Consider the following 288,358-nt stretch of genomic DNA (forward strand, 5'->3'; position numbering starts at 1 on the left):
TTTATTTCCCTCCATAGATACTGCTGACTTACTGATTTCCTCCAACATTTTGTGTGTTTTGCCCAACTAAACTAATCCCTTCTGCCTACACAATGTGTATATCCCTCTATTCTCCAGATTCTGTGAGCTACTTGAATGGTGAATCTACCTTCACCACTTTAGCATTCAGATCTCCCATGACAATAACAATATCTTGAGATTTGCATCCATTCTTTGCTTGTTCCAGCTCTTCATAGAATTTATCTATATCTTCATTTTTTTCCATCTGTACTTGGTGCATATACCTGTATAATTGCTAAATCAAATGGTTGTCCTCTGAATCTAATGAGGAGCATTCTTTCTGATATTCCCCGATGTCCTAAAACACTTTTTGCCATGTTTTCATCCATAAGAATTCCTACTCCATTAGTATGGGATGTTAAAAACCAGAAATTAAGAAAAACATTGAAGGTCCAAGTATTTCAAAATCTGAAGTTTGTAATGCAATAAATAAGATGAAGAAAGGAAAGGCAGCTGGTCCTGATGAATTAGTAATAGAACAAATTATTGCCTTGAAGATTATAGAATTGAAAAACTTACTGATTTAATCAATGACATTTATGAGGCTGGAATAATACCAGAAGAGATGAAAAAAATCAGTATTTATCACTCTTCCTAAGAAACCTGGAGCAATATAATGTGAATTACATCGGACCATAAGTTTAATGAGTCTCTAGACAGCGGGGTGACCTGTTGGGGCACCCTTTGAGAGAAGGGTAGTGCAGTCTGATGTGACCAGAATGAACATTAAATTTTCCTGAATGCTATTGGTATCGCTTTGCTTTGGAAACTGAAGTAGAAAACCTCAGTTTATGAAAGAAGAATGACGCGTAGCAAAGCAAATATAGCTGCTCCTCATTTAACGAAGGACACTATTGATGGCATCATTTCTGGCTATCTGCCATCCAGGACATCTCAAATGTCCTCTTTCTTTAAGGATCGTGGTTTCCCTTCTGCCGTCATCAATGATGCCCTCATCCGCATCTCCTCCATTTCCCTCACTTCGGCCCTCACCCCATCTTCCTGTTACCACAACAGGGATAGAGTTCTGCTTGTCCTCATCTACCACCCCACCAGCCTCCGGATCCAGCACATTATCCTCTGCAACTTCCGCCACCTCAACAGGACCCCATCATTAAGCACATCTTTCCCTCTCTACCCCTCACCGCTTTCTGCAGGGATTGTTCCCTCCCCACGGATCTCCCACCCGGCACTTATCCATGTAAGCATGTGCTACACCTGTCCCTACACCTCCTCTCTTGCCACCATTCAGGGCCCCAAACAGTCCTTCCAGGTGAGGCAACACTTCACTTGTGAGTCTGTTGGGCTCAGCTATTGCATCCAGTGCTCCCGGTGTGGCCTCCTCTACATCGGTGAAACCCGACACAGACTGGGAGACCACTTCGTCGAGCACCTCCGCTCCGTCCGCTACAACAGACAAGATCTCCCAGTTGCCACCCACTTCAACTCCGTTTCACATTCCCATTCAGATATGTCCATACATGGCCTCCTCTACTGCCATGATGAGGCTAAGCTCAGGTTGGAGGAGCAACACCTCATATACTGTCTGGGTAGTCTCCAGCCCCTTGGTATGAACATAGAATTCTCCAACTTCCAGTAATTCCCTCCCCCTCTCTTTCCCTATCTCTATTTCACTCTGCCCCCTCCCCCAGCTGCCTATCACCTCCCCCATGGTTCCGCCTCCTTCTACTACCCATTGTGCTTCCCCCTATTCCTTCTTTACCTTTCCTGCCTATCCCCTTCCCCACCCCTTTGTCTTTCCCCTTACTGGTTTTTCCCCTGCCACCTACCAGCCTTCTCCTTCCCACCCTCCCCCCACCTCCTTTATAGGGCCTCTGCCTCCTCCCTCTTCAGTCCTGATGAAGGGTTCCGGCCCGAAATGTTGACTGATCATTTCCACGGATGGTGCCCGTCCTGCTGAGTTCCTCCAGCGTGTTGTGAGTGTTGCTCTACCACCCTTGTGCCTCTCGTTGTCATTCTGGAGATGTGCAGCCCTTTCATCCCCCATCTCTTCATCTCTTCTGCTATTTGTTGTTTGTCTCTGATCCTGGAGACATGTGTAGGGCTCTCAGTATACTAGATGGACTGTTAGCTATTGATCGCTTATTACCAAAATGGCTTCTCTGAGGAGTTATATTAAAATGGCTTCTCGTACTGTTGACTGCCGAGCAAGAGGTTCTCTGTGACAGCAATGTTTGGGTTATACAATGTGATAATAGAAACTGAATTCATTTGTTAGCCAATGGAAGTCATGTTCTGTTATCTTGTATATGTGCGCTGAGTTGAGGAGCGCGGGCTTTTCGGGAGGCGAGCGGAGAGGACAGACGTGTGAGGAACGGACGGCGGTTCTAGGGCGGCGGACACCAGACCTCGGGGGTTTGGAGGGTGGCCGGAGTCTCGGAAGGACATCGTGGATGGAATCGGAGGCGTGAGCTCCAACGTATTAAAATATTATGTGCACAAGACTGATAAGTTACTTATGTGGCACCTTTTCTGCTAGTTGTTTCTACTAACCCATCACCAAAAATTTGCTATAAAGCATAATTCTTCACTCACACTTTGTATATTGTTTCATATTTGTGTCGTGGCTGATCATTGGGCGACTCACACCTTATCCGCACCAAAGCAATTGCACTGTTTGGCGGGGTTGACGGCTATTCACCCTAGGCAACGGGGGGGTTCAGTGAGGCAAAGACCCTTACACATGCGTGCCTCTCCTCCTCCGTCTCTTCTTCCCTCATCTTTTTTTGTACTTGATCCTGGAGTCATGCGGCCTTGGCCTCATCTGATTCTTGTTCTCTCCCTCTCTGCGCCAATTCCCGACGACGTTTGGTGTCATCTCTTGACCATAATGTCCCCCTTCCCTTTCCATGCAGCATAATTAGGCTGACCATTTTTTTTACCCTAACGCTGGATAGAAGATACGAAGCACGAACACCAAAGGATGCTGATTATTCTTGATGATGTGGTTGGCGCTCTCCTAAATGGACGTGATATAGTCACCGCTGTCCTTTGACTGCAGCAAAGGGTTTTATGGGTGTCTCGGAGTACGTCATTACAATAAGATTTAATTATCTCTTATTGATGGGTGGCAGTTAGATCTGTCCCAATCCTGCATATGCTGATGGTGATTAGCAGAATGTGACCCCTCGAAATGGAGCTGCCCTGCCCTTTTGCTCCGGTAGGTGTCGCTGCTGAGGCTGGCCGTGTGCATGTTGTCGGGCTGTCACGTCCCGATTTCCATGATGGCCAATCGGGTGTCAGGTGAAAGCCAGTTTGTTGATTTTTGGTGAATGAGCAATTTTATAGGAATATATAACCCTGAACTTTTCCTGCATTCTGTAAGTTAGTGCATTTTAATTTGACTTAGCCAAAAAAAGTGCCGCTGTAATGCAGCGTTTGTGCTAATTGGAGGTCACAAACAGACAAACAGACAGACAGAGCATGAGAGTTTTAGTAGTATATAGATATAACTGAAAAATCTTTCAGTATCCTGCTTTATTTTATCAGCTAGTTTGCCATCATATTTCATATTTTCCTTTCTTACAGCTTTTTTCGTTGTCATCTGTTGGAGTTTAATAGCTTCCAAATCATCCAACTTCCCACTCACGTTTGCTACCTTATATGCCCTTTCCTTGGCTTTTATACAGTCCTTAGCTTCCCTTGTCAGCCCTAGTTGCCTACCCCTGACACTTGAGAACTTCTTGTTCTGTGGAACATATCTATCCTGTGCCTTGTGAACTGTTTCCAGAAACTTCAGCCATCCCTGCCAGTATTCCCCTCTAATCCACCTGGGCAAGCTTCTCTCTCATGCCTCTGTAATTCCCTTTATTCCATTGTGATACTGATACATATGACTTTGGCTTCTCCCTCTCAAATTGCAGTATGAATGTAATCCTATTATGATCACTTCCTCCTAAGAGTACCTTTATGTTAAGCTCCCTAATAGGATCTGGGTTATTACACAACACCTAATCTAAGATTTCCTTTCCCCAGTTGGCTCAAGCACAAGCTACTCTAAAAAGCCATCTCATGGCATTCAACAAATTCCCTCTCTTGCAATCCGATACCAACCTGATTTTCCCGATCCCCTTTCATGTTGAAGTCCCCCTTTACAATTGTGGCATTACCCTTATTACATGCCCTTTCCAGCTCCCTTTGCAATCTCAACCCCACATCTTGGCTATGTATTATTTGGTGGCCTATATATGATTCCTTTATGTTTTTTTATCCTTGCTGTTTCTTAACTCCACCCACAAAGATTTGACATTCTCTGACCCTACATCACCTGTTTCTAAATATGTAATTCCATCTCTTACCAAGAGAGCCACACCACCACCTATGCCATAGGTAAAGAACAATGTGGTTTTGTGAAAGACAAAGGTACAAGAAACACAATATTGATGTTAAGGATACTATCAGAATGAGCTATTCAAATGCAAAAAGATTTGTTTGTTTCTTTTATCGACTACACAAAAGCATTTGATAAAGTGAAACACAATAAGTTAATGGAAATATTGCAGAAAACTCTAGATCTAGATTCAAAAGACCTCCGCCTAATCAGAAATCTGTATTGGAAACAAACTGCCGCTGTAAGAATAGTTGGAGAAGTGAGTCAGTTTACGAAAATCAAGAGAGGCATTAGAAAAAGGTGTGTTTTCTCCCCTGATTTATTTAATGTGTACAGTGAAACAATATTACAAAAAATAAGGACATCTTGAGAATCAAAGTTGGCAGTGAAAACATCAATAATTGCAGATATGCAGATGACACTGTGTTAATTGGAAGTACGGAGGAAGAACTACAAAACTTAATTGATATAATTGTTGAAGAAAGTGCAAAAATGGGTCTATCTATCAATTGCAAGAAGATAATGTATGGTGATATCCAAAAAGAAGGAGAATCCTATCTGCAGGCTGAGAATAAATGGGGAAGACATAAAACAAGTACAGAACTTTTGCCACCTAGGAAGCTGGGTGACATCAGATGGCAGGTGTGACTTGGACATTAAAAGAAGAATAGGGATGGCAAAAGACACCTTTACGAGAATAAAGAGTATACTGACCAATACTGAACTAGGCATGACAACCCGCCTCAGAGCACTGAAATGTTATGTTTATCCAGTTATGTTATATGGCTCAGAATGTTGGACAATATCTAGTAACATGAGGAAACAAATTGTAGCAGCAGAGATGTGGTTTTTGAGGAAGATGCAAAGAATATCATGGACGAAACGAATAGCTAACAAGGATGTCATGAACAGAGCAAACACAAAAGGAGAAATAATGTATGAGATCATGAAAAGGCAACGTAACTTCATTGGACATGTGATTAGGAAAGAGGAGTTAGAATGCACGGTAATTATGGGAAAGATTGAAGGGAAGAAAGCAAGGGGAAGACAAAGACAAATGATGATGGAGACAGCAGCCAGAGAACTGGAAATGAATACCAATGAATTGATCCACTTGACCCAAAACAGGAGTGTGGGCCATGGCAGTCAAAGTTCAAACTGGGCACGGCACCTGATGATGATGATGACCTTCACCACCAATCCAGGCAGTGCAATCCAGGAACTCACCACTCTATGTGTAAACAATTTGCCCTGCATATCTTACTTTGCACTTACCTCCTTGTGACTTACTCTTCGGTATTGGATATTTCAAAACTGGCAAGAAAGGTACTGTCTGTCTACTCTAACAATGCCTCTCATAATCTAATAAACCTCTATCTGATTTCCCCTCAGCCTCCACTGATCCAGAGACAATAACCCGTGTTTATCCAAGGTAGCCTACAACCTGATGGTATGAGCATTAATCAGACTTCTGCCCCTTTTCTTTCAGAGTGTCACAATGGGAGCATTAGTGGACCCAAATGCAAAACAGAACAACACCTTGACTTTAGGCTGACAAGAGTTTGGAAACACAGCGTTTGTGTCTGCTGGGTCCATGTTTGGCGAGAGCATTCTGTCACAATGGTGGGGCATTGGGAGCAAAGGTGGACCCAAATGCAAGACACATCTCGTGAGGTTAATTAAATTTAGTTTATTGTTCGATATCAGGAGAGCAAGGCAGGAGCAGGAATAGCGAACTGGACAAGGACTCAGGACTACGACTAGGCTGGGACCAAGGGTCTGGGCTTGGACTCGGAATCGGCTCCCAGAACTAGAGGAGACATGAAGAGGCTAGGGTATGGACTCCGAGCCAGAGACTGGGCAAGGACCCAGTACCTGGGTCTTGCCCCAGGCTCGGACCCCAGAACCAGGCAAGGACATGACATGGGCTAGGGAGAGGAGGAACATGGGAACACAGAGCCTCGGTCTCGGGAGAGCAGGTACATGGAACCATGGACAAATACACACAACACAGAGTCGGGACCCCTCTTTGGGGACAGGACATAGGGCCGGGACTCACACACAGAACAGAGAGCCGGGATCCCTCCTTGGGTACAGGACATAGAGCTGGGACTCACCTTCTCCAGGACAGGACAAGACAAGATGTGACCCCCTGTGGGGAAACGGCAAGACGGCCTGACTTACCCCACGGAGGCGAGGACAAGACAAGACCAACACGAAAGAACTCCAGACAGTACCTATCTAGCTCCGGTGATAGAACTAGACCGAGGTGCAGGCGAGGGATACAGATGAGGGCTAGATGCGAGAGGGGCAGAGAAGGGATTCAGACGGGGGGGTAGGACAGGAATCACAGACCGCCAGGGCCAGGACTTGACTCGGAACTTGGATGCCGCCAGGGCCAGGACTTGACTGGGAACTTGGATGCCACCAGGGCCAGGACTTGACTCAGAACTTGGATGCCGCCAGGGCCAAGACTTGACTCGGAACTTGGATGCCACCAGGGCCAGGACCTGACTTGGAGCCTCCGGGTAGTGGCGAGCTCTCGACTCGGCCCGGGAACAGTTGATAGCGGTTCTTGATTCCGTCCGGCAGGTTAACTGATGGACCCACCTCGGTGAGGAACTTTGCAGGCTCGCTTTGGTGAGGTAACTGGACAGGGTTGCTCCGGTGAGGAAAGGTGAATTACCGGCACTCTCTTCAGGCGGAGACTAGGCTTGCTCCAGCCAGATGACATTGGCACGCCGTACCTTGGTGACTTTGCAAACGCTCTCACGCCGAACAGCTGAAAGCCGGAGACTATAAACTACCGGTTCAGCCGAGTGTTAATTACCTCTAATCACCAAAGCCAAGGGACACGGGAAAACAGGGAACCAAAGGGAAAACAGGGAGTCAACGGTCCAGATCGTAACATAAACAAAGTAAATTTAAAGAGACTCCAATCCGGACCATGACACAGAGCTAAAAGTTCAAAGTAATTACCAATGTACATACATATATGTCACCATATACAGCCCTAAGATTCATTTTCTTGTGGGCATACTCAATAAATCCATAATAGAATAATAAGCATAATATAATCAATGAAAGACCGCAGCGACTTGGGGGTTGAAACAGTGTGCAAAAGACAGCAAACTGTGCAAATACAAAAATAAAACAATAATAAGAAGATATAACTAAGCAATAAATATCAAGAACATGAGATGAAAGGTCCTTGAAAATGATTTCATAGGCTGTGAGAACATTTCAATGATGGAGTAAGTGAGATGGAGTGAAGGTACCACCTCTGATTCAAGGACCTGATGATTGAGGGGTAGTAACTGTTTAAAAGCTGGTGGTGTGAGTCCTAAGGACCCTGTACCTTCTTCCTAGTGATGGCAGTAAGAAGAGAGCAAGACCTGGCTGGGGGGTTCCTGATGATGGATGCTGCTTTCCAGCGTTCAGTGCTTTGTGCTCAATGGTGGGGAGGGCTTTACCCATGATGGACCAGGCCATATCCCACTACTTTTGATAGGGTTTTCCACTCAAGAGCATTGGTGTTCCCATACCAGGCTGTGATGCAGCCAGTTAATATACTCTCCACCACACATCTATAGAAGTTTGTCAAAGTTTTAGATGTTATGCCAAATCTTCACAAACTCATAAGGAAGTAAAGGCACTGCTGTGCTTTCTTTGCACTTGGACTTAGGTGCTAGCTGGTTCCAGTCCTGATGAAGGATCTCAGCCCGAAACCTCAGCTACAGGGAATGCAAAGCGTTGTGAACACATTCCCGGTCTCTCATGAAAATCAATTTCCCCTCCACTGACTCTGGTTATACTTCCCCCTTCCTTGGGAAAGCGCCTCTCAAGGTCCAACCCTGCATCCCCACCGTGAGAGGTGGAAACGAGTAAGGCCGAACAACAGGGCTCTGGTGGAGTTGTATGGGCCAATCCCCTGTACAGTGGATACAATGGATTACAGAAACATTGATGAAGAATTCCAACCAAAACATCGACTTTGGACAATGGAGACAGGAGGTCATCAATGGCCTATGCTCCATTGAGAGCTAAGGGCCCAAGAAGAAGAAGAAGCTTTCGGAAGGCAGCCAATATAATCAAATATCCCACCCACCCCAAACATTCCCTCATTTCCCCTCCTCTATTGGGCAGAAGATACCAAAGTTTGAAAACACATACCTCCCTGGCTCTAGAACTGTATCAATTCCACTGTTAGAGTCATAGGATACTACAGCAAAGAAACAGGCCCTTCAGCCCATCTAATCTGTACCAAACTATTAGTTTGCCTAGTCCCATTGAGATGCACCTGCACCATAGCCTTCTCATCCATGTACCTATCCAAAGATGCAAACATGAGGAAATCTGCAGATGCTGGAATTTCAAGCAACACACATAAAAGTTGCGGGTGAATGCAACAGGTCAGGCAGCACCTCTACGAAGAGGTACAGTCGACGTTTCGGGCCGAGACCCTTCGTCAGGACTAACTGAAAGAAAAGCGCTTTTCTTCCAGTTAGTCCTGACAAAGGGTCGCGCCCGAAATGTCAACTGTACCTCTTCCTAGAGATGCTGCCTGACCTGCTGCGTTCACCAGCAACTTTGATGTGTGCTGCCTGTCCAAAGACGTACTGGTTGGTAGGTTAATTGGTAATTGTAAATTAGGCTAGGGTTAGATTGGAGGATTGCTGGGCAGCACACTTGAAGGGCTGGAAGGGCCTACTCCATGTTGTAATACAATAAATAAATAAATAAAACAATCCTATCTACCTGTAACACCACTTTCAAGGAATTATAGATCTGCATTCCCTGATTCCTCTGTTGTACCACACTCCTCAGTGCCCTACCATTTACCATGTAAATCCTACCCTGGTTTTTCCTTACAAAGCGCAACACCGCACACTTATCAGCATCACACTTGTCGAGACTTTTCATCAGCCGACTGTCCCTGTCCCTCTACAGATCTGCCTGATACATTGAGTTCCCTTGGCAGTTTGTATTTGCTCTTCTCTCTCAGATGCACCGTGCATCTTTGACATTCGTTGCTCTCTCTTCGGATTTACAGCCTGTGTGGCTTTGTTTAGTTTTCATCTCTCACAGTAAAGGAGCCCTGGGAAGAATTTCTTTGATGTGATTCTTTGAATTAATCTTTTCCCAAAAGGCAAAAAGGAGTAAATTAGTCTCATCATGCAATCATAGAATTGTTAGTGCACAGGATGCAGCCCATCAATTTTACAATGTAAAAACATTAAAAATGGAAATTGGTGATAGACAGAAGGGGTATGCTGTTGTAGAGTAGCAGCCTGACTTCTACCTCGCTGTGGCCAGACAGCAACTCTCAGATTTACCCCTTATTTACATACCCCTTGAAAAGGACCCCACTCCAGACCATCAAGCCATTTTCTCCCACACCAGCACCAACCTCATCATCTCTGGAGATCTCCCATCGACTGACATCAAACTCATAGTTCACTTATCCCACACTGCTCATTTCTACCTGCTACCCAAGATCCACAAGCTTGACTGTCCAGGTAGGCCCATTGTCTCTGCCTGCTCCTGACCCACTGAACTCATGTCCACATACCTCTACTCCATTCTATCCCCTTTGGTTCAGTCCTTTCCCACCAACAGTACACTTAACATGCTCTCAATCTCCTCAACAACTTTCAATTCTCTGGCCCTGACCACCTTATTTTCACCATGGATGCAAAGGCACCTCTATCCACCATAAAGAAAAAGCCCCCCTGTTTCATTCTCAACAAAAGATCCAACCAGTTCTCCTCCACCACCAGCCTCCACCATTTGGCACAACTGGTCCTCACCCTCAACAATTTCACCTTCAGCTCCTCCCATTTTCTCCCAACTCAAGGGGTAGCCATGGGTACCCACATGAGCCCCAGCTATGCCTGCCTTTTCATTGGCCACCATACATGGAACGTTCCACATTCCAAGCCTTCCCTGTTAATGCTCCCCAACTCTTTCTGCACTACATTGACAACTGCATTGGTGCTTCTTCAAGTGCCTATGCTGAGCTTGTTAATTTCATCAACTTTGCTTCCAACTTCCACCCTGCCCTTAAGTTCTTGGTCTATTCCTGACACATCTCTTCCCTTTCTTGATATCTCTGTCTCCATCTCTGCAGGCAAACTGTCAACCGACATCTTTTATAGATCTACTGATTCCCATGGCTATTTTGACAATACCTCTTCCCACTCTGCCTCCTATAAACATGTTATTCCCTCTTCTCAGTCCCTATGTCTCTGCCACATCTGTTCGCAGGTGATGCTCTACATTCCAGGACATCGTAGATATCCTGCTTCTTCAAAAAAGGGGATTTCCCTCAGCCATTGATGCTAACCTCACTCATATCTCCTCCATTTCCCAGATATGCATGCTCATCCCATCTTCCCACGACCTTAAAGGGAATAGAGTTCCTTTTGTCCTAACTTGAGCCTCTGCATCCAACACACTGTTCTCCACGACTTCCGCCAACTTCAACAGGATCCTTCCACCAAGCACATCTTTACTCCTCCCCACCCCCCAACTCTCTGTTTTCAACATGGATTGCTCCTTCCATGACTCCCTCGTCTATTTGTTCCTCCCAGTAATCTCCCTCCTGGCACATATCCCTGCAAGCAAAAGAAGTGATATAACTGCACATTCACCTCATCCCTCACCTCCATTCAGGGCCTCAAAGAGTCCTTCCAGGTAATGCAACACTTTACTTGTGAATTTGGTGAGAAAGATGGGTGGAGAGAGAATCGTGATGGACACTGGTGGGGTCCGCGGTCTTCTGGTGGGAGTTGGAGAGAAAATCAGGAGAGAGGGCATAGGATTTGATCCAACAGGAAGACTCGATTGCAAGGAGTGCTTCGTGAGTTGAAGGAGTCCAAGATGGGAAGCTCTACCGGTGATTGGTGATGAGAATTCAGCACCATGAGTAATAGTCCTACTCAGCTTTTGGACAATCCAAGCTCCAACGATGTGCACATTTAGATTGATTTATTGCAATAGGCCATTTTTATTTTTTTCTTCCTCCTAATAACTGGTTGATAAAGCTGAAATTAGTAAATGCACTTTCTTTGTAATTGTATGCAGTGTACGATCTGTTATTTCTTGCCAATGGATAATTGTGTATGGGCAGTATTTACACAGTGTTCACTCAAATCAAGGTTTCTCTAACCGGAACGTTTTGATGTTCCTGTTTGGTTGAACCCCAAATCATATCAGGCGTATATTGTTTATGAACGTTGTCCTTCTCACTGTTGAGTCCTGTGGCTGTTAACAGGGCTGGCAATGAGCCAAGTTTCCACACAAGCCCAGAGAGGAAGGTTCCATATGTGGAACTCATCTGGGATTTGCTGAATGCTGTTTAGTTGATTAAGTGGTTTGTGTGTTTAAACCTGCATTTAAACTAGTGTTGGGGAATGTGATTAAAGTACTTTATTATGGACACTATAGGGATTAAGCTTTGGTGCGATTCAAGGAGATTACCCACAAATAATGCTTGTGTTCTGAGTGGGGTGGATATCCAAAGCCCTGATGAACTGCTGATTGGAGTGCTGAGTTCTGTAAAATGATTGGGGAAAATTACACTGTTTGAACAGCAGTTTGATCAATCAGCAGGTAATGATGTTGTGTTAGTCCAGGCTAGGATGACGTGACTGAAGTTGCGCTGCCTGTTAGGGTAGGGACACCTGAAGAGGAGGGGCCATGGGCAGTCCAGACTTTTAGAAAATGGGGGCAAGTAACTGAGTGTGAAGATGTTAAAGATGAACTCTATGTAGCGGAGGGCATAATCTTTAAAGACAAGTTGTTCTCATTTCTGCATTGAGGGGAAGAGTTGCCTGATGTGAAAGGTCTAATGGGTCCTTCAATGAGTGATGGAAATTCTGAGCTGGCTTCAGCTATTACATCACTGATAGAAAAATGCCAAAGTGTACCAGCGGAGAATGAAGTCAAACCCACCCCTGATGGGGAGGAGGAATGTGAGACTTGGGCGGAGCAGATGTCTCAGTTGCTGGATGAGTGCCAGTGCTCTGATAACGTGAAAAGACAGTGACTGGTAGAGAGTCTAAAAGGTCTGGCCGCTGAGGTGGTGAGGCCCGTAAAGGTAGACGACCCATTGGTCATGTCCTTGGGCTACATCAAGCATTACAAAGCACTTTTGGCACGACGGCAGCCCAGCAGAGCTTATAATGAAGTTCAGGCATACATTCCATGTTCAGGATAGAGAGATAGTTTCTTTGCTTGTGCTGTGAAGGGACCATTCATTTGGCTGAGATAAATCGATTCAGGATGGAGCAAGTGGTGAAGGGTGCGCAGTCACATGACATGATTGCTTTAAGCATCAAATATCTCATAAGTCGAATCCTATTCCCTCTCTTGTTGAGTTGATCAGAGACGTAAGAGAGGAGGAAAACATGATGAAAGAGCAGAAGGCCTCCATCAGCAGGGCAATATCCTCAGTAGTAGCCTCTGTTGCTGAAGCAACCCTGAGAGCTTAAGATAAAAGAACTCTGAGGAGTAGGTGATCATAATATGATCGAATTCACCCTGAAATTTTAGAAGGAGAAGCAAAGTCAGATGTATCATTATTACAGTGGAGTAAAGGGAATTACAGAGGCATGAGAGAAGAGTTGGCCAAAGTTGATTGGAAAAGAACACTGGCAGGGATGACGGCAGAGCAGCAATGGCTGGAATTTCTGGAAGAACTTAGAAGGCACAGGATATATACATCCCAAAGAGGAAGAAGTATTCTGAAGGGAAGATGACATAGCTATGGCTAACAAGAGAAGTCAAACAAACATAAAAGCCAAAGAGAGGACATATGATAGATTAAAGATTACTGGGAAGTTAGAGGATTAGGACACTTTTAAAAACCAACAGAAGGCAACTAAAAAAGTCATTAAGAAGGCAAAAATTGAATACAAAAGTAAGCTAGCCATATTATTAAAGAGGATACCAAAAGTTTCTTCAGATACACAAAGTGTAAAAGAGAGGCAAAAGTGCTGGAAAAAGGTGCTGGAGAGGTGATAATGAGGGACAACAAAATAGGGAGTAAACTGAATAAGTATTTTGCATTATTCTTCACTGTGGAAGATACTAGCGGTATGGTGGAAGTTCCAGGTGTCAGGGGACATGAAGTGTGTGAAGTTACCATAACTAGAGAGAAGGTTCTTGGGAAATTGAAAAATCTGAAGATAGATAAGTCACCTGGACCAGATGGCGTACATCCCAGAGTTCTGGAAGAGGTAGCTGAAGAGATTGTGAAGGCAATAGTAATGATCTTTCAAGAATCACTAACTTCTGGAATGGTCCTGGAAGTCTGGAAAATTGCAAATAACACTCCACTCTTCAAGAAGGGAGAGAGGCAGAAGAAAGGAAATTGTAGGCCAGTTAGTCTGACCTCAGTGGTTGGGAAGATGTTGGAGTCGATTATTAAGGATGAGGTCTCTGGGTATTTGGAGGCACATGATAAAATAGGCTGTAGTCAGCATGGTTTCCTCAAGGGAAAATCTTGCCTGACAAATATGTTGGAATTCTTTGAAATAGCAAGCAGGATAGACGAAGGAGAATCAGATGAGTTGTGTACTTGGATTTTCAGAAGGCCTTTGACAAGGTGCCACATATAAGGCTGCTTAACAAGCTACAAGCCCATGGTATTACAGGAAAGATTCTAGCATGGATTAAGCAGTAGCTGATTGGCAGGAGGCAAAGACTGGGAATAAAGGGAGCCTTTTCTGACTGGCTGCTGGTGACTAGTGGTGTTTCACTGTGTTGGGACCGATTCTTTTTACATTATATGTCAATGATTTGGATGATGGGATTGATAGCTTTGTTGCAGATGATAGGTGAAGGTGCAGGTAGTTTTGAGGAACTAGAAAGGCTACTGAAGGACGTAGACAGATTAGGAAAATGGGCAAAGAAGTGGCAGATGGAATACAGTGTTGAGAAGTGTATGGTGATGCAGTTTGGTAAAAGAAATGAAAGGGTTGACTAAATGGAGAGAGTCCTTGTGTGGGATTCCCTAAAGGTTAATTTGCAGGTTGAGTCTGTGGTGAGGCAGGCAAATGCAATGTTAGCATTCACTTCAAGAGGACTAGAATATAGAAGTAAGGATGCAACTGTTTGGGCACTTTCCAAAGATTTTCCTGTCCTTCACACTCCTGCTTGAAATGTCCATAGTTGTAACAGAAAATAGCGGTTGTTTCTTTTGTCAAGGGACCCCTGTAAGCTGCAGCCCTCTGCATAGTATATCCTACCGGTGGTCCAGTTTCCTATCGATCTTCCATACTTGGTGGCAGCACTAGTTACCTCAACTTGCAGGTTTTTCATTACATTCTGCAAAACCCTACTGAAACCATAAGACTATAGAATGTGGGAGCAGAATTAGGCAATTTGGCCCATTGAGTCTACTCCACCATTTCAACATGGCTGATCCAATTTTCTTCTTAGCCCCAAACTCCTGCCTTCTCCACATATCCCTTCATGCCCTGACCAAACAAGAATCTATCAACCTTTGCCCTAAAGCCTCCACAACTGCCTGTGGCAAAGAATTCCACAGATTCGCCACTCTCTGGCTGATGAAATTTCTCCTCATCTCCATTCTGAAAGGACGCCCCTGTATTCCGAGGCTGTGTCCTCTTGTCTTAGACTCTCCCACCTAGAAAATATCCTCTCCACATCCACTCTATCAATATAGTGTTCTGCAGATGCTCTGGCCTGCCTGAGCGGAGCAAAATGGTTCAGTGTGTTGGACCTAAGGAGTTGGTATTATCAGATACCCATGTGTGAAGCTGACAAAGAGAAGACGGCATTCATTTGCCCACTTAGATTCTTTCAGTTTGAAAGAATGGCCAAGGACATATCAGGAGCATCAGCCACCTTCCAACATGACATTGAGAAGACTATTTGGGACATGAACTTGTTTGAGGTCCTGGTATACTTGGATGATCTCATAGTGTTCGGATCCACACTGGAGGAGCCTGAGATGAGGCTAGTGAAGGTGTTAGACCATCTGAAAGATGAAGGGTTAAAACTGTCACCGCACAAGTGCCAGTTCTGTAAGACTCACTCAACTATGTTGGACCAGGTAGTCTCACAGAATGGAGTAGTCATAGATCCATCCAAGATGGAGATGCTGACCAGATGGCCAAGTCCCAAGAATGTGAGTGCTCTACACTCATTCCTCAGATTGTGTGGGTACTACTGCAGATTTATGAAGGACTACTCCAAAGTATGAATCAGTTTCTGTTTGGTTACCCTCCCTTAGAGAAGAAAGGGAGGAGAATGAAGGTAGAAGAAAATGAAGTTTATCTTAGCTCTTTGGAACCTTTTGGGGAAAGATGGAATGCAAAGTGTGAAGATGCCTTTCTGCCGCTGAAAGAGTTGCTGACTAAAGCACCTGTGTTGGCTTTTGCAAACCCGCATATGCCATACGCACCGCGTACCAATGCCAGCAGTGAGAGTTTAAGGGGTGTTCTATATCAGGACCAGGGAAAAGGGTTGAGGCCTGTTGCTTTCATCAGCCCAAGTCTGTCACCCTCCGAACAAAACTATCTTATGCACAGATTGGAGTTTCTGGCATTGAATTGGGCTGTGGTGGATAAGGTGGACATGGTGCCAAGTTTGAGTTGCAGACTGAAAACAATCCACTGACTTATGTCCTGACCTCAGTGAAGTTGGGTGGCACAGGTCATCCACATTCTTATTACAACTTGACCACTCTGGATATGAAGCAGTTGCCTGCCTTACATCCAGCAAAATTGGCAGCAGTCCAGCGAGATGACCCCTGTATAGGCGTCATTTGGTCATCTGTTACAGAAGGGGATATGGCCCAAGTTGAAAAGATGAAACACCCTACCTTACCCCAACTGATAAGAGAATGGGACAAACTGGAGTTGAGGAACCAGGTTTTATACAGGGTGACATCACCTCCAGACAGGTCTTTGTGTTCTCATTTGGTTTTACCTGAGAAGCATCAGAAGATTGTGTTGAAGTCACTTCATGATGATTCAGGTCATTTTGGGTTTTGACAAGACCTATGGATTGGTCTGAGATCAGTCCTATTGGCCCCGAATAAAGCCTGAGGTTGAAAGGTACTGTAAGTCATGCATCCGATGTATTTGGAGGAAGACGCTGTCTACGAGAGTTACTCCATTATCCCATTTACAGAAGTTAGGACTACTTGATTTGGTGTGTATGGATTTCCTCTCCACAGAGCCTGATTCCAACAGTGCTGCAAATGTTTTGGTCATCACTGATCACTACACCAGGTATGCTCAAGCCTTCCCCACAAAGGATCAGAGACCATCCGCAGTTGCCCAAGTGTTATGGGAGGAGCATTTTGTTCATTATGGCCTCCCAACAAGAATACACCGTGATCAGGGAAGCTATTTCGAGAGTTGGCTCATACATAAGTTACTGAGCATGCTTGGAGTTGAGAAGTTGAGGACCTCCCCTTATCATCCTCAGGGTGTCCCCAGATTGAAAGATTCAACTAGACATTGTTAGACATGCTTGAAATCCTAGCAAAAATAACAAATGGAGTCAGCATATTGAGCATTTGGTCCACTGCTACAACTATACACAGAATGAAGCCATTCTATTTGATGTTTGGGTGTTTCTCAAGATTGCCTGTTGATCTCTGTTTTGGAGCCGGTGGTGAAGACTTTCCATGGAAGATGTATCTCAAGTATGTGTCCGACACAAGGTAAGAATTGCATAAGTCTTATGAGCTAGCAGCAGTTTCAGCTACCAAGCAAAATCAAGGAAACAAGAGAAGATATGATCAAAAGATTAGGTTCTCTCAAATGATGCCTGAAGACAGAGTTTTAATAAGGAATTTATGGCTACCAGGGAAGTATTAGTGAGCTAACCACGGGGTGTCTATGCCTTACATAATGGAGAGCCAGATGCCAAATGTGCCAGTATTCTGGGTGAAGCCAGAAGACGGGAATGGCCCAGTCAAAACTCTCCATTGGAATTCACCTTTTACCCCTAGGCAGGAGGTACGTGTTGACCCAGAGCCTGACTTGGAACCTGCACCTTGTAGGAGAACTCTGTGCAGAAGGAGGAGAACAGGAAGACAAGCAGCAGAAAGACCTGAAAAAGACCCAACCACTGAATACTGTACAGACTCAGAGGATGAGGAAGTGGGGGTGTGGTATACATTACCTTATGCAAACTCTCCAAGAACTGATGAAGAGATTCCTGAAATCTCCCAACGCTGACTCAGATGTAGTGGGGGGGAGGGGTTGGTGCTAACAGTGGACAGGTGGACACAATGCTAGACGGTGAAGGGAAGCTGGACTCCAATGTAATTGGGGATGAAGCTGAGCTCAGTCAGGTGACAAGGGGACCTAAGTTGCCAGAAGGCATGAGTAATGGACATTGCCAAGTAGGCAGGAAAGGTCCCAAGTAATGCCTGAGGCTGAAGTTGAGATAAGGTCTCAGAGAGTTAGGAAACCCCCAGGTAGGATGGCATATGATGCACTGGGGAAACAGTGTTGCGTCTATCCACATAGTGAGATATGTTACTGCCATTTACAAATAGGTTGGGGGTCCTGAAATCACGAAATTCAATTGAATACTGTGCTACTAATAATGGTTTGATAAATTTCAAAGTCATGAGGACATGACTATTTACGGTGAGGAAAGAATGTAAATGCCTTGGTTGAGGTTTTTACTATTAATGCTGTAGGGTATTTCAGTTAGTAGCTTTCTGTAAAAGCTGTGTGTCCTGCTGATAGCACGTTTGGGTTTTGGCTAAAGATAAGGGGCTATGACATTCAACTTAGGAAAGTTGTATCAACCAATCAGGATGGTGGAATTTGGAGAAGGTTCTAGAGAGAGACGAGTGGAGAGAGATTTGTGACATACGCTGGTGGGGTTTGTGGTCTTTTTAGCAGAAGTTGGAGAGAGAAGATCGGGAGAGATGGCCATAGGATTTGATCTGATGGGAAGACGTGATTGCAAGGAGTGATTCACGGTCAAAGGAGTCCAGGATGTGAAGTTCTACAGGTGATACGAATTCAGCGCCATGAGTAACGGGCATACCCAGCTTTTGGACAATACGAGCTCCAACGAAGTGCACTTTTAGACTGATTTGATTGTAATGGGCCATTTTTATTTTTGCTAATTTTATTTCCTTCGTCTTAATAACTGGTTGATAAAGCTGAAATCAGTAAATCCACTTTCTTTATAATTGTATGTGGTGTATGATCTTATATTTCTTGCCAACAGATAATTGTGTAAGGACAGTATTTTCACAGTGTTCGCTCAAATTAAGGTTTCTTTAATTGGAACATCCAGCAGATGGATTGTTGCTCCACATTCTGGCATCTGCAGTCCCTTGAGTCTAATATTCCTTCTAATTTGTTTTGCAACTGTTGCTCCGAGCAGGAATTTTTTACATATCCTGAAAACTACGCAGCATTTTAATAAAACATCATATAAGAGAAAATTCCAGCTGCGTGCCAACAAAAGGCTGTGTGCATGGGAGCATTTCAGTTACTGCGTAGCCGCGCACCCGTGCAGCTCAAAGGAAACAGTGCTTGAGTCTCTCCGGAGAATAGAAAGCCAGCTGTCACAATGTCTTGCAAAAAAACACAAAGTTCTGCTGGAGGGAATCAGCGGGTCAGGCAATATCTATGGAGGGGAATAACCAGTTGACATTTCAGCCGAAGACCCTTCCCGAAATGTTAACTATTTATTCTGTTCCAGAGATGCTGCCTGGCCTGCTGAGTTGGAACATAGAACATAGAACAATGCAGCACAGTTCAGGTGCTTCAGCCCACAATGTCGTGGCAACCTTTTAACCTCGTCCAAGATCGATCTAAACCTTCCTTCCCTCCCACATAGCCCTTCAATTTTCTTTCATCCATGTGCCTATCTAAGAGTCTCTTACATGTTCTTAATGTATCTACCTCTGTCATTAAGCTCTTTGGGCCTGTGTAGGGTACCACAACACCCTACAACAGATTGCGAAGACTGCTGAGAGGATATTGGGGTTTCTCTTCCACCCATAGGAGATATTTATCAGGAGTGCAGTGTACACAGCACCCTTGGCGTTGTTAAAGATCCCTCACATCTGTTCAGCAATCCCTGTGATTCCCTACACCAGTGTTCGCTCGGTGGAAGACAAACAGGACTCTGTGTGTGCATGCGTGCATGCGTTTGCCTGCAGACTCCAGAGGTCTTGTCTTGCCAACAGCATCCATGCACCATATTCTACAGGACACGTCACACAGGGACTTGGGCTATATTATATTTTTTGGTGGGACTGTATGTTTATTGCTATCTTATATCTGCCTTGTGCTGTGTGTGACTATTGGTACCGTGCTTTGCACTGTGGTTGCAGAGGAACACTGTTTCATTTGCTTGTTTTCATGGGTAATTCATGAATGGTTGAATGATAATTAAACTTGAACGTGATTAGGACAAGGACTATTAGGATGGGAAACAGCTTCTTCCCCCAGGCTGTAAAACTATTGAACTCCCTGGTACCACCCATGTCTCATCACGTATCAAGCGCCAATTCAAATATGCTTTTTAAATTTTTGTATTGTAAGAGCAACTTATTATTTGTGGGTGAGTCAGTACTGGACTGCGTATGACAATGAACAAGAACCTGAACTTCAACAGAAAAGCTGTAAGCAATACAACTAGTTTCAAGGATGTTGAAACCTGTCTACCTGGTTGATATCCAGGTGTTAACTGAGTTAGATAGAAATCAAGCAGTGTGTTTTGACTCCATCTATCACCTCATGACCTCTTCTGTTATTTCCACTCTTCCCTCCTCCATCTGGGTGGCATGGTAGCGGTTAGTGTAATGTTTTACGGTGCCAATGACCCGAGTTTAATTCCTGCCACTGTCTGTAAGGAGTCTGTACATTCTCCCCATGATCACGTGGGTTTCCTCTGGGTGCTCCAATTTCCACCCACATTCCAAAGACATACAGGTTAGAGGTAGTAAATTGTGGGCATGCTATAAGAACATAAGAACAGGAGAGGAGAAGATGGAGGCGCGACGCAGCTCGCAGCAGCCTCTCCGGTGAATGATGTCTGTAATCTGTCAAGTAGTGTGTCGTGCACAATCCTGATTTGATGGAGACAGACGTGAGAGCATGGAGGAACATCTGGTGAAACTTCTGAAATGCCTGCTTCGCTGCCGCTGCGACCGTGTGATCCTGAATCTCGGGAGGGGAAGGCCCTGAGTCCCCGGCTTTGCTTGTTGCTCGGCGGCCGGGGCAGGGTCGAAGCACTCAGCAGAGATGGTGCTTGGTGCTCGGTGTCGGAGGGCTGGTTGGAGGCTCGAAGTTTTCGGACGGACTCAGAGTCGGCTGTGGTCAGGTGCTTATAGGGTGCTGCATCGGCAAGTTTGCGGCGCTGGATGATCATGGCAGGGAGAGTTTCTCCCTTCTACCGTCTGCGTGAGATGATGGGGCTATCGGGACTTTGAGACTTTTTTTTACCGTGCCCATGGTCTGCTCTTTATCAAATTACAGTATTGCTTTGCACTGTTGTAACTATATGTTATAATTATGTGGTTTTTGTCGGTTTTAGTCTTGGTCTGTCCTGTGTTTCTGTGATATCATACTGGAGGAACATTATATCATTTCTCAATGCATGCATTTCTAAATGACAATAAACGAACACTGAGTGTCCTCATAATCTAATCATAAGAAATAGGAGCAGGAGTGGGCCATCCAGCCCATCGAGTCTGCCCCGCCATTCAATAAAGTCCTGGCTGATCTGTCTGTAAACTCAGCCCCATCTACCTGCCTTTTCCCCATAACCCTTAATTCCCCTACTATGTAAAAATCTATCTAACTGTATCTTAAATATACTTAGTGAAGAAGCCTCAGCTGCTTCCCTGGGCAGAGAATTCCACAGATTCACTATTCTCTGGGAAAAACGGTTTCTCCTCATCTCCGTCCTAAATCTTCTCCCCTGAATCTTGAGGCAATGTCCCCTAGCTCTAGTCTCACCTACCAATGAAAACAACTTTCCTACTTCTATCTTATCTATCCCTTTCAAAATTTTGTATGTTTCTATAAGATCCCCTCTCATTCTTCTGAATTCCAGAGAGTATAGTCCCAGGCAACTCAATCTCTCCTCATAGGTTAACCCCTTCATCCCTGGAATCAACCTTGTGAACAACCTGACTGCCTCCAAAGCCAGTGTATGCTTCCTCAAGTATGGAGACCAGGACTGCACACAGTACTCCAAGTGCAGCCTCACCAGTACCCTGTATAGTTGCAGCATGACCTCCCTGCTCTTGAATTCAATCCCTCTAGTAATGAAGGCCAAAATTCCATTTGCCTTCTTAATAACTTATTGCAGCTGCAAGCCAACTTTTTGTGATTCATGCACAAGCACTCCCAAGTCCCTTTGCACGCTGCAATCTTTCATCATTTAAATAATAATCTGCTCTTCGATTATTCCTTCCAAAGTGGATAATCTCGCATTTACCAACGTTGTATTCCATCTGCCAGGCCTTGGCCCACTCACTTAACCTATCTATATCCCGCTGCAGACTCTCCACATCCTCTGTACAATTTGTTTTTCCACTCAGTTTAGTGTCATCAGCAAATTTTGCTATGCTACACTTAGTCCCCTCTTCCAAATCATCAATGTAAATGGTAAACAGCTGCGGGCCCAGCACCAACCCCTGCGACACCCCACTCACCACCGACTGCCAAGCGGAGAAATACCCATTTATACCAACTCTCTGCCTTCTATTGGTTAACCAATCCACTATCCATGCCAATACACTTCCTCTGACTCCATGCATCCGTATTTTATTTATGAGCCTCTTGTGCGGCACCTTATCGAATGCCTTCCGAAAATCCAAGTATACGACATCCACCTGTTCCCCTCTAAACACTGCACTCATTATGTGCTCAAAGAACTCCAGTGAGTTTGTCAAACAGGACCTGCCCTTTCTGAATCCATGCTGCATATGTCTAATGGAACCACCCCTTTCTAAATGTTTTGCTATTTCTTCTTTATTGACAGCTTCAAGCATTTTCCCGACTACAGATGTCAAGCTAACTAGCCTATAGTTGCCTATCTTTTGCCTACATCCTTTTTAAAAAGTGGCGTGACATTTGCTGTCTTCCAATCTGCTGGGACCTGCCCAGTGTCTAGAGAATTTTATAGAACATAGAACATAGAATAGTACAGCACAGTACAGGCCCTTCAGCCCACAATGTTGTGCCGACCATCAAACCCTGCCTCCCATATAAGCCCCCACCTTAGATTCCTCCATATACCTGTCTAGTAGCCTCTTAAACTTCACTAGTGTATCTGCCTCCACCACTGACTCAGGCAGTGCATTCCACACACCAACCAATCTCTGAGTAAAAAACCATCCTCTAATATCCCCCTTGAACTTCCCACCCTTTACCTTAAAGCCATGTCCTCTTGTATTGAGCAGTGGTGCCCTGGGGAAGAGGCGCTGGCTATCCACTCTATCTATTCCTCTTATTATCTTGTACACCTCTATCACGTCTCCTCTCATCCTCCTTCTCTCCAAAGAGTAAAGCCCTAGCTCCCTTAGTCTCTGATCATAATGCATACTTTCTAAACCAGGCAGCATCCTGGTAAATCTCCTCTGTACCCTTTCCAATGCTTCCACATCCTTCCTATAGTGAGGTGACCAGAACTGGACACAATACTCCAAGTGTGGCCTAACCAGAGTTTTATAGAGCTGCATCATTACATCACGACTCTTAAACTCTATCCCTCGACTTATGAAAGCTAACACCCCATAAGCTTTCTTAACTACCTTATCCACCTGTGAGGCAACTTTCAGGAATCTGTGGACATGTACCCCGAGATCCCTCTGCTCCTCCACACTACCAAGTATCCTGCCATTTACTTTGTACTCTGCTTTGGAGTTTGTCCTTCCAAAGTGTACCACCTCACTTCTCCGGGTTGAATTCCATCTGCCACTTCTCAGCCCACTTCTGCATCCTATCAATGTCTCTCTGCAATCTTTGACAATCCTCTACACTATCTACAACACCACCAACCTTTGTGTCGTCTGCAAACTTGCCAACCCACCCTTCTACCCCCACATCCAGGTCGTTAATAAAAATCACGAAAAGTAGAGGTCCCAGAACAGATTCTTGTGGGACACCACTAGTCACAATCCTCCAATCTGAATGTACTCCCTCCACCACCACCCTCTGCCTTCTGCAGGCAAGCCAATTCTGAATCCACCTGGCCAAACTTCCCTGGATCCCATGTCTTCTAACTTTCTGAATAAGCCTATCGTGTGGAACCTTGTCAAATGCCTTACTAAAATCCATATAGATCACATCCACTGCACTACCCTCATCTATATGCCTGGTCACCTCCTCAAAGAACTCTATCAGCTTGTTAGACACGATCTGCCCTTCACAAAGCCATGCTGACTGTCCCTGATCGGACCATGATTCTCTGAATGCCTATAGATCCTATCTCTAAGAATCTTTTCCAACAGCTTTCCCACCACATACGTAAGGCTCACTGGTCTATAATTACTCGGACTATCCCTACTACCTTTTTTGAACAAGGGAACAACATTCGCCTCCCTCCAATCCTCCGGTACCATTCCCGTGGACGATGAGGACATAAAGATTCTAGCCAGAGGCTCAGCAATCTCTTCTCTTGCCTCGTGGAGCAGCCTGGGGAATATTCCGTCAGGCCCCGGGGACTTATCTGTCCTAATGTATTTTAACAACTCCAACACCTCCTCTCCCTTAATATCAGCATGCTCCAGAACATCAACCTCACTCATATTGTCCTCACCATCATCAAGTTCCCTCTCATTGGTGAATACCGAAGAGAGGTATTCATTGGGGACCTCGCTCACTTCCACAGCCTCCAGGCACATCTTCCTACCTTTATCTCTAATCGGTCCTACCTTCACTCCTGTCATCCTTTTTTTCTTCACATAACTGAAGAATGCCTTGGGGTTTTCCTTTACCCTACTTGCCAAGGCCTTCTCATGCCCCCTTCTTGCTCTTCTCAGCCCCTTCTTAAGCTCCTTTCTTGCTTCTCTATATTCCTCAATAGACCCATCTGATCCTTGCTTCCTAAACCTCATGTATGCTGCCTTCTTCCTCCTGACTAGATTTTCCACCTCACTTGTCACCCATGGTTCCTTCACCCTACTATTCTTTATCTTCCTCACCGGGACAAATTTATCCCTTACATCCTGCAAGAGATCTCTAAACATCGACCACATGTCCATAGTACATTTCCCTGCAAAAACATCATCCCAATTCACACCCGCAAGTTCTAGCCTTATAGCCTCATAATTTGCCTTTCCCCAATTAAAAATTTTCCTGTCCTCTTTGATTCTATCCTTTTCCATGATAATTATGAAGGCCAGGGAGCGGTGGTCACTGTCCCCCAGATGCTCACCCACTGAGAGATCTGTGACCTGACCCGGTTCATTACCTAGTACTAGATCTAGTATGGCATTCCCCCTGGTCGGCCTGTCCACATACTGTGACAGGAATCCATCCTGGACACACTTAACAAATTCTGCCCCATCTAAACCCTTGGAAATAATCAGGTGCCAATCAATATTAGGGAGGTTAAAGTCACCCATGGTAACAACCCTGTTATTTTTGCACCTTTCCAAAATCTGCCTCCCAATCTGCTCCTCTGTATCTCTGCTGCAACCAGGGGGCCTATAGAATACCCCCAGTAGAGTAACTGCCCCCTTCCTGTTCCTGACTTCCACCTATATTGACTCAAAAGAGGATCCTGCTACATTACCCACCCTTTCTGTAGCTGTAATAGTATCCCTGACCAGTAATGCCACCCCTCCTCCCCTTTTTCCGCCCTCTCTATCCCTTTTAAAGCACTGAAATCCAGGAATATTGAGAATCTATTCCTGCCCTGGTGCCAGCCAAGTCTTTGTAATGGCCACTACATCATAATTCCATGTATGTATCCAAGCTCTCAATTCATCACCTTTGTTCCTGATGCTTCTTGCATTGAGGTACACACATTTCAGTCCTTCTACCTTACCGTCTTTACACTGTTTATTCTGCTTCTCTTTCCTCAAAGCCTCTCTGTATGTTAGATCTGGCTTTACTCCATGCACTTCTTTCACTGCTCTATCGCTCTGGGTCCCATCCCCCTTGCAAATTAGTTTAAATCCTCCCAAACCATGCCAGCAAACCTACCTGCAAGGATATTGCTCCCCCTCGAGTTCAGGTGCAACCCATCCAATCTGTACAGGTCCCACCTTCCCCAGAAGAGATCCCAATGATCTAAAAATCTAAAACCCTGCTCCCTGTACCAACTCCTCAGCCACGCATTCAACTGCCATCTCCTCCAATTCTTACCATCTCTGTCACATAGCACTGGCAGCAAACCTGAGAACGACACCCTTGAGGTCCTGTTCTTCAGCCTTCTGCCTAATTCCCGAAACTCACACTTCAGGACCTCATCCCTCTTCCTGCCTATGTCGTTGGTCCCAACATGTATCACTACTTCTGGTTCCTTCCCTCTCGTACCAGGATGTCGTGCACCCGGTCAGAGACATCCCGGACCCTGGCACCCGGGAGGCAATAAACCATGCGGGTGTCCTTCTCACGTCCACAAAATCTCCTGCCTGCTCCCCTGACTATAGAGTCTCCAATGACGACAGCTTTCCTCTTCTCCATCCCACCCTTCTGCACCACAGGGTCAGACTCAGTGCCGGAGGCCCTGCCACCGTGGTTCACACCTGGTCGGTCGTCCCCTCCAACAGTATCCAGGATGGTAAACTTATTATTCAGGGGAATGGCTACAGGGGTGCTCTGCACTACCTGTTTGCTCACCTTCGCTTTCCCCCCTCTGACTGTCACCCAAGGACCTGCTTCCGACAGCCTAGGTGTGACTACCTCCCTGTAGCTCTCATCTATGACTGCCTCATTCTCCCTTATGAGCCGAATAAGGGACTCCCTTATGAGTTTATCATTTTGGTAAATGATTACCAATGCGTCTACTATAACCTCCGCCAATTCCCTCAGCACCCTGGGATGCATCCCATCAGGACCAGGGGACTTATCTACCTTCAGGCCCTCCAGTTTGCTTATCACTTTCTCTTTAGTGACAATTTTATCGAGGTCCTTACCTCCCATTACATAACATCATTCTTTGGCATATTAGATGTCTCCTCCACTGTGAAGACCGACACAAAATAGTCCTTCAATGCCTCATCCATTTCCTTATCACTCGATATTAGTTTCTCTTTCTCGTCTTCCAAGGGACCTACATTGACTTTAGTTACCCTCTTCCGCTTTATATATTTATAAAAACTTCTGCTGTTTTTATATTTTGTGCTAATTTACTTTCATACTCTATCTTTCCTTTCCTTATTTCTTGTTTAGTTGTTCTTTGTTGCTTTTTAAAGTTTTTCCAATCCTCCGGTCTCCCACTACTCTTAGTGATTTTGTACACATGAGCTTTTAATTTGATACTATCTTTTATTTCCTTAGTTATCCAAGGCTGGCTGTCCCCACACTTACTGTCCTTACTTTTGACTGGAATGTACTTTTGTTGAGCACCGTGAAAAATCTCTTTGAAAGTATTCCACTGTTCCTCAACTGTCCTACCAAATAGCCTGTGCTCCAAATTCATATTAGCCAACTCCTCCCTCATCTACTTGTAGTCTCCCTTGTTCAAGCATAATGCACTTGTTTTAGATCTAACTATTTCATCCTCCATCTGTATGTGAGATTCAATCACACTATGATCACTCTTTCCAAGAGGATCCCTGACTACAAGATCAATAATCTTACCTGCCTCATTGCACAGGACTAGATCTAAGACAGCATTTTCCCTTGTAGGTTCACTGACATACTGCTCAAGAAAGCCATCACGGATGCATTCTATGAAGCCCTGCTCAAGTCTTCCTTGACCAACCTGATTCACCCAATCTATGTGGAAGTTAAAATCCCCCATGACAACTGGCGTTCTGTTCTTACAAGCCTCAGTTATTTCTTGGTTAATCACCTCTGCCACTGCCATACTTTTATTAGGTGGCCTATAGACAACACCCATCAGTGATTTTTTTCCATTTACTATTCTTACTGTCTACCCAGATGGGCTCAACTTTTTGCTCCGTAGATTTTATATCGTCTCTCACAATCGCCCTGATCTCATCCTTAATTAAGAGCACCACCCCACCTCCTCTGCCTTCCTGCCTATCTTTCCGTATTATCTGATACCCTTGGATATTTAATTCCCAGTCATCTCCACCATGCAATCAGGTTTCTGTAATGGTCACTAAGCCATATGCCTTGGTACTGATCTGTGCCACAAATTCACTAACCTTGTTTCTAATACTACGGGCATTTAGAAAAAGTGCCCTTATACCATTGTCCTTTTAGAATCTAGTGACCTATGCGATTTTTGCTTTTCACTTTTACGCACTCTACTCTTACCTTTTTCTTCACTAACTCTGGCTTTGGTTTCTGCATCACTTCCCTCTTCTTTTCTGTGTTGGTTCCCATCCCCCTGCCATATTAGTTTAAAACCTCCCCAACCAGCACTAGCAAACAAACTCCCTAGGACATTGATCCCAGCCCTGCCCAGATGTGGACCATCCGGATGGTACTGGTCCCACCTCCCCCAGAAGTGGTTCCAATGCCCCAAGAATCTGAAACCCTCCCTCCTGCACCACCGTTCAAACCACATATTCAATCTAGCTATCTTGCTATTCCAACTCTGGCTAGCACTGAGATTATTACCTTTGAGGTCCTACTCTTTAATTTATCTCCGAGCCCCCTAAATTCAGCTTGTAGGACCTCATCCCGCTTTCTTCCTATATCGTTAGTACCTACATGCACCACAATAGCTGGCTGCTCACCCTCCCCTTTCAGAATGCCCTGCAGCCTCTCCGAGACATCTCTGACCCTTGCACCCAGGAGGCAACACACCCTACAGGAGTCCCGTTTGCGGCCACAGAAGATCATCTCTATTCCCCTTACCATGGAATACCCTACCACAACAGCTCCACCACTCTCTTTCTTGCGCTCTTGCGCAGCAGAACGGCGCACGATGCCATGATCCTGGCTACTGCTGCCTTCACCTGATGAGCCATCTCCCTCAACAGACTCCAAAGTGGCATATCTGTTCTGGAGGGAGATGGCCGCAGGAGACTCTTGTACTACCTTTCTGCTACCACTCTTCCTGCTGGTCACCCATTCCCTATCTTTCATTAGATCCTTAAACTGTGGAGTGACCAACTCACTAAATATGCTATCCGCAACATTCTCAGCATCTCAGATGCTCAATCGCATTGTTCATTGCCCTGGATTCCAACATTTGCAGTTTCTGGTATCTTCATTAGATGACTTGCTTGTGCGTACATGTTAAGCACATAGATACCTATCAATTCCCATTTTGAACTTCTTTTATTGGTTCATCAACTGAGGACTCCAGTTACAGCTGACTTGTAGTTCAAGCCTTGAAAAACAATTGAAGAATGATGCTTTAATAACATAATGAAGATTTTAATTTAATGATGAGTGGAGGGGTGGAGATATGTCTCTACCAAAGGAGGTGTAAGGCACTCCTTGCCTCCGCTAGCTTGCAGGTCACCCTTGGGCAAGGAGTAGCACCTGCTTTGTCCCCCCCCCCCCCCCGATCAGGGCTGTGTGAAGACCTGGGATGGTCGTATGAGCATCTGGTGCATATTACAACTCCCGATGTTGTGACCACCGACGGCTGGTAGACAATCTCTGAAGAGTATTGATAATGGCTGGCGTCACCCGTCTTGTAAAGACACTGCCCAGAAGGCAGCAATGACAAACAACTTCTGTAGAAAATTTTGCCACATATAATCATGGTACAGATGGAAGACCATGATCGCTCACATCATACGACACGGCACATAATGATGATGATGAATTAAATGAGTAAATTAACTTCACTTGGGACTGGTTTCATAAATAACGTCGGCTGCTGAGACACATATGGCCCATAATGCTGTGATATCAGCCACTGGAGGGAGATAATTTGACGTCAAACAAAATCTCTTGTCTTCATTAGTGACTATCTCTTGATTAAATTGCGCAGCTACCATTAAACTAATAAGAACACAGACTTTCTCTTGATTTTAATAATGAGCAATTTCACTCCCACATATTGTCTCCACTATTTCTACATCCACGCCTCTTCAGCGCCATTCTCCAGAAGCTTTCTGTCATTACAAACACCCCCAAGTATTCAACCCATTTTACATCCTTATTCTATGTTACTGACCGGATGCTATTTGCTTCCTATTTAACAAATGATTTCAGTAAAGAGCTAAGAATAGTGATGTCTGGGTGTGACGAACACATGAGATTACGGCTATTTTTATTGCATCTTGTCCCCTCTATACCTTTTGTGGATTGATTCCTAAGATGATGGGGCCTCTACACGTAAGAAGTTCGACAAATGAGTAAAAAAGCTTCTCAAAACCTAGAGAGTCAAGAAGATGGACAGGCTTGGACTTTTACCCCTGGAGCATAGGAGTCTGAGAGGTGATCTTATAGAGATGTATAAAGGCATAAGGGGCATAGATAGCACCCCCCCACCCCCGTCAGTGCTGCTCTCTAGTGATTGCTCGGTGGGAGGCAAGCTGGGTTAAATTTGTCTGCAGCTGACCCAGCGTGTTATGAGGAACTGCTACACGCTTGTTCTTGCAGAAACGTGGCTCCAGGGCAACATCGAGCTTTTGAACATTGATGGTGCATGGGGTACCGTGGTCAATCTATAAGCTATGACATTCAGGGACTTGGGCTATATTTTTTGCCTTTGTAAGTTTTACTGCTGTCGTAGTCAGCCATCGTGGACTTACTTTATTCCGCACGCTGTCGGAGCAGTTCTGCCAGGATAATCAAGGACACGACCCACCCAGCCAACAGGCTTTTCGTCCCTCTTCCCTCCAGGAGAAGGCTCAGGAGCTTGAAGACTCGTACGGCCAGATTTGGGAACAGCTTCTTTCCAACTGTGATAAGACTGCTGAACGGATCCTGACCCGGATCTGGGCCGTACCCTGCAAATATCCAGACCTGCCTCTTGGTTTTTTTGCACTACCTTACTTCCCATTTTCCTATTTTCTATTTATGAATTATAATTTAAATTTTTAATATTTACTAATTTTAACTATTTTTAATATTTAATATTTGTAATCCAGGGAGTGTGAAGCGCAGAATCAAATATCGCTGTGATGATTGTAGGTTCTAGTACCAACTGTCCGGCGACAATAAAGTATAAAGTATTATATGTGCTATATGTTCCTTGGACTGCGTGACTGCTAGTACAGTGTTTTGCACCCTGGCCCTGGAGGAATACTGTTTTGTTTGGCCGCTTTTATGGGTATACCTGAATGACAATGAAACCTGAGCTTGAACTTGAACTCGAATGCACTCAGTCTCTTCCCAGCATTGGGGTATCAAGTCATAGTTTTTAGGCGAGAGTGGAAAGATTTAATTGGAACTTGAGTGGCAACTTTTTTTTACACAGGGTAGGATGTGTTATGCATCAGATATAAGCAGCCAGAGGAAGTGGTTGAGGTAGTTACATTAATACTATTTAAAGCCTTCCCCACCGTCTAGCACATCTACACGGAGCACTGTCACAGGAAGGCAGCATCTACTGTATCATCAGGGACCCCCCACCACGCAGGACGTGCTCTCTTCTCACTAGTGCCATCAGGAAGGAGGCACAGGAGCCTCAGGACCCACACCACCAGGTTCAGGAACAGTTACTACCCCTCGGCCATCAGGCTCTTGAATCAGAGGGGATAACTTCACTCAACTTTAGTAATGCTGTGCTGACCTTTTAACCTACTCTAAGAGGGGCAGCCTGGCAGTATAGTAGTTAGCAAGGTGCTATTGACGCTCGTGGTATCAGAGTTTGGAGTTCAATCCCTGGGTCATCTGTAATGAGACTGAACATCCTTGCTATGAGCATGTGGGTTTCCTCCCGGTGCTCCAATTTCCTCCCACAGTCCAAAGACATACCGGTTCATAGGTTAATTGGTCATTGTAAATTGTCCTGTGATTAGGCTGGAGTTAATAGGTGGGTTGCTGGGGGTTGCGGCTCCTTGGGCTGGAAGGGACAGTTCTGTGCTGTATCTCTAAATAAGTAAATAGATAAGATCAATCTAACCCTTCCCTCCTACATAGCCCTCCATTTTTCTGTCACTCATGTGACTAGCTAAGAGTTTCTTAAATGTCCCTAATGCAAATGCTTCTACCACCACCCCTAGAGGGGCATTACCCCTAATATGTTCCCCCTGTGCTTTCCTCCAATCACCTTAAAATTATGTCCCAGCATATTAGCCATTTCTACCCTGAGAAGAAGTCTCTGACTGTCCACTTCATCTATGACCCTTATCATCTTGTACACCTCTGTCAAGTCGCCTCTCATCCTCCTTGGCTCCAAAGAGAAAAGCCCTAGCTCACTCAATCTTCCCTCATAAAATATATTCTGTTATTTAAGCAGTATCCTGGTAAATCTCCCCTGCACCTTCTCAAAAGCTTCTACATCCTTCCTATAATGAGGTGGTCTGAACCGAGCACAATATTCCAAATGTGGTCTCACCAAGTTTTTATAGAGCTGCACGTTACCTTGCACTTCTTGAACTCTTAAACGTGGCTCTTATTATGTAGGGTCTTTGGATTTCTCTTTCTGAAGATGCTGTCTGAACTGCTGAGTCCTTCCAGAACTTTCTGACTTTATCTTGGAATATGCTCTATTCAATATCTCCTCATGGCAAACTTGGCATCCCTGGAATAGTGTGGTGAATTTTTGCTGCATTCCTTTGAATGTCATATGCTTTTCGGGTAAGGAGACCAAAAATATGCACAGACCTCCAGGTTTGTTCTGACCAACACCAAATATAATTGTGGTAAGACATAGAACATAGAACAGTATAGCACAGTACAGGCCCTTTGGCCCACAATGTTGTGTTGACCTTTAACCTATGATGAATCTAACCCTACTCTTCCCCATAGCCTCCATTTTTCATTCATCCATCTGCCTACCTAAGATTCTGTTAAATATCTCTGATGTAACTGACATCATTGGTTCAGTGCACACAATCTTCTGGAATAAAAGTCATTGCATTTTCTCGATGTTTGCTATGGTCATATGTTAGATTTCAGTGACCTCAGAATCACAGAGGGTCAGAATAATACTGCATGGAAACAGGCTCTTTGGCTCATCCTGTCCATACCAACCAAGACATCGACCTGAGCTGGCCCCACTTGCCTGCATTTGGCCCATAACCTCTTTGGCCTTTTCTATCCATGACCTACTGCATCTTATTTGTCTATCTCTCTGTAAAAGTACCCTCACATCCCTGCCCCACCACTGAAGCTCTATCCGCAAGTGTCTGAATGAGGACACCTCACTTTTGTAGCCTCTCCAAAGCTGTATTGAGCTCATACAAAATTCTATAATGTCTCTCTTCTACCTTGTCACAAGAATGCCAGGTTCATTAACCCAACCTCACTTATTTATCATGACATTAAAGGAGACCATTCAGCCCACTGGGTCTATGCTGACACTTAATCTCATCATCACAGATTCTCAACTACTTCCTGGTAAACTATTAGAGCAGCGATTCCCATCCAGGGGTCCATAGTCCCCTTGGTTAATGGTAGGGATCCATGTCATAAAACAGGCTGGAAACCCGTGCTAGTGTTATAAAATTACTTGCCCTTCCACTGTGTGACTTTGGAGTCATAGACAAAGTTCAAAGTTCAAATTAGCATTACATTCATGTGCAAATATGCAGAACTGTGCATATTGCATATCTGCATACACTTGCACATCTATGCTTGTCTGCACATGGAATTTAATATGAAACTTCCTGCACTGCCCAATCTCATTTCTGAGTTGCACAATGCGAAGAGAGGAGTGTTGGATTCAGAGAGGCAGATGCCAATTTTCGTTGCCTGCGTCATATCGTAAGGCAATGGAATGTGACTCGGGGACATGAGAATACAGGGGTGCCGTTTGTTCTCTGATCAGTCTCTGTGCACTGACTTCTCAGGTCACGTGAGTGAGACTCTCCAATGATTCAATAGCCTGCAGTTTTTACAAGGTGTGATAGTCATATGCATAAACTCAGAATAGTTTGACATCACATGGACCTTGAGTAAATTAATTCAACTCCTTTACCCTTCTGAATTTCTAATATGAAAGGTACTTGAATTGTGCTGTACTGTTACAAACCCATAAACAAGAGATTCTACAGACGCAGGAAACCCAGAGTAAGACACAAAAAGAATACTACAGTAGCTCAGCGGCATCTATGGAGGGGAATAAACAGTTAATGTTTCAGCCCTGGAGGGTCTCGGCCTGAAACATTCACTGCTTATTCCTCCCCATAGATGCTGCCTGACCTGCTGAGTTCTTCCAGCAGTTTTTGTGTGTTTTGCAAACCCATCAGAGATCGAGGAAGAAGCAGTACTGTCTTTTTTTTAATTCTGTTCCAGCAGTTTTTGCTAATAGGCTGGTAAATTACAATAGCATATATACTCAGTGGCCACTTAACTAGGTAACCCTGTAAATCTGCATGCTAATACAAATAACTAATCAGCCAATCATGTGGCAGCAACTCAATGTATAAAAGCATGCGGGCATGGTCAAGAGGTTCAGTTGTTGTTCAGACCAAATATCAGAATGGGAAAGAAATGTGATCTAAATGACGTTGACCAAGGAATGAATGTTTGTTGGTGCCAGATGGGGTTGTCTGAGTATCTTAGAAACAGCTGATTTCCTGGAATTTTCATGCACAACAGTCTCTAGTGTTTACAGAGAATGGTACAAAAAACAAAATGAAAATGCCCTGTGAACAGCAGTTCTGGGGCAAGAACGCCTTGTCAGAGAGAAGTCAGAAGAGAATGGCCAGACTAGTTCAAGCTGACAGGAGGACAAGATTAACTCAAGTAACCACTCATCACAACGGTGGTGTGTAGAAGAGCATCTCTGAATTCACAACATGTCAAACCTTGAATGGATGGGCCAGAGCCCCAGAAGACCACAAATATATGGAAATACCTTCTGGACCTAATAATATGGCCTCTGTGTATAATGTCACAGAAGAATCCCACATGTTGTTTCTGTTGTGCCTCCTGACCATGTTTTTTCTTATTTCAAAATATACTTTATTCAAAAATAAAATTATATACAATAATCCATTCAATGACTCTCAATCCCTTACATACATTTCCCTTACGGTCTCTAGATACCCATACTTCTGGCCACCCACGTGGCACTCTGTTGTTTCACCTTTCCACACCATTGTTGAGGGGTATACTCCCCGCCACCCGACCCCTCCCACTCCCGCGAGTGGAGAAACCTATACCGTGATCCTTCCCCACCGGGCCCTTGCGGTGGCTGCACCAAGTTTCAGTGCGTCCCTCAGCACGTACTCCTGCAGCCGAGAATGTGCCAGTCGGCAGCATTCTCCCACGGACGTCTCCATGTGCTGGCAGATCGTCAAGTTTCGGGCCGACCAAAGCGCGTCTCTCACCGGGTTGATGATCTGCCAGCAGCACCGGATGTTGGTCTCCGTGTGCGTCCCCGGGAACAGCCCGTAGATCAGAGAGTCCTCTGTTACGCAGCTGCTGGGGATGAAGTGTGACACCAGCCCGTGCATCCTCCTCCACACCTTCCCTGTGAACTCACAGCGTGAAAAGAGGTGGGTCACAGACTCATCCTCACTGCAGTCCTCCCGTGGGCAGCAGGCAGTGGAGGCGATGTTCCGGGTGAACAGGAAGGATCTGACAGGGAGGGCCCCTCTCACCGCCAGCCAGGCGAGGTCCTGGTGCCTGTTGGTGAGATCTGGCGATGAGGCATTTTGCCAGATGAACTGGATGATCTGCTCAGGGAACCACCCCACTGAATCCATTACGTCCTTCTCCTGCAGTGCCTGCAGGACATTACGTGCCAACCACTGCCTGATGGCCTTGTGGTCAAAGGCATTCTCCTGGAAAAAGTTTTCTATGAAGGACAGGTATGGCGGCAATGACCAGCTGACTGGGGCGTTGCGTGGGAGTCGTGCCAGACCCATCCTTCGTAGTCAGGGTGACAGGTAGAACCTGGGCACATAGTGGTACTTAGTGCCCACATATCTGGGATCCACGCACAACCTGATGCAGCCACACACGAAGCTGGCCATCAGGGTGAGGGCGACATTGGGGACGTTCTTGTCCCCATTGTCCATGGATTTGTGCATGACGGTCCATCTGACCCGCTCCATTTTGGATCCCCAGATGAATCTGAAGACTGCTCAGGTGATTTCCAAGCTGCAGGAGTGGGGGACGGGCCACACCTGCGCCAAGTACAGCAGCCCTGAGAGCACCTCACACCTGATGACCAGGTTCTTGCCCATTATCGAAAGGGAACGCCCTCCCCACATTCCCAGTTTCTTTTTCACCTTGGCAGTTCGCTCCTGCCAGTTCTTGTTGCACATCTCAGCCCCTCCGAACCCCAACACCTTCACGTGGTCAGACCTGATGGTGAAGGGGACACTGGATTGGTCAGGCCAGTTGCCGAAGAGCATGGCTTCGCTCTTCGTGCAGTTGACCCTGGCCCCTGACACTAGCTTGAACTGTTCGCAGATGTTGATCAGCCTGCGAACTGACCTCGGATCAGAGCAGAAGACGGTGACGTCGTCCATGTACAGGGAGGTTTTCACTTGGGTCCCTCCACTGTCTGGCAGCGTCACCCCTCTTATGCCCTCATCCCTCCTGATGGCTTCGGCAAAGGGTTCAATGCAGCACACAAACATGACAGGGGATAGAGGACAGCCCTGCCTGACTCCAGACCTGATGGGGAAGCTGTCTGCTTCCCACTCATTGACCTGGACTGCACTACAGATGTCTGTGTAGAGCAGTTTGATCCAATTCCGGATTCCCTCCCCAAATCCCATTTTGGAGAGCGCGTCCGCCATGTACGTGTGCGATATCCTGTCGAAGGCTTTCTCTTGGTCCAAGCTGACCAGGCAGGCGTTCACCCTCCTGTCCTGTACGTAGGCGATGGTGCCCCTCAGCAGCGCGAGGCTGTCTGAGATTTTCCTGCACGATACAGCACAGGTTTGGTCCGGGCGGATCACCTGTCCTACAGCAGATGTGACTCTGTTGGCGATAGCCTTGGGCAGGATCTTGTAGCTCACATTCAGGAGACAGATGGGCCTCCAATTCCTAACGTCCTCCCTTTCCCCTTTCTGCTTGTAGATGAGGGTGATGATGCCCTTCCTCATGGATTCTGACATGCTGCCGGCCAGAAGCATAGCATTGTACACTTCCAGCAGGTCAGGACCCATCCAGTTCCACAGAGCCGAGTACAACTCAGCCAGTAAGCCTCCTGACCATGTTAGACCTGAAATTGAATTTGCCTTTATCCATTGTGAAATTGTGCCTTGTTCAAACTTGTACAATATTGAGTAGTTACTTTCTGTAGTAAATTTTATATGATTTCATGACAAACAGTAACTATCTGATCCATCAGCTTCTACGTATTTAAATATTTTTCTGGGATACTTTAGATTTGTAGAGACATACAATACAGAGACAGGGCCTTTGACTGATCTTGTTCATATTATGCAAATCCCATAGGGCAGTAGCATAGTGGCACAATACCAATGCCATTAGCATTACGCTTTATAGCGCCAATGATCAGACAATTGGAGGTCAATTCCCACCACTGTCTGTAAGGAGTTTGTACTTTTTCTCCAGGAAAGTGTGGTCTTCCTCCAGGTGATCTAGTTTCCTCCCACATTCCAAAAAACGTACCGGGTTAGTAAGTTGTTGGCATGCTACGTTGGCTCCGGAAGCATGGCAATATTTGCAGGCTGCCCCCAGCGCACCTTTAGGCTATGTCCACACTACGCTGGATAATTTTGAAAACACCAGTTTCGAGTAAAAACGATAGGTGTCCACACTAAGCATTTTTCAATATATCTCTGTCCACATTAGACGGATATTTGGGCGAATCTCCGCCTACTGGGCATGCGCAGGACACACAGAAAACAAGCGAAGAGGAAACGGTATACTTGGTGTGCGTTTGTCCAGTTACAGAGTAGAAAAACTTAAAAGGAATAGCTCTTGGCTTTCACACAGGAGGACTTAAAACTAAAAAAAACAAATACTGGTGCGTATGGAGGCAACCGACAGGGAGTTCACGGACAGTATGACCTGGCTGACGACGAACATTGAAAAACTGACTAACTCTGTTGCATTATTAAAGTGCTTTATTAAATGTATAAAACATGTCTGCATCAGTGTTATCTTGTATTTCCATACAATGTTACATTAGGCTGTTACACATCTATTGTCAGAGAAGTACTTGCATAAATAGGTAAACCACCTTCATACAAGCAAGGACAGGAAACAGGGCAAAGTGAGTATACTTATTTATTCAGTAAGCTGTGGGTCAAAGTATTTGGTGAGTATATTTCTAACTCTTCTGGCTTCAGTCTTGTTGCCGTCTGTTCAGAAATGGTTAGGTTCTGCAAAGCGCAGAATCAAATATCACTGTGATGATTGTACGCTCTAGTATCAATTGTTTGGCGACAATAAAGTAGTAATAATAATAATAATAATAAGAAGAAGAAGAAGAAGAAAACAATGACAGCAGTTTTAAAAAGCTCCGGTTACCCCGTACACACTGCAACAGATATTAGGTGTTTTCAGATTTATTCACTCTGGAGACCGTTTCTGAAAATCTCTGTTTTCGGGGGAAGAAAACGCCGTTTTAGTGTGGACAGAGGTTCAAAACGAAGAGAAAAAGCTTTGTTTTCAAAATTATCCGGCGTAGTGTAGACGTAGCCTTAGACTGTGTTATTCAACACATTTCATTGTGTATTTTGATGTTTTGATGTCCAAGTTGTTCCATTATTCATGAAGGGAACCAGGGACAATAGAATAGTGAGTCTCATGTCAGTGGGAGGCAAGTTACTGGAGGCAATTCTTAGGGATAGAATTTAAAAGCATTTGCTAAACCATGGCCTAATTAGGGACAGCCAACATGGCTTCGTGCGAGGCAAGTCGTGTCTTACTAACTTGATTGAGGTTTTTCATGAAGTGACGAAGGTGATTCATGAAAGTAGAGCTGTGGATGTTGTCCACATGGATTTTAGTAATTCATTTGACAGGGTCCCTCATGGGAGGCTCACTCAGAAAATTAAGATGCATGGGATCCATGGTGAACCGGCCGCTTGAATTCAGAATAGCTTGCCCATCGAAGACAGTAGTGGTTGAAGGGACTTATTCTAGCTGGAGGTCTGTGATTAATGGTGTTCCGCGGGGATCTGTACTGGGACCTCTGCTCTTTCTGATGCATATAAATAAGCTGGATGAGAATGTAGATGGGTGGGTTAGTAAATTTGCACGTGGGGCGTATCAGCCTTGGACTAGCCCGCCTAGGAGAAGGAAAACTCTGACTTTAAACCTCCGCTGCCTCGCGGCCATACACACCCATGGGAAAGGCTTCAGGAATACCCCAAGGAGAAATCTGGAGCCGGGGTCCCTAAGACAGTTTGATGTTGTTTACAACTTCACTCTGGCAACCTCTGCAAGAACACTGGGGCCAAGCTGTACTCGCGCTTGCCTTTTCCTTGGACCACGTCAACAACGTGGCGAGGGGGAACCCGCTGCATAGGCAACAGCTGGTTCTTCAAATCTTCCCGCCCAGGCTTGTGCCCTGCAGAGGACACGGTCCAGCAGAGGCGCAAACCCATGAACCCCTGGGACCATTGGCTGCCTACTATAAGTACCACCACCACCTATTATTGGTGGTGCTGTGGATAGCGTGGGTGACTGGCAAAAGAATATAGCGGGTTATAGCAACACACACAAAATGTTGGAGGAAATCAGCAGGCCAGGTAGCATCAATGGAAAAGAGTAAACAGTCGCCGTTTCGGGTCAAGACCCTTCAACAGGACATGGAGACATACTGTAGATCAGTTACAGATATGGGAGATGGAGATTAACCCGGCCAAATGGGAAGTGTTGCACCTTGGTAGGTCAAAGCAAAGAGACACTGTTAGAGTTAGACCCTTAACAGTTTTGATAAACAGAGGGACCTTGGGTCCAAGTTCCTAGCCCCCTGAAATTGGCTACACAGGTTGACAGGGTGGTTAAGAAGGCATATGGCATGCTTGCCTTCACTAGTTGAGGCAAAGAGCTCAAAAGTCAGGAAGCTTTATAAAACTCTAGTTGGTCTGCAACTGGAGTATTGCGAACATCTCTGGTCACCCAATTATAGGAAGGATGCAGAGGCGTTGGAGAGGGTACAGAAGAGATTTACAGGGATGCTGCCAGGATTAGAAGGCATGTGCTATAACAAGAAGTTGGACAAACGTGGGTTGTTTTCTCTGGAGTGGGGAAGCCTGAGGGGAGATCTGAGAGAGAGTCTTGCTGAATTCCACCACTATTTTGTGCGTTTAGCTTTATCACATTCCTGCATCCTCACATCCAACTTCGGAGAAGAAATTACAGAATTTATATCATAAATCATCTGAGTTATAAGGACATTGGCCAGCACTAATCGAAGTATTGAGTACGGAAGTTGTATAAGAAGTGAGGCCTGTTTTTGGAGTATCAAGTACAGCTTTGGTCACTACCTCCAGGAAAGATGTCAATAAGATTAAAACAGTGCAGAGAAAACTTACAAGGATGCTGCTGGAACTTGAGGACCTGAGTTATAGGGAAAGGTTGAATAGGTTTAGAACCTTATTTCTCGGAATGTAGAAGAATGAGAGATTTGATTGAGGTATACAAAATTATGAGGGGTACAGATAAGGTAAATATAAGCAGGCTTTTTCCACTGGTTAGTCCTGATGAAGGGTCTCGGCCCGAAACGTCAACTGTACCTCTTCCTGGCCTGCTTCGTTCACTAGCAAATTTGATGTGTGTTGCTTTTTCCACTGAGGTTGGCTGGGACTGAAACTACAGGTCATGGGTTCAGGGGGAAAGGTGAAATGTTTAAGAGGAACATGAATGGGAACTTCTTCACTCAGAGGGTGGTGATAGTGTGGAATAAGCTGCCAGTGAAGGTGATGGATGTGGGATTGATTTCAATATTTAGGAGAAGATTGGATAGGTACATAGATGGGAGGGGTATGGAGGGCTATAGTCCAGGTGAGTGTCGATAGGACCAGGCAATAAAACCGTTTGGTACTGTCCAGATGGGCCAAAGGGCCTGCTTCTGTGTTATAGAGGTCAATGACTCTATCAGGCTGCACAGTTCATTGATGGGGAGAATAAAAGGGGGTTAGTTTAGCTTCTTGAAATCCTTCCGGCCCATCAAGCTGTACCACCCAGCAACCCACCTATTTAACTCTGGACCTAATCATGGGACAATTTACAATGAGCAATTAACCTACCGACCAGTATGTCTTTGGACTGTGGGAGGAAACCGGAGCACCCGGGGAAACCCATGTGGTCACGGGGAGAATGTACAAACTCCTGACAGGTAGTGATAGGAATTGAACTCGGGTTGCTGGTACTATATAGCACTGTGATAACTGTTACGCTACCATGCCACACCAATGTATGATGGGTGTAAATGGATGTCTGTTGAACACTGCAGTCTCAGTAGGCCATAAGGCCTGTTTCTGTGCTGCTTCACTCTGTGAGAGATTGTGAGAACCGAGACAGGTCTCCACAGAGCAGAGATTTTCAACAGCTGTGCTGGGAATTGAGGATGTGAAAGAAATCTGCCTTTAGCAACACACATAAAATGCAGGAGGAACCCACAAGTCAGGCTGCATATATGGTGGGAAATAAATAATCACCATTTCAGGCTGAGATCCTTCATCAGGACTGGAAAGGGAGGGGATAGAAGCCAGAACAAGAAGTGGGGGGGGGGAGGAGGGAGGAGCACAAGCCAGCAGCTGATGAGTGAAATGAATTGAGGGGAAAGGAGGGAGAGGGTGCATGAAGTGAGAAGCTGAGAACTGATAGGTGGAAGAGGTAAAGGGCTGAAGAAGAAGGAATCTGATAGGAGAGAAGAGTGGACCATGGGAGGAAGTGAAGGAGGAAGGTGATTGACAGGTCATGAGGGCACGAGAGGAGTAGGGTATGTTCATTGTCTGAGCATCCATTGTTGGAGTGGGCCAGTTGGTAAACAAGTCAATACAGTGTGTCCTGAGACTGTAAGGAAGGACAGGCAGATGATAGAGCAAACTTACAGTCAGTGGGATGAGTTGAAGTGTAACTTGGGAACAAAATTGAAAAGGGTGAAGAATACGGGACTGAAGCTGTTATACTTGAAAGCATGTGGTAAACAGAATAAGGTAGATGATATTGTAGCGCAGATAGAGATTGGCAGGTATGACATTATGGGCATCACTGAGTCGTGGCTGAAAGAAGATCATAGTTGGGAGCTTAACATCCAAGGGATACACCTTGTATCAAAAGAACAGGCAAGAAGATAGATTCTGTTAGTAAAATATGAAATCAAATCCTCAGAAAGAGGTAACCAAGTTGGAAGATGTAGAATCCTTGCGGGTAGGGTTAAGAAACTGCAAGAGTAAAAAGACCCTGATGGGAGTTATGTAAAAGCACCCAAACATTAGCCAGGATGTGGGATATAAATTTCAACGGGAAATAGAAAAGGCAATGTTACGATAGTTACGGGGAATTTAATTTGCAGGCAGATTGGGAAAATCAAGTTGGTGCTGGATCACAAGAGAGGGTTTTTGAAGAATGCCTACAAGAAGGCCTTGCAGAGAAACTTGTGGTTGAGCCCACTAGGGGAAAGGCAATTCTGGAATGGCTGTTGTGTAATGAACCAGATATAATTAGGGAGCTTAAGGTAAAACCCTTAGTAGACCGTGATGGTAATATGATGGAATTCACCCCGCAATTTGACAGCGAGAAGATAAAGTCAGACGCATCAGTCTTACAGAGGAGTAAAGGGAATTACAGAGGCATGAGAGAGGAGTTGGCCAAAGTTCATTGGAAGGGGACACTAACAGGGACGATGGCAGAACAATAATGGCTGGAGATTCTGGGGGCAATTTGGAAGTGTAAGATAGCTACAACCGTACCCGACAAGGGAATTCAAAGACAGCACAAAACCAAAAGAGAGGGCATATAACATAGCAAAAATTACTGGAGAGTTTAGTGGGAGAGATTGAGAAAGTTATAAAATAAAACCAGAAGACTCAATAGGCTGAGTGGCCTAATTCTGCTCCTACTTAGGTCTTGAGGTCTTAAAGGTGAGAAGGCTACTAGAATGGAAGTAAAGGAGAAAAGGTGGTGGTGTGGGTGCTAGGGGTGGGGGGGGGAGAGTGGAATGTTTACTGAAAGTTATAGAAATCGATGATCATGTCGTCAAGAGCCCATGGAATTATGGGAAAGTTACATACGTGGATAGAGCGTTGTCTGATTGGCAGGAAACAGAGAGTGGGAATAAAGGGATCCTATTCTGGTTGGCTGCCGGTTACCAGTGGTGTTCCACAGTGGTCCGTGTTGGGGCCGCTTCTTTTTATGTTGTGCGTCAACAATTTGGATTATGGAAGAGATGGCTTTGTGGCTAAGTTTGCTGACGATACGAAGATAGGTGGAGGGACCGGTAGTGCTGAGGAAACGGAGAGTCCGCAGAGAGACTTTGATAGATTGGAAGAATGGACAAGGAAGTGGCAAATGAAGTACAATGTTGGAAAGTGTATGGTTATGCACTTTCGCAGAAGAAATAAACTGGCAGACTATTATTTAAATGGGGAGAGAATTCAAAGTTCTGAGATGCAACAGGACTTGGGAGTCCTCGTACAGGATACCCTTAAGGTTAACCTCCAGGTTGAGTCGGTGGTGAAGAAGGCGAATGCAATGTTGGCATTCATTTCTAGAGGAATAGAGTATAGGAGCAGGGATGTGATGTTAAGGCTCTATAAGGCGCTGGTGAGACCTCACTTGGAGTGCTGTGGGCAGTTTTGGTTTCCTTATTTAAGGAAGGATGTGCTGACGTTGGAGAGGGTACAGAGAAGATTCACTAGAATGATTCCAGGAATGAGAGGGTTAACATATGAGGAACGTTTGTCCGCTGTTGGACTGTATTCATTGGAGTTTAGAAGAACGAGGGGAGACCTCACAGAAACATTTCGAATGTTGAAAGGCATGGACAGAGTGGATGTGGCAAAGTTGTTTCCCATGATGGGGGAGTCTAGTACGAGAGGCTATGTCTTAAGGATTGAAGGGCACCCTTTCAGAACAGAAATGCGAAGAAATTTTTTTAGCCAGAGGGTGATGAATCTATGGAACTTGTTGCCACAGGCGGCAGTGGAGGCCAAATCATTGGGTGTATTTAAGGCAGAGATTGATAGGTATCTGAGTAGCCAGGGCATCAAAGGTTATGGTGAGAAGGCGGGGGAGTGGGACTAAATGGGAGAATGGATCAGCTCATGATAAAATGGCGGAGCAGACTCGATGGGCCGAATAGCTAACTTCTGCTCCTTGGTCTTATGGTCTTATGATCAGCTTGGAGACTATCCAGACGAAATATGAGGTGTTGCTCCTCCGATCTGCCTTTGGCCTCATCGTGGCAATAGATGAAGCTGTTGGGCCTTTGACCTGAGGGAGTGTGCGTGCGTGCTTGTGGTGCCATAGTTTGGCCTCAGTTAGATAAGCCTGACTGTCGGTGGAACAGCCAGAGCTGTTTGTTGGAGGTCAGTGGATTGATTGCAGTGTCGTGTCTCTGCACAATCTGAATGTGTTTACCCAGCCACTCACTATGTCACAGGGCATTTAAAACACTTTAGAACAGAGCTGAGGTAGAATGTCTTTGTCCAGAGGGTGGTGAATCTGTGGAATTCATTGCCAGTGACGACTGTGAACAAAAAATAATTGAAAAAATAGCCACAATTTCCTATGTTTATTTGGGATACTATGCCACTTAATTTGGGCAGGAGACTGTTGCCAAACAGTTTCTAACTAGCATCAGTCACATGCACATTGTGTGACCATTAGACACTACACAATGCTTAGAGCAAACAACTTTTAAATAGTGTTACTTGCATGTGTTTGTGTTCAAAAATCAATGAATTTTTGTCACTGATAGGTGGCGGAAAATAAGCAGAATGACACTTCAGAACTATTTTGCTTACTGCAGTTTCAACCATTCAGGCACAGAGAAACCAGAAACGGCCCAGAGTAAAAATGAAATGATTTCAATCTTTCAAAAAAATTAGAGACTATGAAGAATTTGAAGGTATCAACAATCATCTTGAAAGTTACAATGAAAATGAAGAATTGGAGGATGTTATCATCAAAAACATTATTTGAGGGCTGTCTGTTATCTGCACTGGGTGTCTGTGCTGATTTTGTTCATTTACAGTCAATTAAAAGAACACAGCAGCATACACCGCATAAATTCCTCTGGCAATAACTATTAGGAACTAATACTCAGTTTTATAGTACTTTAGTAATATAGTAGTGCTCTAATTTCTTCTGTATTTCATTTGTAGCCTGGGGAAAAGTACACACTCAGGACAACAAAGACCTCTTCGGGTTTTAATTCCTTTATCTGTTTTGGATTTTTAAGTGCCAGAAGAGGGTCGTAAAACAAAACGAACGAACCTGGATGGATGCCTAGGTACACTTTTAACGATACTGAATAAGATTCGACAGTCACCCAGTTACATATTTAAATACATAATTTATTACTCTGATTAACAGTAGTTTTATACCTTTTTAACTATTTCCATGAAACTGGCTAATTGGAGTCAGCCACTTAATTGAGCTAAAATGTGCTGGTCCCGATATGTCCCAATTAACTAGATTCTGACTGTATTTAAAGCAGAATTGATAGTTTCTTGATTAGTAAGGGTGCCAAAAGTTACAAGGAGAAGGCAGCAGAATGGAGTTGAGAGGGATAATAAATCAGTTATGATTGAATCCAGTGGCAGTATGGACATATATGTCTCTATCAAAGGAAGTGTAAGGTGCTGCTTCCCTCCGCTAGCCCGTAGGTCACCCTTGGGCAGGATGTTGCACCTGCTTACCCCCACCCCTCCCCCGATCGGCATCATGTGAAGCCATAGGAGCAGGTGATGGATGGTCATGTAAACTGCTGGTGCACCTCACAAGACCTGGTTATACAACCACTGATGCCAGGAAGACAACCTCTGAAGAGTACTGATAATGGTTGGGGTCACACGTCTTATAAAGACACTGGCCAGAAGCCGGCAATGGCAAACCATGTTTGAAAGAAACATTTGGCAAGAACAATCACCATGAAAAGACAATGATCACCTGCGTGGTACGACACGGCACGTAATGATGATGTAACACGACACAACAGTTAATAATGATGTCATACGACACGGCACATAACAAATGAACGATGACTGAGTGACGGAGCCGACTCGGGCTGAATGGCCTCATTCTGTTCCCATTTCCTATAATCTTATGACATCTGAAAGGACTTTGTAACCATTGAAGTCTAGTGACCCAGTGGTGAAGTTACCAGATCTGTAACTCAGAGGCCTGATTTAAATCCAGCTGTGAGAATTAAAATAATCATTAAGAGTTTGATTTTTAAATTCTGGTACCCGCAAACTTATTCCTTTATTGAATTGAATTGACTTTGTTTCTTACATCCTTCACATAAATGAGTGTAAAAATTTTTACGTTACATCTCTGTCTAAATGTGCAGTGTGTAATCTATAGTAATTTGTAATAAATAGTATGCACAACAGGACAGTCAATATAACATAGAAATACAATTGTATCAGCATGAGTTAATCAGTCTGATGGCCTGATGGAAGAAGCTGTCCTGGAACCTGTTGGTCCTGGCTTTAATGCTGTGGTACTGGTTCCCAAATGTTAGCAGCCGGAACTGTTTGTGGTTGGGGTGATTTGGGTCCCCAGTGATCCTCCGGGCCCTTTTTGCACACCTGTCTCTGTAAATGTCCTAAATAGTGGAAAGTTCACATCTACAGATGTGCTGGGCTGTCTGCACCACTCTCTGCAGAGTCCTGTGATTGAGGGAAGTACAGTTCCCATACCAGGCAGTGATACAGCCAGTCAGGATGCTCTCCATTGTGCCCCTGCAGGAAGCTCTTAGAATTTGGAACCCATTCCAAACTTCTTCAACCGTCTGAGGTGAAAGAGGCGCTGTTATGCCTTTTTCACCACATAGCCAGTTTGTACAGACCACGTGAGATCCCCGGTGATTCTTTGGTGAAGTGCGTGCTGAGGAACTTAAAGCTGTTCACCCTCTCAACCCCAGATCCATTGATGACAATAGGGGTTAGCCTGTCTCCATTCCTCCTGTAGTCCTACAAAGGCAGACATTCCTAAAGTTGCCTTCACCACTTTAGGAAGCTGTGTTGTCACAATCAGGGACCCCTCTGTTCATCAACATTTCTTACTATATACTTTTTACTGTATAATGCATACCTGGCTGTGTTTTTATTGGAGTGGTGTATGATCTGCTTTGCTGATGTCTTTCAAGGGAACAAAAAATCTGCTCATCCTTACTCAGTTTGGTCTGTAGATGACTCCAGGTGTCACAAGATGGTTGACAATCTGGAGGGGGAGCAGCGTAATGGAAGTTGGATAATACAGCATTCATTATGCCAGGTTGCAGATGATCCAAGGGAGGTGTGAGGTGTTCATCCCCTAGTTTTATTATAGCCTCACCTCAGAAGAGGAGGAGACTGAGGACTGAGTTGTTGGTGTGGGAGTGGGGAGGAGGATTAAAATGGCTGGCAACTAGGAGATCCAGATGGCTGTGGTGGACGAAGTGCGAGCACTCGGCGAAGCGGCTGCCCTGTCTACGCCTGACCTCACCGATGTAGAGAGAGAAGGGCTCATCGCTCCTGTTGGGGATGTGCAATAACTCCAGCCTTGACAGTGTCACCAGTGATCCCAGAACAAAGGGCCAACTGTTCCATGCTGAGTTTAGGCAGCAGCTGTTTATAGATGGCGATATTTTTAGGATTTGTCCTGATTCCACGAATTGTCCTGGCTATTTCCAGTCTGGAAGATTCATGTGATTGCTTCAGTCCTAAAAAATAACACAGCTACCAACTACCAAGCTGACTCTCTGCTGGTTGCCAATCGATTCTTTGATCTGTTATGTGCAAAGGAAACCAGTTCAAGTCCAGGTGTTAATGTGAAGATCTGAGAGGGCCAAGGTTGTTTGTCAGAGTATCTGAGGGTGTTAATTTGTTAGGGATACACAGAACATAGTTTGAGGTCACAAGCGTGGAACTGCCCCAGTGCAACTCTCCTGCACAGGATTCCTGTCATCATCGGACAACCACTACGTAGAACAGTACGGCACAGTACAGGCCCTTTCGCTTACAGTATTGTGCTGACCTTTGAACCTACTCCACCTTCAATCTAATCCTCCTCTCCCACGCACCCTACAGTTGTTTTTTTAACATCCATGTGCCTGTCTAAGAGACTCTTAAACGTCTCTAATCTACCTGCTTCTACTACCACACCAGGCAGGGTGCTCTGTACACCTACCATTCTGTGTGTAAAAACCTATGGCTGTCATCCACCCCCCCCCCCCGCTATACTTTCTTCCAATCACATTAAAGTTATGCCAGCTCGTGTCAGCTACTTCGACCCTGGGGGAAACAAGGTCTCCGGCTATACATGCTACCTTATCATCTTATACACCTCTGTCAATTCACCTCTCATCCTCCTTCACTCCAAAGAGAAAAGCCCGAGCTAGCTCAACCTATCCTCATAAGGCATCCTTTCCAATCCAGGCAGCTTCCTGGTAAATCTCTCCTAATCTTTCCAGAACTTTCCTATAATGAGGTTACCAGCACTGAGCAGGGACTCCCTTCCTCCACCATCAACACTGCACTCAACTGCATCTCTTCCATTTCACACATGGCTGCTCTCACCCCATCCTCCTACCAACTTACCGGGAATATGGTTCCTCTTGTCTTCACCTACCACCCCGCCAGCCTCTGCATCCAACACATAATTCTCTGGAACTTCTGGCATCTCCAACGGAATCCCAGCACCAAGCACATTCCCTCACCCCCCCCCCCCAAATTTTATGCTTTCTGCAGTGATCGCTACCTACGTGATTCCCTCTTCCATTTGTCCAGTGCTCCGAGAGTGGTCTCCTGTATATTGGTGAGACCCGATATAGATCGTGAGATCGTTTTGCTGAGCACCTACACTCCATACGCCTGCAGAAGCAGGATTTCCCAGTGGCCATCCATTTTAATACCACTTCCCATTCCCATTCTCGTATGTTAATTCACGGCCTCCTCTACTGTCACAATGAGGCCACAGTCAGGTTGGAGGAACAACACCTTATATTCCATCTGGGTAGCCTCCAACCTAAAGCCTAAGGGCATAAACATCAAATACCCAAACTTCCAGTAATGTCTCCACTGTCCCCCCTTCACCATTTTTCATCCCCGTTTCCCCTTCTCGCCTTATCTCTTGTTTGCCCATCGCCTCCCTCTGTTGCTTCCCCCCCCCCTTTTTCTCTCTTCCATGGCTTTCTGTTCTTTCACCTCAACCTCCCAGCTCTTTACTTCATCCCTCCCCCTTCCAGTTTCATCTATCACCTTACCTCTCTCCCCTCTCCACCTTTTAAATCTGTGCTTCATCTTTTTTTTCTCTAGTCCTGCCGAAGGGTTTTGGCCCGAAAAGTCGACTGTACTTTTTTCCAGTGTAGCTACTTGGCCTGATGAGTTCCTCCAGCATGTTGTGTGTGTCACAATACTCTAAGCATAGTCTAAACAGAGTTTTATAAGACCATAAGACATAGGAGCAGAAATAGATCATTTGGCCCATCAAGGCAGCTCTGCCATTCAATCATGGCTGATCCTTTTTTTCCCTCTTCAGCCCTAGTCCCTGGCCTTCTCCCTGTAACCTTTGATGCCGTGTCGAATGAAGAACCCATCAAGTTCTGCCAACCAACCAACCTGGCTTCCACCCCCTGCCTCAAGGACTTTCTCTGCACCTCTGTTTTAAATGGATGCCCCTCCATCTTAAAGCTGTGCCCTCTTGTCCTAGACTACCCCAACATGGGAAACATCCTTTCCACATCTATTCTGTCTAGGTCTTTCAACATTCGATAGGTTTTAGTGAGATGCCCCCTCATCCTTCTAAAATCTGGTACGTACAGACTCAGAGCTATCAAACATTCCTCATATGATAACCCTTTCATTCCCAGCATCATCCTTGTGAACTTCCTCTGAAACTTCTCCAATGCCAGCACATCTTTTCTTAGCTGATGAGTTCAAAACTCTCCACGGTACTCAAAGTGAGGCCTCACCAGTACCTTATAAAGCCTCAGCATCTCATCCCTGCTCTTGTATTCTAGACCTCTTGAAATGAATGCTAACATTGCATTTGCCTTCCTCACCATTGACTCTACTAGCAAGTTAACCGTTAGGGTGTTATGTACAAGGACTCACAAGTCCCTTTGCATCTCAGGTTTTTGGATTTTCTCCCTGTTCATAAAATAGTCAGCACATTTATTTCTGCTACCAAAGTGCATGACCATGCATTTTCCAATATTGTATTTCATTTGCTACTTTCTTGCCCATTATCCTCTTGCAGCCTACCTTTTTCCTCAACATTACCCACCCCTCCACCAACCTTCATACCATCTGCAAACCTGGCAACAAAGCTATCAATTTCATCATCTAAATCATTTATATACAGCATAAAAAGAAATGGTCCCAACACCGACCCCTACGGAACACCACTAGTCACAGGCAGCCAACCAGAAAAGGATCCTTTTATTCCCACTCACTGCCTTTTACCAATCAGCCATTGCTCTAACCATGCCGGTAACTTTCCTGAAATACCATGGGCTCTTAACTTGGTAAGCAACCTCATGTGTAGCACCTTGTTAAAGGCTTCTAAAAGTCAAAATATATGACATCTACTACATCCCCTTTAGCTATCCTACATGTAATTTCCCCAAAGAATTCCAACAGGTTTGTCAGGCAAGATATTCCCTTAAGAAAGCCATGCTGACTTTCTCCTAGCTGGTCCTGTGTCACCAAGTACTCCATAACCTCATCCTTATCAACCGACTCCGAGATTCTCCCAAACACTGAGGTCAGGCTAACTGGCCTGTAATTTCCTTTCCACTGCCTTCCTCTTTTCTTAAAGAGTGGAGTGACATTTGCAATTTTCCAGTCCTCTGGCGCCATGCCAGAGTCCAATGATTTTTGAAAGATCATTACTAATGCCTCCACAATCTGTACCGCTATCTCTTTCAGAATCCTAGGTTGCAGTTTTTCTGGTTTTTGAGCACCTTCTCCCTTGTAATAGTAACTGCACTCTCTTCTCTTCCCTCACACCCTTCAACATCTGACACACTGTTAGTGTCTTCCACAGTGAAGACAGATGCAAAATACTCATTTAGTTCACCGGCCATCTCCTTATCCCCTGTTATTATTTCTTCAGCTTCATTTTCTAGCAGTCCTATATCCACTGTTATCTCTCTTTTATTTTTTACATACTTGAAAAACCTTTTACTATTCACCTTGATATTGTTTGCTAGCTTGCTTTCATATTTCATCTTTTCCCTCCTAATGATTCTTCTAGATGCTCAGAATCAGAATCAGGTTTATTATCACCGGCAAATGTCGTGAAATTTGTTAACAGCAGCAGCAGTTCAATGCAATAGGTGATATAGAAGAAAAAATATAAAATAATAGTTATTATTAATAAATAAGTAAATCAATTACAGTATACATATATGAATAGATTAAAACCCATGCAACAACAGAAATAATATATATTAAAGAAGTGAGGTAGTGTTCACGGGTTCAATGTCCATTTAGGAATTGGATGGCAGAGGGGAAGAAGCTGTTCCTGAATTGCTGAGTGTGTGCCTTCAGGCTTCTGTATCTCCTACTTGATGGTAACAGTCAGAAAATGGCATGCCCTGCGTGCTGGAGGTCCTTATTAACGGACACTGCCTTTCTGAGACACCGCTCCTTGAAGAGTCCTGGGTACTTTGTAGGCTAGTACCCAAGATGGGCTGACTAAATTTACAACCCTCTGCAGCTTCTTTCGATCCTGTGCAGTAGCCACCGCCCCCCCCCCCATACCAGACAGTGATGCAACCTTTCAGAATGCTCTCCACGGTATACCTAGAGAAGTTTTTGAGTATATTTGTTGACATACCAAATCTCTTCAAACTCCTAATGAAGAATAGTCGCTGTCTTGTCTTCTTTATAACTGCATCAATAATGTTGGGACCATTTTAGGTCCTCAGAGATCTTGACACCCAGGAACTTGAAACTGCTCATTCTTTCCACTTTTGATCCCTTTGTGAGGATTGGTATATGTTTCTTTGTCTTACCCTTCCTGAAGTCCACAATCAGCTCTTTCAGCTTACTGACGTTGAGTGCCAGGTTGTTGCTGCGACACCACTCCACTAGTTGGCATAACTTGCTCCTGTACACCCTCTCAAAACCATCTGTGATTCTACCAACAATGGTTGTATCATCAGCAAATTTATAGATGGTATTTGAGCAATGCCTAGCCACACAGTCATGGGTGTAGAGAGAGTAGAGCAGTGGGCTAAGCACACACCTCTCTGTAAGTTTTAAAAGGTTTCCCAATCCTCTCTCTTCCTGATTCTTACAATTTTTGCTTTATTGTATGCCCTCTCTTCTGTTTTTACATTATTTTTGACTTCTCTTGTTACCCAAAGTTGTAATATTTTACAATTTGAGTATTACTTTTGTTTTTGGAATACATTTATTCTGCACCTTCCTCATCTTTCCCAGAAACTCACACCATTGCTGCTCTGCTATCATCCCTGCCTGCATCTCCTTCCAATTTACTTTGGCCAACTCCTCTCTCATACCACTGTAATTTCCTTTATTCCACTGGAATACTGCTACGTCAGACTTTACTGTCACCCTATCAAATTTCAAGTTGAACTCAATCATATTGAAATCGCTGCCTCATAATGGTTCTGTTACCTTAAACTCCCTAATCACCTCCAGCTCATTACGTAACACTCAATCCAGTATAGATAATCCCCTTCCAGGCTCAACAACAAACTGGTCCAAAAAACCACCCCATAGGCATTTGACAAGCTCACTCTCTTGAAATCCATTACCAACCTAATTTTCCCAATCAAACGGTATGTTGAAAACTCCCATGACTATCATTACATTACCCTTTTGACACGCCTTTTCTATTTCCCATTGTAATCTGTGGTTCATATCCCAGCTACTGTTGGGAGGCCTGTATATAATTGCTCTCAGGGTCTTTTTACTCTTGCAGTTTCTTAACTCAACCCACAAGGATTCAACAATTTCTGCTCCTATGTCACAGCTTCCTACTGATTTGATGCAATTATTTACTAGCAGAGCCACACCACCCCCCCCCCCACCTACCTTCCTATCCACCCGATGCAACATATAACGTTGGACATTCAGCTCCCAACTACGACCACCCTTCAGCCATGATTTAGTGATGGCCACAATGTCATATCTGACAACATTACCTCACCAGGTCCTGATGAAGGGTCTCGCCTCGAAATGTCGACTGTTTATTCTCATCCACAGATGCTGCCTGACTTGCTGAGCTCCCCCAGCACATTGTGTGTACTGCTCGAGATCTCCAGCATCAGCAGTCCCTCTTGTGTCTGGTATTTTGCGCAATTCTGGTCACCCCATTACAAGAAGGAGATGGAGGCTTTGGAAATGGTGCAGAGGAGAGATAACTGGATTGAGGGCATGAGGTATAAGGAGAGGTTGGACAAGCTTAGGGTGTTTTTCCTGGAGCATCGAAGACTCTGGTATCTATTATGTTATGAAAGACACAGATTCTGATTGTCATTCTTGGAGTGAAAATGTCAAATACTAGAAGACATGCATTTTGTGTGAGACATTAATTTCAAAGGAGACATGTGGGGCATATTTTTTTCTCACACAGAATGGTAGATGCCAGGGGTGGTGTTGCATGCTGTTACAATAGTGGTGTTTAAGAGGCTGTCACACACATGAATATGCATGAGTGGAGGGATATGGATCGTGTGCCAGTGGAAGGGATTTAGATTAATTTGACATTGCGTTTGGTGCAGGAATCTCGGGCTGAACGTTCTGTTCCTGTGCTGGACTGTTCTTTGTTGTTTGTCTGTTCCATGATCCCTGTGATGTAGTGTATTAGGAGGAGAGACTTTTACAGAGTTCTTCGCCATCTTGAGCCTGATTTAGTAACACACATAAAGTACTGGAGGAACTCAGCAGGTCAGGTAGCATCTTTAGAAATAAAAAAAGTCGCCATTTCGAGCCAAGACCTTTCATCAGGACCTGAAAGAAAGGGGGCAGACGCCAGAATGAAAAGGAGGGGGAGGGGGAGGAGGAGAGCTAGAAGGAGATAGGTGAAGCCAGGTGGGTAGGAAAAGGTAAAGAGCTGGAAAGGAAAGAATCTGATAGAAGAGGAGAGTGGACCATTGGAGAAAGGGAAGGAGCAGGGTACCCAAGGGTTGGTGATAGGCAGGTGAGAAGAGGTGAGAGTGGGGAATAGAAGAAGAGGAGAGGGGGAGGGAAAATTTTTACTGGAAGAAGAAATCGATATGCATGCCATCAGGCTGAAGGCTACCCGGACGGAATATAAGGTGCTGCTCCTCCACACTGAATGTGGCCTTATTGTGGCAGAAGAGGAGGTCATGGAGCGACACGTCAGGACAGGAATGGGAACCTGAATTAAAATGTTTGGCCACCGGGAAGTTCCGCTTCTGGCAGATGGAGCAGAGTTGCTCAATGAAGCAGTACCCCAGTTTACAACAGGTCTCACCAGTGCAAATGAGGCCGCATCAGAAGCCCATCACCTCTGCTGGGGCATAGCCGCTGACAGCAGCTCGCCAGCTTCCTCTATCCTGGGCCAGTCTTTCAGGTTGCCCTCGGTGTAGCCCATCAGGAATGAGGTCTTTGGAGCTCCTCTTGCTGTTACTGTGACACTGGGCCAACCTCCTCTTTAAATATAGCCACTGACTTGGCCTCCGCAGCCATCTGTGGCAATGAATTCCACAGATTCACCACCATTTAGCTGAAGGAGTTCCTCCTCACTTCTGTTTTAAAGTGATGTCCTGGTACACGTGACAACAGTCATGATATCAAACCAATACCTGATTAAACAAAGCATAGAGGGATATAGAGTTAATGTAGGCAAATGGGATTGGTATAGATAGGCCTGAAGGATGGCACTGTTGCAATGGGCTGGTGGGCCTATTTTTTTATGTCTGAATCTAAATGCCGCATTGCTACATATCTGAGGGGAGTGGTTGAGAGCAAAATTACAGTGTAAAGTCTTTTCTTAATGCTGCTCTGCCTAGAATAGCACGGTAACATATCAGTTAGTGAAATCACTTTACAGTGCCGGCTGTAAGATCGGAGTTCGATTCTCGCTGCTGTCTGTAAGAAATCTGTACATTCTCCCCATGACAGCATTGATTTCCTTCGAGTTCTCCAGCTTCATCCCACTTATGGGTTAGAATTAGTGAGTTGTGGGCATGCTATGTTGGCACCAGAAACATGGCGACACTTGTGGGCTGCCCCCCAGGAAGATCCTTGCTGAAGTGATTTGACGCAAGCGACACATTTTACTGTATGTTTGACTGAAAGATGTTCAAAATAAATAGCCTGACTGGGTGTGGGTTTGTAGAAGGACCGTCAATTTGTTGACTGTCCCACCTTGTCTCAGTGAGATGTTGTCAACTACTGCGTCGTGTATGGGCATGTGGCTCTGCAGTGCTCTTCTGTGGTTGTGTCAAACTCAGTGAGTCACTCAGATGTTTCACAAGTGCTTGAGAGATCATTAGTATTCAATAATCTCCCTGCTTGACATTTCAAGTCGACTCAGGTCAAGTGTAGTTTATTGTCACATGCAGGAGGACAGTGAGATACAGGTACAATGAAACAAACGATTAAAGATCCAGGGCCCTAAACAGTCCTTCTAGGTGAGTTTGTTGAGGTCATATACTCTGTCGGGTGCTGCCAGTGTGGCCTCCTGTATATCGGTAAGACCCGACGTAGATTGGGAGACTATTTCGCCGAGCATCTATGCTCCATCCGCCAGAAAAAGCAGGATCTCCCAATGGCCACCTATTTTAATTCCACTTCCCATTCCCATTCCGATATGTCCATCCATGGCCTCCTCCACTGTCATGATAAGGCCACACTTAGGTTGGAGGAACAACACCTTATATTCCGTTTGGGTAGCCTCCAACCTGATGGCATGAACATTGATTTCTCAAACTTCCGGTCATGCCTCCCAACCCCACCCCCACTTCTCCATTTCCCATCCCCTGTTCCCTCTCACCTTATCTCCTTGCCTGCCAATCACCTCCCTCTCGTGCTCCTTCGCCCCTTTTTCTTTCTTCCATGGCCTTCTATCTCTTTCACTAATCAACTTCCCAGCTCTTTACTTCATCTCTCCCCGCTTCCCCCCCCCAACGCCCCAGGTTTCACCTATCACCTGGTGGTTCTCTCTCATCTCCCCCCACCTTTTAAATCTACTCCTCAGCTTTTTCTCTCCAGTCCTGCTGAAGGGTTTTGGTCCGAATCGTCGACTGTACTTTTTTCCACAGATGCTGCCTGGCCTGCTGAGTTCTTCCACCATTTTGAGTGAAGTGTGTTGTTTGCACTAATGGCCAACAGGGTCCGAGGATGTGCAAGTGTCTCCAACGTAACATGCCTACAGCTCACTAACCGTACCCTGTCTGTCCTTGGACTGTGAGAGCTAACTGGAGGAAATCCACGCGGTCATGGGGAAAATCTCTTTACAGATAGTGGCGGGTATTGAACCCTGATCAGTGAAAGCTGGTTCTCTAAAGCGCTGTGCTAACCACTACGTTTCCATGCCACCCTTATAGAGCAGGAAAAACAAGACATTATTGCAAAATGGAAACACAATCAGATAGAAGTCAATGCTGGTACTGGAGATGGTCCGCAGTGTTCTGTTGCTACAGGAGGGTTAAGGTCGCGCAGGTCGATTCAAGAACCTGATGGCTGTGGAAAGTGGCTGTTCCCGAGCCTGCTGGCATGGAATTCCAGGTTTCCATGCCCTCTGCCTGACAGTAGCAATGAGGAGAGGGCACGACCCTGATGGTAGGGCCCTTGGTGATAGATCACACCTTCTTGAGACAGTATCTATAGGAAGCACTGCCTCAGTGATGGAGATGGACTGGGCTGCAGCCACTCACGACTCTCTGCAGACACTGACATTCCTGTAGGTTAGAATTGCTGTACTGGACTAAGATTCAGCCAGTCACAAGAGAAAATCCAAAGTAACACACACAAAATGCTGCGGGAACTCAGCAGGTCAGGCAGCGTCTATGGAAATGAGTAAACGGTCGACCTTTTGGGCCGAGACCCTTCCTCAGGACTGGAAAAAAAAAGATGAGCGGTCAGAGCAAGGTGGGGGAAGGAGAGGAAATACAAGGTGAAACTGGGAGGGGGAGGGGTGAAGTAAAGAGCTGGAAAGTCGATTGGTGAAAGAGATAAAAGGCTGCAGAAGGGGGAATCTGATAGCAGAGGGTAGAAGACCCTGGAAGAAAGGGAAGGGGGAGGAGCACCAGAGGGAGGTGATGGGCAGGTAAGGAGGTAAGGTGATAGAGGGAAATGGGAATAAGAGAATGGTGGGGGCGGGGGGGTGTTGGTGGGGAGCAATTACCAGAAGTTTGAGAAATCAATGTTCACGCCCTCAGGCCAGAGGCTACCCAGGCAGAATATAAGGTGTTGCTCCTCTGACCTGAGTGTGTCCTGATCGCAGAAGTAGATGAAGCCAAGGACCATCATGTTGGAATGGGAATGGGAAGTAGAATTGAAATGGGTGGCCCCTGGGAGATACTGCTTTTTCTGGCGCTCGGCGAAGCTGTCTCCCAATCTGCAGCGGGTCTCACAGATGTACAGGAGGACACACTGTGATGTGTAAATAAGGAATTAAATTGGAAGGGTTGGGCAGGGAGCAAGTCTCGGTGGAGAGAGAAAAAGGGTCATGAATGACTGGGTTCTCACAAACAAACTGTGTACTCAGCAAACTGAGAATAGGAACTAGAATTTCCTGATTGTAGCTGGACTATTGCACCATCAGTATGCCGGGTGTGGGATGGCTACTTAATCAACGTTTAAGTGCACTAGGTCAGTATCAGTCCTCAGTTCAGCCTCCCATAGTGAGAGAGGTACACTTATAGAGCACTTTGCACACCTTAGGGTGTGCGACAGCCACTGAAGTATTCATTGTGGTTGCCATGGTGGAGCCCCAGCAGCAAGTCTCAGCACAGAAAGATCCCACAGTCTGCAGTGATAGAGGTTGAGGAAGTAGATTAATGAACCTGCTTGAGGAACTGAGCCGGTTGAGCTGTGCCTGTGGGAGGAAGGAATTGTCTGTTGACAGTTTAGGTCAAAATCCTGCATCTGGACTGCAGTAGATTAGAACCAGAAGCGGGTTTATTATCACTGATGTGCTTAGCGGCAGCAGGATAGAGCAAATTGACTATAAATTGCAAAATAAATAAACAGTGCACATGAAGGGGATGATGAGGCAGTGTTCACTGACTGTTCAGAAAACCAGCACAGCCTACAAGGGGAAGAAGCTGTTCCTGATTCACTTAGTGTGGGTCTTTAGATTCCTGTACTTCCTCTGTGAGAATCCCAGCGGCGGCCTGCCTGCCCTGGGGTCGAGAGGACGACCTGTGTGTATGTGCGTGTGGGTGAGTGAGAGAGCAGAAATGAACTTGTTTCGCTGTTCTGCGGTGTTGTCCGGCTGAACATTTTAGGCACGTGTGTCAACGCTTGTGGGCTGGCCCCAGCACATCCTCAGCTTGGGCTGGTTGCTGACGCATATGATGTATTTCACCGTATGTTTCCATGTCCATGTGAGAAATAAAATCTAAACCTGAAACTGAATCACATGTACATCAAAATCTACAGAGATTCACAACCAACACATCCAAGGATGTGCCGGGGGTGGCCCCTTAATGTCACCACACATTCTGGCCCTAATGTAGCACACCCACAATGCTTGGCAAAACAACAGAGACTCTTGAACCTCAAGTCATGATGACAGTAACAAGAAGAGGGCATGTCCTGGACGGTGAGGGTCATAGTGATGATGTTGATCAATACTTTAGGCTTATTTAATCCCATAATCGTGCACTGAGATCTCTTCCTTCCAACTGAGAGCAAGTCTTAGTTCAGTGACTTGTCTGAAAGAAGACACTTTTAGTATGGTGTTCTCACAGGACAAAACTGGGATATCAGTCAGGTTTCAGCATCAGAACAGGACAGGAACCAACCAGGTTCAGGGACAGTTATAACCACTCAACTATCAAGTCAGGGATAACTTCACTCACATTCACTTGCTCCATCACTGAATTGTTCCTACAACCAATGGACTCACTTTCAAGGACCCATCATCTCATGTTCTCGATATTTATTGCTTATTTATTTATCATCATTATTATTATTTGTATTTTGCACAGATTGTTGTCTTTTACGCATTGATTGTTGGTCCTGCTGGATGCAGTCTTTCATTGATTCTATTGTGTGTCCTGTATTTATTGTGAATGCCCACAAGAAAATGAATCTTGGGGACTGCAATATGGTGACATATATGTACTTTGATAATAAATTTACCTCGAACTTTTGAACCACCATCAAGGTGATGGGGCGATCAAGTGAGCCATAGCTCTCAGTCCCTTGTTTACCTCTGTGAACAAGTCCCCGCTGCCACAGTAACCGGAAAGTCTGAGTTTGCCTGGCTTGTGTTCAGGGTGAGGAGGACTATTAACTAGTTAAAATGAATTATGTCTCCTGCAGACTGTTGTGAGCAGTGCAGAATACAAATGAGGTGCTTCAAATCAGTTCTGGTTTCTTGCAGCAACACAGTGTACAGGCAAAATTGACAGAGGAAATCAGACAATCCTGTCCTTTCTGGCTGGTGTGACTTTGAATTTAGCCGTCTTGCTGGGTATTCGGAAGACCTAGAGGTGAGGGAGCTCTAAAACTTTGAGCAGACTAAGGAAATTCAGCATATCCTCAGAGACCCTCAATAGGTTAGTGTAGCAATCAGTGCAACATTATTACAGCACAGAGCTTCTGCGCTCAGAGTTGATTCCGGCATCCTCTGTAAGGAGTTTGTATGTCCTCCCTTTGGAACACGTGCGATTTCTCCAGGCCCTCCAGTTTCTTCCCACAGTCCAAAGAGGGACAGGTTAGTAGATCGATCATTGTAATTTGCCCATGAATAGGCAAGAGTTGCTGGCTCAATGTGCCAGAAGTGCCTATTCCATGCTCTATAGATAGACAGATTGCGCTAGCTAACTAGCTAGATAGATAAATAAAGCTAGATAGCAATAGGTAGAGAGTGATAGATAGATAGACAGTCAGACAGACAGACAATAATGTTATCCGGATACATCACTGCTTGGCACAGCAATTCCTCTGTCCAAGATTGCAAGAAATTGAAGGGAACTTAACATCAAAGGATATGCTTTGTATCAAAAGGACAGGCAGGAAGGCATAGGCGGTGGTGTAGCTCTGTTGGTAAGAGATGGAATTACGTTTTTAGAAAGAGGTGACATGGGGTCAGAGAATGTTGAATTATTGTGGGTGGAGTTAAGAAACTACAAGGGTGAAAAAAAACATTATGGGCAACATATATAGGCCTCCAAGTAGCAGCCAAGATGTGGGGTTGAGATTGCGAAGGGAACTGAAAAAGGCAAGTAATAAGGGTAATGATACAATTGTAATGGGGGACTTCAGTATGCAAGGGGATTCGGAAAATCAGGTTAGTGTCGGATCACAAGAGAGGAAATTTGCTGAATGCCTATGAGAAGGCTTTTTAGAGCAGCTTGTGCTTGAGCCTGGGTGTTATGTAATAACCCAGATCTTATTAGGGAGCTTAACATAAAGGAACCCTTAGGCAGTGATCATAATATGATTGAATTCATACTGGAATTCGAGAGGGAGAAGCATAAGTCACATCTATCAGTATCGCAACGGAATAAAGGAAATTACAGAGGCATGAGAGAGGAGCTTGCCCAGGTGGATTGGAGAAGGACACTGGCGGGGATGACGGCAGAGCTGAGATGGCTGAAGTTTCTGGGAATGGCTCACAAGGAGCAGGATAGATATGTTCCACAGAGGAAGAAGTTCTCAAATGGCACAGATAGGCAACAACGACTGACAAAGGAAGTTAAGCACTGCATAAAAGTCAAGGAAAAGGCATATAAGGTAGCAAAGGTGTGTGGGAAATTGGATGATTGGGAAGCTTTTAAAATCCAACAAGAGGAAATTAAATAAACTATAAGAAAGGAAAAGACAAAATATGAGATCAAATTGGCCAATAATATGAACCAGAATACAAAAATTTTTTCAATTATATAAAGAGTAGAAGGGAGGTGAGAGTTGATATTGGACCACAGAAAAATGTTGCTGGTGAGGTAGTAATGGGGGACAAAGAAATGGCAGATGAACTTAATGGGTACTTTGCATCAGACTTCACTGTGGAAGACACTAGCAGTGTGTCAGAGGTCCGTGAGTGTCAGGGAGCAGGAGTGAGTGCCATTGTTATTACAAAGGAAAAAGTGCGAGGCATATTCAAAGGTCTCAAGGTGTATACACCACCTGGACCAGATGGACTGCATCCCAGAGTCCTGAGAGAGGTTGCTGAAGAGATAATGAACACATTGGTCATGATTGTTCCAGAATCACTTGGTCCTGGCATAATTTCAAATGAGGGGAAGATTGCAAATGTCGCTCCACTCTTTAAGAAGGGAGTAAGGCAAAAGAAAAGAAATTATAGGCTAATTAGTCTAACCTCAGTGGTTGGGAAAGTGTTGGAGTCTATTATTGAGGAAGAGGTTTGGAAGAACTTGGAGACTAATGATAAAATAAGTCAAAGTCAGCATGGTTTCTGTGAAGGGAAATCTTGCTTGATAAATCTGTTAGAGTTCCTCAAGGAAGTAACAAGCTGGGTAGACAAAGGAGAAGTGATGGATGTCATTTACTTAGATTTGCAAAAGGCATTTGATAAGGCGCTGTACATGAGGCTCCCTAACAAGATAAAATCCTATGGTGTTACAGGAAAAATACTTGCATGGATAGAGGAATGGCTGACAGGCAGGAGGCAGCAAGTTGGAATAAAATTTAGAAACATTAGAAACATAGAAAACCTACAGCACAATACAGGCCCTTCTGCCCTCAAAGTTGTGCTGAACATGTCCCTACCTTAGAGATTACTAGCTTACCCATAGCCCTCTATTTGTCTAAGCTCCATGTACCTATCCAAAAGTCTCTTAAAAGACCCTATCATATCCGCCTCCACCACTGTTGCCCGCAGCCCATTCCATGCACTCACCACTCTCTGAGTAAAAAACTTACCCCTGACATCTCCTCTGTACCTACTCCCCAGCACCTTAAACCTATGTCCTCTTGTGCCAACCATTTCAGCCCTGGGAAAAAGCGTCTGACTATTCACACGATCAATGCCTCTCATCATCTTATACACCTCTACCAGGTCACCTCTCATCCTCCGTCACTCCAAGGAGAAAAGGCCGAGTTCACACTCAACCTGTTTTCATAAGGCATGCTCCCCAATCCAGGCAACATCCTTGTAAATCTCCTCTGCACCCTTTCTATGGCTTCCACATCCTTCCTATAGTGAGGTGACCAGAACCGAGCATAGTACTCCAAGTGGGGTCTGACCAGGGTCCTATATAGCTGCAACATTACCTCTCGGCTCCTAAATTCAATTCCATGATTAATGAAGGCCAATACACCGTATGCCTTCTTAACCACAGAGTCAACCTGTGCAGCTGCTTTGAGTATCCTATGGACTTGGACCCCAAGATCCCTCTGATCCTCCACTCTGCCAAGAGTCTTACCATTAATACTATATTCTGCCATCATATTTGACCTACCAAAATGAACCACTTCACACTTATCTGGGTTGAACTCCATCTGCCACTTCCCAGCCCAGTTTTGCATCCTATCAATGTCCCGCTGTAACCTCTGACAGCCCTCCACACTATTCACAGCACCTCCAACCTTTGTGTCATCAGCAAATTTACTAACCCATCCCTCCACTTCCTCATCCAGGTCATTTATAAAAATCACAAAGAGTAAGGGTCCCAGAACAGATCCCTGAGGCACACCACTGGTGACCGACCTCCATGCAGAATATGGCCCGTCTACAACCACTCTTTGCCTTCTGTGGGCAAGCCAGTTCTGGATCCACAAAGCAATGTCCCCTTGGATCCCATGCCTCCTTAAAAGCAAAGAGATAATGCTGAGCCTTTATAAGACACTAGTCAGACTGGCTTGGAGTATTATCAACAGTTTTGGGCCCCATATCTCAGAAAGGGTATCTGTCATTGGAGACAGTCCAGAGGAGGTTCACAAGGATAATTCCAGGAAAGAAAGGGTTAACATATAAGCTACTTTTGGCAGCTTTGGGCCTGTACTCACTGGAATGCGGGGGCGGGGGGATCTCATTGAAGCCTACCGAATGTTGAAAGGACTAGATGGGTGGACGTGGAGATGACGTTTCTTATGATGGAGGTATCCAGAACTAGAAGGCACAGCCTCAAAATTAAGGAGCAACCTTGTGGAACAGAGGCAAGGAGGAATTTTTTTAGCCAGATAGTAGTGAATCTGTAGAATGCTCTGCCACAGACTGTGGTGGAGGCAGAGTCTGTGGGTATATTCAAGGTGGAAGTTGATCATTTCCTGATCGATCAGGGCATCAAAGGATATGGTGCGAAGGCAGGTGTATGGGGTTGAGTGAGATCCGGGATCAGCCATGATGGAATGGTGGAGCAGACTCAATGGGCTGAATGGCCTACTTCTGCTCCTGTGTCTTATGGTCTTATGCTCTTATGGAGTTATGAACACATGAAAATCAGCCTTTCATGAAAATCAGCCTCCTTTCATTGGTCTCCGTCTACACTTTGCAGGAAAGAAGCCAACATAACAAAAGACCCCTTCCACTTCCACCCTCAGTCATTCTCTCTCTTTCTCCCTCCCATCAGGCAGAAGGAACAAAAGCTTAAAATCTCGCACCACCAGGCTCATGGACAGAACCTGTCCTGCTGTATGAGGCTCTTGGGTGACAAAGGTGAACTTGATCTCACTGTCTACGTTGTCATTGCCCTTGCATCTTAGCTGTCTACCAGCAGTGCACTTCCTCTAACTGTAACACTATGTTCTGCTTTATGTTGCTTTTCTTTTTGTACTAACTTGATGTACTTGTATTTGGAATGATTTGTCTGGGTGACAAGCTGTACAATGCCTCTCACTCTATGCCAGTACATGTGACACTGACCAATCACTAAACACACCTTTTTTCTGTCTTTGCACTATTTTTAATTTAACTATTTAATATACATATATATACTTACTGTAATTCATTTATTTTTTTCTATATGTATCATGTATTGCATTGTCCTGCTGCTGCTAAGATAACAAATTTCGCCACATATGCTGGTGATGTTAAAGCTGATTCTGATTTTGATTCTGTGATGCTGATTAACCAGTTGCAAATGCAAGTCAAAGTCAAAATGAATTTATTATAAAAAATTATATATATATTGTATATCACCGTGGACTATTTTGACATTCACTTTCTTTGAGGCATTTACAGGGAAATAAACAAACACAATAGAATTTGTGAGAAACTATTACATATACAAAGTCTGAAAGACAAATTGTGCAAATTAAAAGTAAATAAATAAACAATCTCGAGAATAGGAGTTGTAGGGTCCTTGAAAGTGAGTCTATAGGTTGTGGAATCAGTTCAGAGGGGTGGTAAGTGAAGTTACCCACACCGGTTCAGGAGCCTGATGGTTGTAGGGTAATAACTGTTCCTGAACCTGGTGGTGTGGGACCTGAGGCTCCTGTAACTCCTGCTCAATGGTAGTAGTGAGAAGAGAGCATGGCCTGGGTGGTGGGGGTCCTCGACGATGGATGCTCCTTTCTTGTGGCAGCGTCCCTGTAAAGGTGCTCAGAGGCGGAGAGGGCTGTGCCTGTGATAGACTGGGCTGTATCCACCACTTTCTGAAGACATTCTCCATTCCAGGCCATGCTACAACCACTTTGGCAAGGAACTAGTTTAAATGCTGATTAACCTCCCTCCCGGCACTTATCACTGCAAGTGGACAAAGTACCACACCTCCTCCCTCACCTCCATTCAGGGCCCCAAACAGTTCTTCCAGAGGAGGTAACACTTCACTTGTGAATCTGTTGGGGCCAGCAATGACGAGACAGCCTACGGAGGAGAAGTCAATGCCCTGACACGGTGGTGCCAAGAAAACAACCTCTCCCTTGATGTTGAAAAAACGAAGGAGTTGATTGTGGATTACAGGACGAACGGAGACAGGCTACCCCCGATTGTCATCAATAGCACTGTAGTTGAGAGGGTGAGTAGTTTCAAGTTCTTCGGTATACATATCACTGAGGATCTCACCTTGACTATACATAACAGGTGTGTGGTGGAAAAAGCACCACAGCGCCTCTTTCACCTCAGACGGCTGAAGAAGTTTGGCATGAGTCCCCAAATCCTCAGGACTGTCTACAGGGGCACCATTGAGAGCATCCTGACTAGCTGTGTCACTGCCGGGTACAGGAACTGTACTTCCCTCAATGGCTTGCACTGCAGAGAGAGGTGAAGACAACCCAGCGTGTCTGTGGATGTGAACTTTCCTCTATTCAGGACACTTACAGCAGCAGGTTTGTAAAAAGGGCCCCGAGGATCATCAGGGATTCCAGCCACCCCAAACACAAACTGCTTCAGCTGCTTCCGTCTGGCAATTAGTACCACAGCATTAAGGCCTGGACCAACAGGCTCCAGGACAGCTTCTTTCACCAGGCCATCAGATTTATCAATACAAATCGATCTGATTGCATTGCTGTCCATACGTACATGTATACAAAACAATTATGTTTACAATCTTAGTGTTCAGGCAATATCCTCCCACATATCCCTTCCTTATAGCTTGTACATAGCCATGGTGATACAACATAAAGATTTTTACTCCCTCATGTTGTGAGATAGATTAAGAAATAAAATTCTATTTCTAATTCGTCTATTGTGTCCGGTGCTCCTGATGCGGCCTCATCTACATTGGTGACACCCATCGTAAATTGGAGAACCACTTTGTTGAGCATCTTCGCTCCATCTGCCAAAAGTGGAACTTCCCGGTGGCCAAACAATTTAATTCCTATCCCTCCTCCTGCTCCGATATGTCAATCCATGGCCTCCTCTTGTGCCACACTCAGGTTGGAGGAGCAACACCTTATATTCTGTCTGGATAGCCTCCAACCTGATGACAATATCAATTTTTTATTCCGGTTAAAATAAAATTCTCTCTCTCCTCTTCTTCTATTCACCACTCTGGCCTCTTTTCTCCTGTCTAAAACCTCCCCATGGTGCCTTCCTCCTTCCCTTTCTCCCATGGTCCACTTTACTCTCCTATTGGATCCCTTCCTCTCCAGACCTTTACCTTTCCAACCCAGCTGGCTTTATCTATCAGCATCTAGTTATTCTCCTTCCCCTCCCTCCACATTTTTAATCTGGCATCTTCCTCCATTCGTTTCCAGTCCTGAAGAAGAGTCTTGGCCCAAAATGTTAACTATTTATTCATTTCCACAGATGCTGCCTGATCTGTTGAGTTCCGCCAGCATTAAATGTGTTGCTTTAAATGCTGACAGTTTACAGCCAGCATGGAGATCTGGAATATAGTGCGTAGTTCTGATCTCCCCATACAGGAAGGACATGCAGGCTTAGGAGAGGCAAAGGAGGTTCACCAGGATATTGCCTGATTGGAGAGTATTAGCTATAAGGAGAGGCTGGACATGGGTGGATTCTTTACGCTGGAGCATCAGAATAAGGGGCGGCAAGGTAGTGTAGTGGTTAGCACAACACTTTACAGTACAGCCAATCGGGATTCAGCTCTTGATGCTGCCTGTAAGGAGTTTATACGTTCTCTTCGTGACCGCATGGATTTCCTCTGGGTGCTCCGGTTTCCAAACACTGTCCAAAGGCGTACCAGTTGGTAGGTTAATTTATCTCTGTAAATTGTCCTGTGATTAGGTTGGGGTTACATCAGTGGGCTGCTGTTCGACGCAGCTCAAAGGGCCAGAAGGATCTACTACCTACTGTATCTCAATAAATAATTAAATTTTTCACTACCACGAGGAGGCAGGCCCATTGCCAAGAGTGAGGAGGACCTGTGGTTTGCTTGATTGAAGTGCCATGACCAAGGCTGAATCGAGGCAATGAGGTTTGGGCACCAGAGTGTAAGATTCGACTGAACTGATGCTGTGCTGAATCGGAAAGGTCAGTTACAGGCCGAATTGAGGCAATGGGATCCAGATCCCACAGCATATCAAGACGATTAAACATAGAAATATAGAAACATAGAAAATAGCTGCAGGAGTAGGCCTTTTGGCCCTTCGAGCTGCACCGCCATTCATTATGATCATGGCTGATCATCCAACTCAGAACCTTGTACCTGCCTTCTCTCCATACCCCCTGATCCCTTTAGCCACGAGGGCCTTATCTAACTCCCTCTTAAATATAGCCAGTGAACTGGCCTCAACTGTTTCCTGTGGCAGAGAATTCCACAGATTCACCACTCTCTGTGTGAAGAAGTTTTTCCTCATCTCGGTCCTAAAAGGCTTCCCCTTTATCCTCAAACTGTGACCCCACATTCTGGACTTCCCCAACATCGGGAACAATCTTCCTGCATTTAGCCTGTTCAATCCCTTTAGAATTTTATACGTTTCAATCAGATCCCCCCTCAATCTTCTAAATTCCAGTGAGTATAAGCCTAGTCGATCCAATCTTTCATCATATGAAAGTCCTGCCATCCCAGGAAACAATCTGGTGAACCTTCTTTGTACTCCCTCTATGGCAAGAATGTCTTTCCTCAGATTAGGGGACCAAAACTGCACACAATACTCCAGGTGTGGTCTCACCAAGGCCTTGTACAACTGCAGTAGAACCTCCCTGCTCCTGTACTCGAATCCTCTTGCTATGAATGCCAGCATACCATTCACCTTTTGCACAGCCTGCTGTACCTGCATGCCAACTTTCAATGACTGGTGTACAATGACACCCAGGTCTCGTTGAACCTCCCCTTTTCCTAATTGGCCACCATTCAGATAATAATTTGTTTTCCTGTTCTTGCCACCAAAGTGGATAACCTCACATTTATCCACATTAAATTGCATCTGCCATGAATTTGCCCACTCACCTAACCTATCCAAGTCACCCTGCATCCTCTTAGCATCCTCCTCACAGCTAACACTGCCGCCCAGCTTCGTGTCATCTGTAAACCTGGAGATGCTGCATTTAATTCCCTTGTCTAAGTCATTAATATATATTGCAAACAACTGGGGTCCCAGTACTGAGCCTTGCGGTACCCCACTAGTCACTGCCTGCCATTCTGTAAAGGTCCCGTTTATTCCCACTCTTTGCTTCCTGTCTGCCAACCAATTCTCTATCCACATCAATAACATACCCCAATACCGTGTGCTTTAAGTTTGCACACTAACCTCCTGTGTGGGACCTTGTCAAAAGCCTTTTGAAAATCCAAATATACCACATCCACTGGTTCTCCCCTATCCACTCTACTAGTTACATCCTCAAAAAATTCTATGAGATTCGTCAGACATGATTTTCCTTTCACAAATCCATGTTGACTTTGTCCGATCATTTCACCACTTTCCAAATGTGCTGTTATCACATCTTTGATAACTGACTCTAGCTTTTTCCCCACCACCGATGACAGGCTCACCAGTCTATAATTCCCCAGTTTCTCTCTCCCTCCTTTTTTAAAAAGCCCAGTTACATTAGCCACCCTCCAATCCTCAGGAACTAATCCAGAATCTAAAGAGTTTTGAAAAATTATCACTAATGCCTCCACTATTTCTTGGGCTACTTCCTTAAGCACTCTGGGATGCAGACCATCTGGCCCTGGGGATTTATCTGCCTTCAATTTACCTAACACCACTTCCCTACTAACATGTATTTCCCTCAGTTCCTCCATCTCACTAGACCCTCGGTCCTCGACTATTTCCGGAAGATTATTTATGTCCTCCTTAGTGAAGACAGAACCAAAGTAGTTATTCAATTGGTCAGCCATGTCCTTGTTCCCCATGATCAATTCACCTGTTTCTGACTGTAAGGGACCTACATTTGTCTTAACCAATCTTTTTCTTTTCACATATCTATAAAAGCTTTTACAGTCATTTTTTATGTTCCCTGTCAGCTTTCTCTCATAATCTTTTTTCCCTTTCCTAATTAAGCCCTTTGTCCTCCTCTGCTGGACTCTGAATTTCTCCCAGTCCTCAGGTGTGCTGCTTTTTCTGGCTAATTTGTATGTTTCTCTCTTCTTTGGAATTGATACTATCCCTAATTTCCCTTGTCAGCGACGGGTGCACTACCTTCCCTGGTTTATTCTTTTGCCAAACTGGGATGAACATTTATTGTAGTTCATCCATGCGATTTTTAAATGCTTGCCATTGCATATCCACCGTCAACCCATTAAGTATCATTTGCCAGTCTATCTTAGCTAATTCACGTCTCATACCTTCAAAGTTACCCTTCTTTAAGTTCAGAACCTTTGTTTCTGAATTAACTATACCACTCTCCATCTTAATGAAGAATTCCACCATATTATGGTCACTCTTACCCAAGGGGCCTCGCAAGACAAGATTGCTAATAACCCTTCCTCATTGCTCAATACCCAGTCCAGAATGGCCTGCTCTCTAGTTGGTTCCTCGACATGTTGGTTCAGAAAACTATCCCACATACATTCCAAGAAATCCTCATCCTCAGCACCCTTACCAATTTGGTTCACCCAATCTATATGTAGATTGAAGTCACCCATTATAACTGCTGTTCCTTTATTGCACACATATCTAATTTCCTGTTTAATGCCATCCCCAACCTCACTACTACTGTTAGGTGCCCTGTACACAACTCCCACCAGCGTTTTCTGCCCCTTAGTGTTATGCAGCTCTACCCATATCGATTCCACATCCTCCCGGCTAATGTCCTTCCTTTCTATTGCGTTAATCTCCTCTCTAACCAGCAATGCCACCCCACCTCCTTTTCTTTCATGTCTATCCCGTGGTGTTTGGACATCGAGGTAGGTGAGCCAGATTGAAGAGTTCTGGTGTCAGGGTCTGAGGTGAGGGCTGGACCAGTTCAGATCGCTGAACTATGGGACTTCAGTTCAGATCGCTATTTGCTGGCGGGATGTTCTTCTCTGCATATTGGGTGCTCAATGGTCTTTTTTTAAAATGGGATTTTTTGAGTTTCCTTGTTTCATGGCTGCCTGTTAGGAAACAAATTTCAAGGTTGTATACTTCAATAATAAATATATTTTGAATCTTTTAATCTTTTTTAATCTTATAAATAAATAGTCAAAGTGCATTTATCATCAAAGCATGGTACATACTGTATATGTTACCCTATACTACCTTGAGATTCATTTTCTTGCAGGCATGAATTTGAATCAGAGGCTGAGAAGAGACCCGATACGAGTTAATAAAATTGAGAGGCATAGATAGTGTGACCAGAGTTTACATCCCAGGGTGCAACTGTTAAGTACTTGAGGACAGGTTGCGAGTAGAAGGCTTAACGGAGATATGTGAAGCATGTTTCTTTTAAACCTAGAGATCGCTAGGTGCCTGGAATGTGCTGCCTGAGAAGGTGGTGGAAGCAGATGTGATGACAATGTTAAAGAAGCATTTGACTGTTGTAATATGAACAGAGACGCCAGGGAGGTGCAGTTGGTAGATATGAAGTAGTTTTATTCGATGAAAGGAGAAACAGCAGGCATAATATTGAGATCCATTCAGAAGAAGAGGTCTGCTTAACCCAGCATTATAGGCATATGTTAGTCTCATGAGACCATGGATTTGCGCCTTGGAAGTTTTCCAGGGCACAGGCCTGGGCAAGGTTGTATGGAAGACCGGCAGTTGCCCATGCTGCAAGTCTCCCCTTTCCACGCCACCGATGTTGTCCATGGGAAGGGCACCGGTGTCGTCGCAGAGCAGTGTGTGGTTAAGTACCTTGCTCAAGGACACAACACACTGCCTCAGCTGAGGCTCGAACTAGCGACCTTCAGATCACTAGACCGACACCTTAACCACTTGGCCACGCGCCAACATTACATGACATTTTATATGCTAAAGATCAAAGTACAATTCTATAGTTACAATGTATCTACAATGCTTCCTTTGAATTACATATAATTTTCAAACCTGTTGCTTCACAGTCTACACAACCAAATTTTGTTTTTTTAAATGTATTCATTTACAGGATGTGGACATCACCAGCTAACCCAGCATTTATTGCCCATTCCTAGTTGCCCTTGAGAAACATAGAAACACAGAAAACCTACAGCACAATACAGGCCCTTCGGCCCACAAATTGTGCCGAACATGTCTCTACCTTAGAAATTACTAGACGTACCCATAGCCCTCTATTTTTCTAAGCTCCAGGTACCTAACCAAAAGGATCTTAAAAGACCCTATCATATCCGCCTCCACCACCATTGCCAGCAGCCCATTCCACACACTCCACGAGAAGGTGGAGATGAGCTGCCTTCTGGAACCACTGAAGTCCCTGAGGTGTAGCTACACCCACAGTGCTGTTAGGGAGGGAATTCCATGATTTTGACCCAGCGACAATAAAGGAATAGTGATATGTTTCCACGTCAGGATGGTGAGTGACTTGGGAGGGGGATTTCCAAGTGGTGGTATTCCCAGGTATCTGCTGTTCTCGTCCTTCTAGATGGTAGTGGTCCTGGATCTGGAAGGTTCTGCCTTAGGAACTTTGGTATGTTGTTGCAGTGCATTTTGTAGATAGTACACACTGCTGAAACCATTCATCGATGGTGGAGGGATTGGATGCTTGTGGGAGGGGTACCAATCAAGTGTGCTGCCTTGTACTGGATGGTGTCAAGCTTCTTGAGTGTTGATGGAGCTGCACTCATCCAGGTGAGTGACGAGTATTCCATTACACTCCTGACCTGAGCCTTGTAGATAGTGGACAGGCTTTGGGGAGTCAGGAGATGAGTCACACGCCGCAGGATTCCTAGCCTTTGAGCTGCTCTGGTAGCCACAGTGTTTATGTAGCTAGACTAGTTCAGTTTCCTGCCAATGTTGATAGTAGGGGATTCAGTGATGGTGATGCCACTGAACGTCAAGGAGAAATGGTTAGAGCCTCTCTTGTTGGAGATGGTTATTGCCTGGCACTCGTGTGGCTCAAATATTACTTGCCACTTGTCAGCCCAAGCCTGGATATTGTCCAGGTCCTGTTGCATTTGGGTATGAACTGCTTCACTATCTGAGGAGTCACAAATGGTGCGGAACATTGTGCAGTCATCTGTGAACATCCCCACTTCTGACCTTATGCTGGAAGGAGGGCCATTGATGAAGGAGCTGAATGTAGTTGGTCCTAGGACACTTCCCTAAGGAACTCCTGCAGTGATGTCCTGAGGATGAGATGATTGACCTCCAACCACCACAACCATCTTCCTTTGTGTCAGGTAAGATTCCAACCAGTGGAGGGTTTATCCCTAATTCCCATCGACTCCACTTTAGCTAGGGAATCTTGATGCTGTACTCAGTCAAATGCTGCTTTGATGCCAAGGGCTATCACTCTCACCTCACCTCTGGTATTTAGCTCTTTGGTCCATGTATGGATCAAGGAGTTGATGAAGTCAGGAGCTGAATGGCATTGACTGAACCAAAACTGGGCATTTACAAGCAGGTTATTGCCGAGTAGGTGCAACATGACAGCACTGTTGATGACCCCTCCGATGACTCTGCTGATGATTGAGAATAGGCTGAAAGAGCTGTAATTAGTTGGATTGGACTTGTCCTGCTTCTTGTGTACAGGACATACCTGGGCAATGTTAATCCACATTGTCTGGTTTTTTCAATTAACAGCTCTATGAATCTCTTGTCCAGAGCAGCATTTTAAATTTAATCTGGAGTCCATATTCAGATCTTAAGCTTGGTTGCTGAAGTTAATATGCTGCTATACACCCTCTGTCCAGAATATGCTGTAAGAGACAGGGAGACAGACTATGTGCAGTTCGATTAGCATCATCATGCTCATCATGCAGGTTCGATGTTGTCGTTTAAAGTTAAATTGGACAGTTATATGGACAGGAAAGGAATGGAGGGTTATGGGCTGAGTGCAGGACGGTGGGACTAGGTGTGAGTAAGAGTTCGGCATGGACTAGAAGGGCCGAGATGGCCTGTTTCCATACTGTAATTGTTATATGGTTATATCATCATTAACACAGATATGAAGTGGTCAAAGGACCTGTTCTTGTGCCATACAGTTGCATGTTCTCTCATCCCCAGTCAGTGTGGTGGGGCTACTGAGAAACAGGGAGCTGTACAGTCAAATATAGAAGACAAACAAGTCAGTCCAGTAGGCAGAGCCCGCATAGGTGTGACACAGCACATCAGAGGGAATGCAAGACGATTGTATCTCTTTCCAACATGCGTACAACTTAGGTCATGAACTGTTCTCAGGAACGGAAACCTGAGGGCAGCCAGTATACAGTATTTTGTTTTGTTAGTTAACAATGCCTGACTATAATGCGGCTTTCGATGTTTATGAACGTACCAAGGGACAATTGAAAATGTAGCACTGGAGTTCATTGAGACATTATTGGCAAGATGATTAACAAATAATAAACTTTTTCTAATCTTATACCTCAGAATTTTCCCTCAATGTTTCATGCAAACATAAAGTGGGCAGCCTGCTGATAATAAACACTGAACTGTACTGAAATATGCCTTTTGTGTCATAGTGTGCTCACGGAGGACTGGACCCAGGTGCAGAGGAATGCCAGGATCCCCAGGGAGAGGCGGAAACAAGAGGGTAAATATTGGAATCCAAGTCTCGGAGGGGCGACTAAGCAACACCACGAGGTAACTCATCCTCTCTGACCAAAGTGAGAATACCAGCAGGGCCTGGAGGAACAACACCACGAGAATTCATTTCCTTTCACATAACGACCGACCTTTAGCACTGACTGAGAGTCCTCTTTAAATAATCACAGAGTGGCAGAAGCATGTGACCACCTCAATCAACCAGCAAGGTTAACCAAAAACCCAAGGGCTCAACCACTCCAATCAAAACCTTGATTAGTAAATTCAGGTGCTCATAAACCCAAGAAGCTCAACACTCTGCAGCAAGCTGTCAGGTCCATAACAATTTTGTGTTCTATATTCTGTATTTCTGATAATTTTTTTGTTGCCGTTTGTGAGATTTTTTTTGTGCATGTGGGGTTTGAAGTTTGATGTTTTTCTTTGAAACAGGTTGGTTCCATGGTGTTTCTTTGCTTTGTGACTGTCTGTGGGGAAGAAAATTTTCAGGGTTGTATATTGCATACATATTTTGATAATAAATGTATTTTGAAATTTCAAGAATGGGAGCAGGATCAAGCTGTATGGGGCCTGAAGCCTATTCCAAAATCCAGTCAAACCAAGAGGTTCTGCAGTTACTGGAATTCTAGAGCAACACACATACAAACACAAATTGCTGGAGCAACTCAACAAGTCAGGTAGTCTCTGTGGAAAGGAATAAGCAGTCGATGTTTTAAGTCAAGACCCTTCATCAAGACAGGAGATGGAATAGAAGCCAGAATAAGATGGTGGGGGAGAGGAAGGAGTACAAGCTGGCAGGTAATAGGTGAGATCAGGTGAGGGAGGTGATGTGTGGGTGGGGGGATATGTTAATATCTCATTTAACAATACTGTTCTTCTGGTCTATCTTCTCTGGTGACTTTTAGATTTTTTTTCCATCAAATGTACATCAAAACAGACAGTGAAATGTGTAATTCGTGTTTACATCTAGTACATCACAAGGATGTGCTGGAGGTAACATAACACGCCCCCAATGTTCAGCAGAACAACAGCAACAAAACAAGCTGCTTTCCTCCCTTCCATCCATCCACCCATTCACACACACTGACAGTCTTCCAGTCCCTGGACAGGCCAGTCCTCCAGCCTCTATTGGACTCATAGACTCATATACGTTAGCCTATGATTCCTGATTAGCCAAGACATCAAAGGGTATGGGGAGAAGGCAGGGGAGTGGGGATGACTGGAAGAACTGGATCAACCCATGTTTGAATGGCAGAGCAGACTCAATGGGCCAAATGGTCTAATTCTGCTCCCATATCTTATGGTCTTATGGCCTTTGACTTCCCCAGTGGATTGGCAGACCCAAGGCTTCGGTCAACGGACCTCAACTTATGGACTTCCAATTGACCTTCAGACTTCAATCTTCAGTATTGACCCCTGGACTTGCCAACATCAGGACCCCTAACATCAGTAACAGACCCCCAGCTCCATTCTCGAATTCCAGTCTTGCAGATGACAGAGTCTGAACTCCAGGTTTCGAACTTTGGGCTCACCAATTTCTGTACCTAGGGGTCACTGACCATCATACCTTCTGCCCGCATGAACCTCTGATCCTGCTGATTCTCTGGGGAACTCTCTGTCTTTGGGACGGGGACCTGCCTCAATAGTCTTCATCCATGTTATCCCTGGCCTTCGAATGCAAAGCACAGAACAGATTCATAGAGTCCAGCCTGACCTCTAGCTCCCCACATGCCTGTCTCTAAACCCTAACCTGATCTCTGTCCTCAAAACCATCCCGATGAACCGAAAAAATATGACACAGCCTGAGCCACAACCTCGGTGAATGCTGCATTTTGCTGCCATCTTGACCGGAAGATCTTTAATCATAATTGAGATTTAAAAGGCATTGTGAGGTTCAACAGTGTGGTGTTAATGTGACTGGGACAGAATTCAGGAAAGTTCCAGTCCCACAACAGATACTTGAGAATCACATTCTGTTGCTATTGTAGCACCCCCCCCCCCGCCCCCGGCCACCCTCAGGGTCGCTCGGCTCGCTGTCGTCTAGGGAAACAGCCTCGGCCTCGCCAAACTGGGTAATCAGTTTGTGTGGATGCGGTGTGATGTACCCCTCCCTGCCCAAATAACAGACAATACACCAGATGCAATTAAATGATTTACAGTTTATAGATATTACTGGAACTATATAATTAAGAGAGAATAAAATATAAAAGGAAAATAAAGGCGCCACACTTATCAAAGTTCAATCTCTTCGTGCACAAAACCGTTGGAGCTCAAGAACCACCTTCTTCACCCTGCGACCCCTCGGACCACCTCGACCGGCCACCTGGGACCACCAACGGTGGTTGACCAGACGCTCCACACGAGTCCGTCTCCGTCTCCTCGCCGAATGCCCTCCTCGGGGTCCGACCCCGTTAGCGGACATCACAGCACATCGTCCATCCTCTGTCTCGCTCTCCCCCCTTCTCCCCCAAAACCCCGCGCATACAGTATCTTCAAATACACCAAAACCATAACAACTGTCCCAATTGGTTAATAGTACTCTCTTATCACACTCTAAAGCAAAAACAAGCTGCTAGCGCAAACTTTCTCAACATTTAACACAACAAAGCCGCATTCCCCAGATTAACATAACAAAGACGCCATTTTAATTAGCCTCCGCAGTAACATAAAAGTCGAAATCCCCTTACACTATTCATGAAGAACACAACTTGGTCTTCAGAATCAAAGAATCTCAACCTTTTCTGGAAAGATATCCTCTCAAATCCAGGCATCATTCTGGCTCGCTCATCTTAAACTTTTATATCTTCAACGTTGCTGACTGGAGCCTCAAAACTCCGAATGCTTGCTTGGTGTTGTTTACTTAACCTTCTGTGAATCTGGAGGGCTTTTGAATACAGCGTCGGTAATATTTTTCCAGCGCCTTAAGTGAAGGGACCTGGGAGTGCTTGTGCAGGATTCCTTAAAGGTTGTCTTGCAAGTTGAATCAGTAGTAAGGAAGACAAATGCATTGATAGCATTCATTTCAAGTAAATTAGAACATAAAAGCAAAGATGTAATCCTGAGGATTTATAAGGTATTGTACAGATATGGAGTATTGTGAGCAGTTTTGGGTTCCATATTTACGAAAGAGTGTGCTGGCATTGGAGAGAGTCCAGAGGAGGTTTACGATGACTATCCAGTGAAAGAAAAGGTTAATGTATGATGGCTCTGGGCCTTTACTCGCTGGAGTTTAGAAGAATGAGAGAGGATCACATTGAAACCTATCAAATATTGAAAGGTGTAGATAGAGTGGATGTGGAGAGGATGTCTTCTAGAGTGGGACAGCATACTACAAGAGGGCACAGCCTCAGAATAGAAGGTTGTCCCTTCAAAACAGAGGTGAGGAGGAATTTCTTTAGCCAGACTGGTGAATCTGTAGAATTAATTGCCAAGCCAGCTGTAGAGGCCAAGGCATTGGGCACATTTGAAGCAGCCATTGATAGGTTCTTGAGTAGTAAAAGGGTATCAAAAGTTATGGGGAGAAGGCAGGAGAATCGGCTTGATAAATCAGCCATGATGGAATGGTGGAGCAGGCTCGATGGGCCGAGTGGGCTAAATCTGTATCGCTGCCTTGTGGTCTGATGCTACGTGTTCGGGCTCCGAGTGTGTGCAGACACAAGTGTCACCTGTGCACTGCAGCTCAGCTGCTGAGGTTTGGGTGACCTTGATTCTGGAATGTGGTCACTGCAGTTTGAACAGAGTCCTACTTCTGAAGGTCGGCACAAGGTTGGGTGTAACATTTGAGGAAAATGATCTGACAGTGACTCATCCTTGTTTGAACATAGTTGTTTAAACATGCCCTGCACACCTCCTTTGAGTTCCCCCCCCCCGCCTCACCTTAAATGCAAGCCCTCTATAGATATAACTCGTACAACAATACAGCACAGGAGAAGGCCCTTCAGCCCACAAAGTTGTGAAACTCATCCTTTTTCACCACACAATGTTTTCATTCTCTGCTAAAGTGCCTCTTAAACATCTCTGAAATATCTGCCTCCATTCCCACCCTTGGCAGTGCATTCTGGAAACTTACCACTCTCTTGTGTGATAAAAAAAAGACTTGTTCCACACTTCTCTTTTAAACTTTCTCCCTTTCACTTTAAATGCATGCCCTCTATATTAGACATTTCGATCCTGGGAGAAGGATACTGGCTGTCTACTCTATCTATCCCACATACGTGCACATAATTTTATAAACTTCTATCAGGTCTCTCTTCAGCCTCTGCCACTTCAGTAAAAAAACAGCCCAAGTTTGTTCACTTACTTACTGCGTGTTATGCCGCTGGCATTTAGGGCAGCAATAAAAGTCCTCCATCTCTCTCTGTCTTTGGCCATCTTCTTTATTGTGCACAGGTGTACTTCAGGGTCCTCATTTCCACCTCTACAGTACAACGCCAAGTTGTCTTTGGTCTCCTACAGTTCCTCCGCCCATCAGGGGTCCAATGAAGAGCAGTCTTAGTGATGGAGTTGGCCCCTTCTCATCATGTGTGCAATCTACCTCCAAAGTTTCCTCATGAGTGTCCCCATGTCTTCTTGATGACTCTGAAAGAGTAGGGCATGGTTGGAGATCTTTCTTGGCCAGAAAATATGGGGGATCTTCCAGAGGCCCGTGGTGTGGAAGGACAACAGCTTGACAAGGTCATTCTCTGTCACGCGCCAGTGTTCTGACCCATGCAAGGGTGTGGACAGAACACAGCTTCACCTTGGTGTGGACGCTGTACTTGATTGATACCCAAGTGTTCTCATTAAGACCATAAGACATAGGAGCAGAATTAGGCCATTCAGCCTACAGCATCTGCTCTGCCATTCCATCAAGGCTGATCCAGTCAACCCCATACACCTGCCTTCTCGCCATATCCTTTGATGTTGTGACAATCAGGAAATGATCAATTTCTTGGCCAGAAGACAGATTGCACACATGATGAGAAAAGAGGCCAACTCCATCATACACTGGCCTTAAATATACACACGGACTTGGCCTCCACCACAGTCTATAGTCTTCCATACAGACAATAGTGAGAATCGATTTCCAGTCACTGGTGCCATAAAGTAATTGTGCTACTGCTACCCCACCATGCCACCCATGTGTATGTGTTGCATGTATTTACCCTATCTGTACCCCTCATAATTTTGTATATCACTGTAAGATCTCCCCTCATTCTACTACACTCCTGAGGATCTTTCCTGCGCACAATATATCAATGCAGTCACAAAAAAGGTACGACAGCAGTTATATTTCGTTCAGAGTTTGACAAGAATTGATATGTCACCAAAAACACTTGCCAATTTCTACAGATGTACCATGGAGAGCATTCTAACTGACTGCATCACCGTCTGGTATTTTTGGTGGGGGGGGGGTCACTGCACAGGATCGAAATAAGCTGCAGAAAGTTGTAAACTCAGTCTGGGCACTAGCCTCCTTAGCAGACAGACCACCTTCAAGGAGCAATGCCTCAGAAAGGAAGAATCCGTCATTATGGACCCCCATCACCCAGGACATGCCTTCTTCTCATCGATACCATCAGGGTAATGGTACAGGAGCCTGAAGGCACACACTCAATGATTCAGGAACAGCTTCTTCCCCTCCGCCGTCAGATTTCTGAATGGTCACTGAACCCATGGACACTACCTCACTATTTTTTTCCCTCTTTTTGCCCTACCTATTTAACGTTTTATATATATATATCCTTACTGTATTCCACAGTTTTTGTTATTATGTACTGCACTGTACTGCTGCCACAAACAACAAATTTCACACCATATGCCAGTGATATTAAACTTGATTCTGATTCTGATAACGCCCTAACCTATTCAACCTCTCCCTATAACTCAAATCCTCAAAGGCCGGCAACATCCTGGTACCTTCATTGCAAGCCTGATAAAGTGAAAAATGGCTTTGGTTACAAACAAGAGGAAATCTGTGGATGCCGGAAGTCCAAGAAACATACACAAAATGCTGGAGGAACTCAGCAGGCCAGGCAGCATCTATGGGAAAAGAGTACAGTCGAGGTTTCGGGCCGAGACCCTTCAGCAGGACTGTCGCGGCCTGCAACATTGACTGTAGTCTTTTCCAAAGATGCTGCCTGGCCTGCTGAGTTCCTCCAGCATTTTGTGAATGGTTTTCTTTATTTGTGTATGTTTGATGAGCACAGAGACAATGGTCCGAATGGTCAGCTTTGTTTATTGTCAATTTTCTATCACTAGAAACGAGTTTCCCATCAGCATAAACAAACTCCAAGGGATTGCGCCGTAATGTAGCTCTGACGTTTAGGTTAATTAAACATTAGCCACAAATTAGATCAATTGTTGACCTGCGATTTGCTCTTTACCCAGAGAGTCTGCATGTGCTGGAATCCAGAGTTACACACACAAAATACTGGAGCAATTCAGGAAGTCACGCAGTGTTATTCCTTCCCATACAGTACTTTGCAAAAGTCTTACACACATATATATACCTAAGGTGCCTAAGACTTCTGCGCAATACTGTAGTAATTTTATGTATTGCACTGTACTGTCGCTGCAAAAAAAATTCATGACGTATGACTGATGATAAATCTGATTCTGATACAGGTTTCTGTTGTGGACTGAGAGTGGGAAGGAAGCAGGGGGAGGGGAATTATGGTTGTGAAAAGGGGAAGGGATATAGGAAGGAGCGGGAAGTGCCAGGGAAACGTTCTGCAATTGTTTGGAATCAAATGACTTAGTGTGGTGTCTCAGGTCTGGGTGTGTCTACACTCTTGCACACCCCCACCCCCTGCCCCTGGCACTCCTTTCCTGCCACCTGTCTCACACCCCTCCTCCCTTGGTGCTCCACCCTCACCATTCCAACATCCTCTGCTACCACTGGATTTACAAACTTGCTCTCTGCTCCATGTTGACAAATACCGTACAGTGTAAAAGTCTTAGGCACCATAGCTATATTTATCCATAAGAATTTTGCACCGTACTCTAGATGCTGTCTGACCTGTTGGTTTCCTCCAGCATTTTATGGGCATAGATAGTACAGTACAGTACCAAAGAAGCCCTTCAGCCCACAATGTCATTGTGAACTAATTAAGTTATTGACTCCTAATTAAGATATTTCCTTGTTAAACATCGATGTACGGATACAAAATAAAATGTGCATAAATACATAAATACCAGCATGTATTTACTATGTGAACAGCATTATAAACAGTGGTTTAAAAGTGATTACAGTGCAGTGATTGAGGTAATAGATAGAGGGGGATGGGGGGGGGTTAACCAGAATAGTTGAACCGATTAACTGTCTGAGGGAAGGAACCTTCAAGGTGGCATGAAGTTTTAGTTTTAATAATCATATAGCACTTTCCAGAAGGGAGCTTTTCAAAAAGGCAGTTTAAAGGGTGAGTAGTGTCCACAATGATTCTCTAGCCTGCTTCTTCGTCCTGGATATGGAATAAAATGTGCATAAATATTTAAATACCAGCATGTATTTACAAAGTAAACTGTATTATAAAAATATGGTTTAATGTGCTTACAGTGCATCATTTGGTACCACATTTCATATTTCATTTTCTCTGCTCAAAGCTTGAACCACCTTTAAAACGAACTATCTTGCTCATCATGTGATAATGGGTGACATTTGAGTCCTCAGCTTGGATTTCAGTGTTGAGCAGTTCACTGCTAATTATGCATGTGTAAGGTTCCGATCCGAGGTAACCTTTGGACATCTGTCACCTTCCTCACCAGGTTACCACGCTGCTTAGTTTACTGGTGGTTACCCACTGGTTAACCTAACAGTTTACAATGCTGTATGGTCCACTGCTGTGAAACCTCTCCATGCTAATTAAAAAGTTAAAAGCTGCAGATGTTATGTTGAAATAAAAATAGGGTAATTTAAAAATAAAGTTTGAAATATGTCAGGCAGCATCTACAGAGTTGGTGTTTAGATTCCACATAATAAGAAGCAGAATTGGCATTTAAAGTTCAAAGTAAACGTTTTATCAATGTACATATATGTAAATTGCCGATTAAGGTGCTGAAGAAGATTGGAATCATCAAGGCAAGTGCCTAAGGCGAGCAGGTCTTAGGCACTGTCCACCAGCCTCTCACCTGCTGATGCTGGAGGAAGGTGCCTGTGTTCGAATGGTCTTTCTCCCCCTAAATGCTGTCGGAGGATGGTGCCAGAGTTCTGGATCGTGGGCAAGGTTTAATCGACACAGCTTGTGGATTGGACTCTGTGGTCCAAGTTACGACATCTTCCTGGTTTCTGGTCGCTCCTTTTTTTTGTTGCTATTTAGGTAATCTTGATCGTGGAGGCCTACAGATAACAAACACTGAGCTGAACTGAATATGTCTGGACTCTATTCAATTTTGTGTTTTATGTTCTGTGCTCCTTTTATTGCCGATCTGTTTTTTTTTGCTCGTGGGGGAGTTTGATGTTTTTCTTTGAACAGTTCCATGGTTTTCTTTGTTTCGTGGCTGTCTGTGGGGGAGATGAATCTCAGGGTTGTATACTGCATAGATACTTCAATAATGAATGTATTTCAAATCCTTGTTATCATATACCACCTTGAGATTTCCTTGCAGGGATTTACAGGGTGAAAATAGAATAAAACAATACAAAAATCTATATATAAACAGACAAAGACTGACAAACAACAGATGTGCAAAAGAACTCAATGGCAGGACTCTGCAGAGAGTGGTGCGGACAGCCCAGTGCATCTGTTGAAGTGAACTTCCCACTATTCAGGACATTTACCAAGGCAGGTGTGTAAAAAGGGGCCAAAGGACCATTGGGGACCCGAGTCACCCCAACCAGAAACTATTCCAGCACCTACCATCTGGGAAATGGTATGTTGTTCGTCCATCATTGTCGATGATGACTACGACACCATTAGTGGTGATGATGATGGTGTCGAGACTAGCACATGATTTGGATTTAAGTGAGGGACAGTTGCGCAACGTCAGCCTCACTCTCTTTTCCCATTTCCCATCTGGATCCAGTGGCAAGACAGAGTCGAGATGACTGGAGATGGGATTAGGCGCAGTGGATGACCAGGAAGTCTTCTGTGTCATGTTGTGCTCTACACGTTCCACGACGCTTGCAGAGACCGCCTTCTTGACCGTTGGACCTCCCATTGGTCTCATCCGCTCAATCCGCCAGAGTCTGTCTTCACATGCTGGAATAGGCAACTCCCTATCTCACCGAGGGTTTGGGACCCGTCGGCTACCATCACCTGGTTTAGACCATAAGACAAAGGAGCAGAAGTAGGCCATTCGGCCCATCGAGTCTGCTCCACCATTTTATCATGAGCTGATCCATTTTATCCTATTTAGTCCCACTGCCCCGCCTTTTCACCATAACCTTTGATGCCCTGGCTACTCAGATACCTATCAATCTCTGCCTTAAATACACCCAATGACTTGGCCTCCACTGCTGCCCGTGGCAACAAATTCCATAGATTCACCACCCTCTGACTAAAAAAATTTCTTCACATTTCTGTTCTGAAAGGGCGCCCTTCAATCCTGAAGTCATGCCCTCTCGTACTAGACTCCCCCATCATGGGAAACAACTTTGCCACATCCACTCTGTCCACGCCTTTTAACATTCAAAATGTTTCTATGAGGTCTCCCCTCATTCTTCTAAACTCCAAGGAATACAGTCCAAGAGCGGACAAACGTTCCTCATATGTTAACGCACTCACTCCCGGAATCATTCTAGTGAATCTTCTCTGTACCCTCTCCAACGTCAGCATATCCTTTCTTAAATAAGGAGACCAAAACTGCCCACAGTACTCCATGCGAGGTCTCACCAGCACCTTATAGAGCATCAACATCACATCCCTGTTCCTATACTCTATTCCTCTAGAAATGAATGCCAACATTGCATTCGCCTTCTTCACTACTGACTCAACCTGGAGGTTAACCTTAAGGGAATCCTGTACGAGGACACCCAAGTCCCGTTGCATCTCAGAACTTTGAATTCTTTCCCCATTTAAATAATAGTCTGCCCGTTTATTTTTTCTGCCAAAGTGCATAACCATACACTTTCCAACATTGTACTTCATTTGCCACTTCTCTGCCCATTCTTCCAATCTATCCAAGTCTCTCTGCAGACTCTCCGTTTCCTCAGCACTACTGGCCCCTCCACCTATCTTCGTATCATCAGCAAACTCAGCCACAAAGCCATCTACTCCATAATCCAAATCGTTGATGTACGATGTAAAAAGAAGCGGCCCCAATACTGATCCCTGTGGAACACCACTGGTAACCGGCAGCCAACCAGAATAGGATCCCTTTATTCCCACTCTCTGTTTCCTGCCAATCAGACAACGCTCTATCCATGTATGTAACTTTCTTGTAATTCCATGGGCTCGTATCTTGTTAAGCAGCCTCATGTGTGGCGCCTTGTCAAAGACCTTCTGAAAATCCAAATATACAACATCCACTGCATCTCCCTTGTCTAGCCTACTGGTAATTTCCTCAAAAAATTGTAATAGGTTTGTCAGGCAGGATTTTCCTTTAAGGAATCCATGCTGAGTTCTGCCTCGCCGGCTTGTTGAAGCCGTTGCCTGGGGTGTGGCCGCTGTTGCATGCAAACGGCTACGGGGAGCCACAGGTGAGAGCTGAGTGCCAGGTGGGGACCAAAGGTGGGTTAACCGCCCTGAAAAGGACGTGACATGTTCCCCCACCAGAGGTGCTACCCCTCCCTGACACCTCACCCTTATGCGTGAAATGGTACCGCAGCATAAAAGCCAGGACCAACAGGCTCCAGGACAGCTTCTTCCACCAGGCTGTCAGACTGATTAATTGATGCTGATACAATTGTATTTCTATGTTATATTCACTGTCCTGTTGTACACACTATTTTTATAAATTACTATAAATTGCAAATTGCACATTTAGACAGAGACGTAACATGAAGATTTTTACTCTTCATGTATATGAATGATGTAAGTAATAAAGTCAATTCAATTCAATTCAACTCAAAACAAAGCGTACAAGTCAAAATAATACGAGAGGCATGGCATGGTAGTGTAGTGGTTAGCGTAATGTAATTACAGAACCAGTGACCCGGGTTCAATTCCACGGGGTGTTCCAGTTTCCTCCCACATTCCAAAGACGTACCTGTTAGTAGGTTAATTGGTCACATGGATTAAACTGGGCGCATTGGGCCAGAAGGGCTTGTTACCGTGCTGTATCTCTAAATAAACAAAATAAAATGAGTTATAAAGAGTCATTGAAAGTGAGTCTGTAGAGGGTAGTCCAGAATAGTGGTGAATGCATCTGTTCACGCTGGTTCAGGAGCATGATGGTTGTAAGCTGGTAACCTGATGGGGTGGGACATAAGGCTTCGTACCTCCCGCTTGATGGTAGTAGTGAGAGGAGAGCATGGCATGGATGGTGTGCTGTCGGACTTGATGATGGATGCTGTTTACCTGTGGCAGTGCCTCATGTAAATGTGCTCAATGTTGTGGAGGACATTGTCTTGTGATGGACTGAGCTGTGTCCTCCACTTTCTATCGCCTTTTCTGTTTCTGGGCATTGGTGTTTCCATACCAGGCTGCCATGCAACCTCTCCTATCTGAGCCCCTCTTCTTCTGTTCCCCACTCTGGCCTCTCATCTTCTCATCAGCCTATCAGCTGCTCCTGGGTCCCCTCCTTCCCTTTTCCTGTGGTCCACTCTCCTCTCCGATCAGATTCTTTCCCCTCCAGTCCTTCATCTTTCCTACCCACCTGGCTTCACCTATCACCTTCTAGCAATCCCCCTCCCTCACCCCACCCGCCTTTTTATTCTGGCATCTTTCTCCTTTCTTTCCAGTCCTGGAGAAGGGTCTTGGCACAAGTTGTCAACTGTTTATTTATTTCCAAAGATGCTGCCTGATTTGCTGAGTTTCTCCACCATTTTGTGTGTGTGTTGTGATGCAACCAGTCAGGATACTCTCCACTGTACATCTATAGAAGTTTGTCAAGATTTTTGGTGACATGCTGAATCTATTCAAACTTCTAAGGAAGCAGAGGCATTGTCATGCTTTCTTCACATAAGTGCTGGTTCCAGGACATACCCATTGATATGCTAACAGCAAGTTACTGATACCCTCCTCTTCTGATCCCCTCATGGGAATGGGCTTGTGGACCACTGATTTCTTCCTTGAGTCATCGATAATCAGCTCTTTGGCTTTGCTGATGTTGAGAGAGAGGAGGTTACTGTTTTTTACAGTGATTGCACTAACCAGATTTGTTTTGTTTGGCACCCGAGCTGGAAATTTAAACAGCATTAAAAAATGCAAACTACGTTTTTAGTTTATTCTCCTCGAGGACTTCAATAAATTTGTAGAATGTGAAGGATTGTGCGTTTGCATGTCTAGTTTACTTTGTGAGTATTTTCTCAGAAGATGCACAGAGTTACGGATGTTGGAGATACTGGTGACTCATTAGTTTTGATTGGTCACAGAGCCATCATTTTACGGGAGGAGTTAAGCTCTTATCTCTACCTCTGCTTCCCCTGATTAACATCATGTTTCTCCTTACAACTACTGGTTCATTCTGCCTTCTGATTTTGTTTCAGATTGCCAGCATCTGCGGTGTTTTGCTCGTTAACTATTTCTCCCCCAGTTCTTCATTCCGATATTCTGGATCTCAAAAAAAGACATGCAAAGTGTTTTATTTTTGGGACGCTGGCCTTTAATGCCCACAACTAATTGCCCCTGAGACCCTTTCAAAGGGTAATTAATAATGGGAAGTCTCCAGTATGGACAGTATATCCTGCACTGCTGCCACAAGCAACAAATTTCATGATATACTGTATGTCAGCCATAATAGACCTGAATCTGATACTGATTCTAATCAGTCTTACTGATATAGGGGTCCTGAGGTCAAAAGTAGATTAGATTGGCTGTTGAGAGTGAATTTCCTTCTGAAGACACTCTGTTGGCAACTAATGGCAGATGGGTCTATTAACTGTGCTTAAATCTCCCGGCTGCCTTTGGTGGATCAGTAGCCTAGACATTTGGGTTACTAATCCATGGACATCGCTGCTGAGCTCCACACTGAACATTAGAATCAGGGACAGATGACTGACTGCATTCCCTCGGTCATTGCGCAGACAAGGCCCTTGTATCTTGGAGTCGCCTGATGCAGCCGCCAGCGACGGAGACACTGAAGCCGGCTGTGTGCTGCTCGACTCAATAGCTGGGTGGGGGCTGGCCCCCTCCTGTTGGTGCTGCCCGCCAGTGTTCACTCCCAGGAAGACAAGCATCAATCTACAGACTCAGGGACTTGGGCGACTTATTATCATGTTTTAACATATTTTTTGTAATTGTATATTTTTCTAGGGTGGTGGGGTGCAGATATGTCTCTACCAAAGGAGGTGTGAGGAGCTCCTTTCCTCCGCTACCCTGCAGGTCTCCCTTGGGCACCTGATTAGCCCCCAATCAGGGTCACGTGAAGCCATGGAGCAGGTGGCGGATGGTCAGATCAGATGAGCAGCTGGTGCATATCACAAGTCCTGGTTATGCGACCACTGATGCCAGGCAGACAATCTCTGATGAGTATTGATAACGGCTGGGGTCACCCATCTTGTAAAGACACTGCCCGGAAGAAGGCAATGGCAAACCACTTATGTGGAAAAAAATTGCCAAGAGACCATGATTGTCCAGGTCATACGACACGGCACATAGTTACAAAATACACATGGACTAAGATGTTAACTGACCTGTGCTATCACCAGTGGGATCATCAGTTGATCTGCCACCTGTCTTCAGGAGTTTCGGCCCGCTTATGATCAAGACTCTCTCGAGGTGGTGGGCCAGCAGTGTCAAAGCACCACCTCCCACTGGTGAGCTTAAAAACTTGGCATCTGCCTCTATCAGAGTTGTTGGTCACTTCCATCCAACAGATAGTCTACTCTTCAGGTGTCTATGCAACTACTGAAGGGTTTGCAAGATATGTATACACTGTCTGACTATCTGCCCCTCTGGACATACTTGGTCCACACCCATGCTGATCTTGTCTCTGCTGCCTCAGCTGTAGCCCTGCTGGTTGACTTGATCTCTTTTCTAGTGAAGCCAAGGTCACGCAGACACTTCTGGAAAGTGAACGCAATAAACCCACGGCAGCCTACTTCGAATGGATAGCATGAGACCTTCCACCCTCTGTCTCTGCACTCTGATCTTAATTCTGCATACTTGGTTTTCCTTCTGGCGCCTGCTTGGTTGCTGTGCAGGCTTTGCTTTCTTCAACTTAATCAAACCAAATCTGTACTTTCCAACATCGTAAATCATATCGCCCATCACTTCCAACTTTCCCTTTGATGTTCCCCTGAGAGTGTTCCCCGACATCATACTGATATCCTCATCAAACACACGCCAAGCCTTCTCATCTGCCATTGCTGGCCACTTGACCTTCCTCTTCTTCTCTACCTCCTCACCACTGCCATCATGTGAAGGATCTACCTGGGGTACTGTGGTCTGAAACCTGACCTGGGTTATCTCTCATCTGACCTGGAGTATGATGACTCTCTCCAGAGCGAATCGCGATAGTGATGATCATGTTTTTGTGCTATCATAATTATAAGTGCTCCATATATGTTGTGTGTGTTGGTACTCCGTTTAGCAGCTTGGCACCAGAGGAACACTATTTTGTTTGACTGTATTCCTGTGTCCTCCAGAAGGACCACACCCTTGCCATGGTTTGAAGGCTTGAGCACCTCAATGACCCGGAGAGCTATACTGGCTTTCTGCTTTGGCTCTTGGTAGGGTTACCATGCCAAGCAGGTCAAAGGGTAGAGGCCAGAGTGGTCCACCAGTCCTCCAGGTTCAGGGGTTCAGCTCAGGGCTAACAACCCTGACTGGTCAAACAAAACTGTTACAGGATCAGCAATGTAGAAACCTTCTGCACCCAAGTGCGATGGTACTCATGAGTCTCTGTCCCAGACTTGCGTGACTGACAGTAGAGAACACTGAGAGGAAGCTACTGACAATTGAAGCAAACCCTGAACACCACCAGACGTGGAGGGCCTTCATTGCTGCCCAATCATCATCAACGGGTCTGCAGAAGTTTAAAGTTCCTCCGTTTACACATCACCGACGATCTCACCTGGACTGTACACACCAGCTTTGTGGCAAAAAAAGCACAACAGCGTCTCTTCCACCTCAGGCGACTGAAGAAGTTCGACATGGGCCGCCAAATCCTCAAGACTTTCTACAGGGGCACCATTGAGAGCATCCTGACTGGCTGTATCACTGCCTGGTACAGGAACTGCAGCAACCTTGATCGCTGGGCACTGCAGAGAGTGGTACGGACAGCCCAGCACTTCTGTGGATGGGAACTTCCTTCCACTGAGGACATTTATAGCCGCTGGTGCAGAAAGAAGGCCCGGAAGATCATTGAGGACACCAGTCAGCTCCAACCATAAACTGGTTTAGCTGCTTCCATCCGGCAAACACTATCAGAGCATTAAAGCCAGGACCCACAGGCTACAGGGCAGCTTCTTTCTACAAGCCGTTGGACTTTTAAATTCACATGTCTGTCCATTGCAATGGAGTCATAATGCAAAGATTTTTACTCCGTCATGTTGTGAGATGGATGTAAGATTTAAATAAATTCAAATTCAAATGCAAATGCCAGCAGCATGATGGGAAGTAAGTAAACTTTGTTCATAATAAAAATTATCATAATAAACAGTGCACTGTCTTTTCATTCTTTACATTCATAGGCAATGTGTTCTATTAGATTTGTTAAAACCCATAGGACTATTGCCCCAACCCCCCTGAGGAGCTACAATGATTGCGGGGGGGGGGGGCTTTCTCACCCATCTGTGGAGGAAGAAATAGTCAACATTTCCAGTTGAGACCCTTCACACATGGACTGATAGAACAGAGAGACAGTCTGTATGAAGAGGCAATACACACACACACAAAATGCTGGAGGAAATCAGCAGTCCATGGAAAAAATTACAGTCGAAACCCTTCAGCCTGAAACGTCGACTGTAACTTTTTTCCCCCCATAGATGCTGCCTGGCCTGCTGAGTTCCTCCAGCATTTTGTGTGTGTTGCTCGGATTTCCAGCATCTGCAGATTTGCCTCTTGTTTGACGTATGAAGAGGGAAGAGGCATAGGAAGGGGCGGGGCTACTTTCACTTTCTCCTCCTCCATCTGCCAATAGCCCCTCCCCATCCTCCTACCACGCTCCACGCCTCCACCTCGGCTCTTTATACCGTGTTCCCTAGACTCTTTTGGTCCAGACGAAGGGTCCCATCCTCCCTCTTCCCGTAGACGCTGCCTGACCTGCTGAGTTTCCTTGTTATTTCGGCTCCAAACTGCATCTCTCGTGTCTCCACCCCACGACTCGGTTTGGTTGAGCGCGCATCCAGGAGCACTAAGACCCAGAGGGAGCCCTGTTCCTTTCGCCTGCTTCCCCCTTGCAGGCTGGGCTGAGCTGAGCGGCGCTCCGCTTGCCCCGCTGTGTGGCTCCGTGTGCGGTGGGCGATCCAGGTAACCCTCGCAGGCGGCTCTTCCCGGACTCTCCCCCTCTACCCATGGCCACATGCTGAATCCCAGCCGAACTTCACATTGCACTGAGAGGATTGCAGCGACGATTAGATGGCTTCGAATTGGAAGGGTGAGTTAGCGGGGGTGGGTGCTGTGTGTGTGTGTGCATGTGAGTGAGGACAACCACAGGGCAAAACGCCGCATCTCCGAGCACCGACTCCTGTAAACCCAGCTAGTTCGTTGTCAACGGTGATTTTTGTTTCATCATGTGCAATAAAAGCACAGGATAATAGTTTATCTCGTGAAACAACATAGGCATGCACTTTCAGATGAGAAGCATTTTTGCAAGCAATGTTCGGAGTGTAGTCGTTGCAAGGACTCAGACAGTCAAGTTGTAGTCAGCAGCGTTATGTGAGATAGTGGATAAGAGGTTGATTGTTGGATGTGCACTCGTAGGACACTGGGGAAACAATTGTGGTCTTCTCGAAATGTAATCTTGTGCAGGCATGGAAGAGAGTGGGTTCGACCCCATCGTCTGCACTCTAGAAACCCGGCCAGTGAACCGCGTCTCTGACTCCCCACGGAAGTGTAAGCGAACTCCCGAGGCTGTGGGGACTTAAGTCTGCCCCGAATCGAAAATCCCCAGCGCAGATCCGAAGAGGCTACCACCCCCAGGGATAGGTAGGGCCGAAAGGCCTGTTTCCGTGCTGTTTGTCTCAATGTACTGTAGGTTTGCATGTAGCAGGTGGCGAAGAGCTATTCGACTCGAACAGGCATCGGATGGGACTGGTCTTACTTAGCCTTTCCCTGCTAGCGTGGCAAGATTCTAGGTTGGGGGGGGGGTAACAGATCGTTTTTCAAATTGAGAGGGGGGTGTGCTTGTACACTCACCACTCACCCTCTTCCCCACCAAACCGGACATTCTCTTTGCGTTACTCCGCCCCCCGTCGATCAAAGCTACAGAAGTCCTAACGCACGAACCAGCATGTGCATGGACAGGTTCTGCTTTGTCGCTGTAAGAGTACTGTATTGATCTGTCCCCAAGTACCATAAGGTGGACTTTTGGCCTCAAAAAAAGTACTGTCAGCCTGTGCTTTCTCTGTAACACTTCACTCTGTTGTCGTTTTCCCTTTGTATTGTTGTAATGGAACGATCCGAATGGATGGCATGAACAATGGGGTTTTCACTGTAACAATAAACCAATTTACCAGCTCGCTCACCTCTTGGATATTTCTTGCACGGCTGTACAATATACAGACAGGCTATTTATTGGGTATAGAAATTGGGGGGTTCAGTTGCAGTTGTAGAAGGTGTCGGTGAGGCGGCGCCTGGAATAGATTGATGTGTTTCAATACCCTGCAGGAGGAGAGGTGCTACTAAATTAGAAGGGGTGCAGGCTAGATTTGAGGATCTCACACACAATGTTGGAGCAACTCAGCAGGTCAGGCAGCATCTATGGAGTTGGATAAATAGTGTTTCTGGCCGAGACCATGTTGAATTGTATGGGCGATGGTTATTAGATTATATAGAATTCAAACTCAATGTAAATTTATTATCAGAGTATGTCTGTCACCATATGCTATCTTGAGGTTTATTTTCTTGCAGGCAATTACAAAAAAATAAATACAATACAGTTTATGAAACACTATACATAAAGACTGATCAATGTGCAAAAGACCACGAATTATGCAAATGAAAATAATAAATAAAACTGAGAGCGTGAGTTGTAGAGCCCTTGAAAGTGAGCCTGCAGGTTGTGGAATCAGTTCAGTGTTGAGGTGAGTGAAATTATCCAGGCTGCTTCAGGAGCCTGATGTTTGTAGAGTGATGACTGTCCCTGAACCTGGTGGTGTGGGAGCTAAGGCTCCTGTGCCTCCTACGTGATGTGAGTCGTGAGAAGAGGACATGGCCTGGATGGATAAGGGTCCTTGATTATGACATTGCTTTCTTTTGACAACACACCTTTTAGATGTGCTGAATGGTGGAGAGTGCTTTGGCTGTGATGGACTGGGTTGTATTCAGCACTTTCTGTAGATGTGTCAAGAAAAGCCGATATTAATTCTTTACAATCCCGGGCACGGTTATTATAATTTCTGTTCCTCTACGTCTTCCTGACGTATTCATTCATACGCCATGTGCTGCTTGAGGCAAGGTAAAGTTGAAGTAGATTAATTTATACTAAAATATCTATTTTCATTAGCTATATTTAATTATCCCGTGAGCTTGTGATCGTTATACTAAACTGCAGGCCTGGAATCCTATATTTGATGCATTCTGATAGGCTTTATTATATATATTTGCAAAGTGCTAGGTGGGGTGTATTTTGCCTTAAAGTAAGATATGTCGGCTTGTAAGTACCTTGAGATGTACAGAAGCACTTTTTCTTCCTCTGCACCCCAATCTTCATTGGTTTATAAGACCATAAGACGTAGGAGCAGAATTAGGCCGTTTGGCCCACCGAGTCTGCTGTGCTATTCTGCCGTGGCTGATTTATTATAGTCCTTAACCCCATTCTTCTACCTTCTCCCCACATCCTTCGAAGCCCTTGCTAGTCTAGAACGTATCAGTGTTCGCTTTAAATATACCCAATGACTTGGCCTCTTCAGTTGCATGTGGCAATAAATTCCACAGACGGGCAACCCTCGGCTAATTTATCTACTAGCAAGGGATCTGCTCTCCTAGGGTAAAGGAAGCCGAGAGGGAAGTAGTCGAAGTTATTATCGTATGCATAAGTGACATGGTGAGTGCAATGCTCTACAGTGCCAGAGATCACCGATTGGGGTTCAATTCCCACTGCTGCCTGCAAGGAGGTAGTATGTTTGCCCCATGACTGTGGGGGTTTCCACTGGGTCCTCCCTCATTCCAAAGACGTGCGGCTTATTAAGTTGTGGGCTTGCTGTGTTGGTGCCAGAAGCTTATAGACACTTGTGCACAATCACTGGAGGATGTGCGCTTCCCCCCCTCACCGCCGCTGCACGTTCTCGGACTGCGTTGGTCGTGGGCTCAAAAGACACATTTCTCTGTATGTTTTGATGCATACCTGTGACAGATAAAGTTCAGAGTAAATTTATTATCAAAGTACAGTACATAAAGGTCTCCATATACAGCCCTGAGAATCTTAATCTTTTCTGCATGCATGCACAGGTTCAGTGGAAAACTAACTTGCAGAAGCATCACATGCACATAACATCAGATAAGCAGCGTTCACAAGGAAAATATAAATTAATTAAAATTATATACAATGTTTACAAGAAAAGAACACAATTAGAACAAAAAATGTCCATTCTAGTGCAAGGTGATTTTAGTGGCAGGGTGGAGATACGTCTTTACAAAAGGAGGTGTAAGGTGCTCCATCCTTCCACTTGCTGACAGGTCACCCTTGGGTGAGGTGAAGGACCTGTTTAGTTCCCTGATCAGGGTCACATGAAGTCATGGGAGCAGGTGGTGGATGGTTGTATGAGCAACTGGTGCTGTAAGACTGTAAGATATAGGAGCAGAATTAGACCATTTGGCCCATCGATCTGCTCTACCATTTCATCATGGCTGATCCAATTTTCCTGTCAGCCCCAATCTCCTGCCTTCTCCCCATATCCCTTCATGCCATGACCAATCAAGAATCTATCAACCTCTGCCTTAAATACACATGAAGACTTGGCCCCCACAGCTTGCCTGTTGATAAGAATTCTGCAGATTCACCACTCTCTGGCTAAAGAAATTCCTCCTCATCTCCATTCAGAAAGGACGCCCTCTATTCTGAGACTGTCCTCTGGTCTTAGGTTCACCTCCCCCCCCCCCCCCAATAGGAAACATCCTCTCCATATGCACTTTATCAAGTTCTTTCACCATTGATAGGCTTCAATGAGGTTATCCCTCATTCTTCTGAATTTTAGTGAATACCGGCCTAGAGCCATCAAACACTCTTCATATGACAAGCCATTCAGTCCTGGAATCATTTTCGTGAACCTCCTTTGAACCCTCTCCAGTTGCAGCACATCCTTTCTAAAATAAGGGGCGGAAACCTCCTCACAATACTCCTCATGAGGCCTCATGAAGTTTCAACATTGCATCTTTGCTTTTACGTTCTAATCCTCTTGAAATGAATGCTAACATTGCATTTGCCTTCTTCACCACAGATTCAACTTGCAAATTAATCTTTAGGGAATCCTGCACAAGGACTTCCAAGTCCCTTGGTGTCTCAGTTTTTTTTGTATTTTCTCTCCGATTAGAAAGTAGTCATTCTTTTCATTTCTTTTACCAGAATGCATGACTATACACTTCCTGACTATATTCCTTCTGCCATTTCTTTGCCCATTCTCCTGTCTTCTGTAGCCTCTCTATTTCCTCAAAACTACTTGTCCCTCCAAATATCTTCATATGATCTGCAAACTTTGCAACACAGCCATCAATTCCATCATGAAAATCATTGATATATAACGTAAAAAGAATCGTCCCAACACAGACCCCCATGGAACACCACTAGTCACTGGCACAAGAGTGAAAAGACTTCTTTCATTCCCACTCTTTGTCCCCTGCCAAACAGCCAATGCTTTTTTCATGCTGGAATCTTTCCTATAATACCATAGGCTTGTAAGCAGCCTCATGTGGCACCTTCTCAAAGGCCTTCTGAAAATCCACTGATCCTGCCCTTGTCAAAGGCCTTCTGAAAATCCTTCTGAACATCAACTGATTCTCCTTCGTCTATCCTGCTTGTTACTACTTCAAAGAATTCCAACAGATCTGTCAGGCAAGATTTCCCCTTGAGGAAACCATGCTGACTACGGCCTATCTTATCATGTGCCTCCAAGTACCCTGAGATCTCATCCTTAATAATCGACTCCAATGTCTTCCCAACCACTGAAGTCAGACTAACTGGCCTTATAGTTTCCTTTGTTCTGCTTCTCTCCCTTCTTGAAGAGTGGAGTGACTTTTGCAATTTTACAGTCTTCCAGAACTATTCCAGAATCTAGTGATTCTTGAAAGATTATTACTAGTGCCTCCACAATCTCTTTAGCTGGCTCTTTCAGAACCCTGGAATGTACCATCTGGACCAAGTGATTTGTGTACCTTCAAACCTTTCAGTTTCCCAAGAACCTTCTCTCTAGTTATGGTAACTTCACACACTTCCATGACACCTGGAACTTCCACCATACTGCTAGTGTCTTCCACAGTGAAGACTGATGCAAAACACCTATTCAGTTCATCTGCTATTTTGTTGTCCCCCATTACTACTTCCCCAGCATCGTTTTCCAGTGGTTCAATATGCATTCTCGCCTATCTTTTACACTTTATGTACCTGGAGAGACTTTTGGTATCCTCTTTAATATTATTGGTTAGCTTATTTTTGTATTCTATCTTTGCCTTATTGACTTTTTAGTTGTCTTCTGTTGGTTTTAAAAGCTTTCCAATCCTCTAACTTCCCACTAATCTTTGCTCGAATATAAACCCTCTGTTTGGCTTTTATGTTGGTTTTGACTTTTCTTGTTAGCCATGTTTCTGTCATCTTTCGTTTAGAATACTTCTTCCTTTTTAGGATGTATATATTCAGTCCCTTCTGAATTGCTTCCAAAAATTCCAGCCACTGCTGCTCTGCTGTCAACCCTGTCAGTGTTCCTTTCTAATCAGTTCTGGCCAACTCCTCTCTCATGTCCCTGTAATTCCCTTTACTGCACTGGAATACTGATACTTCTGACTTTTCCTTCTCCTTCTGAAATATCTGGGTGAATTCGATCATATTATATAACCATATAACAATTACTGCATGGAAACAGGCCACCTTGGCCCTTCTAGTCCGTGCCGAACTCTTACCCTATCCTATTCCCACCGACCTGCACTCAGCCCATAACCTTCCATTCCTTTCCTGTCCATACATCTATCCAATTTAACTTTAAACGACAACATCGAACCTGCCTCAACCACTTCTGCTGGAAGCTTGTTCCACACAGCTACCACTCTCTGAGTAAAGAAGTTCCCCCTCATGTTACCCCTAAACTTTTGTCCTCTAATTCTCAACCCATGCCCTCTTGTTTGAATCTTCCCCACTCTCAATGGAAAAAGTCTAACCACATCAACTCTATCAATCCCCCTCATAATTTTAAACACCTCTATCAAGTCTCCCCTCAACCTTCTACGCTCCAAAGAATAAAGACCTAACTTGTTCAACCTTTCTCTGTAACTTAGGAGATGAAACCCAGGCAACATTTTAGTAAACCTCCTCTGTACTCTCTCAATTTTATTGACATCTTTCCTATAATTCGGTGACCAGAACTGTACACAATACTCCAGATTTGGCCTTGCCAGTGCCTTATACAAATTCAGCATTACATCCCAACTCCTATACTCTATATTGCTTATATAGATAATTTATATCTATATTTATATAAGTTATACTCTATAACTTCACACCCGAAGTGCTCCCCAACAAATAACTCCGTCACCTGCCCTGTCTCATTCCCTAACAGGAGATCCAACACTGCCCCTTCTCTAGTTGGTACCTCTAAGTATTGCTTCAAAAAACTATCCTGCACACATTTTACAAACTCCAAACCATCCAGCCCTTTTACAGAATGGGCTTCCCAGTCATGTGTGGAAAATGAAAATCGCCCACGATCACAACCTTGTGCTTACTACGAATATCTGCTATCTCCTTACAAATTTGCTGCTCCAGTTCTTGGTCCCCATTAGGTGGTCTATAATACACCTCTATAAGCATCACAACACCTTTCCTATTCCTCAATTCCATCCAAATAGCCTTCCTAATGAGTCCACTAATCTATCCTGCCAGAGCACCGCTGTTATATAATCTCTGACAAGCAATGCAACACCTCCCCCTCTTGCCCTTCCTATTCTATCACACCTGAAGCAATATTATGATCACTTGCCTCTAAGGGTTTTTTTTTACCTTAAGCTCTCTGATCAATTCTGGTTCATTGCTCAACACCCAGTCCAGAATAGCTGTTCCTCTAGTGAGCTCAACCGTGAGCTGCTCTTAAAAAAAAATCTCGTAGGCACTCTAGAAATTCTCCCTCCTGTAATCCAGCACCAAACCGATTTTGCCAATCTACCTGCATATTGAAGTCCTCCATGACTATTGTGACAGGGACCTTCTGGCATTCATTTTCTATCTCTCATTATAATCTGCAGGCAACATTCTTCCTACTGTTAGGGGGTCTGTATACAACTCCCATGAGGAGTTGCATATCACAAGTCCTGATTCCACTGATGCCAGGAGGACAGTCTTCAAAGAGTATTGGTAATGACTGAGGTCACCCATCTTGTAAAGACACTGCCCAGAAGAAAGCAATGGCAAACCACTTCTGCAGAAAAATTTGCCAAGAAAAATCATGATCATGAATAGACCATGATAGCCCAGGTCCTATGACATGGCACATAATGATGATCAAAATGGTCAAGGTGTACTAAACTCGAGTGATTTAGGTTATGCTAGTTGATTCAAGCACTGAATGGTTTACAGAAGTCGCTGTTCTTGAACCTGGTGATGTGGGACCTCAGGCATTTCCACCAAACCTGCTCAAGTCAAGTCAAGTCAAGTTCATTGTCATTTTGACCATAAGCTGCTGGTACAGTACACAGTAAAAATGAAACAACGTTCCTCCAGGCCACTGGTGCTACATGAAACACAAAACTACACTAGACTATGTGAGACAGCACAAGGCTACAGTACACTACGTAACACAACATAAAAACTTCACTAGACTACAGACCTGCGCAGGACTGCATAAAGTGCACAGAACAGTGCAGGACAGTAATAAACGAGACAATAGACACAGTAGAGAACAAATTACAATATAATAAATAATGTAGATGTCAGTCTAGACTCTTGAGTATTAAGGAGACTGATGGCTTTGGGGGAAGAAACTGTTGCACAGTCTGGTCGTGAGAGCTCGAATGCTTCGGTATCTTTTGCCGGATGGCAGGAGGGAGAAGAGTTTGTGTGAGGGGTGTGTGGGGTCCTTCACAATACTGTTAGCTTTGCGGGTGCAGCGTGTGGTGTAAACGTCTGTAATAGTGGGAAGAGAGACCCCGATGATCTTCTCAGCTGACCTCACTGTCCGCTGCAGGGTCTTGTGATCTGAGACGGTGCAATTCCCGAACCAGGCAGTGATGCAGCTGCTCAGGATGCTCTTGATACAACCTCTGTAGAATGTGGTGAGGATAGGGGGTGGGAGATGGACTTTTCTCAGCTTTCGCAGAAAGTAGAGATGCTGCTGGGCTTTCTTGGCTATGGAGCCGGTGTTGAGGGACCAGGTGAGATTCTCCGCCAGGTGAACACCAAGAAATGTGATGCTCTTAACGATCTCTATGGAGGAGTTGTCGATGTTCAGCAGAGAGTGGTTGCTCCATGCTCTCCTGAAGTCAACAACCATCTCTTTCCAATCACAATAAATCGTGGCACTTGGAGTATTATGAGCAGTAGAGAGCCGTAAGGACTGTCAGATTTCTGAACAGAATCAGAATCAGGTTTAATATCACCTGCAAATGTCGTGTTTTTTTTTGTTTTTAACTGCAGCAGTACATTGTAATACATCGTAATAAACAGGGGAGATTCTGCAGAGGCTGGAAATCCAGAGCAACACACACAAAATACTGGAGCTAGTCAGTAGATCAGGCATCATCGACGGAAATGAATAAACAGTCAACATTTCTGGTCGAGACCCTTCTTCAGGACTGAGAAGGAAGGGGGGAAATACCAGAATATAGAGGTGGGGGGGGGCAGTGGGGGAAAGTGGTTGGCTGGAAGGCCACCTTCCTTCTCAGTCCTGAAGAATGGTCTCGGCCTGAAACGTTGGTTGTTTATTCCTTTACATAGATGCTGCCTGGCCTGCTGAGTTCTTCCAGCATTATGTGTGTTACATAATAATAAAAACTGAATTATAGTAAACATATATATAATAAATTTGTATATAATAGTTAAATTGAATAAGTAGTGCAAAGAAGAACATATTGGGTTAGTGTTTATGGGTTAATTATCCATTCAGAATCTGGATGGCAGAGGGGAAGAAGCTGTTCCTGAATCGCTGAGTGTGTGCCTTGGGCTTCTGTGCCTCCTACTTGGATGGTAGCAATGAGAAGAGGACATGTCCTGGGTGATGGAGATCCTTCGCGATGGATGATCCATGAACGTGACCTCGTTATTCCTTTTTGTTTTGCATTATTTATTTACATTTATAGTTTCTAGTGATTTTATACCTTTGCACTGCATTGCTGCCATAAAGCAGCACATTTCCCATTATATGAGGCAGTGATTATAAATCTGATTCTAATTCCCTTGATTCCTTTAATATCCAGAAGCACATCTCATTTTGAATTCACAGAGACTGATCTCGTGCAGTGGTCCAAGCTGTAGAATTCCAATGATTTGCCAAATTCTGAGAGGAGAAATTTCTCCTCTGTGCTGCGTAGCCTCTGCTTTATTCTGAGGTTGTAGCCCTCAGTGCTTGACTCCTTTTCCAGGAGAAACATTCTCATCAAATTTTCCTTTCCAACCTTTCTACGAATTACTAGTTTTGAAGGACGTCACGTCTCAGTCATCTAAGCTCAACAAAATTAAATTCCAGGCTGCTCAATCCTAAATAAAAGATTAGATTTATTAGACCATAGGAACAAAGTTAGACCATTCAGCCCATCAAATCTGCTCGGCCATTCCATCATGACTGATTTATTACCTCTCTCAACTCTATTCTTCTGCTTTCTCCCTATAACGTTTGACGCACTAACTAAACAAGAACCTATCAACCTCTGCTTTGTGTATACTCGATGTGGCCTCCACAGTAGTTGGTGGCAATGAATTCCACATCTTCGCCACCCTCTGTCTAAAGAAATTCCTCCTCATCTGCTCTAAATCTATGCCACTCTGTTCTGAGGCTGTGCCCCCTGGTCCTAGACCCACCCATCCACTCGATCTACGTTTTTTAATATTCGATAGGGTTCATTGAGATCCCTTGTCATTCTTCTAAACTCCAGAGCCATCAAATACTTCTCATATGTTAACCCTTTCATTCCCAGAATCTTTCTTGTGATCCTCTCTAATGCCAACATATCTTTTGTTGGATAATGGGCCCAAAACGGCTCATCATACTCCAAGTGTGGTGTGATCAATGCCTTATAAAGCCTTAGCATTACATCTTTGCTCTTATATTCTAGACCTTTCGAAACATATGCTAACATTGCAGTTGCCTTCCTTGCTCAGTTTGCAGGTTAACCTTTAAGGAAACTTGCATGAGGACCCTCAAGTCCCTTTGCACCTTTGATTTTTGAATTTTCTCACTGTTTAGAAAATAGTCCACACCTTTATTCACTGCCCTACACTATATTCCATCTGCCATTTCTTTGTCCATTCTCTCAATCTGTCTAAGTCCTTTTGCAGACTCCCTGCTATTTCAACACTACCTGCCCCTCCAACTACCTTTGTATAGTCTGCACACTTGGTCACAAAGCCATCAATTCAGTCAACCAAATTATTGACATATAATGTGAAAAGAAGTGGTCCCAACACCGTCCCCTGCAGAACATCACTAGTCACAGACAGCCAATCAGAAAAAGCTCTCCTTAATCCCACTCTTTGCCTCCTGCCAATCAGTTAATCTTTTATCCATACTATTATCTTTGCTGTCTTACCATGGGCCTTTGGATTGTTCAGGAGCCTCATGTGTAGCACCTTATCAAAGGTCTTATGAAAATTCAAGTAAACATCATCCATCGGTTCTCCTTTGTAAATCCTGCTTGTTATTTCCTCAAAGAATTCTAACAGATTTGTTAGGCAAGATTTCCCCTCAAGAACCCCACGCTGAGTTTGGCCTACTTCATCCTGTATCACCAATAATGGATTCCAACATCTTACCAAACACAAGCTAACTGGCCAATAATTCCCTGTCTTTTGCATCCCTCCTTTGAAGAGTGGACTGACATTAGCGATTTTCCAGTGTCTGGAAACCATTCTAGAGTCTAATGATTCTTGAAAGATCATTGCAAATCCTGCACAGTCTGTTTAGCTACCTCGTTCAGAACACTGGGGTGTAGTCTATCTGGTCCAGTGAAAGAAACCCCACACTTCGGGTAAAGTATTTCCCCTTGAACCTGGGCTGGACCTCTTTCCAAAGTAGAGTTTATAGAATAAGTTGTAGGATTAAAGAGAGAGCGAAGAAGGAGAGGGAGAATAAGACCGGTGGGATTGCTCTGCTGATAGCTGGTGTTGTCTCAATGGACTGAATGGTCTCCCGTTTTGGAATAAAGGTTGCCACCTATGTTAGATTATTTGTAAAGATATCCATGTTAGAATATTGTTTATTGACTACCGCTTTTCCTTCAGTACTAAAATTCCAAAGAAACTCATCTTCAAACTCCTAAAACTGGGAGTCAACACCTCCCTTTGCAACTGGATCCTTGACTTCCTGACCAACAGACCTCAATTGGTAAGGAGAAGCAGCAATGCCTTCACCATTATCCTCAACATTGGTGCTCCTCGAGGTTGCGTCATCAGCCCTCTGTAGCCTGTATACTCATGACTATCAAAACCTATCAAATAGTGAAAGGCTTGACAGAGTGGATGTGGAGGGGATGTTTCCTATGGTGGGAGAGTCTAAGATCAGAGGACGCAGCCTCAGAATAGAGGGGTGCTCTTTTAGAACGGAGATGAGGAATTTCTTTAGCCAGAGAGTGGTGAATCTTTGCAATTCTTTGCCACAGACAGCTCTGGAGGACAAGTCTTTATGTATATTTAAGGCAGAGGTTGCGGTTCTTGATTGGTCAGGGGATGAAGGGATATGGTGAGAAGGCAGGAGATTGGGGTTGAAAGGAAAACTGGATCAGCCATGATGAAATGGCGGAGCAGACTCGAGCCAAATGACCTAATTCTGCTCCTGTGTCCTACTGTCTTATCAACTGTGTGGGCAGACTCTGCTCTACCTCTATCTACAAGTTTGCAGAAGATGCCATGATAGTGGGCCAGATCTCAAATAATGATGATTCTGAGTAGATGAAGGAGATGGGGAGCCGGTGACATGGTCTCGTGACGACAGCCACTTCTTCAATGTCAGAAAAACAAGAGCTTGTTATTGGCTTCAAGAAGTAGAGGAGGTACACATGCTTTTGTTTACATCAGTGGTGCTGAGGTTGAGGGGGTTGAAAGTTTTAAGTCCCTGGCAGTAAACATCACCAATAGTCTAGCCTGGTCCATTCACGTAGACTTCATGGCCATGAAAGCTCAACAGCACCTCAAGAAATTCGACCTGTCCCGTTTAGCTTCCAACTTTTAATTGATTTATCATAGAAAGCATCCTGTCCAAATGCATCACAACTTGATTAGGCACCTGCTGAAGGGTCTCTGCCCAAAATGTTGACTGTCAAATATGTCAAAATATTGCTGTGATGATTGTACATTCTGGTATCAATTGTTTGACGACAATAAAGTATAAAGTGTACTCTTTTTCCATAGACGCTGCCTGGCCTGCTGAGTTCCTCCAGCATTTTTTGTGTGTGTGTGTGTGTTGCTTGGTCAGGCACCTGTCTACCCATGACCATAGGAGACTACAGAGAGTTGCGAACGCATCTCAGCACACCACAGAAAGCAGCTTCCTTGCGATGGACTTCTGCTGCCTTAGTAATCAAGTACCCCACCTTCCCTGGACATCCCCTCCCCTCTCCCCTTGGGCAGAAGATACAAAAGCCTGGCTGAAGGACGGCTTCTATCCCACTGTTATCAGACTCTGGAATGGACCTCCTGTACAATAACATGGGCTCGTGACCTCACAATCTACCTTGTTACGATCTTGCACCTTATTGTTTACCTGCACGGCCTTTTCTCTGTTACACTTTATTCTGCATTCTGTTACTGTTTTACCTTGCTCTACCGCATCGAATTCTAGTGCTTAAATCTGAGGTTCTTTTCGAAGTCAGGAATGAGGCACCAAACTCTTTGTTTCACGACCGTTTTATTAAGAGTTGATAGACCAAAGACAACAGGAATAGAATGGTAATGGGGGGGGGGGGTCATTGTTATTTGAAAGAGAGGATAAAGAAGATGATGATGAAAATACAGCCTAGCGTAATTGAGCCACCTTTATATTCAAAGATAAGAAAATTCCATGGATAAGGATAATTCAGTTAGAAAATACTGTCGTAAAATCAGCCAATGAGACAATACTCCTTCAGAACAAAGAAGCTTCCGGAATTATAATTTGAACAGCTAGTAGACGCATATTAAACTGTTATGTACATAAAGACTACTTAAAAGCAGATAATTGATTGTTAAACTACAGAGAAAATAACATTTAGAATTCAACAATTGGGTTCAGTAACCACAATGCTCTGTACGAACAATATGCAAGACAGTCTTTTCGCTGTATCTCAGTACATGTGACAGTAATAAACCAATATCATTACCAAAAGAAAACTATGTGTTAGATTGTGGCTTAAGCTCAGCTTTTGCACTGATGGGCCTCTGGTATGGAATTCTCTTCTCCCTCATTTTGGGCCGGGGACTCCAGTTTCCTGTGTCTCACTGGTCTTCAGAAGTGCCTGTTCTGTCGGTGTGCTCTCAGAGGTTCAAGGAGATAGCGCTGTTTCCAACATGCAGTTTCAAAACTGGAGTGGAGGAGTCAGCCCCAGTTTTACTGCTCTGTGCCACAAGGATGAATAGAGGAAACACAAAATCAGAGCCGTGTTTTGCAGGGCTTGCTGTTTAGTAGCTCTGTGACAAGGGGCCCCTTTCCTAACGGACGCTTCCTGTTGAGAAATGTGCAGGGACTTCCAGCTAGAGTCTGTGCAGATTACAGGCTGATTTATACTTGTGCGTACTAGTTTACGCCATTGTGAGCATTTATACTTGTGCGTTGATGTGTCTGCGTCGCTCTGCAATTCGCCGCCAAAACACTAGTTGGCGGTGGGGTTTCTATGCCACTGTGTTGAGTTTCTTCGTGTTGAAACTCAACACGAAGAAACTCAAACTTCAAACCATGGCGACTGAAACTGAAGGAGGGTGAATTTTCTGTGCTTGTCCGGCCACTGAGAGACATGGATGAGGAAATGCATTTCAAATATTTTTGGATGTCGGCAGGTAGATTTGACGATTTGGTTCATTGCCTCCAACTATTTATTTTGCATCAGTGTATGCACACTTTACTCAGAGACTGGCAATCACCATCCGAGTTTTAGCTTCAGGTGGAAGTCAACAGGCTGTAGCTGTTAGCTACAAACTGGCATGCCCTCTAGTCAGGTAAAACTGTAGCTTTTCACCTTGTTTCAGCTCCATGAGTTAAAATTTGTAATTGTAAAATCTAAATCAGATTTATTGTGTGATATTATCAGGGATGGCAATGGTAGCATGACGCTGTACAGTACAAATGACACGTTCAATTCTTGCCACTGTCTTTAAGGAGCTTGTACATTCTCCCCATGACCTTGTGGATTTCCTCCGGGTGCTCTGGTTTCCTCCCACAGTCCAAAGATAGGTAGGTTAATTGGTCATTGTAAATGATTCTATGCTTAGACTAGGGTTAAATTGGGGGTTGCTGGGAAGCATGGCTGATAGGCTGGAGGTGCCTATTCCATGTTATATCTCAGTAAAAAAGCATGGTCATCTCCAGAAAGATAAACATCCCACAATGTGTGATCAAGATCAGAAATACAAACATCAACCAAGTCAACAAATTCAAATATCTTGGCAGCCTAATAACAAGTAATGGCAGGTATGACACAGATATCAAATACAGAATAGCAATGGTGAAAGAAGCTTTCCAAAAAATGAAGACCATATTAACAGACAGAAAAATGAGCACGTACACTAAAAACAGAATACTGCAGTGCTACATTTATTCTATCCTGACTTATGGAAGTGAATGCTGGACCATTTCCCCAGCGATGGAAAAGAGACTAGAAGCAGCTGAATTATGGTTCTACAGGAGAATGTTAAAAATATCATGGAGCACACACACATCAAATGAAGAAGTTCTCGGAAGAGCCCAAGCAGTTCGATCACTCGTACCAACAATAAGAGAAAGGCAACTCAGATTCCTAGGACACATCATGCAGAAAGATGAACTGGAAAAACTCATACTCTCTGGAAAGATTGAGGGGAGTAAACCTCGAGGAAGACCTCGGCTTATGTACGTCAAAAGATTAGCCAGGTGGCTACACATCGAGGAAATGGAAGTCATCCAAAAAACGAAGGATAGATCTGTATGGAAAACCATGGTCACCAAAGTCCGCATCGGATATGGTACCTAGACAGACAGACAGACCAGTAAATAAATAAATATCATTGATGTATTCCATGTTATGGCAGTAGTACTGTGCAAGGCATAAAAATCACCAATAAATAAATGAATGTAAAAGGGAAATAACAAAGTAGTGTTCATGGACATTTCAGAAATCTGTTAACGCCTTGGGAACAGCTTGTTTCTGTCTGCCATCAGTGAGTCTTCAGGCTCCTGTTCCTCCTCCCTGACGGTAGTTAATAAAGGTTTCAGTTATAGAGAAAAGTAGCGAGTGAGTGAGATTGCCCTGAGAGTCGGCACAGACTCAGTGGACCGAATGAACTCTTCACTGTGCTTCTCTTAAACATGGAGTGGTTACAGGAATCTTTATTGACGCTATCAGGTTGGAGAGGGCACAGGTGCTCCTCCTATCTCCATCTTCCTCATTGTGGCGGTAGAGCAGGCCGTGGACGGATATGTCAGTGTGGAAATGCGATGTAGGGTTGAAGCGATTGTAGGCCATTAGGCCCCTCATGTCACAGCTGATCTTTAGCCTCGGAGCCATTTTTCTGCACTTAACCCTATGTGCTTTGACGTCTGAATTGAATAAATGGAACTGAGTTGCAGATCTGGCCTCGTTTAACCCACTAATAGAATGTCTCAGTAGGCCGAATGGGCTCTTGTGCTGCTGTGCTTGTTTACATGCTGCTGGTTGGAGATTAATGGGTACAAACGTCTTGGTTTTCTTCTGACTGCTGCCCCAGTCCCTTCCAGTGCCCTGCAGAGAGGATACTGTTGTACAAGGTCATACAGTTTATTGTTTACCTCTGCTGTGTACTACGTATATTTTGAATTGTGTTTACCAACGTATGGTATGTGTGTGATATAAGTATTGTGGGTGACCGTGGTTTTGATTGGCTATACGTATGTACAGTCAGATGACAAAGAGCTTGAACTTGAAGCAGGCTTGGATCTTTGGCTCGATCTGTATTGTGGAAATCTATCTCTGTCCTCTGCCCCCGTCAGGACAGAAGGAACAAGGTTCAAAATAATGGGTTGGGGTCAGAGTTCAAAGTGAAGGCAGGAAGCTGTTTAAACAGTGCTCTGAATGGGGGAAACTGCTGCCTCAGCTCAGAGACCTTGAGACAAGATTGGGGGACGGGGTCCCTTCTCTGCAGGACGTGGGGTGGAGGGTATTACATAGAGCAGTGGTGCCCTGCAGAAAGTTTTAAAATTGCTACATGGATATCCCAGTTGCTTGCTGCGACTGTGGGCTAGAAGAGACCTCGTCGACTTGTATATGCTGTGTGTGAATTTGCCGAACTGGAGGGGCTGCTCCGTACCTTCTGATTACATCTCAGAATCAGAATGAAGTTTATTACTTAGTTATTTAGATGCAGTGCGGAATATGGCTTTAAGGCCCTTTGAGCCACTCAACCCAGTAATCCCCCAATTAAATCCTAGTTTTATTACAGAACAATTTACAACGACCAATTAACCTACCAACCGGTACATCTTTGGACTGTGGGAGGAAACCGGAAAACCTGGAGGAATCCCAAGTGGTCGTGGAGAGAATGTACAAACCCCTTACAGGCAGTGTTGGGATTTGAACCCAGGTCCCTGATGCTGCAAAGTGTTGTGGGGAAGTGGGGGGGAGGGAACGTCCACTCAGACCATGAGAGGCCTGCGTCGGGCATTTTCATGCCTCACAAGGCGCAGGTTGGAAGTCTGTGTGGGGCGCCACTCCTTGCACAGACACTAGAGCAACGTATGGTTAAGTGCCTTGCTCAAGGACACAAACACGCTGCCACAGCTGAGGCTCGAACTAGCGACCTTCAGATCACTAGACGAACGCTTTAACCACTTGGCCATGTGCCCAAACCACTAACTGAGCCCATGAGTGCAAAATACTGGGTAGAGTTCATGGGTCATGAACCATTCAGAAATCTGATGGCGGAGGGGAGAAACTGTCCCTAAAATGTGGAGTGTGTGCCTTCAGGCTCCTGTACCTCATCTTTGATGGTAACATTGAGAAGAGAGCATGTCCTCGGTAATGGGGATCCTTTATGATGAATGCCACCATCTTACAACATGACATTTTAAAGATGTAGCCCCACCCTCTAAATATTTGGTCACCCGGTGTGGGGGGTGGAAGGAATGGTGTGGGTAGGGAGGGGAACACTCCGGTTGTTGTGTTCCTCAGGCCTGGATGTTCACAGGTCGTGGAGGTGGGCAACCAAGGGCATTTTGGTTTGATTGCTTGGCTGGATTTTCAAAAAGGTTATGTTCATGCCATGTACTCCTGGGGGAAGGACACAGAAACCATGGAGAGGTCAGAATCAGGTTTATTATCACCAGCATGTGTTGTGAAATTTGTTCTAGGACCATTAGATGATGCAGGAAATCACTTTTGTCCAGGATCAGAACAACAACACAAAATCTAGCTGAAATTTGGTTTTTTGTATGGTCACTGACATAGGTCCTGAAAATTGTTGTTTACAGCAGCAGTACAGTGCAAGATAGATATATATATTAAAAAAATAGAAGTTACAATGAAAAAACAAATAGAGCAGGAAAGGTACAGCGACATTGGTCCATGAATCCATGAAGACTCTCTGATGGCGGAGGGATAGAAAATAACTAAAACGTTGAGTGTGTGTCTTCAGGTTCTTGTACCTCCCTTTCTGATGGTAGAAATGAGAAAAGGGCATGTCCCTGAATGGAAGGTTCCTCCTTAGTGATGGAGTATTCTATATCAGAATCACGTTTATTATCATTGATGTATCATGAAATTAATAGTGGTTTAATATTAATAGATTAATATTACTAGAAAGTAAGTTCTATTAATAGTGACTTGTAGTACTTGTAATAAACTTGTGTATTGAGAAGAGACTGAAGAAAGTGGTTTCTGATTGAGGTGTGCTGAATCCTTATCTCTTGCTAGTTCTGCACCCCTTGAAATTTGGTTTCACAGGTTCCTTATCTTCTGTCTGATTATTCAGGCGAAAAGCTTTTTAGTTTTCACCCTCTTTTGTTAAGGTGGAAACTAGTAGCAGCAGGAAGTGACATTAACAGCTAAGAGTTGAGGAAAGTGGCCTTTTTTTCCCAGTAATAATAGCATCAGGTTGACAAGGCTGCTGGGGTAGGCCTGTGGCTTGTGATGTATTGGAATTGGAACATAGAACATAAAGAACAGGTCCTTCAGCCTGTGATGTCATGCTGACCTTTAACCTACTCTAAGATCAACCTAACCTTTTCCTTCCACGTAGCCATTTTTCTTTCATCTATCTGCCTATCTTAAGTATACCTACCAGTACCACCACTCTGGCAGTGCATTCTATGCACTCACTACTGTTTTTTTATATTAAAAAAAAGGTTCCAAGTTTTATGAGAATAATCCCTGGAATGGAAGGATTAATGTATGAAGAGAATTTGATGGCTCCAGGCCTAGACTCATTAGAGTTCAGAAGAATGAGAGAGGAATGTTGAAAGGTCTAGCTAGAGTGAAGAGGATATGTAGAAAAAGAAAACTATTTTTGACACCTCCCCTACAATTTTTTTCCAATCACCTTAAAATGGGGATTCCCAATCTGGGATCCCCAGATCTCTTCTCCCCCCCCCCCCCCCTCAGTTAATGGTAGGGGTCTATGTTATAAAATAGTTTGGGAATCCTTGCCTTAAAATCATGCCCCTTTGCCATCTCATCCCAAAAAACCCACCCAGTCCAATCATCCTCCCTCCTCCCACTCTCCCTTCGGTCAGAAGATACAAAAGCTGAAAGCCAGACTCAGAGACATATGCTATCCCATAGCTAACGGATTCCTGAGTGGCCATATTGTACAATAAGACCCACCTTATTGTACAAGAGGGCCATTCAAGAATCCACTAACAATGGAAAATCTAAAGTTCCTTGGAGTTATGTTGTCAAAACAGCTGACGTGGACCACCAACAGCTCGCTGCTTGTAAAAAAGGCACAACAAAGACTCTTTTTCCTCAGAAAGCTGAAACAGGCCAAACTCCTACGAAAGCTGTTGCTTAACTTCTACAGAAGCACAGTTGAAACTATCCTGACCGACAGCGCCACAGTGCGGTGTGTCAGCTGTACAGCCGCTGAGCGACAAGACCTGCATCGCGTGGTGAAGGCGGCCCAGCAAATTGTCAGGCTGGAGATCCCAGGACTGGACACCATCTATTCCAGCAGACTCAGGAGGAAAGCAATCAGCATAACCAGAGACACCCCACACCCCGGCCACTCCCTGTTTGACCCACTGCCATCCAGCAAAAGGTTCAGGACACTAAAAGCCAGAACAAATAGACTGAGGAACAGCTTCTATCCCAGAGCTGTGGCCTCCATCACACCACTCCCACAGAACAATGACTGAAACTGTGAGCACACACATGCATACACAAGGACTCAAATACTTGCACTAACGGCACTTTGTGCATTACTGTGATATTCTGGTGCTGCTGCTACTTATTTCTGCTACTTATCTGTTTAATACTGATTTTCTATTACTGTCTGGTTTTTATCTCCCGCTTTATTTAATTGCCTGAGAGGAAGCCAAACAGAGTTTCATTGTACCTATGTATAATGACAATAAAGATCATTCAATTCAATTCTATTTAATCTGGACCTCACCTCACAGGCTACCTCATTATGATCTTGCACTTTATTGTTTACCTGCTCCGCACCGTCTCTGTAGCTGTTACAATTCATTCTGCATTCTGTTATTGTTTTACCTTGTCCTACCTCAGTTATCATCATTACATGCCCTGTCGTATTACATGGGCGATCATGGTCTGTGACAAATTTTTCTGCTGAAGTGGTTTGCCATTGGCTTCTTCTGAGCAGTATCTTTACCATATGGTCAACCCCAGTCACTACCAATACTCTCCAGAGAGATTGTTGCATAACCAGGACTTGGGATATGGACCATCTGCTCATACGACTGTCCAGCACCTTCTCCCATGGCTTCACGTGACCCTGATTTGGTGTGGGGGGGTGGTGTTGGCTAAGCAGGTGCTATAACTTGCCTAAGGGTGACTTGCAGGTTAGTGGAAGGAAGGAGTGCCTTACACCTCCTTCAGTAGAGACCTATCTCCCTGCTGCCACCCAACTACCTCAATGCACTGGGTAATGATCTGATCTGTAGGAACAGTACGCAAGACAAGCTTTTCACTGTATTTCAGGACATGTGATAATAAACCAGGTGTGGAATTCCTGTTTTGAAAACTGCGCTTTGCTACGTTCTATGTTAAGTCTCTAGAGTACTTCTTAAGTACTGAGTCTCCCAGCCGGATGCAATCCCCCTGAGCTGTTTGTCACTGGCTGTAACAAGGGTTTCCTTGTGCCACCTCGTGAAATATTGCAGATAAACGAGGCTGGTGGCCAGACAACAAAGCAGCTTTAACGATTAGAACACCTTCAGCTTCAGCTGGTGGTGGCTGATCAGTGAGTCCTTTAGAGCTCAAAATGAGTCCAAACAAGAGAAAGCACTGTGGTCCTTTCCCACTCCTATCAGTTCAGCCGAGTCAAAGTTCAAAGTAAATGTTATTATCAAAGTGTGCGTGTGTGTATATATTTCACCATATACAACCTTGAGATTCATTTTCTTGTGGGCATACTGAATAAATCTATAGAATAATTACCATAACAGAATCGATGAAAGACTGCACCAACTTGGGTGTTTGACTGGAGTGCAGAAGACAACAAACTGCAAGTGCAAAAAGAAGAAATAATAATAACGGTAAGTAAATTGGCAATAGCATTGAGAATATTAGATAAAGGGTCCCAGAAAGTGAGTACTCTCTTTGTTCACCTTTTTCCACCCCTAACCCTCATTATCTAAGCTATTGACATTTGGATAAGTGCGCGGATGGGAAAGGTATGGAGGGTTATTGGTAAATGTGGGTCAATGGGACTAGGCAAAACAACAGTTCGTTTCTGTACTGTAATGGTCTGTGAATCTCCACCCTTCTATACCCAACTCCAACTGCTTTCCACTTATCACCACCAGCCATGGTGTCACTCCACCCTCTAACTTGTACCTAGTGGCTATCTTCACGTTGCACCCTCAGTCCTGACGCAGGGTGTCGGCCCAGAACGTCGACCATCCCTTTACGTCCGTGGGTGACGCATTTCTCCAGCACTTTGTTTTTGGCTCTTTCTGTTCAGAGTACTCTGGCTTTGGCCCAACACCGTTACAGTGTAGGACAATCATACAGCAAGGTTCCACGTCCTTGGGCAGATTCCCTGGTCATCAGGGGCTAGTTGAGAGATCCACATGAACTCCCGCAAATAACATTCACAGTATAAACCAGGGGTCCACAAGCCCCTTGCGTAATGGTATTGGTCCATGACATAAAAAAGGTTGGGAACCCCTGGTCTAAACACATAAAATACTAGTTTGGCAAAAGCAGTACCAGGAAAAGTACCAAAGCTATTAAGCATTACCATGGTTGTTTAAAAGACATTTGGACTAGTGCAGGGATAAAAGAGGTTGAAGAATACGAGCCAATCACAAAAAAATGGGACCATCTGGTTAGCATGATGGGTTGGGCAGAGGGACCTGCTTCTGTGCTGTCATCATCATCATTGTGTGCCGTGTAGTATGATGAAGGAGATCATGGTCCCATGACCAGCATCGTTCTTGGCAGATTTTTCTACAGAAGTGATTTGCCATTGCCGCCTTCCGGGTGGTGTGCTTACAAAACAACACACACGAAGTGCTGGAGGAGCTCAGCAGGACAGGCAGCGCCCATGGAAATGAATAAACAGTTGATGTTTTGGGCAAAGACCCTTCTTCAGGACTCACTGCCTTTACAAGGCGGGTGACCCCAGCCGTTATCAATATTCTTTAGAGATTGCCTGGCAGCAGTGGTTGCATAACAGGACATGTGATATGCACCAGCTGCTCACATGACCATTCCTCACCTGCTCCCATGGCTTCATGTGACCCTGATCGGGGGGCTAAGCAGGTGCTACACCTTGCCCAACGGTGACCTGCAGGCTAGCAGAGGGAAGGAGCGCCTCACACCTCCTTTGGTAGAGATGGATCCCCACCCCTCCGCCCAATCTGTGCTGTGTTACTCTAATAACTCTAACAACTCCACTCCAAAACATTTCAACTGAAACAATGTGATTCACAAATATTGTATATAGTCAAGAGGAGGAGCAGAAGATAAAAGCAACGTTGTAATGCTTTATTAGGCATTGGTCAGATTGCATTTGGAATACCCCAGTCTTGCATCAAGGCACTTCACAATTGCAGGAAGTTCCATCTTTGAAATGAGGAGTCAAGCCATGGGCCTGTTTTCCTCTGATCGCATGTCACTTTTTTTTAAAGAAGGGAATGCGTGTTGTTCCTCAGCTCTTATAGAGTCATATGGCATGGAAACAGGCCATTTGGCTCGTCATGTCTATGCTGACCAATGCCACTATCACAGCATACAGACTCTTTCAAACAGCAGCAGGAATTGAACCCTAATAGCTGGTGCTGTAAAGCGTTACACTAATCGGTGCGCTGCCTTGCAGTATATGTTACTGTCCATTACAGCGCTGGTGTTTAGGGCAGCAATGAAGGTCCTCCATCTCTGGTGCTGTTCAGGGCTTTCTTCATCACGTCAGTAGCTTCCTCTTGTCAGTCATGAAAGTCCCAGGTAGAGTCTCAGGAATACCATCGCACTCAAATGTGGAAGGAGTTGTCATTGCTGTTTCCATAACAGTTTTGTTTGACCAGTCAGCTGAACACCTGAACCTGGAGGACCGGGGGACCACTCTTAGTCTGGCCTCTACCCTTTGACCTGTTTGACATGGGTGACCCTACCAAGAGCCAAAGCATAAAGCCCTGACTCCAGCCAATACAGCGCTCCAGATCATTGAGGCACGTAAGCCTCCAAACCACGACAAGGTTGTAATCCTGTGCTGCGTCACTAGGGTAAATGGTCGGTCATTTTCCAAGGCTGAGATCTTAACTACCAGAGCAAGGGTTGGAGAAAGACTGAAAGAGATTTGCAGGGCCAAATTTTAACACAGTGGCAAATACATGGAGCAAGCTGCCTGGGGAATTGGTGGAAGCAAATATGATGGTGATATTTAAGAGGCAAATAGACAGACTCATGAACAGTCAGGGAATAGAGGCATATAGACAACGTCCAGATCATTTATTGTCATTTCAACCACATACATGTATACCACAAAAGGAAACAATGTTCCTCCAGACCAACATGCACAACACAATATGTAATTCACACACAATACATTAAGTAATATTTGCACAATAAATTAGCAAATAAAATATATTCCAGAAGACTGACATTTAGCATGAGGTGCATTTATAACGCAAGTCAAATGGTAAACAGTGCAACACTTCTGCGGCTTCAGAAGTGGTGAGACCTGGGTGGTGACAGAGTTCAGAATTAATATCACTGGCATATGTTGTGAAACTTGTTATTCAGCAGCAGTACATTGCAATATATAACAAAACCTGTAAACTAAGTACAGTGGCACACAAAAGTTTGTGCACCCCCGGTCAAAATTTCTGTTACTGTGAATAGTTAATTGAGTAGAAGATGAATTGATCTCCAAAAGTCATAAAAGTTAAAGACGAAACATTCTTTTCAACATTTTAAGCAAGATTAGTACAATTTCAAAGTGAAAAAAATGAAAGGAGTACCATGCAAAAGTTTGGGCCCCCCAAGAGATTTGAGCTCTCAGATAACTTTTACCAAGGTCTCATACCTTAATTAGCTTGTTAAGGCTGAGGCTTGTTCACAGTCATCGTTAGGAAAGGGCAGGAGATGCAAATTTCAAAGCTTTATAAATACCCTGACTCCTCAAACCTTGTCCCAACAATCAGCAGCCATGGGCTCCTCTAAACAGCTGCCTAGCACTCTGAAAATTAAAATAAATGATGCCCACAAAGCAGGAGAAGGCTATGAGAAGATAACAAAGCATTTTCAGGTAGCCATTTCCTCAGTAATGTAATTAAGAAATGGCAGTTAACAGGAATGGTGGAAATCAAGTTGAGGTCTGGAAGACCAAGAAAACTTTCCGAAATAACTGCTCATAGGATTGCTAGAAAGGCAAATCAAAACCCCCGTTTGACTGCAAAAGACCTTCAGCAAGATTTAGCAGACTCTGGAGTGGTGGTGCACTGTTCTACTGTGCAGCGACACCTGCACAACTATGACCTTCATGGAAGAGTCAGCAGAAGAAAACCTTTCCTGCGTCCTTACCATAAAATTCAGCGTCAGAAGTTTGCAAAGGAACATCTAAACAAGCCTGATGCATTTTGGAAACAAGTCATGTGGACTGATGAAGTTAAAGTAGAACTTTTTAGCCGCAATGAGCAAAAGTATGGAGAAAAAAGGGTGCAGAATTTCATGAAAAGGACACCTCTCCAACTGTTAAGCACGGGGGGTGGATCGATCATGCTTTGGGCTTGTGTTGCAGCCAGTGGCACAGGGAACATTTCACTGGTAGAGGGAAGAATGAATTCAATTAAAAACCAGCAAATTCTGGAAGCAAACATCACACCGGCTTAAAAAAAAGGCTGAAGATGAAAAGAGGATGGCTTCTACAACAGGATAATGATCCTAAACAATGGACTACCTCAAGAGGCGCAAGCTGAAGGTTTTGCCATGGCCCTCACAATCTCCCGACCTAAACATCATCGAAGATCCGTGGATAGACCTCAAGACAGCAGTGCATGCAAGATGGCCCAAGAATCTCACAGAACGAGAAGCCTTTTGCAAGGAAGAATGGGTGAAAATCCCCCAAACAAGAATTGAAAGACCCTTAGCTGGCTACAGAAAGCACTTACAAGCTGTGATATTGCCAAAGGGGGTGTTACTAAGTACTGACCATGTAGGGTGCCCAAACTTTTGCTTGGGGCCCTTTTCCTTTTTTGTTATTTTGAAACTGTAAAAGATGGAAATAAAGAAGTAATCTTGCTTAAAATATTAAAGAAATGTGTCATCTTTAACTTTATGCCTTTAGGAAATCAGATCATCTTTTACTGGCTTAGCTATTCACAGTAACAGAAATTTTGACTAGGGTGCCCAAACTTCTACATGCCTCTGTATGTTAAGAAATTAAATTAAACAAGTAGTACAAAAAAGAGAAAACAAAAGTAACGAGGTAGTATTCATGGATTCAATGTCCATTCAGAATTCTGTTGGCAAAGTGGAAGAAGCTGTTCCTGAATCGTTCAGTGTGTGCCTTCAGGCTTCTGTACCTCCTCTCTGATGGTAGCGATGAGAAGAGGGTATATCCTGGGTGATGAGCCCGTAATGATGAATGCTGCCTTTTTGAGGCATCACTCCTTGAAAGGTGTATGTTCTGGTTGCTGGGGCAGCTGGTGCCCACGATGGAGCTGACTGAGTTTACAACTTTCTGCAGCTTATTTCATGGCCTGGCTGAAGAAGCTATTTCTCATTCCCAGTGCTATGGTAACCCCTGCCTGATGGTAGGGGGGGTCAGAGAGATTGTTGGACAGATGGGAGAGATCCTTGTCAATGCTAAGTGTCCTGAGTACACAGTGCTATGAATAATCATCTTGGATGGGTGGAAGAGAGACCCTGATAATTCTCTCAGCAGTTCTCGCATTCCTTTGATGGGACTTTGCGGTCGGATGCCTTGCATTTCTGGTTCTAGACGGTGATGAGGCGGTGAGGGCAGCCTCGATAGTGCTCCTGTAAAACTTAGAATGTTGGAGGTGAGGAAGATGCCTCAATCTTCTCAGGAGGTGGAGATGCTGCTGTGCTTTCTTGATTTAAAGAGTTGTTGTTGAGGGACCAGGTGAAATCAGCCATTTTGTGCTTTCCCAGACATTTCCTCCTTTCTTTTTGTATTTGTGTAGTTTGTTGTCATTGCTATCTTCTGCACATTGGTTGAAGATTCAAGTTGGTACAGTCTTTTATTTATGGTTATCATTCTATTGTAGATTTATTGAGTATGCCTTCAAGAAAATGCGTCTGAGGGTTGTATATGGTGAGATATATGTAATAAATTTACTTTGAACTTTTCTCAGAGCATGTGCAGGTAGATGGATTATTTGATCTGATGTGTTTGGCACAGACGTGTTAGGGTGATGGGGCAAAGTGCCTGTTTCTTGCTGCTCTGCTCTGTGTTTCTGTATGATTCATCGCTATTGTCTGAGACCTTTGCTCTTCATATATTGCATTATAACTGTAACTCCATTAAAATGCCTTTAAATCATAAAGGGCGCTGCACAAGTGGAATCTCTCTCTCTCTCTCTCTCTCTCTCTCTCTCTCTCTCTCTCTCTCTCTCTCTCTCTCTCTCTCGCTCTCTCTCTCTCTCTCTCTCGCTCTCTCGCTCTCTCCTCCCCCCCTCTCTCTCCCCCCCTCTCTCTCCCCCCCTCTCTCTCCCCCCCTCTCTCTCCCCCCCTCTCTCTCCCCCCCACTCTCTCTCCCCCCTCTCTCTTCCCCCCTCTCTCTTCCCCCCTCTCTCCCCCCCCCCCCCCCACCACAGCACCACCAAATTCCCATTCTGCACTGGGAATGTTTCCTTGCATGGGGATTTCAGCATTAAGGCTAGATGGGGAAGCTCAAGCAACACACAATCTGCTGGAGAAATTGAGAAACTTGTTTGATGCCATTTCCAGTACACAAGTGTAAAGGAGAATAAAATAATTGTTACTCAGGATCCGGTGCGGCAAGAGAAAAAACACCATAAGGTAAAATAACCATAATTTAAAAAGCACAATAAATATACATAGTGTCATAGAACACTTCAGCACAGAAACAGGCCCTTTGGCCTATCCAGTCTATGCTGACCCTTTAATCTGCCTAGTCTATATCAACAATAGGCCTTCATATCCCTCCTGTTCTTGTACCTGTTTGTATTTCTTTTAAATGTTGAAATTAACTCCACATCTACCCTTGATATGTAAGGTAGCTCCTCTACAACTGTATGTGCAGGAAAAGACATGAGGGACAGTACTGTCTGTAAGTGGCTCTGCCAGAAAATGGTAAAGTAGTGGTGATGGGGGTGGGTGGAGGTGTTGATCAGCCTTAAGGTTTCTCTATTGTCATCGATGAAGACCGCGACACTATTAGTACTTTTTACAAGCTCGAGCTGCGAGCTCGACACTCAACCCGGCACGGCTGGAAAGCGTTCCCGGGAGTGGCCCGACTGGATTCGAACTCAGGACCCTTCGCTCCCAGAGTCCAGCGCTGATGTCACTGCGCCACCAGCCGGCTGGATGGTGCCGAGACTAGCGCTTGATTTGGATTTAAGTGAGGGAGAGTTGCGCAGCGTCAGCCTCACTCTCTCTTCCGAATTCCCATCTGGATCCAGTGGCAAGACAAGAGTCGAGACGGCTGGAGATGGGACTGGGCGCAGTGGATGACCAGGATGTCTTCTGTGTCTTGTTGTGCTCTACGCATTACACGACGCTTGCAGAAACCGCCGCCTTGGCCGTTGGACCTTCCATTGGTCTCGTCCGCTCAATCCGCCAGAGTCTGTCTTCACATGCTGGGATAGACAACTCCCTATCACACCGAGGGTTTGAGACCCGTCGGCTACCCTTACCTGGTTTAGCCGGCTTGTCGAAGCTGTTGCCTGGGGTGTGGCCACTGCCACATGCAAACAGCTACGGGGAGCCACAGGTGAGAGCTGAGTGCCAGGTGGGGACCAAAGGTGGACAAACCACCCTGAAGAAGACGCGACATGTTCCCCCCACCAGAGGTGCTACCCCTCCCTGACACCCCATACACTCCAGCCTTACTGCTTGGGGAAAAGTAACTGTTTCTGAGTCTGGTGGTCCTGGTGTGGATGCACGGATGCTACGTGGTCTCCTCCCTGGTGGGAGTGAGACACACCTTCCATGAGCAGGGTGTGTTGGATCTTTCTTGATGTTACTGGCCCTTTTCCAGCACTTTGCTGAAAACGTGCCCTTCATGGTGGACAGGCTGACATCAGTGATGCGCTGGGCAGTTTTGACTACCCATTGCAGAGCCCTCCTGTCCGCCTCAGTGCGGTTTCTGTGCTCGGCACTGATGCAGCTTGTTAGGATGCCCTCTCGTATGCACCTGTAGAAGGACGTGAGTATAGATGGGCATAGTCCAGCTCTCTTCAGCCTCCTCGGAAAGTAGAGGTGGTGGTGAGCTTTCCTGATTGTGTAGAATATCTGCTGTGACCATGTGCAAGATGTGCACCCCAAGGAGTTTGAAACTGCTGTGATCAGAGGAAAGGAATTGTCTGTTTCAGGACAAAACCTTGCATCAGGTCCTGCACTGGGCAGGAGGAACAAGGGCTGGTGTGACCCCTTAAGGTGCAGGACACTGGAGTTCAAGGCCTATTTTTTTCCTTTGGCGAGTCCTGAGGTGAATACCAAGGATCAAAGCCAGAACGTTGATCAGAAGTCCAGAGCTCGACTCCAGATGGCCAAAGCTCTGAGACTGCCGAGTCTACTCGGGAAGTCAGAGGCCCAATATCTGCGAGTCAGAGTCCGCTGGAGGCCGAGGATGAACTGTTCTATGTGTGGGAGGGAAAAGCAGGCCTTGTTGTACTGCTCTTGTTTTGTCACTTGTTATGTTAGGTGTTGGCGCTGTAATGTGTGGGTGACACGTGCAGTTTGCCCCCAGCGCAATCTTGGGTGTGTTGTTTGTTAATGCAAAGTGTGCATTTTAATGTATGCTTTGATGTACATCTGATAAGTAGATTTTAATCTTGAAATATCAGCAATTCCTTTCCTCCCACTAACACTGCTTGACCCACTGATTTCCTCCAGCAGATTGCGTGTTGTGTCAGATTCCATCTCTTGCGCCCCCCCTGGGGAAGCTGGGGCTGTCTTCCGTTTTAATAGAGATTGTGAGGGCACTTGTTCAGGGGGGAAAAAATAGGATGTCGATTTCGAACGGAGATGAGGAATTTCTTTAGCCAGAGGCGGTGAGTCTGTGGAATTCGTTGCCACAGATGGCTGTGGAGGCCAAGTCATTGGGTATATTTGAAGTGGAGGTTGATAGATTCTTGATTAGTAAGGGTGTCAAGCTTCTGGGGAGAAAGCAGGAGAATAGGGTTGAGAGGGATAATAAGTCAGTCATGATAGAATGACAGAGCAGACTCGATGGGCCAAATGGCCTAATTCTGCTCCTGTGTTGTATGGTCTTGTGCGGCTGTATGAAAGACACCAATGTGTAATTTCTGTCTTTCCTCCTTCAGCCCCAGAGGCATTAACGCAGATGCTGGAGGACCTGGGCTGTTGCTGTGGGTGATGACGGGAACTTGTCAGAAGTTGGAATCATTATGCCAGAATTCCCCCTGGATCTCTAGCTTGACAAAGTGCTTTGTGCTTCTTGCAAATTCTCCTCCTATGTCCTATGGTCTGAGGGGAATCGGATCCCATTAGCATCTCATTCAATAAAACAGCTTTCCCCCAGGGCTGTTGTGCAACCGAACACCCCCACACCCCCACACCCCACCACCATTGTCCATAGGTACTACGGACAATCTCCAAGTGCAATAACTGGGCATAATCCTTGAAGCTATTTTATATTTATTGATTGTATTTTATAACATGGGCAGGTGTAACACTTTTTCTTTTAATTTTAGAGTTGTTTGTTTTAAATTCAGTTGTGACTTAAAAATCGTTCTAAATAGCTTGGACGTTATTTTCAATATAGCCATTGTGTTTTAAGTTATTGAATTGCCAGAATGATGTGGTGGGTGGGTGGGTGGGTGTGTGTGCGTGCGTGTATATGTATGTTACATATATATATATATGTGTGTGTGTGCGCGCGCATGCGTATATATTATTACACACACGTATTCCAGGGGGACATGAATTAAACATTTTGTGAAATAGATACAGGAGAGATGTGTTTATATTGGAAAAAAAACAAAGTGGTTATGATCTAGAATTCACTGTCTGTCCTTATGTGGAAATATTTTCTTTTAGTGCTTTCAAAAGAGAATTAGATTGGCACTTGAGGAAGAATAATTTGCAAGATGATGTGGGAAGTGCAGGGGCGTAGAATTGACAGGTTTGCTCTTCTGGGAGCTAGCACAAACATAATAGGCAGAAAGGTCTCTGTATCTATTGTAATGATCCCATGATTCAAATGCTGGCACTCCAATTCATTAGGGTCCCAGAACATGACAGAATGGAAACAGGCCCTTCGGCTCAATGTGTTCGTACGCATCTAAATTAATCCCATTTGCACAATATCCTTTTAAACCTTTTCTACCAACGTACCTTTCGACGAGTGTCTTTTAAAAGTTGTCATGCAGCTGCCTCAACCACTTCCTCTGGCAGCTCATTCCGTATACTCAGCACCCTTGAATCAGAATCAGGTTTACTGTCACTGGCATATGTCGTGAAATTTGTTAACTTTGCCGCAGCAGTACATTATAATACATAATAAAAAAACTTCATTACAACAAGTGTGTGTGTGTGTGTAGCTCTTCAGTTAGTCCTGACGAAGGGTCTCGGCTGAAACGTCGACTGCACCTCTTCCTACAGATGCTGCCTGGCCTGCTGCGTTCACCAGCAACTTTGATGTGTGTTGTTTATGTAGATGATCATTTGATATTTTTGCAACCCAGTGAGTGCGGTGCTTGTGGCAGACTGTGGTTTGAGAAGTGAAATATCAGTTTAACAATGATCAGTCACAGTGTCAGGTTGTGGCAAGCATGTAGCTAGTTCTTTAGGGAAAATAAACCTCCTGTCTGAACTTAGACTAGACTTCATCTTGAGGTACTCCCAGCTAGTTCAAGAAACTTGCTCACTGCCCATTATGCCACTGGCGTTTTGGGCAGCAATGAAGGTCCTCCATCTCTGTCTGTATAGAAGGATTCTTCATTGCTATTTCCGTCACAATTGCTTTTAGACTAGTCGGGGTCGTTGGTCCTGAGATAAACCCCTGAACCTGGAGGGCTGGTGAACCATTCTTAGTCTGGCCTCTACCCTTTGACCTGTTTGGAGTAGGTGACCCTGCCAGGAGCCAAAGCACAAGGCCCTGACTCCAGTCAACATAGCTCTTCTGGGTCATTGAGGCACGCAAGCTTCCGAACCCTATGACAAGGTTGTGGTCCTCTTGGAGATAGTTTAAGAAAGGTGCTAGTACTGTATATTGTGCACACCTTCGGATCACCTTGCCATAGTGATGAATTTAATGGTTTCCCTGGGTGCTCTGTTACCCTCCCATCACCCAAACATGTACACTGGTAGGTCCATTGGCCATTGTAAATTACTTCTGTTGTTAGACTGTAAGACATAAGCAGAATTAGACCATTTAGTCCATTGAGTCTGCTCCGACATTTAATCATGGATAATTTGTTATCTTTTTCATCCCCATTCTCCTGCCTTTTCCTGGTAACGTTTGTCACCCTTACTAATCAAGAACCTTTCAACCACTGCTTTAAGTATACCTAATGACTAAACTTCCACTGCTGTCCGTGACAACTAATTCCACAGATTCACCGCCCTCTGGCCTTTCAATGGGACTAGAGCCATCAAATGCTCCTCATATGTTAACCCTCTCACTCTTGGGATCATGCTTGTAAACCTCTTCTGGACCCTCTCCGATGCCAGCACACCTTAGATTATATATATTGAGACATCGCAGCTTAGGGTGAACGGCGCCATTTGCGTCAGTGATCACCACAGTCGGAGGATTGTGCTGGGGAGAGCCTGCAGGTGTTTTCAGTGCCAACATTACATGATCCTAATTTAGTAGCCATAGCCCGTAAGTCTTTTGAATGTGGGAGAAACCCAGGACACTCAGAGGAAATTCATGCTGTTAATTAGAGGCAGAGTAGGTTCAGTGGACTGAACAGGGAGATGGGGCGTTGGGGGGTACGTGAGGGGGAGACGGATGTGTGTGAGAAAGAATGGGTTCCATGGATAGAAGTGGGAGACTGGGATTGATGGGATCACTCTCAGAGCTGAATTGAGCCAAATGCTTCTGTCACATGAGAATGAAGTCAATTTAAGATCAGGTAGTCGATAAATAGCTTTGACAGTGACACGTCAAAACGCTGGAGGAATTCAGCAGGTCAGGCAGTATCTGTCCGAACACCATCTACAGTAACAGGTGAGATTTCCCAGTGGCCACCCACTTCGGTTCAACTTCCCATTCTGACGTTTCGGCCCGTGGCCTGCCCTACTTCCACGATGAGGCCATACTCCGGCTGGAAGAGCAACTCCTCATATTCTGTCTGGGTAGCCTCCAACCTGACAGCATGAATATCAGTTTCTCTGACATGATAATTTTCCCCCCCTACCTCTTCTCTTTTTCCAGTCCCCTTTCAGGCTGCCCTCTTAACCCATTCTCTTCTCAACTGCCTGTCACATTCCTCTGGTGCCTTCCTCCTTTCCTTTCTCCTATCGTCCACTTTCCTCTCCTATCGTCCACTTTCCTCTCCTATCAGATTCCCTGCTCTTCAGCCCTCACTATCCATTTATCACCTCCCATCTTCTCACTTCATTCCCCAGCTCCCTCACCACCTTAATCTGTTCTGGCTTCTTCCTCCATCCTTTCCAGCCCTTATGAAGGGTTTCGGCTTGACTGTTTATTCCTCTCCATAGATGAACCTGACCTGCTGAGTTTCCCCAGCATTTTTTGTATGTTGCTCTAGATTTCCAGCATCAGCAGAATCTCTTGACTGTGCTACTTGTAGTGTGAGAATTTATTTTAAATTACTGCAGAACAAAAGTCACCACTTCAAAGAGCAAATCACTGGATGTGACACATTTGGGGAATGCTCTGGTGCCGTACAAATGAAAGAGTGACATATGTGAATATTGATATTGGAATTAGTTTATTATATGCCAAGGTAGAGTGAAGAACTTCATTTAATGCCATATTCAAGTTGGCTGATGACATCAGTGTTGTGGGCTGAATCAAAGGTGGTGATGAATCAGCACAAAGGAGGGAGAGTGAAAATCTGGCTGAGTGGTGTCACAACAACCTCTTACTCAATGTCAGCAAGACCTTGGAGCTGAGTGTAGACTTCAGGAGAAGGAAACCAGAGATATATGAGCCAGTCTTCATTGAAGGATTAGGCGTGGAGATGGTGAGTAACTTTAAATTCTAGATGTTTTTATTTCAGAGGACCTGCCCTGGGCCCAGCATGTAAGTTCAATTATGAAAAAAGCACGGCAGTGCCTCTACTTCCTTACGAGTTTGCGGGTAAAGTCTATCACTGTGAGCACATCTACATGACACGCTTCTGCAGGAATGCAGCATCCATCATTGGGGACTACCCAGGTCATGCCTTCTTCTCACAGCTGCCATCAGGAAGAGTGTACAGGAGCTTCAGGACTCGCACCAGCAGGTTCAGAGATGGTTATTACCCTACAACCATCAAGCTCATGCACCCCAGGGGATAACTTCACTTGCTCTATCACTGAACTGTTCTCACCTCCTATGAATTCACTTCCAAGGACTCTTTATCTCATGCTCTCGATTATTTATTGCTTTTATTTATTATTATTATTACTATTTCTTCTTGTATTCGCACAGTTTGTTGTCTTCTGCATTTTGGTTGAATGCCCTAGTCGGGCAGTCTTTCATTGATTCTATTGGGGTTATTATTCTAGAGATTTATTGAGATTGCCCGGAAGAAAAATGAATCTCAGGGTTGTCTATGGTGACATATTTGTACTTTGATAAATTTACTTTGAACTTTGAAAAACTTGTCTTGCATACAGATCAATTCATTACACAGTGCATTAAGGTAAAACAAGAGCAATGCAGAATAAAGTGTAACAGCTACAAAGAAAGTACAAGATCATTATGAGGTATATTGAGATCAAGGGTCTATGAGGGTGGTGAATTCCTTCTCATCTCTGTTCTAAAGTGGCATCCATTTGATTATGAAGCTGTTCCACTTTCTTCTAGACTCCTCCAGTATAGGAACCACTCTGTCTAGCCTTTTCAATATGTAATAGATTTCAATGAGATTCCTCCCACACCCATCATTTTTCTAAATTCTAGCGAGTGCGGGCTATCAGATGTTCCCGATACAATAATGTTTTCACTCTTGGGACACTGGACCCTTTGAATCCACTGAGCCCTTCAGTACAGGCTGTATGCCATCTCTTTAATATTTGGTATTTAATTTAATACTCACCTAATTTTCAGTCCTATTTCAGAAGTGTTCCGTTTAGAACCTGATGCCTTGTTCCCATAAGAGAAGATGATGACCTATCATTTGAATTATTCTGGTTATTACAGTCAATTGCACTTGGTTGAAAGCAAATTGCTTGAGGATTCCTTTCACAGAACAGTAGAACCTGGATCAATGGTGTGGTTGTAAGGAAAGGAGATCGACAAAAGGTTGCCTGTAGCTTTGAAGCTCAATGGCTCCTTGATAAGGGCTGTAGTGATTTTTGGAATTTCTCTCCTCCCAACCATTTCTGGTTTAACAGTCTTACTACTTTGCCTCTTCAGGTACAAAGCCCAAAACTGGGGGAGTTCGTTTTAAACACGAGAGTCATGAAGGAACAGCCAATCACGTTCACTTCGAAGAGAAATTGCATGACTCTGTTGTCATGGTGACTCAAGAGGAAGATGGGAGTTTTTTAGTGAAGGTGAGATAATAACACATTTGACTGGTTGATCTTTTTTTAAATGACTCCCTGGTTATATCAGTGTCTCTGACCAGCTTGGCATATGAAATTCCCAGTGCCAGCTCCCCCAAAAGAAGTATGGTTGAACGTTTTCCCTCAAACTTTTTAAGGTGATCTTCACGAAGCTTTTTAAATCCTGAAGCAGATTGACAGGGTAGATGTGAAGAGAATGTCTCCCCTTCTCGGGGAATCCAGAGGTAGAGGCATAGTTTCGGAATGGGAGGTCACCCATTTACAATGGGAAGTTGTAATCTCTCTGAAGGGATAATGAACATTTGAAATGCTCCCGCCCAGTGTTGTTGTAGCTAAAGGCTGATTTATACTTCTGCGTCAAATCGACGCCGTAAGTGCGGCATAGCCGCGAACCCTACGCAGAACCTACGCGGATCCCTACGCCGTAGCCTGACGTGCACCTCTCCCAAAATGTAACTACATGTCACGGCGATGCAGACCACAACAACTGTGATTGTTCGGCTTGGCAGCATCGCATTTCCTCCTACGCTGCAATAGCTTCCCATTGGGCAACTGAAGGGTAGGGAAGGAACTCTGGCTGCAATGCTTTCCATAAAGCTTTACAGACCTCCGAAATTATGGAGGACGCATTTCACTTTCACGAAAAAAGATGCTCGCTTTAAACTTGTTCACCCGAAGAAAGACTACCATGACCATGAAGCCTTGCACGGGCAGGTGTGTGCGCATGCGCAATGTACCCGAATTGCAGTGCGACGCAGACACACAAACGCACAAGTATAAATGCTCACAACGTGCGTAGGTTACGGCGTCCATTTGACGCAGAAGTATAAATCAGCCTTAAGTTACTGAACATGCTCAAGGTGCAGTGAAGATTTTACACTATAGGGAGCTGGCAAAAAAGTGGAGTCTAAGACCATGAAAGGGGAAAGAGTTAGAGGAACTGAGGGGAAAGATTTTCCACACACAAGATGGGGGTTTATAGAACTATCTGCCAGAGCAAGAGTTGAGGCAGGTACAATAATATTTAAAAGACATTTGGACTGATACATATCTAGGAAAATTTTGAGGTTTATTTAAAGTGATAGTTGATCAGTAAGATATTCCTTTGCAATTCGTTGGATATGTGCCACGTCGTATGACGTAGCTGATCATGGTCTTTGCACGGACAAGATTGATCTTGGCAAATTTTTCTAAAGAATTGGTTTGTCATTGCTGCCTTCTGGACAGTATCTTTACAAGGATGTAATGTTGAGTCTCTATAAAGCTCTTTTGAGGCCTCACTTAGAGCATTGTGAGCAGTTTGCCATAAGATATAGGAGCAGAAAGTAGGCTATTCAGCCCATTGAGTCTGCTCTGCCATTCATTCACAGGCTGATCCAATTCTTCCAGTCATCCCCACTCCCCTGCCTTCTCCCCACTGATGCCCTGGCTAATCAAGAACCTACCTATTTCTGCCTTAAATGCACCCAGTGACTTGGCCTCCACAGCCGCTCGTGGCAACAAATTCCACAGATTTACCACCCTCTGACTAAAGTAATTTCTCTGCATCTTAGTTCTAAATGGACATCCCTCCATTCTGAAGTCATACCCTCTTGTTCTAGACTCCCCTACCATGGGAAATAACTTTGCCATATCTAATCTGTTCAGTCCTTTTAACATTCAGAATGTTTCTATGAGATCCCCACTCTCTTTCTTCCCCCCCCCACCCCCCACCCCCCACCCCATTCTCCTGAACTCTAGGGAATACAGCCCAAGAGCTGCCAGATGTTCCTCATACGGTAACCCTTTCATTCCTGGAATCATTCTCGTGAATCTTCTCTGAACCCTCTCCAAAGTCAGTATATCCTTTCTAAAGTAAGGAGCCCAAAACTGCACAGAATACTCCAAATGTGGTCTTATAAGTGTCTTATAGAGCCTCAACATCACATCCCTGAAATACTTCTAGAAATGAATGCCAGCATTGCATTTGCCTTCTTCACCACTGACTCAACCTGGAGGTTAATCTTTAGGGTATCCTGCCCAAGGATTCCCAAGTCCCTTTGCATCTCTGCATTTTGAATTCTCTCCCCATCTAAATAATGGTCTGCGTGTTTATTTCTTCCACCAAAGTGCATGACCATACACTTTCCAACATTTGTTTTCATTTGCCACTTCTTTGCCCATTCCCCTAAACTATCTAAGTCTCTCTGCGGACTCTGTTTCCTCAACACGACCCGCTCCACCACCTATTTTTGTGTCATCGGCAAATTTAACCTCAAATCCATTAATCCTGGAAACCGGCAGCCAGCCAGAATAGGATCCCTTTATTCCTACTCTCTGTTTTCTGCCAATCAGCCAATACTCTACCCATGCTAGTAACTTCCCTGTAATTCCATGGGCTCTTATCTTGCTAAATAGCCTCACGTGTGACACCTTGTCAAAGGCCTTCTGAAAATCCGAGTACACCACATCTACCACATTTCCTTTGTCTACCCTGCTTGTAGTTTCCTCAAAAAATTGCAGTAGATTAGTCAGGCAAGATTTTTCTTTCAGGAAACCATGCTGGCTTTGGCCTATCTTGTCACGTGCTTCTAGGTACTCTCTAATCTCATAACTAACGATCGATTCCAACAACTTCCCACCATTGATGTCGGGCTAACAGGTCTATAGTTTCCTTTCTGCTGCCTCCTACCCTTCTTAATTAGCGGAGTAACATTTGCAATTTTCAGATATCCGGTACAATGCCAGAATCTTATTGGTTCTTGAAAGATCATTGTTAATGCCTCCGCAATCCCTCCAGCTACTTCCTTCAGAACCTGAGGGTGCATTCCATCAGGTCCAGGAGATTTATCCAACTTCAGACCATTAAGCTTCCTGAGCACCTTCTCAGTCGTAATTTTCACTGCACATAATTCATTTCCCTGACACTCTTGAATGTCCAGTATACTGCAGATGTCTTCCACTGTGAAGACTGATGCAAAATATGCATACAGTTCCTCTGCCATCTGTGTTTCTCATTACAATATCTCCAGCATCATTTTCTATTGGTCCTATAACTACCCTCAACTCTCTTTTACCCTTTATGTACTTAAAAAAGCTTTTAGTATCTTCTTTGATATTAGTCACCAGCTTCCTTTCATAATTTATCTTTTCCTTCCTAATGACCCTCTTAGTTTCCTTCTGCAAATTTTTAAAAGCTTCCCAATCCTCTATCTTGCCACTAGCTCTGGCTTCCTTGTATGTCCTCTCTTTTGCTTTCACTTTGGTTCTGACTTCACTTGGCAGCCATGGTAGTGCCCTTTTTCCATTCAAAAATTTCTTCTTATTTGGAATATATCTGTCTTGCCCACCCTTCATTTTTCGCAGAAACTCCAGCCATTGCTGCTCTGCTGTCCTTCCTGCTAGTGTCTCTTTCCAGTCAACATTGGCCAGTTCCCCTCTCATGCCATTGTAATTTCCTTTATTCCACTGAAATACCGACACATTCGAATTTAGTTTCTCTTTCTCAAATTTCAAGTGAACTCGATCATATTGTGATCACTGTTCCCCAAGGGTTCCTTAACCTTAAGCTCTCTTACCACTTCTGGATCATTGGACCACACCCAGTCCAGCACAGCTGATCCCCTAGTGGGCTCGACAACAAGCTGTTCTAAAAAGCCATCCCTCAGACATTCTACAAATTCTCTTCTTGAGGTCCAGTGCTGGCAAGAGGGTGGTGAACCTGTGGAATTCATTGCGGCTGTGGAGGCCATGTCATTGGGCGCATTTAAGATGGAGGTTGATAGATTCTTGATTAGTCAGGGTTTCAACAGTTACGCGGCGAAGATCTGAGAAAGGGGTTGAGAGGTAGATGGATCAGCCAGGATGAAATGGCAGAGCTCAACTCGAAGTGGTGAATGGCCTAATTCTGCTCCAGTGTCCTATAGTCTATGATCAAAGGCTAATATACGAGGACATACTTTTCAGGTGATTGGAGGAAAGTATAAGGGAGGATGTCATTTTGAAGGAAAATATAGTGGGGTGCCATTTGGAGGAAAGTATCGGGGGGGAATGTCATTTGGTGGAAAGTATAGCGGGATATCATTTTGAAGGAAAGTATAAGGGGGAGATGTAACTTTGACGGAAAATATCGTAGGGGGTTATCATTTTGGAGGAAAGTATAGGTGGTGAGGAAAGTTGACTGAGTCTTCTGTTAGACTGTTTGAGGTAACTTATTTTTTAATCTTTCTTTCTTCTCTTCTAATACTTGTATGTCTGTGTACTTGTAATGCTACTGTAACACTGTAACTTCCTTTGCGATCAATCGAGTATCTGTTACCCCTCTGTCAGGGCGAATGTCATTTTGAAGGTTAAGTATAAGAGAGGATCTTGGAGGAAGGTGTTTTTTCACAGTGGCAAGTGAATGGAACACTGCTTGGGTTGGTGGTCGAGGCAGGTCCATTAGGGACATTTAACAGAGTTGAAGGAAAGTCCAAGAAGAGTGGTGAATCTATGGAATTTGTTACCACGGGCAGCAGTGGTGGCCAAGTCATTGGGTGTATTTAAGGCAGAGATTGATAGGTATCTGAGTAGCCAGGGCATCAAAGGTTATGGTGAGAAGGTGGGGCAGTGGGACTAAATAGGATAAAATGGATCAGCTCATGATAAAATAGCAGAGCAGACTCGATGGGCCGAATGGCCTACTTCTGCTCCTTTGTCTTATGGTCTTACGGAAAGAACAATGGAGGGTTATGGGCTGTGTAGGAGGGAAGAGTTAGATTGATTGTGGAGTATGTTTATGTCTATTGGTACAGGGGCTGTACTGTGCAGCATGGTCCTGTGATCTAACATTTGAGGGGCTGATTGCCAGCTCTTCTGTTTACTTTCTCCGCCAACCCGTCCCACATTGCTAATCCTGCTGACGTTGCTTTGCCTAAATGTACAGTCTTGCCAGGCTGCTCAAGGACAGGAGGTGGGCATGGCCACCTTCCACCCTGAAGGCAACGGAGCGTGCAGCCCCAGTGAGAGATGCATGCTTAGCGAATGGCTCAGGAGTTCCACCTCGCACGGCAGTCGCCCCTTTCACACCCATAGCCCATTGACTCTTATCCGGTCGCCACTGGTGGTAATTGGTTTATCATTATCACGTCGACCAGGTTACAAAGTCAAAGTTGAATTTATCGTCACGTGCACAGGTACAATGCAAAACCTACTTGCAGCTGCATCACTGGCACACAGCATCATGTATGTAGCATTCTCATGAAAAAAATTAAACAAATAATATGCAATTCTTACAGGAAATTGCAAAACACAGGAAAAAACAAAGTCCATTGTAGTTCGAAGTAAATTTATTATCAAAATACATATATGTCATCATATACAACCCTGAGATTCATTTTCTTGCAGGCATACACAGCAAATCCAAGGAACACAATCAACTCAATGAAGGACCATACCCAACAGGATGGACGAGCAACCGGTGTGCAAAGGACAACAAACTGTGCAAATACAAAAAGGAAAAAAATAATAATAAATAAATAGTCAATAAATGTTGAGGACATGTGATGAAGAGTCCTTGAAAGTGAGTCCATACGTTAGGGGAACAGTAATGTTGGGGTGGGGTGAAGTTGAGTGGAGTTATCCCTTCTGGTTCAAGGACCTAATAGTTGAGGGGTAGCAACTGTTTCTGAACCTGGTGGTGTGGGTCCTGAGGCTCCTGTACCACCTTCCTGATGGCAGCAGCAACAAGAGAGCATGGCCTGGGTCTTGGGAGTCCTTGATAATGGATGCTGCTTTCCTGCAGCAGCGCAGAAGTTGCCAACCTGCGATTGGTAGAGTTTTGCCGGTTGGTTCAAGAACCGAATGGTTGATGAGAAATAGCTGTTCCTGAACCTAGTGGTGTAGAACCTCAGTCTTTTGTGTTGCAGGCCATCCCAGGCAGATAATTCCAAACAAAGCTGAAAAGTTTTAAGGAGAATGTGGGGAGAAACTTCACTCAGAGGGCCGTGAGAGTGTGGAGCAAGCTGCCAGCGCGAGTGGTACATGCGAACTCAATTTTTGATGTCCAAGAGATGTTTGGATCAGTACATGGATGGTAGGGGTATGGAGGGCTATGGTCCTGGTGCAGATCCATGGGAGTAGGCAGTTTAAATGTTTTGCCATGAACTAGATGGGCTGAAGGGCCTGCTTCTGTGTTGTACTTTTCTAATGCTCTATAACAGTATCGACATAGTATGAACAGAAGAAGAAAACGACACAGAATATTGTTACAGGTACAAAAAAAAGTGCGGTGCAGGTAGGAAGATAAGTCACAGGGGCCATTAGGTGGTGGGACAAGTGTTCATCTTTATCGTATGGAAATCATTTCAAGAATCCCTGTGACAGTGGGATAGATGCTGTGTTTGAACCTGGTGGTGTGTGTTGAAGCCAGTGTACCTTCCATCCGCTGGAAAGCAGTACAGGCTTTTCAGCACCCACCACACTGACACCGACACCCCTGCAGTGCTGGTGAACAACAAGGGTTAAGGAGCTGAAATGTTGGGCTCCGGCTTCGAGCTTCAGTCCCAGATAGATGCTGCATTGTTTGAACTAACCTGCTGAGATTCAGATCTGCTGTTTCTACGGAGGCGTGTAGAAGGGACTGATCAAAGTGTCTGAATGTCACCAAGTAATTGCGACTGCCTAACAGACAGTGAAGACCTTTAGAGTGGCTCGCAGTGGAAGAGCTTTGATTCAGCAAAACCATGACTCAGAGGCTGGCCAGCAATATCATGAAGGATAACACCCACCCTGCTCATGGACTGTTTGTCCCACTCCCATCAGGGGGGGTGCTGTACAGCATCCACGCCAGGACCACCAGACTCAAAAATAGTTACTTTCCCCAAACAGTAAAGCCGATCAACACCTCCACCCACTAACCCATCTCACCACTAACCCACCTTATCATTTCCTGCTAGACTTACCTTATGTACAAACACTCCTGCTGCTAGCGTCACTTTATGTTAATAAACTATCTTGTAATGTTTATTGTTTTTAATTATTAATGTGTTCTGTATCTTAATGTGTTTCTTTTATATGCAGCATCAGATCCAGAGTAAAACTTCTCCTTTACACACACAAAATGCTGGTGGAACGCAGCAGGCCAGGCAGCATCTCTAGGAAGTGGTACAGTCGACGTTTCAGGCCGAGACCCTTCGTCAGGACTAACTGAAGGAAGAGCTAGTAAGAGATTTGAAAGGGGGAGGGGGAGATCCAAAATGATAGGAGAAGACAGGAGGAGGAGGGATGGAGCCAAGAGCTGGACAGTTGATTGGCAAAAGGGATATGAAAGGATCATGGGACAGGAGGCCTAGGGAGAAAGAAAGGGGGAGGGGAGCCCAGAGGATGGCCAAGGAGTTATAGTGAGATGGACAAAGGGAGAAAAAAGAGAGAGAAAGAAAGGGGAAAAAATTTAAAATCATAAATAAGTAAATAACGGATGGGGTACGAGGGGGAGGTGAGGCATTAGCGGAAGTTAGAGAAGTCGATGTTCATGCCATCAGGTTGGAGGCTACCCAGACGGAATATAAGGTGTTGTTCCTCCAACCTGAGTGTGGCTTCATCTTTACAGTAGAGGAGGCCGTGGATAGACATGTCAGAATGGGAATGGGACGTGGAATTAAAATGTGTGGCCACTGGGAGATCCTGTTTTCTCTGGGCGGACAGAGCGTAGGTGTTCAGTGAAACGGTCTCCCAGTCTGCGTCGGGTCTCGCTAATATATAGAAGGCCGCATCGGGAGCACCAGACGCAGTATATCACCCCAGCCGATTCACAGGTGAAGTGTCACTTCACCTGGAAGGACTGTTTGGGGCCCTGAATGGTGGTAAGGGAGGAAGTGTAAGGGCATGTGTAGCACTTGTTCCGCTTACAAGGATAAGTGCCGGGAGGGAGATCGATGGGAAGGGATGGGGGGGAACGAATGGACAAGGGAGTTGCGTAGGGAATGATCCCTGCTGAAAGCAGAAGGCGGGTAGGGAAAGATTGCTTGGTGGTGGAATCCCGTTGGAGGTGGCAGAAGTTATGGAGAATTATATGTTGGACCTGGAGGCTGGTGGGGTGGTAGGTGAGGACCAGGGGAACGCTATCCCTAGTGGGGTGGCGGGAGGATGGGGTGAGAGCAGATGTGCGTGAAATGGGAGAGATGCTATTGAGAGCAGAGTTGATGGTGAAGGAAGGGAAGCCCCTTCCTTTAAAAAAGAAAGACATCTCCTTCATCCTGGAATGAAAAGCCTCATCCTGAGAGGAAATGCAACAGAGATGCAGGAATTGCGAGAAGGGGATGGCATTTTTGCAAGAAAGAGCGTGGGAAGAGGAATAGTCCAGATAGCTGTGAGAGTCAGTAGGCTTATAGTAGACATCAGTAGATAAGCTGACTCCAGAGACAGAGACAGAAAGATCTAGAAAGGGGAGGGAGGTGTCAAAAATGGACAAGGTAAATTTGAGAGCAGGGTGAAAATTGGAGGCAAAGTTAATGAAGTCAACAAACTCAGCATGTGTGCAGGAAGCAGCGCCAATGCAGTCGTTGATGTAGTGAAGGAAAAGTCGGGGATCGATACCAGTATAGGCTTGGAACATGGAGTGTTCCACAACGCCAACAAAAAGGCAGGCATAGCTGGGACCCATATGGGTGCCCATGGCTACACCTTTAGTTTGGAGGAAGTAGGATGAGCCAAAGGAGAAATTATTAAGAGTAAGGACTAATTCCGCTAGACGGAGGAGAGTGATGGTAGATGGGAACTGGATAGGTTTGGAATCCATTTAATTCCATGTCCCATTCTGATATGTCCATCCATGGCCTCCTCTACTGTCAAGGTGAAGTCACACTCAGGTTGGAGGAACAACACCTTATATTCTGTCTGGGTAGTCTCCAACTTGATGGCATGAACATTGACTTCTCTAACTTCTGTTAATGCCCCTCCTCCCCTTCTTACCCTATCCCTTATTTATTTATTATTTTTCCCCCCTTTCTTTCTCTATCTTTTTTCTCCCTCTGTCCCTCTCACTACATCTTTCTCTGGTGCTCCCCTCCCCCTTCCTTTCTCCCTAGGCCTCCCATCCCATAATCCTCTCCCTTCTCCAGCCTTGTATCCCTTTTGCCAATCAACTTTCTAGCTCTTAGCAGCTCCATCCCTCCCCCTCCTGTCTTCTCCTATCATTTCAAATCTCCCCTCCCCCTCCCACTTTCAAATCTCTTACTATCTCTTCTTTTAGTTAGTCCTGACGAAGGGTCTCAGCTGGAAACGTCGATTGTGCCTCTTCCTATAGATGCTGCCAGGCCTGCTGTGTTCCACCAGCATTTTGTGTGTTGCTTGAATTTCCAGCATCTGCAGATTTCCTCGAGTTTGCCTCTCTTTTACACTTGTGTACTGGGAATGACATTAAACAGTCCTGAATCTCTTTAGCGTATGGAATGAGCTGTCAGTGGAAATGGTGAATGCATGTTTAATATGAACATGTAAGAGAAATTTGAATAAGTACATGGATGACAGGGATATGGAGAGCTGTGGTCTAGCTGCAGGTCAATGAAACTAAGCAGAACAATTGTTCAGCAGGGACTAGATGGGCTGAAGGTCCCATTTCTGTGCTCTATAACTCCACCTGCCTCATAATTATCAGTCAATAAGCGTCATGAATTAAAGAGTAGAGTTCTTTTTCCAGCTGGTGACTGGGTCACACTGTGATGTGTGTTTAAAATCACAGGAGTGAACACACACGGACACGGCAGAGCTGCCAGGTGCTCTGGTATCCTCCCACAGATTAATCGGTAGGTTAATTGGTAGGTTAATTGGTCATTGAAAATTACCCTGTAATTAGTCTAGGGTTAAATTGGGGGGGGGGGGGCGCGGGGGGATTGCTGTTCATGCAGTTCGAAGGGATGGAAGGGCTTTTTCCACACTGTATCTAAATAAATTTTAAAAAACCAGAGCTTATGAATTCCAGCTTGGGTATTTTACATTCTAGGAAATCTGAATCAAGGTGGTGGACGAAGCAGAGTTCTTTATGGACGTGCAAAAACAAAAATTGTGAGGCTGTGTTAATTATTCGATAAAATGCCAGTGAGGTGGCGCAGGCAAATCCTGCAGAGTGAGCTTGATAGTTCGAATGCTGGCCACTTCTGTGGAAGTTCTCACATCGTGCTTCAGAATGTAGGTCATGGCGTGTGTCTGTGTCGGTCTGACATGACAGGCAGGGTCATTCTGAGGGGCAAATGAGCTGACCGATTTTCGAAAATCAAAACTGTACAACACAAGAACAGGTCTTACAGAGGAAACACGTTTCCTATAATGGGGGGAGTCTAAGATCAAAGTTCAAAGTATATTTATTATCGAACTATGTGTACTGTATATAGCCTTGAGATATGTTTCCTTACAGTGAGTCCACATCCATGAAGCAGCCAATTTGGGAGCCTATTAGCTGTAGGCCGCAACCTCAGTTCAACGCAGAGATGAATAAACTTCGCGGAGCTGCGAACTGAACTGATAGGGTCTTGATTAGTCAGGGCGTGAAAGGTTATAGGGAAAAGGCAGGAGAAAGGGTTGAGAGGATCATAAATCTGCCGTAATTGAATAGTGAAGCCGAGTTGATGGGCTGAATAGCCTAATTCTTCTATGTCTTATGGTCTTATGGAAGATCGTCACATTGTCTTGTCATACAGGTCATGGCCATTATGTATGAGGGAGGCTGATGTGACAGGTATGATCAGCCCAAGGGCCAAATAAGCAAACTAATCTTCAGACGTAGAACAGTACAGCTCAGAAATAGGGCCTTTGGCCCGTGATGTTAAGCTAATGACACAAATTAACTCATCCCTTCTGTATGTACATGGTCCTTATCCCTCTATTACCTGTGTGTTCATGCAGTTATTTTCTAGGTTGTTCTCTTTGGAGTGACAGAGGCTGATGGGAGGTTTATAGCGGTTTATAAGACTAAGAGGCACAGATAGAGTAGACAGACAGTAACTTTTTCCCACTTTAAAAACTCTCCTCACATCTTTGTATTCTGGTGTGTGTGTGTGGGTGATGTTTCAGTCATGGTCAATTTGAAGGGCAAATCAGCTGGGAAATGTCTAATATCAGAGGGCATGCATTCAAAGTGAGAAGGGGTAATTTCAAAGGAGATGTGAGGGTCATTTTTTTTTACTCGGGGAGTGGTGGGGGCCTGGAATGTGCTGCCTGGAGTGGTGGTGAAAGCAGATACATTAGGGACGTTTAAAGAGATGTTTAGGTAAGCACATTCAACTTTATTGTCACTGTGCCGAGTACAGATACAAAGCCAATGAAATGCAGTTAGCATCTGACCAGAAATGCAAAAACAAAAATAGTGTTATTTACAAAAGAACTGTGAATAAAAAAAGTGCTACAGCACACAAATATAAAAGTACTGAGACAGTACAATACAGATGCAATACTGCTTAGCGCTGTGATGAGAGGTTCAGCAGGGTCACAGCCTCAGGGAAGAAGCTCTTCCTGTGCCTGCTGGTGCGGGAGCGGAGGCTCCTGTAGTGCCTACTGTATGGGAGGAGAGTAAAAAGTCCATGGTTAGGGTGAGATGCATCCCCGATAATGCTTTTCGCCCTGCCCAGGCAGCGCTTATAGTAGATGTTCTCAATGGTGGGCAATTGGGTGCTGATAATCCACTGGGCAGTTTTTACCACACGCTGAAGTGCTTTGCGGTCCGATACGGGACAATTGCCATACCACACTGAGATGCAGTTGGTGAGTATGCTCTCAATGGTACAGCGGTAAAAGTCGGTCAGTATCCTGGGAAAGAGGTGAGCTTTCTCCATGCTCCGCAGGAAATAAAGGCGCTGTTGCGCCTTTTTGATCAGGATGGAGGAGTTCAGGAACCAGGTGAGATCCTCGGAAATGTGGACACCAAGGAATTTGAAGCTTGATACACGCTCCACTACAGCTCCGTTGATGTAGATGGGGACGTGAGTGTGACTCCTGGCTTGCCTGAAGTCCACAATGATCTCCTTGGTCCACATGATGTGAAGGATATGGATAATGTGTAGGCGGAGGAGATTAGTTGTTTTAACCATTTGATTACTAATTTAATTGGATCGGCGCGACATTGTGGGCCGAGGGGCTTGTTCCTGGGCTGTACTGTTCTGTAGTGTAACTATCTGGTGGTTGTCTGCTGTATCCAATAGCAACAGGTGAGAGAGTTTATAAAGCAAAAAACTGCACTGGGGCAGTTCTGCTCTCTTGACCTTGGAAGTCAACGGTGGGGGAGTGGGTGGAGAGTTTTAGAGGGTGGGGTGGGAGTGGCTGGAAGCATGAGGAAGAATTTGATGGAAGGAAGAGTGTGGGAAGCAGGTGGGAGAGGGTGGGGGAGTCAGTGTAGGGGAAGTGGGCAGAGGATAGAGTGGAGATAGTGGGCAGGGAGTGCAAATGGGAAACCGGGCAGGGGAAAAGATGGGGTCATGTATAAGCAGTGGTTGATGAGGTGTGTGGAAGAGAGAGGAAGGAATGGGATTGATGCGAAAATGGCTTTTTTTTTTCCTGAAGCACTTTCCTGTCTTGTTCCAGGTGGGATTTTTGAAGATCAGTCACAAATATGAGATAACGTTCCTGCTACCAGCCACAGAGACCTTGGGCCTGGGAGCCTGCTGTGTCCCACTGCCTAGTCTTTACCTGAAGGTGGTTGAAATTTCTCCTGTACCAGAAGGTAAGTCTCCTTTCCAGGTATTTATTTAAGGTGATATGTTACCAGTTACATACTTTAGGTGGTGAGGATAACCTGTTCCTTGCGCTTGTGGTTTACTGAATATACTGCACAAAAGTGCGGGGAGATGAACTTGAAACCACAGAAAATTGTAGACACTGCTCAGCACATCACAGAAACGTGGGCGGCACGGCAGCGTAGTGGTTAGCACAAGGCCTTGCAGTACCAGTGATCCGGGTTCAATTCCAGTCCACTGCCTGTGTACGTTCTCTCCGTGCAACAAAAACCTACCAGTTGTGGGTTAATTGGTCATTGATTAGGCTTGGATGGGTGGCACGGCTTGAAAGACTGGAAAGGACTATTTCGTGCTGTATCTCAATAATAATTTAAACAAAACTTCCGTGGATTGCGTCCATATTTTCACTGTCAGGACAATCAAAGACCTCACCCCCCCCCCCCCCGGCTTTCTCTTTTACCCCTTTTTCCCCTCTCCGGTACAAAATCCTGAGAGCATGTACGAGCAGGCTTCTATCCCAATGTTATAGGACCACTGAACGGTTCTCTAACACAATAAGGCGTACTCTTGACTTGAGTCTAACTCATTATGATCTTGCATTTTATTGTTTACCTGCACTGTACTTTCTGTCTATCTGCTGTACTTTATTCTGCACTGTTCATGTTTTACCCTGTTCTACCTCAATGCAAAGTGTAATGATTTGATCTGTATACAAAATGAGCTTTTCTCTATACCATGGTACATTGATGATAAAGTAATAGCAATTCTAATTCCAATTCGCCATGGACCTTCACCTGGGAATTGGAGAAGCGCCTGAGGTGGAACGTTTGCGGGGTTAAAGAGCAGGAATAATTGGCATGTTCATTAAATGCAAACAACGTGCCAAAGATGAAAAGGTAAGGGATTGAATCTTAAGAAGCTCAGTCCACAGGGCTTTGCTAATGGTTCTCTAACGTACACTACAGGCCATCCCGAAGGGGTTTACAATGAGGGAAGTAACGGTTCAATTGTAGTCACTTTTGTACTATTGGCAATGCAGTTCATTTTTGCACAGAGCAGGCTCCCACAGATAACAGTGTGATGATAACCATGTGAACTCCTGTAGAGAGAAAAATTATTGGCTAGGACCCAGAGGACAAATTGTGATGTTTAGGAGGTAGTTCTGGCAGGCAGGAGTGACTGGATAGAGACCATATGCAGTTTACATGGACGGCAGGTTATTATGGGCTGAAGGGCCTGTTCCTGTGCTGCAGCCTTCGATGAAATCTCCGTCTTCGCAATGCTAGGACATAACCACCACCTAGGAGAGTCCTCGTTTCAATAGTAAACCTGAGCGTAGTTTCCGATAGGCAGGGTTTCCCAAGCTGGGGTCCACAGACCCCTCAGTTAACGGGTGGGGGCGCGTGGTACAAAAAACAGTTGGGAAGCCCTGCACCAAGACATTGGAGAAGAATTAGGCCATTCGTCGCATCATTTTTAGCTCTGCTATTCGATCATGGCTGACTTACTTTCCCTCTCAATTGTATTAGAACATTGCAGCACCGTCCAGGGTCTTTGGCCCATGATATTGTGCTGACCTTTAAACTTCTCCATCTAGCTCTTCCTTCCTGCATAGCTTCCCATCTCCCTATCATCCGTGTGCTGTTCTCTTGTAACCTTTGATACCCTTACTATTCAAGAACCTATCAACCTCTGCTCTAAATATACCCAATGACTTGTCACCTACAGCCGTCTGTAGCAAAGAATTCTACAGATTTACCACCCTCTGGCTGAAGAATTTCTTCCTTTCCTCTGCCCTGAAGGATGTCCTCCTGTTCTTAGGCTGTATCCTCTGATCCTAGAGCCCTCCCTCCCCCTCCCCCCTCCACTATGGGGGCCAAACCCTCTGGAGTTTAAAAAAAAGATGGAAGGGTAATGTCATGGAATTCTTACTGGTGTTGGATGCATTTAAGGATTGATTCCCATACTGGGAAGTCTGAATCCAAGGAATACTGCCTCTGGATGAGGAGGAATTTTTTTTTTAGCCAGAGGGTGGTGAATCTGTGGAAGACTGTGGAGGCCAAGTCAATGAGTATATTTATTATGGAGGTTGATAAGTTCTTAATTAGCCAAGGTGTTAAACGTCACAGGGAGAAGGAAGCAGAATGGTGTTGATAGAATCAGTCATGATAGAATGATGGAGCAGACTCGATGGGCCAAATGGCCTCATTCTGCTCCTGTGCCTTATGGTCTTGTGCTAAAGCGATTGGCCATATTTTCAAGTGGATCAAAGCAAAACAGCGATTTTGGACTCAGTATTGTGGGAGAAAGGTGAAAACTGTCACCTGGTCTTAATGGATGACAATGCAGGCCCGAGGAACTTTGCATTTGCTTGCTGCTGCTTTATTTATTTAGCTTCCTCCGAAAGGTGTAAAGTAGGCCTCTCCCGCACAGCAGGAGCCCAGATTTCACTGAGGTATCCAGCATCGGAGACTGGCCTCCGAAGCGGGCGAGACTGGGCTCTATCTGGGAGAATGGGCTGACTACACCCCTGCTGATGACATGTGGGCCTGTTTGTATGCTGACTGCCAAACTCCAGGCAGATTGGCAGTGAGCCCGGAGGCCACTGACTGACTGGCAACCCTCCAGCCTTTTGGAGACGAAGTTTCAAACCACTTACTCCACCCAGACTGAGAGAATGTTTGAATGCGCTTTCAACGAGAAAAAAAACATCGACTAATCCAGTTTCTCTACCCCTGCAAGTGAGCAAGGTGATTCCTCCCTCAAAACACTCCGTTTGTCACGTGCCAGTAGCTGGCGTGATTTAAAATGAAAGATAAGGAAGAAAAAGCTCATGGATTCAGCTTGCATTTCAATGCAGGTTTCACAGTCAGTCCTGTAGGGATCGGACAGCAAAGGGACTGGATTGGAATCAAACTAAAGGTGAACGCTCTGCCCTGGATGGTGATAGAGGTAGATACATGGGGACATTTAAGAAACTGTTAGACGCATGGATGAAAGAAAAATGGCAATGTGGGAGGAAAGGATTTGATTGATCTTGGTGTAGCTATGGGCCAAAATGCCAGTTCTGCGATGAACTTTTCTAGGTTCTAGGAGGTTCCCATGGGCACAACCTAGAGTCTGTTCCTTGTCAATTCCACGACTTATAAACTGGCTTTCAAAGGACTTTACAGCTCATGTTCTCAATATTATTTATTATTTATGTTTTGTTTTTTTTTGTATTTACACACTTTGTCTCTTGTACATTGTTATTTCTCCATTTTTGTTTGCATAGTTTTCCATTGATTTTATTATTTCTTTGTATTTACTGTGAATGCCCGCAAGGAGTGAATTTTAGGGTTGTACTGTAGATGGTGACGTATGTGAACTTTGATAATAAATTTACTTTGAGCTTTTTAAGAGTTTTTGAATTTTGAGTCCTCGTGGGCAGTAGTCAGCCAACCAGCCTGTTTTTTTCCTGTTCTGCCATGGCTGATCTTACACCTCAGTGGCGTCTCCTACACTAACCCCATATTCCTTTATTCCTAAAATCCTTCGGCTCCCACTGCCCACTGCCACTTCCTCATCCGTCACTCCTCCTCTTCCTTGGCTGCCCTGCCTCCCTTCGTGAGGTACCAATACAATGGAAAAGCTTACTGCAGCATCTCAGGCGGTGGTGAAAGATACTGTTTTGTTTCTTTTTGCACTAATGTTTTGGTTTGCAAAACCAGAGACAAGTCTATACCAGTGAATGAAGTGGACCATAGTGGTCCATTGCTGAGGTAGGTTTAAGGTTGTGCAGGTCAGTTCAAGGACCTGATTGTTATAAAGTCATAGAATTCTACAGCACAGAAGCAGACCATTCAGGCCATCTAGTCTGCGAAACTATAAATCTGCCTAGTTCTATAGACCAGCACCCAAGCCTTCGCCCTCCATACCCCTCCCATCAATGTACCTATCCAAATTTATCTTAATATTGAAATCAAATCTATATCCATCACTTCCATTGGCAGCTTGACCCACATTCTCATCGCCCTCTGAGAAAAGATTCTCCTCGTGTTCTCTTTAACCACTTGACCTTTAACACTTAAACTATGGCCTCTAGTTCGTGCCTCACCCAACCTCAGTGCAAAAAGCCTGCTTGCATTTACCCTACCTCATAATTGTGCATGCCTGTGTCAAATCGCCCCTCATTCTTCTACGTTCTACGGAATAACCAAATCAACCTTTCCCTGTGACTTAGGTCTTTGAGTCCTGGCAACATCCTTGCAAGTTTTCCCTGCACTAGTTCAATTTTATGTGCATCTTCCTGTAGGTCGGTGACCAAAATTGCACGCAATACTTCAAATTATGCCTCACCAATGTCTTATAAAACTTTAACATCAGAACTGTTGTACTTAATATTTTGATTTATGATGATCAGAGCTCCAAAAGCCTTCTTTTCAAACCCATCCTGGTTTATCCTCCCACTGTGCAGCACATCATTAAATTCCATCTGCCATTTTTCCAGCTGGTCCAGAACCCATTACAGGCTTTGATAGTCTTCCTTGCTGTGCACTACACCCCCAATCTCGGTGTCATCCGCAAACTTGCTGATCCAGTGTACCACGTTATCATCCAGGTCGTTGATATGAATGATGGAACAACAATGGACCCAGCACCGACCCCTGTGGCACTCTGCTAGTCACAGGCTTCCATTTAGAGAGGCAGCCATCTGCTATGACTATTACTGGGTTTAAAAACATGTCTCGATGAGCACTTGATGTACAGTGCCCTGGAACAGGAGTTGGGAAACAGGATTAGACCATCTATCCTGGGCGACATGGCCCCTTTCTCTGTACTCTGATTGCTGTGATTCTGTGTTTCACCAGCTGAGGAATTGGGAGATGAATTCATTTTCCCTTGAGAACCGGTTGCAGTGAAGTGTTGATGTTTTCCAGTTCCACCTGCTGACACTATTTACCAGCCTTTCAGTCTGTTCCCTGACAAATTACCATGTTTAGCTCTTTTAAGTGCTTCTAATGTCTCCCTGTAAGTAATTGGTTTTGGAAAGTTTGCGATCAGCAGTAAACAAGACTGGTTGGACTCCTGCAGCATGAGAACAAGTGTCGATGAAGTACCCACATCAACAACAGTCGGTGCTTTGTGGAGAAAAAGGTCACAAGGCACTTAATCAGACTGAAAATTCCCGATGGGCCATTAAAGGAATTATTACAAGAAAAGTCCTCTGAGGCCATCTCAGGTGACATGGAGTGGTTTAAGGAAGACCTTGGGATCTGAAGATCTGGAGACTAATAAAGGTGGGATATGAGGGCAAGAGTACAAAGGTCTAGAAGATGGCAAGGTCAGTGTGGGTTACGGGTTGTGTGTTCCACTTCTTAGAAATCTGACTAAAACAAAACAGGGCGTAACACTATTGTAGCTCCCATGCTGTATCTCTAAATAAATATTAAATTAAAAAAGTAAATAAAAACTTTCACATTACCATACTGATTGTGGACTTCAGAAAGGATATGACGAGGGAACACACACTAGTCCTCATCGAAGGGTCAGAAATTTCAAGTCCCTAGGTGTCAACATGGCTGAGGATCTATCCTGGGTCCAACATATCAATGCAGTTACAAAGAAAGTAGGACAGTAGCTATATTTCATTAGGCTTTTGAGAGGAGATTTGGTATGTCACCAAAGACACTTGTAAATTTCTACAGATGGACCGTGGAGAGCATTCTATTCTAATTGGCTGCGTCACTATCTGATATTGTGGTGGTGCGGGGCGGCGGGGGCTACTGCACAGGAGTGGATCAACGTGTGGAGGGTTGTGAACTCATTCAGCTCCATTGTGGGTACTAGCCTCCGTTTGCATCCAGGACATCTTCAGTGAGTGATGCCTCAAAAAGGCTGCGTCCATCATTAAGGACCAGCATCACCCTGGACATGCCCTCTTCTCATTGCTACCTTCAAGGAGAAAGTACAGAAGCCTGAAGGCACACACCGAACGATTCAGAAACAACTTCTTCCCCCTGTCATCAGATTTCTGAATGGGCATTGAACCCGTGAACACTACCTCACTACCTTTTTTTATGCACAACTTATTTACTTTAACTATTTGATATATACATATTTACTGAGAGCCGCAGTATTTATTGTTATGTATTGCAATGTACTGCTGCCACATAACAACAAGTTTCATGGCACATGCCAGTGGTATTAAACCTGATTCTGTTAAGTATGTTACAAGACTAGGTCCAAAGTTGGTTGAATTGTTTATGACTTTCATAGGTACTGAGATATAGTAAAGAGCTTTTATTTTGCATGACACCCAGACAGATTATGCCATAGAATTAGATAACTCTAAGACCATGAGATAGAGGAGCAGAATTATACCCCTTTCAGGCAGAAGGTACAAACCACATAACATTAGCCTCATGGACAGTTTCCGTCCCATTATTATAAGACTCTTGAACAGATTTCTTGTATGAGAAAGAACTCCTGATCTCTTGGGCTACCACATCATGGCCTGTTACCGTGCTGTATCTCTAAATACGATAAAGTGCTGGTCTGGATGGTTTGCAAACAGCTTTTCACTGTATTTTGGTTCACATGAAAATTAAGAATCGGATCCCATGGCAGGCATATAAAACATAGGAGCTGAATTAAGCCATTCAGCCCATCAAGTCAGTCCCACAAATGAAGTGAGTGTAGATGGGTAAAAATGTCAATATGAATGTGTTAGGGCCTCTTTTTCTGTGCTGTACCACTCTTCGACTCTATGGTGCAAATAGGCCCTTGCCTGAGTCACTGAGGACCCACCCGTGTCAGTTTGCACATCTTTATGGGATCTCAAGTCTGTACAAGTCCTGCTGAAGGGTTTTGGCCCAAAATGTTGACTGTACTTTTTTCCATAGATGCTGCCTGGCCTGCTGAGTTCCTTCAGCATTTTGTGTGTGTTACTCAGATTTCCAGCACCTGCAGATTTTCTCTTGTTTGTATCAGTTTCCTGATGGGATTGTTGAGTTTGTCATGGTTTGGCTGCCAGCCACTGATGTATTACAGAAATATATAAAAAAAACCTTGCCAACTGTGCTTTTTTTTTTCCATAAAGGCGTGACAGGTAATAAATGGTGGAGGGGCCCACATTCTCATGAACTAATTCTAAATAAGCCTTTCCTGGATGTGAGCTTGGGACAGATACAGCCCTGAGATTCCCATACCAGTCTGTAGGTTCTCACATTTGCCTTGACCGTGACTTTGCGATTCCTAATCAGCTTCATCCACCTACGTGCATTCTGCAGTTGCATCCATTGCTGTAGGTTCAAGTTCAACTCTCTCCCAAAAAAGGCAAAACAGAGAACTTCCAGATACAGTTCCCTCTAAGCTGCATAGGTGTGCGGCCATGCGGTAACTGAAATGCTCCCATGCACATCGCCTTTGTTGCCACGCAGCTGAAATAAAGACAGACAAGAAAAAGTTTACGAAACGTGAAATATTTTCTTTATTGTACTGTACTTTATTATACCCTTCAATTAATAAATAAAATCAGAAGTATGTATCACTGTCTGGTGTGGGCAGAGGCTACTGCACAGGATCAAAAGAATTTGCAGAGGGTTGTAAATATAGTCGGCTCCATCTTAGGTACTAGCCTGCAAAGTACCCGGGACATCTTCAAGCAGTGGTGTCTCAGAAAGGCAGCGTTCATAACTAAGGACCTCCAACACCCAGGGCATGCCCTTTTCTCACTGTTACCATCAAGCAGGAGGGACAGAAGCCGGAAGGCACACACTCAGTGATTCAGAAACAGCTTCTTCCCCTCTGCCGTCCGATTCGTAAATGGGCATTGAACCCATGAACACTACCTCACTTTTTTAATATATATTATTTCTGTTTTTTGCATGATTTTAAATCTATTCAGTATATGTATACTGTAATTGATTTATTTTTTTCTGTCTTTATTATGTATTGCATTGAGCTGCTGCTGCTAAGTTAACAAATTTCACGACACATGAAGGTGATAATAAACTTGATTCTGAAGTATGTGATTTTCATTCTAAATATTCATACCACGCAGATTACAAAAAAAGGCATTTAAAGTGCTGTGCAGATTTCAGGTAGTGTTTTTTAAAAAAAAACATTCCTGCTCAGAGCAATGGTTGGTCCACAGAGCTGTTTTGAAAAAAATTAGAGGAAACTTTGCTTGTAGTGTTCCTTACTGGAGACAGCGGTAAATGGTTTTCTCATTGATGTTGTGATCCTGTTGCTATATGCCTGTGATACTGCTGCAATTAAGTTTTTCATTCCACCTGTACATATGACAATAAGCCCAACTTTGATTTTGTCTGCTATAGTGACGACTGGTGTCCAAATTATACCCATGCAAGCATCAATGATGTGATAGAGTCACTTGTTGGGTGAAGAGTAGGAGGAGTAGATGTGGCTGGGTTCTTCTCAGGCCATCTTGGGGTTGTGGGAGACTTCCTTCCAGTCCAGTTCAGTGAGACCTATGGATCCTGGCCGAAATTAGGAAGGTGCTTAGTGACCAGCAAGGCAGGTAGTGTTTGAAATTTTCCAAGTTCAAAATACATTTGTTATCAAAGAACGTATAAATTGTACAACCTTGAGATTTGTCTCCTTACAGGCAGCCACAAAACAAGAAACCTCAAAGGAGCCCATTTTAAAAAAAGAGACCAAAAAACTGCTACTTCGGCTATCCATCGATTTCGATGTTGACTGTGCTGAGAGTTTAGTCTCTGCAGGCACATTTATGGGCCACAAGACCAGCATTGGATCGGCACTGTCTCCCACATTGGTTGCATTTGTGATTTGACCGGTCTAGCACTGAATGTCTGCGCTGATGACCTGCTTCATATTTCTTTTGCCTTTTCTCCTGGATAGCTGGGATTGGCTTCTTGACAATGCAGTGCCAACTTCTGTCCAAAGCACCTTTCTCCCAGGTGTTGACATTGTGTTGGCGCGTGGCCAAGTTGTTAAGGCGTTGGTCTAATGATCTGAAGGTCGTCAGTTCGAGCCTCAGCTGAGGCAGCGTGTTGTGTCCTTGAGCAAGGCATCATCAAGAATGCCTGTCACTCTGCTCATTCTCTGTTCTCTCTTCTGCTTTCTGGGACATGATACAAAAGCCCAAACATCCTGACTTAAGGACAGCTTCTTCCCCACTGCTATCAGGCTCCTGGACCAACCACCTCTTTCACATTCCCTTGTTCCACTCCTCAGTGGTGCCGACACATTCTCTGTGTCTTAACTCCCTCAGCTATTGGAATCAAGATCAAAACTAGAATCAAGTTTATTATTGCTGATATATGAGTTGGTGCGTGGCCAAGTCATTAAGGCGTTCATCTAGAGATTTGAAGGTCGCTAGTTTGAGCCTCAGCTGAGGCAACGTGTTGTGTCCTTGAGCAAAGCACTTAACCACACATTGCTCTGCGACGACACCGGTGCCGAGCTGTATGGGTCCTAATGCCCTCCCCTTGGACAACATCGGTGTCGTGGAGAGGGGAGACTTGCAGCATGGGCAACTGCCGGTCTTCCATACAACCTTGCCCAGGCCTGCGGCCTGGAAACCTTCCAAGGTGCAAATCCATGGTCTAGGGAGACTAACGGGTGCCTTATATTTCAAAGTTCGAAGTACATTTATTATCAAAAAATGTATAAATTGTACAACCTTGAGATTTGCCTCCTTACAGGCAGCCACAAAACAAGAAACCCCAAAGGAGCTCATTTTAAAAAAGAGACCAAAAAACGCCCAATGTACAGAGAGAGGGGGAAGAAATGCAAATCGTGTAAGCAATGAAAGCAAACAACAGTAACAGCGTTCAGAACAAAAGCGAGTCCACAGGCACGAAGCCCAGAGCAAGCCCAGAGCCTCAGCCTCGGTTCATCACACAGCGGGGCAAATCATTGTGAAGCTCGCAGACACGACGCCCAGAGTCGGCTCTTGGCCTCGGCCTCAGCCTCAGCGAGCTGAACTGGCCCAACCCTCGCCTTCAGTCCCACACCCTGCCTTATCAATTCATCTGGTGGGCATTTAAATAATCCAAACTCTGGGTCATCCCTCGCTCTAAGACGTGGGCCTTGTCACATCGATATGCTGTGCGCCTGGATCCCATTGCCATGTTTTGGCTTGTACCTGACCTTTCCAAATAGACCCGGCACTCAGATCGACCGAACCTCCCTCTCGATTTAGGTGGATGGGCTCCGAAACTTCTCTCCGCTTCGCACACCCTGACTCTGGATCTTCAGATCCATGATCTCTGTTCCATTCAGGCACTCCTGAGCTATAAAAAGGAGGACTTCCCCTGACCCCACCGTCCGGTCAGTGTCCCTTCTCCCCATCCCCATTGGGCAAAAGACTGAAAAGCTTGAGAACACATATCCACCAGGTTCAAAAAGCTTCTGTCCTGCCGTTAAGAGACTCCTGTCTAGACGTCTCAATAAAGCTGAACTCTTAATCTCCCAGTCTGTCTTGTCATGACCCCTGCCCGTCAGGATGGCACAATAACGTAGCAGTTAGCGCATAGAGCGTTACAGCGGCAGCCATCACCTGTCAGGGTTTAATTCCAGCTGCTGCCTGTGGAGTTAGTAAATTCTCTACACGAGCATGTGCGTTTCCTCTGGGTGGCTGTGGCTTCTTTCCACGTTCCTGAGGCACATGGATGAGTAAGGGTTCGTGAGCCCGGGGCATCTATGTTGGCACCGGAAGAGTGTGGGCACCTGCAGGCTGCCCCCAGTGCAGTTCTGGAACTGCGCTGGTTGTTGATGCAAATGCACTGTATGCTTCAAAGTCCATGTGACAAATAAAGCTACTCATTAATCGCCATTGCCGGTCTTCCCAGCGCCTCTGTGTTTCTCTAACGCTATATTTGGCTCACAATTTGATTTTGGACTACCACAGTATTCTTGTGTATGGATTGATGCGTCTGATGACACACAGAAGATTTTCACTGTATCTCGGTACATACGACAATAATAAACTAATCACCAAATCATACACTGGCATCAGTGAAAGCAGGGTTTGGTTGCTGCCCAGCGGTGGCATCGCCAGAGTGCAGCATTCACTCCCCACGGTGTCTGATTCAGATTCAGATTTAACACATAAACATCAAAACACAGTGAAATGCATAATTTGCATTAACAAATAACGCACCCAGGTATCTTCTGGGCACAGCCCACAAGTGCCACCACATGTTCCGGCACCAGTGCAACAAGCCTAAACAGCTCCATCGTATCCAGGATATCTTCAAGAGGCAATGTCTCAGAGTGGCGGCATCCATCATTACGGACCCCCAACACCCACATCATGCCTTGATCTTATTGTTACCATCAGGTAGGAGGCACACAAGCCTGAAGGCACACACTCAGCGATTCAGGAACAGTGTCTTCCCTTCTGCCCTCCAATTTCTGAATGGACATTGAACCAATGAACACTACCTCATACTTCTTTATGCAACACACATCAAAGTTGCTGGTGAACGCAGCAGGCCAGGCAGCATCTCTAGGAAGAGGTGCAGTCGACGTTTCAGGCCGAGACCCTTCGTCAGGACTAACTGAAGGAAGAGTGAGTAAGGGATTTGAAAGTTGGAGGGGGAGGGGGAGATCCAAAATGATAGGAGAAGACAGGAGGGGGAGGGATGGAGCCAAGAGCTGGACAGGTGATAGGCAAAGGGGATATGAGAGGATCATGGGACAGGAGGTCCGGGAAGAAAGACAAGGGGGGGGGGACCCAGAGGATGGGCAAGAGGTATATTCAGAGGGACAGAGGGAGAAAAAGGAGAGTGAGAGAAAGAATGTGTGCATAAAAATAAGTAACAGATGGGGTACGAGGGGGAGGTTGGGCCTAGCGGAAGTTAGAGAAGTCAATGTTCATGCCATCAGGTTGGAGGCCACCCAGACGGAATATAAGGTGTTGTTCCTCCACCTGAGTGTGGCTTCATCTTTACAGTAGAGGAGGCCATGGATAGACATGTCAATGGGAATGGGATGTGGAATTAAAATGTGTGGCCACTGGGAGATCCTGCTTTCTCTGGCGGACAGAGCGTAGATGTTCAGCAAAGCAGTCTCCCAGTCTGCATTGGGTCTCGCCAATATATAAAAGGCCACATCGGGAGCACCGGACGCAGTATATCACCCCAGTCGACTCACAGGTGAAGTGTTGCCTCACCTGGAAGGACTTACTTCTTTATTTCCAGTTTTTGCATTACCTATTTAATTTAACTGTTTAATATATATTATTAAATGGGGAGCATGGCTTATGAGAATAGGTTGAGTGAACTCAGCCTTTTTTCCTTGGGGTGACGGAGGATGAAGGGTGACCTGATAGAGGTGTACAAGATCGTGAGAGGCATTGATCATGTGGATAGTCAAAGGCTTTTCCCGAGTGCTGAAATGGCTAGCACGAGAAGGCACAGTTTTCAGGTGCTTGGAAGTAGGTACAGAGGAGATGTCAGGGGTAAGTTTTTACGCAGAGAGTGGTGAGTGTGTGGAGCGGGCTGCCGGCGATGGTGGTGGAGGCGGAAACGAAAGGGTCTTTTAAGAGACTCCAGGACAGGTGTATGGAGCTCAGAAAAATAGAAGGCTATGGGTAACCCTAGGTAATTTCTCAGGTAAGGACATGTTCGGTACAGCTTTGTGGGCCGAAGGGCCTGTATTGTTCTGTAGGTTTTCTATTTCTATATACATGTTTTTTTTTCTCTCTATTACAATATTAGTATTCCATTTACTGCTCCCACAAAGTCAAAAAAATCTCATGATATATGCCAGCAATATTACACCTGATTCAGATTCTGCTTATGAACAACACGGGACGCAACAAGCATCTAAGCAACAACAGCAAAGCGAGCCCTGTTCCTTCCTCCCAGCCGTTCACATGCACACAGTCCTCCAAACCCAGGACGGGCCATCTTCGACCCCCAGCTAACAGTGGACTCAGGTTCACAGACGTTTGGTCTTCAACTCCCCCAGGGTACTCGCAGAGATTTGCTGACTCGAGGCTACGAGAATCGAGAGTTGGGGAAGGGTAAGTTGAGGGAACACGCACCGGTCCTCATCGAGGGATGAGAAGTTGAAAGGGCAAGCAGTTTCACATTCCTGAGTGACAACGTTTCTGAGGATCTATCCTGTGCCCAATATATCGATACAATGACAAAGCATCAGAATCACGATTATTATGTGTTGTGAAATTTGTTAACTTTGCAGCAGCAGTTTGATGCAATACATAATCTAGAAGAAGAAAACAAAGTAATAAATAAATAAACAAGTAGATCGATTGCAGTATGTGTATATTGAATAGATTAAATATTGTGCAAAAAATAGAATACATATATGTTTAAAAAGTGAGGTAGTGTTCAAAGGTTCAATGTTCATTTAGGAATCAGATGGCAGAGGGGAAGAAGCTGTTCCTGAATCACTGACTGTGTGCCTTCAGGCTTCTGTACCTCATACCTGATGGTAACAGTGAGAAAAGGGCGTGTCCTGAGTGCTGGAGGTCCTTAATAATGGACGCTGCCTTTCTGAGACACTGCTTCCTAAAGATGTCCTGGGTACTTTGTAGGCTGGTACCCAAGATGGAGTCGACTAAATTTACAACCTTCTGCAGCTTCTTTCGGTCCTGTGCAGTAGCCTCCCCCAATACCAGATAGCAATGCAACCTTCCAGAATGCTCTCCACAGTACATCTATAGAAGTTTTTGAGTGTATTAGTTGACATGCCAAATCTCTTCAAGCTCCTAATGAAGTATAGAGATCTTGACACCCAGCAACTTGAAACTGCTCACTCTCTCCACTTCTGATCCCTCTGAGGATTGGTATGTGTTCCTTCATCTTACCCTTCCTGAAGTCCACAATCAGCCCTTTCGTCTTACTGACGTTGAGTGCCAGGTTGTTGCTGTGGCACCACTCCACTCGTTGGCATATCTCACTCCTGTACACCCTCTTGTCACCACCGAGATTCTATCAACAATGGTTGTATCACCAGCAAATTTATAGATGGTATTTGAGCTATGCCTATCACACAGTCAAAAAAAGAGGGAAAAAATAGTGAGGTAGTGTTCATGGGTTCATTGTCCATTCAGAAATCGGATGGCGGAGGGAGGAGAGATATTCCTGAATCATTGAGTGCGCGTCAGAGAGAGTAGAGCAGTGGGCTAAGCACACACCCCTGAGGTGCGCCAGGGTTGATCATCAGCGAGGAGGAGATGTTAGGACAGTGGCTGTATTTCATTAGGAGTTTGAGGAAAGTCGGTATATCACCAAAGAGGCTCACAAATCCCTAAAGATGTACTTAAACAAGCATGCTAACTGGTTGCATCACCATCTGGTATGAAAGGACCACTGCAAAGGATTGGAAGATGCTGCAGGAAGTTGTAACTCAGAGTCAGCTGCATCAGGGCACCTTCAAAAAGACAGCATCCATCATAGGGACCCCCATGAGCCAAGGCATGCCTTCTCATTGCTACCATCATGCAGGAGGTACAGGAGCCTGAAGACACACACTCAGCATTTTTAGGGTGAGCTTATCAGATATTTGAATGGCCTATGAACCCATGAACACGACACTGCCACCAGAGAGCAGGTACAGGAGCCTGAAGACGCGCACTCAATGATTCAGGAATATCTCTCCTCCCTCCGCCATCCGATTTCTGAATGGACAATGAACCCATGAACACTACCTCACTATTTTTTCCCTCTTTTTTTGCACTACTTGTTTAATTTATTTTTGTATATTCTTACTGCAATTTATAGCTTTTATGACCATGAATTACAATATACTGCTGCCGCTAAGCAACAAATTTCATGGCGTATATACTGTTGATATTAAATCTGAATCATGCCCAGATCTGTAGCCAGCTGTTTAGGGTGGGTCTTCAATGCATCTCCTGACTATTTGTGCATCCCACGTGCACATCTATCCTTGTGTTGCTTCGACTCGTGGCGGTAGGAGGTGGACAAGTTGTCAGCTGCTGTCACAGGGCTATGGAAAACATCAATGACTCAAAAGTAACTTTCAAATCAGATTAAGCTGACTGCAGTCTAATTTAACTCATCTGGTAAACTAGGATTTTAGATTGATGTGCTACTAATCCCGGGCATCTGCTGTACCAGAGCTGAGAGCTCAGTTTATCATCGCTGTCTTATATAACATGAAATCTGTTGTTTTGTGACAGCAGTCCAATGCAAAGACATAAATTACTATAAATTACAAGATAAGTTAATGATCAAAATAAAAAAGAATAGAGAGATAGAATCAGATTTACTATCAGTGGCATCTGTCATGAAATTTGTTGAGTTTGCAGCTGCAGCACAGAGTAATACATAACAACACAAAAAAACGAGAATTACACCAAATGTGTGTGTGTATATTTAAATAAGTAATGCAAAAACAGAAATAAACAAAAGTAGCGAGGAAGTGTTCATGTGTTCAATTTCTATTCAGAAATCGGATGGCAGAGGGGAAGAAGCTGTCCTTGAAACATTGAGTGTGTGCCTTCAGGCTTCTGTACCTCCACTCTGATGGTGGCGATGAGAACAGGGCATGACCTGGGTGATGGGGGCCCTTAATGATGGAGGCCAGTGCCCGTGATGGAACTGACTAAGTTTACAACTCTCTGCAGTTGATTTCAATCCTGTGTAGTACCCGCCCTCCCCATACCAGACAGTGATGCTCTCCACGGTACATCTGTAGAAATTTGTGAATGTCTTTGGTAATATACCAAATCTCAAACTTCTAATGAAATATAGCCTTTGCAACTGCATCAATATGTTGGGCCCAGGATAGATCCTCAGAGATTTTGCCACCCAGGAACTTGAAGTTGTTCGCTCTTTCTACTTTTATGGGGATTGAATTGAATTGGATTTACTTTATTTCCTACATTCTTTGTATACATACGGAGTAAAAATCTTTACGTTACATCTCCATCTAAATGTGCAATTTATTGTAACTTATAACAAATAGTATGTACAACAGGACAGTCGATATAACATAGGAGTACAATTGTATCAGCATGAATTAATCAGTCTGTTGGCCTGGTGGAAGAAGCTGGCCTGGAGCCTGTTGGTCCTTGCTTTTATGCTGCGGTACCATTTCCCAGATGGTAGCAGTTGGAACAGTTTGTGTTTGGGGTGACTTGGGTCCCCAGTGATCCTTCGGGCCCTTTTTACACACATTTGTAAATATCCTGAATACTGGGAAGTTCACATCTACAGATGTGCTGGGCTGTCTGCACCACTCTCTGCAGAGTCCTGTGATTGAGGGAAGTACAGTTCCCATACCAGGCAGTGATGCAGCCAGTCAGGATGCTCTCAATTGTGCCCCTGTAGAAAGTTCTTAGGACTTGTGGGCCCATACCAAACTTCTTCAACCGTCTGAGGTGAAAGAGGCACAGTTGTGCCTTTTTCGCCACACAGCTGTTACGTACAGACCTTGTGAGATCCTCAGTGATGTGTATGCTGAGGAACTTAAAGCTGTTCACCCTCTCAACCCCAGATCCATTGATGTCAATCAGGGTTAGCCTGTCACCAGTCCTCCTGTAGTCCACAACCAGCTCCTTTGTTTTTGCGACATTGAGGGAGAGGTTGTTTTCTTGACACCACTGCGTCAGGGTGATGACTCCTTCTCTGTAGGCTGCCTCAATAGTATTTGAGATTAGACCAATCAGTGTAGTGTCATCAGCAAATTTAATTACCATATTGGAGCTTTGGGTGGTGATACAGTCATGGGTGTACAGAGAGTAAAAGAGGGGCTTAGGACGCATCCCTGAAGGGCACCTGTGTTGAGGGTCAGAGGGGTAGAGGTGAGGGAGCCCACTCTACCACCTGCCAGTGATCTGACAGGAAGTCCAGGATCCAGCTACACAAGGCAGGGTGAAGGCTGAGGTCTCTGAGCTCCTAGTTGAGCCTGGAGGGAATTATGGTGTTGAATGCTGAACTGTAGTCCAAGAACAGCATTCTCACATAAGTATTCTTCTTCTCCAGATGCGTAAGGACACTGTGAAGAGCTGTGGCTATTGTGTCATCTGCCGATTGGTTCTGTCGGTAGGTGAATTGTAGTGGGTCCAGTTTGGGTGGTAGTATGCTGCAGATGTAGTCCTTGACCAGCCTCTCAAAACATTTGCTTATTACTGAGGTGAGTGCAACAGGACACCAGTCATTCAGACATGTTACCTTGGTCTTTTTAGGTACAGGGACAATGGTGGATGTTTTGAAGCAGGAGGGCACTCTACAGTAGGAGAGGGAGAGATTAAAATTGTCTGTAAATACACCTGCCAGTTGTGCCGCCCACGTCTTGAGTACCCGTCCTGGGATACCGTCCGGTCCCACAGCCTTGCGACTGTCCACTCGTTGGAAACATCTGCGTACTTCGGCCTCGGAGATGACCAAGGTGCAGGTCACATTGGTGGCTCTCTTCAGGGGCTCAGTGTTGGTGACATCGAATCAAGCGTTTTTTTAAAAAAAAGAGAGATTTAGCTCATCTGGGAGAGAGGCAGCAATGCTGGAAACTCCACTGCGTTTAGCTTTGAAGTCTGCTATGGTGTCCAGACCTTGTCATAAGCTGTGTGTGTTGGTGGTGGAGAGTTGAGTCTGGCTCTTGTCCCTGTATTGTTGTTTTTCTGCCTTGATGACGTTGCGTAGATTGTAGTTGCATTTCTTAAGTTCCTCTTGGTCACCAGCAACATAAACTCTGTGTCGCGTGGTAAGTGCTGGTGTATGTTCCCTCATCTTAACCTTTCTGAAGTGTTCTTGGGTTATGGACTGTTCAAAAATCTGATGATGGAGGGAAAGAAGCTATTCTTAAAGCATTGAGTGTGCGTCTTCTGGCTGCTGTATCTCTTCCCTGGCGGTAGTATCGTTTCATGGGTTCACAGGCCATTCAAGAATCTGCTGGCAGAGGGGAAGAAGTTATTCCAAAAACATTGCATAAGTGTCTTCAGGTTCCTGTATCCTCTCCCTGGTGGTAGTAATGATAAGAGCGCATGTCCTAGAAGATGGGGGTCCTTAATGATGGATGCCACTTTCCTAAGGTATCACCTCTTAAAGGTACCCTTGATGAGAAGAATTAATTGCTGGGACAGTGTGGAACAGAACCATAGAACACTACAGCACAGAAACAGGGCTTTTGGCCCTTCTACTTTGTGCCGAAACATTATTCCGTTAGTCCCGTTGACCTGCATCCAGTCCATAACCCTCCAGACCTCTCCCATCCATGTACCTATCCAATTTATTCTTAAAACTTAAGAGTGAGCCCACATTTACCATGTCAGATGGCAGCTCGCTCCACACTCCCACCACTCTGAGTGAAGAAGTTTCCCCTAAACCTTTCCCCTTTCACCCTAAAGCCATATCCTCTCGTATTTATCTCTCCTAATCTAAGTGAAAGAGCCTATTCACATTTGCTGTGTCTATACCCCTCATAATTTTGTAAACCTCTATTAAATCTCCCCTCATTCTTCTACACTCCAAGGAATTAAGTCCTAACCTGTTCAATCTTTCTCTGTAACTGGACTCCTGAAGACCCGGCAACATCCTAGTAAATCTTCTCTGCACTCTTTCAATCTTACTGATATCCTTCCTATAGTTAGGTGACCAGAACTGTACACAATACTCCAAATTTGGTCTCACCAATGTCTTATACAACCTCCCCATAACATCCCAACTCCTATACTCAATACTTTGATTTATGAATGCCAGGATGCCAAAAGCCTTCTTTACAACCCTGTCTACCTGTGACGCCACTTTCGGAGAATTATGTATCTGAACTCCCAGATCTCTTTGTTCCTCCGCACTCCTTAAGGCTGATTTATACTTGTGCGTCAACTCAACGCCGTAGGTACAGTGTAGCCGCGAGCACTACGCAGAACCTACGTGGATCCCTACGCCATAGCCTGACATGCACCTCTCCCAAAATGTAACTATGCGTCGCAGCAACGCAGACCGCAACAACTGTAATTGGTTTGCCTGGTAGCATCGCATTTCCTCCTACGCTGCAATAGCTTCCCATTAGCCAACTGAAGGGCAGGGAAGGAACTCTGGCTGCAATGCTTTCCATAAAGCTTCACAGACCTCCGAAATTATGGAGGACACATTTCGCTTTTACGAAAAAAGACGCTCGCTTTAAACTTGTTTACCCTGAGAAAGACTACCATGACCATGAAGCCTTGCGCGGGCAGGTGTGTGCGCATGCGCGATGTGCCCGAATTGCAGTGCGACGCGGACACACCAACGCACAAGTATAAATGCTCACAACGTGCGTAGGCTATGGCGTCGAGTTGACACACAAGTATAAATCAGCCTTTTGCGCCCTACCATTTGCTGTGTATGTCCTACCTTGATTTGTCCTTCCAAAATGCAACACCTCACACTTGTCTGCATTTAATTCCATCTGCCACTTTCTGGCCATCCCTCTAGTTGGTCCAGATCCCTCTGCAAGCTTTGAAAGCCTTCCTCGCTGTCCACAATGCCTCCAATCTTAGTGTCATCAGCAAACTTGCTGATTCAATTTACCATATTATTATCTAGATCATTGATATAGATATTTTGAGTGTGTGAGAATTTTTATATATATCCTTAAGAGGCGATACCTCAAGAGTGTATTTGTGTGTTTATTTATTTATTTTATAAAAGCAAATTACTATTTTATATTATTGCAACCTATTTCACAACATTTCTACCTCCACCACTGACTCAGGCAGTGCATTCCATGCACCAACCACTCTCTGAGTAAAAAACCTTCCTCTAATATCCCCCTTGAACTTCCCACCCTTTACCTTAAAGCCATGTCCTCTTGTATTGAGCAGTGGTGCCCTGGGGAAGAGGCGCTGGCTATCCACTCTATCTATTCCTCTTAATATCTTGTACACCTCTATCATGTCTCCTCCCATCCTCTTTCTCTCCAAAGAGTAAAGCCCTAGCTCCCTTAATCTCTGATCATAATGCATACTCTCTAAACCAGGCAGCATCCTGGTAAATCTCCTCTGTACCCTCTCCATTGCTTCCACATCCTTCCTATAGTGAGACGACCAGAACTGGACACAGTACTCCAAGTGTGGCCTAACCAGAGTTTTATAGAGCTGCATCATTACATCACGACTCTTAAGCTCTATCCCTGGACTTATGAAAGCTAACACCCCCATAAGCTTTCTTAACTACCCTATCTACCTGTGAGGCAACTTTCAGGGTTCTGTGGACATGTACCCCCAGATCCCTCTGCTCCTCCACACTACCAAGTGTCCTGCCATTTACTTTGTACTCTGACTTGGAGTTTGTCCTTCCAAAGTGTACCACCTCACACTTCTCTGGGTTGAACTCCATCTGCCACTTCTCAGCCCACTTCTGCATCCTATCAGTGTCTCTCTGCAATCTTTGACAATCCTCTACACTATCCACAACACCACCAACCTTTGTGTCATCTGCAAGCTTACCGACCCACCCTTCTACCCCCACATCTAGGTCGTTAATAAAAATCACGAAAAGTAGAGGTCCCAGAACAGATCCTTGTGGGACACCACTAGTCACAACCCTCCAATCCGAATGTACTCCCTCCACCACGACCCTCTGCTTTCTGCAGGCAAGCCAATTCTGAATCCACCTGGCCAAACTTCCCTGGATCCCATGCCTTCTGACTTTCTGAATAAGCCTACCATGTGGATCCTTGTCAAATGCCTTACTAAAATCCAAGTAGATCACATCCACTGCACTACCCTCATCTATATGCCTGGTCACCTCCTCAAAGAACTCTATCAGGCTTGTTAGACACGATCTGCCCTTCACTAAGCCATGCTGACTGTTCCTGATCAGACCATGATTCTCTAAATGTCCATAGATCCTATCTGTAAGAATCTTTTCCAACAGCTTTCCCACCAAAGACTTAGTTCAAGTAATTAATTTATTTTAGATATTTTACAGTTTTCTTATTATTGTAAGATGTTTTTGGACGTTAGTAATACAAAATAGAGTAAGTCCAGTTCATGAGCGACTGACCCGGCACGAAATGAGTGGCTTTGGGGCCCATATGTAAGAAAAGATGTGCCGTCATTGGAGAGAATTTAAAGGAGGTTCACAGAAATAATTCTGGGATTGAAAGGCTTGTTACACAAGGACTGTTTGATGGCCTCTACTCACTGGGATTGAGAAGAATGAGGGGTGACCTCATTGAAATCAAATGGTGGAAGGCCTCGATGAGTGGATGTGGAGAAGATGTTTCCGATGGTGGGGTAGTGTAAGACGAGAAGACGCAGCCTCAGAATAGGGGGATGTCCATGTAGAGCAGAGATGAGGATGAATTTCTTTCACCAGATAGTGGTGAATCTGTGGAATTTGTTGCCACAGGCAGCTGTGGAGGCCAAGTAGTTGGGTATATTTAAGGAATAGGCTGAAGTGTGGGCACGTGGCCAAGTGGTTAGGGCATTGGACTAGCGACCTGAAGGTCATGAGTTCGAGCCCCAGCCGAGGCAACGTGTTGTGTCCTTGAGCAAGGCACTTAATCACACATTGCTCTGTGACGACACTGATGCCAAGCTGTATGGGTCCTAATGCCCTTCCCTTGGACAACATTGGTGTCGTGGAGAGGGGAGACTTGCAGCATGGGCAACTGCTGGTCTTCCATACAACCTTGCCCAGGCCTGCACCCTGGAGAGTGAAGACTTTCCAGGTGCAGATCCATGGTCTCGCAAGACTAACGGGTGCCTTTAAAGGCTGAATACTTCTTGATTGGTCAGGGCATGAAGGAATGAGAGGAAAATTGGATCAGCCATGATGATATGGCTGAGTAGACTCAGTGGGCCAAATGGCCCAATTCTGCTCCTTTATCTTATGGTCTTATGGAGATAAGGAACTGCTGCGCTGCATCTTGGAGAAATGTGGCTCCAGAACAGCATCTCATACACTATCAATCCTTAGACCCTACCACTCAGAGACTTGAGCTAATATTATTCTGTGATTGTATAGTAAATTCTTGCGGCAGGGTAGAGGTGTGATTCTGCCAAAGGAGGTGTAAAGCATTCCTTCCCTCCACTAACTTGCAGGTCACCCTTGGGCAATGTACAGCACTTGCTTAGCCTCTCGATCAGGATCACATGAAGCCATGAGAGCAGGTAGTGAATGGTCGTATGAAGAGCTGGCACATATCACAAATCCTGGTTATGCGACCACTGACGCTAGGCAGACCTTCTGAGAAGAATATTGATAATGGCTGGTGTCACCCATCTTGTAAAGACACTGTCCAGAAGAAGGCAATGGCAAACCACTTATGGAGAAAAATTTGCCAAGAACAATCATAGTGAAAGTCCATGATCACCCCTTGATACGACACAACACATAAATATACGTGCTGTATCGTTACTATGTGTGCTGTGTGGGAGCTAGGTACTGTGTTTTGCACTGTGGTCCAGAGGCTGTTTAGCTGTATACATGTACTGTTGAATGATAATATACTTGAAGTTGAACTTCTGGTTCACGTTCGTTAGCCATACTACTGGCAATTTTCCCTCCTGCCCACCCCTCTCTCTTTACTTGTGCTCTAACTTGCCTTTCTGGGCAACTACGCTGAAAATTTGATTACAGTCCAGAGGAATTAGCACTGCCAGGAAGCAGCACGGTCCCCAAGCTCTGTTCTCGTCCTGGCGTCTGTCACCACTCTGCATAACAGTGAGGACAAATACTGACTAGCTCTTCCAAGTACCGCTTCTCGTGTCAGCAGCAGCCATAATGCCTCAGTCATTTGGCCCTCCCTGGAGAGTGGTGATTGGATAAAATGTCAGCTTTCAGACAGAGTAACTATCTATTTCCACCAAGCACAAGGATATGCTTGATTTGCAGTAATTTACTTTACTGTCTCTGTCCTCGCCTCAGCTTACAGACGCTGAAACATATCTACGTATTTCACATATTGACTTTCCATACAGGCCCCTTTCAAACTGTCAGTCCCGCGTGTCCGTCGAGGTTCTCTAAGACCTGCCAAATACTTTTGCCTTCCTGAGGAAGTAGAGATGCTGATATGTTCCCTTAGCTGTGATGCCCACACATGCTGTTGTTGTGTATATACCAACACAAGCAGTAGAGGCAGACCCTAACGTAGCAGTGAAAAGTGAGCTGGATAAGTAGCTGAAAGGCAAGGATTTGCAGGTATAGGGAGGCAGGGAGAGTGTGGGCTTTGGTTGTGCAGGTCTCTGGGGTGGAAGCAAGGGATGAAGCTAGTTAGATTAGCTTTATTTCTCCCAAAAGACATAGGAGCAGAACTAGGCCATTTGGCTTATCGAGCCTGCTCCACCATTTCATCATGGCCGATTTGTTTTGCCTCTCAAACTCATTCTCCCGCAGCCTTCCCGTAACCCTTGATGCCCTTACTAATCAAGAACCCATCAACCTCAGCTTTAAATTTACCCAATGATTGGCCTCCATAACCATCTGTGGCAATGAATTCCATAGATTAGCCACCCTCTGGCAAAAGAAATTTCTCTTCATCTCTGTTCTAAAGCCCCAGTATTCTGAGGCTGTGCCCTCTGGTCCTAGACTCCCCATCTATAGGAAATATCCTCTCCATTTCTACTCTAACTCAGCATTTCAATATTTGATAGATTTCAGTGAGATTCTCTCTAACACCCCCCCACCCCCATTTCTTCTAAACTCTAGTGAGTACAGGCCCAGAGCCATCAAATGCTTAACCCTTTCATTCTCGTGAACCTGGGTCTGGACCCTCTCCAGTGCCCACGCACCTTAGATAATGTACTGAGACTTCGTAACATACAGTGAAATGTGTCGCTTTGCATCAGCGACCAACACAGTCTGAGGATTGTGCTGGGGGCAGCCTGCAAGAGTGGCCATGCGTGAACGTAACACAGTCAGAACTTACTAACCCTAACCCGTAAGTTCAAAGTAAATTTATTATCAAAGTACATGTATGTCACCATATACAACCTTGAGATTCATTTTCTTCCGGACATAATAAATCTGTCGAATAATAACCATAACAAAATGAATGAATGACCGCCCAACTTGGGTGTTTAACCAGTCTGCAAAAGACGACAAACTGCAGGTACAAAACGTAAGTAATAATAATAAATAAATATTGAGAACATGAGATGAAGAGTCCTTGAAAGTGAGTCCATAGGTTGTGGAACATTTCAGTGATGGTGCAAGTGAAATTATCCCATTTGACTCAAGAACCTGATGGTTCAGAGGTAATAACAGCTCCTGAACTTGGTGGTGCAAGTCCTGAGACTCATGTACCTTCTTCCTGATGGTAGCAACACAAAGAGAGCATGTCCTGGGAGGTGGGGGTCCCTGATGTTGGATACTGCTTTCCTGCGACAGTGTTTCATGTAGATGTGCTCAGTGGTGGGAAGGGCTTTACCTATGATGGACCAGGCCATACCCACTAGGTTTTGGAGGATTTTCCATTCAAGGGCATTGGTGTTTCCAGAAAATATACTTCCCACTCCACATCTGTAGAAGGTTGTTTACAATTTTGGCTGTCATGCAGAATCTTTGCAAACTCCGAAGGAAGTAGAGGTGCTGCCGTGCTTTCTTTCTAATCGCATGACCACCACGTTCTGAGTATTGTGCTGGGGGACAGCCTGCAAGTGTTTTCAGTGCCAACATAACACGATCCTAATTTTCTAATCATAACCCACAAGTCTTTTGAATGTGAGAGAAAACCACAACACCCAGAGGAAATCCATGCTCTTAATTGGAGGCAGTGTAGGTTCAATGGGCTGAATAGCCCCTACTGAGCTAACCATTGTATTTACCTAACTAATATGGGCTGCACTTGAGTACTAAATCCTTGGGTTTGGGACCTTTATAAGTTGCTGCGTGAACTGGAGTCTGTTCATCTTTGGAGTCTCTGCTGTTTGTTCAAGTAGTAATTGCTCCTCCATTATTTTTTTTGCCTCTGCTGAAAGTGCGTTTGTCTGACTTCCCTTGCTTGGCAACAAGGGCCCTCCATCTCTCTGCAGTAGTATTACTGCCTGAAACTCAACCTGGACCTTCCTGTCGACACCTGGGTATCCTGATATTTTGGCTGTCCTTCCCCCTGTCCCTCCCTCTCCCACCCCCCTCCCACTTATCTGCTCTCAACCAAGTTCAGTGAACCTTATTGTGGCGTTTAACTTCTTTGATCACCATTTCCTGCTGGGTCTTCCAGGGTTAAAAGCTGATCTTCAGCCTTAGTCCATCATATCCTTGGAGTTCAAACAAAGAATCTATGGTGTTCTGCCAGGTTTACCGAACCAGTGGTGTCGTCATTACGGTTCATAACATTGAAATGCAGTTGATGCTGTCTTCCTAAAGGGAATCATATTTGATTTGATGAAAGATGCACAAGGTTATAAATTAGTCTTGGCAGGAAAGTTGGAGGGAGATATGGTCAGACTGTACAGGTGCAGGGCCTTCGGCCCCTTGAGTTCACTCCCACCCCTGTCAACACCCATTTATTTTCCTCCAGATTCTCCCATTCACCTGTACACTTGGGGTATGTGAGGCTGATGCACTAATCTCCCAACCTGCATGGCTTTGGGATGTGGGACAGAACCAGAGCAGCCAGAGGAAACCTTGAGCGGCCGGGGGGGGGGGGGGGGGGGGGAGCCTTGAGTGGCCGGGGGGGACCTTGAACATTTTTGACGGAGTTTTCAGAACATCAGAGAGTGGAGTGAGTTGGGTGACACTTCAATAAGAGTCCGCGGCGACCTTAACCAGTGATGGAGTTTTTAGAACATCGGAGAGTGGAATGAATTGGGTGGCACTCAATAAGAACCAGCAGTGAGGCGAGGGTCAACTCTTTCTTTTTCATAGAGATTCATTGAGTTAAACAGCATGGAAACCGGCTCTTCGGCTCAACTCATCCGTACGGAGCAAAGTGCCCTTCTGCAGTAATCCCGTTCGCCTGTGTCCAGCCAATATCCCTCTAAACCAGGGGTTCACGTGCCATGGACCCCAGGTTGGAACCCCTGCTTCTAGACCTTTCCTATCCATGTGCCAATCCAAGTGTCTTTTAGGTTGTACCCGCCTCAACTACTTCCTCTGGCAACTCGTTTCATATACCCACTGCCCTCTGTGTGAAAAGTAGCTCTTCAGTTCCCCTTTAAATGGTTCACCTCTCACCTTTCACCTTAAACTCTTGCCCTCTTGCTTTAGACGAGAAGACATAGAAGCAGAATTAGGCCATTCTGCCCATTGGGCTGCTCTGCCATTCCATCATGACTGATGTATTATCCCTCTCAACCCCATTCTCCTGACTTCTCCCTGTAACCTTTGATGCCTTTTCTAAACTTGAACCTCTCAACACTGGGGTTGACTCCCTACCTTGGGGAAAAGATTTGTGAAATCTAGCCTGTCTATGCCTCTACCCTAACACCCGTCTCATGACTTTGACAGCCTCTATAAAGACACCCCTCTATCCCCTTCGCTCAAGGGAAAACTGACCCAGCCTATCCGATCTGACTCAAGCCCTCCAGTCCCAACAACATTCAGGTGAACTTTCCCAGCTTCTCTAGTCTAAACACAAGAGATTCTGCAGACGCTAGAAATCCAGAGCAACACACACAAAATGCTGGAGGAACAGCATTTTGTCAGGCAACGTGTATGGAGAGGAATAGATGGTTGGCGTTTTGGGCTGAAAACCTTCATCAGGATTGGAAAGAAAAGGGGAAGAAGCCAGAATAAGATGGTAAAATTAGGTGGGTGGGTAGGTATGTAGATGGAGGAATGGGGGTGGTGGGAAGCTGGGAGATGATAGGTGGAAAAGGTGAAGGGCTGAAGATGCAGGAATCTGATTGGAGAGAAGAGTGGACCACGGGAGAAACAGAAGGAGGCGAGGAGCCAGAGGGAGGTGATGGACAGGTGAGGTGAAGAGTAGAGGTAAGAGGAGAGCCAGAACAGGAAATGAAAAAAGGGAGAAGCGGGAGTGGGGGAAAGAAGTTACCAGAAGTTAGAGAAATCAAAGATCCTCACCATTCAGGGCATGCTATCGTCTCACACCTACCAATAGGTAGGAGGTACAGAAGCCTGAAGTTCTACAAAGCCAGGTTCAAAAACAGATACTTCCCTTCAGTCGTTCTGATTGTGAACCAACCTGCACAGTCAGTGCTAATCACTACCTCAATATACTGCAACACCATTTTGACCACTTCAAATTATAACAGACTCTTTTTCTGTTCTAATTGTGGTCTTTCTTGTATAATGTTGTATAATTTATGATTGTTTTGTGTCGTTTTTGTCTATGACACTGCTGCAAGTAAGTTTTTCTTTGCACCCATGCACAGGTGTACTTGTGCAGATAAACTTGACCTCGACCTCGCAGTTAAAGAAGATGCAGTATGATGTGATGCAGGTGCATCGGGGTAGATTGCAAAATCAAGAGGCCCGAGTAATGCTGCATGGGTGGTGTAGTGGTTAGCGTAAAGCTATTACAGAGCCAGCGAACAACAGTCGGGGTTCAAACCCCGTACTGTCTGCGAGGCGTTTGTACATTCTCCCTGTGAGAGTGAGTTTCCTCCTGTGCCCCGGTTCCCTCCCACATTCAGGACGTACGGGTTAGGGTTAGTAACTGATGGGCATGCTGTGTTGGCTCCAGAAACATGGCAACACTAGTGGGCTGCCAACACATCTTTTGACTATGTTGGTCGTTTGATGCCAAGTGACACATTTTACTGTATGGTGACAAAAAAAACTAATCTTTAAATTATTAGCCCCGTAAAATGTATTATACAGCTTAAACATTGTACCTCACTGCTTAGTAAGCCTGAATTACTTAAGTTCAAAGTGCAAATTTCAGCACAAAAAGGATGCGTGTATGAGGAGGATTCGATGACCCTGGACCTGTACTTGCTGGATTTTATAAGAGTGAAGGGAGATCTCATTGCAACATATCATATATTGAAAGGCCTAGACAGATTGGGCATGGAGAGGATGTTTCCTGAAGGTGGGGAAATCTAGAACTACAGGGCACAGCCTCAGAATGAAAGGACATGCCTTCAGAACAGACACGAGGAGGAATTTCTTTAGCCGGTCTGGTGAATCTATGGAATTCATTACCGCAAATGGATGTAGAGGCCAGATCATTGGGTATGTTTAAAGTGGAGGTTGCTAGGTTCTTTATTAGTCAGGGCATCAAAGGTTATGGGAAGAAGACAGGAGAATGGGGTTGAGAAGCAGAATATATAAGCCATGATGGAATGACAGTTATGACTCGATGGAATGAATGGTCTGGTTCTGCTGCTGTGTCTTATTGTCTAAATCACTAAGCAAGGAGACCCCAGATTAGGAATGCCTGATCTAAATTTATTATCAAAGTACATACTGGATATGACAGTATATGCTACCTTGAGATTCACTGTTTCATGAGTTCAGAACTGCTCCTTCCCTGCGCTGATGTTCCGGGTCCTGGTGTGCACAGAGAGCAGCAATGTGGCAGTACACATCACTTAATGAAAGCAATTTAAACAGCTTACAATTTCTATTGCTCGGGAGCTAATTTATAAATTACAGTAAACTGGGAACTGTGTGACGCCTCAGCTATTACAATGCAAATGGCATTCTGCCCAGCAGCAATGTAACAAACTGGTTTTCTCCATCCCATCTGCGGTGTGAATCTAAATGATGGAAAAATAATGTAGATTGCTTTACCGAAGGGAAGGTGCTGATCCAAGGGCCTTTTTCATTATTTATGTTCATTTGCTTAATTGGTTTTGATATTGTTTTATTATTGTCACGCGTACCAAGTTATAATGAAACATAAACACGAGGAAGTCTGCAGATGCTGGAAATCCAAAGCAACACACACACACACACACACACACACACACACACACACACACACACACCCCCTCACACTCACACACTCACACACTCACACACTCACTCTCACTCTCACTCTCTCTCACTCTCTCCCTCACTCTCTCACACTCTCACACTCTCTTTCTCGCTCTCTCTTACACACTCTCACTCTCACTCTCTCCTGGAGGGACTCAGCACCCATGGGAATGAACAAACAGTCGACTGAGTGGACTGAAACACTTCTTTGGGACAGGAAAGGAAGCGGGAGGAGAAGGAGGAGAGTTAGAAGGTGACTGGTGAAGCCAGGCGGGTAGGAAAGGTAAACGGCTGGAGATGAAGGAATCTGATGGGAGAGGAGAGTGGACCATTAGAGAAAGAGAAGGAAGACGGGCACCATGGGGAGGTGATAGGAAGGGGAGAGGAGGCAAGAGGCAAGAGGCAAGAGGCTAGAGTGTGGATTTGAAGAAGAGGAGAGGGGGAGGGAATTTTTTTTACCAGAAGGAGAAGTCGACACTCCTGCCATCAGGTTGAAGGCTACCCAGGTAGAATCTACATTGTTGCTCCTCCACCCTGAGGGTGGCCTCATCATGGCACCAGAAGATGTTGCGATAGCAATGGAAATTTCAATGTTTGGCCACTGGTGGATGGACTGGAGGTGCTTGACAGTAGAGGCCTTGGATTAGTAGAGGCATGGCTTAGCTTTCTTGGCCGTGAGATCAATGTGGTTGGACCATCCAGTAATTCCTGCTCCCCTTGCCCCTCTCTCTGCACTCTCTAACCCGTTGCACCCTCTGTTAACTCATCTCACCTCCTCATACTCCGCTTACCTGTCCTCCACTCATCTCTATGACCTGCCACTATTTTGTGAGACTCTCATTACTCCTTTGTGTAGGAAATTCCCTACCTATTTGTTTGACTCCCTCCCCATCCACTTTGTGGGTCTCCTGCCCATTCATGTAACCATCTCTGCCAGCCCTACCCTACCCCACCCAAACCATCACAACCACACCACCATTCCTCTCTCTCCACCCTTGATAAGGGCCAACAGCCGTGAACGCATCTCACCCAGCCATCCTGTACCTTGGGTTTCTGGGGCCTGATAGGCTGTTCCTGTTGCCTTTTATTTATTGACTGATTGGCGTGCAGCACAGAATAGGCCCTTCTGGCCCTTCGAGTCACGCCAACCAGCAATCCCCCAATTTAATCCTCGCCTGATCACAGGACAATTTACAATGACCAATTAACCTACCAACCGGTATGTCTTTGGACTGTGGGAGGAAACTAGAGCACCTGGAGGAAACCCACACGAGGATGATGTACAAACTCCTTACGGGTAACACCGGGAGTGGAACCTGGATCGCCTGCACTGTAAAGCATTGTGCTGACCACTACGCTACCGTGCCCCCTCCCCCCCGAAAAAGGATCTTGCTGCCTTACAGAGGGCCAGCACTAGCCAATATGGATACCAGCTGAGTCCCTGGGCACCAGACAACCTGTATCACGTGGGTGATAATGAGTGAATAATGGAGTATTAGTCTCTGGGACAGAGGTTGTTGCTAGGCAACAGAGAGGCTGGGATGTAGCATATTGTTTGCAGTATTGCTCTCGGTCATTTAGCTCTGTGGAGAAAATCTAATCACTTACAGAAACAGAATCCTGGCCTGCAACTTAATCACTGATCAACAATTTTGTGCTGTGCACTGGCATACTGTGTCCCAGTAGTCACTATCGTAAACCACAGAGACCCTGAAAGTGTGTCCACAGCCACCGAGGCAAGTGCAGCCAGTCCAGGAGCCCGACGGCTGCAAGGCAGCAGCTTCTGAACCTGGCAGTGAGCACCCAGGACCCCTGCACCATCTGCTCGATGGTAACAGCAAAAAGAGAGGGGTCTGGAGCAACAGGCAATCCACTGGAGGAGCTTAGCAGGCTGAGTAGCATCTGTGGTGGCGGAGAAGAATTGTCAATGCTTCAAATCGAAGCCCTGCACTTGGGTAGAATTAACATCATAAAGTAAAACAATGTGGGAACAGGCCCTTTGGGCCTTCTCCTCTGTGCAGACCCAGTGCTCACCTGAGCTCGTTCCATTGGCTTATGTTTTATTTATTTATTTATTGAGATACAGCGTGGAGCCGGCCCTTCGAGCGTTCCGCCCAGCAGTCCCCCGATTTAATGCCAGTCTAATCACAGAACAACTTACATTTACAAATTAATCTACCAACCGGTATGTCTTTAGATTGTGGGAGGAAACTGGAGTACTGGGGAGAGAGAACTTACAAAGCCCTTACAGGCAGCGGTAGGAATTGAATCCGGGTCGCTGGTTTTGTAAAGCGTTGTGCTAACCACTACGCTACCATGTGCCTCAATTTGATCCATATCCTTCTACAAACATTTGTAAATCTGTCCAGCCACTGTAACAGTACCTGCCTCTAACACTTTCTCTGGTAGCCTGATACACACACCCACCACTCTGAGTGTGAAAAACCTATCCCTGGCTGCTCTTACTCTCTAGTCTTTGACTCCCTTGCTCTGGGGGGGGCGGGGAGGGCTAATCTAGGCACAGTGCTGTAGTAATGTCATGTAATGCACGGTACTGCTGCTGCAAAAAATATCAAATTTCATGACATATGTGAGTGATGATAAACCTGATCCTGATATGGGTCTCTTTGTGGACTGAGATTGGGAAGGGGGCAGGGAGAGGGTATTCAGGGTTAGGAAAAGGGGAAGAGAGAGGGGAGGGAGTTGGGAGCACAGAGACATTCTGTAATGATCAATAAACCAAATGTTTGGAATCAAATGATGTTGCCTGGCCTACCAGGGCCAAGTGTGTCTATGTCTGCGCCTGCACCAGCCCCGCCCTGGCACTCCTTCACTGCCACCTGTCCCACACCCCTCTCACGGTGCTCCACCCTCACCAATCCCAACATCCTTTGCTCCTGCCAGATTTACAAACCCGCTGTTCACTGTATGTTGACAAATACAGTAACGTGCAAAAGCCTCAGGTATCCTAGCTGTATATACATACCTAAGACTTTTGCACGGTACCGTATGTCCCTTATAGTTTTATAGAGATCAGCCTCCTGTACATCAGGGAAAAGGTACTGGACTGAGGGCTCTGGCCCTTCATTCCTGGTAACATACTTGTGAAGCAGCACGGTTGTGTTGTGGTTAACATAATGCTTTACAACACCTGCGATCTCAATCTGGGTTCAATTCTGCCGCTGTCTCTACGGAATTTCTACGTTTTCGCCGTGAACACATGGGTTTCCTCCGGGTGCTCTGGGCTCCGCCATATGTTAAGGACGTACGGGTTAGGGTTAATAAATTAGGGCATGGTATGTTGGCACCAGAAGTGTGGTGACACTTGCTCCCCAGAACATCCTCAGACTGTGTTGGTTGTTGATGGAGATGACGCACTTCACTGTGTGTTTCAGTGTTTCGATGTACAGGTGAGAAGTAAATCCAATATATCTACAACCTTCCCAACCGTAATCATGTCCTCCATATAACTGGGTGAACACAATTGTACACAACTGATTGAGGTTCAGTTCCTGCTGCTGTCTGTCCGGAGTTTGTACGTTCTCCTCGTGACCACATAGGTGTCCTCTGGGTCCTTCGGTTTCCTCCTACAGTCCAAAGACGTAGGGATTGGTTGTTTGATTGGTCAAATGGGTGTTATTGGGTGGTGCAGGCTCATTGTGCCAGAATGGCCTATTACCATGCTTTATCTATCAATTAAATGTAATTAAATACACAAAATATGGTGTCACTGCCTCCTTGTACAACTGTAACGTCACATCCCAACTCCGGGACTCAATGCCCCAACTGACGAAGGCAAGCATGCCAGGTGATCTTCTTCACCACACTGTCTGCCTGTGTACTGGCCTTGGAGGCAGTTCAGACAAGCTTCCTTGGGTTAAAATCTGTAAGAAAACTGATTTAAAAATTGTAGGGAGCTATTGGAAATCTGAAATACCAGCAGAAAATCTTGAAAGCAGTTCAGGCATCATCTGTAGAAAGAGAAAGAGTTAACAATGCAACTTGGAGATGTCAGATTCCTGGCATGAATGGTTTGCCCTGCAGAGGAGGGTAATGAAGGCTGCTCCTACACTCTCTGATATTTACTGGGATGAGCGGTGACCTCACTGAATTGTGCAAGTTTTCCCAGGGTCAGTTGTTAGGAAGCTAGATGCGAAGCAGATGATTTTCTTGGTAGGGGAAGAGGGGGAAGGAAATTTTTTACTGGAAGAAGAAATTGATATTTATGCCATCGGGCTGGGGGCTACCCAGATGGAATATGAAGTGTCGCTTCTCCACCTTAAGGGTGGCTTCATCAGGGCACAAGAGAAGCCCATGGACAGACGTCGGAATGGGAATCGGAATTAAAATGTTTGGCCACTGAGAAGCATCCTATCCCGATCCTTCACAGCTTTCTGTGGCAACTGCCCTGCCCAAGGCAGCATGAAACTGCAGAGCTGACAACACATCCTAGTCCATCATGCTGAGCAACCTCCCCAGCACTGATTCTATTTACACTTCCCACTGCCTCGGGAAAGCAGCCAATTTAAACAATAATCCCACCCACCCTGTTTGTTCTCCCTTCTCCCACTTCCTGTCGGGCAAAAGATACAAACACTTGACAGCGCGTACGATCAGGCCCAAGGGTGGCTTCTGTTACACCAGTGGTTCCCAACCTGGGGTCCATGGACTCCTTGCTTAATGGTATTGGTATGGCATGATAAAAGTTGGCACCCCCTGTACTGCATTGCTATCTGACTCTTGAAAGGGTATCTCATCTGCTAAAGACCAATTCTTGATCCCCTAATGTACTTTGCCGTGGCCTTTGCAATTTATCTGCCTGCCTGCACTGCACTTTCCCTGTAGCTGTAACTCTGTGTAGAGTCATAGAGAAGTGCAGCACATTTACAGGCCCTTCAGCCCATCTACTCGATGCCAAACCATTTAACCTGCCTACTCCCATTGACCTTCACTGGGACTATAGCCCTCTATACCCCTAATATCCATGTACCCATCCAAACTTTTATTAAACGTTGAAATCGAGCTCAAATGCACCACTTGCACTGACAGCTTGTTCCACACTCTCACAACTCTCTGAATAAAGATGCTTCCCCTCGTATTCCTCTTAAACTTTTCACTTTTCACCTTTCACCCTTAACCCATGATATCTGGTTGTAGTCCCACCCAACCTCAGTGGAAAAGGCCTGCTTGCATTTACCCTATCTACACTCTTCATGGTTTTATATAGCTCTATCAAATCTCCTCTCAATCTTCGACATTCTGAAGAACACAGTCCTCGCCTATTCAGTCTTCCATATAACTTGGGACCTGCAGACCTGGCAACATCCTTGTAAATTTTCTCTGTACTCTTTCAACCTTGTTTACATCTTTCCAGTAGGGAGGTGACCAGAACTGCACACAGTACTCTGAATTAGGCCTCATCAATGTCTTAATATAATGTCCCATCTCCTGTACGCAGCACTTTAATTTACGAAGGCCAATATGCCTAAATCTTTCTTTACAACATTATTTACCTGTATTCTGTTTTTTTCCCTACCTCAGTGTACTTATTCATGGAATGATCTGTCTGGATGGCACACAAAAAAAAAACTTTCCACTGTGCTTCGTTTGACAGCAATAATACCAAAATAAAGATTTTTTTTTTATTTATTTAGTGACGCAACGAGGATTAGGCCTTTCTGGCCCTTTGAGACATGCAGTCTTAGCAATCCCCAACTACCTCGATTAGCCCTAACCTAATCACGGGACAATTTTTACAATGACCATTTAACCTAGTTCAATGTCTTTGAACAATGGGAGAAACTAGAAGTGCCTGAGGAAAACCCACGCATTCCACGGGGAGGACATACAGAGACTCCTTACAGAACAGTGCTGGAATTGAACTCAGATGTACCAAGCTGCAATGGCATTGCACTAACCGCTACCTTGCCATGACGCCCCTCTTGTGCAACACACACAAAATGCTAGAGGAGCTCAGCAAGCCAGGCAGCCTCTATAGAAGAACTCGGGTTGAAGGGGCAACGGCTCATATTACATCTGAATTGCCTCCAGCCTGATAGCATGAGCATCAATTTCTCCAACCTCTGGTAATTTTCCCCCTCTCCCCTTACGCCTTCTCTTTTTCCATTCCATATTATGGCTTCTGTCTTGCCCCCTCTCCTCACCTGCCAATCACCTCCCTCCTTTCTTTTTCTCCAATGGTCCACTCTCCTCTCCTAACAGGTTCGTTCTTCTTCAGTCCTCTTTTTTTGCCTATCCACTCACATCTTCTTACTTCATACCCCACCCAACTTTCCCCTCATCTGGTTTCACCTATGACCTGCCAGCTTGTACTCTTTTCCCTCTCTCACCACCTTATTCTGGCGTCTTCCTCCATCCTTTCCAGTTCTGGTGTAGGGTCTCAGCCTGAAACATTGAATGGGTGCTGCCTGACCTGCTGAGTTCCTCCAGCGTTTTGTGTGTGGTGCTCAACGCTTACTTATTGAGATATAGCGCAGAGTTGGCCCTTTCAGTCCTTCGAGCCGTGTCACCCAGGAGCCCCCGATTTCACCTTATAGCCCAATCACGGGAGGATTTACAGTGGCCAGTTAACCTTCCAACCGGTACATCCTTGGAGTGTCGGAGGAAATCCACATGGTCAAGGGGAGAATGCAAAAACTCCATGCAACATTCACAAAATGCTGGAGGAACTCAGCAGGTCTGCCAGCATCTCTGGAAATGAATAAACAGTCAAAGTTTTGGGCCGAGACCCTTCTTGAACCCACTCCAGTTTCAGCACATCCTTTCAAAGATAAGGGACCCAAAACTGCTCACAATGCTACAAGTGATTCTTCCCTAGTGCTTTATAAAGCTTCAACATTGAGTCCTTGCTTTTATGTTCTAGTTCTTTTGAAATGAATGCTAACTTTTCTAGTTGCCTTCTGTTGGTTTTTAAAAGCTTCCCAATCTTCTTACTTCCAACTAATCTTTACAACTAATATGCTTTGGCTTTTATGTTGGCTTTGACTTCTCTTGCTTGCCATGGTTATCTCATTTTTCCTTTAGAATACCTCTTCCCCTTTGGGATGTACATGTCCAGTGCCTTCAGAAGTGCTTTCAGAAATTCCAGCCATTGCTGCTCTATCGTCATTCCTGCCAGTGTTCTTTTCCAATCAGTTTTGGCCAGCTCCTCTCTACTGCCTCTGTAATACCCTTTTCTCCACTGTAATACCAATACATCTAACTTTAGCTTCTCCTTCTCAGGTTTCAGGATGAATTTGATCATGTTATGATCACTTGCCCCTCAGGGTTCTTGTACCTTTTACCTTAGCTTGCTAATTAATTCTGGTCCATTGCACAACATCCAATCCAGAATTGCTGATCCTCTATTGGACTCAACCACCAGCTTCTCAAAAAAAGTCACCTCATAGGTACTCTAGAAATTCCCTCTGTAATCCAGCACCAACCTGATTTTCCTGATTCACCTGCATATTGAAGTTCCCCCCATGACTATTGTAACATTGCCCTTTTGGCATACATTTTCTATCTCCCATTGCAATTTGTAGTCCACATCCTACAAATACATATACAGTATTTGTATACAACTCCCATCTGGGTCTTTTTACCCTTGCCGTTCCTTCGCTCTTTCCACAATGATTCAACACCTTCCGAACCTATGTCACCTCTTTCTAATGATTTGATTTCATTTTTTACGAACAGAGAAAAACCGCCCCCTCTGCTTTCTTGCCTATCCGTTCGATACAATGTGTATCCTTGGACATTAAGCTCCCAGCAATAATCTTTCTGCTGTGATTCTGTGATGCCTACAGCATAATACCTCCCAATCTGCGACTGTGCTGCAAGTTCATCTACCTTGTTCCGTATACTGCGTCTTCAGATACAAAACCACCCGTCCTGTGTTCACCCTTTTCAATTTTGTCGCATCATACTCAAACTGTTGATTCCTAACTTTGAGGTCTTACCAACATCTGGTTCCATAACCTCTCCACTAACTGTTCTGGCACTCTGGTTCCCATTCCACTCCAGTTCAGGTGCAAATCGTCCCTTTTGTACAGGTCCCACCTTCCCTGGAAGAGAGCCCAATGATCCAAAAATCTTATGCCTTCCCTCGCTCCAACAACAACTCCTTAGCCACGTATTAAACTGTATACTCTTCCGAGTTCTGGCTTCACAAGCACGTGGCACAGGTAACAATCCTGAGATCACAACCCTGGAGGTCCTCCCCTTTAACTTAAGCACCTAACTCCCTGAACTCCCTATGCAGAACCTCATCACTCGTCCTGCCCATGTCATTGGACCTACATGGACTATGACTTCTGGCTGTTCACCCCCCACTTGAGAATGCTGAGGACTCGACACGAGATATCCCAGACCCTGGCACCTGGGAGGCAACATCGCATTCAGGAATCTTGTTCTCGCCCACAGAGCCTCCTGTCTGTTCCCCTAACTAATGAACCCCTTATCACCACAGCTTGCCTCTTCTTCCCCCTTCCCCTCTGAGTCACAGAGACAGACTCAGTGCCAGAGACCTGACCACTGTGACCTTCCTCTGTAGCTCATCTTCACCCCCCTGAAAATATCCAAAGTTGAGGGTCCTGTTGTTGAGGGTGATGGCCACAAGGGTACTCTGTACTGGCTCTTTAACCCCTTTCCCCTTCCTGACTCAGCCAGTTTCCTGTGTCCTGCACCTTGGGTTTAACTTACTCTTTATATGTCCTATCTGTCACCCCTTCAGCCTCCCGAATGATCGGGAGTTCGTCCAGCTGCAGCTGGATGCACTTCTCGCAGTTGTGGATATTGGAGGTCTCCCTGCCTTCCCACATCCCGCAAGAGGAGCATTCCACTATCCCGCTTGTCATCTCTGCCTAGCTGAGCAGATGTAAAGAAAAGAAGGAAAAAAAAACGAGCTTTTCTTTCCCTGAGTGAAGTCTCTCCTTGCTGAAGCCTTGAAGAGCGAAAACCTTAAGGTCACCGTTCTATGTCCACTCAGACGACGGCCACTGAGATGATGGCCACTGTACTTGCCCCTGCCTTCCATTAACTAGCTCTTAGTAATTAGTCCCAAACGGCAATTGGCCACTGGTCAAAGCTCTGTGGCACTGCCGCGGATTCTCCTGTCTTTTATCCTAGTTTTAAATGGTCATATGGTCAACTGATGGGCTCTGTTTTTCTTATGATCTTAAAGGCTGTACCAGTGCAAGGTATTGTTGCCGAGGTTTGATGTCGCCAGGTGCCATGAACAGTAACAGCCTCTTGTCCACCCTGACGCAGGTCACCAATTGAAGTGTGAGTACAGTGCACACAAGGAAGGCGTGATCAAGGAGGAAATGGTGATCACCAGCGAGATCAAGGACAACGCCTCAGTGAAGGTGACGTTCCAGGCCAGAGTGCTGGGTAAGTGTGCTTTTGGGGGCGGCGGGGAGGGAGTCCCCTTGCTTCTCCCTGAATTTGGACATCCTGGGTGTCACTTGGTGCACTTTTTTTTTGAAGTGGTTCTCCAGCTGTGAAAGGAAAAGTTAGTGTTGATTAACAATACATACAAAATGCTGGAGGAGCTCTGCAAGACGTTGGGCCCAAAACATTAACTGTTTTTTCCAGCCACAGATGCTGCCTGACTCGCTAAGTTCCGCCGCCATTTTGCATCAAGTTCACTGACGTATGTCATGAAATTTGTTGTTTTGCAGCAGCGGTACATTGCTGTACATAAAGATTACCACAGATTGCAACTAATTTTTTTTTAAATAGCGCAAAAAGATAAAGGTATATTCATGGGCTCATGGGCTCATTCAGAAATCGGACAGTAGACGGGAAGATGCTGTTCAGGCTCCTGTGCCCTCCTCCATGATGAGGTAATGAAAAGAGGGCATGTCTGGATGGTGAGGGTCGATCATGGTGAATACTACCTTCTGGAGACCCGTCGTAAATTGGGAGACCCAATACTTCAAGCATCTTCGCTCCATCGGCCAAAAGCAGAACTTTCCGCTGGCCAAAAATTTTAGTTCCCATTCCGTTTCCTGTTTTGGCATATCAGTCCATGGCCTTACGGTGGAGGAGCAACACCTTGTCTTCTGTCTGGGTAGCCTCCAACCTGATGGCAAAAATATTGATTTCTCCTTCTGGTAAAGAAAAAATTCCCTCCCCCTCCGCTCTTCTCCTATTCCCCACTTCTGCCTATCACCTCCTCCAGGTCCCTTCCTCCTTCCCTTTCTCTCATGGTCCACTCTCCTCTCCTATCAGATTCCTTTTTCCCCAGCCCTTTACTACTCCTCCCCAGCTGGCTTCACTTACCATTTTCTAGAAATCCTTCTCCCACCTCCCCCCCCCCCACCTTTTTATTCCGATGTCTTCTCCCTTCCTTCCCAGTCTTGAAGTAGGGTCTTGCCCTGAAACGCTGACTGTTTATTCATTTCCATAGATGCCCACCTGACCTGCTGAGTTCCTCCAGCATTTTGTGCATGTTGTTTCTTGACTTTGACTTTACTCGTTCTGGGTTGCAAATGGCTATTGTAAAATCTGAACTAAATGCTTGAAAGAACGCCATGGTAACCTCGTGATTAGAGTCAGAATCAGATTTAATATCACTGGCATACGTCATGGAATTTGATAACTTTGTGGCAGCAATGCAATGAAATACATGATAAATAAATATAGAGAAAAATCCTAAGTTACGAGGGCTGATTGATAAGTTCGTGGCCTAAGGTAGAAGGAGTCCATTTTAGAAAACCTAGCACATTTATTTTTCAACACAGTCCCCTCCTACATTTACACACTTAGTCCAGCAGTCGTGGAGCATACGGATCCCTTCTTTGTAGAAGTCGGCGTCTTGGACCTCCAGAAAGTGGTCCACAGCAGGGGTGATTGATAAGTTTGTGGCCTACAGTAAAAGGAGGTGAGTTAAACAGCTGTCGTTACGTGCACATGCAGGTCAACTCTTTGAGTGATTATGCAGGAAGTTTGAAGTTAATAACTCATCTCCTTCTACCTTAGGCCACAAACTTATCAATCACCCCTGCTGTGGACCACTTTCTGGAGGTCCAAGATGCCGACTTCTACAAAGAAGGGACCTGTGTGCTCCACGACCGCTGGACTAAGTGTGTAAATGTAGGAGGAGGACTATGTTGAAAAATAAATGTGCTAGGTTTTCTAAAGTTGACTCCTATCTTAGGCCACGAACTTATCAACCACCCCTTGTATATTAACTATATGTCTATTAAGTAGTTAAGTTAAAAGAAGTAATGCAAAATATCAGAAATAAAATGTAGTGAGGTAGTGTTTATGGGTTCAATGTCAATTTCGGAATGGAATGGCAGTGGGGAAGAAGCTGTTCCTGAATCGCTGCTTTTTGCACCTCCTTCCCGACAGTAACAGTGTGAGGAGGGCCTGTCCTGGGTGGTGGCAATCCTGAATGATGGATGCTGCCTTCCTAAGGCACCACTCCTTGAAGATGTCGTGGATACTACAGAGGCTGGTACCCATGATGGAGATGACTAATTTTACAGGTTTCTGCAACTTACTTCGATCTTGTACAGGAGCCCCCCTAACCCCCCCTCCCTCCCGTGCCAGACGATGATGCCCCCAGTCAGAATGCTTTCCATGGTACCTCTGTCGAAGTTTGAATGTCCTAGCTGACAAACCAAACCTCCTTAAACTCCTAGTGAAGTATAGCCACTATCTTGCCTTTTAGACAGCCGCATCAATATGTTGGGTGCAGGTAAGGTCCTCAGAGATAGTGACACCCAGGAACTAGAAATTGCTCAATCTCTCCATAATCGTGAGACCATAATTAGATCCTATCGCAATGTGGGGTGTTCTAGGGTTTCGAGTTCCATTCCTGTGCCATCTCTAAGGAGTTTGTATGTTCTCCCCATGAACTATGTAGGTTTCCTCCTTCAGTCCAAAGACATACTGGTTAGTTGGTTAATTGGTCATCGTAAATGATTAGGCCAGTGTTAAATAAGTGGGTTGCTGGGGGCGGGGGGGTGGGGGGGGTTGCTGCTTGTTGGGCCAAAAAGGCCTGAATGCTCTGTATCTGTAAATAAATAAATTAAATAAAATCCCAAGTTTCAGTTACGAAGGGACAAGTGTTTGCATTGTTTCAACTCTTCGAGTGATACTGTCCCGTCACCACATAACCCATGTGATTTATAGAACTGTTTCCACTTGCCAGTTGCCGCGGTTGCAGTCGTGCAGAATGTAGAGTTTAGTTCACAGCTGTTTCACCGCCTTATTCTAACCCATCTATGCACTATTTTTCATAGCGTGTGGTGTCTCAATGGTTTGTGATAGAGCTGCTGGAATTCAGATGGCTGTGGATGCCAAATTATTGGGTATATTAACAGTGAAGGGTGATAGGCTTTTAATCAGTAAAGGAGAAGGTAGGGGAATGGGGTTGAGAGCTACAGAAATGTTAATGGAAGCTCCAAAGACCTTTGGCCCAGGGCAGAGGATTCTGACTTTTCGGCAAACTGTGGCACCCGCAAATCACCCCCTCCCCCACTCGCCCGCCCAGTCAGGGTCATGCGAAGCCATGGGAGCAGGTGGTGGATGGTCATATGAGCGGCTGGTGCTTATCACAAGTCCTGGTTATGTGACCACTGATATCAGGCAGACAATCTCTGATGATGATTAATAACGGCTGGGGTCACCCGTCTTGTAAAGACACTGCCCAGAAGAAGGCAATGGCAAGCCACTTCTGTAGAAATAATTGCCAAGAACAATCATGGTCATGAGACCATGATCGCCCACATCATAGAACATGGCACATGATGACGATGATTGCAATGTACTGCTACCGCAACACAACATATTTCGCAACATGTGCCAGTGATATAAAACCTGATTCCGAAACTGGCCTTTCAGTCCACCACGTCTGTGCCAACCAGGATGCCCATCTAACTAAGTCCCATTTTCCTATGTTTGGCCCATAACTTCTTAACATTTCCTGTCCATGTTCCTACCCAAATGTCCTTTACATGTATGAAGTGTCAGGGAGGGGTAGCACCTCTGGTGGGGGAACATGTCGCGTCCTTTTCAGGGCGGTTAGTCCACCTTTGGTCCCCACCTGGCATTCAGCTCTCACCTGTGGCTCCCCGTAGCTGTTTGCATGCGACAGTGGCCACACCCCGGGCAACGACTTCGACAAGCCGGCTAAACCAGGTGAGGGTAGCCGGCGGGTCTCAAACCCTCGGTGAGATAGGGAGTTGTCTATCCCAGCATGTGAAGACAGACTCCAGCAGATTGGGTGGATGAGACCAATGGGAGGTCCAACGGTCAAGAAGGCGGTCTCTGCAAGCGTCATGGAACGTGTAGAGCAGGACAAGACACAGAAGACGTCCTGGTCAATCACTGCGCCTAGTCCCATGTCCAGCCGTCTAGACTCTGTCTTGCCACTGGATCCAGAGGGGAATTGGGAAGAGAGAGTAAGGCTGACGCTGTGCAACTCCCCCTCACTTAAATCCAAATCAAGTGCTGGTCTTGACACCAACATGGTGTTGAGGTCTTCATCGACGACGACGATGGACGAACAACGTGTGAAAGACGTGGCCTTTCTCTGAGTGCACCGGTTTCTCCCACATTCCAGAGATATACCGGTTAGTAGGTGAATTGGTCATTGTAAATTGCCCTGAGATTAGGCTGGGATTACATAGCTGGGTTGCTGGGCAATGTGGTTTATTGGGCCGAAGGGCCACTCTAACTCCAAATAATATAAAATTACTGTATCTGCCTCGACCACTTCCTCTGGCAGCTCAATCCACATTGCGTGCAGTTGCCTCTCACCTTGAGTTTTTGATTCCCTTTCCCTGGGATAATGACTGTGTGTGTTTTCCCGCTATGATTTTATTCTTTAAGATCAGCCCTCAGTCTCCTTCACTCCAAGGAACAAAGACCAACTCAGATCCTCAAGCAATCTGGAAATAATTCGGAAAATATGAAGCTTGGGTTGGTTGGTTTGAGTTGTTCTCTGATCTTGGCAATTTACTTGCAATCATTTCATCACCATATAAGGCAACATTGTTAATTATGTTGTGTCCTCCGAGTGCTTGGTCGCTACCCATAAACATCGAGAGAGGCACAGATTCAATTGTGCATCTGTGAAAGTCATGGTGCAAATAAACACTCGGCATGCAAGAGAATTCCTAGAAGTGTGATTTCTGCGAACCATTCAGTTAACAGACAAGTAGGCTTCAATCCTATTTACATACAAAGGTTCACCACAAAATTCAGCGTCAGAAGTTTGCAAAGGAACACTTAAACAAGCCTGATGCATTTTGGAAGCAAGTCATGTGGACTGATGAAGTTAAAATAGAACTTTTTGGCTGCAATGAGCAAAAGTATGTTTTGAGAAAAAAGGATGCAGAATTTCATGAAAAGAACACCTCTCCAACTGTTAAGCACGGGGGTGGATCGATCATGCTTTGGGCTTGTGTTGCAGCCAGTGGCACGGGGAACATTTCACTGGTAGAGGGAAGAATGAATTCAATTAAATACCTGCAAATTCTGGAAGCAAACATCACATCGTCTGTAAAAAAAAAGCTGAAGATGAAAAGAGGATGGCTTCTACAACAGGATAATGATCCTAAACACACCTCAAAATCCACAATGGACTACCTCAAGAGGTGCAAGCTGAAGGTTTTGCCATGGCCCTCACAGTCCCCCAACCTAAACATCATCGAGAATCTGTGGATAGAGCTCAAAAGAGCAGTGCATGCAAGACAGCCCAAGAATCTCACAGAACTAGAAGCCTTTTGCAAGGGAGAATGGGTGAAAATCCCCCAAACAAGAATTGAAAGACCCTTAGCTGGCTACAGAAAGCGTTTACAAGCTGTGATATTGCCAAAGGGGGTGTTACTAAGTACTGACCATGCAGAGTGCCCAAACTTTTGCTTCGGGCCCTTTACCTTTTTTGTTATTTTGAAACTGTAAAAGATGGAAATTAAAAAAGTAATTTTGCTTTAGATATTAAAGAAATGTGTCATCTTTAACTTTATTTCTTTTGGAAATCAGGTCACCTTTTACTCGCTTAGCTATTCACAGTAACAGAAATTTTGACCAGAGGTGCCTAAACCTTTGCGTGCCACTGTATGAGCCAATGCAGGCAAACTTCCAGACAACGCATGAAGTTCACCACACAACCAATCAGCTATGAGATTTCATCCCCACGTCACAACTTGAGTTTTCAGAAATGACGACCGATCAGCTGATTGAAAAGTATATAAAGGCCAAGAATTCAGAGGACACACCACAATTAGCAGTGCGCTCCTTGTATGGTGATGAAACGTTTGCAAGTAAATTGCCAAGGTTGGAGAACAACTCAACCCAAGCATTCCTGTAAATCTTTTTTGTCATCTTTCCAGCTTAATGCTATGTTTGGTTAATCTGTAGCAGATTAACCAAAACCTCGAGTTCTTTGGTTCTATGGTGCCAGAGAGCCAAAAGTTTAGAGTGGGATTTTCAAAAGACCTAGGTGACTGCAGGCACATATTTACTCAGAGGAAAATCTGGAACGTGTAAGAAGCTAGGAGAGTCTTCTAGAAGAGTAGGCATCCCAGGGCCTTGTGAAGCTGGAAGAGGTGATCAAGGGAAGAAAGAGCAAAATTATATTAGGAAGTTGGAAAATGAATATGAGAATTTTAAAATCGAGCTGTTGAATTGGAAATGCTCGCAGTTGGAATGAGTTAGGAGATCGGGCACGTTCAGGGAAATTTGGATGGGCTTGAGTGTTTGAGAGGGTAAAAAACCCCAAGTGAATGTCTCAGACAAAGGGGAATGCTGGAGACATGAGATGGGGGACAGGGGTGAGAAGTAGAAGAGGTTAGAGGTTCTTGAGATAGTTTGAACCTGAAACATGGATCCTCTGTGTCCCACTCCCATCAGAAAGGAGACTACATAACATCCACGCTAGGACCACCGGACTCAAAAAGTTACTTTCCCCAAGCAGTAAGGCTGATCATCAACACCTCCACCCCATTACACCCCCACCACTACGAGTACAGGTTTCCCTCTCCATCCGAAGGTAGAGCGTTCCTATGAAATGGTTCGTAAGCCGGAAGGTCGTAAAGCGAAGAAGCAGTTACCATTTATTTATATGGGAAAAATTTGTGAGCGTTCGCAGACCCAAAAATAGCCTCCCAAATCATGCCAAATAACACACAAAACCTAAAATAACAGTAACATATAGTAAAAGCAGGAATGATATGATAAATACACAGCCTATATAAAGTAGAAATACTTCTCTACAATTGTTGCCTGCACTGTTCTCTGTAGCGAAAATCTCACGCAAACGCTCTCGGCAGAAAATCTCACGCAAGCGCTGTTGGCAAAAACACGCTCTCCAGTAACCTTTAAACTATGGAGCTGCCAAATCATACCAAATAACACATAAAAATACACAGCCAATATAAAGTAGAAATAATGTATGTACAGTGTAGTATCACTTACCAGAATTGGGACAGCGCCGAGCACACTGATGATGGTGTGTTAGGCTGAGTTGTCGGAGGCTGGGGTGGTGCAGTGGCCCCCACCCTCCGGGCAGTGAACCGATACCGATCCGTGAAGCATGCAGGGGTACAGCGGTAGCCGGGACACATCCAGCACATCTTTAAAAAAAAAGCCGAAATAAACAAGCTAATTAATTAGGTGCCACCGGGCACGTAATTCTCGGTCCAGATCAGAGGCAATGCAATCGGCAATCACCTCTGATCTGGGCCAACATTTACATGCCGGGCGACACCTAATTAATTAGCTTATTTATTTTGGCTTTTTTTCTTAAAGATGTGCTGGGTGCCTCCCGGCTACCGCTGCACTCTCTGGGAATCGGTACCTTTCCGCAGCCTGGGGGTTGGGGTGGTGGGACACAGGGGTGTCATCTCATCGTCAATCAGGGCAGGCAGGCCATCTTCTTCTATGTCTGCCCGCCTCGATGTCGAAGATCGAGGTTCGTCGTCTGCTGAAGGCTTGCTTGACTGCTTATCCTCGCGCATTTTTCTATCATACAGTTCTTTGTAAGAACTCAAACCATCTTGCAAATATGCACTAAACCGATGTACCCTTTCAAAATTAAAGTCATACTTTATCATTGCAGTGAAAATCTCACGCATTTGCATCATGTTCAGTTCCTGGACGACTTCACTTTCGCTACTGCATTCGGTTTCGATTGTTATTCTTTCCTCTTCCAATTGCATCAGCTCTTCATCCATTAGTTCTTGGTCATGGGATGCCAAAACCTCTTCAACATCACCTTCGTCAACTTCCACAAGCCAAATTCACTTTGTCCTTACTTTGTTCACCACAATCAAAACGCTTAATTATGTCTAGTTTTACGCTAAGTGTAACACCCTTACGAGCTCTTTTAGGCTTTTCCGATACCTTAGAACTCATCTTGCAAACGGCTGCTCACAGGCACGTGTTTAAGCAATGCCAGCTAGAATGCAGTTCGGAATCCGGGGGAGAGCGGCTGCTCTGGGCGCGCGCTGCCTTTTCCGCACGCTGCCTTTTCTCGTAACAGTGAGAACACCTTCTGTTAGCGAAAACAGGTAACTAATGTAGGTCTTTTGTAACAGTGAGGTTTCGTAAAGTGAACGTTTGAAAAGCGGGGAACACTTGTATATCATTTCCTGGCAGAGCTACCTTATATAGAGACACTCCAGACCTATGTCACTTTACGGACATACAATCTATCTACCTGTATTAGCTATATTATGTATTTATATTTATTGTGTTTTTTGTGCTGCATTGGATCTGGAGTAACAATTATTTCATTCTCCTTTATGCTTGTGTACTGGAAATGACATTAAACAATCTTGAATTTTGAAGGCACCTTTATATCAGTGACCTGCAGAGAGATGGAGGCTTGACTGCACTATAATCAACTGCAGGCTTCTCTCAGATTGCCCTTTAGTAAGACCATTAAGACATAGGAGCAGAATTAGGCAATTTGTAACAATTACTTTGTTCTCCTTTACCCTTGTGAACTGGAGATGACATTAAACAATTCTGAATCTGTGGGAGGCAAGTGCAGAAATTGCCAGGGCCCCAACAGAGATACTTAAGTCATTCTTGGCGACAGTCAAGTTTATTGTCGTTTAACTATATATATATATATATATATATATATATATATATATATATATATATATATATATGTATACCGTCAAAAGGGACGACGTTTCTCCAAAACCAAGCTGTGAAGCACACTAGGACAAATAACACACAATAACGTATGAAAGTCAGGGTTAAATGTACAGATACATTACACATAAATAAACAAAAGTGCATAAATTAAATATTGTAAGGTATAGAACAGATTAACCAGTGACACTTTGAATCTGATGTGGCAGGGAGTTCAGAAGCCTAATTTAGATCTGGAGTAACAATTATTTTATTCTCCTTTACAATTGTATAATACAGATGGCATTAAACACTACAGGGGTCTGACTCAAAATATTAACAATTCCTTCCCCCTCCCCCACCCCAATAGATCCTCCAGCAGGTCGTTCGGTGCCCCAGCATACTGGTTAAAGTAGTCCAGTAACCTTGCTGGACTAGTAATACATCATGTTGGCCCCGCCATGGAAGCTGCTGTGTTTATTTGGTTGATAGTAGGCTGACCAAATACAGAGGCATCTTTTCACTCTGTTGTGTCTCATAACACAAGACTCTAACCTACAGGACCAGCTCCAGATAAATGACTCAAGTTACAAAGGAGCCTGCAGCCTAGCCCAGGGGCACTCGTAACGGGTGCCAAATATGCTTGTGTTGTCACTGACTCGATTACATAACAAAATCTCATTTACTGAAATTGGTTTCCATAGCTTAATACTCTTGACGACCACATCCATATTCCAATCTAATTGTCTCCATTGGCGAGCCGACTTCATTATTCTTCCGTTATTGCTAGTTCCTTGAATTTGATTCAGATTTTGATTTATTTATCACATGTAGATCAAAGCCTACGGTGTAATGTGTTGTTTGTGTTAACAACCAACACACCCGAGGATGTGCTAGGGACAGGCCACAAGTATCACCAAACATTCCCACACCAACACAGCATTCCCACAGTGTCCGGCAGAGCAACAGAAAACAGCACACCAAGCAACAAAAGCAAAAAGCAAGCCCTATTCTTTCCTCCCTCCCTCCCACGCACCCAGCTACACCCAGGGCAGGCTGTCTTGGGCCTCCAGCCTCTAGTGGAATCGAGGGTTCGCAGACGCTGGCCCCAGCTTCCCCAGTGGACTCGCAGAGATTCACAGACTACAGTCTCTGGCCATCAGGCACTGGCTTCTGGGCTTCCAATCAACCTTCGGGCCCTGATCTAGACTTCTGATTGATTTTCAGCTCTACTTTAAAGGAAAAAGCAGCCATACTCTTTGTTTGTGCTGCTAAGGAGTTGAAACTTATTTTTAACCATAATTTGACCTATCCAGATTTCCCACATGCCTTCCTACGATGACAAGTTACATCTGTGTGCCATTGATGCCCGTCTTCCATGGAAGTCAGGCCAGTGGTGTGCCGTAGGGATTGGTGTGGCGCCCCCTACTGTTTGTCGTCTGTGTTAACAATTTGGATGATATGTAACACACACAAAATGCTGGTGAAGTCCTGAAACGTCGACTGTGCTTCTTCCTATGGATGCTGCCTGGCCTGCTGCGTTCCACCAGCATTTTGTGTGTGTTGCTTGAATTAACAGCATCTGCAGATTTCCTCGTGTTTGCGTGGATGGTAATGTAATTGGTGTGGAGGACAGTGAAGAAGGTATTGAAGCTTATAAGATCATGAGGGGCATAGATAAGGTGTATGGTAGTAGTCTTTTTCCCAGATAGGGGAGTCCAAAATTAGGGGTCATCAATTAGGGTCAAATGAGAAAAACTGTGCAGAAGATACAGAGAGTCTGCAGAGAGGTATAGATAGGTTAAATGAGTGGGCAAGGGTCTGGCAGATGGAATACAATGTTGGTAAATGCGAACTCATCCACTTTGGAAGGAAAAATGGAAGAGTAGATTATTATTTAAATGGTAAAAACTTGCAGCATGCTACTGTGCAGAGGGACTTGGGAGTGCTTGTGCATGAATCACAAAGAGTTGGTTTGCAGGTGCAGCAGGCTATCAAGAAGGCAAATGGAATGTTGGCCTCATTGCTAGAGGGATTAAATGTAAGAGCAGAGAGGTTATGTTGTAACTATACAGGGTATTGATGAGGCCGCACCTGGAGTACTGCATGCACTTCTGGTCTCCTTACTTGAAGGAGGATATACTGGCTTTGGAGGTGGTGCAGAGGAAGTTCACCAGGTTGATTCCAGAAATGAGGGGGTTAGACTATGAGGAGAGATTGAGTTGCTTGGGACTGTACCCGCTGGAATTCAGAAGAATGAGAGAGGATCTTATAGAGACATTGAAAATTATGAAAGGGATAGATAAGGTAGAGGCAGGGAAGTTGTTTCCACCAGTAACCTCAAGGTTCGGAGCAGCAGATTTAGGACAGAGGTGAGGAAGAACTGCTTTTCCCAGAGAGTGGTGAATCTGTGGAATTCTCTGCCTAATGAAGCAGTAAATATATTTAAGACAAGGTTGGATAGATTTTTGCATAGTAGGAGAATTAAGAGTTATGAGGAAAAGGCAGGTAGGTGGAGATGAGTCCATGGCCAGATCAGCCACGATCTTATTGAATGGCAGAGCAGGCTCGACAGGCCAGATGGCCGACTCCTGCTCTTATTTCTTATGTTCTTATGTAAAACCGTTCAAATTCCAAGGGAAACGCACACAAAATGCTGGAGAGACTCAGCAGGTCAGGCAGCATCTTTGGAAAGGAATAAAGGGTGGCACATAGTGGATAGCACAATGCTTTACGGTACTGGTGACCTGGGTTCAATTCATGTAGCTGCCTGTAGGGAGTTTGCACATTCTCCCCATGAACACGTGGGTTTCCCCCAGGTACTCTGGTTTCCTCCCACAGTCCAAGAGTGTACCGGTTGGTAGGTTAGGCTAGGGTTAAATCAAGGGTTGCTCGGCGGTGCGATTTGAAGGGACAGAAGGGTCTGTTCCACACTGTATCTCGATAAATAAAATAAAAAATAGTCAAGGTTTCGGGCTGAGACCCTATTTCGGGACAGGACAGGAAGGGGGAGGTAACCAGAGTAAGAAGGTAGGGGTAGGGAAAGCTCGAAGGTGACTGGTGAAGCCAGGTGAGGGTGTGTGGTACGTGGTGGTGGGGGGAGAGTGAAGTGAGAAGTGATAAGTGGAAAATTCAAAGGCTGGAAAAGAAGTCCAATAGGAGAGGAGAGTGGACCATGGGAGAAAAAGAAGGAGGGAGGCAGGGAGAACTGATAGACAGGTATGTTTTTTTTCTGGAGATTCAGAAAAACATCAAGGTACTTTGTTCAAACCCGTGGCCCGATTAAGGAATAAAGCATGTAGGATTATTTTCTCAACACAGAATTAAAGAATGTTTGGCAGGGGTTCAGGTAACCGTATGACACCATTCGGAATGGGCTTGATATAGAGATGGACCGTGTTGCTCTCCAAGCATGGTAATGAAACTGAGTTGATTGTATTGGAAAACGCAGCCTCCAGCTGTTACACTGAGTGTATGGTTTGGGAGTATGGGGGAAGGGTGGAAGATAGGTCTATGAACTTCAGGCAACTCGGCTCCAGTTACTAAGGTCAGAATCACAACTTTCAGTTTACTACTTGTGTGGCAGGACCAGAATTTATTGCCCAAAAATCCAATTTCCCTTGAGAAAATGGCAATGAGCCACCCCATCTTGAACCACGTACTCCTTCAGAGAAGCGAACAGTCGAGGAGGGACTTCCAGTGATAAAGGACTACAATGTATTTTCTTTTTTTTTAATTTTTATTTAGATAAGGAATTCACAAGTATCATGAACTTTTTTCACGTGTATAACCTTTTCCATTTTTTTATATATGTATAAAACTATAATTATTTATACAATCCTAAGTACACATTAAGATGATATAAAAAAAATTAGACACTTAAATAGATAATTATGTGCAGTTGAAATTCTACTCTATTAGGCTAAATAATGATATTAGTTGTTAAGAAAAATAGTAATAATAGTGGATTAATAATAATTTCCATATCTCTCTTCTGGTTCAACATGTTGGTATGTAAGCCTATGTAACTACCATTGTAGGTGTTTATATGCTAACTTGTTCATGTTTGCTCCTACCCCCAAACGTAATTATCCAATCCCTATGTAGTTATTTACTTAATTTTATCATTTTTTATCCCTTTCCCAAATCTTTTCCTTTACTTGTGTTAATTTTCCATTTTCCAAAAAAAAGAAAAAACAAAAACAGTAAACATTTAGACCAGGGGTGCTTACGTTAGCAATATTACTGGGTTGATGAGAAGAGCAGTATAAATCATTAGGAGAGTCATCTAAAGTCTGCTCGCTTCGGGGTTATATATTCAATCCATTTATTCCAAATTTGATAAAATTTTTCTTTTTGAATTCTCAGAGAGTAAGTCATCTTTTCCATTTTAAATATTTCCAAGATAATTTCGTGCCAATCTTCTAATGTAGGTGGTATTGGATTTAGCCACTTTCTAGTGATTGATTTCTTACTTGCCGCTAAAAGGGCCTGCAGCAACTTTATATCTTCCTTCTGTTCAAGAAACAATACATGCCCCAAATTGAGCGTCTCAAAGTTCAGAGGTATCTGGGTCTTAAATACCTTAACTAATGTTCTATGAATACCTTTCCAGTATAAACTTAATTTAGGGCAATCCCAGAAAAGATGGAAATGATTTGCCTCCTTGGAGCCGCACCTTCTCCAACACGTCACATTTGTGTCTTTATATTTTTCCTGATATGGGGTCTTGAAGTATCTTATAATATTTTTCCAACAATGTTCTCTCCAAATCAAAGAATTAGTCGAGGACCATTGAAAGCTGCATATTTTCCCCCAAGCCTCCTCTGAAAGTACCAACCCCGCTTCTTTCTCCCACTTCTCTTTAATATACAATGTGTTTATATTTTTAGTATGGGAGAGTGCATTATATAACCGAGAAACTGATTTACTTGGTATTGAACTACAAGCCGAATTCAGAATCTTGAAAAGTTCTAATTCTACTGTTGATAAGTCTGTATATCTACAACTCTGATTAACATAGTGTCATACTTGAAGGTACCTAAAAAAATCATTGTGATCTAGGCCATGTTTGTCCTGCAGGAATTGGAAACTTTGTAATACTCTTTTATGTATAAGTGAGAGGTAGGTTGTAAGACCTTTCTTTATCCATAGTTCAAATCTTTTATCTCCTCTGCTGGGAAGGAATTCGGTATCATATGCACACCATCTGAAAAGTTTTAACATGTTATTGATTCCACGTGAATTAACCACCTTCTGCCATACTTTTAATGTAAGACTTATCCAGCTGTTTTTAAACTTTTCTAATTGGGCCATCAATCCTTTGTCAGCTATTGAGGCCTGTAGAGGAAAACTGTCAACCAATCCAAATTCTATTTCCTTCCATCTAGCTTTATATTCCTTATTACACCAATATAACAGAGGGGTTATCTGTGAAGCATAAAAATAATTTCTCAAGCAAGGAAGTACCATACCTCCTCCTTCCTTCCCTAACTGTAAGGTGTTATAACAAATTCTAGGTTCCTTTCCTTGCCAGATAAAGTGGGAAATCCATTTGTCCCATTCCCTGAATTGATTATCATCCACCTCCACAGGTAAAGTCCGGAAAAGATAGAGTAACCGAGGGAGAATATTCATTTTTATGGTATTTATCCTTGAATTTAAACTTAAAAAGGGGATAAGGTTCCATCTATGCATATCTGCTTTTATCTCTGTAATTAATGGCCCATAATTTACCTGTGACAGCGTTGAAAGATCCTTCGGCAGGGTTATTCCTAAATATTTTATTTAAATAGCTTCCCACTTAAGATCATATGTACCCTGCAGTTTTTTGGATGGTGTATGATTTAGGGACATCACCTGCGTTTTCTTTACATTTCTTTTATAACCTGATATTTTCCCAAAGTCATCCAACAGTGTAACCAATCCTATAAATGATTTTTCTGGTTCACTCAGATAGACTAAAACATCATCTGCGAATAACGCCACTTTCTATTCAATCCCTGCCATCTTGATACCTTTTATAGTTTCGCTCTGTCTTATTAGTCGGGCAAGCAGTTCAATGTATAGTGCGAATAGGAGAGGAGAAATTGGGCATCCCTGTCTAGGTCCTCTCTCTAAAATAAAGGAGTCAGAGAGATCCCCATTTATCTTAATTTGAGCTGTAGGGCTGTCATATGAAGTCTGGATTACTTTAATAAACTTTTCTTGAAAGCCGAATCTTCCTAACACTCTGTATAGGAATGTCCAACTAACTGAATCAAAAGCTTTCTCAGCGTCTAATCCCACTACCATTTGTCTCTGTCCCGTTCTTAGTAACCTGTTCTAGTATGTATAGAGTTCTCCTTATGTTGTCCTGTGTTTGTCTTTGTTGAATAAATCCAGTCTGGTCTAAGTGGATTAGGCCAGGTAAAAGCTTTTCCAATCTGCACACTAATATAGACATAAATAATTTGTAATCTAAATTAAGAACGCTAACTGGCCGATAATTACCACATTCTAGTTTATCTTTACCCTCTTTAGGAATAACTGAAATAATCGCTTCTCTCCAGGAAGGTGGAGTTTCTCCTTTCTGCAGGATCCAATTAAAGGTGTTAAGTAGTAATGGGGCTAACTGTGACTTCAGGGACTTGTACCACTCTGAGGTAAACCCATCAGAACCCGGGGACTTTCCAGCCTTTAACCTAGAGATGGCCACGTTCAGTTCCTTGACAGTTACTGGTTCTAATAGGCATTCATTTTGAAAATCTGTAAGCTTGGGTAGATCTAAAGAATTCAATAAAGTGTCCATGTAGGGCTCATTGGAAGCCCGGGGTTGGGAGTACAGCTCTCGATAATATGTTTCAAAACTCTCTTGAATTTTCCCTATTGTACTCTCCACAAGCTTTGTCTTTGGGTTCTTTGTTTTATGAATTGTATTGTCTGCTTGTTGTTTTTGTAATTTATATGCTAATAATCTAGCTGATTTACCTCCTACTTCATAATTCTTTTGTCTCAGGTAAAGAAAATTTCTTTGAGTTTCCAATGTATAAATATCATCAATTTCACTTTGCAATTTCTTAATTTCCTGTTTTAAATTAGAATTACTTTTGTTGCTATCTACAACTTGAAGTTGCTTTAATTTTCCTTGAAGGTCTGCTAATTTTTGTGCGTTGATTTTTTTCACGTGAGTGGTAATGGAAATAATTTTTCCTCTCAGTACAGCTTTCAATGTATCCCATAAGATAACTGGTGATGTTTCTCCCGTGTCATTAAGGTCTAGGTATTCTTTGATTTCTCCCCTTAATCTCTCCATTACTTTCAGGTTATTGAGTATATGTGAGTTTAGACGCCATAGTGTTTTCCTCATTTTCCTTTCCAGGATTAGAGACATAGAGACTGGGCTATGATCCGACAGATTAATTGTTGCAATATTACAGTTTTTTATCCTGAGTCTATCTGTATTAAAGATAAAGAAATAGTCTATCCTTGAATATGCTGAATGAGGGAAAGAGTAATGTGTATAATCTTTACTAGTGGGGTGTAATTCCCTCCACACATTTATAATTCCCAACTCCTCCATCAATAAATTCATTTTCCGAGTCAGAGGTTTATTCTGAGTAACTATTCTTGAAGAATCTAATGCAGGATTTAACCAAAATTAAAATCCCCTCCACAGATTACTACCCCTTGAGAACTGACCATTAGGTCAAAAATGTGTCTATAGAATGAACATTCACAACCTGGTGGAGCATAAACATTCAGCAGTATTATTTCAGTACCTTCTATTCTTCCTGTAATTTTTACAAATCGTCCATCTTTGTCTTTAGTCTCTGAAATATGTTCATAATTAAGAGTACTTGATATTAAAGTAGCTACCCCTCTTTTCTGGCTCAATTTATATGATGAATAAAATACATGCTTAAAGCCCATTCTTTTTAATTTTTCATGTTCGGATTGGCTCATATGTGTTTCCTGGAGGAAAGCTATTCGTGCCCTCTCTTTTTTCAATTTATACATAATCTTATTTCTTTTAATTGGATTCAAGACCCCATTAACATTATAGGAAATTACTTTTACCAGTTCAATTTGCATTTTTCTCTAGTAGAAAAAAAACACTCTCCTTTTCTAACCAAACAGTAAGCAATCCCTTCTCAACAGTAAACCAAGACATATAACCACACCCTAGACATTTTTGAACGGGTAACATTTGAAAATTTTTCCCGACTTCCCACAGTGAGGCCTGAGCACCGACCCTCCTAAGTTCAGAGGGATAACCTCTATCTTCACCCTGTGTTAGAGGGCCCTCCGCAGTGTGAATAATCATAGAGAATTTTCTCCTATTTATGTCTCGACCATATTGCTATCATTCAAGTTATTCCGTCTAGTTTATTTTCAGTTACCAGCTTTCATTTTACCTTTAAGTCCGATTTACTCTTTTCAGTCATTTCTCTTAATTAATCTGTACTCTCTGTACATTCGCGTCTGAATATTTGCAGCTTTTCCTTGTAGTTTGACACTCTGGTTCGAGTGGAGCGTCCTCGCCCACTAACTGCCACGACTTCTGCCGAATCCTCTCCAGTAGCAACTCCGGTTGGGTGATAACTTTAATAGGTAGCCCCCGGTCTGCCAGGTCCAACGTTGCCTCCTCCACCGTAGCGTAAGTTTTTGTCCTTTCGTTGTAAAAGACTCAGCCGAGCTGGATACAGGGTCTGGAATCTGATGTTGTTTTCCTTCAGGACCCTCCGTGTTTCTGCATATTCCTTCTGTCTGGCAAGAATCCCCGGTGCGTAGTCATGGTCTAAACTGATTTTACAGTTGTTCCACATGAAACCTTTCTTTTGCCATGCCCTTTTAAGCACCTCTTCCTTCGTTCTGTAACTGAGAAATCTGACCAGAATCGATCTGGGCTGGGCACCTGCCGGAGGCTGTGGTGCCAACGCGCAGTGAGCCCTTTCTATCTGTAGGTCTTTTGCGTCCGGTATATCAAGGTTCTTTCTAAGCAGCTTCTCCACGAAGGGAATCATCAGTCCGGATTTGCCTTTGGTTCCTCGGGAACTCCGTAGATCCTCACATTTTTCCTTCTTGAGCGGCCTTCTTGGTCTATTAGCTTCCCCTGGAGCTGCTCTTTTGGCTTTAGCATTTCTGCTATCACTTCCTCTGCATTTCGTAGCTTCTCCTCAATTCCAACAATCCTCGCTTCGGCTTCATCTATCCGCGAGTTAATTTTTACTATTTCTCCTTTAATATCCTCCAGCTGTTTGTTCTTATCTTGTCGGAACTTGCAAATCTCTCTGAGAATCAAAGACAGAGTCACCGATTCCTCCTCATTATCTCCGTCCTGGCTTGCCGTGGGGGAGGTAGGCCCGTCGCCTTGCTGCGTCTCTTTATGTTTATCAGCCTTCGGAGCGGACTTTTTAATCTTGTTCTTAGACATCATCCTTGCCCCTTTTATTAATATAGTTATGCAATATTAAGTATTTGTCTAATTTCGATTTTGGGGCAGTTTACCTTGTTTTTTGTTGAGACACCTTTTCCTAACGCCATCATTCCCTTGATGACCCGGAAGACGAATTTGACAATGTATTTTCAAAACAGATTTTTGCTCACTTGAGGGGAGTTTTCAAGTGAACATAGTGTGGCCATTTTGACGTTAACTAGTGCTTTGTAAAGATTGTGTTGTAGCGGTGTGCTACACACAGTGCTAGAATAACGACACGTAGTCGATGAGTTGTAGTTGCGAAAAAAAGAGATTTATTCAAACTTCGCGGCCTCCTTTAAAGCCTTCCCGTTCCCGCCCTCCCTGGGCGGGACTGCTGTGGGGAATGCATATTCCCAGACCCTTTCCGCGTGTGGGATTTTCCCCCTGCTGGTGAAGATGGCCTGGCGCCCTTTTTGGGGCCGGCCCTCTGCCTGCGCGCGTTGTTGTGAGCCGATTCGAGTGCACTGAAAAGTGGGTCGCCACATAACGCCCCCCCCCCCCCCCCCCGAACCAGCGATACATCCCCCAATGTCCACAGTCTGGATCGGCCTCTGTTTGGGAGGTCTGCCCCTGCGCCGCAGTGCCTGAGCCTGGACCGGCTGCGCCAAGTCCACATGGGCCAGTTTGAGTCGGTTCACCGTGAAAACCTCTTCTCTCCTCCCAAAGTCCAGCACGAACGTGGACCCGTTGTTCCTGATCACCTTAAACGGCCCCTCGTAGGGCCACTGTAGCGGTGCCCGGTGTCCGCCCCGTCGTACAAAAAGAAACTTACAGTTCTGCAGGTCTTTGGGTACGCAGGTCGGGCTCTGTCCGTGCTGTGAAGTGGGGATGGGGGCCAGGTTACCGAGCCTCTCCCGTAGTCTGTCCAGGACTGCTGCGGGTTCCTCCTCTTGCCCCCTTGGGGCCGGCATGAACTCTCCTGGGACTACCAGGGGTGCACCATACACCAACTCGGCCGACGAGGTGTGCAGATCCTCCTTGGGCGCCGTGCGGATTCCGAGCAGGACCCAGGGAAGTTCGTCCACCCAGTTAGGCCCCTCCAGGCGGGCCATGAGAGCTGACTTCAGGTGACGGTGGAAACGCTCCACTAGTCCGTTCGACTGTGGGTGGTAGGCAGTTGTGTGGTGTAGCTGTGTTCCTAAAAGGCTGGCCATAGCTGACCACAGGCTGGAGGTGACCTGGGCGCCCCTGTCGGAGGTAATGTGGACTGGTACCCCGAAGCGTGCTACCCAGGTTGCGATCAGTGCTCGGGCGCAGGATTCGGAGGTGGTGTCGCTGAGCGGGACTGCCTCTGGCCATCTGGTGAACCACTCTACGATACCTAGGAGGTACCGCACTCCTCGTGACACTGGCAGGGGCCGCACGATATCCACATGGATGTGGTCGAACCTCCGGCGGGTGGGTTCGAACCGCTGCGGTGGAGCCTTGGTGTGCAGCTGCACCTTGGCCGTTTGGCACTGCATGCACGTTTTGGCCCATTCACTGACCTGTTTACGAAGTCCATGCCACACGAACCTGTTGGAGACCAGCCGGATGGTTGTCCTGATGGAGGGGTGCGCTAAGTTGTGAATGGACTTGAAAACTCGCCGCCGCCAGGCTGCCGGGACGACGGGGCGGGGTTGGCCAGTAGCTACGTCACATAGTAGGGTCCTCTCACCTGGGCCTACGGGGAGGTCTTGGAGCTGCAAACCGGAGACTGCAGTCCTGTAACTGGGGATCTCAGCGTCTGCCTGCTGTGCCTCTGCCAGCGCTGTATAGTCCACCCCCTGGGACAGGGCCTGTATGGTAGGTCTGGATAGTGCGTCCGCCACGACGTTGTCCTTTCCAGAGACATGCCGAATGTCCACCGTGTACTCGGAGACGTAGGACAGATGTCGCTGCTGGCAGGACAACCAGGGGTCGGACACCTTCATGAACGCAAAGGTAAGCGCTTTGTGGTCTGTGAACGCGGTGAAGGGCCTACCTTCTAAGAAGTACCTGAAATGCCGGATTGCCAGGTATAGTGCCAATAGCTCCCGGTCGAAAGCACTGTATTTGAGTTCAGGTGATCGTAGGTGTTTGCTGTAGAACGCCAGGGGTTGCCAGCGACCCTCGATGAGTTGTTCCAGCACTCCACCGACCGCTGTGTTGGATGCGTCCACCGTGAGGGCAGTAGGAACGTCCGTTCTGGGGTGCACTAGCATCACGGCGTTTGCCAAGGCTTCTTTGGTTTTAACGAAAGTGACTGCGGCCTCTTCAGCCCAGGTAATGTCCTTGCCCTTACCCGACATTAGAGTGAACAGGGGGCGCATGATTCGGGCTGCTGAAGGAAGGAAACGGTGGTAGAAATTCACCATACCCACGAATTCCTTCAGGCCTTTGATTGTGTTGGGTCGGCGGACCGCGTCTACCTTGGCGGGCAGCGGGGTTGCCCCGTCTTTAGTAATCCTGTGGCCCAGGAAGTCGATGGTGTCGAGTCTGAACTGGCATTTGGCCGGGTTGATTGTAAGGCCGAATTCGTTCAGTCGGGCGTAAAGCTGGCGGAGGTGGGACAGATGCTCCTGATGACTACTGCTGGCTATGAGGATGTCGTCCAAATAGATGAACGCAAAGTCCAGGTCACGTCCCACCGCATCCATTAGCCACTGGAACGTCTGTGCAGCATTTTTTAGGCCGAACAGCATTCGGAGGAATTCGAAAAGGCCGAACGAGGTGATGAGTGCTGTTTTGGGGCTGTCGTCCGGATGTACCGAGATTTGATGCCGGCCTTGGAAAAGATCCTTGCGCCATGTAGGTTTGCTGCGAAGTCTTGAGTGTGCGGCACAGGGCAGCGGTCTGGCATTGTAGCCTCGTTCAGTCTGAGGTAGTCACTGCATGGTCTCCAGCCCCCCGTTGCCTTGGGCACCATGGGGAGGGGGAGGCCCAAGGGCCGTTGGACCATTGTATGATCCCCAATTCCTCCATCTTCGCCAGTTGGAGCTTGTCTGGGGGATGCCCTCGAGCACGGGCGTGGAGGGGTGGTCCCTGGGTCGGGATGTGGTGCTGTACTCCGTATCTGGGCATGGCTGCCGTGAACTGCGTTGTCAGTACTGATGGGAAATCCGCCAGGACCCTGGTGAATTTGTCATCGGACAGCGTGATGGAGTCCAGGTGTGGGGCTGGCAACTTGGCTTCACCCAAGGAGAACGTCTGAAGAGTATTGGCGTGGACTAGTCGCTTCCCTTGCAAGTCGACCAGCAGGCTGTGAGCTCATAGAAAATCCGCCCCCAGGAGTGGTTGGGCCACGGCAGCCAGTGTGAAGTCCCACGTGAACCGGCTGGAGCTGAGCTGTAGCCGCACCGTGCGGGTGCCGTAGGTTCGTATTGTGCTGCCATTTGCGGCCCTCAGGGTGGGTCCTGGTTCTCTGTTGCTGGTGTCGTAACTCGTTGGAGGTAAAACGCTGATCTCCGCTCTGGCGTCGACCAAAAAAGGCGTCCCGACTGCTTGTCCCAGACATACTGGAGGCTGTCCTGATGGCCAGCCGCCGTGGCCATCAGCGGCGGCTGGGCCTTGGCGTTTCCCGGGAATTTGCAGGGCCGTCTCCAGCAGCGGGCCTCTGTGCCCCACCACTGATGGTAGAAGCACCATTGTTCGTTGGGCTCCTCATTCCCATCGCCGGGTTTTGTAGGCTCTGCTGCCGGGCCTGGTCTGGTCTGCCATTGGGCACGTGGCTTGGTGATCTGTGCGACGGACGCCTCTCTCTCCTTCTTGGCATTCCGCAGCAGGCATATGTCCTCGGGCAGTTTCTCTAGGAACGCCTGCTCAAACATGAGGCAGGGTTTGTGTCCTTCAGCCAGGGCCAGCATCTCGTTCATTAATGCCGACGGCGGTCTGTCTCCCAAACCATCCAGGTGCAGTAAGCGGGCAGCTCGCTCGCGCCGTGAGAGTCCAAAAGTCCTTATGAGCAGGGCTTTGAGTGCTGTGTATTTACCATCCTCCGGGGGCGACTGTATAAACTCCTCAACTTATGCAGCTGTCTCCTGGTCGAGGGAGCTCAGCACGTAGTAGTAACGAGTGGAATCCGAGGTTATCTGCCGAATGTGGAATTGGGCTTCTGCTTGTTCGAACCATAAGTGGGGTCGCAGCGTCCAAAAGCTTGGCAGTTTTAATGAAACTGCATGAACAGATGCGGCGTCAGTCATCTCTGGTCCAAATATCGTTTGGGCCGTCGGGGTCACCAAATGTAGCGGTGTGCTACACACAGCGCTAGAATAACGACACGGAGTCGGTGAGTTGTAGTTGCGAAAAAAAGAGATTTATTCAAACTTCGCGGCCTCCTTTAAAGCCTTCCCATTCTCACCCTCCCCGGGCAGGACTGCTGTGGGGAATGCATATTCGCAGACCCTTCCCGCACGCGGGATTTTCCCCCTGCTGGTGAAGATGGCCTGGCGTTCTTTTTGGGGCCGGCCTCTCTGCCAGCGCGCGCCGTTTTTGTGAGCCGGTTCGAGTGCGCTGAAAAGTGGGTCACCACAGTGTCACTACCAAATTTCTTTATAAAACCAAGTTGTTTTGTTGAATAATGTTGTAGTGTGTGGGCATTAAAAGTCCATTTTATTCAAAGCTCTTTATATTATGTAAGGAGCTTTATGTCTTATGTTTTTGAGTACTGTGCAAAACTGGTAGGCACAGAAATAAAGCTAGGATGCCTAAGAGTTTTGCACAGTACTGTAGTAATGTTATGTTTTGCACTGTGCTGTTTCAGATTTTTTAAAAAAATCAAATTTCATGACGTGATGATAAACCTGATTCTGATATGAATTTTTATAGTAGACTGAGAGTGGGACGAGGGCAGGGAGAGAGGGATCATGATTGGGGAAAGGGGAGGGAGCAGGAAGCGTGAGAGTACTGTACTGATCAATAAACCAATTGTTTGGAATCAAATGACCTTGCCTGTCGTCTCAGGGCTGGGTATATCTCACCCACACCACCACCCTCCCCCCACCGCCCCTGGCACTCCTCTGCCACCAGTCCCACCCCCCCTCCCGCGGTGCTCCAACCTCATTATCCCTGACATCCTTTGCTCCAACCAGATATACAAACTTGCTCTCCACTCCATGTTGACAAATACAGTACTGACAAAAGTCTTGGGCACCCTGGCTATCTCTCTGTCGAATACTTTTGCACAGTACTGTACATTTTAAGTTATAAGTTTTAAAGCAAAAACAAATTATTCACTTTTAAACCTCTAGTTACATCTTTGTCATATTATTGCACAATTGGTAACATTTATTATTGTACCAAAATGCATGAAATACAGGAAGGATCTAGAAAGTGGGCACGGAATTTATTTTTGTTGTCTTCTGCACACCACTGTTGTAATGTGGTTATTTGAGTTACTGTCCCCTTCCTGTCTGCTTCCTGTCAGTCTGGCCATTCTCCTCCGACTTCCCTCATTAACAAGGCATTTTTGCCCATAGAACTGTCACTCTCGGGCCGGCTGGTGGCACAATGACATTGGCACCAGACCCGGGAGCGGGGGTTCCCGGGTTCGAAACTAGTCGGGTCCGCCCCCGAGTAGGCTTTCCATCCGTGCCAGGTTGAGTGTCGAGACCGCAACTCAACCTTGTAAAATAAAAGGGAAAATACTGCAAAAATGTCTGTATGAGGAATGGAGCGGCTCACAGTCTCTGTCTCTGTCTCTCTGTCTGTCTCTCTCTCTCTCTCTCTCTCTCTCTCTCTCTCTCTGCGCCTTGTAAAAGCCATGAAAAAAGACTTCATCACAGACGCACACACAGACACGCAGATGCACACGCACAGACTCGCACGCACGCAAGCACATGCCGAAAAAAAGAACTGTCACTCACTGCATGATTTTTGTTTCTTACACCGTTCTTTGTAAACTCTAGAAACGGTTGTGTGTGAGAATCCCAGGAGATCCTCAGTTTCTGAAATACTCAAACCACCCCATCTGGCACCAACAATCATTGCATGATCAAAGTCAGTTTGATCACATTTCTTTCCCCATTCTAAAGCTTGGGCTGAACAACAACTGAGCCTCTTCTTCTGACTGTTAATGGCAGTTGGCAGCCCAACTTAAAGGTGCATTACCACCAACTGGACTGGAGTGTGGTGCAGAGCGGTGGTCTCCAACCACCGGGCTGCGCGGAAACGATATGATTTGACGATATGAGTCAGCTGCACCTTTCCTCATTCCCTGTCATGCACTGTTGAACTTGAACCCCCCCGTCGGCCAGTCTGCAAGAATATTGTCAATATTGAACCGGTCCGCGGTGCGCAAAAAGGTTGGGGACCCCTGATGTAGAGAATTGTGAAATTAAATCCTCTCTAGTTCTTTATCAAATAAAAACTAATTTACCCAGAAAAACCCTATAGATTGTAAGTAGTGAAGGACAGTGCTGTGAATTAAAGTCACTCCCACAACTTAGAAGTTTTAAAATGAAAAGTGTAAACTCCCCAAAGATAGTAGTGAAGCCTGCATTTAATTTATTTCAACCTTATATGCTTCAGCCTGTAATAGGATGTGTGCAACTGTTTCATAATGATGACAAAACCTACACACCCCAGAGTGATATTTTCCAGCAAGACAGAAGGAATGATTAAACATGGTATGCACAACTCTATGTCGAGTTAATATAACTCCTTCCCTTCTTGTCTTACCCCCTTCCCCCAACTATCCAACAGTTTTCTGTGTTCTGTAAAGGGGTCTCCCCTTACGCCAATTATCCATTATCCCACAGGTCTTGCCGCAAACCCCTAATTCTTAACCTGAACACCCCCTTAGCTTCTGATTTGCTAAGAGGAAGGCCTGTCCACTGTTGAACTTTTAACAGCTTTGCTAGCTAAACGATCAACCAGCTCTTTCCCCTCAACACCTCTATGTGCAGGGACCCATAAGAAGAGAACATGTAAACCTATATTTTGAATATTAAATAAAGTTTGAAGAGCTTCCAACAGTAAATCAGACCTACTGCTAGAATGACCCGTTTTAAGACACATCAAAACCGAAAAATAATCTCTACAGATTAGAATTTTGCAAGGGTAAATTCCCTCCACCCACTGTCGGCCCAAAATGATGGCCACCATTTCTACTGTATACACTGATAAATGGTTAGTAAGACGGTTCTTTATTGTTACTTGTAATTCAGACACAAAAGCAGCCACACCAATATTCCTAATTAAATTATCTTTTGATCCATTAGGAAAAATGGTTAACATATCACAGTAATTTTCCTTAACATATTGATGGACCAACAGACTCTCAGGCATATCAGGATCCTTAGACTTCATTAAATCATGTAATCTAAAATCAGCTAAAGTTACTGAAGGTGGGGTTACTGAAAAAGCTGCAGTGGCACATATTGCATAATCCAACAGACCCATATCCTAGTGTGATAGGAACTCAGTCACCCAAAGCTAAGAGCACTCATCTTGTACTGTTCCCAACAGTCCCCCAACACAGCTTTAACGGGTGATCATTCCTCTGCCCCCTCAAGTTAACCCAGTATGTTAACGTAGTCATAGTCATAGTCATACTTTATTGATCCCGGGAGAAATTGGTTTTCATTACAGTTGCACCATAAATAATAAATAGTAATAAAACCATAAATAGTTAAGTAGTAGTATGTAAATTATGCCAGGAAATAAGTCCAGGACCAGCCTATTGGCTCAGGGTGTCTGACCCTCCAAGGGAGGAGTTGTAAAGTTTGATGGCCACAGGCAGAAATGACTTCCTATGACGCTCTGTGTTGCATCTCGGTGGAATGAGTCTCTGGCTGAATGTACTCCTGTGCCCACCCAGTACATTATGTAGTGGGTGGGAGACATTGTCCAAGATGGCATGCAACTTGGACAGCATCCTCTTTTCAGACACCACTGTCAGAGAGTCCCGTTCCATTCCCGCAACATCACTGACCTTACGAATGAGTTTGTTGATTCTGTTGGTGTCTGCTACCCTCAGCCTGCTGCCCCAGCACACAGCAGCAAACATGATCGTACTGGCCACCACAGACTCGTAGAACATCCTCAGCATCGTCCGGCAGATGTTAAAGGACCTCAGTCTCCTCAGGAAATAGAGACGGCTCTGACCCTTCTTGTAGACAGCCTCAGTGTTCTTTGACCAGTCCAGTTTATTGTCAGTTTATATCCCCAGGTATTTGTAATCCTCCACCACGTCCACACTGACCCACACAGCAGCTTCAACCTCTGCAACTGTAAGGGTGATTGTCCAGTTTCAGGCAGTAAAACGGAAATGGGACAACCTTACTGCGCCACAACACAATCTTAAAGCCTGTGCTCGTATCACATCCAAACATTTTAAAGCTGAAGAGGAAGCTGATCCATAAGCTACAAAGCCATAATCAAGCACAGATCTAATTAGAACAAGTATAAATGGTCAACAAAAATTTTTGTGTGGCACCCCAAGAATACCCACATGGACACCTGAAAATATTCCATACTTCTTTAATTTTACCAGTTATTTTACTGAAATGGTTCTTCCATGTCAGCTTATTATTCATCCATATGTCTAGAGATCTTATCACTGACATTTCTTCACGGGTTTGACCATATAATTTCAAATTATGTGCAGGTCTATTGATCCTCTTTGTAAAACACATAACTTGTGCTATAGCTACTGAAAGCTTAAAACACCATCTATTTGCCCAGTGTTCGACCTTATTCATCGCTAATTGCATCCTGAATATAATAAAATTGAAATTTCTACCTCTAAAGCTCCATCTACTACATAGAGTGATTTACCCACCCCAGTACCTATCTCAGAGAAAAAAGTCATTAATCATAATATTAAATAATAAAGGGCTACAAATACTGCCTTGTAGGATCCCATTCTCTATCTCACAGAGACCCAAATATACCTTACTGCACAGACCATCCAAATAAAAAAAACTCAGAAAAAAATTATAGTCTTTCCCTCACTACTAATTTCCATAATTTAATTAAAAGACCTTCCTTCCTTAACATATATGCCTTTTCAATATCAAAAATACTGCTATTACAACTTCTTTATTTACCTGTGCTTTCCTAATATCATCTTCCAAACATAAAACTGAATCCAGTGTCATTCTACCCATCCGAAATCTGCTCTGATAAAACGTGCTATCACCTTTCTTTTCCAAACAACAATTCAAACTCTCTGTTACCATACATTCTATAAGTTTACACAAATGAAATGTTTACTGAACCTCTTGCCCATGCCTGCATGCTTTCATGAATTGATTTGCTGTCATATGATTGGCTCATTAGAAATTTGCATTACCGAGCAGGTATCCCTGATAAAATAGCCATCATGTGTACTGAAGAAAGGTGGAATGGTCCAGATAGATCATTCCAGAACAAGTACATCAAAGTCCAATAACAGAATGAGTAGTTACGGAGAAAGTGTGGTGCAGGTAGACAAACCAATTGCAAGTGCCATGATGAGGTAGACTAAGAAATCACGAGCTCTTTCTCCTATAAGAGATTGGATCAAGACTTTTACGGTAGTGGGTAGAAACTGTGAGCCTGTCATTACCTTTGTACCTTCGGCCTGATAGGAAGAGGGGAAAGGAGAGTATGTCTAGGCTAGGAGCGGACTTTGATAATGTTGGCAGCTTTCCTGAGGCAACAGGAAACGTAGACAGAGGGGGGGGCTGGTTTGCGTGATGGATTGGGCTGCACTCATAGCTCTCTGCAGTTTCTAGTGACCTTTGCAGAGTCGTTGCCATACCAAGCAGGGATGCATCTGGAGAGATGTTTCCTGCAGGGGATCTTTAAAGTTGGTGAGGGTCAACGGTGACATGCCGAATTTCCTTAGACTTCTGAGGAAGTAGAGGCGCTGGTGTGTTTCTTGGCCATAGTACTTACCTCGTTGGATCACAACAAGCAATTGGTGAATGAACAAAAAGAATTAAGATAGGCTACTCAGCTGCCCACTCTGTCTTTCAAAGGGATCATGACTAACCCTATAATTCAGTGCTACTCTCCTGCATCAGTTCACTAAGAGATTTTTTATTTAACTTAGAGATTCAGCACAATAGCAGGCCCTTCCGGCCCAATGAGCCCGCGCTGCCCCGTTAAACCCACGAGACCAATTAACCAACTAACCCGTACATCTTTCAGAATATGGGAGGAAACCAGCCCGGAACGTGCAGACTCCTTACGGAGAGCGGCGGATTTGAATCTGGTCACTGGTGCTCTAACCACTACACTGCTGTGCTGCCCCAGTAGCATGCCCACAACTTACTAAATCTTCGTAACATGTAAGTCTTTAGACTTACCATTGAAATTCTGAGATTTATGGATTAGGCTGTAGGATTTACTATTGAAATTCTGAGATTTATGGATTAAGCTGTAGTTCGTATTGACCTCTTTTGGTTCTGTGTTTTATTTCGTGTTCTCGCCCATTCTTTCTTGTTGACCATTGGTGGGTTTGGGTTTTGGGGTTTGTTGTTCTTGGTATTTCTCCTCGTGGGTGTTCTGTTAATTTTTGTGTTGGGGGTGGTTTCGGTTTTGATGTTTTTGTTTCTTTTCGTGCGGGGGTCGTGGCTGACTTTATTTTAACTACTTCGGTGGCTCTGTCTATTCTGTGGCTCTCTGGAGAAGGCAAATCCCAGAGTTGTATTCTGCATACATACCTTGATAATGAGATGAACCTTTAAACCTTCAGACTGTGGGAGGAAACCAGAACAGCCGAAGGAAGTGCACGCAGTCAAATGGAGAAGGTATAAACTTCCTACAGGGGAAGCTGGAATCAAACCCAGGTCACTGATTACCTAATTGCTGTGTTATTGCACTGCTGAACCCATGTTCCATGATTTCCAATAAAAAGCTCTCTGCCCATTATTTTACAGTTGCATTTTGTTTCCAGTGTAGGACATTAAATGGTTAATAATCGAAAGAGTAATCTTCTTGCCCCAGTTATGTTCCTGTCTTTTATGAGCTGACGTTATCTGTTTGGAACCCAGAGACATTCTTGAATTATAGAAGTAGGATTGTTATAGATTAGTATTCCTCCCCAGCTGAACCGAGGCTTCAGCTCAGCAATAATATTAACTTTTCAAGGCCGGGAAGCAATAGCTCACATTACTGTTGAGGACCTGACTGCTTCAGACAAGGCCGCAAATAGAAGAAGTGCTTACACAATGTCAGGCTGGTGATAAAGAACCCACATTGTTTCCCTGTCTAAAGCAGCAGGAGAGAGTGTGCTTTATTGTGTGTCCTAGCAGCAGGGTCTTGGCAACTCTCGCTGCTTAGGCACTTTATGAATGAAGCTCAGTATAAATCTGATCTGACTCCAGAGTTCCCATTGTAGATCAACAGAGACCGATTGCATCAACGTGGTCTTCATGGCGTTAATTGTTCAGAACACCTTTGACCTTTGGCACATATTATGTTCCTTGTGCTTTAAGATATTGTTAATTCTTTGGATAAGTTTTCTCTTTCTTGCTCTCACTCGCCTCCCTCCTGGTCAGTCGCTTCTTGTTACAATCGTCTCTCAAAATCAATCTCCCTCCCCTTCTCTCCTTTCTCTTTCCATCCCGTCATTCTCCTTCCTTACCCATCGCTCACCCTCCCCCACCACTTTCTGCCTCACTCCTTGTTGTTTCCCTCGCCCTCTACCCCTCCCCTCCGCACACCCTCCCCATCGCCCCCACCCTCCCCTCCCCTACCCTCCACACACACCCTCCCCATTGCCCCATCCTCTCACACACCCTCCCCATCGTTCCCCCTATCCCACATACCCTCTCACACATCCTCCCCATCACCCCACCCTCCCCATTGTTCCCCCCTCCCCATCGTTCCCCTGCTGCTCCTTCCCTCTCTCCTGCCATTTACCCCCTCGCCATCATGCTCCCTTCACCATTCATGCTCTATCTCTGCATTCTCCCCCCCCCCAACTCTATTTCTCCCCCATCCTCCTCCTCCCATCCCAAACCTAGCCCCTGTGATGTTTTTCCAATGGTTGGCCCCTTACAGATTTACAGGGGCTTCAGATGCCTGGATCCTAAAGTCTGGAATTCTATCCCTAAATAATCTCATATCTGGATGATCTAACCCTTCCCTTTGGCCATCATTTCCCACCATTTGCCTGTGTGTTCAGTGTTCTGTGATGTTTTACTGAGCCAACGGTACGATATAAATGCTGTCGTCTTTAATTTGTTCTTTCAACTTCCACCATTGTAACAGAGCTTGGACCACAGTCAAGTCAAGTCACTTTTTATTGTCATTTCGGCCATAACTGCTGGTATAGCACATGAAACAACACAAAAACTACTCTAGACTACAGACCTACCCAGGACTGCATAAAGTGCACAAAACAGTGCAGGCATTACAATAAATAATAAACAAGACAATAGGCACAGTAGAGGGCAGTAGGTTGGTGTCAGTCCAGGCCCTGGGTATTGAGGAGTCTGATGGCTTGGGGGAAGAAACTGTTACATAGTCCGGTCGTGAGAGCCCAAATGCTTTGGTGCCTTTTGCCAGATGGCAGGAGGGAGAAGAGTTTATATGAGGAGTGCGTGGGGTCCTTCATAATGCTGTTTGCTTTACGGATGCGGCGTGTGGTATAAATGTCTGTAATGGTGGGAAAAGAGACCCTGATGCTCTTCTCAGCTGACCTCACTATCTGCTGCAGGGTCTTGCAATCTGAGGTGGTGCAATTTCCAAACCAGGCCGTGATGCAGCTGCTCAGGATGCTCTCAATACAACTTCTGTAGAATGTGGTGAGGATGGGGGGGTGGGAGATGGACTTTTCTCAGCCTTTGCAGAAAGTAGAGACGCTGCTGGGCTTTCTTTGCTATGGAACTAGTGTTGAGGGACCAGGTGAGATTCTCCGCCAGGTGAACACCAAGAAATTTGGTGCTCCTACCGATCTCTACGGAGGAGTCGTCGATGTTCAGCAGCGAGTGGTTGCTCTGTGTCCCCCTGAAGTTACTGGGGTGAAAAGTCAAAGTATAATTTATTATCAAAGTACATTATGTTACCATATACTACCTTGAGCTTAATTTTTTGCAGGCATTTACAGAAAAGATAAAGCAATGGAATTTACAAAAAACTACATAAACAAAAACTGCCAAATTATCAATGTCCAAAATAAGGTAAATTGTGCAAATAAGTGAAAGTAATACTGAGAGCATGAGATCAAAGTTCAAAGTACATTTATTATCAAAGTATGTATACTATATGCAGTCTTGATATTTGTTACTGTACAGGCAGCCACAAAGAAACCCAACAGAACTCATTTGAAAAAAAATTGTCAAACACCTGATGTGCAGAATAAAAACAAATTGTGCAAGCAATAAAAAGTAAGCAAGTAACATTCCGAAGTGAAATTCACAGAAGTGAGTCCACAGGCACGAAGCCGGTCATCACAGCCTCCGGTCTAGTCGCCCGTCAGTTGCAGGCCGTAGCCTCAGTTCAGCACGGGGACAAGTAAACCTCGCAGAGGCACGAGCTGAACACTGGCCCGCCTCTCGCCTCTAGCCCCAATGCTCTGACCTTTACAATCAGGCCCAGCACTTAAATCAGTTAAATAGCAGTTCATTCCTCATTCTTGAACTCGGACCCTGCTACTTTGATTTGCTCTTGGGCCTGGGCCCCGTACCTCGCTTCTATCGCTTCGAATTCGCTCCAGGTCCTTGAAAGTGAGTCCACAGGTTGTTGAATCAGTTCACAATTGGAAGCCAGTGAAGTTACCCACGTCGGTTCAGGAGCCTGATGGTTGAAGGGTAATAACTGTTCCTGAACCTGGTGCTGTAGATCCTAAGGCTTTTGTTCCTCCTGCTCAATGGTAGTGGTGAAAAAAAAGGGTACAGCCTGATGGTGGGGGTCCTTGAAGATGGATAAACGCAGAGGTTCTGTAGATATGGAAGTCCAGAAGAACAAACACAAAATGCTGGAGGAACTCAGCAGGTCAGGCAGTGTCTTTTGAAAGAAATGAACTGCTGACGTTTCGGGATGAGACCTGTCATCAGGTCAGGACGAAGGGTCTCAGCCAAGCTGTCGACTGTTCATTCCTCTCCCTCGATGATGGATGCTGCTTTCCTGTGGTAGTATTCCTTGTAAATGTGCTCAAGGGTGAGAATTCTCTGACCTTCTGTCCCTATATTACTGCTTTGTGTCTTGTGTTTCCATCGCTGTTGTGAAAAGGCTCGACTCTGCTGTAACAGACTCTCTGTGATACCTTATGCAGAGACTAAGTCTCGCTGCTTTGTCCTTACACCAGTAGAGTTGTTCTGTGCTGACACCTACTGAACAGAGTGGCATCATTCCCCTTCCACTCAGTTCTGCATTTGGGATCCTTACTGAAACCATTTTGATTTCTGTTTATGTGGAGCCTTAAAGTTACAAAGCTGGTTTATAGACGCTCTTACTGAAGAACAAAAATTATAACAACTACTAAAGATGACCAAATGTTAATGGTGATGCCTAGTTTAGAATACTGAATGCAGTTTTCAAAGGTGCAATTTAATGTCAGAAAATGTATACAATATTTATTTTCAGAAGGCCTTTGACAAGGTGCCACACATGAGGCTACTTAACAAGATAAGAGCCCATGGAATTATGGGAAAGTTACATACGTGGATAGAGCGTTGGCTGATTGGCAGGAAACAGAGAGTGGGAATAAAGGGATCCTATTCTGGTTGGCTGCCGGTTACCTGTGGTGTTCCACAGGGGTCCGTGTTGGGGCCGCTTCTTTTTACATTGTACATCAACGATTTGGATTATGGAAGAGATGGCTTTGTGGCTAAGTTTGCTGACGAAACGAAGATAGGTGGAGGGGCCGGTAGTGCTGAGGAAATGGAGTCTGCAGAGAGACTTGGATAGATTGGAAAAATGGGCAAAGAAGTGGCAAATGAAATACAATGTTGGAAAGTGTATGGTTATGCACTTTGGCAGGAGAAATAAACAGGCAGACTATTATTTAAATGGGGAAAGAATTCGAAGTTCTGAAATGCAACGTGACTTGGGAGTCCTCGTACAGGATACCCTTAAGGTTAACCTCCAGGTTGAGTCGGTAGTGAAGAAGGCGAATGCAATGTTGGCATTCATTTCTAGAGGAATAGAGTATAGGAGCAGGGATGTGATGTTGAGGCTCTGTAAGGTGCTGGTGAGACCTCACTTGGAGTACTGTGGGCAGTTTTGGTCTCCTTATTTAAGAAAGGATGTGCTGACGTTGGAGAGGGTACAGAGAAGATTCACTAGAATGATTCCGGGAATGAGAGGGTTAACATATGAGGAACATTTGTCCGCTCTTGGACTGTATTCATTGGAGTTTAGAAGAATGAGGGGAGACCTCACAGAAACATTTCGAATGTTGAAAGGCATGGACAGAGTGGATGTGGCAAAGTTGTTTCCCATGATGGGGGAGTCTAGTATGAGAGGGCATGACTTAAGGATTGAAGGGTGCCCTTTCAGAACAGAAATGCGAAGAAAGTTTTTTAGTCAGAGGGTGGTGAATCTATGGAATTTGTTGCCATGGGCAGCAGTGGAGGCCAAATCATTGGGTGTATATAAGGCAGAGATTGATAGGTATCTGAGTAGCCAGGGTATCAAAGCTTATGGTGAGAAGGTGGGGGAGTGGGACTAAATGGGAGAATGGATCAGCTCATGATAAAATGGCAGAGCAGACTCGATGGGCCGAATGGCTGACTTCTGCTCCTTTGTCTTATGGTTGTCTTATGGTAATATACATCCTGAAATGCTTCTTCTTCACAAGCATCCATGAAAACAGAGAAGTGCCCCAAGAATGAATGACAGTTAAACGTAGGAACTCCACAGTTCCCCCTCCCAGTTCCCCTCCCTCTTGTGCGTAAGTGGCAGACAGCAACAATCACCCCTCCCCCCACTGGCAAAAAAAAAAGCATCAGCACCCACCACTGAGCACTCAAGCATGGGCAAAGCAATAGCAAAGACACGGACTAGCGGTTACCCCAAAGACTTTGCATTTCACCTGGCATTCAACGTACCACAGGTTCTCTCTCCCCCTAGTAAGGGAGAAGGAGATGTCTCCATTTTCCCAGCGAGCGGGGAGACTTAAACAACTCGCTGGTTTATGGTGTTAAAAGTCCGTTATGTCGCTTTTTCCGAGCTCTCTGCCTGAATGAAGATCGCAAAGATCCCAGGTCTCCAGGCACACAGCAGATATCCTGACTCCCCCGAAGACACACGGGTCTCCTGACATGACACCAAACCTCGATCTGCCCATCTCCAGAACCCCGAGATCTTAGGCTTCCAAATCCATTCTGGACTCTTAGGCCGAACAACGGCCGGTCCTGAACCCCCGAGAACGGGTCCCATTCCCGCAAAGAACCGAAGTCAGCGTGTAACTCCAGGTCAGAGTCTTCAGAAGAACCCTGAAAGGGAAAAATAAAGATATTAAAGATGGAAATAGAGCTGTTTCCGAGGATGCAAGCAAAGGAGTCGCCGTTTAACGCCATCTTAACTTCGCTCTGCCTCCCCTGATCACCTCCCTACAGGAAAGATGTAAATAAGGTTGAGAAAGTACAGAGAAAAATTTACAAGGATTTTGCATGGATTGGAGGACCTGAGTTATCAGGAAAGGCTGAACAGGTTAGGGCTTTATTCCTGGGAACGTAGATTTGATCGAGGTATACAAAATTGTGAGGGCATTAGATTACAGTAAATGCAAGTAGGCTTTTTCTTTGAGGTTGGGTGGGACTACAACTAAAGGTCATGGGTCAAAGGTGGAAAGTGTAAGGGAAACGTGAGGTGAAGCAACTTCACGCGGAGGGTCATGAGAGAGTGGAACGAGCTGCAAATGGTGTATGCAAGCTCAATTTCAATGATTGAGGGAAATTTGGATAGGTACACAGAGGGCTATAGTCCCGGTGCAGGCCGAAAAGACTAGGTAGTTTAAATGGCTCAGCACAGACTAGATGAGCCAAAGTGCCTGTTTCTGTGCCGTACTTTTCTATGATTCTATGACTCCAAGTCTGGTACAGCAATTCAAATGCAAGGGAATGTGAGAAGCTGTAGTGAGTTGTCAGCTCTGCCTGATACACCACTGGCACATCCCTCCCCACCATGCCTCAACACGCCAGCATCTGTTCTCAAAGACGCCCCACCATCCAAGCCGTCCATCTTCTCATTGCTGCCATTGGGCAGGAGGCAGAAGTTCCTGAAGTCTCAACCATCAGGTTCAAGAGCAGCGCACGCAAAACGCTGCAGGAACTCCTCTGATAACCATAAGGCCATTCAGCCCATTGTACTGTTCTGTACATTTATTATCAAATAAGGTATTCAACCTTGAGATTCTTCGTCTTGCAGGCAACCACAAAACAAAGAAACACAATAGAACCAGTTTAAATGCAAACAGCACACAACGAGTCCCATCAAGCACCCAATGTGTAGGGAAAAAAAGAACATATCTTGCAAACAAATAACATTAACCCGCAGAGTCCCCGAAAGTGAATTCATGGCCAAAGGGCTGCTGTCTGCTCCATCATGGCTGATTTATTCTCCCTCGCAACTGCGTTATCCGGCCTTCTCCCCAGAACGGCAGGATAGAAGCTGCTCTTGGATCTGGTGCTGTGTCCTTTTAAACTTCTGCCTGCTAGCAAAAGAGAGGAGAGAGAATGACCAGGGTCGGATCGGCCCTTGATTGTGTTGGCTGTTCTCTAGAGCAGCTCTTCTTCGGTTGTCCATCGAAATCTGATGACGACGTCCGCTCCTTTAACGGTGAGATCTTTGATGACTACACAGTCCGATCCTGGACCCACAAGCTCTGTTGCAGGTGGGACATGTATATGTGGTAGTGGTGGCAACCGTGGCTGCATTTCTCCTGGCTCTCTTCTGCTGTCTTCTGGTTGTTCTTTCCATCTCCAGAATACGAACCCCGTCCCTACACAGCCGTCGCCAGAGCAGCAGGTAGGCAGGGTCAGTGGAGGGGAGGCTTATTTGTGTGATGGACTGGGCTGCATTCGTAGCCACCGTAACTGATGTACATTGTGGTCTTGGAACTATTGTCACCACAGCTTCAGTTCCTTATAACATGGGTTGAGGCCACCATTATTCGAAGTACCTGAGTAGCTCACCGCTCCCTCTCTCCCTTTCTGTGTTTCAGATCGACTCCATGGGACTCCCATGCTGCTGGAAGGTGTCAAGTGCATCGGCACAGAACTGGAGTACGACTCCGAGCAGAGTGACTGGCAGGGTTTTGATTAGTCGACACCAGGACACAATGCTGCCTTCAGCCTCGATGGTCACCACACAAATGCCACACTAGCTAAGCTGTGAAATATCTTGCAAAGTTCAACCATAGATAAAGACTGTAGCATCTTTCTCTTCCTTTCTCCCTGTTTATTTTCAATCTCATTATCCATCTCTTTTTAAATTTCCCTCCCCACCTCTATTTCTCTCTTCCTTTCTCCTATTTTTCCCTCTCCCCATATATCTTTCTGCCTCTTTCACACTCTCCTTCTCTATTCTTCTTTTTGTACTTTGTTATTCAGCTTGTAATGTAAATTCCTGTTGAGCGTTCAATATAGACAAATGCAATTACTGCCTGTCCTTTGAAAAGTGTAGTGGGAGCATATATGTTGCTGTATATTGGATGAATCTAGGGATTTTATGAATTGAATGTACAATGAAGTACAACGCAGATTGTGTTTATTTTGTGAAATAAATGAAATACATTGTTAAATGATTTGTACTTTTTAAAAATTCTATGAATAAATGGAATGGAGAACAATGATGTTGACCTGGTTGGTCAGCAGTAATCTGATTACCAAGCTAGATGTTTGTTGGATCAAGTTCATCTTAGACCATAAGACATAGGAGCAGAACTAGGCCATTCTGCCCATCGAATCTGCTGTGCCATTCAGTCATGGCTCATTTATTATCTCTCTCAACCCCATTCTCCTGGCTTTTCCCTGCGGCCTTTGACGCCCTTAATAATGAAGAACCTATCAACCAATGACTTGGCCTCCACAGCCCTCAGTGGCAATGAATTCCATAGATTCACCACCCTCTCACTAATGAAATTCCTCCTCATCTCTGTTCTATCTGTCTACCCTGGAGCTTTGGCCTCTGTCCCTAGACCCCCCCCCCCCCGCTATAGGAAACATCCTCTCCACATCCACTCTATCTCAGCCCTTCAATATTCAATAGGCTTCAGTAAGGTACCTGCTCATTCTTTTAAACTTCAGCAAAGACAGGGCACAGCTGTCCCAGAATTATTCTTGTGAACCTCCTCTGGACCCTCTCCAATGCCAGCACATCTTTTCTTAGATAAGGGGTCCAAAACTGCTCACAATACTCCAAGTGCAATCTGACTAATGTCTTATAAAGCCTCAGCATTACAATCCTTGCTTTTATATTTTAGTCCACTCTAAATGAATCCTTACCACTAAATCAAACTACAAGTTAACATTTAGGCAATTCGGTATGAGGACCCTAAGTCCTTTTACCCCTCTGATTTCTGAATTTTCTCACCGTTCAGAAAATAGCTTGTGCCTTTATTCCTTCTGCCAATGTGCATATATTGCCCTGCACCATATTCCATCTGCCACTTTGCCCATTCTCCTAATCCAAGACCTTCTGCAGACTCCCTGCTTTCTCGACACTGTCTGTCCCTCCCCCTATCTTTGTATTGTCTGCAAACTTGGCCGCAAAGCCATTATTTTTGTCACCTAAATCATTGGCATATAAGGTGAAAAGTGGTCCCAACATTGAACCCTGCAGAACACCATTAGTCACTGGCAGCCAGCTAGAACAGGCCCCTTTTATTCCCACTCTTTGTTTCCTGCCAGTCAGCAGATCTTAGTCAAGACTGATGTAATTTCCAGTACACAAGTGTAAAGGAGACAAAATAATTGTTACTCTGGTTCTGAGCATGAAAAAAATAAACACAATGAGATAAAGAACAATAATAATAAACAAAGGCACAATAAATATAAATGCATAGCTTATATACATAGATTGGGTGTATGCCCATAAAGTGATGCTGGATACAGGAGTGTCTACACACAAGGCAACTAATAGGAAATGATAAAGGAGAGGTGATTGGGGGTGTGGAGGGGTGGGTTAGTGGGTGGAAGTACTGACCAGTCTTACTCCTTGAGGAAAGTTTTTGAGTCTGGTGATCCTGATGTGATGATGCCTCCTCGCTGATGGGAGTGGGACAAACAGTCCCTGAGCAGGATGGGTGGGATCCTTCGTAATCTTACTGGCTCCTTTCTAATACTTTTCCGTAGATATGTTCTTGATGGTGGATAGGCTGGAGCTGGTGAAGTGCTTGGCAGGTCTGACTATTCATCTTAAAGCCTTCCTGCCCACCGCAGTGTACTTTCCATACCATGCAGTGGCACAGCTTGCTGGGATGCTGTCTACTGTGTATCTGTAGAACGATGTGAGTAGATGTGCGTAGTCCAGCCCTCTCCTGTCTCCTCAAAAAGTAGAGGCATTGCTGAGCTTTCTCAATTGTGTAGAGTGCATTCTGGGATCATGTGAGGTTGTACGAGATGTGCACTCCCAGAAGTTTGAAAGTGTTTGCAGTTTCTATTGCTGTGTGCTAATGTAAAGGGACCTACTTCATCATGTGTTTCCAAGTACACCGGAACCTCATCCTTAATAATGGATTCCAACATTTTCTCAACCACTGAAATCAGGCTAAATGGCCTATAAATTCCTTGCTTTTGCCTCCCCCCCACCCTTCTTAAAGAGTAGAGATACTTGCAATTTTCCAGTCATAGAAACATAGAAAACCTACAGCACAATACAGGCCCTTCGGCCCACAAAGCTGTGCCAAACCTGTCCTTACCTTAGAAATTACCTAGGGTTACCCATAGCCCTCTATTTTTCTGAGCTCCATACACCTGTCCAGGATTCTCTTAAAAGACCCTATCGTATCTGCCTCCACCACTGTGGCCAGCAGCCCATTTCACGCACTCACTCTGCGTATTTTTTTTATATAAACTTACCCCTGACATCTCCTCTGTACCTACTTCCAAGCATCTTAAAACTGTGCCCTCTCATGTTAGCCATTTCAGCCCTGGGAAAAAGCCTCTGACTATCCACACAATCAATACCTCTCATCATCTTATACACATTCCAGAATCTAGTGTTTCTAGTCCTCTGGAACCATTCCAGAATCTAGTGATCCTTCACTACTTATGCCTCCTCAATCTCTTCACCTACCTCTTTCAGAACCCTGAGGTGTAGTCAATCTGGTCTGGGTGTCTTATCTACCTTCAGACCTTTTAGCTTCCCAAGCACCTTAGTAATAGCAACTACACTCACCTCTGCCCCCTGACACTTGCATTTCTGGCATACTGCTGTTGTCTTCCATAGTGAAGACAAATGAGAAATGCGTTTGTCGGCCACTTTTGTTCCCCTCTACTGCCTCTCCTCTGTCATTTTCCAGCAGTCCCAATATCTACTCTCACCTCTCTTTTACTCTTGATATATCTGAAACAGCTTTTGGTATCCTCTTTTATATTATTGCTAGCTTACCTTCATATTTCGCATTTCATATTGCTATTTGAGTTGCCGTTTGATTTTTAAAAGCTTCCTAATCCCCTAACTTTACATGAATTTTTACAATATTATATGCTCTCTTTTGTTTTCGTGCTGTCTTTGATTTTCCTTGTCAAACACAACTGCCTTATCCTCCCTTTAGAATTATGTCACTTACTTAAGAGATCAATATTGTCATTTCCATTGCCCCTCCCTGTCGTAGCATTCGCTGATGTTGTCCTCTCACCCAGTTGCTCTTCAGTAACCCCTGCTGGCAACTATACATATAAACTTAGCAGCTCACAGCAGCCCACAGAAGAGGAACTCCCCACCTCATCTCTCAAACACAAGAGATTCTGCAGATGTATTGAGCAACACACAGAAAACACTGGAGAGATTCAGAAAGTCAGGTGGCATCAGTGGGCGGGGGGGGGGTGTAATAAACAAACAATGCCCCCACCATCTTATTCTGGCTTCTGTCCCTTTCTTTTCAGGTCCCGATGAAGATTCTCAGCCTGAATGTCAGCTGTTTATTCCTCTCCACAGGTGTTGCCTGACCTGCTGAGTTCCTCCAGTGTCTTGTGTGTGTTACACCACATCTTCTTGATTTTAAATGGATGTCCCTTTATCCAGTGATCAGGCCTTCAGAGTCATTGAGTTGCACTGCACAGAAAGAGACCCTTCGTCACATCATGCCTGTGCAGATCATTTTGCCCATTTACGCTAATGGTGCTGGAAGCAAATATGACAGTGGTGTTCGGGAGGCATTTAGGCAGGCAAGTGAACATGAGAGGAATAGAGGGATATAGACTGTGCTCAGACAGATAGAATTGGCCTCAAGTCCTGGCAACATTCTTGCAAGTCTTCTCTGTACTTTCAACTGTGATTGCATCTTTCCTGCAGGTAGGTGACCAAAACTGCACACAATACTCCATACTTGGCCTCACCAATGTCTTATACAACTTCAACACAACAGCACAGATATTGTGGGCCAAATGTTCTGTGCTCTACGTTCTACGCCTTTGCCTTTACCCCACTTTATTTTTCCTTTCCGAAGCTTCGCTTTGTGAATCGTTAAACTGCCTACTCGCATCAACCTGCACCGGTTCCATACCTCTCCACAGCCCAACCATCCAAATGTCTTTAACATTGAAATCAAGCTTGCATGCACCGTTTGTGCTGGCAGTTCGTACCACACTCTCACGAATCTCTGAGTGAAGAAGTTTCCCCTCATGTTCCCCTTAAACTTTTCACCATTTACCCTGAACCTATGACCTCTAGTTGTCCAGCCTCAGTGGAAAAAAACCTGCTTGCATTTACCCTGTCTATACCCTTCATAATTTTATATGTCTACCAAATCTCCTCTTAATCTTCTACATTCCAAGGAATTAAAAGTCCTAACCTGTTCAATGTTTACTGATAACTCAAGTCCTGGCAACATCCTTGCAAGTCTTCTCTGTGCTCTTTCAACCTTATTTACTGTACACCTTTCCTGTAGGTAGGTGACTAAAACTGCACACAGTACTCCATATTAGGCCACAGCAATGTCTTTTACAGCGTCAACATAACATCCTATCTCCTGTATTAAATAGAACTATAAAACACTACAGCTCAGAAAACAGGCCATTGGGCCATTCTACTCTGTGCTGAAACATTATTCCGCTAGTCCCATTGACCTGCATCCAGTCCATAACCCTCCAGACCTCTCCCATCCATGTATCTATCCAATTTATTCTTAAAACTTAAGAGTGAGCCTGCATTTACCACATCAAATGGCAGGTTGTTCCACACTCCCACCACTCTCTGAGTGAAGAAGTTCCCCCTAAACCTTTCCCCTTTCACCCTAAAGCCATGTCTTCTTGTATTTATCTCTACTAATCTAAGTGGAAAGAGCCTATTCACATTTACTCTGTCTATACCCCTCATAATTTTGTAAACCTCTATCAAATCTCCCCTCATTCTTCTACACTTCAAGGAATAAAGTCCTAAACTGTTCATTTTTTCCCTGTAACTCAACTCCTGAAGACCCGGCAACATCCTAGTAAATCTTCTCCACACTCTTTCAATCTTACTGATATCCTTCCTATAGTTAGGTGACCAGAACTGTACACAATACTCTAAATTTGGCCTCACCAATGTCTTATAAACATCCCCATAACATCCCAACTCCTGTACTCAATACTTTGATTTATGAAGGCCAGGATGCCAAAAGCCTTCTTTACGACCCTGTCTACCTGTGACACCACTTTCAGGGAGTTATGTATCTGAACTCCCAGATCTCTTTGTTCCTCCACACTCCTCAGTGCCCTACCATTGATGCAAGTCCTACCTTGATTTGTCCTTCCAAAATGCAACACCTCACACTTGTCTGCATTAAATTCCATCTGCCACTTTCTGGCCCATCCCTCCAGTTGGTCCAGATCCCTCTGCAAACTTTGAAAGCCTTCCTTGCTGTCCACAATGCCTCCAATCTTAGTGTCATCAGCAAACTTACTGATCCAATTTAGCACATTATTATCTAGATCATTGATATAGACAACAAACAACAATGGTCCCAACACAGATCCTTGAGGCACACCACTAGTCACCAGTCTGATTAGCAATCATCCACTACCACTCTGTCTTCTCCCACACAGCCAATTTTGAATCCAGTTTACAACCTCTCCATGGATACCTAGTGTCTGAACCTTCTGAAATAACCTCCCATGTGGGACCTTGTCAAAGGCCTTACTAAAGTCCATGTAGACAATGTCCACAGCCTTTCCTTCATCTACTTTCTTGCTTTATACTTTGATTTATGAAGGCCAATGTGCCAAAAGCATTCTTTATGACCCTATCTACCTATGATGCCACTTTCAATGAATTATGGACCTGTATTCCCAGATCCTCTTGTTCGACAACACTCCTCAGTGTCCTACAGTTCACTGTGAAAGACCTACCCTGGTTGGTCCTACTGAAATGCGATACCTCGCACTTGTCTGCATTAAATTCTATCTGCCTGTCATAGTGGGGGGGGGGGGCGCGCATTGGGAATGGACCCAAGTGCAAGACACTGACATTGAAGAACAAGGAACAGGACTAGGACTAGAGTTAAGCAAGAGAAGTGGGGAAGAAAGGATGCTGGACATGACACAGGCCCTGGACAAGACAAGGATACAGGGCCTGGGCTAGGACTTCACTAGGATAGTGGAACCAGGACATGGAACTTGGAACTAGGAGCCTGGGCTTGGACTCCGAGCCAGAGACTGGACAAGGACCCAGAACCTGGGTCTGACCCTGGAACTAGGCGAGGACATGACGTGGCTACAGGACTGGACATGGCTTGGGTATGGACTCCGGGCCAGAGATTAGGCAAGGACCCAAAGCCTGGGACTTGACTCGGGCTCGGACTCCAGAACTAGGCAAGGACAAGACATGGCTACAGGACGAGGAGAGGCAACAGGACTAGACGTGAGACTCCTGGACAGGACAAGGGAACACCAGCACAGGACGGGAGAACCCCAGCACTGGGCTGGGCTAGGTACTCCTTGGCTGGGTGAGACACATGGCCAAGACGAGAACACAAAGCCATAGCTTGGACAGGACGAGGTTCTTGGATCATGGTTAGGACTGGACGAGACCCCGAAGTCTTGACTTGGTGGAGGGAGAGACAGGAACGCAGAGCCTTGGTCAAGGGAGAGACAGGAACGTGGAACACAGAGCCAGGACCCCTCCTTGGAAACAGGACATAGGGCCAGGACTTGTACACAGAACACAGAGCCGGGACCCCTCCTTGGGTACAGGACGTAGGGCCGGGACTCATTACACAGAATGTAGAATATGATGAGACAGTTCCCAACACAAGGCAGCGGCAGACGGCCAGACTTACCTAGCGAAGGCGTGGACACAGACGGTTCCCAACACTACGTAACGTCAAACAGCCGGCCCTACCTAGTGAAGGCATGGACACAGAGACAGTTCAAAACAACAATAGACAGTCCTTATCTTGCTCCAGCGATTGAACTAGACAGCGGTGCAGGCAAGGGTTACAGGCGAGGCAAGGCTTCAGACGAGGCGAGGCGAGGCGAGGCTTCAGACAATGCAAGGCAAGGCAAAAAAAGGCAGGGAAAGGGAAGGGATACAGACGGGGTATGGACAGGAACAATCCAGCAACCAGAGGCTGACTCCTGAAGCTATTTTTGAAGCCAGCACAAACGAGAATCAGCTGCCTCAACAGAAACTGGAGAAAACTGGAAAACCTGGAATAAGGAACTTGGACCAGACCGTGAACCGGAATGCAGATTTCACGGACCGGACCAGTCTACTAACAATCTCTGGCTTCTCCCACAGAGCCAATATCTAATCCAATTTATTACCTCATTATGCAGGCCAATCGACTGAACCTTCTTGACCAACCTCCCATGTGGGACCTTGTCAAATGCCTGGCTAAAGTCCATGTGGACAACATCCACTGCCTTGTCTTCATCCACTTTCCTGGTAACTTCCTCGAAAAACTCTATAAGATTTTTGAGTGTCTGTATAAAACGTTCATACTCAGTTGCACCACTGAGTTATAGAGTCGTTGAATCACAGAGTAAAAGAAAACAGGAACAGGACCTTTCACTCAATTTACCCATCTGAGCTGGTCCCATTTGATTGCGTTTGAACCATAACCATTCCTTACCCATGTAATTGTACAAGTGTCCTTTAAAAATTGTCACTGTACCTGCGTCAGTTACTTCTTCTGGCAATTCGTTCCATGTACTGATCACTTTCTGCATGAAGAGGATGACCCTGAGGTTCCTATTAAATCTTTCAGCTCTCACCTCAAACCTACAGTACACCCTCTCAGCTTCAGTTCACTTTCGCTGGGAAATAAGAACTACATTCATTCTCCATATCTGTACACATCATCATCATTTTATGCAACTTTATAAGGTCACCCCTCAGCATCCTACTTTCCAACAAAGTCCAATCCTACACGACATCTTCCTGAAACTCAAGATTCAATTTTATTTGTCATGTGTACATTGAATCACACAGTGAACAGTGTCAGTTGCATCAACAACCAACACACCCAAGTATCTCGAAACTCAGCATCAACACCTGTCAACATTCTCGTAAATCTTCTTTGTATTCCTTCCATCTTTCCTATTACAGAGTAATCTAGACTATACATGATACTCTAGACACTAGACACTAGACACTAGAATACTACAGCACAGTACAGGCCCTTCGGCCCTTGATGTTGTGCTGACCCATATATTCCTTAAAAAATGTTTTAGCCTCTACCACTATCCCTGGCAAGTCATTCCAGGCACCCACAACACTCTGTGTAAAAAACTTACCTCTGATGTCTTCCCTAAACTTCCCTCCCTTAACTTTGTACATATGCCATCTGGTGTTTGTTATTCGTGCACTGGGAAACAGGTACTGGCTATTCACCCTATCTATGCCTTTCATAATCTTGTAGACCTTTATCAAGTTCCCTCTCATCCTTCTACGCTCCAAAGGGAAAAGTCCCAGCTCTGCTAACCTTGCCTCATAAGACTTGTTTTCCAATCCAGGCAACGTCTTGGTAAATCTCCTCTGCACCCTCTCCATAGCTTCCACATCCTTCCTATAATGAGGTGACCGGAACTGAACACAATACTCTAAGTGTGGTCTCACCAGAGATTTGTAGAGTTGCAACATGACCTCTCTACTCTTGAACTCAGTCCCCTTATTAATGAAGCCTAGCATCCCATAGGCCTTCTTAACTATCCTATCAACCTGTGCAGCGACCTTGAGGGACGTATGGATTTGAACCCCAAGGTCCCTCTGTTCATCCACACTCTTAAGTAACCGACCATTAACCCTGTACTCAGCCTTTTGGTTTGTCCTTCCAAAATGCATCACCTCACACTTATTCAGATTGAACTCCATCTACTGCTTTTCTGCCCAACTCTGCATCCTGTCTATATCCTCTTGTAACCTTTGATAACCTACAGCTCCATCCACAACTCCTCCAATCTTCGTGTCATCCACAAACTTACTCACCCATCCTTCCGCCTCTTCATCCAGGTCATTTATAAAAATCACAAAGAGCAGGGGTCCCAGGACAGATCCTTGAGGCACTCCACTAGTCACCGACCTCCAGACAGAATACTTTCCTTCCCCTACTACCCTCTGCTTTCTTCCTGTAAGCCCATCTTTTATCCAAACAGCCAAGGTTCCACTGATCCCATGCCTCATGACTTTCTGGATGAGTCTCTCATGGGGGACCTTGTCAAATGCTTTGCTAAAATCCATGTAGACCACATCTACCGCCCTCCACTCATCAATTTCTTTTGTTACCTCTTCAAAAAACTCAATTAGACTCGTGAGGCACGACCTTCCCTTCACAAAGCCATGTTGACTATCCTTGAGTAGACTGTACTTCTCCAAATGCTCATAGATCTTATCCTTAAGAACCCTTTCCAATAGTTTGCAGACCACCGACGTAAGACTCACCGGTCTATAGTTCCCAGGATTCTCCCTATTACCTTTTTTAAACAAGGGAACTACATTTGCCATTCTCCAATCCTCCGGCACCTCCCCTGTAGCCAAAGAGGATTCAAAGATCATAGCTACTGCTCTAGCGATCTCTTCTCTCACTTTCCACAGCACCCTGGGGTATATCATGTCCAGCCCTGGGGACTTATCAATCTTGATGTTTTTAAAAAGATCCAACGCTTCTTCTTCCTTAATCTCCACAATGTCCAGGACACAGGCCTGTTCTATTTCGACATCACCCTGATCAAGGTCCTTTTCACTTGTGATTATTGAAGCAAAGTATTCATTTAGGACCTCCCCAACCTCCTCTGCCTCCAGGCACATGTTGCCTTCTTTATCCTTTAGCGGCCCCACCTTAATTCTTGTCATCCTTCTGTTCTTCACATATGCGTAGAATGCCTTGGTGTTCTCTTTAATCCTACATGCCAAGGCCTTCTTCCCCCTTCTTATCCAGTCCTGAAGAAGAGTCTCAGCCTGAAACGTAGACTGTGTATTCATTCCCATAGACGCTGCCTGATCTGCTGAGTTCCTCCAGCATTTTGTGTGTATTGCTCTGGATTTCCAGCACCTCTTCTGTTTCAGATAACTACCTGCTTTTTTTGTTAACTCGTTCAGGGATGTGGGCTTTGCAGTCTGGGTTAATTAAATCACTCATTAATTAGTTGATTTATTTATTTAATTATTTGAGATACAGCACAGAATAGGCCCTTCCACCTCTTAGAGCCGCACTACCCAGCAATCTCCTGATTTAATCCTGGCCGAATCATGTGACAATTTACAATGGCCGATTAGCCCACCAATTGCGATGTTTTTTTTTGAGGAAACCAGGGTGCCTGGCCTGGAGGCGACCCACGCATTCATGGGAGAAATGGAAACAACTTACCAGCAGCACTGGGAAGTGTTGAGCTGCCCTCAGACAAGGAAATGAGACACAGTTCCCAAATGGTTGCATCATTTGAATTTTTGACCATGTGTGATTCATTATTAAGTGTGTTTAGCTGGCACTTTCTCAGGTTATAGTACTTTGCTGTAGGCCTACAGGTTCGAGCTGTCATTGCTTCCACAGGAAGTTGAGATGACAATGATGGACTCTATGACCAAGCATAAAGCGACTCTCACTGTGTCGATCCATGGAAGGGATGACCCTTCTTCAAAATCAGAGGGGTGTGATTTTCAGAAATGAGTGTAGCTGGCTCCACAATGTGACTGTTATTACTGTGATTTGCATGGAGAGCTGGTGCAGGAAAGCAGCAGCCATCATCAGAAACCCTCACCACCCAGGCCCTGTTTTCTTCTCTCAGGGAGAAGGTACAGGAGCCTCAGGGCCCACAACATCGGGTTCAAGAACAGCTATTACCCCTCAATCATCAGGCTCTTGAACCCAAGGGGATAATTTCACTCAAACTTTCTCACCCCAACACAGAACTGTTCCCATGACCTATGGAGTTTCTCTCAGGGAATCTTGATTTTGTGCTCTCAATATTTATTGATTATTTATTTATTATTATTATTATTATTTCCCTTGCCTTTTGTTTCTTTCTATTTACTGTGAATGCCCTCAAGAAAATGAATCTCAGGGTTGTATGTGGCGGCATGTACTGTATGTACCTCGATAATAAATTTACTTTGAACTTTAATTTGCGGACTCAGCCCAGACCATCACGGAAACCAGCCACCCCTCCACGGACCCTGTCCGCACTTCCTGTCGCTTTAGGAGAGCAGCCGGTATAATGAAACCCCACCCACACTGATCATTCTTCTCCTTCACCCCTTCCCCCCATTGGGCAGAGGCTAACAAAAGCTTGAGACCACGTACCACCCAACTCAAAGATCGATTTCTCCAATTTCAGTCATTCTTCCCCCACCGCTTCCCCAATTCTTCGATTGCCCACTCTGGACTCCTCTTACCTTTTCTCATGTATTCATCTGCCTATCACCTCTCCATGGTGCCCTTCCTCCTTCCCTTTCTCCCGTGGTCTACTCTCCTCTCCTTTCAGACTCCTTCTTCTCTAGCTCTTTCCCTTTTCTACCCATCACCTCACAGCTCCTCACTTTATTCCCACTTGCATTCACTCATCAACTTTTAGTTTGTGCTCCTTCTGCGCACCCCCAACGCCCCCACCTTCTTATCCCGGCTTCTTCCCCCCTTTCTTTCCAGTTCTGATGAAGTGTCTGAGCAGCCAACCGTTTAATCACTTACGTAGATGCTGCCTGACCTGCTGAGTTCCTCCTGCTAACTCTAGACTCTTGAACAAACCTATTGTACGAAAAAGATGAAATCTTGATCTTTCAATCTATCTACCTTATTAAGGCCCTTGTACCTTAACTGTTTGCCTGCACTGCACTTTCTCTGTAATGGTAACACTATATGATGCATTCTGCTATTGGTTTTCCGTAGGTATTGCCTTGATGTTTTGGCAAACTGCATGCAAAATCAACATTTCTCAACATATTTTGATGCATGTAGCCATAATAAACCAATTCCAATACAGGCTCTTGACTTAGAGAAGGTCGCTTGGTTGCAGAAGCTTCAGCAAGACCAAGGCCATTTGTGTGATTTTCCGTTTCCATGACAGAAGTAGACCCTTAAGTGATAGCCATATAATTCCATTTTCTCACCCAAGCCCTAACAACTTGTCAATGAAAGGGCATTTTGGAATAAATCTCAAATTCATTTTAAGCTTTGTTTGTAGTCCTACTTCATGCTCAACGAATTCACACAGCGCAAGAAGAGGTTGCTTAACTCATTCTGTTCACACTGGTGTATGGGGGGGGGCAAACCAGTCTGTCTCATTCTCCTAACACAAGTGATTCTGCAGACGCTGGAGATCCAGAGGAACACATGCAAACTATGCAGGAACTCAGCAGGTCAGGTAGCATCGATGGAGGGGAATAAGGACCTGATGTTTCAGGCCAAGACTCTTCAAGAGGACTCATAGATCTCGACTCGAACTGTCAACTCTTGATTCATTTCCATAGATGCTGCCTGGCTGCTGAGTTCCTCCAGCATTTTGCATGTGTTACTCCAGATTTCCAACATATGTAGATTCTCTTATACATAAAAAATAAAGTTTGAGGGTAAAGAATGGATATGGAATAAAATGTGCATAAATACATAAATAACAATATATATTTACTATGTAAACAGCATTATAAAAAGTCACAGCACTGTGCAGTGACTGAGCAGAAGGAGTGGGGGAAAGCTAACTAAAATGTCTAATTAGATTAATTGCCAGTGGAATAAACTTTTAAATTGGCATGAAGCTTTTGTTTTAATAACCCTATAATGCTTTCCAGAAGGGAGCTTTTGGGAAAGGCAGTTTTCGGGGTGGGTAGTGTCTGCAATGATTTTTCCTGCCCACTTCTGTGTTCTGGACACAAACAAGTCCTGCAGTGATGATAGACTGCAATCAATGGCCTGGCAGTCAGTAGTAGTTTTTGCATATTGTGAGATGATACTGCACCAAACCAGACCATAATGGCCAGTGTGAGGATGCTCTCTATGACAGCAGTGCAGAATTGCACCATCTTATTCCATGTTCCTACACCTGTAGTTGGTTAGGATATTTTGACAATGGGAGTTGCTGTGGAAGTCAGAGACAATGGAATACACACGAACACAAACTCTCAAGGCTTCAATTTTCAGATGACATTAAATTAGAACTCCACCATGGAGGGTCCCAAGCCTGGCTGTGAAAGGATGAGGGTTGGGCATGGAGCTAGCAACGCCATCCAGTAAAAATCAAGAGCTACAGAGATGCCAACAGAAACTCCAAAGACCTCAACCCTGGGCGAAGGAAGATCTTCACCTCGCAGTCGTATGAAGTCATGTGGTGAAAACAACAGATAACCCTGGTGAGCTGGTGTTGGAGGCCAAGTAGGAGTGAGGGGCTTAAGAAGAAGACATTAAATTAGGGGGTGTTGTTAGAAATGAAGAAGGTTATTGTAGATTACAGAGGGATCTTGATTAGTTTGGGCTGTGGTCTGAGGAGTGGCAAATAGGTTACAATAGAGCAATGTGAAACACAACTCTGGAGGATTTGCACTATGAGTGCAGGGGATTGGGAGTGTAATGGAACAGAGGGACCTGGAAGTACAAGTGCATAGCTCATTGAAAGTCACATCACAGGTAGAAAGGGTAGTGGAAAAGTCTTTCAGCACACTGACCTTCATCTGTCCGGGTGCTAGGTACAGGAGTTGGGACATGATGTTGCAGTTGCACAAGTTATTGGTGAGGCACTTTGCACAGTTTTGGTCACCATGTATGGACTGCAAAAGGTGAAGAAAAAATATACAGTACAAGGATGTTGCCATGCCTAGCAAGCCTGAGTTGTAGAGAGGTTAGCCAGATTAGCTCCTTATTCCTTGGAATGTAGGCATTACAGAAGTGTTTAATATTATGAGAGACATAGATAAGGTGAGTGAGAAGAATCTTTTGCCCAGAGCAGAGCAGTGAAAATCTAGGGGCATGGGTTGTGAAGGGAAAGATTTCAAAAGGATCTTTTCATACATAAGCTGGTGAGTATATGGAATGGGTTATCAGAATTGATTGAGGCAGTCACTATAGTATCTTTTTACAAGCTCTTGAATAGATACATGGAGGGATGGGGCTAAGAAGGATGTGTCTCAGATGCAGCAAATTGGTATTTGCTGGGTTAACAACATGGACTGGTTGGGTCGAAGGGCCTGGATGTGTGCTGTCATGCTCTATGATTATGACTCTATAACCCCAAACATCTCTGGAGCTCATCCGTCTACCTGAGAAGGAAGACATTGATTGGATTGCCAGGTTTCCTATGCCAACAGTGTGGCACTGAATTATCAGTCTGGTTTTGTTGTCAACTTTCTAGATGAAGTTTTGAACATCCTCAGAACTTGTAGAAGTTCTCCTCAGAGTCCATGTAGAATTTTGCCTTCTACTGAGGTTCAGATAAGCATGCAGATACATCAGCAATACCACAGAAACAACGACAGCCTTCAGAAAGGGGAAGTTGGGTGGGGGGGACACACCAACTCTCATTGAGGGGTCAGGCAGAAAGGGTAAGCAGTTTCAAATTCTTTGGTGTCAGCATCTCAGAGGATGTATCATTGGTCCAACATATTGATGCAATCATGATGAAGGCATGTCAGTGGACATTACGTAAGGATTTTTATGACATTTAGTTTGTCACCAAAGACTCAAGCAAGTTTCTACAGATGCACTGAGGAGAGCATTCTGATTGGTTGCAACAGTGCCCATACGCAAGATTGCAAGAAGCTTCAGAGGATTGTAAACTTGGCCAGCTCCATCACGGAAACTAGTCTCCTCACCATCGAGAACAACTTCGAAAGGGAATGCCTCAAGAAGGACTCCCACCATCTGAGACATACACTCTGTTCATTGTTATCATCAGGAAGAAGGCATAGGAGCCTGAAGTCCGATACTCAATGTTTTAGGAAAGCTTCCACCACTCCACCATCAGATTTCTGAATGGTCCATGAACCCATGAACACTTCCTCATTATTTCTCTTTTGCACTATATATTTAATTGAAAAACATAGAAACATAGAAAATAGGTGCAGGAGTAGGCCATTCGGCCCTTTGAGCCTGCACCGCCATTTATTATGATCATGGCTGATCATCCAACTCAGAACCCCGCCCCAGCCTTCCCTCCATACCCCCTGATCCCTGTAGCCACAAGGGCCATATCTAACTCCCTCTTAAATATAGCCAATGAACTGGCCTCAACTGTTTCCTGTGGCAGAGAATTACACAGATTCACCACTCTCTGAGTGAAGAAGTTTTTCCTAATCTCGGTCCTAAAAGGCTTCCCCTTTATCCTCAAACTGTGACCCCTTGTTCTGGACTTCCCTAACATCGGGAACAATCTTCCTGCATCTAGCCTGTCCAATCCCTTTAGGATCTTATACGTTTCAATCAGATCCCCCCTCAATCTTCTAAATTCCAACGAGTACAAGCCCAGTTCATCCAGTCTTTCTTCATATGAAAGTCCTGCCATCCCAGGAATCAATCTGGTGAACCTTCTTTGTACTCCCTCTATGGCAAGGATGTCTTTCCTCAGATTAGGGGACCAAAACTGCACACAATACTCCAGGTGTGGTCTCACCAAGGCCTTGTACAACTGCAGTAGTACCTCCCTGCTCCTGTACTCGAATCCTCTCGCTATAAATGCCAGCATACCATTCACCTTTTTCACCGCCTGCTGTACCTGCATGCCCGCTTTCAATGACTGGTGTATAATGACACCCAGGTCTCGTTGCACCTCCCCTTTTCCTAATCGGCCACCATTCAGATAATAATCTGTTTTCCTATTTTTGCCACCAAAGTGGATAACTTCACATTTATCCACATTAAGTTGCATCTGCCATGAATTTGCCCACTCACCCAACCTATCCAAGTCACTCTGCATCCTCTTAGCATCCTCCTTCCAGCTAACACTGCCACCCAGCTTCGTGTCATCCGTAAACTTGGAGATGCTGCATTTAATTCCCTCATCCAAGTCATCAATATATATTGTAAACAACTGGGGTCCCAGCACTGAGCCTTGTGGTACCCCACTAGTCACCACCTGCCATTCTGAAAAGGTCCCGTTTATTCCCACTCTTTGCTTCCTGTCTGCTAACCAATTCTCTATCCACATCAATACCTTACCCCCAATACTGTGTGCTTTAAGTTTGCACACTAATCTCCTGTGTGGGACCTTGTCAAAAGCCTTTTGAAAATCCAAATATACCACATCCACTGGTTCTCCCCTATCCACTCTACTAGTTACATCCTCAAAAAATTCTATTAGATTCGTCAGACATGATTTTCCTTTCACAAATCCATGTTGACTTTGTCCGATGATTTCACCGCTTTCCAAATGTGCTGTTATCACATCTTTGATAACTGACTCCAGCAGTTTCCCCACCACCGACGTTAGGCTAACCGGTCAATAATTCCCCGGTTTCTCTCTCCCTCCTTTCTTAAAAAGTGGGGTTACATTAGCCACCCTCCAATCCTCAGGAACTAGTCCAGAATCTAACGAGTTTTGTAAAATTATCACTAATGCATCCACTATTTCTTGGGCTACTTCCTTAAGCACTCTAGGATGCAGACCATCTGGCCCTGGGGATTTATCTGCCTTCAATCCCTTCAATTTACCTAACACCACTTCCCTACTAACAAGTATTTCGCTCAGTTCCTCCATCTCACTGGACCCTCTGTCCCCTACTATTTCTGGAAGATTATTTATGTCCTCCTTAGTGAAGACAGAACCAAAGTAATTATTCAATTGGTCTGCCATGTCCTTGCTCCCCATAATCAATACACCTGTTTCTGTCTGTAGGGGAACTACATTTGTCTTTACCAGTCTTTTCCTTTTTACATACCTATAAAAGCTTTTGCAGTCAGTTTTTATGTTCCCTGCCAGTTTTCTCTCATAATCTTTTTTCCCCTTCCTAATTAAGCCCTTTGTCCTCCTCTGCTGAACTCTGAATTTCTCCCAGTCCTCAGGTGAGCCACTTTCTCTGGCTAATTTGTAAAAAGGATCTAGTGCTTTCCCAGCATATATGACGAATAAGCTTTTCTCAAACTTTCAGGTGGGCACATGTATAGATTTTAACCAAACGTCATTTGAAATCGCTATCTGCACCTGACTGGAAGCCCAAGAAGAGTTTATATGATTTATTTATTTTTTTTTTAGCGCTAATATGTGGAGAAGGCCCTTCCAACCCTTCGAGCTACGCCACCCCAGTATCCCCCGACAGACTGGATTGACCCTAACCTAATCACGGCACACGGCTACGAGGAGAATGTGCAAACTCCTTACAGATTGGGCCCAAATGCCTCAAGGTGTAATAGTGTCGGACTAACCAGTACGCTACCGTGGCACCCAAAATATTTTATTGTAATTTACAGTAATTTGTTATGCCTGCACTGTAGTGCTGCCACAAATCAACAGATTTCACAGCTAATGTCAGTGACAAGATGCCTGATTCCTGATTTGGACTCCGATTTGAGCACTGAGACCGTAAGGTGTGACACAAGAAAATCAAGTGAAGGTCGTCCTTTTCGACTCGCAGTCCTGACACAGGCAGGCACCTTGGCGCATCATATTTGTGAAGACCTCTTTGACCAATTTAACTTCCTGTTGACAGGGTGTGGTCTTTGAACAGCAGCCCAGCTCTCTCGTGTCGCGAAATAACAAGGCAGCTTGTGACTTTTGAGGAACACAATGAAAAGGCATGGCAGGAGTAATTTCTGGTGAGTTGCTGTTGAGGCTGGAATAAATTATTTAATTAAAGATATATCAAAATAATTATGATAAAGAGCCAGGGAAAATCCCTGAATACAACCACTCCTATGAGCAATTGTGGCCTTAAATAATACAGTCCACCCAAAGAGAAAGATTTCCATTTCTATAGCACCATTCACTTCCTTATAGGAAGAAATTACTGACAAGAAATAGATTACATAGAACAAGACAGCAAAATACAGGCCATTCAGCCCACAATGTTGTGCCAACCCTTTAATCTACTCTGAGATCAATCTAATGCTTCCTTCCTTTGTAACCCTTCATTTTTCTAACAATTTCTTAAATATCCCTAATGTATCTGCCTCTAACACGACCCTTAGCGGGCCGTTCCATGTACTTGCCACTCTCTGTGTTAAAAACTTATCTTTGACATGCCCCCTGTACTTTCCTCCCTACAGCTTAAAGTTATGCCCCCTTGATTTAACATTTGCCACTCTTATCATCGTGGCCACCTCTATTGAGTGACAAATCAAGGGGACTGAAGATAATATGGAACTGAGGCTCATCCTGTATCAGGCATGACACTGAATAGTGAAAAGAGCACAAAAGCCATATTCTAATTTATAAGTGCACAAGCAGAAATAACTATGAGCAGGAGTCTGTGTGCTTAGCCCCCTGCTTTACTCATTTTACACTGAGCATGGCTCCAATGCCAAATTTAAGCTTGCCGATGATGCCATTGTCATTGGCTGAATTAAAGGTGGTGACAAATCAGCATGCAGGAGGAGAGACTGAAAATCTGGCTGAGTGGTGTCACAACAACAGCCTCTTACTCAATGTCAGCAGGACCAAGGAAATGATTATTGACTCCAGGAGGAGGGAACTGGAGGTCCATGAGCCAGTCCTTATCGGAGGGGTGGGGGGGCGGATGAAGATCAGAGGTGGAGAATGCCAGCAATTTTAAATTCCTTGGTGTTATCTCGACAGTCGAAACCTCAGAGAGGAGGGTTAGCAACCACCTCAGGAGATGGCTGGGGCTGCCAAAGAGCCTGAGCAGCATCACACTCTATGGACACCACAACAAACTGCAAATGCCCTTCAAATCCTTGGAGGAAGAATTCAAGGTAACAGGAGCCAGAGAAGTGCTACAGTATAGGCCCATCAAACCTGCACCAATGGGGCAGGGCAGAGTCATCTGCGTGCCCACTGTGCTCCAAGTGAGGAACCCTGGAGCACATCCTCAGCGGCTGCGCAAGGGCACTTGGTGAGGGACGGTACAGGTGGAGGCATGATCAGGTCCTGAAGACCATCGTTGAAGCCGTCAGTGCAGGAGTTGAGTGGGCGAAGTGGTCCCGACCCTCCAAGCAGACCATTGCCTTTGTCAGAGCTGGGGAGCAGCCAATACCTGCCAAAAGAACATCTGCAGGCATTCTGACCTCTGCAAGGGACTGGCAGCTGTTGGTGGACCTCAAAGGGCAGCTGGAGTTCCCCAACCATATCGCAGCCACCACCCTGCGACCAGACATTGTCCTAGTGTCTGAGTCTACTAAGCAGGTGGTGCTGCTGGAGCTGACAGTCCCATGGGAAGATAGCTTGGAAGAGGCCTTTGAAAGGAAGCTCTCCAAGTACGCAGGACTGGTCAGCAACTGTCAGCAGGCTGGATGGAGAGCGAGGTGTCTCCCAGTGGAGGGTGGTTGTAGGGGATTCGTAGCCCATTCTTTAGTTAGAGCCTTCAGCATTTTGGGCATCGAGGGAGAGAGGAAGAGGAGAGCCATCCGCAGTACCACCGATGCGGCAGAGAGGGCCTCAAGATGGCTGTGGCTCAAAAGAGGGGAGCCATGGAGTCATAAGTAGCTAGCCATCTGGACACAAGCTGGGGTCTGATCAGCCTTAGCTGGGTCACCTGGAGGAGGTTGTACGATGTTGAAAGACCCGAAACACCCGATGATTCCAGGAACATCACTGAAGATGTGTCCAGAAGCATCAATAGATGTATGTACACGGCATCTCAGAGGATCTGTCCCGGGTCCAGCATGTAAGTACCATTATGAAAAGAGGAAGGCAGCGCCTCTACTTTCTTAGAAGTTGGCAAAGATTGGGCATGTCATTTAAAACTTTGACAGCTTTATAGACATATGGTGGAGAGCATATTGACTGGTTGTATCATGGCCTGGTATGGAAATACCTATGCTCGTAAATGGAAAATCCTACAAAAGTAGTGGATACGGCCCAGTTCACCACAGGTTAAGGCCTCCCATCACGGAGCACATCTACAAGGAGTGCTATCAAGGAAAGCAGCATCCAGGTCATGCTCTTTTCTCGCTGCTGCTATCAGAAAATTGGTACAGGAGCCTCAGGACCTGCAACACCAGGTTAAGGAACAGTTACTACTCCTTGACCATCAGGGTCTTGACTTCACTTCACTTATCCCATAACTGAACATGAATCTATGGACTCACTTTCAAGGACTTCTCATTTCATATTCTCGATATTTATTGCTTATTTATTTAAATTTTTTTTCTTTCTTTTTGTATTTGCACAGTTTGTTGTTTTTTTGGCATATTGGTTGTTTGTCAGTTGGGTGCAGTCTTTCATTGATTGTATAGTGTTTCTTGTATTTACTGTGATTGCTCACAAGAAAATGAATCTCGGGGCTGTATATGGTGACATATAGGTACTTTGATAATAAATTTACTTTGATCTTTTAACTTTGAGGAGTAGGACAATCTGATACTCAAGCCTGACACGTCATTCAATATGATTGTGACAGACCTGCCTCTAGCCTTCATTACTTATAGTTCTGTCACTGGATGATATTTAGTCTTCCATTTGACTAGGTCTGCAGAAAAATGTGAGGAGATATTTTCTGGGTTGAGTTTATTTGATGATAGAGCAAAGATGCACTCAGCCAGATGGTTTGAGACGTGTCAATGCAAGGAATATTGTAAACAAGATGGATGAACTGATGAGCATGGATCAATACGTGGAACGATGACATTGTGGCCATTACAGAGACTTGGATGTTTCAGGGGCAGGAATCGCTGCTTAGTGTGCCGGGCTTTAGATCTTTTTGAAAAGGACAGGGAGGGAAGCAAAAGAGGTGAGGGTGTGGCATTGCTAATCAGGGATAGTGTCACAGTTGCAGAAGAAGAGGAAATCATGGAGGGATTATCCACTGTGCCAGTGTAGGTGGAAGTCATAGAAACATAGAAAACCTACAGCAAAATACAGGCCCTTCAGCCCACAAAGTTGTGCTGAACTTGTCCCTATCTTAGAAATTACTAGGCTTACCTATAGCCCTTTATTTTTCTAAACTCCATGTACCTATCCAAAAGTCTCTTAAAAGACCCTATCGTATCCACCTCTACCACCGTTGCCGGCAGTCCATTCCACGCACTCACCATTCTCTGCGTAAAAAACTTACCCCTGACATCTCCTCTGTACCTACTCCCCAGCACCTTAAACCTGTGTCCTCTTGTGGCAACCATGTCAGCCCTGGGAAAAAGCCTCTGACTATCCACACGATCAATGCCTCTCTTCATCTTATACACCTCTGTCAGGTCACCTCTCATCCTCCGTCGCTTCAAGGAGAAAAGGCCAAGTTCACTCAGCCTATTCTCATAAGGCATTCTCCCCAATTCAGGCAACATCCCTGTAAATCTCCTCTGCACCCTTTCTATGGCTTCCACATCCTTCCTGTAGTAAGGCAACCAGAATTGAGCACAGTACTCCAAATGGGGTCTGACCAGGGCCCTATATAGCTGCAACATTACCTCTCAGCTCCTAAATTCAATTCCACGATTGATGAAGGCCAATACACCATACGTCTTCTTAACCACAGAGTCAACCTGCGCAGCTGCTTTGAGCATCCTATGGACTCAGACCCCAAGATCCCTCTGATCCTCCACACTGCCAAGAGTCTTACCATTAATACTATATTTTGCGATCATATTATGTGGAGATTTGTGACAAATATGATTATATGATACATATGTACAGTATCTGAAATACATCTTATGGAAATGTTTGTTTGATGATGAAACTCAATAAAAAATAAATTATCAAAAAAAAAGAGAAATGGTTCAGACATTTTAAGTTCAAGTAAAAAATGTAGCAACTCATTTATTGAGCACCAAGCGCGGTAAAAGTCCCTTACGTCCTAGTATCAGACCAGCCTCTTAACATGAAACCCCAACTCAATGTACATTTCCCTCAATTAAGTTACCCTACACTATCAGGAGAGAGCGAGCAAAGTTGGGTTGCTCTCTCTGAAGCATCTCCAGATATCAGGAGATATCTGATAGAAGTTTATAAGATTATGAGAAGCAGTGATAGGATAGACAGTCATAATCTTTTTCCTGGTGGTAGAAATATTAATTTCTGGAGGACATGCATTTAAGGTAAGAAGTAGACTGTTCAGGTTTTATTTTTGGTAATTTCACACAGTTTGTTTTCTCATGCACTTTGGTCTGGATTGTCAAGGTCTTGTTTTATATGGTGCACTGCAGCTTACTGGTGGTTCATAAAGCAAAAAATACAACCAAACACTTTATTAGTAACACTTTTTCTGTTGTAGATTGTGGTAAGTAATTACCACAATGAAGAGGCGAGCGAGGCTGACTCGAGGGCATGCAGGTGCAATGCGAGGAACAGGCACGTTTGAGGAGAAGTGGTCGGACTGAGGTCGAGACACGGTCAAGACAGAGTCAGGGCAAGTGAAATGGTGGAGCTTTGGAGCCCATCCACCTAAACCAAGAGCGATGTTAGATTGATCTAAGTGCTGGGATTTGGAAAGGCCAGGTACAGACCAGCATAGAACATAGAACATGGAATAGTACAGCACAGTACAGGCCCTTCAGCCCACAATGTTGTGCTGACCCTTAAACCCTGCCTCCCATATAACCCCCCACCTTAACTTCCTCCATATACCTGTCTAGTAGTCTCTTAAACTTCACTAGTGTATCTGCCTCCACCACTGACTCAGGCAGTGCATTCCACGCACCAACCACTCTCTGAGTAAAAGCTTTCTCTATTTGTGAGCCAACCGTCTCTTCAGTTTGGTTCCCACCCCCCAGCAATTCTAGTTTAAACTCTCCCCAGCAGCCTTAGCAAACCTCTCTACCAGGATATTGGTTCCCCTGGGATTCAAGTGTAACCCGTCCTTTTTGTACAGGTCACACCTGCCCCAAAAGAGGTCCCAATGATCCAGGAATCTGAATCCCTGCCCCCTGCTCCAATCCCTCAGCCACGCATTTATCCCCCACCTCATTCTATTCCTATTCTCACTGTCACATGGCAGAGGCAGTAATCCCGAGATTACTACCTTTGTGGTCCTGTTTCTCAATTTCCTTCCTAACTCCCTGTAGTCTTTTTTAGGACCTCTTCCCTTTTCTTACCTATGTCATTGGTACCAATATGTACCACGACCTCTGGCTGTTCTCCCTCCCACTGCAGGATATCGTGGACGCAATCTGATACATTCCGGATCTTGGCACCTGGGAGGCAAACTACCATCAGGGTTTCTTTCCTGTATCCACAGAACTGCCTGTCTGACCCCCTAACTTCAGAGTCCCCTATTACAACTGCCTTCCTCTTCCTTTCCCTACCCTTCTGAGCTACAGGGCCGGACTCTGTGCCAGAGGCACGGCCACTGTTGCTTCCCCCAGGTAGGCAGTCCCCCCCCCGCCAGTAGTACTCAAACAGGAGTACTTATTGTCAAAGGGTACAGCCACAGGGGTACCCTCTAGTACCTGACTCTTCCTGTTCCCTCTCCTGACTGTGACCCACTTGTCTGTCTCCCGTGGCCCCAGTGTGACCACCTGCCTGTAACTCCTCTCTATCACCTCCTCACTCTCCCTGACCAGACGAAGGTCATCAAGCTGCATCTCCAGTTCCCTAACGCGGTCCCTTAGGAGCTGCAGCTCGACACACCGGGCGCAGACATGGCCGTCCGGGAGGCTGGGAGACTCCAGGACCTCCCACATCTGACACCGAGAACAGAACACCGGCCTCACACACATACTTCCTTTCCACAATGAATGCAGAGAATAATTCATTCACATTAACATTAATCCAGAATTATTCTTGCCTTATTCCAATCTCCCCTAATTCTCCAAATAGTGACACACTTGAGGTGACCGGCAGCGGGCAATTAACCCATCAGTCCGCAAATTTTGGGGATTTTGGAGGGAACTAGGAGCACCCCTCAGGGACAAGGTGAAAACTTGCTCTAACAGCACCAGGTTGTGGGGGGCGGGGTTCAGGATTGAACTAGGGTCACTGAAGCTTTTGCATAATTGGGAAATTAAGGATTATACGGAAGAGGCAGGTAGGTGGAGGTGAGTCCATGGCCAGAGCAGCCATGATCTTATTGAATGGTGGAGCATGCTCTACAGACAAGATGGCTCCTCCTGCTCCAATTTCTTATGTTCTTAGTCCACTATGCCTGAACCTCTGCCTTAAATATACCTGATGACTTGGCCTCTACAGCTGCCTATGGTAAAGAATTCCACAGATTCACCACTCTCTGGCTGTAGAAGTTCCTCCTCATCTCTGTTCGAAAAGGACAGCCCTCTCTCCTGGAGTCATTCTCTACTCAGGTGCTAGACTCCCCCACTACAGGAAACATCCTCCCCACCTACACTCTGGGGCAATGTACTAATGCAGGTGGTGCAGTAGTTCAACTGTTCTTGTTTCTGGTCAAACTTTAATGTTGGGCGTTGACTAGATTGTTGAATACCATTGTGGCACAGGCAGCAGAGCCACTGCCTCACAGCGTGGGAGACCGAGGTTCAACCCTGACCTAGGGTGCCATCTGTGAGGACTTTGTATCATCCCCCTGTGGTATTGCCCTGAGTTATAGGGAAAGGCTGAATAGGTTAGGACTCTATTCCCTAGAGCACATGAGAATGAGGGGAGATTTGGTAGAGGTATACAGAATTGTGAAGGGTACAGAATGCATAAATTCAAGCAGGCTTTTTCCACTAAATTGGGAGAGACTAGAATTAGAGGTCATGGGTTAAGGATGAAAGGTGAAATGTTTAGGGGGAACCTGAGGGGGGACTTCTTCACTTAGAAGCTGGTGTGAGTGTGGAACGAGCTGCCAGGGCAAGTGGTGGATGTGGGTTCGATTTCAACAATGAAGAGAAATTTGGATAGGTACCTGGAATGGAAGGGCTCTGGTCTGGGTGCAGATCAATGGGTCTATGCAGAACAATAGTTGGCACTGACTAGATAGGCCAAAGGTCCTGTTTCTAGAACATAGAACATAGAATAGTACAGCATATTACAGGTCCTTCGGCCCACAATGTTGTGCCGACCCTTAAACCCTGCCTCCCATATAACTCCCCACCTTGGATTCCTCCATATACCTGTCCAATAGTCTCTTAAACTTCACTAGTGTATCTGCCTCCACCACTGACTCAGGCAGTGCACTCCACACACCAGCCACTCTCTGAGTAAAAAACCTTCCTCTAATATCCCCCTTGAACTTCCCACCCCTTACCTTAAAGCCATGTCCTCTTGCATTGAGCAGTGGTGCCCTGAGGAAGAGGCACTGGCTATCCACTCTATCTATTCCTCTTAATATCTTGTACACCTCTATCTTGTCTCCTCTCATCCTCCTTCTCTCCAAAGAGTAAAGCCCTAGCTCCCTTAATCTCTGATCATATTCCATACTCTCTAAACAAGGCAGCATCCTGGTAAATCTCCTCTGTACCCTTTCCAATGCTTCCACGTGAGGCGACCAGAACTGGACACAGTACTCCAATTGTGACCTAACCAGAGTTTTATACAGCTGCATCATTACATCACGACTCTTAAACTCTATACCTCGACTTATGAAAGCTAACACCCCATAAGCTTTCTTAACTACCCTATCTATCTGTGAGGAAACTTTCAGGGATATGTGGACATGTACCCCCAGATCCCTCTGCTCCTCCACACTACCAAGTATCTTGCCATTTACTTTGTACTCTGCCTTGGAGTTTGTCCTTCCAAGGTGTACCACCTCACACTTCTCCGGGTTGAACTTCATTTGCCACTTCTCAGCCCACTTCTGCATCCTATCAATGTCTTTCTGCAATCTTCGACAATCCTGTACACTATCCACAACACCACCAACCTTTGTGTCGTCTGCAAACTTGCCAACCCACCCCTCTACCTCCACATCCAGGTCGTTAATAAAAATCACGAAAAGTAGAGGTCCCAGAACAGATCCTTGTGGGACACCACTAGTCACAATCCTCCAATCTGAATGTACTCCTTCCACCACGACTCTTTTCCTTCTGCAGGCAAGCCAATTCTGAATCCACCTGGACAAACTTCCCTGGATCCCATGCCTTCTGACTTTCTGAATAAGCCTATCGTGTGGAACCTTGTCAAATGCCATACTAAAATCCATATAGATCACATCCACTGCATTACCCTCATCTATATGCCTGGTCACCTCTTCAAAGAACTCTATCAGGCTTGTTAGACACGACCTGCCCTTCATAAAGCCATGCTGACTGTCCCTGATCAGACCATGATTCTCTAAATGCCCAGAGGTCCTATCTCCAAGAATCTTTTCCAACAGCTTTCCCACCACAGACGTAAGGCTCACTGGTCTATAATTACCCGGACTATCCCTACTACCTTGTTCAAAAAAGGAGACAACATTCACCTCCCTCCAATTCTCCGGTACCATTCCCGTGGACAACAAGGACATAAAGATCCTAGCCAGAGGCTAGGCAATCTCTTCCCTCGCCTCGTGGAGCAGCCTGGGGAATATTCCATCAGGCCCCGGGGACTTATCCGTCCTAATGTATTTTAACAACTCCAACACCTCCTCTCCCTTAATATCAACATGCTCCAGAACATCAACCTCACTCATATTGCCCTCACCATCATCAAGTTCCCTCTCACTGGTGAATACTGAAGAGAACTATTCATTGAGGACCTCACTCATTTCCACAGACTCCAGGCACATCTTCCCACCTTAATCTCTAATCGGTCCTACCTTCACTCCTGTCATCCTTTTGTTCTTCAAATAATTGAAGAATGCCTTGGGGTTTTCCTTTACCCTACTCGCCAAGGCCTTCTCATGCCCCCTTCTTGCTCTTCTCAGCCCCTTCTTAAGCTCCTTTCTTGCTTCCCTATATTCCTCAATAGACCCATCTGATCCTTGCTTCCTAAACGTCATGTATGCTGCCTTCTTCCACCTGACTAGATTTTCCACCTCACTTGTCACCCATGGTTCCTTCACCCTACCATTCTTTATCTTCCTCACCGGGACAAAGTTATCCCTAACATCCTGCAAGAGATCTCTAAACATCGAACGCATGTCCATAGTACATTTCCATGCAAAAACATCATCCCAATTCACACCCACAAGTTCTCGCCTTATAGCCTCATAATTTGCCCTTCCCCAATTAAAAATTTTCCTGTCCTCTCTGATTCTATCCTTTTCCATGATAATGCTAAAGGCCAGGGAGTGGTAGTCACTGTCCCCCAGATGCTCACCCACTGAGAGATCTGTGACCTGACCCAGTTCATTAGCTGGTATGGCATTCCCCCGGTCGGCCTGTCCACATACTGTGACAGGAATCCATCCTGGACGCACTTAACAAACTCTGCCCCATCTAAATCCTTGGAACTAATCAGGTGCCAATCAATATTAGGGAAGTTAAAGTCACCCATGATAACAACCCTGTTATTTTTGCACCTTTCCAAAATCTGCCTCCCAATCTGCTCCCCTGTATCTCTGCTGCTACCAGGGGGCCTATAGAATACCCCCAATAGAGTAACTGCTCCCTCCGTGTTCCTGACTTCCACCCATATCGACTCAAAAGAGGATCTTGCTACATTACCCACCCTTTCTGTAGCTGTAATAGTATCTCTGACCAGTAATGCCACCCCTCCTCCACTTTTCCCCCCTCTCTATCCCTTTTAAAGAACTGAAATCCGAAAATATTGAGAATCCATTCCTGCCCTGGTGCCAGCCAAGTCTCTGTAAAGTCCACTACATCATAATTCCATGTATGTATCCAAGCTCTCAGTTCATCACCTTTATTCCTGATGCTTCTTGCATTGAGGTACACACACTTCAGCCCTTCTGCCTTACTACCTTTAAACTATTTATTCTGCTTCTCTTTCCTCAAAGCCTCTCTATATGTTAGATCTGGTTTTACTCTGTGCACTTCTTTCACTGCTCCATCGCTCTGGGTCCCATCCCCTTCACAAATTAGTTTAAACCCTCCCGAACCATGCCAGCAAGCCTACCTGCAAGGATATTGCTCCCCCTCGATTCAGGTGCAGCCCATCCAATCTGTACAGGTCCCACCTTCCCCAGAAGAGATCCCAATGATCTAAAAATCTAAAACCCTGCTCCCTGCACCAACTCCTCAGCCACACATTCAACAGTCATCTCCTCCAATTCTTACCATCTCTGTCACGTAGCACTGGCAGCAATCCTGAGAACGCCACCCTTGAGGTCCTGTTCTTCAGCCTTCTGCCTAATTCCCGAAACTCACACTTCAGGACCTCATCCCTCTGAGCTGTAATGCTCCATGACTCTCCTGACTCCCGGTGGGCTTGTCCTGGCTCCCACACCACAGAAGCTGTGCTGGATGGAAAGTTAATTGGCCACTGCAAATTTCCCCTAGTGTGCTGGTGAGCAGTAGAATCTGGGTGGAGCTGATGAGAATGCTGGGAGAATGAAAACACAAATGCGATTAATGTAGGATTGGTGTAAATGACTGGTTGATGATTCGTTCAGACTCAGTGGGCCAAAGGTCCAGTTTCCATTCTTATTTATACCTTTCCTGTAAGTAGGTGACCAAAACAAAACAGCACACTCCAAGTTAGGCCTCACCAATGTCTAAAAGACCTTCAACAATATAGAGACGATACCAGAGTACATGTGTTTGAGGTAATTAGAGGAAAATTTGGTGGAGATGTCAGAGATCGGTGTTTTACACAGGCAGTGGTGGGTTCCTGGAATGTATGGCTGGGGATGTTGGTGGAGGCTGATAGAATAGGGAGATTTAAGAGACTCTTAGATAGGCACGTGGATGTAAGAAAAATGGAAGTCATAAGAAGTGTAGGAGGAAAAGGTTAGATTGATGGTGGAGTGATTTTATGTAGGTTGACACAGCAGTGGGGCGTGGGGTCCTGGGGTACTGTAATGTTTTATGTTCTATGAGATTATAGCAGGCATAGACAGAGGGAACATAGAACATAGAATATAGAACAGTACACACAGGAACAGGCCCTTCAGCCCATAATATTTTGCCAAACAGCTAAAAAGTAAATCAAACTCCACCTCCAAAAAACTAATCTCTTCTACCTGCACAATGTCCATATCCCTCCATCTTCCTCTCATTCATGTGCCTATCTAAAGGAAAGGAAAGGTACGTTGCATTCGGAGTTTCTCCGGTTAGCGGACGATTTCCCTCCACGCCTCTCTGACGTAGCGGGGAACCGCGTACGAGGCAAGTTACAGCAGTAGTTTGTCATGGCCTTCTGCTGGGTGAGTTTCCAAACAGATCACCAACTCATAACCCAGCACGGACGGAAAACGTGCAGGGGAGCCGGCTGGATTCGAACTCGGGACCTTTCGTGCCAAAGTCTGGCGCTGATGCCACTACGCCACCAGCCTATATAAACATCTCTTAAAAGCCTCTAATGTACTTACTTCTACCACCATACCAGGCAGTGCATTCCAGGCATCTACCACTCTCTGATAGCTGGCCAGTGGCGTAGTGGCATCGGCACCGGACTTGAGGTGCATGGTAACACAAACAACAGGAATTCTGCAGATGCTGGAAATTGTGTGTTGCTTGAGGTGCATGGTCTTGAGTTCGAATCCAGCTGGGTTCTTACGCGCTTTCCATCTGTGCTGTGTTGACTGCTGAGCTAGCAACTCCACCTCATAAAAAGCAGAGGATTGCTGAAGAGATGGCAAGGCTGCACCCAGTGCGCCACAAGGCATGAAGGAGAAGAACAACCACCACTCTCTGAGTAAAATACTTACCCAGCACATCCCCCTTTGAACCTAGCCCCCCTCACCTTCACTACATGCCCTCTGGCATTAGACTTTTCAACCCTGGGAAAGAGACACTGTGTGTCTACTCTATCTATGCCTCTCATAATCTTGTAAACCTCTGTCAGATCTCCACTCCACCACCACCGCTCCAAAGAGAACAATATAAGTTTGTCCAGTTTCTCATGATGGCACATGACCTTTAAAACAGGCAGTACAGTATTCTGGTAAACCTCTTCTGCACCCTCTCCAAAGCCTCACCGTCCTTCTCCTTTCCTTGGTGGGGCAATTAGAACAGTATGCAATAGACGGAGTGGACTATCAACACATTTTTTCCCTGGACAGCAATGGCTAATACTAGTGGACATGTGTTTACGGTGAGTGGAGCAAAGGTTAGTGGAGATGTCAGAGCTAGGTTTTTTTTAAAAAAAAGAGTGGTTCATGCCTAGAGTTGTGGTAGAGGCAGATGTTTTATTTATGGCGATACTGCACGGAATAGGTCCTTCTGGCCTTTTGAACAACACCACCCAACGATCCCTCTATTTACCCCTAGCCTAATCACAGGATAATCTACAATGACCAATTAGCCTAACGTCTTTGGACTGTGGGGGAAACTGGATTATCTGGAGGAAAACCCAAGCGGTCACGGGGAAAACGAACGAACTACTTACAGGCAGTGGCGGGAATTGAACCTGGGTTGCCTGTACTGTAAAGCGTTGTGCTAACCACTATGCTACCGTGCCGCCCCTAAAGAGTAAATGTATTTATTTATTTATTGGCAGAAAATGCAGAATAGGTCTTCCCTGCCATGACCTTCAATCCTAGCCCAGTCATGGGACAACTTACAATAACCGGTTAACCTACTAAACTTTGGAATTTGGAATTTGAGAGGAAACCCGAGAACCCGGAGGAAACCCATGCAGTCACAGGGAGAATGTACACCAAGTGGTTATTGAACCCGGGTCGCCTATACTGTGATGCATTGTGCTAGCCACTACGCTAACATACTGCCTAGCATGAGGTTTCTTTAACAGATTCTTAGATAGGAACATGGATGTAAAATAAATGAGGGTTATGGGCTATGTAGGAGGAAAGAGTTGGATCAGAGTTTCTCAACTTGAGGTCCACCAACCCTTCCATTAATGGTAGGAGCCCATGGTACAAAAAATGTTGGAAACCTCTGCGTTGGACTGATGTCAAAGTACGTTTATAAAGGTTGGGACAGCGCCTTAGGCTGAAGAGGCCATACTGTTCTGTATTGTTCTATGTGTTATGTTCCTTTAATGGCTTCACATCTACATGAATGGCTTCATATCTTATGTATTCATATTATTGGTGTGCTTTTATATTTCTTTTCAGCTCAAGCTGGTAAAATTTGAGGTATGGGCATAGCCAAGCACGCTGACTTGTCAATTGCTAGGAACTTCCAAGGCTATTCATCTGTATGAATGGAATTGATGGCTTTGTGGCAAAGTTTGCGGATGATATGTAGATAGGTGGAGGGGTGGGTAGTACTGAGGAAGCAAAGTGATTGCAGCAGAATTTGGACAAATTAGAAGAATGGCAAAAAAAGTGGCAGATGGAATACAGCATTGGAAATTTTGGTAAAAGGAGCAATAGGGCAGACTATTAACTAAATGGGGAGAAGTTTCAAACATCAGAGGTGTAAAGGGAGCCTTGTGCAAGACTCCCAGAATGGTAATTTACAGGGTGATTCTGTGGTAAAGAGGGCAAATGAAATGTTGGCATTTATTTCAAGGGGAACAGAATATAAAAGCAAGGAGATAATGCTGAGCCTTTATAAGACACTAGTCAGGCTGCACTTGGAATATTGTCAACAGTTTTGGGCCCGATATCTTAGAAAGGGTGTGTTGTCATTAGCGAGAGTCCAGAAGTGAATCACAAGGATGATTCCAGGAATGAAGGGCTTGACATATGAGGAACATTTGACAGCTTTGGGTCTGAACTCACTGGAATTTAAAAGAATGTGGGGGAGATCTCACTGAAACCTACCAAATGTTGGAAGGATGTTTTCTATGGTGGGGGTAGCCAGAATTTGAGGACACAGCCTCAGATTTGAATGTCAACCCTTTGGAACAGAGGTAGTAAAACTGTAGAATGCTCTGTCACATTGTGGCAGAGGCCAAGTCTGTGGGTATATTTCTGGTGGAAGTTGATCATTTCCTGATCGGTCAGGGCATCAAAGGATATGGTGAGAAGGCAGGTGTATGGGCTTGAGGGGGATCTGGGATCAGCCATGATGGAATGGCAGAGCAGTTCCAATGGACTGAATGGCCTAATTCTGCTCCTATGTATTATGGTCTTATGGTCTTATTGTGGCTTTCTGAATATTGATATAGATATTGCTGTGTAGCCCTAATAGTTTAATGCTGTTGTGCAGTGCCTTTGGATGACCAGTTATAGATATTACTATCGGGATAAAGTATGCCTTGTTCATGTTCCAAAGTCTTTCAATTTCCTCAGTTAGTTCAGCATATTACTGTTTTTTTTCACTTATTGATTTCTCTAAGTTATGTGTATTTGGAATAGCTACATCTATTAAATAAGTTGTTCTTGCTTATTTATCCTGCATTATTATATCCAGATATTCCACAGGGGTCCATGTTGGGGCCGCTTCTTTTTACATTGTACATCAACGATTTGGATTATGGAATAGATGGCTTTGTGGCTAAATTTGCTGACGATACGAAGATAGGTGGAGGGGCCGGTAGTGCTGAGGAAATGGAGAGTCTGCAGAGAGACTTGGATAGATTGGAAGAATGGACAAAGAAGTGGCAAATGAAATACAATGTTGGAAAGTGTATGATTATGCACTTTGGCAGAAGAAATAAACAGGCAGACTATTATTTAAATGGGGAAAGAATTCAAAGTTCTGAGATGCAAAGGGACTTGGGAGTCCTCGTACAGGATTCCCTTAAAGTTAACCTCCAGGTTGAGTCAGTGGTGAAGGCGGCGAATGCAATGTTGGCATTCATTTCTAGAGAAGTAGAGTATAGGAGCAGGGATGTGATGTTGAGGCTCTATAAGGCGCTGGTGAGACCTCACTTGGAGTACTGTGGGCAGTTTTGGTCTCCTTATTTAAGAAAGGATGTGCTGACGTTGGGGAGGGTACAGAGAAGATTCACTAGAATGATTCCGGGAATGAGAGGGTTAACATATGAGGAACGTTTGTCCGCTCTTGGACTGTATTCCTTGGAGTTTAGAAGAATGAGGGGAGATCTCATAGAAACATTTCGAATGTTGAAAGGCATGGACAGAGTGGATGTGGCAAAGTTGTTTCCCATGATGGAGGAGTCCAGTACGACAGGACATGTCTTAAGGATTGAAGGGCGCCCATTCAGAACAGAAATGCGAAGAAATTATTTTATTCAGAGGGTGGTGAATCTACGGAATTTGTTGCCACTGCAGCAGTGGAGGCCAAGTCATTGGGTGTATTTAAGGCAGAGATTGATAGATATCTGAGTAGCCAGGGCATCAAAGGTTATGGTGAGAAGGCGGGGGAGTGGGACTAAATGGGAGAATGGATCAGCTTATGATAAAACGGCGGAGCAGACTCGATGGGTCGAATGGCCGACTTCTGCTCCTTTGTCTTATGGTCTTATGTTTATTATTGATTGTCCTATCAGTAATAATGGATCGGTCATCATATAATTTGTGGTATTCTGACTCTAAAACTGGATCAGGCTTTTATTTACAGTAAGGTGTGATTTCATTTATGAGTTTGTATTTTAAAGCAAGCTTTTGGTGAGTGAGTTTTGCCACTTGATTTTGGCTGTGTAAGTAATCAGATTGTATTAAACTGCTACAGGATCCTGTGATGTGTTGGGTTGTTTCTAGTTTTCCTTAGCATTTTCTCATTTATCAACATGAATTTGTTGTTCTTAAATTATTTATTTTTGATTTTTTTTGTATTAACCACCTGGTCCTGCATTGCCACAAGGAACCCTTCTGTTTCTAGGAAGAGATCTCCAACTTTGAACCAGGTGTTTGGCAGTTCCTTGTCGACATCTAGTCTGCTCAGGTTGTGGGGATGTCTCCCGTGGAGGGCCATGCCCTTCCCTTGGTTAACTTTTTCTTCAATAGTCTTCATTTTTCTGGGTTGTGCTCTCATTTAAGTTTAGTGGTGTATACTTCTTATCAGAATTGCATATGCTTGTGTGGAATGCTGAATCCTATTTTTGGTGATGAAAGTATATCCTTAGAATTTTTTTCTGCCTGTTGTGTAGATTTTTAAAGTCTGTTTTTGCTCTTCCCCCTCCTGTCCTAGGTAGCGTTAATCTAAGCACATTCGAATGGACATAATGTTTTCTGAAATTTGTCATTTCAGTTCTTATTTTTCTTTGTAAATTTTCCAGATCAGTTTCAGGCCAAGATATAATGTCAAAAAATACATTGATATGGGTATAGCAGAAGTGTTTGTTGCTTCTGTAATATTTTTACTGTTGAGCTCTGTTTGGCAGATTTTCTTAACCTTGAAGTAAGTTCTGTCAAAAGTTTTTCCTTTATCACACTACAATCTATTTTCTTTCCTTCTTGATATCCCAGATATTTATATGTTTTGTGTTGGCGCGTGGCCAAGTGGTTAAGGCATCGGTCTAGTGATCTGAAGGTCGCTAGTTCGAGCCTCAGCTGAGACAGTATGTTGTGTCCTTGAGCAAGGCACTTGCTCTGTGATGACACCGGTGCCAAGCTGTATCGGCCCTAGTGCCCTTCCCTTGGACAACATCGGTATTGTGGAGAGGGGAGACTTGCAGCATGGGCAACTGCTGGTCTTCCATACAACCCTACCCAGGCCTTCCAAGGCGCAAATCTATGGTCTCACGAGACTAACAGATGCCTACTTATATGTTTCATATTCATCCATTGGTTGTTTTTATTCATTCACCTGCTGCTCTGTTTTGCATTCTGTTAGCTCTTTCTTTAGGTTTAATGTTCTGCATTTATTTGGCAGGTGGTAAGAGTGGACTCCCTCACCTCCACCCCCCTGACTCTCAACACAGGTGCCCCTCAGGGCTGTGTACTAAATCCCTTCCTTTACTCCCTGTATACCCACGACTGTGTCGCCACCCACAGCTCTAATCTGCTAATTAAATTTGCCGATGATGCTACATTGATTGGCCTAATCTCAAACAATAACGAGGTGGCCTGCAGGGAAGAAGTCATCTCTCTGACACAGTGGTGTCAAGAAAACAACCTCGCCCTCAATGTCACAAAAACATTGTGATTATTGTTGTGGATTACAGGAGGAATGGATCTGGGGTTGAGAGGGTAAACAGTTTTAAGTTCCTTGGCACTCACATCACTGAGGACCTCATGTGGTCTGTACATACCAACTGTGTGGCGAAAAAGGCACAACAGCATCTCTTTCGCCTCAGAAGTTGAGGAAGTTTGGAATAGGCCCCTAAACCCTAAGAACTTTCTACAGGGGCACAATTGAGAGCATCCTGACTGGCTGCATCACTGCCTGGTATGGAACTGTACCTCCCTTAACTGTAGGATTCTGCAGAGAGTGGTGCTGACAGCCCAGTGCATCTGTAGTTGTGAACTTCCTGTGTTTCAGAGCATTTTCAAAACCAGGTGTGAAAAAAGGGCCCGAAGGATCATTGGGGATCTGAGTCACTCCAACCACAACTTATTCCAGCTGCTACCATCCGGGAAACAGTACCGCAGCAAAAAAGCCAGGACCAACAGGCTCCGGGACAGCTTCTTCAACCAGGCCATCAGACTGATTAACTCACGCTGACTTGAGTGTGTTTCTGTGTTACATTGACTGTTCTATTTATTATAAATTAATATAAATTACTATGATTGCACATTGCACATTTAGACAGAACCATAATGTAAAGATTTTTACTCCTCATATATGTGTAGGGTGTAAGAAATAAAGTCAATTCAATTATTATTATTGTGTTCTTTATCTTTGGTGTTTTATTTTTGTGCTGCATTGGATCCAGAGTAACAACTAATTCATTCTCTTTACGGTGGTGTACAGGAAATGTCATTAAACAATCTTGATTCTTCAGTGGCCATTATTGGGTCATAGCTTAAGTTCATAGAATTTGCTAAACTTGTAAAGATAAGTGAGTCAGCAATGTGACCACTATTGCCGGTCCCCTCTGATTTAACCACGTGGGTCAGACACACCTACTTGCTGAGGTTTTTCTCAGAGGAACAGGCGACTGATGATGTATGTTCACTACTCGGAACACGAAGCGCTCAGCCCTCACGGTTTCGGCAATGTTGATGTAAACAGGGCCATGTGTACCACCCCCACTTGCTGAGGTCTATGACCCACTCTTTTGTTTTGTTGAGATTGAGGGAAAGATTGTGGTTATGATGTCTTTTCGCTTCACTATCTATCCGCTTCCTGTACTTTGACTCATGAGATACAGCTCACATGTAACAACAGTAAACTAATTTACCAACTTTGTACAAAACAGGAACAAACTTGGAGCTGATTCACCATATCTGAACTATAATGCCAGTCTAACTAATCCTATCTCTCTGTGCTCATGATCCATGTCCACATATTCCTCGGTTGTTTGCGTGTCTGGCTAAAGATCCCCAAACATCACTATTGTATCTGATTATTCCAACAGCTCTGGCCATGGAATACTTGCTTCACAAGTCTCCTTTAAACTTTCCCCCTCCCCACTGAGGTTGGGAGGGTCATGGGATAAGGGTGAAAAGTTTAAGGAGTGGAAGCTTCTTCACTCTGACGGTGGTGAGAGTGTGGAATGAGCTGCCAGTGCAAATTGTGTATGTGAGTTTGATTTCAATGTTTAAGAGAAGTTTGGTCAGGTACATGGATAGTAGAGATATGGAAAGCTATGGTCCCAGTGAACACTCAGGAACACTATCTCACTACTTTTTTATTTCCCATTTTTTTGCACTACTTACTTAATTTAACTGTTTTACACACACACACACTTGTAATTCACAGCTTTTGTGACCTCTTTATTATTATGTATTGCATTGTACTGCTGCAAAGTTAACAAATTTCATGACATATGTTGGTGATATTGAACCTGATTCTGCAGTGTATGGCTTCGTCATGATTGCATCAATATGTTGGAACAAGGATAGATCCTCCGAGAGTTTGACTGGTTTTTATTACTGCGTGTTGCAATGTCCAGCTGCCACATAACAACAACTTTCATGACATATGCCAGTGATGTTGGACCTGATTCCGAGTCAATTCAGGTTTTTCTCCCCCCTGTAATCTGCACTTCCTCCCCAGCATTCTCTGTCAGGCAATGATGAAGATTATCAAAAGCTATCGGGGGAGCGTGTGAGTGGGCTGAGGAGTGGCAAATGGAATTTAATTCAGATAAGCGCTAGGTATTGCATATTGGAAAATCAAATCTAGGTAGCACTTTCACAGAGCATGGGGAAGGTTGCAGAACAGAGGGACCTTGGGAAAACCAGCGCATAGTTCCCTGGAAACGGAGTCACGGGTTCACAGGGTTGTGAATAAGGGTTTTGGTATGCTGGTCTTCATCAGTCAGGCCATTAAGTACAAAGGCCTGGAGACCGTGATGATGTTGTACAGGATACGGGTGAGACCGGACTTGGGGTACGATAGAACGTAGAATAGTGCAGTACAGGAACAGGCCCTTTGTAGTGCCAAACCAATTAAATTTGTAGTCAAATAAAAACTAATCTCTTCTCCCTCCACAATGTCCATATCCTTCCATTTTTACTCATGTTTATGTGCCTATCTAAATGTCTCTTAAAAGTCTCGAATATATCTGCATTCCAAGCACCCACCACTGTCTGTATAAAATCCTTGCTCCTCACATCTCCTTTGAAATCACTGTCGCTCACCTTATATGCATGCCCTCTTGTGTTAGACATTTCAACCTTTGGAAAAAGATACTGTCAGTCTACTCTGTCAATGCCTCTCGTAATCTTATAAACCTCTGTCTGATCTTCCCCTCCCTGCTCAAGAAAAGACAACCCAAGTGTGTCCAAGCTTAATATGATATAAAACTGGAAAGAGTGCAGAAAGGGTGTTCAAAGTTCCAGGTAAATTTATAATCAAAGTACATATATGTCACCATGTACTACCCTGAGATTCATTTTGTTGTGAGCATACTCAATAAATCTGTAGAATAATAACCATAACAGAATCTGCCAAAAACCACCCAACTAAGGCATTTAACCAGAGCGTAGAAGACAACAAACTGTGCAAATACAAAAAGATGAAATAATAAAAATATATAAATAAGCAATAAATATCGAGAACATGAGATGAAGAGCCCTTGAAAGCAAGTCCGTTGGTTGTGGGAACGTTTCAATGATGAGGCAAGTGAAGTTGAGTGATATGATCCCCTTTAGTTCAAGAGCCTAATGGTTGACGGGTAATAACTGTTCGTAAACCTGGTGGTGTGAGTCCTGAGGTTCCTGTACCTTCTACCTGATGGCAGCAGCTAAAGGGGAGCATGACCTGGATGGTCCCTGATGATGGATGCTGCTTTCCTGTGACAACACTCCATTTAGATGTGCTCAATGGTAGAGAGGGTTTTACCCGTGATGGACTGGGCCTATCTACTACTTTTTGAAGGATTTTCCATTCAAGGGCATTAGTGTTTCTATACCAGGCTGTGATGCAGCCAGCGAACATAGTATAATATAAAATATGCAATTTTGTTAGGACTTGAGGAACTGAGTCACAGGGAAAGATTGGACAGGTTTGGACTTTGTTCCTTGAGCAGAGGAGACTGGGAGGTAGTTTCACAGAGGTGTATAAAATCATGAAGAGCATGGACAGGGCAAATACACTCAGGCTTTTTCCCTGGGGTGGGGAAACAAGAATGAATGGTGATCTTGTAGGACAGGGGTTCCTTAGCTTATTTTATTCTATGGATCAATACCATTAAGCAAGGTGTCCATGAACCCCAGGTTGGGAACCCCTGTTATAGGAATATATAAAATTATGAAAGGGCATACATAAGATAGAGGCTGTCACAACCACGGATTCAGCAGCGCAGTAGATACGGCAATTGCGCTTGTGAATTTTCACCTGTCAGGTAATTACTATTTAATTGTGATAGTATTTAACTCCATTCTTGTTGTCGTAGTGCTTGTCGAGACTTGGACAGAGCATAGTAATGCTTTGCTGCTGTTTGCTTTCGGCCTTCCCTGAGATATTGGACTTTCAAGTCAACTGACTCTGAAGACCAGCGGTATCCGTTTAATGTTTAGATGTTCTTTTCAGCTGCAGTGTAGGTTTCATTTTCCATTTGAGAGTTTTTGTTAATGGTCCTGTTTGGCCGAGCGTTTATTGTTTAACTTTCCCTTTAACACTGTTCGTATTAAAGTCTGCGAACTATCGACCTGCTTCAGTGTCTCTCACTCCGCACTTGGGCCATGTCTGAACCTGGTAACAGCAGGTAACAGCAAAAGAACATCTAAACATTAAACGGATACCGCTGGTCTTCAGAGTCAGCTGAATTGAAAGTCCAATATCTCAGGGAAGGCCGAATGCAAAACGGCAGCAAAGCATTACTATGCTCTGTCCAAGTCTCGACAAGCACTACGATGACAAGTATGGAGTTAAATACTATCGTGATTAAATAATAATTAGCAGACACATGCAAATTCACTGGCGCAATTGCTGTATCTACTGCGCTGCCAAATCCGTGGCTGTGACAGAGGCAGTAAGATTGTTTCCACTGGTATGTGAGACTAGAACTAGGGAACATAACCTCAAGATTTGGGGGAATAGATTTAGGATGGAGATGAGGAAAAACTCCTTTTCCTAGAGAGTAGTGAATCTGTGGAATTACCTGCCCAGGGAAGCTGTAGAGGCCATCTCATTAAATATATGTAAGACACATTTAGAAGCTGTTATCATTGCAGGGGGATTAAAGGTTATGGGGAAAAGGCAGCTGCTGAGTCTGTGGCCAGATCAGCCATGATGATGTTATTAAATGGCAGAGCTGGCCTGCTCCTGCTCCTAGTTTTATGTTCTCACTTTCAAGGACTCTTCCTCTCATGTTCTCGCTATTTATTGCTGATTTATTTGCTATTATTACTATTTATCTTTCTCAGCTCAGGCTGGTAAACCCTGAGGTACAGGCACATCATTTTTCAATTGCTAGGAACTTTTGAACTATTCTAGTGGTGTTTAGTATTGTGGCTTTCTGACGATTGACATAAATATTGTTGTGTAGGCCTAACTGTTTAATGCTACTGTTCCATAGTCTTTCAATTTCCTCTTTTAGTTCAGGATATTTCTGGTGATTTTTACTCACTGATTTCTGTATGCGTGTTTAGAATGGGTGTATTTATTAGGTAAGTTGCTCTTACTTGTTTAACCTGTAATATTATATCTGGATGGTTATTATTGGTTATCCTATCTGTAATAACGGATCAGTCATAACATAATTTGTAGGACTCTGACACTGAATCAGGCTTGTATTTATAGTAAGGTATGGTGTCTTTTATGAGATTGTATTTTAAAGAAAGACTTTGGTGAGAGCTACAGAACCTAAGCTTCTGTACCTCCCACTGCAACTGGATTCTGGGGTTCCTAACCAGAAAGCCACAATCAGTGCGGATTGGAAATAACATCTTCACCTCACTGACAATCAACACTGGTGCACAGCAGGGATGTGTGCTTATCCCACCGCTTTGCTCTCTCTACACCCATGATTTTGTGGCTAAACATAGCTCAAATGCCATTTATAAATTTGCTGATGGTGCAGCCACTACTGGCAGAATTTCAAATGGTTATGAAAGAGTGCCCAGAAGCAAGATATACCAGCTAGTTTTGTGATGTTGCCGCAACGACCTTGCATGCAATGTCAGCAAGACCAAAGAACTTGTAGATTTCAGGAAGGGAAAGACAAGGGAACACAAGCCAATCCTCCTAGAGGGATCAGAAGTGGAGAGAATAAGCAATTTCAACTTCCTGAGTGTCAATATCTCTGAAACCTAACATGGACGCTACATATTGATGCAACTATAAAGGAGGTGAGACAATGGCTATATTTCATTAGGAGTTTGAGGAGATTTGGTTTGTCAACTAAAACATTCCTACAAATGTGAAGTGGAGAGCATTCTGACCAGCTGCATCATTGTCTGGTATATGGGGTGTGGTGGGGGATGGCTACTGCACAGGATTGAAATAAGTTGCAGAAGCTTGTAAAATTAGTCAGCACCATCATGAATATCTGCCTCCAGAGTATCCAAGGCATCTTTAGGAAGACGGCATCCTTCATTAAGGATCCCCACCACCCAGGACATGCCCTATTACCATCTGGAAGGAGGTACAGAAGCCTGAAGGCACACACTCAGTGATTCAGGAACAGCGTCTTCCCCTCTGCCATACAATTTCTAAATGAACATTGAACCCATGAACACTACCTCACTATTTTTTTTCATTTCTGTTTTTTTTTTGCATTACTTATTCTAGCTTAACTATTTAATAGACCTATATATACTTAATGTAATTCATTTTTTTCCTATATTTATTTATCATGTATTTCATTGTGCCTTCTGCCGTAAAGATTAACAAATTCCACAACGTATGCCGGTGAGAATTAAATCTGATCCTGACATTCTGATTCCGACATTCTGATTCCGATGTTTCCCACTTGATTGTGCCTGTGCACGTAATCAGATTGAGTTAAACTGCTGCAGGATCCTGTTTCTGGTTTCTCTTGGCATTTTCTGCATTTATCATTTTGAAATTGTTGTTCTTTGATTATGTACTTTTGATATTTTTTGTGTTAATTACCTGGCCCTGTATTGCCATGAGGAACCCCTCTGTTTCTGTGAAAGGGTCTCCAATTCCGAGCCAGGTATTCGAGACTCCCACGTTGACATCTAGTCTGCGCAGATCGTGCAGATGTCTTTCATGGAGGGTCATGCTCTTCCATTGGTTAACTTCTTTTTCAATAATGATAATGTCTTCATTTTTCTGGGTTGTGCTCTCATTTAAGTTTAGTGTTGTATACTTCTTCTCAGAATTGCATATGCTTGTGTGGAATGCTGATTCCTGTTTTTGTTGATGAAAGCATATTCTTAGAAGTTTTATCTGACTCTTGTGTAAATCTTTTATGTCTGTTATTCCTCTTCCCCCTTCTGTCCTAGTTAGTGTTAATCTAAGCACATTCGAATGTACATAATGTTTTCTGAAATTTGTCATTTCAGTTCTTACTTTTCTTTGTAAATTTTCCAGATCGGTTTTGGACCAAGATATTATTCCAAATTAATACGTTAATATAGGTATGGAAAAAATTTTTTTTTGCCTTTGTTATAGTTTTTGAGCTCTGTTTGGCAGAATTTCTTAAGCCTTGAAGTAAGTTCTGTCAAAAGCTTTTTTTCCTTTATCACACTATGATCTATTTTGTTTGCTTGTCGTTATCCCAGATATTTATATTTTTCATATTTATCTGACAGTTGCATTGTACCCTGCTGCTCTGTCATGTACTCTATTAGCTCCATTGCACCTTTCTTTATGTTTAATGTTCTGCATTTATCCAAAGTTCATGTTTATATCTTCTGAAAATAGTTCTACTATTTGAATTAAGATAGACAGATAGATACTTTATTGATCCCAAAGGAAATTACACAGTCACAGTAGCATTACACGTGCACAGATATATAAATAATAGCAGAGAAGTAAGAAAGAATAAAAAGTAAGTTACCACAAACAGTCAACGGGAGGGGTCATCAATTCCCTGGCTATAGGTTGACTCATTATAGAGCCTAGTGGCCAAGGGTGAGAATGACCTCATATAGCGCTCTTTGGAGCAGCGCGGTTGTCTTAGTCTATTACTAAAAGTGCTCTTCTGTTCAGCCAAGGTGGCGTGCATGAGAAACAACATGAGAAACATTGTTCAGAATTGCCAGGATTTTCCATAGGGTCCTGTGTTCTACCACAGCCTCCAGTGTGCTCAATTTGACTTCTATAACAGAGCCAGCCTTTCTAATCAGTTTATTGAACCTATTGGCATCACTGGTGTTGTTGCCATTGCCCCAGCACACCACCACATAGAAGATTGTATTAGCAACAGCAGACTGGTGGAACATGTGAAGGAGAGGTCTGCATACTCCAAAGGACCTCAGTCTCAACAGGAAGTAGAGGTGACTCTGGCCCTTCTTGTACACAGCCTCTGTGTTGGTGCTCCACTCAAGTCTGTCATCCAGGTGCACCCCCAGGTACTTGTAGGTCCTCACCTCATCCACATCCTCACCATCAATAGTAACAGGGAGCAATGCAGGCTTAGCCTTCATAAATTCCATCACTATCTTCTTTGTCTTTATTGCTTTAGTTTAACTGACGAAGGAGCATATAATTTCAAATCATCCATGTCTAGAAGGTGTGTTAAAGTATAGCTCATTTCATTGTTTCTGATTTGATACCCAATTATAGTCCAATTCAATAAATTAGAGAGCAGGTTTAAAGCTAGACAGAATCATAGTGGACTTAAAGAGTCGCTGTGGAAAATGCCCCGGTTTATTATTAATTATTATTATTATTATTATTATTATTATTACATTTGTTTTCTTTCTTTTTGTATTTGCACAGTTTGTCATCTTTTGCATACTGGTTGTCCATCTTGTTGGTATGATCTTTCATTGATTCTTTTATGGTTATTGGATTTATTGAGTATGCCTGCTAAACAATGACTTTCAGGATTGTATATGGTTTTATACAATGCCTATAAAAAGTATTCTCCTCCTTGGAAGTTTTCATGTTTTATTGTCTTACAATATTGAATCACGGTGGATTTAATTTGTTTTTTTTTGACACTGATCAACAGAAAAACTCGTGTCAAAGTGAAGACAGATCTCTAGAAAATGATCGAAGTTAATTACAAATATAAAACACAAAATAATTGATTGCATAAGTATGCACCCACCCCCCTTAATATGACACACCAAATCATCACTGGTGCAGCCAATTGGTTTTGGAATGACGGAGGGGAAGAAGCTGTTCCTGAATTGTTGAATGTGTGCCTTCAAGCTTCTGTACCTCCTTCCTGATGGTAACAGTTAGAAGAGGGCATGTCCTGGGTGATGAGAGTCTTTAATAATGGACACTGCCTTTTTGAGGCATTGCACCTTGAAGATGTCCTGGATACTACAGAGGCTAGTGCCCATGATGGAGCTGACTAAGTTTACAACTTTCTGCAAGCTTATTTTGATCCTGTGCAGTAGCCCCTCCCCATAACAGACATCCAACCCGAAACATTGACAATCCCTACCCCACAACAGAGACTGTACAAGTTCATCCAGCAGATTGCTTGTTGTGACAATACCAATGCCACGTTGCGTGAACTGCAGTCGCTAGGTCGCTAGGTGCTACATCAATGAAAACAGTTATTATGCACAGGCCACAGTTCTTTAACTCTGCCAGCATATCATCCAAGTAAACAAATCTCAACAGGTGCTTTCTGTTCTGAAGACTGCTTGCTGTTGCTTTAAGAAATTCTTGTTAAAACTGGAAATTTTATGCTATTCCAATACCCCTGTCTAAGTATAAATTTGGTCTAGCATATAGTTTGCTATTTTTTTGCATTTGTTTGGATTTTGGGGAGTTTTGATGAATTGATTGCTGACACAGATTTTGCAGAAAGTCCCTGTGTTGGTCAAAATTGATCACAACATCTTCGTTCTCTATCTTATTCTCTGTATTTTGATGCTTGGAATTGAGAATCATGCTTCCAAAGCACAGCTCCCAACCCAAGCACATGCCAAAGCACTCAAAAATCCAACAAGATGCATTTTTGTAACCATTGAAACTGACTAGTACATGGGAAGCAACAGGTTAATGAGCAGATTTACACCGTGAATGGTAGAGCACTGAGGAGTGCAATATAGCAGAGGATTCTCGGAGTAGAGATTCATTATTCCCTATGAGCGGCATCATAGGTAGATAGTTTTTGGCACATTGTCCATCATAAATCTAAGTACTGAGTACAGGAGCTGGGATGTTCAAAGTTCAAAGTAAATTTATTACCTAAGTACATATATGTCACCATATACAACCCTGAGATTAATTTTCTTGTGGGCATAATCAATTAATCCATAATAGAATAATAACCAGAATAAAATCAATGAAAGATAGCACCAACTTGTGCATTCAACCAGAGGGAAAAGACAATAAACTGAGCAAGAAGAAAAAGAAAGAAATCATAATAATAAATTACTCACTGCCAACAAGGCCCAACAGCGCCTTTACTTCCTGAGAAAACTAAAGGAATTTGGCCTGTCCCCTAAAACCCTCACTAATTTTTATAGATGCACCGTAGAAAGCATTATTCTAGGGTGCATCACAACCTGGTATGGAAGTTGTCCTGTCCAAGACCGAAAGAAGCTGCAGAAGATCGTGAACATGGCACAGCACATCACACAAACCAATCTTCCATCCTTGGACTCACTTTACTCCGCACGCTGTCGGAGCAGTGCTGCCAGGATAATCAAGGACACGACCCACCCAGTCAACACACTTTTCGTCCCTCTTCCCTCCGGGAGAAGGCTCAGGAGCTTGAAGACTCATATGGCCAGATTTGGGAACAGCTTCTTTCCAACTGTGATAAGACTGCAGTACCGATCCTGACCCGGATCTGGACCGTACGCTCCAAATATCCAGACCTGCCTCTCGGTTTTTTTGCACTACCTTACTTTCCATTTTTCTATTTTTGATTTATAATTTAAATTTTCGATATTTACTAATTTTTACTATTTTTAATATTTTTAATATTTAATATTTGTACTCCAGGGAGCGGGAAGCGCAGAATCAAATATCGCTGTGATGATTGTACGTTCTAGTATCAATTGTTTGGTGACAATAAAGTATAAAGTATAAATAAATAAATAAGCAATAAGTATCAAAAACATGCGATGAAGAGTCCTTGAAAGTGACTATAGGTCGTGGGAACCTTTCAATAATGGGGCAAGTGAATTCAACCACCCTGGTTCAAGAGCCTGATAGTTGAGGGGTAATAATTGCTCCTGAACTTGGTGGTGTGAATCCTTTCGGGACAAGACCATTCATCAGGACCAGGGCTTTACCTGTGATGGACTGGACCATATCCATTACTCTTCATAGGATTTTCTGTTCAAGGGCTTTGGTATTTCCATACCAGGCTATGATGCAATCAGTCAATATACTCTCCACCACATATCTATAGAAGCTTGTTAAAGTTTTAGTCATGCCAAATCTTCGCAATCTCCTAAGGAAATAGAGACGTTGCCATGCTTTCGTTGTAATTGCTCTTATGTGCTGGGTTCAGAAGAGGTCCTCCAAAATGATAACACCGAGGAATTTAAAGTTGCTGTCCTGCTCCACCTCTGAATTTGTATATGACATTGGTGAGACAAAATTGAGATAAAATTGAAATAGTGAAAGAGTGCAAAGAAAATTTACTAGGATGATGCCAAGAGTTGAGTACCTGAGTTACGGGGAAAGGTTGCATACGTTTGGACTTCATTTCCCTGAGCGTAAGAGAGTGAGAGGAGATTTGGTTGAGGTTATCAGAATTATGAGGAATACAGGCAGGGTAAGAGCAAGCAGGCTTTTTCTGCTGAGGTTTGGTGGGCACGTGGCCAAGTGGTTAAGGCATTGGACTAGCGACCTGAAGGTTGTGAGTTCGAGCCCCAGCCGAGGGAACGTGTTGTGTCCTTGAGCAAGGAACTTAATCACACATTGTTCTGTGACAACACTGGTGCCAAGCTGTATGGGTCCTAATGCCCTTCCCTTGGACAGCATTGGTGTCGTGGGGAGGGGAGACTTGCAGCATGGGCAACTGCTGGTCTTCCATACAACCTTGCCCAGGCCTGTGTCCTGGAGAGGGAAGACCTTCCAGGCGCAGAGCCATGGTCTCGCAAGACTAACGGATGCCTTTACTTCAGGTGAGACTAGAGCTGGGTTAAGGATGAAAGGTGAAATTTTTAAGGGGAACATGAGAGGAAACTTCTTTATTCAGAGGGTGGTGAGAGAGTGAAATGAGCTTCCAGTATAAGTGGCGGATGCAGGACTGAGCTCAACATTTCAGAGTAATTTGGATAGGTTCATGGATGGGAGGGGGTTTGGAGGGCTATGGGCCTGGGTGTGGTGGGTGTGGCTAGGCAAATTAATAGTCTGGCATGGACTAGATGCGCCAAAGTGTCTGCTTCTTTAATGTAATACTCTATGAGTCAGTGGAAAATGCTTGCTTGCACTTACCCTATCTATACTCCTCATAATTCAATTAAAAATGCAATGTTGTTCCTTGAGCTCTTGGCATGTAATATCATGAGGGGTTTAGATGATGTGGATGATAACAGTCTTTTTTACAGAATAGGAGAATCTAAAACCAGAGGGCTTACATTTAAAGGGAGAGTGATATATATATAAATTAAACAAACAGTGCAAAGAGAGAGCAAAAACAGTGAGGTCGTGTTCATGGGTTCATTGTCCATTCAGAAATCTGATGGCAGAGGCGAAGAAGCTGCTCCTGAAACATTGAGTGTGTCTGTCTTCAGATTTCTGCCTCCTTGATGGGAGCAATGAGAACAAGGCATGTACTGGATGTTGGTGGTCCTTAATGATAGTTGCCACCTTGTTGAGGCCTTGCGTTTTGACGCTGGGGAGGTCGCCGGCCAAGGTAGAGCTGGCTGAGTTAGCAACACTCTGCAACTTTTTCCAATGCTGCGCAGTGGCACCTCCATACCAGACAGTGATGCAACAATCCCTTGTCTTAGTTCCTCTTTTGTTATCACCCTCTCGCCTTAAACATAACCCATAACATGCTGTTATGGTTCTCTTGTCAGTTATCCATGTGAGGAGTAATTTACAGAAGCATTTCCTCCAGAACTTTGTGGGCATAATTAAGCTGCTTAAAAGGCATATGGGCAGCGACCCGGAAATGAAAGGTTTGGAGAGATATGGGTTAAATGAGACCAGGTCGGGTAGACACCTCGATCAGTATGGATGATTTGGGCCGGTGGCGTCTGTATAGCTTACTCTGACTCACACAGTTAGGTCTGTACAGGAAGGTGAGGGAGGTGAGGTCAGTGTGAGCGTGGGATGGAGACATGTTACGGGGAACTCAGTGTCATTCTTGTGGACTGAAGGAAGATGTGCTGCAAAACGCTCACCCAATACACATTCAGTGCCCCCAGGGCAGGGACCATATTATGAACTCTGTGTACAGTACATTAAGTTGGACAAAGTACCTGTTTTAGATGCGAGAGACTTTGATTAAAGTTTAAAGATTTAAAGACTAAAGATTACCTTCAATTTGTCACATGTACACCAAACCATCCAGTGAAATGCATCATTTGCATCAATGATGTGCTGGGGGCAGTCCACAGGTGTCACCACACTTCTAGCGCCAACATAGCATGGGCACAACTCACTAACCCTAACCTGTACGCCTTTGGAGTGTGGGAGGAAACCAGAGCACCCAGAGGAAACCCATGCAGTCACGGGGAGAACGTACAAGCTCCTTACAGAAATTGAACCCCAATTTTCTGATCGATCGTTCGTGCTACAAAGCATTACCCTCACCTCTGTGCTAATGTGCCACCTAGGCGTGTTGAGAATATGATTCAAAATTACTTGTAAAAAGATGGTAAAAAGGCAATACATCTACAGTGAGCTTAATAGGCAGGTGGAGCGGACATAACTAAAAGTGTAGAATAATAATGTCATCAAACTGCAGACTGGCATTATATCTTTATTTTATTAAGGAATGCACTTTAAAAATACATTATTATATTACTAAGGAATACATTAAAAATATATCATTATGCAGTTCCAGGGAGGAAGTAAATAAATAAATAACAATAAATAAATAAATATCTAGATCTGCTCTGGTAGAAAATAAGAAAATTTAACAATATTCTTTAAATAAGCATTTGCAATTTGGCCTGATTTACATTATAACGAGTGTTTCTTTGTCCATAAAAATTGCAATTTTGTTCCAGCACAGTGTGCATAAGGAACTCTACTGTAATAGAACATGATTTTACTTATTTTTTCTGGTTCTTAATATACTTAATTACGATTCAAATCCGGTATAGTAAATTCTAGTGTACAGGATCGGGGGTCCTTTTAAACTGATGTGATAAAGTCATCTCCACTTCTCTTCTCCAGTCAGTCATCTGGTGGCTTGTCTCTTTTTTGCCATGTCATTTAGACTTCTAAGGAAAAGAGAAACAAAGAGAGATTTAGAAATCTTCATTTCTTTGTGATCATATCTCATTTGGTAAGGTGGTGATTAGAGGTGAAAGCTTACCTAATAGAGGTGAGCGTTACTAACCCTTTAGAGCAGGGGTTCCCAACCTTTTTTTTATGCCATGCACCCCGACCATTAACTGAGGGGTCCATGGACCCCAGCTGGATGGCCCTGCTTTAGAAGAACTCTGCCTCTGTGGGTTGAGCAGTAATTCGAACATTTGCGATTCAGTGGTCAAAAGGATACTTGCAATAAGAGTCAAGATGAGGGATGGCGGTGACAGTGGACAGGAGAGGCAATGGAATGATCTGCCAGAAGTCATAGAAGGAATCCATAAACTGGTTCCAGACTTCCATCTCAGCTATTCTTTATTGGCCCTTTCAAGACCTTGGTAGTCTCTACTGATTGCTCTTTCAGGCAATTAATGAGAAACACAACAACTTCATTCCGATTCACTCTGTCTAGTTTCCTCATAATTTTATGAACAATTAAATCTTCCCTCAGCCGCTTCTGTCCACCTAACAATAATAAAAATATAAATTCAGCACGTTCTAAGATGTACAAGATGGTAAGAGGCATAGATCAAATGGACAGCCTGAAACTTTTTCCGGGAGTGGAAATGGCTAATACCAGGGAGGCATAATGAATAAATGTGCAGATTATTTTCTGAACAGGGAAAAAGTACAAAACTCTGAGATGCACAGGGACTTGGGAGTCCTTGTGCAGAACACTCTAAAGGTTAACTTGCAAGGTGAGTTGTGGTGAGGAAGGCAAATGCAATGTTAGCATTCATTTCAAAAGGCCTAGGATACAAGAGCAGGGATGTGTAAGGCACTGGTGAGGCCTCACCTTGAGAATTGTGAACAGTTTTAGGCTCCCCATCTAAGAAAAGATGTGCTGGCATTGGAGAGGGTTCAGAAGGGGTTGACAAGGATGATTTGGGAATGAAAGTGTTATCATACATTTGATAGCTCTGGGTCTGTACTAGCTGGAATTTAGGATGGGGGGGGGATCTCACTGAAACCTTTCAAATATCGAAAGGTCTAGACAGAGTTGATATAGAACGGATGTTTCCCAAGTGGGGGAGTCTAAGGCAAGAGGGCACAGCCTCAGGATAGAAGGGCATCCATTTAAAACAGAGATGCAGAGAAGTGGTGAATTTGTGGAATTTATTACCACAGCTGTAGGAGGCCAGGTCATTGAGTGTATTTAAGGCAGAGCTTGATAGGTTCTTGAATGGACATGACATCTACGGTTACAGGAAAAAGGCTGGGGAGTGTGACTGAGGAAGGGAAAAAAGGATCAGCCATGATTGAATGGCAGAGCAGACTCGATGGGCCAAATGGCCTAATGCTTATGGTCTTACAATGTCAAGGTAATTGGAGGAAGGTATAGGGGGCATGTTAGAGGTAAGTTCTTTACACAAAGAGTGGTGAGTGAAGGGCTATGTAGAAGGGAAGGGTCAGATTGATTTAGGTTAAAAGGTCGGCACAACATTGTGGGCCAAAGGGCCTGGACTGTGCTGTACTATTCTGCGTAATCTTTCATCATAGGTAAATTCTCTCTGTACCTTCTCCAGCATAGCTATATCAAAATTGTGACAAGGACGGGACACAGAACTCAAGCTGTGGCCTGATCTGTACAATTCTAGTATGACCTCACTGTCCTTACATTCTGTGCCACAGCCACTAAAATAAAGTACCCAACAGGCCGTTGGATACCCGGGAAAGGATTGCAGGTTCTCGTCCCACAGAAAGTCATTAATGAACTAGATGGATTCTCACGAAGGCTCTTTTCTTTGAGATTTATTTAATTACTTGGATTTAAGTTCCCCAGTTGACATAACAGTAATCAAACTCATACTTCAGTAAAAATATTTAAGACAAGGTTGGATAGACCTTTGCATAGTAGGGGTGTTAAATGTTATAGGGAAAAGGCAGGTAGGTGGAGATGAGTCCATGGTCAGATCAGCCATGATCTTATTGAATGGCAAAGCAGGCTCAACAGGCCAGATGGCCGACTCCTGCTGCTATTTCTTACGACTCCCTGCCTGTTTACGAGACCAATGACATAGGCACCATGTTATCTCATCATTCTGACAAATTCCTGTTGCAGCAGCAAATCACATCAGCCTCACGAGCTCCCCACAGAGACAGGAGGAGACCTCATTTATATAAAGGCTATTGTGCATCTCCCCCTCAGCTTCTATTCAGAACATCATTTCTGGAATATATTGAACAGCTTCATACTTTACTTCTTTTTCTAGTGTTATGTAGGAAGGACTCAAATCGAATCACAAATGTTATCTTTCTGTGCATCTGACACTCTGAAAATAGAGCAGGGTTCACCATGGGAAGTCAATGAAGGACCGTAAGCAGCAGGAGCAGAATTGGGCAGAATCAAGTCTGCGCTGCCATCCCATCAAGACCAATGTGCACTCCATCATAGAGTCATAGAAAAGTACAGCCCAAAAGCAGGTCCTTTGGCCCATCTAGTCCATGCCAAGCCATTTAAACTGCCTATTCCCATCAACCTGCACTGGGACCACAGCCCTCCAGACACCTACACCAAGTACCATCCTCCTGCATGGTTTCCACAACCCTTATCCCCTTTTACCAACCAAAAATCCTGCCTTAAATACACACAATTATTTCGCCTCCACAGCCCTCTGTGGCAATGAAGTCCATAGATTCAATACCCTCTGGCTAAAGAAATCCATCCTCATCCTTTTAAAACAAAAGGATATCCCGTTATTCTGAGGCTGTGCCCTCAGATCCTAGACTCTCCTACTAAAGGAAATATCCACTCTATCCAGGCCTTTCAGTGTCCAGTAGTTGTGTGAACCAGCCAAATTTAAATAGGGTTACTTAATATCTGCCTCCTTAAAGATTAGATATCTTTACACATTGAGAGAGAGACAAAATACATTAAAGACAAATTCTTACTTTGAATCCACCCAGTCACTCCAATCACTCCAAGGCGAATTCAGGAACTTGTCCTTGGCTCTGATTTGGACTTTGCAGTGTCTCGGAATGATGATCTGTGGAAGCCAGTTCTCTGTGGGCACAGTCTAATGAAGAACAGGGAGGATAACACAAATTCAAAACTCATTCTAATTTAACATCAGCCATCCCTTACTCTTGGGTCAAATACAGACAAATGAAACCAGCTTAGACTGGCATCTTGGATGCTGCTCAGCTCTGAGACTCTGAGAAAGCCTATCCTATCAGAATATTACTTAAAATATCATCACCCTGAACCATTGCTTTCCCTTCTCTCATCAAGTCTGACCTGCAGAGTGTATCAGTATTTTCTGGTTTCCTTTCAGAGTCAGACACTGTAATCATTCCGAGAGAATCATTCTGTGACAATGCTGGAGGGGGTACAGAGAGTGGAGTGGAGAATGTAACACGGTGGTTAGCATTACGCTATTACAGGACCAGTGACCCAGGTTCAATTCCTGCCACTGCCTGACAGGAGATTTTTACATTCTCTACATGACCACATGGGTTTCCGCTGTGTGCTCTGGATTCCTCCCACATTCCAAAGATGTACAGGTCAGTAGGCTAATTGGTCACATGGGTGTAATTGGGCGGCACAGGCTGATTGAGCTGGAAAGGCCTGTTAGCGTGATGCATCTGTTAATAAAATAAGAACTTGCAATCCCTTTATCGTTCCAAAGTCCAGATCCTGGAGCACATCATGTGAAGGCCCCTCCAGACTATAAAAGTTTTCAGGCATATGGCAATCACATCTCAACAAGGAACATTCTTTTATAAAAGCAAGTGAGATTTAAAAAAAAACTAAAGATGAACCGTATAAGTAGAGACACTTGTCTGTGGAGAGTCACCAACAGCTGTTGGGTGTGCTGGCCTTCATCAGCCAGGGCCAAAAATCAAAGTTAATTTTCGGTTATAAAAAGATGTTGGTAAGGCCACACTTGGAGTACAGTATTGTGTACAGTTGTGGTCATCCTGTTATAGGAAAGATGTTATTAAACTAGAAAATATTTACACACAAAAACTGAGCAAGTCAGGCAGCATCTATGGAGGGGAATAAAAGGCTGACATTTTGGGCCTTCATCAGGACCGGGGGAGAAGGAGGACGAGATCAGAATTAGAAGGTGGGCGAAGGAAGACAGGAAGGAGTACAAGCTGGCAGGTGATAGGTGAAACCAGGTGAGGGGGAAAGTAGGAGGGTGGGGAGGGGGAAGGTAGGAGGGTGGGGAGGGGGAATAAGTGAGAAGCTTGGAGGCAATAGGTGGAAAATGTAAAGGGCTGAAGAAGAAGGAATCTGTTAGGAGAGGAGAGTGGATGGGGGGAGAAAGGGAAGGAGAAGAAAGATTTACCAGGATATTGTCTGGACTTTGGAGCATGAGTTAGAAGGAACAGTTTCATAGACCAGGATTTTATTCCCTGAAATAGGAAGATTGAGGGAGTGGATGTGTATGAGATCAGGAGGGGCATAGATAGGGTAAGAGCACACAATCTTTTCCCCAGAGATGGGCTGTTGGAAATAAGAGAGCACATGTTTAAGATCGGAGGGGAGAGCTTTAAAAAGGCCATTACGGGTAGCTTTTTCACACAAAGGCTGGTGTATTTTTGGAATGAGCTGCCAGAAGTAGTGGTTGAGGCGGAAACATTTACAAACCATCTAGATAAGTCCGTGGATAGGAGAAGTTTAGAGGGCTATCGGCCTAACTCAGGCAGAAGGGACACGCTTGCTGGGCAACATAGCGTGGACAAGTGGAGCTGAATGACTTCCATGTTGATTGACTCCATGACTCCAACTCAATAGGTCAGGCAGCACCCAGGGAGGCAAATGAGTAATCAACATTTCTGGTCGAGACCCTTCACCTCTACTTGCCGAAATGTCGGCTATCTGATTCACTCCACAGATGCTGCCCTGACGTGCTAACTTTCTCCAGCAATTTTTGTTTGCTGTTCCAGATTCCAGCATCTGCAGAATCTCTTGTGTCTCTGGCCTGTGGAGGTTTCTTAGAAATACTTTAGTCACCCCGATATCCCAGAAAGAAAGAGTCAGAGGAGGCATGTGCGGGAAGTTTTGAAACATGTCCGAACATGTTGAACTCACCTTACGCTTCTTACTACCACATTTCCTGCAGGATCCACACTGGAAATCAAAGATCAGAGGGAAATAAGAGTAGGGCTTGACCCAGTTGCTAGGATACTCCCAGGTGATATTGAGTTTTTTCTGGAAAGGTCGGACCGATTGTAGCTGTGGTGGATCTGGCTTCACTGTGGCAGCAAGAAGAAACACAATGCAACATTTTGAACCCGTCATTGCATAAAACCAATCACCGTTACGAATGTTACACAGAGAGTGGTGGGTGCATGGAACCCCCTGCCAGAGGTGGTGGTAGAAACAGAGAGGCATTAGAGACATTTACGATGATCAAAAATTGGTGGGCTATGTAGGAGGGGAGGGTTAGTTTGATCTTGGAATAGGTCGAAAGTTTGGCACAACATCGTGAATCAAAGAGCCTGTACTGTATGGTAATGTTCCATGTTCTGTATTCAATGGCATGCTTCTGATTTTAGCCCCATGACTTGTCCTTAAGCAAAACCTGACAGGGTATGAATATCAACGTTTTTTTTTCTCCGAAACATACAGTATCATGCAAATGTCTTAGACACATCCTGTATATATAGCAAGGGTGCCTAAGACTTTTGCACAATGCTGTAAGAATGTTACGTATTTCACTGTACTGCTGTCGCAAAAACAAAATTCATGACATATATGAAAGATGATAAACCTGATTCTGATATCGGTCTGTATTGTGGACTGAGAGTGGGAAGGGGCCAGGGAGAGGGGAATCATGGTTGGGAAAAGGAGAAGGGAGAGGGGAGGGAGCAGGAAGCACCAGAGAGACATTCTGTGTCTCAGGGCTGGGTGTGTTAGCACTTGTGCCAACCCCACTCCTGGCACTCCTTCTCTACCACCTGTCCTACACCCCTCCCGCAGTGCTCCCCTGCCCTTCCCAACATTCTTTGCTCCTACTAGATTTACAAACTCGCTGTCCACTCCTTCTTAACAAATACAGGAGTGGGCAAAAGTCTGAGGCACCCTACTTTTATATATGTGCCTAAGATTTTTACACAGTAGTGTAGGACTAGCCCTTTTTCAGAGACTGGCCACATTGATAATAGACCAGTTTACATTCTATGCACTATGCCACCGTAGTGTCATACAGCACGGAAACCAGCTGTTCTGTCCAAGATCCACACCAACCTAGATGCCCATTTAAGCTAATCCTACTTGCCTGCGTTTGGCCCATATCCCTCTAAACCTTTCCTATCCATGCACCCGTCCAAATATCCTCTAAACATTATTAATGTACCTGCCTGAATCACCTCCTCTGGCAGTTCATTCCATACACACACACTCTGGTTAAAAAAGTTGCTGCTGTTGACTCTCTGGCCTGCCACCTTCATTTTGATTCGCTCTCCTTGGGGAAAAAGACTGTGTGCATTCACCCCTTAGAATTTTATACACCTCTGTAAGATCCCCTTTCATTCTCTTAAGCTCTGAAGTTCCAAGTCCAAGCCTGCCCACTCTCACTCTGTAACTCACCCTTGAGTCTCGGCAACATCCTTGAATATCTATTCTGCACTCTCTTCGGCTTAATGGCATCTTTCTGACAGTGAGCTGACCAGACTTGAACACAATACAGTATTCCAAATGCGGTTTCACCAGCTAGGTTGAAGTTGTCCGACCCAACACTGTTGTGACGTCATGCCAGCTCCCTCTGAGAGAGTCTGGGCTTAGGTTTCTGAGGTCAAGAAGCCAATGTATCGAACATTCTCCTCTGCATCCGCACTCGCCTAAAATTCAGGCACTCAGTGTCTGGCCATTGCCAAATAAGGCATCAGATCCAATTCGTGATTTGCCTGTGAATCTCTACCACCATTGCATGCACCACCACACTCTGTGTAAAGAATTCCAAAATGCCCCCTATACAGTACTTTCCACCCGGTACCCCTACTTAACCTTAGCCTAAATGACCAATTGACCTGCTAACTGGTACGTCTTTGGCCTGTGGGAGCCAGAGGACCTGGAGGAAACCTATGTGCGGATGGGAAGGACATACGGACTTCTTACAGAGGAAGCTAGAACTGAAGTCCAACTATAAGGCAGTCCTACGTTGAATTCAATGCTGACTGGCAACTCCTGAAATGTGGCTGGTGAAAAACTGTATCAGCCTCTGCCGTTCCTTTGGATTCATCAGCTGCATAGCGAGGTGGAACCTGCTACAATGGCAACAGCTTACTCTCCATATTGTAGTGACCTGGCTTGTGTATCAAATAGACAGGTGGGATGCACCATCCATGGTCGACCCGGACCAATGGAGGGCGTCATCTGTTTTGTCTTTCCTACAGGTCGTTGTGTGAATCAAACAAACCCACCAGTCCTAGCCCCAATACAGGAAAACGTGAGCAGCTTCACGTTCCTCGGTGCCAACATCTCAGAGAATCCATGCCAGGCCTAACATGAAGAAGGCTTGCCAGCGGCAATACTTCATAGGATTCTGAGATCTGGTGTGTCACCAAAGACAGCAGCAAATTTCCACAGATGTACTTTAGGGAGTATTCTGACATGAAGGGGCTAATGCACAGGATCGAAAGAGGATGCCAAGGGTTGTAGACTCAACCAGCTCCATCATGAGCACAAACCTCCTCAGTGTTGAGGACATCTTCAAGAGGCAGTACCCTAAGAAGGCATTATCCATCATAAACATTCCTCACCTCTTGGAACATGCCCCTTTCTCATAACTATAATCAGAGAGGAGATACTCAATCAGAGGGTTGTGAGAATGTGGAATTAGCTGCCAGCTCGTGAACCATATGAGCTCGATTTCATTGTTTAGGTTTGGATAGGTGCATGGATGGTAGGGATATGGAGGGCTATGGCCCCAATGCAGGTCGATGGGAGTAGACAGCTTAAATGGTTTTGGCATGGACTAGATGGGCTGAAGGGATTGTTTTCTGTGCTGTACTTTTCTATGACTCTATACAGGAGCCTGAAGACACAGACTCAGTGCTTAAGTAACAGGCTCTTCCCCTCTGCCATCAGATTTCTGAATGGTCCATTGAACCATGACCACGACCTTGCCACTCCTCTTTGCACCTTTTGTCCATCTATCTATTTAATTAGCTGTTTCTCTTTTATCTACCTATTTATTTAATGTAACATAGTAATCTTTTCATGTATTGCACTGTAGTGTTGCCACAAAACAACAAATTTCATGGCATATGTCATAGATGATGATGCTGATTCTGAGGTCCTGTCCTTAATAACCTAAACAGTTCTCAGGTCAGACATGCAGCCAGTGGCAACATACTTAAATAAAGATATGGGCCAAGTAAGGACAACAGGTAGTTAAACCAGGGAGTTTAACTCAACTGTTTGGATGTTGCCATGGGCCAAGTTCCCACACAGAAGAAACATTTGAAATGTTAAATCTCTTAAAAGAGCTGATAAAAATGTCGAGGGTCATATGGCTCATTTGACCCTATCACTGTATAAGCAGCATGGTAGTGTAGCAGTCAGCGCAATGCTTTACGGACCTCGTTCCTGCTGCTGTCTGTAAGGGGTTTGTATGTTCTCTCTGTGATTGTGTGGGTCTCCTCCAGGTGCTCTGATTTCCTCCCACGTTCCAAAGACATGCGGATTAGAGTTATCGAATTGTGGACATGCTATGTTAGCGGCAGAACTTCCAGGCTGCCTAATGCAATCCTCATACTGATGCATTTTACTTATGCTTCAATTTGTACGTGTGACAAATAAAGCTATTCTTAATCTGATAGAAAGTGAAATGATTTCACCGATTGTTTGAGAAATTAGCATTGACTGTTGTCATGGTATCTGCCACAATCCAATCACAGCCAACATCAGGGAAAGGGGACTCACCGATATCACCAACATAAAATGTTTTTTGAAGACTTTGATACGAAACACTGTTTACAGCCTCCACGATAAAAGTGATGGGTCGGTATTCCTCTGCGTAAGGCGAGTAGTTCTCCTCGGTGAACGTGAAGTGGTGGTCTGTGCCCGAGTTAGAGTAATTCAGATAATTGTATGTGCACTCCGATTTCAGTGTGGAATTCCTGGCAACAGAAGGAATAGGGAAAGGCCTGATCAGTAAATGGAAGGTTTGATGACGGCAAAATTCTCAAAAAGTGGATTGTCTGAAGAGAATGTGAGAGGAAGCCAGAGCACCCAGAGGAAATCTATGCGGTCATGGGGAGAAAGTATAAACTCTTGCAGAGAGCACTGGGATTGAACCAGTGCTGTCACACTGCTATGCTAACCACTACACTACCATACCATCTGATAACTTGTGTATCACATGTACAGATGATTATCAGATGACCTATTTATCACATGTACATTGAAACATACAGTGAAATGTGTCTACTGTGTTAACAACCAACACACCACAGGCCCACAATGCTCAGCAGAATGGCACAAGCAACAACAACAGAAGAACAGCAAAATAAGCCTCTTTTCCAACCTTCTACACCCACCCCCATCCCTTCACATACACAGACAGGCCTCCAATCCTTGGTCTCGGACTTTCAGACTTTGGGCATCCAACCACTAGACCCTGGCTCAGACTCATGGACTTGACCTTTGGCCTCTACCTCGGACTCGTTGACTTTGGTCTTCAACCTTCGGGCTTTCTACTCCAGAATCCCTTTGTAGATTTACAATTAAAGTCCGCACTGGTGACCCCTGTTTCCATCCAGGGGGTCAGTGTGGACATGGTGGAGGATTACAAATACCTGGGAATATTGACAATATTGACAATACGAATTGACAATAACCTGGACTGGTCAAAGAACACTGAGGCTGTCTACAAGAAGAGTCAGAGCCGTCTCTATTTCCTGAGGAGACTGAGGTCCTTTAACATCTGCCGGACGATGCTGAGGATGTTCTACGAGTCTGTGGTGGCCAGTGCTATCATGTTTGCTGTTGTGTGCTGGGGCAGCAGGCTGAGGGTAGCAGACACCAACAGAATCAACAAACTCATTCGTAAGACCAGTGATGTTGTGGGGATGGAACTGGACTCTCTCACGGTGGTGTCTTAAAAGAGGATGCTGTCCAAGTTGCATGCCATCTTGGACAATGTCTCTCATCCACTACATAATGTACTGGTTGGGCACAGGAGTACATTCAGCCAGAGACTCATTCCACCGAGATGCAACACAGAGTGTCATAGGAAGTCATTCCTGCCTGTGGCCATCAAACTTTACAACTCCTCCCTTGGAGGGGCAGACACCCTGAGCCAATAGGCTGGTCCTGGACTTATTTCCTGGCATAATTTACTTATTACTATTTAATTATTTATGGTGCAACTATAATGAAAACCAATTTCCCTCGGGATCAATAAAGTATGACTATGACTATTAAAGGTCACTTTCACTATTGGTGTCAACCAAGAGATGATTAAAGGCCATAGAGACTCAAGAGACTGTAGGTGCTGGAATAATTTTATAAATTTCCATTTGATCTTCCCTCAGCCTCCAGTGTTCCAGAGAAAACAATCTCACTCTGTTCAACCTCTCCTCATAGCCAAACAAGTCCACACCAACCAACAAGCACCCATTTATACAGATCTTACACTAATACTAATATATTCTTTCCATGCTCTCATCAACTCATCTGAGATGCTACACTCACCCACAGACTAGGGCCAGTTAACAGTGGTTAATTAACCTACAGAATAATGTTTATTCTAGTGTCTTCCCTCTTCCTTTCCAGTCCTGAAAGAAGGTTTCAGCCCTGACTGTCAACTATTTATTTACTTCCATAGATCCTGCCTCATCTACTGAAGCCAGAGCCAAAGCATAAAGATCTGCTCTGACTCCAGCCAACACAGCTCTCTGGGTCATTGAGGCAGGCGAGGCGAGCCTCCAAACCACAACAAAGTTGTGCTCCTCTTGGAGGAGGTCTCACTATAGGAATGGCAGTAGGTGATGGCAGCAAGAAGCAGGGCGTTCTTTGTTAAAGCAGAAGAAGATAACACGTCCTTACCTTCGGCAGTACCTCACTTGGTAAAATGCAACACCTCGAGTTTTCCAGGAGCAGGTAATCACACCTGTGAAGCTTCGGGTCAGGCATTGTACTGGAGGTAAAGAGGTATATGGTAAATCTTGTTGCATATTTTCTTTGGCTTAGTGACATTATTAGGGAGTTAATATTAGTAAAAATCTTCCCCACTATTGACCAAATCTTCAACAGAGCAGTGTCAGAGTAAAGCAGCATCCGTCATTAGGGGCCCTCACTACCTAGTTCCTGTCCTCTTCTTGCTACTGCCATCAGGAAGAAAGTACAGGAGCCTCAGGGCTCACATCACCAGGGTCAGGAACAGTTATTACCCTTGAACCATCAGACCCTTGAACCAGAGAGGATAATCATTCAACTTCATTTGTCCCATCACTGAAACCTATGGACTCACTTTCAAAGACTCTTGGTCTCATGTTCTTGATATTTATTGCTTAGTTATCATTATTGTTATTATTATTGTTATTCCCACATTGTTTTTTGCACTACTTCATATTCCCATACGGTCTTTGTGTTATTCCGTTGTTATGTTACTTGCTGTTGTATTTGCTGTAATATATATTATAACCATACATACTGATTATTACCTTGCATATGAAAAGATCTGGATAGAGTGCACAGCTTCTTCCTTGTGAGTTCACAGACCACTACCTCAGTACTTTTTATTAGCTGTCTATTTTTATGACTATGTTGATATGCTTCTTTTCTCCAATGTTATGTCAGTTCTGGATAACTACAAAATGTACGTTCTGTATTTCAGTGTTTAATGGCACAGTCTTAAATTATCTGGTGACAGTGATTTTTATTTTACACATTAAAATTCTCAAATGTTATATATTATATTTTATATATTAAAATTACCCACCCTCTATTTTGTGCTGTACAACTGCCACAACATAAGAAATTTCATGACATATGCCAGTGATAATAAACTTGATTCTAGTTTTAATCTTGATTCCGATAGCTGAGAGAGGTAAGACACAGAGAATGTGTCGGCACCACTGAGGCGTGGAACAAGGGAATGTGAAAGAGGTGGTTGGTCCAGGAGCCTGATAGCAGTGGGGAAGAAGCTGTCCCTGAGTCAGAATGTTTGGGCTTTCGTATCGTGACCCAAAAAGTAGAAGAGATAACAGAGAATGAGCAGAGTGACGGGCATTCTTGATGATGCTAATAGGTTTTCTGATGCAATGAACTGTGAAGATGGACTAGGTCAGGGGTTCCCAACCTTTTTTGTGCCATGGACCCCTACCTTTAACTGAGGGATCCTTGGACCCCCAGGTTGGATTAGATGGAATAGATTGACAAGCCTGTGATACCATAAACCAGCACTGAAGCAATTAATACAGTGTCCCCAGCATGTGCTCACCTTGCTTGGATTGGAAGATGGGTGACTGGTCTTCCTCACTGATCACTAGGTATTTGTGATACACCAAGCTACCATTCTGCCAACAGGTATAGTTCCCGGCGAGGGGCTGGTCCACATTCTCCAGGATGAGTTCCTTTGAGTACCCAAAGACCTCATCATCCCTCTTCCACGTGACCTTCGTGAATGGACCTTCACAGTTAATTCGGGCGCTCGCAGTCCTTTTCACTATCTCCACTGCAAGAGAAAAGGCACCCAGCTGATTAAAAAGTTTTACTGGTGTTTATGCTCTAGAGACATGTGCAAAGAAGAAGCAAATCAAGGCTGCTGTCATCAGGGTAGCAACAGGCCATTCAGGCTGTCGATACTTCATATGAGACGCTAAAACAAGGCTTTACCTGCATCTCAAGAGTAAACCAATTTCGTTTGCTGTATTCATCCATGGTAATGTGCGGTTGAGTGCCAATTAAAGTTGAAATTGAATTTGAAAGGCTCCAGACTGCTGAATTGACTAAGATGCAGGAAAGACCATATGACCATAAGACATAGGAGGGTGGCAGGGTAGCATAGTGGTTAGCACAACGCTTTACGGTATAGACATCCCGGGTTCAATTCCCGCTGCTGCCTGTATGGTTCATGATTCATGTTCTATGATTAGGTGAGGATTAAATTGGGGGACTTCTGCATGGCTCAAAGTGCTGGAAGGGCCTACTCCACACTGTATCTTAATAAATAAAATAATAAATAATTATGCCATTCGCTCTGTACCTGGTTTATTTTTCCCACTTAGCCGCCTTCTCCTCATGACCTTTGACACCCTTACTGACGGAAGGTGGCGGAAGTATGTTCTTTACAAAGGGAGTGGTGGGTGTGTGGAACGCCCCGCCAGGGTGATGGTAGAGGCAGATACATTAGGGACGTTCGAGAGACTCACAGATAGGCACATGGATAAAAGAAAAAATGGAGCGCTCTGTCAGAGGGAAGGGTCAGGTTGATCTTAGAAATGGTTAAAAGGTCAGCATAACACTGTGAACACTGTGTACCGTGCTGTAGTGTTTTATGTTTTATATTCTAATTTATAATCAAAAACCTATCAATCTCCACTTTAAATACACTCAATAACTTGGCCATCAAAACTAGTTATGGCAATTAATTCCACAGATTTACCACCTTCTGGCAAAAGAAATTCCTCTTCATTTCTGTGCTAAAAGGACGTCCTTTTTTCTGAGGGTCTGCCCACTAGTCCAAGACCCTTCCAGTAATGGAAGTATCTTCTCACATCAACTCCATTCAGGCCTTTCAATATTCTGTACATTTCAATGAGATTCCCCCTTCATCTTTCTAAACTCCTGTGAGTCCACGTCCAGAGAAATCAAACACTCTTCATAAATTAACACTTCCATCCTTGGAATCATTCTGATAAAACTCCTCTGGATTCTCTCCATTGCCAGCACACCCATCCTTAGATATGGGGTCAAAACTGCTCAGAGTGCTCCCTCCATATGAGGTCTGACCAATGCTTCATAAAGGCTTGGCATCACATGTGCTTTTATATCTAGCCCTCTTGAAATGAATGCTAGCACTGTAATTAACTTCCTCACTGTTGACTCAACCTACAAGTAAACCTTTAGAGAGTTCTACACTAGGACTCCCGAGTTGCTTTGCACTTCCAGTTTCTGAATTCTCTCTCCATTCACAAAAGTCTTTGCTTTATTCCTTCTTCTAAAATGCATGATCATACACTTCTCTTCACTGTATTCCACCTGCCATTTCTCTGCCCATTCTCCCATTCTGTCCAAGTCCTGTAGATTCCCTGTTTCCTCACCTACCTGTCTTTTTGACAGAATGTCTATGTGGATATTTAGCCCCTAGCTGTGATCTTCTTTCATCAATGTCTCTATGAGGCCTTCAACATCATACCTGCAATTGCTAAATGCACTAAAATCTTATCTGCTCTGGAAGATAATCTACCTTATTTCATACGATCTGTACATTCAGCTATAACATCCTCAGTTATCTTCTCAATTTTGTCTTCATGTTGCCTGAAGTTAAATTCTTACCCCTTTCTAAACACTCTTTTTGAACTGAAGATACTTCTCTAGGTCAAAGGGAATTGTGCAAGGACATAAGAATATTAGACATAGGAGCAGAATTAGGCCATACACCCCATCAAAACTGCTCCACCAATCTATCATGGCTGATTTATTATCCCCTTTGACCCCATTCTCCAGCCTTCTGCCTGTAACCTTTGATGTCCTTACTAATCAAGGACCTATCAACCACTGCCTTAAACAATACCCAATGAGTTGGCCTTCACAGAATGAATTCCAGAGATTCCTCCTCAACCCTGTTCTAAAGGTTCATAATTCTTTTGAGTCTGGTCCTGGACTCCTCCACTGTAGGAAACATTCTCTTCATGTCCACTCTATGTAGCCCTTTCAATGCACGATAGATTTCCATGAGGTCCCCCCTTCATTCTTCTAAACTCCAGCGAGTACCAGCACAGAGCCAGCAAACACTCTTTCATTCCTGGGGTAATTCTCGTGAATCTCCTCTGGATCCTCTCCGATGGCAGCAGATCCATCTTTGGATAAGGGGCCTAAAACCTCTCGCAATACTCCAGTGTGGTCTGACCAATGCCTTATAAAGTATCATCTGTCAATATGAACAGAAAGTCCACAACTGCTCTATTGTCATCTAGGTGGTACTGAGAGTAACGTAGAAAGACACAGGGACAAAGAGCATCTGTCACACATTGTAAATCCTGCAACCAACTTTCAAAGCTAAGATCCTGCTAATACTCCTTTGTGTCTCTGCAATATTATCCTAAATATTAACCCTATTTCTGCCTCAAGTATTAATCCTAAAGATAAACTCTACAGCCTCTGAACATTTTCACTGAAAATATTTCGATGTTTAATGTTCAAAGTAAATATATTATCAAAGTACATATGTCACCTTGTACAACCCTGAGGTTCATTTTCTTGTGGGCATTCATAGTAGAACAAAGAAATACATTAGAATCAATGAAAACCTACACACAATGTGCAAAGGAAGAGAAACTGCAAATATTTAGAAAAACAAGTAATCATAAATAAATAGCTTATATTGCAAACCAACATTCCCTCTAATATTTTTTTGCAGCTGCACAAACCAACCATTGCTCTGAGCAGGCCTGAAAACTGGCACTTTAAAAGTTTCTTTTGGTAATAGGTATGCTATGAATAATTAGAATAAAGATTGAAAAATCACATACTTTTGATTTTATTGATCAATTAAAGGGTATAACAAAATATAGTACAAAAAAAATCTTTCATATTTTGTAAGCTTTTTGTCATCTGTCTTTATTCCAGCTGCGCAGCAACGGAGGTTATGAGCATATGGGAGCATTTCAGTCACTGTGCAGCTGCACACCCACAGAGAGGAAATAATGTTGGGAAAAAATATTTGCCTTGTTTTGGTCTGGATATTTTTTTCTTTTTTGACATTCTCCTTGTTAAGACTTGTTGAAGGTGTACAGGAGATATGCCAACTAGCGGATGGTGCCACAGCAACAATGTCAGTAAGACAGAAGAGCTGATTGTGGGCTTCAGGAAGTGTGAAACGAAGGAACACATACCAATCCTCATAGAGGGATCAGAAGTGGAGAGAGTGAGCAGTTTCAAGTTCCTGAGTGTCAAGTTCTCTGAGGATCTAACCTGGTCCCACATATCGATGCAGTTATAAAGAAGGCAAGACAGCAGCTATACTTCATTAGGAGTTTGAAAAGATTTGGTATTGCAACAAGTACACTCAAAAACTTCTATAGGTGTACTGTGGAGAGCATTCTGACAGGCTGCATCACTGTCTGGTATGGAGGGGCTGGCTACTGTACAGGACTGAGAGAAGCTGAAGAGGGTTATAAATCTAGTCAGCTCCATCTTGGGTACCCAGGAGATCTGCAGAGAGCGGTGTCTTAGAAAGATTATTAAGGACCTCCAGCACCCAGGGCATGCCCTTTTCTTACTGTTACCATCAGGTAGGAGGTGCAGAAGCCTGAAGGCACACACTCAGAGATTCAGGAACAGCGTCTTCCTCTCTGCCATCGGATTCCTAAATGGACATTGAACCCTTGGACACTACCTCACCTTTTTAAATATACAGTATTTCTGTTTTTGTACTATTTTTAATCTATTCAATATACATATACTGTAATTGATTTATTACTATTATTAATTTTTTTTCTTCTATATTATATATTGCATTGAACTGCTGCTGCTACGTTAACAAATTTCACATCACATGCCGGTGAGAATAAACCTGATTCCGATTCTGAGTATATACTGGAAACAACCTTCCTAGTCCGTTCTTCATTTTGGAATCTGTCATGTTCTGATGAAAAAAATACCCACCCTTCTACACATTTTCACATCCTTATTTAGGGTAACAAGTTCTTGAGCTGTGCCATATCTGAAGCCTGAATATCTTTCCATGTGAAGTGTTTTTGTATTAGATTAATCAAAATGAAACTCAATTCTGTTAGGTTTTTGAATTAGAGGTCTTCCCCATCAATTGGCATGGGAATTGGAATTGGAATTGGTTATTATTGTTATGCACACAGTTAGGTTACAAACAGAGGGAGTGTACAGTGAGACTGCTAGCAAGGAGAGACTGATGATAGGGCAAAATTGAAGTCAACGGGAAGAGTTGCAATGTAAAAACAGGACAAAATCGAAAAGGGTGATGAATACGGGACTGAAGGTACTATATCTGAATGTGCATGCAGTATACGGAATAAGGCAGATGAACTTGCAGCACAATTAGAGATTGGCTGGTATGATGTTGTGGGCATCACTGAGCCGTGGATAAAAGAAAATTATAGCTGGGAGCTTAACCTCCAAGGATGCACATTGTACCAAAAGGACAAGCTTGTAGGCAGAGGAGGTGGGGTGGCTCTGTTGATAAAATATAAAATCAAATTCTTAGAAAGAGGGTAGAATCATTGTGGGTAGAGCAAGGAAACTGCAATGGAACAAATAACCTGATGAGAGTTATAAAGAGGCCTCCGAACAATAGCAAAGATGTGAACTACAAACTACAACAGAAGATGGAAAAGGAATGTCAAAGGGGCAATGTTACATTAGTCATGAGAAATTTCAGTATGTAGGTATATTGGGAAAATCAAGTTGATGCTGGAGCCCAAGAGGGAGAACTTGTAGAATACCTATAAGATGGCTTTTTCGAACAGCTCATGGTGAGTCCACTAGGGGATCAGCTATTCTGGATTGGGTGTTGTGCAATGATCCAGAATTGATTAGAGAGCCTTAGGGTCCAGTGATCATAATATCATAGAATTCACCAATTTAAGAGGGAGAAGCTAAGGTCTGATTTATCAACGTTACAGTGGAATAAAGCGAATTGCTGAGGCATGAGAGAGAAGCTCGCCAAAGTTGTTTAGAAGGGGAAACCAGCAGGGATCATGGCTTAGCAGCAGTGGCTGGAGTTTCTGGGAGCAACTTGGAAAGTGCAAGCTAAATACACCCCAAAGAAGAAGAAATATTCTAAAGGTAGGATGGCTGAACTGCAGCTGTCAAGAGAAGTCAAAGCCAACATAAACATAGAAACATAGAAAACCTACAGCACAATACAGGCCCTTCGGCCCGCAGAGTTGTGCCGAACATGTCCCTACCTTAGAAATTACTAGGCTTACCCATAGCCCTCTATTTTTCTAAGCTCCATGTACCTATCTAAAAATCTCTTAAAAGACCTTATCGTATCCACCTCCACCACCGTTGCCGGCAGCCCATTCCACGCACTCACCACTCTCTGCATAAAAAACTTACCCCTGACCTACTGTACCTACCCCCCAGCACCTTAAACCTGTGTCCTCTTGTGGCAACTGTTTCAGCCCTGGGAAAAAAGCCTCTGACTACCCACATACAAAAGGAAAAGAGAGGGCATATAATAGAGCAAAAATTAGTGGAAAGTTAAAGGATTGGGAAGCTTTTAAAAACCAACAGAAGGCAACAAAAAAAGTCATGAAGCTGGAATAGATGGAATACAGAGGTAAGCTAGCTAATAATATTAAAGAGGAAATCAAAAGTTTCTCCAGATATATAAGGAGAAAAAGGGAGGCAAGAGTAGATATCAGACCACTGGAAAATGATACTAGAGATGTAGAAGTGGGGGAACAAGGAAATGGTGGATGAACTGAAAAAGTATTTTGCATCAGTCTTCACTGTGCAAACTATCAGTATGCCAGAAGTTTGAGCGAAGTTAGCATTACTAGGGAGAAAGTTCTTGAGAAACAGAAAGGTCTGAAGGTAGATAAATCACCTCAATCAGATGGTATATACCCCCAGGTTCTGAAAGAGGTGGTTGAAGGAATTGCTGAGGTCTTTCAAAAATCAATAGGTTCCAGCATAGTTCCAGAGGACTGGAAAATTGCAAATGTCACTCCACTCTTCAGGAAGGGAGGAAGGCAAAAGAAAGGAAACTATAGACCAGTTAGTGCTTGGAAAGATGTTGGAGTCAATTGTTAAGGATGTGGTTTGGGTTCAGGGTACTTGGAGAAATATGTTAAAACAAGCTGAAGTCAGCATGGTTTCCTCAAGGGAAAATCTAGCCCGACAAGTTGGAATTATTTGAAGAAGTAACAAGCAGGATAGATAATGGAAATCAGCGGATGTTGCGTTCTTGGCTTTTCAGAAGGCCTTTGACAAGGTGCCACTCATGAAGCTGCTTAACAAAATGAGAGCCCATGGTATTACAGGAAAGATACTAGCATGGATAGAACACTGACGGATTTCCAGGAAGCAAAATGTTGGAGTAAAGGGAGCCTTTTCTGATTGGCTGTCGGTGACTAGTGGTATTCCATAGAGATCTGTGTTGGGGCCACTTCTTTTTACGGTATATGTCAATGACTTAGATGATGGAATTAATAGCTTGGTGGCCAAGTTTGCAGACAATACGAAAATAGGCAAATGGGCAAAGAAGTAGCAAATGGAAAACAGTGTCGGGAAATGTCTTCTCGTGCATTTTGGTAGAAGGAATAAAAGTATAGACTATTTTCTAAATGGAGAGAAAATTCAAAAATCAGAGGTGCAAAGGGACTTTGGTGTCCTGTGTAGGATTCCCTAATGGTTAATTTGTAGGTTGAGTCTGTGGTGAGAAAGGCAAATGCAACATTAGCATTCATTTCAAGAGGACTAGAATATAAAAGCAAGGATGTAATGTTGAGGCTCTGTAAGGCCTCACTTGGAGAATTGTCAGCACCTTTGAGGCCCTTATCTTAGAAGTGATGTGGTGACATTGGAGAGGGTTGAGAGCAGGTTCACAAGAGTGATTTCGGGAATGAAAGGATTACTGTATGAGGACAGATTGATGACTCTGGACCTGTACTCACTGGAATTCAGAAGAATGAGGGGTGGAATCTTATTGAATCCTATTGAATGTTGAAAGACCTCGATAGAGTGGATAAGACTTGACAGAGTTAAGTACCTAGATACAGTGAAAAGCATAACTGTTCTTACTGATCAGATCATTGCACAACGCACTGAGGTTGTATATGGTGAAACAATAACGTTGAAGAATCAAAAAACACAAGAGATTCTGTAGATGCTTCAAACCTTGCTTTGTCTGAAAATGTGGACTGGTTATTTCCTTCCATGGATGCTGCCTGACCTACTGAGCTCCTCCAGCATTTTGTGTGTATTGCTGCAGAATAAAGTGTAACAGCTGCAGAGAAAGTGCAGTCCAGGTGCATTCTGAATAAATTTCTGGATGTTTCCTTAACTCAAATCCTTCCTCTCATGTTAATTGACACCGATTTCTATTTGCTAACTTTCAATTGATCCCCCTCCATCCTTCCTAAGCAGTCTGTCAATAACATGATTGCGGGATTTCTAAAGGATTAACATTTTACTCATGCTGCTATCACCAGAATTTCTTGCAAAATTCCCTCTAATCCTAGATCCCAGTTGGTTGAAGATCAGTTGCTGAGAAACTTACGGTTCTCTGGGTATCTGTCCAGTGCCATATAGCTTCCGAGCAGAGCGAGGGAAATGAGCAGTTGAAGTATGTAATCCATCTAAAGGAGAGAAAGAGACAGTCACCAACTTTCTCTGTTTCCACTCAAAGCACTGTCCAGCTTCTAGCCCGTCAATCCTTGCCCACCCAATCCTTACTTCAATATTTTAAATTACCCTCTTAGACATTACAGACATTTCAGGACCTCAGAATTGTTCAACATCATTAAGGGTCAGGGTGGTGGACAAAAGAGAACTCTCTTCTTACAGGGATGAGATTTGAGATGATTGACAAAAGGTGAAAAAACAAGTGTAGGGAGTTGTGTTTTTGTGTGAGTAGAAGATAGATATATATATAGAGAGAGAAAGAGCTAGAGAGAGAGATAGAGAAATAGAGATAGAGAGGAGAGAGAGAGATAGAGATAGATTGACAGAGAGAGAGAGATAGAGATAGATTGAGAGAGAACAAGAAAGAGAGAACTGACAGACAGAGGGTGAGAGAGAGAGAGAGGAGGGGAGTGGGAGGGAAAGAAAATGAGAGAGAGAAAGGGAGACAGAGAAGAGGGAGGGGGAAGCAGAGAAGGAGAGGGAGAGGGAGAGCAAGAGAAAGAGAGGGAAAGATACAGAGGGGATGGAGAGGAAGAGGGAAAGAGAAAGAGAGGGAGAGGAAGGAGAGGAGAGTGAGAGAGAGAAAGTGAGGAGGGAGAGAGAGAGAAAGAGAGAGAGAGTGAATGAATTAAGTAGCAGACCTGGAAACAAAATGATCTGATCAGCATGAAGTGTGAGTGTAAGAAATGGGAATACACTGAAATTTGGGCATCTTGTTAGTGGGAGCTTGGGACCTCAGTGGAGGCAGTCTTGTGACCATCCCACTATTGCTGACCACAGAAAAAGATATTCTGATGGCAAATTGTACACACTTCAACTCGGATAATGGCGGAGCAGATGGTTAAAGTCATTTTGGAAGTTAACAGGAATCTGAAGGAATTAAAAGGAACAAGTAAATATGAGGAAGCAAATTAAGCTATGGACATGCAGTTGACAATAAACACAAAAGTAATGTTGAGGATGTATGCAAAGAAGTGTAATAAAAGGTGTCATTGAAACTGATAACTCCAAAGAACAATCATCACTGTAGAAGATTATGTGTCATGTACTTAGAGAAGAGCTCATCAAATCGAATCCCTTAAAAGCAGCAGACAAATTATTGCTACTGATCCTGACTGGGTATTTGTGCAGCCGCTTATTCTTTCCATCACCTCTCCCTTGCCATTTCTCTACCCATTCAAACATCATTTGCTCTTGTCTTATTTGCCATCACTTTTTAGCCTACTTTCTCCCTTCTCCTTCACAATTTTCTTCTCTTCCTTGTCAGTTTCTATACTTTTTCCCAACAAAAACAGAAAACAGTCTTCAACTTGGAAGGTTAACTCAATTTTTCCTCCCACAGATGCTGCCTGGTCTGCTGGGTACTTCAGGCCTTTGCTGTTTTGATTTAGAAATTCAGGAAATGTAGCTTATTTTACATAGAAGACTTGTACTCCACAGCTGCCTGTGGCAATGAATTCCACAGATTCACCACTCTCTGGCTAACCAAATTCCTCCTTATCTCTGTTCTAAAAGGATGCCCTCCTATTCTGAGGCTGTGTCCTCTGGTCTTAGACTCTCCCACCATAGGAAACATCCTCTCCACATCCACTCTGTCAAGGCCTTTCAAGATTCAATAGGTTTCAATGAGGTCACCCCACAACCTTCTGAATTCCAGTGAGTACAGGCCCGGAGCCATCAAACACTCTTGATATGACAAGCTTCCCAATCCCGGAAATATTTTTGTGAACCTCCTTTGAAACTTTGCCAGTGTCAGCTCAGCCATTCTAAAAAAAAGGGCCCAAAACTGCTCACAATACTCCAAGTGAGGCCTCACCAGTTCTTTATAAAGTTTCAACATTGCATCCTCACTTTTATATCCTAAACTATAAATTTAGTTTGATATCTAACTCCCCATTTCTCCTCTTTTTTTATTTTGCTCTCCCGCCCTCTTTGCTGGTCAGATTTTACCTAAAATGTAAACCAGTCCCCATAGACTGAAGTTCAAGTTTATTGTTAGTCAACCATACACATGTATACAGCTAAATGAAACAATGTTCTTCTGGGGCCAATGTGCAAACACAGTACAAACAGTCACCAACAGCACACACTATACACAGTTATATGCTGTTGCATCTCTGTGCACCCTAGCTCATCCCCTATATCTCCCTTCCTTGCCACATCTGCTACTTGCCACACCTCGAGTTTTACCTCAACTTCACCCACATTTGGCCTTGGAATTGCACTCTGTAGTCATGCCTGAATAGGATGCAATCTGGCTAAGTGAGTCTTCACCAGCTCTACTTCCAGATGTGACTCACGTACTTAAGCAAAAAGCGCAGGCCAACCAGTTCAGAGGGGAAATTAGTAAGAGGGTCAGAAGTCTGCCAGTGACTCAAAGCAAGAATGTAAGAGCTGGCTCAGGAAGTAATGGTATTTTAATCAGCAGAAGGTTTCAAAGGGAAGACTGTTACCACCATCTATGTCATTTCTACATCTATAGTATATGGAAAGATGGTTTCCTAAAGTTGGGGAGGAGTCTAGGACCAGAGGGCTCAGAATAAATAGATGTCCCTTTGGAACAGAGAGAAGAAGGAATTTCTTTAGCCAGAGGTGGTGAACCTGTGGAATTCATTGCCACAGACTGCTGTGGAGGCCAAGTCACTGGATATATTTAAGGCAGAGGTTGAAGGGTTCATGATTAGTGAGGTGGTCAAAGTTTATGGAGAGGAGGTAGAAGAATGGGATTGAGAAGGACAATATGGAACGGCGGAGCAGACCCAATGGACTGTATGGCCTAGTTTTGCTTCTTTGCTTTATGGTCTTAGGGTCCATCATCCTGGTCTCATGAGTATTAGCTACAATGCTCTTATGCTCCCCTTCCAAAGCCCAAAGCCTCTACAATTTCTTGTAATGGGGCAACCAGATGCTGGTAAGCTTATCAATTTCTCAATTTCTCAATGCCTATCGATTTCTCAAATCTTGCTATCACTTCTCAAATTTCAGACAACCTCAACCCATAAAAATGGCCTGAGTCTGTTTCTATCAGCCAAGGCAGCGTGTTGTGTCTTTGAGCAAGGCACTTAACCACACACTGCTCCAGTCCACCCAGCTGAAAATCGGTACCGGCAAATGCTGGGGGTTAACCTCGTGATAGACTGGCGTTCTATCTGGGGTGGGGGGAGTCTAAACAATGACGAACAAACAACCAATACGCAAAAGAAGACAAACTCCACAAGTATGAAAAAAATAAACAAATGATAAATAAGTAAATAATATTGAGATAAATATTGAGAATGTGCATTGTAAAGTTCTTGAAAATGAGTCCATAGATTGTGGAATCAGTTCAGAGTTGAGGTGAGTGAAGTTATCCTCACCAGTTCAGAGGCCTGATGGTTGAGGAGTAATAACTGTTCCTGAATCTGGTGGTGTGGGACCTAAGGCTCCCGTACCTCCTTCCCAATGGAAGCAGCGAGAAGAGAGCATGGCCTGGATGGTGAAGCTGCTTCCTAGGTTACACAGGAGAGTTGTAATACTATCAAATGCAGAATGTCGTACAGTATACCAGAGAGATGTAACATTGTAAGCTTAAGAGAGGAGACACTCTGAAATGATGAGACATGGAGCTAATACTTGGAGATCTGTGACCGTAAAAAATTTAGAGGTGCCTCTGTGCTCTGAACAGATGCAATATTATAAACCAGACAGAGTTAATACTGTAGACTGGAGATGTTTGACATCATGAACTGGACAAAGGGAATACTGTGTACTACCGAGATGCAGCACAACACACCGGAAAGATGAAGCACACTGTAGTATAGATCTGCAGTGGCCAACAATAATAGATGTCAATAATTATATGTCAGTAACTTGGATGGCGGAATTGATGGCTTTGTAGTTAGGTTTGTAGAAGATACAAGTATAGGTGGAGGGGCAGATGGTTTTGAGTAAGCAAGAAGCCTGCAGAAGGACTTGGACATATTGGGAGAATGGGAAAGAAATAGCAGGTGGAATATAGTGTGGAGAAGTATATGGTCTTGCACTTTGGAATAAAGGAATAAAGGCAGAGACTATTTTGTAAATGGGAGAAAATAGAAAAATCAGAGCAGCAAGCGGACTAGGGAGTCCTTGTGCAGGGTTCCCTAAAGCATAACTTCCAGGTTGAGTCAGTGATAAGAAAGGCAAACGCAATGTTAGAATTCATCTCAAAAGGACTAGAACAATAACATAACAGTTAAACTCAAAATATATCTGGACCCTTGCACCAAACACATCATAAATAAACCGTGACCCACTCTGTACGGATAAGGACTGTAATAGCATCCATAATAAATTTATTCGATTGTATTTGTAGAGCTAAATTCAGCCCCAGGCACCAGGTGCCTGCTATACTGTAACTCGGAATTACTTTCTCCTCTGAGTCATCAGCTTGTGGGTTCCAGCTTCATGCTGAGATAACCACAACATTTTGAAATGATGGTTAAATTCTGAAGTATACAAAGGGTATAGTGATAAATCACGTAATGGTCACCGCACAGTAGGTGCTATTTGACTTGCAGAATTTGTACCAGTCCTACTCAAGAGAAAACCAATGGATACCTGTCTCCAAATCGTTTCAGTTTTACTCAGCAGCTACTTTTTCAAGTACCTCCTGTATCCAATCCTATAACCCCGTATATGATTTTGGTCTTTTGCAGCTGTAGCCCATCTACTTCAAGGTTTAATGTGTTGTGTGGTCAGAGATACTCTTCCGCACACCACTGTTGTAATGCGTGGTCATTTGAGTTACTGTCACCTTCCAGTCAGCTTGATCTGGTCTGGCCATTCTCCTCTGACCTCTCTCATTAACAAGACATATTCACCCACAGAACTTCTGCTCACTGAACGTTTTTTTCTGCTTTCTATACCATTCTCTATAAACTCGAGAGACGGAATGAAAATCCCAGGAGATCAGCAGTTTCTGAGATACTAGAACCATGCTGTCCGGCACCATGAACCATTCCATGGTCAAAGTCACTTAGATCACATTTCTTCCCCAACTTTGATTTTTGGCCTGAATAACCCTTGACCATGTCTGCATGATTTTATGCATTGAGTTGCTGCCACATGACTGGCTGATTAGATATTTGCATTAATGAGCAGGTGTGCAGATGTACCTAATAAAGTGGTTTTAATTTTTGTTCTTTGTAATCACCAACACTGGTACATTCTCTTGAGCCAAACACCACAATTCACTCTGTGTCTATTACTATCCAGAGGAAGGAAATAATATTTTCCACTTCTCACTTTTGGTTTTTTGTCAAATCACCTCTATTCAGTATTCTTCCTCCTTTTGCTTCATTTGCCAAGGAAAGTCATTTTGCTTTATCTCCTCTCTCCATCCTTTCATAATATTTAAGCCTTGATAGAGTCATTCAGTTATGCAGCACAGACCCTTGGGCCTAATTCATCCATGCCAACCAAGCTGTCTGATAGAGCTAGTCCCATTAGTCTACATGTGTCCCATATCGCTTTCAACTTCTCCATGTCTTCTAAATGTCAATCATGTACCTGCCTATTGAGAACACTCTGACCATTTCTGGCAGCCAATTCTAAATACTCTAAATACCATCTAGGTGAAAAAGTTACCTCTCGGTCCCTTTTAAATCTTTCCTTCTCACCTAAAACCTATACCCTCTAATTTTAAAGCTACAAATAAATACTTATTGTTCAAAAAGTAAGGAGAATCATTTAGATTGCTCAATCCATGAGACCATAAGACAAAGGAGCAGAATTAAGCTCTTTGGCCCATTGAGTCTGCTCCACCATTCCATCATGGCCAATTAATTTTATCTCCCAACTCCATTCTTCTGCCATCTCTCTGTATCCCTTTGTGTCCTGACTAATCAAGAACATATCAACCTCCGTCTTAAATATATGCAATGACTTGGCCTCCACGGTCTCTTGTGTTAATGAATTCCACAGATTCACTACTCTCTGGCTAAAGAAATTCCTCCTCATCTCTGTTCTAAAGGGACATCCTTCTATTCTGAGGCTGTGCCCTCTAGTCCATGACACCCCCACTATCGGAAACAACCCCTCCATATCAACTCAATCTAGATCTTTCAATATTCGATAGGTTTCAGTGAGATTCCCCCCACCCCCAACAGGCCCAGAGCCATCTAACGCACCTCATACATTAACACTTTCATTTCTGGGATCATTCCTGTAAACATCCTCTTGACCTGCTCCAATGTCAGCATATCCTTCTTAAATAAGGTGCCCAAAGCTGCTCACAATGCTCCAAGTGCAGTCTGACTAATGCCATTTCAAGCCTCAGCCTGCCAATGATATTGAAATAAGTTGTTATCATGCTTTGATGCATATAACTGCTGCCTTAGGAGTGATACTGATACCTTAGCATCTCAGGAACACATCTCCTACTCCATTGGCACATGGTTTGCAAATCTCGTTACTTTTAAAGTCACTGGTACATATCAGAGGAATATGGAGCAGGCATTTAACAACTTACTCAGAATGCTCACCTAGGTTTTAATTGATAAAGTTGTGAGCTTAATTAACAATGATTAATTAACAGTGATTAAGAGCACACTAATGCATAGACTACATGTAAAGTGTTCGTAGTGAAGAGCTGAGAATGTTTGCTTCGTTTCAGTTTAGTGGGATTGCAGTCAGTAATCAAGTCATGCAGTGATAATTTTGCTCTTGACATCCCTCAGGAGAAAGAGCAAAGTGTAGCAACACAGGGTAAACACAAAGACTGAGAAGATAAGAAAGTTACA

At 44.6% G+C, this 288,358-nt stretch overlaps 2 protein-coding genes and 2 long non-coding RNA genes across 6 annotated transcripts in view; 2 read left to right on the top strand and 2 right to left on the bottom strand.

Annotated features, from left to right (window-relative positions):
* Nucleotides 1-89,488: 89,488 nt before the first annotated feature.
* On the top strand, nt 89,489-212,307 carry adissp (adipose secreted signaling protein). Of its 3 annotated transcripts, none has more exons than XM_072256741.1 (6): nt 89,489-89,921; nt 124,425-124,564; nt 137,105-137,243; nt 175,311-175,433; nt 206,596-206,678; nt 211,667-212,302. In XM_072256741.1, the coding sequence occupies exons 1-6, from the start codon at nt 89,903-89,905 to the stop codon at nt 211,826-211,828; spliced, it is 666 nt and encodes a 221-aa protein (XP_072112842.1). In that variant the 5' UTR covers nt 89,489-89,902; the 3' UTR covers nt 211,829-212,302. The 3 variants fall into 3 exon arrangements, with proteins under 3 accessions (XP_072112842.1, XP_072112844.1, XP_072112843.1); XM_072256742.1 differs by lacking the exon at nt 89,489-89,921 and adding an exon at nt 129,941-130,115 and having other exon boundaries at nt 124,479-124,564; nt 211,667-212,307; XM_072256743.1 differs by lacking the exon at nt 206,596-206,678 and having other exon boundaries at nt 89,494-89,921; nt 211,667-212,299.
* On the top strand, nt 149,925-154,611 carry LOC140196855 (uncharacterized). Its single transcript, XR_011885822.1, has 3 exons — nt 149,925-150,259; nt 154,212-154,271; nt 154,415-154,611. It is a non-coding gene; the product is annotated as an uncharacterized lncRNA (long non-coding RNA).
* A 48,513-nt stretch (nt 212,308-260,820) lies between the features above and the next one.
* On the bottom strand, nt 260,821-272,218 carry LOC140197098 (interleukin-12 subunit beta-like). The gene is made up of 5 exons (XM_072257013.1): nt 272,091-272,218; nt 269,964-270,160; nt 266,127-266,290; nt 263,978-264,102; nt 260,821-260,997 (listed from the first exon to the last, which is right to left on the bottom strand). The coding sequence occupies exons 1-5, from the start codon at nt 272,216-272,218 to the stop codon at nt 260,955-260,957; spliced, it is 657 nt and encodes a 218-aa protein (XP_072113114.1). The 3' UTR covers nt 260,821-260,954.
* A 1,430-nt stretch (nt 272,219-273,648) lies between these two features.
* LOC140196104 (uncharacterized) overlaps nt 273,649-288,358 on the bottom strand; it is a 16,903-nt gene continuing 2,193 nt past the window's right edge. Inside the window, exons 2-3 of the long non-coding RNA XR_011885618.1 lie at nt 281,473-281,551; nt 273,649-273,720 (exon numbers count right to left, since the gene is read on the bottom strand). This is a non-coding gene — a long non-coding RNA (uncharacterized lncRNA). The remainder of the gene's footprint in view (nt 273,721-281,472; nt 281,552-288,358) is intronic.

This window comes from Mobula birostris, chromosome 4 (genome assembly GCF_030028105.1).
Source record: "Mobula birostris isolate sMobBir1 chromosome 4, sMobBir1.hap1, whole genome shotgun sequence".
NCBI classification, from domain to species: Eukaryota; Metazoa; Chordata; class Chondrichthyes; order Myliobatiformes; family Myliobatidae; genus Mobula; species Mobula birostris.

What these genes read in the sequence shown, in the direction of transcription:
- LOC140197098 (XM_072257013.1), bottom strand. Translation starts at nt 272,218, where the DNA reads ATGCAACAAGATTTACCATATACCTCTTTACCTCCAGTACAATGCCTG. An exon ending in CAAGTGAGGTACTGCCGAAG is followed by an intron (nt 270,161 to 272,090) that starts GTAAGGACGTGT and finishes TTCTGTTGCCAG; the next exon opens with GAATTCCACACTGAAATCGG. An exon ending in AGTGACTGGGTGGATTCAAA is followed by an intron (nt 260,998 to 263,977) that starts GTAAGAATTTGT and finishes TCTTTTCCTTAG; the next exon opens with AAGTCTAAATGACATGGCAA.
- adissp (XM_072256741.1), top strand. An exon ending in ATGGGAGTTTTTTAGTGAAG is followed by an intron (nt 124,565 to 137,104) that starts GTGAGATAATAA and finishes GTCTTGTTCCAG; the next exon opens with GTGGGATTTTTGAAGATCAG. An exon ending in TTATCAATGTCCAAAATAAG is followed by an intron (nt 206,679 to 211,666) that starts GTAAATTGTGCA and finishes TCTGTGTTTCAG; the next exon opens with ATCGACTCCATGGGACTCCC.